The sequence below is a fragment of the Macrotis lagotis genome, chromosome 1, assembly GCF_037893015.1.
Source record: "Macrotis lagotis isolate mMagLag1 chromosome 1, bilby.v1.9.chrom.fasta, whole genome shotgun sequence".
Taxonomy (NCBI): domain Eukaryota; kingdom Metazoa; phylum Chordata; class Mammalia; order Peramelemorphia; family Peramelidae; genus Macrotis; species Macrotis lagotis.
Window position 1 is genome coordinate 402,277,193 of NC_133658.1, and position 288,358 is coordinate 402,565,550.

Consider the following 288,358-nt stretch of genomic DNA (forward strand, 5'->3'; position numbering starts at 1 on the left):
ATTTAATTGCAGGTGTGGTTGTGCAAGGGGGAGGAGTTGTCTCACCCTAGTAATTTGGCTTTGTACTGATTTGAAGGGTCTGGGAGAAAGGTAAACCCTGGTAGAAGAGTGCTGCCTTAACAAGATCCTTGAGGTGGCAGCCTGAGGGCATTTTTTTTTTTTTTGCAAAGTGAAGCAGGATCATTCTGAGCACTGGGAAAGAAATGTATTCCTGTGGAGGAAAAATAATCCCCTAGAATGCTAGTCCCCTGGATCAAAGCTCTAACTGCCCCAATCTAGTTATGGATCTGCAAATGGAAAGGGGAAAAGTCTAACTAGCCAATGAAGGAGATCTATGTTGACAGATGGGGCCCTTACTCAGTTCAATTCCATTCACATCATACCATGCCCATTGTTCTGATTACTTGAAGCCATAATTTTGACCATTACCATTGCATCAACCCCAAAGCTGTTGCCAATAAGCAAGATATTAGACCAATGGTTTAATATGAACTTTTCCAGAAAAGGGAGAAATTGAGGAGGAGGGGTATGACAATAGTAGCCTGAGCCCTGGGAAAATCCCAGTAGCCTGGAATTGAGGCAGCTACTCTGATCTGATCTGGAGAAATTGTCCCATCCTGCCAACATCCTGTTTGTTCAAATTCCACTCCTCTTCCCCTTTTGTTCCTAATCTATCCCTCCCCAGACTGTAGTGATGCCTGAAATTCCATTAACCACACTTTTGTATGAAAGCACTGAAGTTCCCTTATTAAAAGGCAAATGTGTCTCTTAAGAGGAATAATCCAAAAACAATGAGTCTACATTAATACAGGATTTCAGATTGACAAAACACTTCCCTCATAGCAATCCTGTGAGGTGGGTGATATAAATATGATTATATCTATTTTTGCAGGTAAGGAAGTTGAAGTTTATAGGATCAGAGATGTAGAACTGGAAGAGACCTCAAAAACCATTATTGATCAGACTGATTGGGTTGCCAGGGACTCTAATTCACTTACAGAGTTCCTTATAGAAAGGTTAATACAAGAGGCAATGAGTGTGGTATGGTGCAAAGAGAGATTCAAAGTCAGAAAGACTTCCTATCTTTTTAAACTTGGGCAGACTACTTAGCTTCTCTGGGCCACATACGAGAAAAGAAGTTTGACTGGATGAACCCAATGCAAAGATTTCTTCCAGCAATGATTCTATGATCTCTCCTTTCCAACCTGCAGCCATGAGTAGAGATTTACTCTCTAATCTTAGCATATAATTAGCATAGCTTATTATATTTGTGACCTTTTTTTTCCCCAGGGAAATATGATGATGGTTAGGTCATGAAAAGAAATTCATTTAAATTCTGACTCTCAGTGGGTTCATTGGTTGAGAAAGCAGTAAAGATAACCATTAGAGTGATGACAACATTAAGAAGTCTAATATCCTTTCAAATAACTTAGTCAATCAATATTTATTAAGTGCCTTCTAGGCACTGTTCGAATGAAACACAAATACAAAAAAGATAATCCCTGCCCTCAAGGAAATTACAATCTAATAGAGGAAGATTGCATAGGAAAGAAAACTGAAAAGTTTGGAGGTGGGCAGAAGGGAGGAGAAGATATCTGTGATGGAGGCTTGATGGAGGAGTCCCAAGGAGAACAGGTGGGAAATGAAGAATGGCTGGCCTGATACCTCTCCTTAAATAGTGATTTGGAGAACTCCTCTTCCTCGCCTCTAAACAGAGAGACAGAGGATACTGAAGTTGCATGAGTACCAAGGCTGATGCAATCTTGCAGGATGCTGAGATTCTTGGGGAATGATAGAAAAGTTCCAAGAAGTGCAGTTAGGTAGGAAATAAAAGGAAACAAATACATCTCCCAATGTTCAATTCATACCTTGGAGCCAGGAATAGCAACTTTTCAAATCTTGAGATTCATCAACTGTTCAGGATCATATGCATCTAAGATGGTATATTAACGCATAACCTGATGGAAGATGGATCTGGAAGAGAAATTGAGGATGGTGACTTAGCACAGCACCCCATCACTCAAATCCAATTCACGTGCTTGTCATGGCATCACCTCCCTGATGTTGTGATCTCTCCTTTGAGGAATTAAGGAGAAACACTTGGTTAGGGTTGTAGTTTGCCAATTGTAGTTGTAGTTTGTGGCTGTGGGGTAGCATGGAATAGGGAAAAGAACACCAATTTCAGAGTCAGAGTGTTTGGGTTGAAACTAGCCTCAGTCATTTTTTTGTTCATATGACTTCAGGCAAGAAGCATGGACCTCAGTTTCCATATCTTTAAAATGATAGGGTAGTATTAAATGGTATCCAAGGTCCCTTCCAGCTCTACATATGTGATCCTAAGTTAGGAAACCTGGCTTTAGTAACATCTATAGCACAGAATCATAACATGTCAAAGTTAAAATGGATTTAAAAACCATAATGAGAAATTTTAGTGCCTAGGTCAAGCTTCACAAAATATGCCTAAGGCAAAGAGCATGAAACCCACCCTTAAAATAACTTTTTAAAACAAATAAAGTTGAAGGGAAAGGACACCATCCAATTTGGGCTGGGCAGAGATTCTAGAACACTAGTTCTTTAGGGCAGAGATAAGGGTGAGTGTGTGTGTGTGTGTGTGTGTGTGTGTGTGTGTGTGTGTGTGTGTGTAGGAGAGTGGAGAGAGCTTGGAAGGAAGAGAATGGTCCTAAGCCAAAGGGGAACGGTCACATGGGTGGGGGAAAGGGCCTAAAGGAGCATAGATGATGTCAATTCCGTTTAAATTTCAATGTCCCAGGGATATTCCCCAATCTCCCCTTTCTAGTTGTGGCTCTTAGTTAAATCTGTAATTCCCTCTACAACATTCCTGACAATTAGTCATCCAGTCGTCACTTGAAAACCTCTATTGAAGGAACAATCCTATATCATCTGGGGCAATTCATTCTACTTTTGGCTAGCTTTAATTATTAGGGAATGTTTCCTTACATTGAATGGAAATCTGCCTCTGCAGCTACCACCCCCTAGCTTTTTTTCCTAGAGCTAGCAAGTTTAGAACAAGTTTATTCATACTTCTATATTATATTTCCTTGAATACTTGAAGACATAGCTCATGTTCCACTCTGTCTTCTCTTCTCCAGTCTAAACATCATAATCATATGATAGGGTCTCAAGGTCAATTACCATCTTAGTTGTTTTCCTTTGGATCTTCTCCAGTTTATCAATGCCCTTCCTAAAATGTGGTATCCAAAACTGATCTGACCAGGGCACTGTATAATTGGAAATATCATTTCCCTCATTTTGTGTGATGTTGAGCCATTCAGCTAAACTCTCTGGACCTATTTTCTGATTTACAAAATGAAAGTATTCAACATCTAGAATATTGTATTTAGTTCCCTGTGCCTTATTTTAATAAGGACATAGATAACATGGAACACATCCAAAAGAGGCAACTTTTAATGGTAAGAGCATTTATGTTATTACTTTTTTAGTAGGAAATTCATACCAATAGGTAACAATTGAACAGATTATAGCATATGAATGTAGTGGAATAATATTATATCACAAGAAGTGACAAAATAGAAAATTTCAAGAAACTTAGGAAGTCTTATATGAATAGATGCTAAGGAACATGAAAAGAACCAGGAGGATAATTTACATGATGACAAGAGCAATGAAAAGGATTCATACTGTTATATAAGGAGGAACAGGAGGGAGGGTCTGGAGAGGACAGAACAGCATATCTCCTAGAAATCTCTTTTGTGTTTTTGTGTTTTCTTCCTCCTCCTTCCTTATATATCCTTGAGGAGAGTCTTGTACAGAGTTTCTCTCTGTCTTAAGTATACCAAAATATTTGTGTAGGGGTGACAAGTTTATCTTGCTTACTCACTTGAAGAAACCTCTCCTGGTCTTAAACAAGAGTCTATAAGATCTTGACCATGAGTCATTTTTGTTCAAATCTTCCTATACATCTTTCATGATTATCAACAACATACACTGGGGGCCTTTCTCTAATTCTTTTAATATTTCATATATATCAGAAATACACTTGAATTGCAAATGTCTTATCTCACTCTTGCTATGAGATTGGGCCATTTCCTTTTCCAGTCATAAATATGGCATTGTAGTATACCTGGAGTTAGGAAGATGTGAGTTCAAATTCTGCCTCAGATACCAGTTATCTCTTCCACATTGTGACTTTCTCCATCATGATTTTAATATATTGCAGGTTGGGATAAGAAATAAAATGGTAATTTTGGGAGAGTTTTACAGAAGCTACAAATGAATGTGGAGAAGACACAGAAAAAGTTTAGAAACTTAGAAATGCATAAAATATATGTATAATATTAATATATTTTATCTCTTAATACATAATAATTCATACTTTTTCCTCTGGTACAAAGGGAGGGCCAAAAAATTTTACATGGATTTTCCAGATCATGGGGGTACTGTACCTCTAATCCCCATGATGTGGAAGGGATAACTGTACTTACTAGCTATGTAATCCTGGGCAAGTCTCTTAACCTCCATCTGTCTCTCAATTTCCCTAACTACAAAATGTAGATAACAGTAACACCTACCTCCCAGGTTAACTGCAATCAAATGAGTTAATATTTATGAAGTACTTTGAAAACATTAACAGTACTATATTGATGATCATTTGTAATATGCCATAAATTTTTCTTATTTTTCAAAAAAAGTTTGTTGATTTTTTTACATCACTATTACTAATCACCTAATATTGATTAGAACTCTGAAATTTTTCAATGACATTTTCCTTTTCATTGCTTTTATCATCATCATGTAAATTGTCCTCCTGGTTCTTTTCATGTTCCTTAGCATCTATTCATATAAGACTTCCTCAGTTTCTTGAAATTTTCTATTTTGTCACTTCTTGTGATATAATATTATTCCACTACATTCATATGCTATAATCTGTTCAATTGTTACCTATTGGTATGAATTTCCTACTTAAAAAGTAATAACATAAGTATTTTTTCTTTTTAATGGATATGTATTTTTGTATATATGAAATATTTCCATCTTTCTTTGACCTCTTTGGTATATATTCCTGCTAATGGCATCATCATGCATCTTTCTGTTTCTTTTCTGGCTAACCCTCAAATACAGTTCTTTTGAGATTATAGTGTTTCATAATTCATAGAAATAAGGTATTATTGGGGAAACACTGGTTTTAAAAATAGAATATAATCTCTTTGAGTTCAGAGACTTTTTGTTTTTGTGCCCCTAGTGGTAACCAATGGACCTGTGGACACACAGTAGGTACTTAAGGGTTAGCAAATGCACATTGAATAGAATTGCAACAAGATTGGTTTCTGTGATGGAAATTAGTTTTGGATTGTTGAAAATATGAAAATTTTTTTTCCAAATATGAACCTAATGTTCAATTTTAAATGGAGAGCATTTTACAGGACCTCTCCAGACACCATACACACACACACACACACACACACACACACACACACAAACACAATGGGATGTGCAGGAACCAAGTTGAAGTGGTTCACAAGAACTGATTGTTAAATTTCCAATTTGAACAAATATAGCTCAGAAATCAAGAAAGACTCAGAATCTGGGTTTAAGATTATTTTGTTGTCTAGACTTAAGAAAGTATTAATAATGTTGATTAAACTTTAAGATATGATGTTGTAAATTTTTTCCTGTGTTAGGATAATTGATAAACATTTACTAGTATTCCTGCACATATCAGTGCAATATATATTTTTCATCCATTTTGTTTTTCTGACATGAACCATTAGACCAAGTTCTTTTAAAAGTTCATGATCTCAGTGAGGAGGCCTATAGTGTTCTAAGATTAGATACAGTTAGTGCACTATAATTTGCAAATTGGAATTTCTAAAGAGCTTTCTCCCTAATATAGACTCCTATCTCTTTGTTACATCCTCCAAAGTATTGTTATACATCATCTTAAAACCTAATCAGCAAATAGAAGCTCATGGAATATTTCTACTTCTGACATGGTACTGCTGATGGAGTATGTCAATATTCATCTAATTCAAAATATTATGATATGTACACAACTGAGTCATTTGTCTGTATGACTATGTTATTTTAAATATAATCAATAACAACCATTTTGACCAGTGTATAAATCATCTCTTTACCTTATTGTATATCTCTTCCCAATTGTTTGATCAGTCAGAACTTTGCAAGTAATTCTATTATGAACTTCAACTCACATAGGAGATGGGAGATAAAGGGAGAATGGATAGTTAGATGGACAGACACAAAGAAACAGCCCAAGCAATGATGATACAAGGCCTCATCACTTATTCAACTTTCTCCATTCATCCTGTGGGTGATAACTGGTTAACTGTGATAGCTCCAAGTTGATCTTGGCAGGGGTTATTAAACTTTTCTGAATCATGGTCTCTTTTGGCAGACTGGTGAAGCCTATGGACCCCTTTCCAGAACAATGTGTGTTATCTACATTCATAGTTGAAGGAAATGCTATTTTTCAATTAGAAATTAATAAAAATAAATATGTAATATCTAGTATGGATTTTAGATTTAAGAACCATTTCTCTATGGAAATAATTTTTTTTAATTTGCAGAAAACCCCAAAAAGAAATGTGGAAGTGGACACAAATAAAGCAATTTTATTACTACTTTGTTAAATTTAGAATATGCCTTAAAAACATAACAATCCACAGTTACTTATATAATTCACTTATTTATGTAAAAATACTTTGGGTTTGCAGATAATTGTTAAATTCATAATTAAAAAAATGAAAAAGGAAGCATGAACTAAGGACTCAGGGTTTTCTAAACTGTGAGTCCTCATATCCCTGAAAGTAGCAAGAAGTGCTGACAGTATTTCTTAACTATTTCCGGGCAGACAAAGTAGCTTAATTGTTAGATCCCAATTTGTTCATTATTCAGCATGCTCCAAATAGAAACACTTAGTAAAAGACAGGAACATGTCCATTCTAGGTCATTACACCACTAATAAGGGCATCAGGACCAAAAAAGACATTCACACACAGCCCCTTCCCCTCTCCACCCTCATCTCTCCCAAACACCTGCAATGTGATAGGTCACCTACTTCAATTTCTAAAACTCTCTTGTCAAGTAGCATACATCTTCAAAACTGCTACTATTCCATCTGTGAAATCATACCCAGCTATTCTGTTTCTCTCAATTAAAGAGCATTGATTCATGGTTTGGAATATGTTGACCATGAAGAATCTAAAATTAGAGGACATTTTCCTAGAAAGGAGATGATTTTGGAACCAGGAGGATTTTTGATCTTTTTTTTTTTGCAAGGCAATAAGGTTAAGTGATTTGCCCAAGACCACACAGCCAGGTAATTATTAAGTGTCTGAGGTCACATTTGACTCAGGTCCTCCTGACTCCAGGGCTGGTGCTCTTTTCACTGCACCACCTAGCTGCCCCCAGGAGGATTTCTGGAATGCTCTACTCTTCGAGATGTATGCTTTTTTCCTCTCTTGTTAAAGCTTTCTCTCTCTCTCTCTCTCTCTCTCTCTCTCTCTCTCTCTCTCTCTCTCTCTCTCTCTCTTTGTTAGCCTAGGAAATTTATGAATCCTTACTCAGAAACCTGTTTTTAAATGCATAAAACAAAATACATAGGATTACAAAGAAAACCAAGTACAATATATTGAAATATAGCTATTTGGCTCGAAAAAACAAAAGCTTTGCTGTTTATAACAGAATAAGAACCCCTGATGGTGTAGAGGAGCGGTTTCTTCTCTCTTGATTTCAGTTGTATCTCCGTTGGGTATTATCTGATGCAAAAAAATTGTTTCCTGGCACAGTCTTAGGAGGGTAAAGAGATTATTTGATTCTGGCAAGTGAAGATGGTACCTTTGAGCTCTGCATCATTTGGGTACCTTGTAAAAAAAATCTCTGTTCCTATCACACAAAAGTGACATAATGTAGTAACATTTCTAAAGGATATACTAATGATTAACCTAATGAGATCTCATTTACTTTTGTTCCTGGGGCCAATCCACAGGGGGCTTAGGAAAAGATCTCTCTTTCCTTCATCCTTTCCATAAAAATCTGTCACACAATTCCCAATGCCCTCTCTTGGCACTGAAAGGAGATCATGTTTTATTTTAATCTAACATGTTAAATTCAGTGTTGATATGTGCTTGAATGGCATATTCATAGGAATCATAAGTAGTTTAAGTTTTAATGAGGTTTTTGGTATGAGGGAATGATATATATTTAGTCACTTGGATATTTGACATTTAGTCATTTTAGATTATGTTGAGAAAATATTCTTGGCTTTGAATCTAGCATTTTTTAAACCTACTTTACTAACATTGAAAACAGTGACTGTTCACAATAACAAAACACTTTGAAGTTTAAAAAGTGTTTTCCTCAGAACAACATTGTGAAATAAGTAGTACAAATATAATGCCCATTTTAGCAATGAGAGAACTAAGAAACAAAGAAACAGAGTGACTTGTCTTAGATTATACAATCAATGTCAGAGGCAGGATTTAGAACCAGGTCCTCAGACTCTAAATCTGAAGGTCTTTCCTCTACATCACAACTGTCTCATACAGTTGCTTGAGGAATTGACTCACATGTCTGTAAAATGGATTTACAAATGTACCCTCTTATTGGTAGAGTTGACAGGAAGCATAGTTTTTCCCACTTGGGAAGGAGGCATTGGAGGTTAGTGGTAGGGGGAGAACATTCAGAAGAAGCTCAGAGTTTTTTCTTTCTCAGTAAAGGAGCGATGCCATCAATAAGCTAAGGGCAAGGAAGGGTGCTGCTCCCCCAAATGATATACTCATGAGCAATTGGAGCCTGGCCTGGCTTCCTGACTCATTTAAGGAGTGATCTATCAGCAATAAATTTGCTCTTTCCCAGATACTTGCTTGCCAAGCTGGGGAACATAGTGAAATTATCCCCTCTCCATTCTCTCCCTTGTCTCAGTCAATGCCTGGCCAATTGGCATCACTTATTTTGGGAGTTTCCTGCGCCTTATTCCTTGTTTATTTGCTCTCTGTACTTTTATAAAGAGTTTTGTCTCCAAAGACGAGTTGATTTTTTTGTTGCATTTTAAGCAAGTGTTTTTGCAAGGGAGGGAAAGTCAAAAGGAAACTTAAGTTGCCTTAGATTGAACCACAAGCCTGTAATAAACTCTCAAAGAGCTTCACAAAGATCTTTATTCTCAAAGCAATATCTACAAATTAGATAGTGTAAGTTGTAGAAGAAGTGAGTGAGATGGGGGGAAACTTATTTACTCTGAGTTTGGGTGAAATATCTCCCTGGGAGAAAAAAAAAGTACTCTTAGAGACCAAAAAAATAGCTACAGGATTTTGTGAAAAGAGGTTTTCTGACTGGCGAGAGCATGATGACTTTGAATTGATACTGTCTGGAAGAGAGGCTCTAACCTGTTTGAAAATTTACTACCCAGATATGACATTCTAATCAGACTAACTACAGAGAAAACTTCATCTGACTGGCACCCCTGGTCTTGGACAGCTCCTAAGACTCTATAGTTAACTCATTCTTCCAAAATTACCTAGCATCCTCTTCCCCATTACTCAACCTTCTAAGTAAGGAATAGCTGAGCAATGCTAAGCTAACTAATCTTTCCTCTTTGGTTGGTGATGTCTCCCTAAGACAATGTAAAATTATTTGTGTATAGCTCCCTGGGCTTGGACCATTGCAATCCATCTGGCCCCTGTTGGAGCTAATTAAACTTTTTATCTTGTAGGCTTGTATAATTTAAAGACCCATCCCCCCCCCCCCCCCCCCCCCCCCCCATGGAACTAGCTAGGTAGGAGGAGTTACTCTTAGAAAAGGTTTTAAGTATTTTTACATTGAGGAATTCCTGGGTGAAGTCATAGATCACTCCAGCTGACAAGGACCTTCTTTTCTATAAGTTGAGGAAACTGAGCCCATACTTAAGCCTGAGGTCTTGCTATCACCTCCCTTTTTACAAAAACTGAAGATCTGAGAGGTTCAGATCCAGCTAGTAATTAGTGGAAGTGTATTCAAACCTAGATCATCTGACCTCAAATTCAATGTTATTCCCACTATACCATGCTGTGATGTACAGGGGCAAGGTAAAATGAATATCCTTATCTACATTTCCAACCTATCAACCTTTAGTCTCCTCTTAAAATTCCTAGTTTCCTTTATGCACATAGTAACAAACACTTTTTAAAAAACACTTGTTGGGGCAGCTAGGTGACACAGTGGATAGAGAACTGACCCTGGAGTCAGGAGTACCTGAGTTCAAATCCAGCCTCAGACACTTAATAATTACCTAGTTGTGTGGCCTTGGGCAAGCCACTTAACCCCATTGCCTTGCAAAAACCTAAAAAAAAAAAATACCAAAAAGAAAACACTTATTGAATGAATGGCAAATTCAACCTGTACCGCTTCCCTTTCTGGGAATTTCCATCTATCTCTGATTCTCAATTTTCAGACTAAATCATGATCCCTGGCATATACTAAACCTCTTTCATCAATGAATCAACCAGGCAACAAACATTTGTTAAGGGACTCCTCTGGGCTAGAAGGCACTTTTTCTGCTCTCAAGATGTTTATGAAAGTATGGAGAAAACAGGAGAGACAATGTGCACACAAATATATGTGTAAATACAGGATATGTACATGAACATAGCATAGCTGGGATGGGGTAGATCAGGGGGCAAGGAGGTAGATCAGGAAAAACTTTATGTAGAAGATAGTTTCAACTGAGTGTGATGTTTAAAAGTTCAAGAGATATAGTTTCTTGATAATGAATCTTTTTTTTAAATAATGCTAATATTTTATTAATAAAAGGGTCAGAGACCCTCTGAATGACAAAGATCCCTCATGGATCTTATATCTTTAATGCTTATATAACATTGGAAGGGTGGGTGTTCATGAAAAGTGACAATCAATTCTGATTGGTTAGCAAGTAATGAGAGAATAAATAGTATAATAAGAGGTGAACTTATTCCAGTGAGGTTCTTGAGCATCCAAATCTTGGTCAAAGAGACATCGATTTTCATATCATCTATATCATCACAAAAGGGAGAATCCACATTTCCCAGACCTGTCAGACTAAATACAATGAGCAGGAATTCACCATTTGCCTAAACTTAGAATTTCTTTATTGTCTTTGATTGGATCTCTGCCTCAGTGAGTCTTTATCCAAAATTTCCCATACTGGTTGATGGGAAGTAGATAGACTGGTTGATGGGAAGTAGAAAAAGGTAATACTTTAGTCCTAATTCAATATTCAGTTATAAAATACAAGAGAAAAATCATTTCTCTCAAGAACTAGAGGCAAATGCTGAAAAACAAGTGCATTCCAAGCAAGGCGGCCAAGTCAATGCAAAAGAACACTGATGGGAGATAGAGTGTCTCTGGCTATGAAACTGTAGGTAGGGATTTAAGGAGATCTGAAGACCAGATATTCATTCTCCTTAGAAGCAAGTCTTTCACATTTGGAACAGGCGAGTAGTGAAGTAATTTTGCCTATTATCATGCTAGAAACAGATTGAGATCCCTTGTCCAAACTAAACTCCCTTTCTGAGAAATGCCATGAGTTATTTCCTAAAAATTCTTCATTTTGTCAGTCTCTTTTAAAACAGATAATTCTTAGGCGTGTAGCACAACTGTGATTTAGGTAACATATTGTCATAGTATGTAAAGCCAGCTGGCTGACTGTAGACATGCAGAAATGCATGCAGTTTGAATTCTTTTGAGAGGGTGCAGCCTATCAAAATCCGCAAGCTGATGGAAGAGAAAAGATTTCAGGGAAGCTGATGGTCACAAACCAGAGGATAGCCTAGGGCTAAAGAGAGGGAGAAGGGGGGGGGAAACACAAACAAAAAAGGCAGAAACCAATACACCAATGGAGACTGCACAACTAATGAGTCTAGGGGTCACAGCCAGCAAAAGCTTGAGAGTTAATAAAGCCAAAGACTGAGGTATAAGCCAGGAGTCAGAAAATAAAACAGGCATCAAAGCCCAGTAGAAGTCCCCTCGAGGGGGACACACCAGAGACAGGCAAAACAAACAGAGAGTTCCTTTGTTCTCAGTCTCTTTTAGAGGAATGCACTAGCTAAGCCTGTGCCCTTGGGGCAGGGACAGTCAGAAGCTAGAAATGGCCTGATTCACAGCTTTTGCACCTGCTTTATTTGATCAGTGAGGAATTACTGTATTTGTGGTCTTGTTAAAGAGGCAAAAGATCCTGAGTTCCAGTCTCAGCTTAACTATTTACTAGGTTGTTGTTCAGTTATTTCATCTGTGTCAGACTCTCAGTGACTCCTTTTGGAGTTTCTTGGCAGAAATACTAGAGCATTTGCCATTTCCTTCTCCAGCTCATTTGACAGATGAGGGAAACTGAGGCAAACAGGGGTAAGTGACTTGCCCAGTGTGCTACAGTTACCAAGTGTCTGAAGCTAGATTTGAATTCAGGTCCTCTTTACTCTCCTGGTGATCTCTCCACTTTACCATCTTTTGCTATAGGGACTATAAATTAGGAACCCCTTAGAAACTAGGGGTCTAAAGAGAGAGATTAGAATGTTGTGATTGGCAATGCCTAATCTAGTAGGTGCAACTTGAGTGCATGCTTCCTGGGTGACCAAAACAACCAGCCTGTTGTTCATAAGTCCTTTAAAATTACATCCGGAATGCAGGAAAACCTGAATTTTAGACCTTTCTTCTTTGCTTGGGCAAGATGTCTGGATTTTTTTTCTGTTGTTGGCAAGATCAAAATTGATTAAATAACATTGTCTGATTTCTTGGTTAAGCAGGAGTTGGTAGAGAGCTAGGACTCTCACCCTAATTTACAAAGGAATCTCAAATATTTCTTTATTGCAGAACTTTTTTTTTATTATAGCTGCTTGGTTGATATTGACATTCTTTTGAGTTCAAAGAAATGTTTCAGAGCCTCTTTCTCTTGACCACGCAGATGATGTGTCTATATTTTTAAAAAGCAAAACACCCAAAGCTATCTGATTGCAGCTTAAAGATATAAAGTATGTTGGGACAAGTGTGTTGATTCTGGATGAAAGGATTTGTGGACAGATCCTTTCAAACTGTAGGCTGTAAACTCATAAAATATTTGAAGAAGGAGAGTTCTTTTTCAGATTGACTACTAACCCCTGTGGATTTTTCTAAAATAACTAGAAGATAAAATCCAAGTCAGAGGGTTTCAAATTTTTTCTGTCTTCTCACTATTAAGGTTTTCCAGAGTATTTATTTGTATGCAAATTAAGATTCTGTGCTTTAATAAAGCTCTTCCAAGTCACTCCTCACTAGAAACAGTAAGATATGACATCCCTATGGACTTCATTTTGGAGGTGCAAATACTGGGCTGTGACTTCTGAATGAATGGCCCTGGTAATGAGATGAGGCAGATGGCAAGGGAAAGAACTTCAGTCCAAGCATAAATATTGTGCTAATCATCTGAAGTCAAAGGAATGAAAAGGCAGCTAAATTAAGAGTCTGATGAGCAATGGTGAAGTCTTTCAAGATGGTGGAATGAAGCTGCCTATAATTAGATTAACAGTTCACAATGCCAAGGTTTTTTTTTTAGGTTTTTGCAAGGCAAATGGGGTTAAGTGGCTTGCCCAAGGCCACACAGCTAGGTAATTAAGCGTCTGAGATCAGATTTGAACCAGGTACTCCTGACTCCAAGGCCGGTGCTTTATCCATTACGCCACCTAGCCACCACCCCCTTTTTTTTAGGTTTTAATGCCAAGGTTTTTTGAAAGTTCACAGGAGCATTTCCCTCAAACAGCCCTGTGAATTAGAAGTACCAGTATTATTACTTACATTTTATAGATGAAGAAACTGAGACTCAGAAAATAAAGGGTGCTGAATTTGAAGACAGTGTAGTTCAGAGAAAAAGAGGATCAGTTAGAGAATCTAGGTTCAAATTCTACCTCTGACATTTGCACTTTTATTACTTGGGCAATTTACTTCTCTTCCCTGGTTTCAGCTTCTTGTTGTTCAGTCATTTCAGTCATGTCTGACTCTTCATGACCCCATTTGGGGTTTTCTTGGCAAAGATTCTGGAGTGATTGCCATTTCCTTCTCCAGCTCATGTTAGAGAAGAGGACACCGAGGCAAACAGGGTTAAATGATTTGCCCAGGGTTCCACAGCAACTGGTTCTGCCCCCTCCCCACAAAATGCTTCCAAATGTTCATTTCCAATCATGTCTTCAGGTCAAATACCATTTGTTTGTTCATAAATCAGGTTCCTACCCTCTTTTAACTTTCCATTCTCCCTGAGTAGATGTGAACCCAAAAGGGCAGAAACACTTTGGATCAACAATACAGTATGCTTTGAAAATGCTTGCTTTGTTAAACCATGGATTGAGTCATCCCAACTGGTATTGTCTGGAATGAAAACTTGTCCAGATGTTCCCTCCAGTGAAATTGTGAGATCAGCCAACAGCAATGTAAGTTAGCCTCTAAAGAATTAGACAGAGAAAATATATTTCAAAGTTATACAAATCAGTGAAACATATTTCTGACTCCCCTGCTCTGAACATTATCCTTTTGTACCTCACATGGAAGTGGGCTCAATATCAGCTGGAGCACAGATAAAGAGGGGATCAGAAACGTGGAGGAGGGAAGACCCAAGAGCATAGGTTCTGTTATGTCATGAACTCCGCTGGCAGTCTGCTGAAGCCCAATATAACTTGTTATCTACCATTCAAAACTGAAGGAAATTCTAAATTTCAGTTAAAAGTTGGTGAAAATAAAGAAGTAATTTTATCCCATCCAAGTTCACAGACCTCATGAAATCTATCCATGGATTACAAGTTGTGTTGGTGTTGTCATACTCTTCATGACCCTATTTGAGATTTTCTTGGCAAAGATACTAGAGTGGTTTGTCATTTCCTTCTCTAACTCATTTGGCAGTTGAGAAAACTGAGGCAAACAGGGCAAAGTAACTTACCCAAGGTCACACAGTAGGTGTCTGAGGCTGGATCTCACAAATTCACTGGAGAGAACATCTGGATAAGTTTTCATTGCAGACAATACCAGTTGGGATGACTCAATTCATGGCTTAACAAAGCAAGACTTTTCAAAGAACACTATTGTTGATCCAAAGTATTTCTGTTCTTCTGAGTTCACATCTATTCAGGGAGAATGTAAAGATACAAGAAGGTGGGGACCTGATTTATGGACAGCCAAATGGTATTTGACCTGAAGACATGATTGGAAATGAACATTTGGAAACATTTTGTGAGATGAGGCAGAACCAACTGCTGTGTGACCCTAGGCAAATCACTTAACCTCGTTTGCCTCAGTTTCCTCATCTGTAAAATGAACTGGAGAAGGAAATGGCAAACTACTCCAGTATCTTTGCTAAGACATTCCAAGAAATTTGCCAAGATTCTACCTTTAAGAACCTGTGCAATTTCTGTACCAAATGTAACTGTCATCTTTTTGATTTCTGGTCAGTACTAAAACTAAAATATCAACCAATTTTAACCAGGAGTCAAAAAGTCTGAAGAATATATGCCACTTTTCTTTAAAGCATAATAATACTCAGAAAGGTCTAATTAACTCCTTCATATTCCAGTTTGAATATTAGTAGAAGTAACAGGAACAACTCACATTTGTAAAGGATTTTAAAGTTCACAAAGCACTTTACATGCAATATCTTATTCTATCCTCAAAAACCCTTTGAGGTAGACAATGCAAGTTTCATAATCTCCCTTTAACAAAGAAAAAACTGAGGAGTTATGTGACCTATCTAACATCACACAGCTAATAAAGGGGCAAAATCAAGACTTGAATCCAGGTCATCTGACTTCAAAACTAAAGTTTTTGCCATTGAACCACATAGCTGGAAGTGACCCCCTTTTTGTTTGGGTCTGTGCAAGAGCTTACTAGATAGTCTAAACCAAGCTTCTCCTGCTTCCCCTTACTCTAGCTATTAAGAGCCTCCAAAAACAAATCTATTGCTTTCTATCCTCTTGGCTTCCTAGACATCACAGTCTCTTGAACTCTCTTAGGATTTCTGAAAAGATTGCTTCTAATAAGTACATATGTCCAAAAAACTAAACTCAAAGCAAAATTGCTAAATAGTCATCCTGAAAACTTCTGTGAATAGGTAAATCATATGTAATGTCTCTGAGACTCCTCTGGCAAAACCTTCAAGAATGTCAGGGTCATATTTATGCTATTAGTGAAGCATCAGAATAGAATTTAACGAAGATCAAATGTTCAGTAAATAATAAAGCAATCATTCATTGTGCATTAACTTATTAAGAGCCCCCTAGAACTGTGAGAAACACATAGTTTAAAAAGACTTGTTATATTCAATAACCTGTGAAACCCTTTCTAGTTCTAAATGTATATTCCTAATATGAATCATTTGGCTTTCTATGACACTGTTAGATTTACTCACAAACAGCCCCATTTAGCTTGGACAGCAAGTATTGTTATCCTTCTTTTAAAGATGGTAAAGTTGAGGCTCATAGGAATAAGGGGGTTTTGTCCAAGGTCATACAGCTAGTTTGTGTCAAAGCTGAGATTTGAAGGTACAAATTTCTCATTTTCAATTCAGCATGATTTCTACCTTTTCTAACTCACCTGTGACTAAGGATTGGAAGATGCCCTCTCCTTTTGCCAAACACTCTTTGTGACCAATACTTTTTCTCCGAAATAACAATTCCCTGCTAGAGGTAGAATTCTCTGACTCAGCCAGCCTGATGCTATTACTTCCCAGAATTCCACAGCAACATTGTATGTGTGTGCCTTTTTTTTCTCTTCCTGCCCAATTGTCTCCCTTGAATATTCTTCAGTCATTTATTCTCAACATTTATTCTCAATATCTGCCTGGTAGAAATGGATGAAGCAAGTCAGAGATCATCTTTTTGAGATTTTTGTGTATTTCCCACAGTGCTAGGGATGCTGAATAAGTTAATACATATTGATTGCCTAGTTACTTAATTAACATTTGAAAATCTTGAATGATGAAACCCTAGGCAAATAGATGGTGATGGCGCAGTAGATATCGAGAGTCAGAAAGAGCACAGTTCAAATCCAACTTCAGATACTTATTAGGTGGGTGGCCTTGGGCAATTTGCTAATCCGCTAGTCTCAGTTTCCTCATTTGTAAAATGGGGGAAATAATAGCACGTACCTTCATGGTTGTTATAAGAATAAAATGAGATGATATTTGGAAAATGCTTTATAAACTTTAAAATACTACATCAGTATTAACTTATTATTATTATTATTAAGAAATCTTATTCTGGCATGGAGTTAGCCCTGGTATCTATGTCAATGGAACAAGCTTCCAGGGCGGGGGGGGGGGGTGCGGAATATCATAGACTCCTGAAGTGTTAAAGGACATTCACTACTGAAACAGCTTCAAATGCCATTATAGCTATTATCAGGTTTCATGATCTGGATCTAGGGTTTCATTGATGTAGGAAATGGTGCAGAAACTCTTTTCACCAATGAAAACTGCAACAATATAATTAACCACTTTAGAGAGTTATCTGTGGATACCAAGGGGTTAAGTGATCTGCTCATGGTAAGGCTTGAAGCAGAATCTTCCAGACTCCAAGGTTAACTCTCTGCTCTTCCTTCTTTATCTTTCTCCTTCACCTCTGTCTCCATCCTCCTCCCTCTTTCTGGTTCCCCTCCATTCTCCTCCATTCTTCTCCTCTTCCTCTTAATTATTTCATTATATAGGGAACTCTAAAAGAAGGAAACTTCTATCAATGCAAGCTGGTACATTCTCTGTCATTCATGGTCTTAGGAGGGTGTCTGGAGCACTGAGATATGATGTGATTCCAGCTAGCAGAGACAGAGCTTAAATGCAAGTTTTACTGGTTCTCAATTTGAGGTCTCACTTTGCTACACTTTCCTCTTCCTAATTATTTTTATCATTCTTAGTAATCTTATATAACCCTTAACAATTCCAAAGAATTTTCTGCAGGGGTCCAGCCTCCGAGGGGTCCTTGGAACCTGACAGGAGGGATAGAGTTGGCAAAATGAGTTGAGTCAACAAGTGGGTAAAGGCAGGAGCAGGTTGACTGTCTGTCAGCTGCTTGGATTTATTTTTATAGTCTCAGAATCATGTATGTTTCAAGCAAGCAAGCAAGCAAGCTGAGATCATTTCCTTGGTTACAAGAGTGTACAATTTTCATCATCAATCATATAGTTCATATGGTTATAAGTTTTAATCATGTGATTACAAGTTTAAGTAATAATCATATAGTTAATTGATTTCTTATCCCTACTCAGACCATGATGACCTTAACCTGTCTGTTACCTTATTTATTACTACATTGTATAATTGTTAATTCATTTAAAGTTATCAATTAAGCAATTCTTTTGTTTTTAGGGTTTTTTTTTGCAAGGTAAATAGGGTTAAGTGGCTTGCCCAAGGCCACACAGCTAGGTAATTACTAAGTGTCTGAGGTCGGATTTGAACCCAGGTACTCCTGGCTCCAGGGCTGGTGTTCTATCCACTGTACCACCTAGCTGCCTCAAGCAATTCTTTTAATGGAAAGTTTTTTATATTTTTTGTGTAAGTAAGTTTTTCCATACACTCCCTTAACAATCTATAGTGAGGATCTTTATGCTTGTCCACCCATCCGTTAACTCTTACAATAACCAATTTTTCTTTCAGGCCTTGTTGGTAGAAGCCACAGTTTCTGTGACTTTTTTATTCTTTCCCATGAAACTAAGGCTGCTGGAGTTCACATATCGGTCACCTGTACTAACTATTTTCTCACCATCTTTTTCATATATTCCTGTGTATGGTAAGGGGGGGCAAAACTATTAACTTCCCTGGAATTCTATCTGACCCATCTTTTATCTGTTTTCCCTGTATATATATTCTGGCATCTCCTTGGAATTCCCAGTGTTGGGTTTTCTAGAGATTTCATAATGTTCAAGCCTTTTGTATGCCTCGGGGAGAGGCAGTCCTGTTAAATTTGGACAGAGTTTACAATCTGTTTTATTCAAGGAATTTTTCTGAAATCCTTCCTTTATAGTCATTCCAGTATTAGGGTGAGTAAATATTGTAATCAATAATAAACCTATAAATATTGGTATACATGAAATCCTTATATATATTGAAGAAGGAAATGTTGTTCCATCAGGCAGTGTGACTGCCTTGAGTCTTCTTGCTGCAACTGTGTCAAACAGCTTAGAGACACTGGCTCCCAACAATTTTCATTTGTTATCTTATTTGATCCTTGAACTCTATAAGACAGTGAAAATATTAGTCATTTTATAAATGAAGTGACTTACCAAAGGTCACATGATTAATAAACAATTGGGTTAGGTCAGTGCTCAGAATGAAGTGCCCCCCCACATTTACTAGCTGTGTAAATCACTTATCCTCTGTTTGTCTCAGACTCCCCATCTGTAAAATGGGGATAATAATAGCATCTACCTTTCAGGGTTGTTATGATGATTGAATATATAGTAAACACTATCTAAATGTTAGTTTTATTGTTTTCATTATTATGAGTTCTTGAAAATACTTAAGAATATTTGAAAAAATATCTTAAAGAAATTTAACAGAACTCATTTACAGGAATTTCTTGAATATGTTAAATAAGATTGAGCACTGGCCATCATCTAATTTGATCCTCTCATTTTAGAGAAGGAACAATGCATAAAAAAGGTACCAGAGATCACTTGTATAGGTATTGAGTAATGGGGCTAGGAAACTGAATCCTGGATTTTTTTTTTAATGCCAAATTTTGAGCTCTTTCCAAAAGGCAATGTTATCTCATTGAAACTTTATTTACATTAATTTTCTAAGTAAATTGTTTTTTTTTAAACTAGTGCAAAGGTAAACATTAGCCCAGACACATTGAAATCATGATGAATTTAAAATTAGTTAGGGGGCAGCTAGGTGGCATAGTGGATAAAGCACCGGCCTTGGAGTCAGGAGTACCTGGGTTCAAATCCGATCTCAGACACTTAATAATTACCTAGCTGTGTGGCCTTGGGCAAGCCACTTAACCCCATTTGCCTTGCAAAAACCAAAAAAAAAAAATTAGTTAAACACTGGAGTAAAGTTTAGCTTTACTTTCTAACCCATGATTTGTGTTTTGAGTTTGGCTTTATACATTGTTGCACAATTTTGCTTTCATTCTATGCCATTACAATGACAATTTCTAGCTGTTTGACCCTGGATAATTTACTTAACCTCTCTGTGCCTCAAATTACTTATCTGTAAAATGAGGGGACTGGATTAGATTGCTTCTGGGGTCTGTTCAGTTTTTAGTCTGTCATTTGATGATGTAAAGCAATGACTAAGCTAGGCTCTATAAAATGAAGTGTACCTGTAGAGACTAGATCTGGGAGCTGTACTGATCAGAACAAAAGCAGGTTGTAGGTACTTGCTTTAAAGTCTACTTTACTTTTTTTCTTCTTAAATAAAGCTGAATGCTCCAGAGCAGAGTCAGCTCTAGATATGAAATAGCATGAGATTTCTCTTTGGTACCTTCTCACTTTCCTTTCTGGTCTCTGCTCATTCCCAGAACTTCCCCCTCACTCCTTCACAAGTCCTAGCTTTTTAAGCCTTCCACAGAAAGACTATCCTATTAAAAGCAAAAGATCATTCAGCTGCATTCAATCCAATTCCAAACAAAACAAAACACATACATTGCTATATTCTAGGCTCTATACTAGTAATGACAAAGAAAAAAAAAAGAGCAATGTCTGCTCTCAAGGATCTTATAGTTCCCTGTAGACACTATGAACAGAGATTTGTATACAAGGGAATTACTGGGACTCACAATCTGGGACAATCAAGAAACTGTAGGAGATTGGATTTGAGCTGATCAATGGAAGGAGTTAGAGATTCCAGGAAGATTATAGATTTCAAAGTAAAAGGTATATTGAAGGATAACCGTGCAATACTTTAATTTTTAAATCAGGAAACTGAGACCTCAAGATCACTTAAGTCTTTGGAAATTTGATCCAAGATCTTTCATTCTAGCATTCAAAATACAGTGTTACCAAATTATCTTCCTTCAAACATTGATGGAAGCTCCCATTCCCTCAGTGTCATTTTTGCTGGTGATCTTAAGGAAGGAAAGGAGTGGGAGTGGGGAAAGACCAGATTTACTAATCCATAAAAAGAATTAATGATTTATTGAATTTTACAGCCTTACTCCTCCTAGCATTAATCTGCATTAAAAAAGGTGAGGGAGCTATCTACAATGTCTCAGTGAAATTAATATGGAATGCCAGAATTCTATTAGGTGGGGGGAGGGGGAGGGAGTACTTTCTGGAAAGATTGGCAAATTAAGTCTTATAGGAGACCACTATATTCCACCCAGTGTGGCTGGACCTTGGAATTGAACTTGGGATTTTCTTTCTCCTTGTCTTTTCATGTCTTCTTAGCAACCACACAACTCAGAAAGGCAGTGAAGCTTGTATTTTTCCTAATGAGCACAAGGAGCCAAGAAATGTCTCTCTGTTTTTTATGAGACATCCTCAACCCTAGGATGTCTCATGCCTTTTCAAAAAGGTTCACTATGGCCATGGAGTTATGACAAAGGATGGCTCATCTTCTTTAGTGTGTGACTGGATAAGATGTATTGAAAATTTCAATTGGGAACATCAAATTTCCTTTATCCTACCCCACTGGCTCCTAGCTCCTAGGAGGGGGAGAAGGGGAGAGGGATGGGTTACGTGCTTCAAGTACATCAACATTCCTGGTAATAATGTTAGAAAGAGCTGAAAGAGGAACAACTAGACCACCAACATTGAGGAGACTTCATTATTCAATGTAGTTTCAGCCACTCGACTCAGCATTTATCAAGAGCTTACTAGGGGCCAAAGATATACTTTGCACTGGAGAGTCAAGGGAAAAACAAAAACAGGTCCCACTATCAAGGACTTACTTCTAATGGGGGAAAAACTATATATATATATATATATATATATGTATATATATATATATATATATATGCAATGTATATATACATAAATATTTAGAACATCCAAAATAGATATGCAGTAGACAGAAAGTAACCATAGAGGGAATGGTACTAGCAATTTAGGGCTTCCCATTTCCCTTTTCAGTATCTCTAATTGTTAGGAAGTTTGTTCTTATACAAAGTCAACAAATCAACAACTAAGCGTTCCAGGAATATAAAACTAAGCAGAAAGAAAGACAATTTCTACTCTCAAGGAGCTCACTTTCTTTTTTTTTTCATTTAATTTTATTTTTTCCCCAATTACATGTAAAGGTAATATTCTATATCAGTCTTGCAAGTTTTTGAATTTAACATTTTCCACTACTTTTTTCCCCTCCTCCCTCCATGGCATAGAACCATCTGATATAGATTGCACATGTATAATCATGTTTTAACACATTTTCATATTCGTTATATTATGGAAGAGGAATTAGAACTGAGGGGGAAAATACCATGCAGGTCAAGAAGAATGAATAAAAGGTACTTTGTAAGTGTTTACTATATAGGAAGCACTGTGTTAGGTACTGGAGACATATAGAAAAGGAAGACATTAAAGTTTATACAGCAATTGAGTAAGAATACCAGAAGGAAAGTTGAAAGCCAGATGGGAGGCTCAAGTTCCCAAGATTAGTGTTCTCCTTGGACCAGTGGCAAAGCCTGGGAGTCCTTAGAATCCATTAAGTAGGGTAAGTAGTAGGTTCCACGTTCTTTAAATTTTCTTGTTATAACTTTCTTTATATATCTAGGTCATATATCCATTTTGACTATATCTTGATAAATTACATAAAATATTGGTCTCTGCCCAATTTCTGTCATATTGCTTTCCAGTGTTAGCAATAATTTTTTCCCAAATAATGAATTCTTATCCCCAAATCTTAAGTCTTTCCAAGAGGTTACTATATATATTATATAAAATAAATATAAAGATAGAATATGTATTAAAATAAATATAAGTAATATGTAATATTAGTATAATTGAATTTATATATATAATAAATGCATATTTGCTTCTATAAATCATTTCCATTGAATTATCTTTCTATTATATATAGAATGATTTTACATATATATTTATATATATATATATATTTGTGTCTGATGGTAGTCCTCTCAAGGGTGGAGGGGAGGAAAAAATGTGAAGAAATTTACATGATAACTCAATTATATATTATATATATATTATATATTATATATATTATATATTTTAAAGGAATGGCAAGTTGTATACATGAAAGATTTGCAGTTTCATGTGCAATCTTTTTTTTATTATACTATGTTATGGAAATGCTTGTTTTATTCCATAAATTAAAAATAAATTAAATGATTTTTTAAAAAAAGAATATAAAAGGGTATCAACAGGAACACTTCCCTTCTCTAATGGTTATAATGGACTGAACAAGAAGTCTAATAGTTCTACAACACAACTTTCATATGGCTACCACGTTGACCTCAGTTCCTTCAACCAATCCTTCTTGATATATTTTCTAAACCTCTCACCATCCTTTTCACTCTTTTCTATACAAGCTCAAATATCAATGATTTTTCTCTCTTCTGAACTCATTACATTTATTATCTGTACTTTCATATAGTAGTCATATATTGCTTAGTTTGATGCCTGGAACACAGTTACAATTTCTTTGTGGTGTATTGTTGTTTGTTGTTGTTGTTGTTGTGTTTGCAAGGCAATGGGGTTAAGTGGCTTGCCCAAGGCCACACAGCTAGCTAATTATTAAATGTCTGAGACTGGATTTGAACCCAGGTACTCCTAACTCCAGGGTCGGTGCTTTATCCACTATGACACCCAGCCGCCCCTGGTCTATTGTTTTTGTGTAGCACTTACCTTCCTACTATAGTAGGGCATTCAACAATATATATATTGAATGAATGAGTGCAACAACCTCTTCAATGAAGATATTTTTCTATTGACAGTCTATATGACAAAAAAATTGACATAAAAAAAAAATCAGTGATTTCAGTTACTGAGACATTCAAATTGGATCACCTATATATCTGATCCAAATTTTGCTAAAAAAAATTTCACTTATTTAGATCAGAGATTTAGAATTGAAAGGGATCTTTGAGATCATCCAGAACAACCCTCTCCTTCTACAAATGAGGAAACTGAGGTCAAAAGAAGTTAAATAACTTGACCAAGGTCAAAAAAGTAGTTAGTGGCAAAGCCTGTATTAGAATCATCTCTTCTGACTCCAAATCCAGGTCTAAAACTAATTATCTCTCAGAGCCAAATTAACAACTCTTTCCAGGGACCATTGTGCCTCATGAGAGTACAAAAAAAAAAAATTACACTAAACCCCGAATCCAGTGACCATACATAGACACAGACTTAGTTGGAGACCACATCCTTTTCACTAGACTCCAACTAACCATCAGGCTAGAAAAAACCTTTAATCTTTGTTCTAGCCAGAAAAATGGGAATGGTATTAGAGAAATAAAAGACTTTGTACTGCACTAACAATCTCCTTGTGGGGGATTTAAATCATCAAAATGATCCCATTTCTGTAAAGTCTCAACCATGTATGTTTTCATTCTTTTAATTTCTGGCTCACTCTTTTTTTTCTCCTAAGAACCTCTTTGATTTACAATAATATAGCAGGGTTTCTTAACTGGTCTCATTCTTTTATACAATAGTTCTACTTAGAAGAAAGCCAAAAGATTGTCAATGTAAGCCAAACTTGGGTTCATTCTCTGGGCACCAAGGATAAACATTATCCTTATTTTTGTTGCTTTTCTTGTTACTTTCAAACACTTTGGGGAGTAGGGAGGGAGATGGGAAATAAGTATTAAGTACAGCATTTTCTTTCAGCGTTTGGATTGGAATTAAAGTATTTGGAAATGGGCTTTTGGGCCAGTTGTTCTTTGTACTGAAATGGAAAAGGCTTTGGGGTCATATTTTGTTTGTATTAAAATCTTTATTCTGGCCTTGATGACTCTCCCTCCAGATGGTGGGATGGAACAAATGCTATTGCTAACAGAATGAAGGATGTATGTTATCACTGGAGGGTTTTGCTGTTATGATGATCTTGAGATGACCCAAGAGAAGCTTCAAGTTTAGTCACTTATGAATGGTAGTAAAGGGTGAAGTATTGACCTTTATGTATCAGATCACTGTTTCAGGGCAGAAACTGACCAAATAATGTTTTTCATGTATTACCCCAAACAAAACTATCAATTTTGAAATGAAAAAAAGACATTATTATTTTTGTATCTTCCAACTCTGCTAGAGGAAAGGAATGAAATTGAGATTTTAAAGATATGATTTCACAATGAAAGTTCTCTTGACATTTATACCCAGTGCCAAAATTTGGGATCAAATCAGCCTATAAAATCTTAATAATTTTGACTATGTTTGCAAACTCCTAATTTAATCTAACAGAAATTAGAGAGCAAATTAGTTGGTTGGCTGTTGTCCTTCATGCTTGAAGAGGACTAAAATGAATCACTGTGTTGGGGTCAAGATATAGTATGTTCAACTGTAACTGATTGGACCAATACAATCTCAGAAAGTTCTACCATAGGCTGCACACAAAGAGTCCATATGTACATTTAGAATAGAGATATCTCTAAATTTGTGCATTTCTTTTGAGCTACTGCAATTCTGTTTTGCTAATAGAGCACAACACCTTTGATTCAGGCATGCCATGCTGGATAGTCCTGTGCCTACCATATCACACAATTGATTCCAACTTTCTTCATTAGAAAATTTGAGAGTGTCTTTGTATCACATGAACTTGCCTTTTATGAGTTCTCCATAAAACAGTCTTTTGGTCAAACATACATTTGGTATTGGGACAATGTGAACAGCATATCAGAGTTGCACTCTTTGCAGTACAGTTTGAATGTTTGACCGTTTAATGTGAGAAAAGACCTCAGTGTCCAGGACCTTATCTTGCCAGGTGATTTTCAGTATCTTCCTTAGACAATTCAAATGGAAGTGATTCAACTTCCTGGCCTGTTACTGGTAGACTGTTGAGATTTCATGCACATACAACAATGAGGTGGGCAGAATGGTTCTGTAGATCTTCAGTTTGGTAATCAGTCTAATATCTCTCCAAAGTTGTGGCAATGGAGGCATCAACCTTAGCATGTATGTGTATGTCCCTAGAAAGCATACTGCCAAGCTAAGTTTACTTAACCTATAGTAAGTAACATACAGTCAATCACTTGATATAATTTTAATTAAGCTAGGAAAATCTGGAGGTGTAGGTACCATGGAGAAGCCTATAAAGATGAGAAAATCTTTGGAAATTTAGAGAGTGCAATCAATTCCAGAAAGCAAGCAAAGCAGATAAAGAAAGTTTAGAAAGACCAGAACAACTTCGCCACTTCCATTTCAGTGCTTTTCTCTCCCTACTCCACCCATAGTCAATTGAGTAACTGAACAGAGGACAGAGCAATGTATTCAGAATCCAACCCAAATTCCAATTACATCTGTACCATCTACTTTCTGTATGAACTTGGGCAAGGTCTCTTAATTTCCTAGTATAAAATGAGGAGGTTGAACTAGATAGTCCCAAAGTTTCCTTTTAAATCTATGGTCCTATGATTCTCTGATACAAGTGGTCAAACACAGTGAAGGTGCTGGGGATCCAAAATATAAATCTAATAATAACTACCTAAAAGGAACTCACATTTAAAAGCAAGAGAACACACAGACATGCACATAAAATAAATAACAAGGTGACTTTTTTTTGGGGGGGGGGGGCTTGTGGGGACATGTATGAGGAGGACCTTTTATTGAGCTCTGAAGAAAGCTAATGATTCCTTCAAGTCTAAGCTGCTGTTGTTGGTGGTGGTCCTTCAGTCCTGAAGAGGACCAACGATATTAGGAAGATGGTAGCTTGCCTTGCAAATGAATTGGCAGAGTTAAGAAGGGAACCCTTTCTTATTTGCTACCCCTTCCCCTTTCTCAAAAGTCAAGGTTGGGCCTCTGAAATGAGTATAATCCTCCCAAAGAACTTGATGCCCATTTCCATCCATCACACCTCACAAATCTACCCTACTTCTCTTCAATTGTTTTCTCCTCAAATGTTTTCAAAATCTTCATAGGAGCATGGTATTAATAAAAAGAGCCCTTAGAAGTCCTAGGTTTGGACCAAGTCTACTTCTTAAGCTATGTGACCTATGGCAAGTTACCCTCCTCTGGGCTCCAGTCTCATTTGCAAAATGAGACTTGAACTAGGAAACCTCTAAGCTCCCCTTCCAGATATGACATCCTATGATGGTATGTATGAACTATAAGTTCACTTCTCATAATCTTTATTTTCCATCAGAAGATTCCAATGCTTCCCCATTCATCCCCCCACCAAATAAACACCACTAGAATATAAGCTCTTCATGAGTTGGGATTGTTTCAATTTTGCTTCTGCATGCCTATTAGCACAGTAGGTACTTATAAATACTTATTGTTTGATTGACAGCATCTTAAATACTGCTTTTCTTGCACAATTCTTCATTAGTAATTTATGGCAGCCTACTAATACCAATCATGAACCATTTTGTGGCTCTTTGGGTGACTTTCAATAGTAATCCTTTATAAACTGTGCCATTCTATGACTTGAAACCATAGTGTATCACTGGATGAATACTGTTAATCAAATTAAATTTTTCCCAAAGAAAATTGAGTCTGTTACCCACTTCATAGGCCAAGAGCAAAGTACCCCACCAGCTGCACACCATGTGTGCTCTGACACAGCAACAGAGAAATAGAAGAGGGCCTTCACTATGCTGAGTGAATTGGACAGCCCATTGAGAATTTTATGTGAGAATGTGGACAAGAGTCATTCAAGATGATGGGTGGGTGTTGTCATATAATGTTGGTATAAGTATCCACATCTAGGAGATCATGGATCCATCAAAGTACTGGGATATCAGTATTAGACTATCAATGATTGATCCAAGGGGATAAAGGAAAGCAGAGGAAAGAGAAAGAGAATCAGAGAGAATAATGAGAATCAGGAAGAAGATAGGGAGAGAAACAAGGAGGTCATTTAGACAAGTTCAACCAAATGAATTTAGCCTAAAGAATCCCCAAAAGGTAGACTTCTAATTCTGGTTGTTTCTTTGGGTGCCTACATGATAGGTCTGGTTTGTGAAAGCTTTTACTTTTCAATAATTTCTGTTCAAGATGTACATTTCTTTGAGTTTCCTTCTAAAAGATTAGAATTTAGGGGTGGCTAGGTGGCACAGTGGATAGAGCACCGGCCCTGGAGTCAGGAGGACCTGAGTTCAAATCCAACCTCAGACATTTAATGATTACCTAGTTGTGTGGTCTTGGGCAAGTCAGTTAACCCCACTGCCTTGAGAAAAACCTAAAAAAAAAAAAAGATTAGAATTTAAAGTCATTTTATTCTGCAGTAGTCATTTGCAGTTATAGGGTCATAGAGATATGTGTAGTTAATATACAGTTTTTGACTAAGTTCAAGGTTTTTCAGTATAGGAAGAAATCAAAGAAAATGTATTTCTTTTAAATGGAGTGAAAGATAGATGGAGTTCATGAAGTGGTGGTTTATGTTTTGACTATTTAGAATCTTTTTGTGGAAAGAGTGATACAACTGTCCACTTTTAAAGGTCACTACTGAATCACCAAAGTTAATGAAAAATTAGGAAATATTAACTCACTTCTGTGGAACTATATAACTAGTTATTTTTATTTTATTATTAAAAAACAATTTTATTGATATCTTTTGTTTATATGTTATTTAAATCCTGTACAATATTCTTCCTTTCCTGTTCTAGAGAGCATGTAACAATGAATTTTTAAAAATAATTGTTAGAAGAAAAGAAAAAAACCCAGCAAAATGAATCTATATGTCAAAAAAAACCTGACAATGCATACAATATTCTTTATTGTATCACCCCCCCAAAAAAAGTAGCAAAGTTTTTCCTCATATCACTTCTTTGGTTCTCAACTATTCTTTGTAAATTTGCAACATTATTTTCCAATTTTTATGGTTGTTCTTTCCATTTACATTGTTGTGTTACTGTATATATATGTATGTGTATATATATATATATATATATGTATATATATATATATATATTGGTTTTTTCTTTTTATTCTACTTACTTACCATGACATCAGAGGAGGTGATGCCCTGAGAAGCACATGAACTGGAACTGAGTGAGGGGATTCTGTGCTAAGTCACCAGCCTCACTTTCTCCTCCAGAGCCCTCTGAGTGCAATGACCAGATATGAGTCAGGTTTACCAGAGATGTCTTTGGATGAGAGGCAATCAGGGTTAAGTGACTTGCCCAGGGTGAGTATCAAGTGTCTGAGGTTGGATTTGAACTCTTATCCTTCTAACTCTACCTAGGTAGTACAGTGGATGGAGCACTGGTCTTGAAATCTGGAGGACAGGAGTTTGAATTCTAGCTTCAGACATTTCCAGTTCTATGAAAAATAGTGCTAAAGATATTTTTATGTATATAGGGCTTTCTTTTTTATCATAAACTTCTTGGGTGTATATGAATCAATTTAAACTATTTTAAATGCTCTGAAATATCCAGAGCTGGATATCAATATTATTTTAAAAATTAGCATAATTAAGTTGTATAAAATGAAAAAGACAGGGAGAAAGATCATATCTTCTTTTTCTTCTCCCTCTCTCTCTCTTCTTTCTTTGTCTCTCTCTTTCATTCATCAAAGGAGAGCAGTGAGATGCAGTGGCAAGATCAATGACTTTGGAGTCAGGGAATTTGGGTTCAAATTCCACCCCTCATGCATGCTAACTTGGATAAGTTATTTCTCTTTCTTGGATCTCAGGTTCTTTATTAGTAAAATGAACAATTTGGATGCAGGACCACTGAGTTTTCTTCCAGCTCTAAGTCTAGGATACTTTTCTGGTTGATCAATCTGTTCATAGTTAGTTTTTTTTCTCTTTTTGTGTTTCCTGATCACTGATATCAGAAAGAATTGCTTTGCACTGAATAAACAGAACCAAGTATTTTGACTTATACCCTTTCCCAATGTTTCCATACACATGTCTACTTTTCATCCAAGTGTCTAAGATAGCTTCCATTGTTATAATTGTCAAATCCCTTGTCCCTATCAGGGCTGCTAGTAGATAAGCTTTTATGGGAAATCACAGGGAATTTTCTCTCACATAATAAATGGTAATAGTAATGGTGGTAGAGGCAACAGCAATAGTGGCTCACATTTATATATCTTTCAATATCTGCAAAGAACTTTATATATAACTATGTTCTATTATTTCTGACATCATTGATATTTTTCTCTTATTCTTTTCCATATTGTCTCTGCACTTGAGGGATAGCTGATAATCCCTTGACTCTTTGGTTCCTGTGCCAGAATATTGCTATGATTAGGTTGCATCAAACAAAGAAGATGTTGTTCAGTCATGAATGATTCTTTGTGACCCCATTTACGGTTTTCTTAGCAAAGATACTGGAATGATTTGCTATTTCCTTCTCCAATTCAATTTACAGATGAGGATACTGAGGAAAACAGGGTTAAATGATCTGATCAAAACAATAGATAGCAAAACCATTCAATGCACCCACCCCTACCCCAAAAGTTTGACTCTTCAAACTGGATTATTAATTAGACCCTATGAATCTATCTATCATCTATGCAATTTTTTTGTTATATGATAGAGAATCAAAGAAAGTTAAGAAAAGAATCATATTCAACCTCTAAAAATTATATATCCTAATGAGAAAGACAATATGATAATAACTTGGTACATAAAAATATAGATATCTATTTCTATATCTAGATGAAGAGAGAGAGAAGAAGAAGAAGAAGAAGAAGAAGAAGAAGAAGAGAGAGAGAGTAATATGAAAGGGGAAGACATTAGCAGTCATTTTGTCGCCTACAGAGCTGTGGTGGAAAGACCTCTTTCAGAAGGTGGGATTTGAGCTTAGACTTAAAGGAAACCAAGCAACCTAAGAAGCAGGGGTGAGAGGAAGGCATGGAGAGAATTACTGTAAAGGTATGAAAGCCTTTTGTAGCCAAAATGGCAGAGAGAAGCCAGGCATTATTTTAAGCTCTCCTGGTTTTTCCTCAGAACCGATATGAATCAAGCCTCTTAACAGAATCTATAAAAGAACAGAGGGGAATATCTTCCAGCAAGGTCTGTCACGGAGGAGTGGGGCATGCCCAAGGCAGAGCATAGAGCCTCAGCATATGGGCAGCAGGTGAGTCTGGGGAGCAGAAGCCTTTCCAGTGTATGTGGCGTGCAGAACAGGAGAACATAAATGCACTGCTCCAATGTGGCTGCCCAGGACACCCATTTGGGCAGTGCTGCTGATCTGGACATCTCTATAGGAGAGCCCCCAGTGTTCTCAGAGGAATTCCTGTGGTAAGATCTGGTTTTCCAGTACAAACTCAGAATCAGCCCCAGGTGTTCACATCTTTTCCCAGGCCTGGGTGTGGACTCAGGATTTCTCCAGCACTGACATCCTAGTCCAGTAACTGGCTTGCATGAGGACAGACCAGATCCAGCCCCCCAGGCCTAGGGAGTGGGCTGCAGATACCCCCAACACAGACTTCTGGAGTTCCTTACTGAGTAACTTCCTGGAATTCTTACCCCAGTAAGCAAGGTCCCTAGGGATCTCAACAATGAAGGTCTGTGAGCCAGCCCCTCCCCCAACACAAGACCCTAGGGAAAACTAACATTCCTTTTTTATTTTTTTAGGGTTTTTTTTGCAAGGCAAATGGGTTAAGTGGCTTGCCCAAGGCCACACAGCTAGGTAATTATTAAGTGTCTGAGATCGGATTTGAACCCAGATACTCCTGACTCCAGGGCTGGTGCTTTATCCACTATGCCACCTAGCCGCCCCAAAACTAACATTCCTAAATGAAAAAAGGCCAGCATAAGCAGAGTCTGTGTTACCTTGGAGATAAGGACACTAGCTCAGAAAAGGAGGATAAAAGGGACACTATATGTGAAACTTCAGGGGAGAATGTGAATTGGTCTCCACCCCAGAAAGACTTCTTAGAAGAGATCATAAGAGAGTTTATGGATCAAATGGAAAAATTGGGAAAAGAAATACAAGAGAAAATAAATACCATGCAAGAAAAAACTAACACCTTACAACAAAAATGACAGAAGAAAACAAGTCTCTTCAAAATACAACTGGACAAATGCAAAAATGATTTCCTCAAAAACACAATTGGACAAATGGAAAAGGATAACAACTCTTTCAAAAACAGAATTGACCAAATGGAAAAAGAGAGGCAAAAACTAAATGAAAAAAAATTCCTCTCTGAAAAATAGATTGGGATCAGTAGAAGCTAATGACTTCATTAGACACCAAGAATCTGTTAAACAAAATCAAAATACAAAAAAAAGAAAAATGTAAAATACCTTATTAGCAAAACAACTGATGTGGAAAATAGATCCAGGAGAGACAATTTAAGAATAATAGGACTGGGGCAGCTAGGTGGTGCAGTAGATAGAGCACTGGCCCTGGAGTCAGATGGACCTGAATTCAAATACAGCCTCAGACACTTAATAATTGCCTAACTGTGTGACCTTGGGCAAGTTACTTAATCCCATTGCCTTAAATATAAATAAAATAAATAATTATAGGACTGCTTGAAAACCTTAATCAAAAAAGAGCCTGGATTCTATTCTTAGGATATAGTTAAGGAGAACTGGCCTGATATCCTGAAACCAGAGGGCAAAATAGTCATTGAAAGAATCCATCAATCCCCTCCTGAAAGGGGACTCCAGAATGAAAACACCAAGGAATATTGTGTCCAAACTCCAGAATTATCAGATCAAGGAGAAAATCCTGTAAGCAGCCAGAGGGAAGCAATTCAAATACCAAGGAGATACAGTCAGAATTACACCTGACTACATCAACACTAAGGGATCAAAGCTCCTGGACTATAATATTACAGAGAGCAAGGGAGCTTAGATTACAACCAAGAACTATATATCCAGTAAATTGAACCTTTTCTTTCAGGGGAAAAGATAAACATTTAACAAAATAGGAGACTAAACTTCCCTGAGGAAAAAGACCAGTTTTTGATTTTGAGTTTTGATTTGAGTTTGAAATTTTGAGTTTCAAACAGAAAACTCAAGAGATACATGAAAAGGTAAACAGAGCAAAAGAAAAAACTGTTATCCAATAAGGTGATTATATCCCCGCCTGGAAGAAATATTCTCATAACTCTTGATAATTGAAACCCTATTAGAGGGAATATACTTAGGCTGAAGGTATGGATATTGATGGTATGCTCATGACTTTGATGGAATGATTTAAAAATGTTTCATTGAAAAGGGGGGACTGTAAAGAAACAGGAGGAAGGGGAAAGTTGAAAGGGATAAATTACATCACATGAGTTAAGAAATTCATCTTACCTTTCAAATATTAGGAGGGGAATGGGGGAGGGAGGGAAGGATGGACTTATAGAAGGGAGGGAAGGAAGAAGGGAAAATGGAAAGGGGAAAGAAAAGAGAATGGTGGTAGATAGAGGGGAGAAAACATTGAAGGAGGCAGTATTTGGAAGCAAAACACCGAGGAGGAGGGATAAGGTGAAAGAAGGGGAAAAATACAAATGAAGGGAAGATAACATGAAAGGTAATAAAGAGTAATTATAACTGTGAATTTAAATGGAATGAACTCTCCAATAAAATGGAAGCAGATACAGGGTCCTACAATATGCTGCTTACAAGAAACACATTTAAAGCAGAGAGATACATATAGAATAAAAGGTAAAGGTTGGAGCAGAATATAATTAAGCTTCAGCTGAAATGAAAAAAAAAACAGGAGTAGCAATCCTTAACTCAGACAAAGCAGTTACAAAAATAGATCTCATTAAAATAGATAAGGAAATTATATCCTCCTGAAAGCTACCATAGACAATGAAGTAATTTCAATACTAAATGTGTATGCAATCAAGGGCATAGTATCCAAATTCTTAGAGGAGAAGTTAAATGAGTTATAGGAAGATGTAGACCACAAAACACTACTGTCTAGGGAATTCAACCTCCCACACTCAGAATTAGACAAATATAACCATAAAATAAACAAGAAGAAAGTTAAGGATGTGAAAGGAATGTTAGAAAACTTAGACATGATAGACTTCTGGAGAAAATTAAATGGGGAATAGAAAGGAATATACCTTCTTTTCTGTGGTACATGGCACTTACACAAAATTGACTGTGTATTAGGGCATAAAAACCTCTTAATCAAATGCAGAAAGGCATAAATATTTTTTTTAGGTTTTTGCAAGGCAGATGGGGTATAGTGGCTTGCTTAAGGCCACACAGCTAGGTAATTATTAAGTGTCTGAGATCAGATTTGAACTCAGGTACTCCTGACTTCAGAGCCGGTGCTTTATCCACTGTGCCACCTAGCTGCCCCTAAGGTATAAATATTGAATGCATCCTTTTCAGATCATGATGCAATGAAAATTATGTGCAATGAAGGGCCACAGAGAGATAGACCTAAAACTAATTGGAACCTAGACCTAATTATTTTGACTTTTCATTATTTTCTTTTTTCTTTTTTAAATTGTTTTTTGAATTTTACAACTTCCACCCCTCACCCCACCCCCAATCTCACTTCCCTTCTCCCATCTCCCACAGAAGGCAGTCTGATAGTTTTTATATTGTTTCCATGCTATACATTGATAAAAATTGTACCTGTTGGGAGAGAAATCATCTCCTTAAGGAAAAAAAAATATATGAGATAGCAAAATTACATAATAAGATAACTTTAAAAAAATTTAAATGAAAGGTAATAGTCTTTGGTCTTTGTTTAAACTCCACAATTCTTTCTTTGGATATAGATGGTATTCTCCATTGCAGATACTCTAAAATTGTCCCTGATTGTTAGACTGATGAAATGAGAAAGTCCATTAAAGTTGATCATCAACCCCATGTAGCTGTTAGGGTGTGCAGTGTTCTGGTTTTGCTCATCTTGCTCAGCATCAGTTCATGCAAATCCTTCCAGGTTCTCTGAATTACCATCCCTTCTGGTTTCTAATCAAGCAATAGTGTTCCATAGCATACATATACCACTATTTGTTCAGCCATTCCCCAATTGGTGGACATTCACTCAATTTCCAATTTTTTGCCACCACAAACAGGACTGCTATGAATATTTTTGTACAAGTGATGTTTTTACCCTTTTTTCATGATCTCTTCAGTGTATAGACCCAGTAGTGGTCTTGCTGGATAAAAGGGTATGCACATTTTTATTGTCCTTTGGGTGTAATTCCAAATTGCTCTCCTGAAAGGTTGGATCAGTTCACAGTTCTACCAACAATGCATTAGTGTCCCAGATTTCTCACAACCCTTCCAACATTGATCATTGTCCTTTCTGTTTATATTGGCCAGTCTGAGAGGTGTGAGGTGGTACCTCAGAGATGATTTATTTTGTATTTCTCTAATCAGTAATGATTTAGAGCAATTTTTCATATGATTATGGATCACTTTGATTTTCTCAACGGTAAATTGTCTCTCCATATCCTTTGACCATTTAGACAATCTAATTTTATTTTATTTTTTAAGGTTTTATTTATTTTGAATTTTAAAATTTTTCCCCCAATCTTGCTTCCCACCCCCCACAGAAGGCAGTTTGTTAGTCTTTATATCATTCCTATAGTATGCATTGATCTAAGTTGAATGTGATGTGAGAGAAATCATATCCTTAAGGAACAAACATATAGTATGAGCTATAGAAGAGTTACATAATAAGACAATATTTTTTTAAATCAAATCTTTGGTCTTTGTTCCAACTACACAATTCTTTCTCAGGATACAAATGGCATTCTCCATCATAGATTCCCCAAATTGTGCCTGATTGTTGCCCTTTTGGTATGAGCAAGTCCATTAAGGTTGATCATTACTCCTATGTTGCTGTTAGGGTATACAATGTTCTTCTGGTTCTGCTCATCTCACTCAGCATCAGTTCATGCAAATCCTTGCAGGCTTCCCTGAATTCCCATCCCTCCTGGTTTCTAGTAGAACAATAGTGTTCCATCACATACATATACCACAGTTTGTTAGGCCATTCCCCAATTGATGGGCATTCCCTTAATTTCCATTTCTTTGCCAGCACAAACAGAGCTGCTATAGACAACCTAATTTTAAAGAATGAATGGATCAAAAAACAAATCATAGAAATAATTAATTATTTCATCCAAGATAATGACTAACAAAACAACATACCAAAGCTTATGGGATGTAGCCAAAGCAGTTAATAGGGAAAATTTTTATCTCTAAATGTTTATATGAATAAAATAGAGAAAGAGGAGATCAATGACCTGAGTATTCAACTAAAAAAGTTAGAGAAAGAACAAATTAAAATTCCCCAACTAATTACAAAATTAGAAATTTTGAAAATTAAAGGAGAAATTAATAAAATAGAAAGCAAGAAAACTATTGAACTAATAAATAAAACCAAGAGTTGGTTTTATAAAAAAAAACAGTAAGACAGATAAATTTTTGGTTAATTTGATTTTTTTAAAAAAGAAGAAAATCAAACTACTAGTATCAAAAATGAAAAAAAGGTGAATTCGCCATCAGTGAGGAGGAAATTAAAATAATAATTTGGAACTATTTTGCCCAATTGTATACCAATAAATTTGATAATCTAAGTGAAATGAATGAACATTTACAAAAATATAAATTGCCCAGGTTAAAAAAGAGGAAATTAAATACTTAAATAACCCTATCTCAGAAAAAGAAATTGAACAAGCCATCAATGAACTGCTCCCCCCCAAAAAATCTCCAGGGTCAAATAAATTCACAAGTGAATTCTACCAAACATGCAAGGAACAATTAGTTCCAATCCTTTATAAACTATCTGAAAAAATAGATGAAGAAGGAGATCTGCCAAATTCCTTCTAGGACATCAATATGGTGTTGATACCTAAAGCAGGAAGAGTCAAAACAGAGAAAGAAAATTATAGATCAATTTTCCTAATGAATAGCCATGCAAAATTTTAAATAAAATATTAACAAAGTGATTGCAGCAAATTATCATTAGGATATTCCACTATGATCAAGCAGGATTTATATCAAATGCAAGTTTGGTTCAATTTTAGGAAAACTATCAGCATAATTAACCATAACAATTACAAACCTAACAGAAATTATATGATTATCTCAAAAGATATTGAAAAAGCTTTTGACAAAATACAGCACCCATTCCTACTAAAAACACTAGGGAATATAAGAATAAATGTAATGTTCATTAAAATGATAAACAGTATCTATCTAAAACCATCACCAAGCATTATATGTAACGAGGATAAACTAGAAGCATTCCCAGTAAGATCAGGGGTGAAACAAGGATGCCCATAATCATCATTATTATTCAATATTGCGTTAGAAATGTTAGCTTTAGCAGTAAGAGAAGAAAAAGAAATTGAAGGAATCAGAATTGATAACGAATAAACAAAACTCTCATCCTTTGTAGTTGTTATGATGGTATACCTAGAGAACCCTAGAAAATCAACTAAAGAACTACTGGAAACAATTAATTTTAGCAAAGTCTCAGAAGATAAAATAAACCCATAAATCATGAACATTTCTATATATTATCAACAAGACACAACAGCAAGAGATAGAAAGAAAAATCCCATTTAAAATAACTTCAGACAACATAAAATACTTGAGAGACTACCTGCCAAAAAAGACTCAGAAATTTTATGAAAACAATTATAAAACACTTTTCACACAAATAAAATCAGATATAAATAACTGAAGAAATGTCAATTGCTCATGGGTAGACCAAGCTAATATAATAAAAATGATAATTCTACCTAAATTAAATTACCTATTTAGTGCCATATCAATAAAGCTTCAGAAAATTACCTTAATGAGCTAGAAAAATTGTAACTAAATTTATATGGAGGAATAAAAAGTCAGGAATATCAAGGGAATTAATGAAAAAAATGCCAAGTAAGGAAGTCTAGTCATACTGAATCTAAAAGAATATTATAAAACATCAGCCATCAAAACTGTTTGGTACTGGCTAAGAAATAGAGTGGTGAATTAGTGGAATAGATTAGGTGCAAAAGAAATAGCAGTGAATGACTATAAGTAATCTGCTGCTTGATAAACCCAAAGAATCCAGTTTCTGGGATAAAATTTACTCTTCAATAAAAACTAATGAGAAAACTGGAAGATAGTGTGGCAGAAACTTCACATAGACCAACATCTCATACACCATACTAAGATAATGCCAAAATGGGTGCAGGATTATGGAATGAAAGGTAATATTATAAGCCAATTGAGAAAACAAGGAATAGTTTACTTGCCAGATCTATGGAAAAGGGAGGGGTGGCTAGGTGGCGCAGTGGATAAATCACCGGCCTTGGAGTCAGGAGTACCTGGGTTCAAATCAGGTCTCAGACACTTAATAGTTACCTAGCTGTGTGGCCTTGGGCATGCCACTTAACCCCATTTGCCTTGCAAAAACCTAAAAAAAATGGGGGGAGCAGTTTATGACCAAAGAAGAGATAGAGAGCATTATAAAAATAAATTGGATAATTTTGATTACATTAAATTAAAAAATTTTTGCACAAACAAAACTCCCTGCAAGGTTAAAAGCAATGTAGTAAGCTGAGAAACAATTTTTAAGACTAGTGTTTCTAACAAAGGACTCATTTCTAAAATATATAGAGAACTGAATTAAATCTACAAAAAACCCAAGTCAATCCTCAATTGATAAATGGCCAAAAGATATGGAAAGGTAATTCTCATCCAAAGAAATCAAAGCTATCTATATCATATGAAAAATTATTCTAAATCATTATTGATTAGAGAAATGCCAATTAAAACATCTCTGAGGTACCACCTCACACCTTTCAGATTGACCAATATGACGAGAAAGGAAAATGATCAATGTTGGAGGTGTTGTAGGAAAACAGGGACACTAAAGCATTGTTGATGGAGTTGTGAACTAATTCAACCTTTCTGGGGAGCAATTGAAAATTATGCTCTTTGTTCCAGCAATATCACTACTGGGACTGAAGATATCATGATCAAATCCCACATGTACAAAAATATTCATAGCAGCTGTTTTTGTAGTGGCAAAGAATTGGAAATTAAGTTATTGCCCATCAATTGGGGAATGACTGAACAAATTGTGGTATATGTATGTGATGGAACACTGTTGTTTTAAAAGAAATCATGAGAGACAGGACTTCAGAATGACCTGGATTTGCATGAATTGATGCAGAGTGAAACGAGCAGAACCAGAACATTATACACACTAATAACACCATGAGATAATGATCAACTATGATGGACTTGGTCATTTCAGCAGTACAATAATTAAAGACAATTTTTAAAAATTTATGATGGAATAGCATCCATATCCAGAGAACGAACTGTGGAGTTTAAATGAAAACCAAAGCATATTATCTTCAATTTTTTTTCTTTAGGTTTTTGCAAGGCAAATGGGGTTAAGTGGCTCTCCCAAGGCCACACAGCTAGGTAACTATTAAGTATCTGAGGCTGGATTTGAACACAGGTACTCCTGACTCCAGGGCCGGTGCTCTATCCACTGCACCACCTAGCCACCCCTATCTTCAATTTTTAAAAGTTTTCTTATGTATTATGTCATTTTTTTCTCTGTAATATTTTCTTTTTTCCATTTGAATCTGATTCTTCTCTCAAAATATGATCAATATTGATCTATGGTATGGTTATAAAAGTAGAACTTCTATCAGCTTACTTTCTGTTAGTGGGAGGGGAGAATGAAGAGAGTGAGGGAAGTAAATTGCAAAACTTAAAACCTTGCCAAACAAAGATTGGTTAAAAAACTACCATTGCACATATTGCAAATAAAATATTTTTTTAAAAGAAAAGGCACAAAAACAAGAGATGGAGTATTCTTTTTTTTAGGTCTTCTTGCAAGGCAATGGGGTCAAGTGGCTTGCCCAAGGCCACACAGCTAGTTAATTATTAAGTGTCTGAAGCTGGATTTGAACTCAGGTACTCCTGGCTCCAGGGCCAGTGCTCTAGCCATTGTGCCATCTAGCTGCCCCTAGAGTATGCTTCTTCAAGGAACTACAAGCAAACCAAAAGAGTTGGATCATGGAGTAAGTGGAAGAGAACAAAGTGTAGGAAGACTGAAAAAATAGGAAGGGGTTAGATTATGAAAAACTTTAAATGCCAAACAGAAGATCCTAGAAATAATATATACCCACCCAAGTACATATATCCTCTGCTAATTACAAAATTCCACTTCCTTTGGCACTACTTGTAATTATACATTAGACTAGATAAGTTACTGCTCAAATTTGGTATCACTGACCTTTTTTTGTCCCTGAGTTTCTGTCTAAGGTAATTTGACTCCCCAGTAGAGATCACAAATTGAGGTACTAATTTTAGACTTTGGTGGTCCCTGTCCCCATAAAGAAAAAAAAAGATCACTTCTATAATACTGGCACTTCTCAAAAATAATCAATTTCTTTCTCACCCTTTAAGGCCTGTCTCATGTCTCATCACTTTAATGCAGTATAATGAATTTAAGTGAACTGGTTTTTTAAATTATTAAATAAATCTGGCGAGACAGCATAGTGAGTCACAATAGTCCATTTACAGTAAGTATATGATTCGTACTCCAAACATGTTCTGAGATTTACAGTAGAAGCTGAGGACTGAGTTATCTCAACACCACACAATGATTTAATGACAAGATGAATTTGTGGTCAGCTGAGGCTACAGTCCTTATTGCTACACCTTCGGGGAACAGGTCCCATTTCTCATCTCATCCCCACTTCTACTGCTTTAGAGTGTCATTTACCTTTGACCTATCTTGCTCACACATACCATAGCCTCAGTTTTGCTTCTTAGTCAAGGGAACATATAAAAAGAATGGACCCACCAGGCCTTGGGTCAGTCATCAGGTTTGCCTAGCACAAAGCTCTGTCTCTAATATTACTGTCTTGTGCCTCAGCAGTTGATTATTGCTAGTCAATCAAACAAATAAACAAGGAAAAAACCCTTCTACTTACTAAGCACTGACTGTATGTCAGACACACTGTTAGCATGCTGGAGATGCAGAGAAAAAAAATAAATCTGGCCTTGAAGGAGTTTCTAGAGTTTCTAGATTCTGGCAGTCTTCTCCTCCTCTACTTTCTCTCTGGAGTTACTCTTTGTGGCTCAATTTTGGATCCTTCTTCCCTGTTACCTAATAGGATTTGTTCAGTCTCTCCATATCTAGATGCTGACTCTTATGTCCAGGTTCTCTGCCAGCAACTTGTATCCTTAGACAGCATTCCAGGTCTTGTAGCCCAGTCCATCTATGTCTGGGTTTCCCATTGTCCAGTGTCATACCTCCCTGTGCCCAGGTCTTTTCTATTCCAGGCCCCCCCCCATTCTTTGCCTGGCTCCCCGAGAGTGCTAGTTAACTAGTTAACTTTCACTTGCTTGCTGGATAATTTTGATCATCCCTTTTCTCTCTGTGACTCTAGTCCTGGCTAGTTCTCTTTTACTTGACTCTTTCTCTTAACTACTTTAGAGTCCCTCCCTATTTGGAGTCTGCTTCTTCTTTCTGTCTTCTATTTCTATTCCCATTTGAATTGCCAAAGACAAGTTTTACTAAGCTGAATGTCATGACCTCTCTACTTCTTCTAGTTTATATATATCACTTTTTTCTTAAATAGCCTTATCATTTTTATTTTTATTTTCTATCACAAAATAAATTATATCTAATTTAATTTTTAACTTTAAAGCATTTAAAATAAAAATAAAATTACATTTATCTATATCTATATCTATCTATCTATCTATCTATATCTATATATATATATATATATAGATATAGATAAAGAAAGAGGGAGAGAGAGACAGAGAGTCAGTTCTCCATTTTTGAAGGGGTAGCATTCCTAGAAAACAAAAGTAACAAAAAATATGAATGTTGATCCATAAGCTTATGGGAAATAGGGGGTTAGGTTAGGTTTCCACAACCATCAACAACCCTAGTCCTTTAGAGATAGCTGAAAGCATACTTTTCTGCATAAATTCTTTGTAACAAAATATTAATTCTGATAACATGCAGTTTTTCTAACATAGTAAATAAGAAATAATACAGAAAATGCAATACAAAAAATGAAACTGGTAACATGTAAAACATTTTTCTTACTGTGCTAACATCTCAATAAATAATAATAATAATAATAATAACACATTGATTTCAAACAATACTATACTGCTGTAAATTCTACTACCTTGGCGATCTTCTGAAAACCAAAGGAGAGATTGCTGGGACTCTAACACTTGCAAGACCAACTTTCTGAATGCATGAGGTGTTTTACTTTACAACAGTAGTGTGAACAAGACTAGTGAGGCACCTAATATGAACCACCCACTTCACAAACTTTGTATGCCATATATATACATATATATATTTATAGTTTATATAAAATTTTATTTATATAATTTATATAGCATGTCATTATTATAGGGAATTCCAGTGAAGGGACTCCCTTTACCAATGCATCTGCTCAAACATAGTTTTAGAGAGTTGTTAGGGGCTAATCCAAAGGTTAGATGATTTTCCTGGGCTCACATAACCATTGTGTGTCAGAGGCAAGACTTTGAAAATAGGGCTTCCTTATTCTAAAATTATCTCTCTCAATTGACGATGTTATATTGCTCCTCCTAGTCTACCCTCCTGATTATCACTGACTGCATTTGCCTATGCAGAGCCCTTGACTTCATCAGCACTACTAGTCTGCACTAGTCCTATTATGCTCTAGCCTTTATCCTGCTGACTAGGTCATCAGGAGAATGAGACCAAGAACTTTGTATTTAATCAGATAATGCTCTTACCTAGCTTCTCTTAAATCTTTCTCTTCCAATGATTATCTATTAGCTGGAATTTTCCAGCTTTAATTTCTTATGGGCTGCATGGTAGCTCATGAGACATAGGAGTCTATGAGCCAGAGCAATAATTTGCTTTGCATATGGAGGAGGTGTTGGGAATGATTGAATTAATTAAAGTATAAATCCTTGATGTCCACTTTGAATAGATCATAAATGCTCCCTAGAATTAATTTTAAAACTCAAAATAAGATGTTCCCCCTGTGAGGGACTGTGTAATGACTCATTCTGACTGTCAGACCTTGAAAACCAAAGCCAAAATGAATTCATCACACAGTCTTGATCCAGTCATAGCATTATAATGTAATAATTTGAAAACAATTCACAGTCCTGATTAGCAGTGTGTGAAACTATTACCATTTGAAATCAAGAACTCTGAATACACTAAAGATTTTCTTCTCAAGCAGTGGACTCAGCTTAAGAAAAACCTGTCTATTAATTTCTAGGTTCCACATGACACCTTTGCAGCTTGCAGGTGTTTGAAATGGAATAAAGCAGATGTAGTATTGAAAAAATATTTTATTATTATTATTTTAATTTGGGGGAATAATTTTTAATTTGCATTTTTTAAAACCTAGACATTACAGGTAGGAGAATGAAGATATGAAAACTCTTTGGAGTTAGAAAAATATCAATGCAGTAATAATGATTTAAATCATAGCTATTTTTATCACTCTTTCCTTTTCTAAGAGGATCAATGATATTACAGGGTAATATCTTGATTTATGTGTGAATTGGATACAAGTGAAACAGAATTGTACAAAGTCTTCAGTCTCACTCTCTTTCCTAGAGTCATTAATGTCCCATGACAATACAAAAGTCAAGACAACTGGCAACTCCATGCAGTAGATGATCCTGGTATCATGATGAACAGGTTCTAAGCATTCCAAAACACTGGTTTTAACTGCCTTTATGACCATTGGAACAATTTGTTCTTGTTACTCAATTCTACCAAGGGAAGACTTCACATGCTTAGGGTAGACATCCCCTTACTTCACTGACAGATCTAATCTAATCCCTTAATTTTAGAGGACAAAAAGGTGTATCAAATTTCATTGCTTAATTAAATTCTGAGATCATGGAACTTGGAACTAGAAGGAACTTGAGAGACATCTAGTTCAGCTCCTTTAGTTAGGTGTAACCTTAATATTTGTGTCCAAGAGCATACAGGTCGTAAGAAACAGACGCAGAATTTGAATATGGGTCATCTTATTTCATATCCATTGCTCTTTCCATAACATCACATTTCTATGAATTAAAGTATAAGATAGAAACATGGACAAGAGTTCTCATTAACCAACAAGACTGAAATAGAAATGGGAAACTCAGTACAAAGATCAAAATAAACATTAAGAGATATAACCAATGTTATGGTGCTTTATGATTCATGTAACAGAAACAGAATCTAATTTTAAATATGCATCCCAAATAATTGTACAATTGATACATCCCATGGGTCCTCAATAAAAGCTTATTGATTTAAGACTATCTTAACAAGGTCAATATACATACAAATAAATGTAAATGTGTGGGTGTGTGTATATATATATATATATATGTGGTTTGTGTTCATGTATGTGTGTATGTGTGTGTGTCCTCTTCACCAAGAAACTCTTTCAACCAAGAAAAAAACCTTCTCCCAACAGATTTTAAGCTCAAGAATCTGATTTCCTTTGGATCTCTCCCTTTCAAAACCTATTTTGACAGAATCCCTGAAATGCATTTGTATGGGTGCACAAATAACTCATAAATAGTAATACTTTACAAATATGTTACTCATAATATTTTACAAATATCTACATTTCAACAATAATCCAAACTGAAGAAATGACATCCAGGGTCCCTCACACCTGACCTCTAACCTCAAAGAAATAACCTTTTTGTTTCCAGTTAAGTTTTTCTTTCATAGTACAGAGAAGATGAACCAGATACAAACTATAGATTCAAAGGATTTAGAGCTGGATGGAACTAAGTGATCACTAGACCAACTCCCTTCTTTGATAGATGTGTACACTGAGAACCCCATATGTTCAATGACTTGCCCAAGGTCACACAGGTTGTAAACAGTAGACTGAGGGTTCTACTTCTGAAGTCATCATCTTCTGAGTTATAATCTGACCTCAGACATTTACTTAGTTGTGTGACTCTGGGCAAGTCACTTACCCATTTGCCTCAGTTTGCTCAATTCTCAATCGGACTAAAAATGGAAATGTCAACCCATTTCAGCATCTCCACCAAGAAAAGCCCAAATAAGGTCATGGAGAGTAGACCATGATTGAAAAACGATTTAACAACAACCTCTGACTCTAGATATAATGCTTTTCTCACTGAGCTAAATTCTCTTCTTTCTTAGAAGAGAAGTGAACAGAATTAACTTTATAAGTAGAAGTAATTCACCACTAGCATGACATGATTTGAAGAGTTCTCATACCCTCCAAATAACTCCCCCAACCCAATCCCATTATCAATGTGGTGTCATGGTGCCTGTTATTCTACTGCCAAAGTTTTATCTCTTTAGGTTAAGCAGCATTTTCCCCAGATTCCTCTAAAGCAGCTTCCCCACTCCCAAAACACATTAGCTCAATTACTTCTGCAAAAGGAGGGACTCTTAGTTTCAAAAGGGAAAGAGGAAGAAGAGGAGGAGGAAACTGATCGTTCTGGTTCTCAGAAGCAGGAGGTGAAGGGTACTGAGGACAAATGTGTCCTTGATGATAGTTTCATGGATGGTCAATCCTGGAACGTATGCTAGATAAAGTGTTCATTGTAAGAGTTCAATAGCTTACGGTAACCTACAATGAGAAAGATGGATCCAGATCATAGAGGAGCTAGGAATACTAGAATAAGATATTTGCACTAAATTATCTAGTCAATGGGGAGCCTTTAAAGGTCTCTGAGCAGAGGAGTAAGATGATTAGATTAGATCTGTACTTTAGAAAACTGAACCTAGAAGACTTTTTAGTATAGACTGAGATGAAGAAATATAATAGAGATGGTAAATAGTAGGCACAATGAAGGCCTGAACTCATGTGGTATTAGTGGGGATGGAAAAGGGGATATTTCCTTGGAAAATCTCCAATAACTTCAAAGATAAACAAAAAAATGAACTTGCTTTCTGAACCATGAATATTACTGTGATCTGTGGAAGATGATTTAATGGAACCATTGAAACAGTAACATCTTTAACAGAAGCACATTTGTCTTTTCCATAGGGATTTTACTTCTCTTCATGTTGCTAAATTGAAAACATCTCAGGATCCAGATGTAGTGATCATTAGCCATAATAGTCCAAATTGTCAAATTAACTCTTGTTACATAATCCAGTTAATTACTGGTTATTTAATTTTGAAATAAGCCAATTGGAACATGTCAAGCAATGTCAAAAGTTAGAGCCATCAATAACACAGAAAACATAATTTACTTTCTTGTTTCTTTATTTTTTACAAAATTTGTCTTTACATGACATTTCATTTTAGGGGAAAAAACTCAGTTTTCCTTCCCAAAAGAATTCTAGTTTGTGACAAAAAGTAATATTTTTTTTTGAATTTTTGGATTTTTTTCAATTACATGTAAAAACAATTTTTAATCTTTGTTTTAAAATTTTTTTTGAGTTTCAAATTCTTTCCCTGTTCTTTCCCTCCTCCATCCTTGAGAAGGCAAGAAATTTGATCTAGATTATATATGTACAGTCTTGCAAAAACATTTACATATTATTCATGTTACAAAAGAAATAAAAACCCCAAGAAAAATGAAGAAATTTAAAAAATATGTTTCAATTTGCATTTAGACTCCATCAGTTAATCTCTGGAGGTAGACAGTTTTTTTTATCATGGTTTTCCTTTGGTATTTTCTTGGATCATTGTCTTGATCATATTAAATAAATTATTCACAGTTGATCATTAAACAATATTACTATTTAAAAATGTTTAACTGTTTCTGTTCATTTTGCTTTGCATCAGTTCATATAAATCTTTCCAGATTTTCTGAAAGCATCCTGTTTCTCATTTTTTTTATAGCATGCATGATAGTGTTCCATCATAAGGTCACAACTTGTTCAGCCATTCCACAAATAATGGACATCCCCTTTATTTTCAATTCTCCGCTAGAAAAGACTGCTAGAAATATTTTTTTATACATATAAATCCTCTTCCTTTTTAAAAAAAAATATCTTTGGGATACAGACTTAGCAGTGGCATTGCTGAATCAAATGAAACACACCATTTTATAACCTTTGAACATGGTACCAAATTGCTCTCCAGGATGGTTGATTCAGTTCACAACTCTACCATTGGGACTTAAGCCCCAATTCTCCCACATCCCTTTCAACATCTGTCATTTGTCATTTTCCTTTTCTGTCATATTAGACAATTTGATAGGTGTGAGGGTCAACTCTGATTGTGTGTGTGTGTGTGTGTGTGTGTGTGTGTGTGTGTGTGTATGTGTGTTTGAAGGACAGGGAATGTATTCCTACTGATTACTACTATAGCTCCTGAGCTGCCATGGCTATGCTAAAAAAAACAAAAAATAGTTACAGAGAAATGATTGACTCTTAGACATGAAACAGTTAATAAGTCATAAGTTAAAAGCAAGAATAATTACAGCATTTACTCAATAGAACTTATAGTATTTGAAGAATCTTGAATCTTGCTCAGTGGGCAAGAGGAACACATGGCACATATGGATAGGCTACAAAATCTTACAAATAATAGCTCTAAAGAAGAACCAGAGAAAAGAACAATAGGAAAAAAAGTGTTGTTTGGCAGGAATGTGGTGCTATGACTTGCAAGTGAATTAGATTTAGGTGACAGGATCATTGTGTAAAGTCACCAGCTTCACTCTCTCCTCCAGAGTCATCTGGGTCCAAAGGTCAGATATGTCTCAAAATGACTGGAGATGGTCCTGGATGCAGTGGGAGACCTTGGCTTTTTTAAGTTAAGGATATATGAATTGAGAAAGAAGAGAGACCTCTGGGCTACTGACTCAATGGTCCTGGCCTCTACTGGGATGGTCTTAGATTGCAGAAGCAAAAAACTTCTGCCTTCTCTCCAGTTGCTGCTTCTGATTTCCCCTCTTCTTTCAGTTTTCCTTCAGGTCCAGGGGCTAAAGAGACTCACTGATTATTGACTTTGGTTCATGAAGCCATTAAATGTATGGATTAAGATGATATAGATATGTACAAGGAACTCACAGCATGGAAGACAAAGTTCCAGAGGTTAAGGAAAGCTGTCAGTGTTATGCCTGAGTTATCATATTGTTAGGAAGGTGATGCCATGATTTGCAAGTGAATAGGTTTAAGTGAGAGGTGAACTGTGCAGTCTCATTCTTTCCTCCAGTAGGGGTTACTCCAAAGTCTTCAGCAACAAATCAAAACCAAACTTTTGCCAAAAAAAAAGTCATAAAAGCCTTTCTGCATATGTGAAATACTTCCACAACAGATTAAAGTAGTCTTGTAATAATGACAAAAATGGAACCAAAAGTGCATAAATTATTTTTTTCTTTTCTTATTCCCTATCCCTTTAGTTCAAGGGTGAATGCCAGTGATGAATTCTGTAGAGCAGCTCTTTTTATAGTTTTTGGTTTGCTGTGCCAGGAGGAACTGGGACAGATTGAGAGGGGAGAGGAAATACATATATACCAGCATTTTTAGCTGTCAATTAAAACCCTACTGATGCAGGGGAAGGGGAGGGTAATAAAGAAGAGCTGGTCATATGGTGAGATAACTGATTGGCAATCTGTGTTCCACTTCTTTTGGAAATAACAAATGGAAATAAGGAATTGCCCAAAGAACTATAGGAAGACCTATTATGGGAAGCCAAGGGCAAGAGTCACACAGGAGGAGCAGGTATGAATGGGTTAAAATTTGCATTGTTGGAAAAGTTGTCATAGTTAGCCTTAATATTGTTTGATAACTCTTATCCTCATTTTATCCTCATAGCAACCCTAGGATCTAGGTGCTATTATTCCAATTTTTTACAGAGGAAGGAACTGAAGCAGACAGAAAAGGTAAGTGACTTGCCCAGGATCACACAGCTAATAATAATTAAGAGGCTAATGAACTCAGGTATTCCTGACTCCAAGTCCAGTGATCTCTCTACTGTGTCCCAGGCTGCCACTATCAGAGCTCCGCTGGGTTTTTCATTTAAAAAAAATTTAGTATTTAGGTTTAGTTGTAACTACACAAGGACTATAACTGTTTCTATGAATTGCTGTGGTACAGGAGGAAATGAAAATCCAATGGAGCTCTGATAGCAGCTGCTCTTAAAGAGTAAAATAGATTCATTTGAATAAACCTGATCAACTGCTCCAGGGGGAATTTCAGAGGACTAGGACACTATTGGAGAAAAAAAAAGTTATATGCTTGTTTGTTTGTTTGTTTTCCAGAACCGATAGAACTACAAGGAGCACTTATACAGAAGCTACTTATAGTTCTGTGCAGTAAGAGATGTTCTACCTGGGGGAAAGAGGATGTTAAACTGTGATATCACCATAAAACAATATTGAACTGAGGAACAACACCTGTTATTAAGGTAAATGGGAAAGTTGTCCCTTGAAGTCTCTGGGAAATGGTATCTATTTTTGAAGGCTATGAAAATCATAGTAAAAGAGGATTTCAGAGAATGTTGGCACTTGGATCAGAAGATTCTGTAGCTTGTAAACTATTGGACTCTGAATTGCTCTCTTTCTTCAGGGATGAAAAAGAGAGCTGGTATTCTCGGAAAACAAATAAATGGCAGTAAGATGGCTCATTGGATGGAACCCTGGATCTGGAGGTAGGAAAATCTCTGTTCAAATCCAGACACTTACTAGTTATGTGACCTGGGACAAGTTTCTTAACTTTGCTTTGCCTGAGTTTCTTCAACTGTTAAATAGGAATAATAACAACACCACTATTTTCACATCACATGGTTGTTGTGAGGATCAAATAAGGTAATATTTGTAAAGCATGTCACACAGTGCCCGGAATATTTTAAGCATTATAGAAATGCTAGCTATCATTATTAACTATCATCATCTTCTGGGAACTGTAAAAACCTTCAGTTAGATGGACAAATAGAATAGGCAGAAGGGATAAAAAATATTTCATAGTTAGCTTTGGATGGGATCACTGTCATGGAGGTAAAAGTTTAGGCATTCTTATGTTATGTCATTTGATCCTCAAAGAAATCCTGAAAAGTAGGTGCTATTATTATTCCAATTTTATAGATGAGGAAATTGAGGCAGACAAAGGTTAAGAAATTTGTCACACAGTTATTAAATATCTGAGATAAGATTTGAACTGAGGTCTTCCTGCCTCCAGGGCCAATGTTTTATCAACTGTACCACCCCAGTAAAACTGTCTTGATAGATGGACTAAACCAGGTTGAAGGTAACCAATAAGCCTCAAACCCATCAGTGAGTTAGGGGGATGTCTACCCAAAGCAGGTATAGACTTCCCCTGGTAGAATGGATGAATGTGAACAATTTATTCCAACTGGTATGGAGGTGGCTGAAGTGGGTGTTGGGGAGTGCTTAGAGCTTGTTCAGACATCAAAGATGCCAAGGTCATCCTCTGTATCCTGGTCCATCACTAGTCATCTTGACTTTTGTGTTGCCACTAGATTTCAATGACTCTGGAAGAAAGAGTGAGACTGATGACTTTGTGCAACTCTGCATAATCAAGACATCATCCATGATGTCCTTGGTCCCCTGTGAAAACAAAGGACAAATGAAAGCAAAACAAAATAAAACCCAGAAGTTTCAGTGGACTGCAAGTTGTATATGAGTCAACAATAGGATCAGGTTTTTCAAATTTATGATGAAATTTTTGACTGAATTAAAGCATATAGTGTCTAGGACTGGGAGGATAATAGTGTCCCTCTATTCTGCTTGGTCAGATCACATCTTGAATGTGGATCTGATCTGGGTACTACATTATAGGAAGGACATTGACAAAATGGAATATAAAAGAATGCAACCATGATAATGAAGATCCAGAGTTCTGCCATATAAGGATCAGTTGAAGGAACTAGGGGTGATTAGCCTGGAAAAGAGAAAGCAAAGAGAGCCCAATAGCTGTCTTCAAGAATAGTAAGTGTAGTAATGTGGAAGAAAGATTCCATTTATTTTGCTTTCCCCAGAGGTCAGGATCTATGAGCAATGTATGGAAGTTGCAAAGAGGCAGATTTAGGCTTGAAGCAAGGAAAGATTTCCTAATGATTAGAGAATCCCAAAGTAGAATGGGCCATTTCAGGAGGGAACAAATGCCCCCTTAATGGAGGTTTTCAAGTAAGGACAGTAATCCAGTATGTTCTAGAGTAGTTTCTTTTTTGTTGTTGTTGTTGTAAACAGTATTTTAATTTTTCCAATTACTTTTAAAGATAGTTTTCAACATTCATTTAGATAAGATTTTGAGTTCTATTGTTTCTCCCTTCCTTCCTCCCTTCTTTCCCAATCCTCCCCAAGATGACAAACAATTTGATATAGATTATACAGAGGTAATCATGTTAAATGTTTTTCCACATTAGTCATGTTGCGAAAGAAGAAACAGAACAAAAAGGGGAAAAATGGAGAAAACCACAGAAACCAAAAAAAAAAAAGTGAAAATAGTATGCCTTGATCCACAGTGAGACTTCATAGTTCTTTCTGTGAATGTGGATAGCATTTTCCATCATGCATCTTTTGGAACTGTCCTGGAACACTGTCTTAGAGAGAAGAGCTAAGTCAGTCATATTTGATCAACACACAGTGTTACTGTCACTATGTAGAATATACCATGTTTTCTTGGTTCTGCTCACTTCACTCGGCATAAATTCATGTAAAACTTTTACAGCTTTGTTCAGTCATTTCTCAATGAGGAGTTTTGATTGATTGGACTAGGTGACCACTGAAGTGCCTCTGAAATCTAAGGTTGGAAGTCTCACTGCTGTAATCTTGTAGAAGCCTGGAAAGAATTATGTCAGAACAATCCCTGAGTGGTTCAGAAGATCTGAAAAAACATGCAAGGTTCCATTTTTGCTTATATAAAGATTGGTTCTTTCTTCTGACTGAGAATGAGAGCAGTTCCTCTGTGTGAGAAGCAAGATGAGCTAAAGTTGTTGTTGTTTAGTCATTTTTCAGTCATGTCCGACTCTTTGTGGGCCCATTTGGGGTTTTCATGCCAAAGATACTAGATTAGGTTGCCATTTCCTGCTCCCGCTCATTTGTCATTCGACAAAAAAGGAAACCTAAGCAAACGGAGTTTAGTGACTTTACCAGGATCACACAGTTGCTGTCAGAGGCCAGGTCTGAACTCACAAAGATGAGAATTCCTGAATCCCACATTTTATCTATTGTACCCCCTAGCTACTCTGAGCTAAAGTAGCTAGTTTTAAAACAAGAACATAAAAAAGAAAACATAGCCTATTAAAAAAAATTTAAATCTCTCAAATCCTTGAGTTTTCCACAAGGCAATGGAATTTTGGTCTACAAAGATTTCCACAATTATTATTAATCCTAAGTAATTAGGGATGCTAAACTTGGAATGAGGAAGATCTGAGCTAAAATTTAGCCTCAGTATTTTCTTTCTGTTTGACATTGGACAAGTCACAACCTCTGTCTATCTAAGTTTCTTCATCAGTAAAGTGTAGATAATTATTACACTTAACTCACCAGAGTGTTGTTATAAAAATAAAATGGATTATATTTTTAAAGTGCTTTGCAAAACTTAAAGCTTTATATAAATATTAGCTCCTATTATTATTTCCATCTTAGAGCAAAGGAAACTGAGACTCAGGGAGGATAAATAATTTGCCCAATGTCATGTAACTAGTGAATGATCAAACTGGTACTAGACATCAAATTCCCTGACTTTAAAAATTTGTTCTCTTTTCATGAAATCTCTCAAGGTGAAGCCCACATAAGTCAAACAAAAAGTAAAGAAATAGGGAATCATAGGAACATAGCTCCCCAGTTGAAAGGGACTGCAGAGTCATTGAAATCAACTCCCTATTTTTACAGATGAGGAAACTGATGCTGAGAGATATTAAATAACTTGCCCCAGGACATTCAGGCAGCTAATATCAGATATGGGATTTGAACTCAAGATCCCTTAATTTAGAGCCATTGTTCTTTCTGTTTTATTCTGCTACCTTCATATAATTGGACAGGAGACAAAATCATTTTGATTATGATCAAGAGTAATAGAGGGTTTCTGAAAGTAGCTCAAGCTAGTTGTGACTTTTTATAAGGAAGTTGACATATACCAAAAGCATTCTGGTCATTACCAAGGCATTTCCAGTTCTTTCCCTTATCAAGATTCTGAATGGGAGATTCCTTCCTTCTCCATGTCCCTCCTACCATACTCTGTTATCCCCATAGCTCATCACTTTTATTCACATATTACTAAATCTGGAGTCAGGATATGCCCTGAGTATTGATGTAGTCAACATGGTTTTGCCCAGAAGTAAAGCTGCTTTTCTTGGCTGATGGTTCTTTTATTTGGCTCCATTTTGAATGTTTTAATATTTTGCAGCCTGATAAAAATTAGAATAGGAGATAGGATGTGACAGTTAATAGAGGACCAGCTTTAGAGTCAAAAAGACCTGTTCCATAATGTCTATGAGCAAGTCACTCCACTTCTTAATATACTCCCTGAAAATTCTCAGTCTCTAGGTTACAGAAAAGTTATTGGTAAACATCTTGGGCAGCTGGGTGACACAGTGGACAAAATGCTGGACCTGGAGTCAGGAAGACATCTTTCTGAGTTTAAATCCAGCTTCAGATATTTAATGGCTATGTGACCCTGGGTAAGTCACTTATCTCTGTTTGCCTCAGTTTCCTCATCTGCAAAGTGAGATGGAGAAGAAAATGGAAAACCACTCTAATATCTTTTCCAAGAAAACCCCAAATATAGAACCACAAATAATTGAACATGACTGAAAAATGACTGAACAACAATAAATGCATCTTACAAGAGAGATTCCTCATCAGAACTTCACCTCACACAGCTGAAATAACAGTTCTGGATCAAAAAAGAACCCCTCCTCGAACTAAATTAAACCAAACCAAACCAAAATATAAGAAAAAGATATTAGAATAACATTTCAAATCTACTTTACATTCTCAGACTTTGGAACAGATAAAATAAAACCCATTGAAATAGACTCATCAGTAATCAGTGATCTTAAACAGAGCATTCTTATATAATTAAGTCTGCTCTGAACAGAGCTGATATTTCCCTAACCACACATGATAGGGTCATCACATAGATATTCCCTTACTGGAACTAACTATAGCCTGTCTGTGATTCTCTCTGTGAATGAGTATATACCATTTGCCTTGGAAGAAAGAAACAGTACGGCATTTTGGAAAGAACCCCAGATTCCAGAATCAGTAGACTTGCCCTGCCTAGACCCTTGCCACTAGTGCCACACATTAACTGTATAAACCAAGATACTATTCCAAAAGAATCCATGATACCTGGATTCTCGTAATAGACAATTTAAGTTCTCCACCAGCCATTCTTTAAACAGAGAAGAGTTCTAAACTTTGAGGTGGTCACTTGGTTCTATAAAGCTTTTTATTTGATTACCTTTATTTCAGCTTCAAAATCATAAATGCCATAGATGCCCAGAAGGTTATTTAGTTCTAGTACATTTGTCTTCTAATGGAGGAGGGGCCTTCTGTTGTTCATTATGGACTAAAGGAGATTCCAAAAGCCAAATGATTTCAACTCAGATGGTGTTTCATCCAACAAGAAGACAAAGGGAAAAATATAAAAGCTTCTGATTGGAGGGGGGGAATATATGGAAAGGAGGAATTGTTACATTTCTCTGCCTTTTGTTTTTTTTTTCTTCTTCAATGGTTCAGCTCATCCTCCTCCTTAAAGATCATTAAGGTAATGAGGTTAGATCCAAGGAAATAGACTTCAAGTGATTTGTGAGGGTGGGAGGAGGGGAAATTGTGTTAGAAACATACTCATATAGAAAACACAGGCATTACCCCCAACCTATTATTTTTGTGATTCATTTCATGCCTGGCTGTTTCTTGGAGACATTGAGGAAAGAGATTGAATTACACTTCTGAATCTGTCTGAATGAAACACAGACCTAGACATCATGCCATCTTAGTACTTTCAGAATGAGAAACTAGTTTATCTTATCAGTCAGCCCACATTTGTCGGTGTGTCCTTCCTATTTCATAACTAAAAGGAAACTGGGCGTTGGAAATTGGTGCCATTACATTTGAGAACTGCAACATAAAAGAAAACAAAAATCCATGTGATGCCTAATATACAAAAATTGAAGGGGGAGGGGAGGGAAACTGACCTCCATATAGGTAATAATGTCTTACTTATCTTATTAACTAATTGTTTTGAAGAAGAGGATTTACCTCAAGGACATTTCTAAGTCCCTGTCTCTCCCCCTCCTTCATGTTTATCCTTCTGAATTCCCTCAGCTATTTAGAAGAAAGCTCCTGGATGATGCTGAGAGTTCAATCTTTTTTCAAATATGTCAGTCTGTCAATAATCATTTATTAAGAGCCTACTGTGTGGCAGGGACTTGCTAGCTGATGGGGATACCAAAGGTTAATAATGGTAGTCCCTATTCTTACAGTCTAATGGAGGAGACAACATGCTAACAGATACACACACACACACACACACACACATACACACAAACTACAGACAGTATAAATTGGAGATAATCAGAGGGAAGGCACTAAAGTTAAGAAGGACTGGAAAAGGCTTCCTATAGAAAGTGTGACATGAAGGAAGCCTGGAAATTAGGTGGGATAAAATGCCAAACATGGAGGAAACCAAGTAATTCTGTTATAACAATTTGATTCATTCTTTACTTTCTTTGAGACAACTCAAGTGCCATCTCCTGGAAAAGGCTTTTTCTGATTACTCTTCCATTAATCCTCTCTCCCTCCTAAAATTACTTTATATGATTCTGCAATGTATTTTGTGCTGAATTATCTTTGAATATGCAGTGAATCCCCAGTAGAATGAATCCGAGATTTTTGAGGGCAAAGATTATTGGCTTTATTTGGCAAACAAGGGATGGAGTGGCTAGAGCCCTAGGCCTGATGTCTAGAAGGTCTGAATTCAACTATGGCCTTAGACACTTAACTAGCTGTGACCTTGGGCAAGTTATTTAACCTCTGTTTGTCTCAGTTCTCTCAACTATAAATGGGGGATAATAATCCTACCTGTCTCCTAAGGATGTTGTAAAGATCAAATGAGATAATATTTGTCAAGTGTTTAGCAGCATCGTGCCTCACACACATAGAGGCTCTGTGGTGCCTACTGCAATGCCTTATACATTTGGACACAACTGAATCAATCATAAATTCAAATATGCTTTATAAATGCAATTATAATTCATAATTGATATGTTTTGGTTTTATATCACCTTAATTTTCAAATATATCCCTTAGCCCTCCTATCCTTAATGAGGCATCCCTTGTAATAAGTGATTTTAAAGTTAGAAGGGAAAAACAGTTTAGAAGAAATAGCTAAAACATCAACTGAATCTGGCATATGGAACATATGCTGTGTTCTATACCCGTAATCTCCAACTTTTGCAAAGTGGGGAGGGAGGGAGGGACATTGTAAATGTCTTTTTATAGAATTGACACTATAACCACATTTAGAAACCACTTTCTATGATTTCTGACAGTATATTGACTATAATATATTGTCCTCATTTTTCCTAGATATCATACTTACTTTATTCTCAAAAACTTTGGTTCATTTGGTGAGAGAGGCAATTGGCTCCACACAATTGCAGAATTGAATTTATATCACCTTCCAAGGATAGTGGAGCTGAGCTCATTGTCAAACTTTGTGAAATTTAATAATCATTTAAAAAGTGACTTTATGGAATAAAGCCTGGAGTTTCCCCTACCTTTGTGCTAATACTGGCAAAATGTAGTAGAGGGTAGAGGTTATGATAAGATGGTTCAGATCCTATTCCTTTAATTTAAAAAATTGTTTTCTTCCTCTCTTCTTTCCTCCCTCCCTCCCTCTCTTTCTCTCTCTCTCTCTCTCTCTCTCTCTCTCTCTCTCTCTCTCTCTCTCTCTCTCTCATAAAGGATATAATAAAGCCAGGTCATATTGAGCTCTAGAAAATCAATGCTTAAATTTTCTGTAAGAAGATATACCTCAGAAATTGATTAATGTTGCAAATTGATTGTTTTGTCGATTCTCTAGACTTAAAGGGATGGAAAAATATTACATAACGAAGACTAAACTTTGAAAGTGTTGTTTAGAACACTTTTTTTGGGGGGGAGGGGAATAGCACACAGTGGTGAATTGTAAAAAAGAAGGAAAAGAAGGAAAAGAACAAGTGAAGCAAAAACAACCAATACAATGACTGACTCTGAAAATGGATGTAACACTGTCAGAGCAGTCTCTCACTTCTCAGTTAAAGGGAGGAAGGTATCTAACCCTTGCTTTATAGGCTTAGTAAAGGGGGTTAGGGAAAAAGGGTGGAGTCAGATTGATCCAAATTAGCTGTTTGCTCAGCCTAGATAATTTGAGGGATTGCTTCTTATTTTGACCTCAGAGTTTATTGAAGTTTTTATCCTCTAAGGTAGTTTAACATTGGCAGCTGTAGCACAGGTTTACTTCTGCAAGGCATTTCCTCCAAACAGCTATCTCAGGATGAGGATGACTTGATGCATGCCTATGTTTATTCTCAAGGGAGTAACTACATTCAGTTGAGTTGTATGCAATGCAAGAGACCTTTGCAAAAAGAATCCTCAGAGATTTAATTCAATACATGGCAAGCACATGTATCAAGTCAGTTTAATATGGAAAGACGGTCTTTTTACTGCACAGTCATATGGGATACATATTGGTTTTTGCATGTAACAAACCTGACATCAACCTTTGTGAAAAGATGGGCCCTTGACATTTTTTAGTTCATAGCAGTCTCATACCATTTGTTTCAACATCAATTTTCCTGGCTGACTGTGGGGCAGTAAAGAGATCTGATTAACAATATTCATAATTCTCTATTCCTATTGGGCTTATCTTCATCAGAAACTGAATCACACAGATTAATAAATTGATCCCACCGTGGAGAGAGGCTCTTGATTCTGAAAAAATCAGTTTCATACTTTGGAGGTAACATCTGAACTGAACAAGCCCAGTCCCACTTTAGTAACACATTTTCCTGCAAGATTACCTAACTTGGACAAAATGAACCAATATGAGAGTTCAAAATGATTTCGGTAATAATACTTGTATAGAGCTATCAGTTTTACTCAGCTATGATTTTATTTGCTTTTGTTTCTCCACCTGTAAAATGAGTGTGAGATATCCATGGTCCAATTCTGATTTAAATCTTATGATCTTCACAATAAATCTGAGAGGTAGGTAAGGCAAGTATTATTAGTATTTTCACTAAAGACAAGACTGTGATTTAAAGAAAGAACTTATGGCTCCTGGTCTAGGGCTCTTTTTTTTTTTTAAGTAACAAGCACAATTAATCTAATTCCTTAATTTTACAGATGAACAAATTTAGGCATATGACAATTCTTTTTTTTTTTTTTTGGTTTTGCAAGGCAATGGTGTTAAGTGGCTTGCCCAAGGTCACATAGCTAGGTAATTATTAAGTGTCTGAGGCTGGATTTGAACTCAGGTACTCCTGACTCCAGGGCCAATACTCTATCCACTGTACCACCTAACCACCCCCATATGACAATCTCAAAGAAAATAAGGAGTTGGGATGTCTAGAGAAATTTAGGCCTAAAGAGAATAAAAGGTTTGTCCAAAGTTACTCTAGAAGTAAGTGGTCAAGTCAGGGTTTGAACCCAGGTTCCTCTAAATCCAAATCCAATCTGTTGCCCAGTATGCCATTTTCTCCCCTCTACCTATACTGTTGTGGTCTCCTTTAAAAGTCATGTCCTGGGGTGGCTAGGTGGTACAGTGGATAAAGCACCAGCCCTGGAGTCAGGAGTACCTGGGTTCAAATCCGGTCTCAGACACTTAATAATTACCTAACTGTGTGGCCTTGGGCAAGCCACTTAACCCCATTTGCCTTGCAAAAAAAAATAAAAGTAATGTCCCTTTTTTTCATGCTTTTCTCCCTGGATCAGTTGTGGGACAACTATTCCCACCCAAAAGATCAGGGAAGTCCCACTTCACACATTTCCAAGATGAAATAAATGTCTACCAAACTCTTGTCAAGAGGGCAACCACCCAAAGGCTAGCCTGGCAAATCACCAGTAGCCTAAGGGCCAATAAGTCACATACAATTTGGATAAAGCTTAATCATTTGCAGCTGCCCTTCTCTTCATTGCATACATGACAGGCATCAACAGGCGGAGTTCCATCTTTGTTGCCAAGTCCTGGCCGGCTTCCATCCCCCCTTACCCAGCATCATTTCCAATGTGCCAGCATCCTACTCTGCCAACAGGTCAAACTACACACTGTGTCCCCAAAGCAGAGACTCTCAGAGCTGGAAGATACTTTAAAGAGTATCTAGTCCGAGTCATTTGTGAAGTAGAATTCCATCAACAGCATCTCTGATGAGTAGTCACCTGGCTTCTGCAATAACAGAGATAGAATCTCTTGTTACCAGCTCCTTTGTTAGACTGACTGCAGTTTTAAGGTCACTGGGTAAAGGTCCAAAGATAGAAACTTTGTGTGTATAAACAAAATATATTTATCTACAATTGTTATCTAGGTAGAGGACTAGAAATGGAGAGTGAGCACAAATTTGGAAGAAACATTGTGTATACTTTGGAGTGTATGTATAGATATATAAGCAATGCCCACAGTTGTAGAATATATGGACACAAGGCAAAACATAGGGTGGTGAATCTGTTTTCACATATGTAAGGCAGAGACTACACATGTATATTCATTTGTTTATGTGTTGAATTTGTGATGAGGTAGAAAGAGGGGTGAATTTGGAGATTTGAATCATGGGGATCACAGATTTCAAGCCACAGGGGATGGTAAAAGTTATAGACTCAATACCACCATTTTATAGATTAGGAAACTAAGACCTAAAAAGGTTAAGTGAATTGTCCAGAGTTACACAGTTTAGAAGGATCTGAAGAAAACTTATTGTCCATCTGAATTCGGACTACGCAATTCATTTTACTTCCTCGACTTTATTTAGCTTTTTTTTGTCTGTGGAATGATGGGTTTGAAGTCCTGTCTCAGTCAATCAGTTGACCAATTAAAAACCATTCATCAAGCACTCTCGAGGAGCCGTAGGCAAGAATATTTCTCTGCCCGGAAGGGAGCTCACCTTCTAACAGATCTCCTCTACCTGTGTGACCTTAGGCTAGTCGTTTCCCTCCTTTTAGGTTACTTAGAAAACTCCATTTGCAAAATGGGGGGGGGGGGGATTGGACTAGAGGACCCAAAAGATTCTTTTCCAGCTCCATGACCCTAGGGTCCTTCCAGCTGGGAATTTTGGGACTGTGTCTGTAAGGGGGTGTGGGAGGGGCAGCAGAGTCGGAGGCAGAGGCCAAGCTGGGGCAGACGTGAGCTTCGGGGAAAAGGGGGGCTCGAGCGTGCAGCGCACAGCTCCTTCGCACGTTGCGCTGTTATTTTGGGTCCTCGCTCTTGTCATGGGACTAGAGCAGAAATCGGGGCTGCACTGCCACCTCTGGTTTGCAGCCTCATCAGCCTCGGCTCACTCGGGCTCCAGTCGCTGCTGCTCCCCGCACGCGCCGGCCGCTGCCCCTCTCCGTCTTCCCGGGAGGACAGTGCCTCCAGCTCGCCGGGCAAGCCGGCCACCCTCCGCGGAGCCATGGCCTCGGGCCGGAGGGGCTGGGACAGCAGCCACGAGGATGATCTGCCGGTCTACCTGGCCCGGCCAGGTACCACGGACCAGATTCCCCGGCAGAAGTACGGGGGCATGTTCTGCAACGTGGAGGGCGCCTTTGAGAGCAAGACCCTGGACTTCGATGCTCTGAGCGTGGGGCAGCGAGGGGCCAAGACCCCGAGGAGCAGCCAGGGCAGCGGCGGGGTTGGGGGGAGCCGGCCGGCGGCCGCGGCGGCGGAGCCGGACACCCCCCGGAGGAGCCAAGCCCGGGAGGACAGCCGAGAGCCCCCCGCCCCAGCCCTGGGCGGCGTGGAGATCCGGAGCGCTTCGGGCAAGGAAGTCCTGCAGAACCTCGACTCCAACGACAAGGTAGAGGAGGGCCCCCCAGTTCCACTCGCTGGCTCTTCAGCCCACCCCTCCCTTCGGCGGAGCCCAGCCCGGGGCACCGCAACTTTCTCTGTTCACTTTACACTCGACTCAGGGAAGGAGATTTTCCTCTCTCCTCCCACCCCGCGTCCCTTCTTCTCCTTCCTCGTCCCTCCAATTCCGGACCCCCAACTCGAGTCTCCTTCCCTAGGCTCTTATTCGTGGGGCGGGGGAAATGGGAACACTCCTCAATTGCGCTTCTGTCTGTACTTCCTAGAATCCCTCTCCCCCTGCCTCCCTGCCCTCCTCGCGATCCCGGGGTGGGTGGGGAAGCCTGGGCTGGGAAGGAGAGAGCCAGTTTGTATTCTGCTTTTCAGAAAAAGTCCACTCTTCCTGTTCTCCCAGTCTCCATCGACTCCAGACACCCGCCCCAGTCCAGGCACCTTCAGATCCCCAAAAGGGAAGTCTCGGACAGCATCAGACAAGGGGAATTGGGGAAAGAGGGGAGGGGGACGTTGCTAGGGTCTTAGGCAGCAAAAGTTATCCCCTGAAGACTTCTTCTATGAGTCTGGAGGAACAATATGAGAGGGGGGAAGTTGCCCTCCTCTCCAACCTCCGACCCCATAACACACCCCAGCCCGCTTGGAGCCATCCAGCCCACTTAGTAAACTTTTATGTGTGAAACAGTAGGCTAAACACCAAGACCATTCTGCCAGTCTCACGGATCTTAACTGTCATTTTGTCTCAGATTGTGGTAGGATCTACCCTAGTTATTTAAAAATAAAGACACTATTAAGTGTTTTCTAAGAGTGAATGGCAGGCCAATCCTCAGCTGCTCACATGTGTGCCAAAGCTAAGTAATTGTGTCTTTCTGTGTGTGTGTGTGTGTGTGTGTGTGTGTGTGTGTGTGTGTGCCTTCCCCCCCTCATCCCCTTCAGAGATGTATATGACTGAAGTCACTGAAGGGACCTTGCTTAACCTGGATTTCTTGTTTATTTTGTTGGTAAGCAGGTGCTTGAGAATCAGGGCACAGGTAGAAGGTTCAGAATTCAAAATGATGCTTAAGAAGGAAGAAATAAACATAGTCAGATGCTCTGGCCCAAAAGAGCTTTCTTTCCTGTTGTCTAGGTGGTGGATGTGAGAACTAGCCACATTATTATTCTGCATTAATATTGTTATGAATAATCACTTCAAATGGAAATTGGCTCCTTAGAGGAATTGCAGTCAGTGCCCACAAAGACCCCAGACTTCCATTAAAATACAAAGTTAGCCAATAGGAGGGACAAGGGCCTTTTCTTTGGGTTTCATATATGACAAGCTCACACAAAAGCAAAAATGCAAAAGAAAAACACAAGGAAAAGGTTATTTACAATTGTGATTGTTCAAAGTTGCCATTGCAAAAACAGGATGTCAGTGTTATTTGAAATCACAACTGATGATTGTAAATCTGTATTAGGAGTTCAAAGCACCTTCCCCCCTCCTGCTTCTTAAAATCCTGGGATTTTCCCAGAATCCTCCCTCCCTTTTCCTTTGAGGGAGGGAGGAAAGGAGGAATTGAGCCTCTTATGTTTGGAAGGGTTTCAAGTTGTTTCTAGATGGAAAAGTAGGCCTTCAAAATGGGTGTTCCTTCTCTTTAGGTCTAATTTGGCCAGGAGTGAAAATGTTCACTTCCTGACTGCCAGGAATGAGATATGTGGTGGATGATGTCAGTAAACTATAGTTAACATTATTCCTTTGACTGCAACCCCTCTGATGTGAGCCAGACTTTTATGGTCAATCTGTAATACTGATGAATGGTAACCAGAGGAAAGAAAAATGTACTCCTTGTAATCGTAACAATTCTCCATCCTTTCCCCTTTCTTGCAAACCCTGTACTTTTGGTTACTAATTGAAAAATAATGATATGACATAAGTATCAGCAAGATATACAGTGCTCTATGGTTATTCATAGGTCAGTCTTCAATGTTGTTGGCAGTCTGAACAATGCTGTATTATTATCTCTAATTTTATAGAGTTTCCAGGGACCTTTAGAGGTTACTTGGGCCTGTCTGCTTCTCAGTGAAGGAATTCTTTTTGTAACATCTCTGACAAATGAATATCCAGTCGTTGCTTTAAAAACAATCACTGACAGGCAACTCACTGCCATCCACTGTTGGACATCTCTGTTAAAAAAAAAAGTTTTCCCCTATAATCATTTGTAATCTCCCTCTTGGTACTGATATTCATTGGTCTTAATTCTGCCTTCTGATGGTACACAAACTAAATATAATCTTTCTTTTATGTGCCTGATCTTTAGGTATTTGAAAATAGCAAAAACAATCTTCTCTTTCCTAGGTTAACCAGTGCCATCAACAGTCTATTGGATCTGTAATCTCATTGTTTTGGGTAGACCTTCCATGACTCTTCATCTCAATTAACACTTGTCCATGGCCTCCCATGAATTTACCATATGAGGTCCATCTTACTTGCAGGAGTTCTTCCTTTCATCTCTCAAAATTATGTGAATCCTACTAGAGAGCTTGGGCTGCCCATCATTTATCTCTTGTGCTCATTACAAGAGCAACACCTCTTCTCCTCCTCCCACCCCCCAGGTATATATAGCTCCATCTCTTGCATATCTCTTGCACAGTTCCTTGCAAAGTTTCCTTCAACCATTCTTCATCGAATATAGCTTCAAGATACTTTACAATCTTGATTTTTATCTTATAATGGATAAATACCACTTTAGGATATGGGATCCAACATTATACACAATTCTCTTGAAGTATTCTAACTGGGTCAGAGCACAGCAGAGTCATCACCTTTCTTCTGGATATTTTATTAATGCTGCCTAAAATGGTATTAACATCTTAGACGGCTCCATCACAATGATTCATGTCAGGTATATCCTCTTTAACTTTGTCACACAAAAAATACGGTTTAAATCAGATTTCTCCCCAAATTGTATTTTTTGGTTGCCTCCCTAAGTACAGAAATTTGCATTGGTCCCCACCAAAATTCATTTTGTTGGTTTTAGGTCATAACTCTATTCTGTCTGAGTATTTTCAACTTGCTATCCTCAATGTATTATTTACCCCTTCTCAGCTTTTGATTATCAGCAAAGTTGATAAATTCACCTTCAATGTTTTCCTCATCATCATCAAGGACTGAGAAGAGATCCTTACATTGTGCATATGTATACACACATACACACACATATATGCAAACATGCATAAATACACTTACATATACACACATACCATCTATTTCCAAGTTGACAGTCCCTTAATCATCATGCTTTGGGTTCAGTTTTCAACTAGCCACGTGTATATTCTCACTCAGCCCAGTTTTTTCATATTCTATTATAAGAGACTCTGTCAAATATCTTGCTAAAATTCAGATATTTTGTCTGGGGCATTCCCCTGAGCAACTAATGTTATCAGAAAAGGAAATTAGCATAGGATAAAAATAAGTTACCCCTAGAAGAGTCAAATCACCAAAAAACCTTTGGCATATTCTGGATCTGTAAATAATAATGATTAACATTTTTAACATTTTACGTTTATTATCTCAATTGAGTTTCATGTTGTCGTTTGTCCTTTATTTTTAAAGAGTACTATCAATTTCATGATACTACACTGAGACAGGCATTACATCCATTTTCTAGGTGACAAAACTGAAATTCAGCGAGAGTAAGTGATTGGGATTATAGAATCTCAAATTTAAAGCTAAAGGGGATCTCAGTGATCATCTAGTTTCTTCATTTTATACATGAAGAAATTGAGGCTCACAAGATCACAGATTAGATCCTGAAATGATCTGAGTGGTCATCTAGTCTAATTCTCTTATTTAACAGATGAGGAAGCTGAAATCCAGAAGTTAAGTGACTTGCCCAGGTCACTTGGCCAATGGGAAAGCCAGAATTTGAATCCTGATCCTCTCATTCCAAATGCAGTACTCTTTCCTTGCCCATGGGTGTACGTGACCACATTTGAATTCATGTCTTCCAGACTCCCAAGTCCAGCACTCTATCTACAATGTCTTGCTGCCTCTATGACCTAGAAAGAGATCCTTATCATCTGACTTGTACCTAGGAAGGTGGTCTTCTGAAAGTTGTAACGTAGTGGGCATGACCTTCAGGATAATTTGGTGCCTTTTCATGAAGACCTCCTACCTTCAGGACTCACCAAAAACATTCATACAAAGACCATTCAAATTTGCTTTGTTTATAACTGCTTACACCAAGTGCCTAAAAAAAGCAATTCTAAATACAAATCGAACATTTATCCACATTTCTTGCCAAAATCATAGACATTCCTTAATAGTGAACAGATTGTAGAAAGGGGAATGTCAATACATGGCTGGCTTTCTTAATCACACTCAAATCGTTCTGCCTTTGCAAAGAGCAAGTGATGCTGGAGAGGATACAAATTTAAGGAGCATCTAAAAGTATTGTCACCACAGAGATCATTTTTACCAATCACTATTTTTCATAGAGGGGGCATTCCATAATCTACAGTTCTGTGTTTTAGCCCCCCCCCCCCAATTCTCCAAATCACTTCTGTGTAAGATTCCCTTTTTGGGGAGCAATTAGGAACCCTCTCAGGGATGAGACTTAGACAGATATGGGCTTGGCCCTGCATTCATATGCCTGCATCCTTTGATTTATAGTGCAACACAACAGTTTCAAAATAAAGTCAGTGGAACTAAAAGTCCCATATTTTCCAGTAGATAGGAGAGAGCTAAGTCGTGAAGTGAATCTTTAGGCTCATAAAAGCCTATTTCTTTGACATCATTGAAGGACAAATGAATTTTGCAGCATCTCTGGAATCTTTGACCAGCTGAGTCTGCACAGTAACTGGTGATCTATTTAAGGAAAGACTCCAGGCTCCTTAACCTTCAGGCCACCATCAGATAAGGTCTCATATCTCTTTTCAAATTCCACCTTTGAATGATTTCTTCCAGGATTTGATTTTGAGTGACAGGATGCATTTGAGGGATGTAGCCAGTGTTTCTTTTAAGTAATGCTGTGGTTGGCAATGTTCCTTCAAATTAATGGTCCCTAGAGGTGGTGCTTCCCTCCCACCCTCTCTCCTGATGATTCTGTAAGTAATGTTTTACAATATCCAACTTACTGCCTGTGATGCTTTTCAGAGTCAATGATCTTATGTCTTTTCCTTCTTGTAATGCATTCTGTAGGTAATCCATATAAATAATGCTGTCTTGAGACAGTGAGGAAAGCTTCCCAAGAACACAGAACCCAGTACACAGGAGAACAGCATTTACACCCAGTACAGGGTATATACAAGATGGTATTTGATAGCAGGAAGAAACAGAAAATAGGGCATTGCTTTCTTATCAGATGAACCAGACTTATTCCATGAAGATTTCTAGGAAATTGAGAGACTTCCTAGAAACTTGTTTATGCAATTATATGGAATCATGAAGTTGAGGGTACAGTTGTTTTTCATCTAATTTGATTGATTGTCTTATCTGATCCATTCTAATTGTGGTCAGGTAGGTTATACACATAGACTCCTCAGTAGAATGTAAGTTCCTTGATGGCAAGGACTGTTTTGGTTCTTCTTTGTTTTTTTCACACCTACCACCTTGCAAATTGTAGTTACTTTATAGAGGTATGTTGAATGAATGACTTATTGTTCCTCCTTCATTCTCAAAAAGGACCAATAAAATCTTGAGGGTGATGTCCTGACTTAATCATGAATTGGTTATGAGTGTGACAGAGCTGCAGAATGACTGAATAAGATTATGATATTTTGAGACTCAATAACACTTTCAAGAGAAGACTTGTTATGAGAGTCTCATATACAAGAGATACAAAAATTTTCATGGAGTCACTGTGATAAGAATAGTCATCATGATGAGTCCTTGGAGCAGGTATAAATATATATATATATATATATATATATATGCATATCCATATCTATCTATCTACCTGCCAACATTAATATTGCAAGAATAAAGTTCTAATTCTCCTTTAGGTCATCAATGTATTTCAATGCAATTCAATTAAACAACATTGAAAAATTAATTTATGAAGTTAATAACTTCAATGAAAACAATGCAATAAAACATCTAAAGTATAAATAAAATCTGGCAGAAATCTTTACTATTTAACAAGGCAGGTCCAAATAGATTAATAAATAGCCAGATAGCCAAATTTGCTTATTTTCAACAAATTTTAATAAGAACCTACAAGGGATAAAGTACAGCTCTGGATGTTGGGGATGTAAAGATGAAAAGCAGCACAGGAACTTATTCTCAATGAATTTAAAATCTATTATGTAGCTACAACATATTCACAAATAAGTGTAATAAAAAGTAGGATGTTTTGGGGACAAAGGAAAGAGCCTACAAAATGCTCAAAGAAAACTGGAAGAGGAAGGGAATGTTATCATCTAGGGGATTCATGGAGACAGTGATACCTTACCTGAGCCTTGAGAGAATAGTTTTAATAGGCAGAGAGGAGGCTTGGGGATAGGATGAGATGTGCAAATGATAGAGGCAGGAAGGGTAGAATGAGACTGTGCAACACTCAATTTGAATGAAACTTTAAAGGAGAGAAATGTAAGATAAGTCTTCTAAGTTTGGTTAGAAAAGGCCCTTCAGTGTTAGGTTGAAAAGCTAATATTTTTCTCTTTGTGGCAATCATGTATGATGCCTTTTGAATCAAGTTTTAGGAAATTTATGTTCAACATTTTGGGAAAAGTTTGTAGTGGACCCCAAGTAGGTACTAGTTAAAACTCCAATTTGCATAGAAATGAAGCTATTAACCCTGAGTATCAAAAAGCCAATCTTAAATATCATTTTTAATGGGGCCAGATAATAGAAGAGGGTATGACAAGATACTGTAAAATTATGGCAAACTTGATTCAGGGGTGTGAACCACAGGCCGGAGATCTTTTCCTTCTATTGAGGTATGAAAAGAGTTTATATTAATGCAGTGGGAAAACCTATAAGTTTGCAGTTGGAATATGAGGTTTTCAATTATCCAATGCATTTCTTAGATGTTTTCTATGTGCAAAGGATTGTGCTAAGCCTCAGGATAGGTACAAAACTAAATGAGATGGGATCCCTCACTTCAAGGAATTTAAGGAGTTGACAATGGATTAGATGAAATGTATCATTCTTCAAACTTTCAGGCACAGTAAAGCATTTTGTATGTCCTGTATAGAAGCTATTGGCAGAAGATGCTTGCAGCAATACTGATCCTTGAGGCATGAAGGTTAGTATTAAACTTCTGCATTAGATACTTATTAACTATGGAATCCAGGGCAAGTCACTTAACTTCTCTGTGCCTCAGTTTCCTCATCTGTAAAAGGGGAAGGAAAGGAATTAAAAGGGAAACTAGCTGGTGAGGTAGACAAAGTACTGAGCCTGGAGTCAGGAAGATTCTGGGCAAGTCACTTAACCCTGCTTGCCTCAGTTTCCTCACCTGTAAAATGAGGTGAAGAAGGAAATGGCAAACCATTAGTACTTTGCCAAGAAAAATTCAAATGGAGTCACAGAGAGTCACAAATGACTGAAGCCATTGAACAATAATAAAAAAGGAAAAAAACCTTTATCAAGTGCTTACTTTATGTTAGGCACAATGTTAATGTCACCTTAGTTGATCTTAACAATAAAACTATGAGATATTTATCTCTATTTTGTCTATTTTACAGTAAATATGGAATTGTTGGATTAAATTTTATAGTAAAATGAGGTAGACTTGATAACCTCTAAAGGTCCTTCCAGCTCTGTATTGAGCAGACACAGGTTCTGGCATAGATCTCATGGGTTTTAATCCCAGCTCTGCTCTTTACTGTCCATCCGATACCAGCAAAGTCACTTAATCTCTCCGTTTTCAGCTGTGAAATGAAAAGGTAGAACCACATAATTTCTAAAGGCTCTTCCAAGATGAAAATGACCCCAGGTTAGAATGAAGGGTTAAAAAGAATCAACCAAAGAGTAAAAAAAAAAATATAAAGGAAGATAAAAGAGAAAAAGACATTTATTAAGCACTTATTTGCAAAGTATCCTTCTAAATAGAGATACAAAGAGAAAATCAGTCCATCACTGATCTCAGGAAGCTAACATTTTATTAGGAGACAAATATTATGGATGGTTCCAGTTGCAAGTCAGATGGAAAAACTCAGGCATCCTTGGTGTGTAACAGAAGAGCAGATGGTAATGCATCTTCTTTAATAACATTTCCACTGATAAAGGACATATGAAGGAAAATGCTGTCTACATCCAGAGAAAGAACTGATAAGTAGTATATATAGAATAATTTTACATGTAAACCTTTTGGGGGCTAATGATAGCCATCTCTAAGGTGGGGGGAAGCAAAACCCCCCAAGAAATCTACATGATAATTTATTTTCTATATTTGAAAGAAATAGCAAGTTTTGCATAGTAGATTTACAGTTTCATGTACAATGACTTTTTGAAATTTTACTATATAAGGGAAAAGCTTGTTTTATTACATAAATTAAAAGTAATATAAAATATATACTTTTCATTGATTAAAACCATGTATTTCTGCATTGGACAGTGCAAGACTTCAGTGACTGTGCTGTTAACTGAGTCATGTCTCCACAAGGGTTGCTACCCAGTCTAATGACTAGAGGAGGGGAATAAGGGACCAGGCTAGAAGCAGGGCTGGTACTAGGGGAGAGGGGAAGAGTGTCAGGGGAGAGCAATGCTAGTCACTAACACTGTCTGACTTTGTCTTACTTCTGGTGGTGGTGGTGGTGGTGGGCATTTGGTGTTGAGGTTGGAGAGTTCTTCTACAGGGGATTGCTCTCTTTGAGAGGCTCTGGGGGGGCCAGGCTAGAAGCAGGGTTGGTAGCAGAAAGTGAAATATTCAGGGAAGAATTTTATATATTTCACATCATAGTAAAGCATAAAAAGAGGAGGAAACATTTATGCATATTTATAAAAATAAAGGGACAGTCTCTTTATTTATAATAGTAATTCTACCTGAACTCTGCCTTACAAGATGGCCCTGAGTTAGGCAGCAAAAGAGTGAAAGCAAGATGTATTCAAATGAAATTTAGTAAGTTAAATATGAAGGGGTGAGCAGTAGTTTCCCAGAGATGAAAGATAAGGAATAGGATTGGGGAAAATAGTAATATGACAAAGAATAATTAATAGATCACAAATCTCAACTATTTTAAGATTAAGAATGCTTATTTCCTCCAATGATTCTGTGAAATAGGTATGGCCATTGTGTTTAGCTTCATTTTGAATATGGGGCTTATAGGGGTTCAGTTACCATGGACACATAGTTAATAAGAAAATGAGCCCAGGTTTCCTGACTCCAAGCCCAGGCCTTTTTCCATTGGCATCACTGTTGTGAGTCAAAAGTACAAATGGAAAACTAGTTTAAAATTGGCCTCAAGGCTGTTTAGCTTTACTCCAGGATATTCCCATAGTTGAACATAATTAAATGTAGAAAATAAGGATGTAAATAGCAACCTTACATATGGAAATGGAGACACAAGCTATAAAGCCTTGAAAAAGGACAAGTCAAACTTAGCTTATTTACAGGAGTTTGGATTAGGTACAAAGAAGGAAAAAGAAAATACTTGAGAAATCTGGGTTGGGGTTATGGACTCCTTCTGGTTCATAAAAGGAAAAAAAAACAACAACACATAGGGCTCTACAGTTGTGGTGGGAGAGGAGGTGCAGTCCTAAGAGCTCAGAGGCCAGGGATCCCAATTCAAATCCTGTTTCTTTGTCTTATCATTTGTATAATCACAGACAAATTGCTTTCCTTTTTGAGCCTTATTTTCCCTTTTCTGTAAATGAGGGGATGGGACTAGGTTCCTTAGTTCTTTTCCAGTTCTGGGCCTATGGAACTTAAGTTGGAAGATGCTAAAGAATGATTGGAAAGAGAAAAGGTGTTGGGAAGGTGGATGAAAACCTTGCTCCAAGCCATGGGTGAGTGCTTTTTATAACTATTGCCCAAGGTAGGAAACATAATTACATATGAAGAGAAGTTTTTTGGAAGTACTGGGTAGAAGACAAAAATCAGTGATGATGATAGGAGATATAATTGAGAGAGAATTCACATGTGATGAAAAGAGAGAGAACATATAGAATAGGGATGATCTTTGTGGAGGAAAAAAGAACAAAAGAAAAAAGGAAAATAGGAAGAAAAGAAAGAAGGTATTAGACTCATCAATGTTCTAGCATGCATGGCACAGGGCCGGTGTGATCATAAGGCAATCAATTTTGAAAAAGGGTCTACTTGGAAAGACTTTAATGGGATCCTTAGCAAGTTAATCAAAAGGCAGTAACTATTGCTTCCATTTTTAGTGTTCTAGATTGGGGGAAAATACAGGAAGTAAATATAAATGTGACAAGGATAAGAACAGTTCTGAGTGAATATGAAGCTTAATATCTATGGGCAGAGAAAGGAGACTAGTTTGAGTCGAAGAAAACAGAAATAACAATAACAGGAAAGGCTAACTCGGAAACTGGCAGAAAGAGTCTAAATAATTGAAAAGGAAAAGGTCAGGACAAAAATAAAAAAAAAATTACTAGTGCCCTAGTAAAAAGAAAGAAATGAAGGTTTGAATGATAAAGATAGAAAGTAAAGACAGAGCCAAAAAAAAAAAAAGGTTAGAGATGGAGTGAGTATTCCTCTTGGAATTATTAAGAGAATAAAAGCTTGAGGATAAATGAAAAAAGCCATAAAATATTATTTATAGAAAGAGAAATTAGAGACCTATATTCAGAAACAATGGTTTGCAGATTTGAAATTCTGTTTGACAGCTTGTAGAGAAATATATTTATCAAAGATGTGTCTACTTGGAAGTCTGAAGCTTCCTAGGCAAATCCAAAATTCATTTTCTAACCTGGTTGAAGAGGCAGTCATAACCAGCAATTTTGGCATCTAGGGCAAGTAGTAAAAAAGATGAAACAAGCAGCATAAAACAATCTTCCAAATCAACTTAGTAATTCACACTATAAAAATTCTAAATGAAACAAGGCAAATTCAGTTGAGGCAGAGATACAATTAGCTACTGTTAACTCATGGTTACTGTCTTTTTAAATTTTTGCACCTTCTAAATTTCCATCCCCTGAGGCAAAGTTACTGGTGCCCTGCCCTAGTTTATCTAGATGTTGTCCAGAGGGGAATAAAGGGCATTGAACATAATAATCAGTTTAAGGGTTGCCAGTAATTTTTAGCCACTAATTTGCCACAAATTATTAGGCATTAGGAAAAAAGATACCCCCATATATGTATGTGTGTGTATATATATATATATACATATATTCATGTATATATCTGCATATAAATGTATCTCTATATACAAATCTATTTAAGTATAAACATAACTATATATATATATATGTATATGTCTATGTTAGTTACCTATCACTACTCACTCCCTCTCAGTTTCCAAATAGAAATCTCCTTTACAACAAATAAATGTAGCATGAAAAACAAGTGAGCGTATTGGACTTATTTGATATTGCATATTTTTAGTCCCTTACCTCTTTGCTAAAAAACAACATCAATGTGTTTAAGGAAGCTGTCCAGGTCAATCACCTTTTCCTTTGTAACCTGCATTCACTGCATTCACTCTTCTATCACTCTCCCTCCAATCCCTCCATCCCGTGCATATACACTGAATAGTAACTCCCCTAGGGTTTAGTGCTTTTAGAGAATTACCATACCTAAAACTTTCTTTAGCCTGTGTTCAGTTAGGTGTCAAATGTAATTCCCCAAACGTAGGGAGGCTGGTCCTCAGCTGAAAGATAGTGCATCACTAGTTGGACTTCTTTATCCAAGACTTCTATTGTATGGAGTTGGTATCCTATCGCAATAACCTTTGAAACTCCTAAGTTCCATCTACTTAATGATGGAATATTATACTTCAGTAATCATAGATTTAGACTTGGAAGGGGTGATGTTTGAAATCATTGAGTCCAGCACCCTCATTTTGCAGATGAGGAAAAATGATTAGGAATCCATAATTAAGGAGATAAAGAGAGAGAATAATCAAAAGTAGCATTCTGTTAAGTGAGGTCAGATGAGTACAGGAGAAGTAGTGAAGGGTACTTTTGGCATTATGGCTGCATTTTAGCCCAAAGACAACTCAATGTATTTCTGGATAGGGAAAACCATCCAATCCTAGAGATTTAAGAGGATCATTTGGTTCAAATGTTAAAGGATCACCTCAATGTTTTGATCAAAGCATTCAGAAGACCTGGTGTTGTCTCCTGTGTATCTTTATTTTTTTTAACATCCTCAAACTTTTGGGTCAAGTTTAGGATGTCATGGTATTGAGCCATAAGTTAAGTGACTTTCCCAAGGTCACAAGGTAACAATAGGTCAAGGATTTGAACCCCAAACCTCCAACTTTAATTCAAGTACCCTTTCCAGTGTATAAATTAGCCCTTAGGGATAGGAGCAACCAAAATGAAGAAGAAAATTGATAAAAGAGAGGAGAGTTTGGATGAATCAAAGTAGGAAAAACAGAGCAATTACTAGAATTTTTATGTTTTGCGCAACTATCATGAACCATTCTAGGGTAAGCATTCTTGTTTCCATTTGAGGGAATAGAACAGGAAAAGAGTTCATCCAAACCTGTATGGAATTTGGTAACTTCCTATTAACTAATTATTCTTACTAATTAGGTGTTACCTCTGTTGGTTCTGCTTTGTTTGGGTTATGAGAAATGTCAGCTCCTTCTAAATTCAGCACCCTGGCTTAGAACTCCAGCTGCCCAAACTTCATTGCAACTCTGTTTCTCAGGATAGGGAAAAAAGATGTTGAATAGAGGTCCATAATGCCTCTTCTTTGTTGTGGTTACTGTATTTAACATTTAAGCATGTGGAAACTATTAATGGACACCTATCTTGTTTCTCCTTAAATAGTCATTTTACCATCAAATCAAAGGACTTTTAGATCTTTGTAAGTTCTGTTAACCTGCCTTGCAAAACCAAATTTAATTATAGCAAGTGAAAGGAAAATTGAGGCAATCAGCTAAATAAGTTTAAAAAAACATTTTTCTCAATTACTGATCTCCAGTGAAAGTGGAGACCACAGAGATTTTTGGGGGGAGGAAGAGGAGGTGAGGTGGGCATAAATTATTAGATGACATTCCTGTTGCACTCTGCTGTGGTCTGACCACATCTAGAATTCCATATTTTAATTTTCATAAGAGGCCATCACAAAAGTGGCCAGGGAGAATTCTTGGTACTGTCCAGGAAAGTGTAACACCAACTTGTTAGTCTTAGCACGAGTGCTATCAATATTAAGAAAAGTGAAAAAGAAAGGATTGTCTTGAACTAAAGATGTTTTTGTTTAATTCTGCATTTCCCCCTTCTGCATTTCCCCCCTGTGAGTCTCATGTGTTTCAGACCACAGTGGTGTGGCTCCACAAAAGTTCCAACATCATCATAATTTCCATAGTAACCTGCTATAAAGATGCAAACAAAGGATTACACCCTCCCTCCTTGCAGGCTTAGACAGGAAGGCCAGATGGGTTATAAGGGAGGGGAAAAGCCCTCACTGAGACATAAATCTCTTCAGGAGAAGCAAAAGGAAATCATTTAAGGAAGAAAGCTGGAGGTGTAATCATTGCCTAGGGTGACATTTCTGCTTAGAGCTGGCCAGCAGTGGTGAGTGCCTTTCCAAGATTTAAAAAGGGAACTCCAAGTGTGTGGTGAGTTACTGACAAAGCCAGCTAATGAGACCAAGGTCATACATGGATTTGATTCCCATGTGAGCCCATTAACATTGCTCCCACCCAATGGATACAGGCTGCCTGTGTCATCCTAGTTATCTTGAAGGAGAGGTGGCTAGCTTAAAACCATCATTATCACTTCACTACATGTCACTAGAGGCACACCCTACTGGTAGAGGCCTTTTATTGCTATCTTCCTAGTACCAGAGTAGCTAACAAGGGTGGTGGTTCCCTAGCCTTAAACATGCACATGTACTCTTCCATTTCTATATCTTTGAACACTTTTCCTTATGCCCATCAATGAGAGAGATTGCACAGTAGAACCCACAGGGTCTGGGGCACTCATTGCTCCCTACCCTATACCTAATCATTCTGCTTGAGTTTAGTCCTTGCAACTAACCAAATCTTTTCATCACCTGAGCAGGAGTCAGGAAGTTCATCATTGCTCAAAGGCCCAAAGAGAGAAGTCCCTTTTATTATACTCATTGTTTTAGTAAGTTTCCCATCCTGGCTATTCTGGGACCATTTTAATTATGTAAATTTGATTATGACTTATAAGTCTAAGAGGTCCCTCCAAAAAGAGGAAGTAAAAAGTAGGACTCCGAACACAATATGAATCATTGTATAAGATGAGTAATTAATTCCTATACATAAAAAGGAATGCTAGGTTTAAGGGAATCATAACACATATTACCATTGTTAGAATAGAAATATATACCAACTTATAGCTATTAATACAATCTGCCTGGAAGCTAATATTTAGACAGTTTTCACAGCTTCTAAACAGACAAATTACATTTCACCTTGATTCTCTACTACTTGATATTATAGAATCTCATGGATAACCCTAAGTGGTATGTCCCTTGGTCATTGAGCAGACATTCATCTTCAGCTGCTTCCACAGTCTACTGATGCCTCAACCAACTCTTCCAAAGAACACCCACCACTGTGATCATCTGGATGATGATACTAGTACACCTACAAATCTCTGAACCTTTCTAATACAAGGCCTTTTATTCAGGAAAGTAAATTTTAAAATGGACCCAGCAGATGGCCCCAGCAGGGGTGTAGGTGTAAGCTTACCTTGTCTAATTCGTTTTCCACTTGGGGCCAATGGTGGGTAAGAGGAATGATGGCTATCCATTCTCCCAACTTCTCAAATAGGAGAATTAAAGGAAAAACTATGCTGTTTGAGAGAGAATTGATTCCAAGAGAATAAGCCAGAAACTATCTCTTTTGAGGATTCAGGCTCCACCCCATTGCTCACTGGGTCACTGTTGGGAGGACCAAGGGATGTACCATTTAGGTCTGCCCATGTCATTTTATTACATCAAATCCTTTCAACACCTGAGCAGTAGGAGCCAGGAAGTTCATTCTTCCTTTAAGGCCCATGAGTCACTATGTCTTTGGAGTCCCTCGAAGTTTTTCAGTGGACTTGAAATGGCTTTTAAAAGTCCATTCACTCAACCATTTTTGCTTCTCAGGATCTCTAGTTCTCTCGGTTCAGTTAAAGAACTCCTGCCTAATTTCTCTTCTTCTTCCGTCTCCCCTCATCTCCAACTTTGGATCCTTTTCTTCCTCCCATATAATTTGTATTTAATATATGTAGAGAGAGAGAGAGTTTACTGTATGTGTATATCATTTACTACATATGTATATGTATATATATATATATTTTATTATTTACTACATATAGGTATATATTTTGCTAAGTATATATGTAGGGGTACATATGTAATTTACTATATATATATGTGTTATGTATCTATAGTTTACTGTATATGTGTGTTCACATATTTTACCATATATGCTTATACTTCTAGCTTAATATATGTATATGTTATTGTTTGGTCATTTCAGTCATGTCTGACTTCATGATCCCATTTGAAGTTTTCTTGGCAGAGATACTGGAGTGGTTTGCCCTTCCTTCTCCAGCTCATTTTACAGATTAGGAAATTAAGGCAAACAGGGTTAAATGATTTGCTCAGGGTCACAACTAGTAAATATTGGAGGCAGGATATAAACATATATTGTCTGTGTACTTTCTATGCTGTTCCTCCTCCTCTCCCCACCTCTCCCTGCCTCTCCCCCAGTAGTAGATTATCTCATTGAGGAAAATGCTTTAAAAATCTAAAAATGTTATATAAATGTTTTATTATTCTATAACTATCTAATTTTTAGAGAATGGAATACAGTAAAATATTTTTAAAACTAATGCCTTGATTATTCAGAAGGCTTTTCTGGTTTATTGGGTTCATTTTGACTCATGGATAAGTAGTGATTTACTTAAATTAAGGCAAAAAAATGCTTTCCCACAAATAACCAGGAAATAGCAGGTTTGTAAGCTTGATTTTTTCTAAAGTGAAGTCACTATATAACTGACAACCTCTTCACATATATAAATATATTTATAGAAAATATAAATAATATATAAAGAACATATAAATATATAAAAATAAACATAAAATTTATAAACAATATAGTATATAAATGTAGTTGTATTCCTTTCAATTGGCATATTTGCATCACAGTAACAATTTCTATAGAAATTGGACTTTGTACTCCAATATTTTAATTTTTTCCCTAAAATAATGAACACACTTTAAGAATTTTTTAACAAGAATATCAGTGAAATAATAATTTAGAGCCATCATCCTCATAATTAGAAAAGAGTACAATCTATCTCCAGAAATACATGTATATACATATATAGTATATCTTTTTTTGTTATTCAGTGACTTTGAACTTTTACCTTTCCCTGGAATGGTCTCAATTTCTTTTTCCATTTGGTTTATATTTATAAGTTAGTTTTGGCATTCTACCATATTCCATTCTTTCAAGATGTTCTTTTCATTTCTTTAGAGAAGTCTCCATTTTATGTACTATGTTTTGTACTAAAATCTTTCTATTATGTTTTGAGTTATGATGGGCTTGTTTAGTAAATTCTAGGAAAGATCCCCCCAAAGGTATCTATACTATTTCTTTTTTTCTGTGAGACTTCTTGGAAACCAGATTTACTTGTGTTTTGGAATATTGCTTTTTGAGATATTAGCAAGTCCATTAAAGGGAAAATCCCATTTTTATAAAACAATACATCAATGAAGGGATTATTCACTTTGCAAAAGGTTTTTGTTTCACTAATAATTGAGTAAAGCATTTATTGTAAGAAGCCAGACCAGCACATAGGTTCAACTTTACAGAAGTTCAACTGCATAAATTATTTTATGGACATATAGCTGTTTCATAAATTAATATTTGTCTATAATCTTATTGAGGCTATTGTGATTTGGATGCCCAAATTTCCTAAATTGTTGGATATTCAGTGTGTTGTGGATTAATAATTTGAATTTTATCTTTATATTATAAAATCATCTTTCTTGCATGTTGAACAGACATGTTTCTAAATATAAGATTTTAAACTGAAAATAAAATAGGTGAAAGTATAGAAATATGAAATTGTGATTGTTCTTATTCATTGTATTCATTTACCAAAAAGATGGGATGGGATGCCAATAGACAAGAAATTATCATATGAATAGGTCAAGAGTTGGTTTTACACACAGCCCCAAGTTCATGCACCTCCCTTCATCATCTGACTCCAGTCCATCTGTCCAGATTGATTACATGTTCCTTTCCATCATTCATTTTACATCACCAAATTAGCTACTTAATATGCCCTGAGTACAATATTCCATCTCCTGATTCTGTTTTCCTACCAGCTGTCCCCCATGCTTGGAATTCTCTCCCTCCTCCTTTGTACTCCTACCTCCCTTCAAAGCTCATCTCAAAGCCTTCCAAGAAGACCTGAATTCAAATATGACCTCAGACTCTTTCTTGCTAAATGATGCTGGGCAAAGTCACTTAACCTCTACCACTCTCAGTTTCCTTTTCTGTAAAATGGAGATATAAGAGTGCTTACTGAGGGTTTCTGTAAGGATAAAAATGAGATAATACCTGTAAAATGCTTAGAACAGTACATAATGCATATTGTCTACACTGTGTAGGCATTTAATAAATTCTTGTTCCCTTCCTTTGTCAACCGGAAATGGGGATGATAATAAAAACCGCTACCTCCTGGATTGTTGTGAGGCTCAAATAAGATAATATTTGTAACATGTTTGACACAGTACTTGATGCATAAGTAATAATAATATGAATAGTGTTTATAATAAATATTTGGTCTGTTCCTTTTTTCTGCTGTTGCTAGTGGTGGCTGCTATCCCTGCCACCACCACCAAAAAAAATCTTATATAGATTTTGTATTTTCTTAACTGTGTACATGATGCTTCCCTAAGAAAGTTTCTCCAGAGAAGCTTCATTTTTCATTTTTATTTTTGAAACCCCAAAACAAAGAATGACACTGGATCTAGCAAATTCTCCATGAATTGAATGGAGTGGGAGAATAGATTTAGAGCTGAAAGATACTTTAAAGGTCATCTGGTCCAATTGATCTTCAGGAAAATCACTCAGGTGGCTACCTGGACGATAGATTGGAGAAAAGAGGCACGAGACAGAAAGATCAGTTATGAGCTTCAGTGGTCTCAATGAAAGGTGAAGAGGGCCTTCGCCTAGTCTAGGGTAGTAGTTGGAAGAGTAGAGATAGGGGCTCATGACAGAGATGTTGTAGAGACTAAAATAAACAGATATTTTTTCAACTAATTGGATATGGAGGGAGGATGAGAGAAGAGAATTGAGGTTGATATGAATTTTGAGAATCTTTTTGATGGTGGTACCCTCTACAGTATTTGAGAAATTCAAAAGAGGGGGTGAGAAAGGTGATAAGTTCTGTGTTTAGAAATATTGAGAGGCCTACAAAACATCCATTTGAAAATGTACAGTAAGCAGCTGGAGATTTGGGACTGGATATACAGATATGAGAGTCATCGCATTGAGATCATTAGACTCATGGAAACTGATGAGATAACCAAGACAGAGAGCAAAGAAAAAGAAAAAGGCCCAGGAGAGAGACTTCGGATTATACAGATGACAGTCTAGCAAAGGAGAATGAAATGAGGTTGCCAGGTATGTAGGAAGAGAACTAAGAGAGAAAAGTACCATAAAAATCAGGTGAAGAGTGTAGTCATGTGCATTAAATATAGTAGAGAAGTCAAGAAGGATGAAAACTGAGAAAAGTTTAGTTAGGTTTGGCAATTAAGAGATCATTGGTAAGTCTGGAAAGAGCAGTTTTGGTTGAGTGATGAGGTTAGAAACCAGATTGAAAAAAGTTTAGGAGAGAGTCAAAATATAAGTCAAAGGAAATTTAGACAAGTTTTTCAAGGAATTTGACCTAGAAAGAAAGGAGAGAATGTAGGACAATAGCTAGTGAGAATCAGGATCTAATGAACATTTTTAAGAATGAGGGAAATGGAAGTGTTTGGAAGCAGTGGGGCAAGAAGCAATAAATAGGGAGGCATTGAAGATTAAAGTGAGAGAGGAGGGCTGATGGTGGAGATGATCTTCTACAGAAGACAGGAGGGGAGGGCATATTGGGTCCATCTAGGAGGTAACCTGCTACACTTTTGAACAATTCTGATTTTTTAGAAGAGTTTCCTCTTATTTTTATTTGAAAACTGCTTTTGCCTTTAGCACTCTGGGGCCTGAGTAGACAGATTTATTCCTTTTCCATATGACAAAATTTTAGAAATTCAATATCTTCCTATGTCTTTTCTCTGGTTTAGGTCCTTCCCATTTCTCCCACCCCAGTGCTTACAATCAGTCTTAACATGACTGGGTCTTCAATCCCTTTACCATACTTGTACCTATCTTTTGACTTTTTTGAGTTTATCAATGTCCTTTCTAAAATACAGTCTTGGAAATTCTGTTCTTATGTGGTATGCTCTGTACATTGTTTAGCTTCTGAGAAGAACTGAATACATTCTTCCATTGCTCTTCACAACATAAAAGACATTTCTCTTAAAGCTGCCTGTACCTGCTATGTCCTATGGTAAAATTGCCAGGTGTCTTCCTGAAAGATGAAAGATTAGCTATACAGGTGGCATCACAAAGAAATAAGCTTCAGACTCTTTAACTCAATTCATATTCAAAAATGTTTAGGTTAGCAGTTGAAAAATTTATTTTGTATCATATGGATTTCTCATTTCTATCTCCTTCAAGGAGGAATCAAACATGCTAAGATCACTGCTTTCATACATTTTTTTCATCAGTTTTCTAGAGTTCAGACATTCTTGAGGTGACTTAAAGGAAGGTCCTGAGAGACAATCCAAGTCTTAGAGGCATACCTTTTGCTAACACAAACCTTAGATTGCTATCTATTGCCCAGAAATAATTATTGCCCTCTTTCCAGAAAAGATAAAGTCAGTGATGGGAAAGTAGGTGTTAGATAAGAAATCTCTAGAGGCAACTTTAAGATTGTATAGTAAATCAGGAGAATCTGATTTCTAATCCAGCCTCAGATATTTACTAGCTATGACCCTGAGCAAGTCACTTAAGTCCAATTGCCTCTTCCCTAAAACAAACAAACAAACTAAAAAAACCAAGGATAAAACTAAACAAGATTTTATTTTAAGTGAGTAGCCTTTGAGCAGTATACAACTAGGGATGAAAGAACCCCTCCAAGCTCTCACCCCAATGTTTGAAAAAAAAAAAGAATTCAAGGCTGAACAGAAAAGAGTGGTTTGCACAGATGTACCAGCCAATTCATTACACAAGTTTATCCATATGTAGATCTGGCCTATAATTCAGTCCTTTCTTCTACTCTCAGTGGTGGTTTTAACCTCCTCTCTTCTTGGATTTTCCACTTAAAACTGCCAAGTGTTTGTAATGGATAGAGAGAGGGGACATTGATGTTCAAGCCAATTTTTTGAGAAAAACAAGAAAGGAAAATTGCTTTCTTTGTGCTGATCCTCAAAGATTATACATACCACATTGCTAAATTTTATGGAAGAACTGAACTGCAGGTGTTTGGCCCTTTTGGAAAAGAATGCAAGGACTTTGGTGTTTCCTTTTGAGAATTTCCCAGCACATACTATAAAAGAGATGTAACCCAGGACTCCCTTATAAGTTGGCCAAAATAGGAAACCTGGAGGAGGAAACCTTCTGTGGGGTCTCTGGTGCTTAGTGGAAGCTGGCCGTGTGGCAAGAGGTCCTGGGATGCTTTCAAAGTGGATGACTCTGGGAAAATAAATCTCTTAATCCTTCTCCCCCCACCTCCAAGAAAGCCCCTTCATTTGGAAGATGTGGACCTTTGTAGTACTAAATCTATATGATCCATTGAATTCCACGAACTTATTCTTGGTATCAGGACCGCTGTTCAAGGAATGACACATACCTTTTCCAGTTGACTCCAATAGGATGCTAGAATCATAGATCATCTCCCTTGAATATGGGTGTTTCCCACTTCTCTTCCTTTCTTTCACCCTCACCCCCCATATTCAATCAGTTGTCAGGACCTGGTGATTTTTAGTTTGGTAACATCTACCACATATACTTCCTCCTTTCCTTTGACATCATCATCACCCTGGTGTAGGCCTTCATCATCTCATTACAGTAACCTGCAGTGAGTCTTGCCTGCCTCTCCCCATTCTAGTCCTTCTTCTATTTAGCTTTCAAATAAATCTTCCTAAAGTGCATATTAGACACATTATACACATACTCATTCTATTCCCTGGGATCAAAAGGACAGTAAAGAGCAGAGTTGGGACTGAAACCCACAATCTCTCTCCCAAAATCCTGTATTCTTTCTACCAGATCATGTCTGGTCAAGACAGAACTGGAAGAGTCCAAGTACTTCATTTTACTATAAAATTTAATCTATCCACTCCATTTTTACTGGAAAATAAAGATAATAATAACCCCTAACTCACAGCTTTATTTGAAGCTCAGCTGAGATAACATTCGTACAGTGACTAACACAAAGTAAATTTTTTTTAAGGGTTTTTTCTTTTTGTTGTTGTTCAATGGCTTCATTCTATAAACTCCCAAGACTTCCTATCCTGAATCATATTGCTCCCCTCCTACCTTTCCAGTTTTCTTACCTCTTACTGAGTTGCCATGACACTGACCTCATTGTCATTCTTTATTGATTATCTCCAATTTATCTTGTATACCTCTTGTTTGCACATCCTTGTTTGCATTTTATGTTCTTAAACTGTAAGCTCCTTGAAATAATGTATTGGCTTTTGCTTTTGTTTTGGGGGGGATAGCCCTAATATTTAGGGCAGGGCCTGACACAGATTAGTAAAAGCTGATTCCTTCTTTGTTCTTTCATTTGGTAATTTCATCAGTTCCCTTGGATTAGTCATCTCTATCCATGGTTGGTTATTCTTTGTTCTCAGAGAGGACAAAAATGACTTCACCATGTTGGAGTCAAAGTACAGAGCAACACTAGTCTGGGAGGCTCTATCCCAGGTCAGGTACAAATAATCCATATAAATAGTCCATTTCTCTAAGAAAATGACAGTTAGATCTATATATTCAGCACCTGACTTTCAGGCCCAGATCACTAGTTGCTTGTTTAATATTTCAAACCAGATCAAACTCAAGACATCCAAAATTGAATTTGTTTTCTTCCCCCTTCCCCATCCCCACCCCCAACACTTTTCCTCTTCCATTCTTCCTAATTTTTTCCAGAGTTCTTGATATATCCCCAATACCACATTTTCCCTTGTCTTATATATCTAACCAACTGCCAAATCACTTTCTACCTTATTATCATCTCTCATACAATTGCAACATTATTTCAAATTCATATTACTTCTAATTGGGATCTTCACAGACCTGTGGCTGAGCCAGCACTGATTGTTTGGAGAGAACCAACTGTTACATTTTCAGTTATGAGTATTTACACATCAGAAATTTGCAATTCAGGATTTTATTTTGCTGTTTGGTGGGTTGTCTAAATTTAAGAAAACAGAAGAGACAATGTTGATAATGCAAATGAAACTTAAAAAAAGTATGTTGTCTGGAGACTAGGTTGTTAAACATTTACCATTCCACCTCAGTAACCCCCTCCTCAGGTTTTTCATCATTCCATTCCATTCCATCCTATACATTGCCACCAAAGCAAGTGTCCTTAAGTGTTAGTCTAACCAGGGACTGGAGCTCCAATGGCTTCCTACTATCTCTTGGGTTAAATATGACCTATATCATCTGGCTCCAGCCTATCTTAACAGCTTCATTGACATTGTTTTCATTGCCATATTTTCTCCAAACTGGCCTTCTCTCTTCCTCATAAGCAACACTTCATTTTCCATTTCCACACCTTTGTAGGGCCACCCACATGTCTTGAATGCACTCATTCCTTCCCTTTGGCTCATCAATATGGACAAAATACTTCTTTTTAGACTCAGTTTAAGTTTTTAATCTGAAACTTGCCTGATCTTTACAATTACTAGTGCCCTTCCTACTTGTGCTTGACTACTTTTATAGGTTTGTTACATTCAATTTATTTTGAGGTCTTTATTTATATATATATTTTATTATGTTTATATAGTTTATATGTTTATTTACATTTGTCATATGTTCACTTTATATTTATGCTGCACATTTTATATACATACTTATAACATTTGATATTTATGGATTTAGTATTAATTTTAAAATGTATTCATAAATATTGATATTTTATTTATAGAATTTATAGAATTATATTTATAAAAGTACTTATATTTCTCCCATTAGAATGCAAGCTCTTTGCAAGTAGGAATCATTTCATTCTTTATCTCCCCCAGACCTATCACTCACTAGTTATTGATTGATTGAAAGATCCTCAAAGGTCACAGAGTTCAGCCTCTTCATTTTACAGATACTGAAACTGAGGCCCAGACTGGTGAAGTGACTTGCTCAGATTTACACAGGTATTGGCAGAAGCAGGATTTTAATCCGATGTCAGTGTTTTTTTTCCACCATACCACAATCTCTCTGTGTGTCTGTAAATGTGACACCTGCACCTCTCTATCCCCTACCATATTTTAAGAGTAGGAGAAGCAAGGGACACCTCACTCACTTCTAGTAATAAAGAAATCAGTATTGAAAAATGGATCCATATTGGCTCATGCATGAGAAATTTCTCATAACCTACTATCTGTCTACAAGACCAAAGAGGAATGGAAATATATGGATGGGAGAGAGGCCAGAGCATGCTGTGGAGACCTGCTTTAGAGCTGGTTTCACTTTCCATAGTTATTAATGCTCTAGAAGGAGGCAAGACACATGCTGTGGTAATTAAATCTGCAGATGATAGTAAACAGAGATGTGTGAGAGACACAAGTGAAGATCCACAAGACATAATGCAGTGACCTACAGAGAGTAGAAATATGGGCAGGAAATGACCAAATGAGATTCATCCTGAAAAAAAAAAATAGAATCCTGTACATCTGGGAAGGAAATAATTTGAAACACAGAGAGCTCAATCAGTGTAAAAGCATCAGTTAACAAAAGACCTGTGAATGTGAATCAGTCTTGAATATAAATTTGTCCTGGAATGGAAAATAGCAATACTTTGCTTTTTTTACATAACTCAGAATTTTTTTTTTGGGGGGGGTACAATCAAGGGTATACATTGTTTTGATCACAGTGACAAGGTTGATAAAAAGAGAGGAGATATCAATATACTCATTTTACAAATATAGACAATTGAGATGCAGATATGATGACTTGGCCAGGGTCATATAGTAAGTATCATAAAATAACATAATGGTACATGAGGATAGAATCAATAGACCATTGAACAAATCCATTTTAGAGCTACCCTATGCAATGATCAATATTTAAGCCAGGACCACCATGCTACTTAGGAAGATTACTTTGTTTATGAATGTCTAGGGTAGTTTATATCCCCCTCACCTCCTATTCATTTCCTCACTCTAGATAAAAATATTTTGGCCCTGACAGTCATTTCATCCTGATGAAAATCAGTCTTGATTGTTTTTCAGTGGTGTCTGATTCTTTGTGATTCAGGGTTTTCTTGGCAAAGATACTGGAGCAGTTAACCATTTCCTTCTCTAGTTCATTTTAGAGATGAGGAAACCGAGGCAAACAGAGATAAGTGACTAGCCCAGGGTCACACAGTCAGAGAAGTCTGAGGTCATATTTGATGAATCTTACTGACTTCAGGCCTGGTGCTCTGTCAGCCTTACCACCTAATGGCTCTAGCTTTGTTTATAAGTAGGCCTTTTCCCTAACCAACCTTATATATTGGGACCCTGGTGAATTTTAAACATTTATTTCAGTTTATCTGATAAAGTCTTTTAGTTTTTGATAAGATAAATAGCAGCTATTGAAAAACCCATTCTGCAAAAAGGAGAACTAAGGATTAGAGCATTTTAAAGATATTAGTTAAGGCAGAGCCAGGACTATAGTATGGTAAACATCATATTGCACTAGAGAGGGAAAATTGTGTTCCTTTAGGATACCTAGAAAGGACCAAGATCCTCTGCTGTGCATCCTGCCTGGAACAACATATTGACAGTCAAAAAGACCTGTATTCTGATTCCTATTCTGAAAGTTACTCAGGGCTTCTGTCTTGTCCTTTATAAAAGGAGGGTATTCGTTATGGTCGCTTCTAAAATTTTTTCTAACTCTTAACAGTCCATGTTTGTGAGATCTGGGCTCTAACTCTACCTTAACTAAACCTCAGTTTCAGTAACAATTGAATGAGTCTTTCTTTGTGACAATGGACAAGTCACTGCCTCTCTCTGGGGCTTCCTTTTCCCTCTTTGTAAAAACTGGACTAGACCAGGGAATCTTAACTTGGATCGCCCAAAGGGAATGAGCATAGATTTCAGGGAGTCCATGAACATGAATGGGAAAAAATTCTATAATCATTTTCACTTGTCTCTAACTTAAATTTAGTATTTTCTTCAAATATTTTAAAACAACTCCGAGAAGCAGTTCATTGTTTTTCCAGACTACCTAAGGGGTCTATGAGATAAAAAGGGTAAAATCCCATACTATATAATTCCTAAGACCTTTTCCAACTGCAGCATTCTATTTGGAAGAGTTTTTTGGGAAAGAGGGAATGAAGTTCAAATTCTCCTTCAGTCCCCTCCCCCTAAAAAATCCTTCTGTATGCAGTAAAGATTACCACTCTATTCCATTCCCCATAGTCAGATATCTTGGATGCTAAATGTAAAGACTCTAGTACCATTTTTTCCCTCTCAATTTTATTAAAAATAATTAATTAAAATGTAAAGCTTCCTCAGAGAGAGTTGATAAGATAGTAAGAATATAGCAGACATCACCCCCAAGAGCTAGGATGTCATAGTGAACAGAGTGCTGGGCCTGGAAATAAGGAAGATTCCTGAGTTCAAATCTGGTCAGATCCAGACAAGTCACTTAACCTGTTTGCCTCAGTTTTCCCATCTGAAAAGGAACTCAAGAAGGAAATGGCAAACCACTCTAGTATCTCTCCCCAAAAAATCCCAAATAGAAAATGACTAAAACAATGGCATCATTCTCAGCCTTGGCCCCATGGCATCCCAGGATCTCTGCCCATGGGGAGTCATGTCTCAGGGTCTTTCTCTCCCTCAAAGAAAAGCATTCACCAATTCTCACTCTTGCTTGAATCTGTCTTTTTTTTTTTTTTTTTAGGTTTTTGCAAGGCAAATGGGGTTAAGTGGCTTGCCTAAGGCCACACAGCTAGGTAATTATTAAGTGTCTGAGGTACTCCTGATTCCAGGGCTGGTGCTTTATCCACTTTGCCACCTAGCCACCCCTCACTGCGCCACCTAGCCACCCCTTGAATCTGTCTTCTGTGCCTTTTTCCTCAAGTACAAAAAAAAAGTTGTAGTTTATAGCTTTGGTGAAAAATCCCATAGTTTGAAGGCCTTCTTGAAAAAGATTCCCTGGCTTCCTCCATTTCATTCTTAGGCCCTAACTACTGTTGTCACCACCTTCAGTGAGATAAAGGATGACTTAGGAAATCAAAATCTGATCAGCCTTCTTTACTTAGGGTCTTGTCAGCATTCAATGTCGGATTTCCTGAAGTAAGAGAGTCAGTCTATGAGCCTATTTTAGCTTGTAGAAGCAATCAGACCAATAGGAAAGGCTTATTTTCATTAACATGACCATCCCTTGAAAGAGGCAACCCCATTCCTTCTCCCACGGCTCCTTTCTGTCTTTTACCCATGACTACTGGATTAAATCTCAGCAGGAGTGTGCATCTATTATTCCCACTACCCCAAAAGATGAAGAGGTGGAAATTGGTCAGCCCCTTTGGTCTTAGAGCAGTTGCTATGGATGAGTACAGAAAACATGGGGAAGAAATAAACTAAACAGCCAAGCTCCCTTCCTGGAGACGGAACTGAGAGCTTGGAAAATATAGAGGGGGGAGGCTATTGCCTAGCATTTAGAGGATTGGCATGCTGTTTTGAACCATCCTTCATCTGGGATTGAGCTGTTATTCCATGCAGGGGAAAAGTTGGATTCAATCAGAAGAGTGAAACAGATCTTTGTACTTACCAGAAACCTACCTGTGGGGTTGATCTCAAAATCTTTTTTATTTTTTTTTATTTTAGTTTTTGCAAGGCAATGGGGTTAAGTGGCTTGTCGAAGGCCACACAGCTAGGTAATTATTATGTGTCTGAGGTTGAATTTGAACTCAGGTCCTCCTGACTCCAGGGCCGATGCTCTATTCACTGCACCACCTGGCTGCTCCCAAAATCTTTTTTAAGAGTGACAGGTACCTCTCAGTTTCAGTCCTGTGGTTTGACCCACTAGAGGGAACCCAAATTCTGATTGAACAAATGCATTTGTTCTCCCTCTTATTCAGAAAATAATGCTGTTAACTTCTTCCCCAAAGACCTGTTCCAATGCCTCTTTGGTGGTGGTCCTATTTTTTTATTTGTAAAGACCATGCCTGCAGAGGGTGAACTTGGTCAGGATTTACTGAACTGAAAAGTCTCCAGTGACAGACCAGATGAAACTATGTATCTTGTCCAAGGACATGCTTAATTAAGTGAGCAGAGGTTCAATACCAGAAAGTTGGTCATTAAATGATCAATTTGGGTGCCATTATAACTACTGAAAACCATCATAAAAGTCACTGAGGGGGAGGAAGGGTGAGTGGAGACTGTACCCATACCAATGAGATCAAGTTTCTTTTTGACATATTGAAATATACTTTAACTGGGATTACTCTTATGTCTTGATTACCCAGCCCCAGCTCCTTCTTTCCTAAGTCACTTTAATAGATTGAATTTTTCTGGGGTTTCAATTGCCTAGAGAAATTCCAGGGTTCCAAATAAAGTAGATCATCAATTTCTATCTTTAGCATTACATCTATCAAATACTTCAGTAAAAGAAATGAAGAAACAACGTGTCTTCTCTTGATAGAAAGATTTAGCAAAAACACATAAAAGATTTGAGTGTAAGGAATGAAAGTTTTAATTCTGCAGTACCACTGATAATGAATCTCAAGAAGCAATTTTCAAAATGATTTTTTTATGCCGAGAAGGAAAATACTTGCTTACCTTGTAAATCAATAATAAATACAAGCAAATATATAGTATATGTAGAGATAACAGGCAGCATGAATGCATACTAAGAATGTTGCTACAGAGATTTCCTCCTGATTGAGCCAGTGATTGCAAAGGTCCTGTGCCAAAGAATTCGTTATGCATCATTGTTCATCTTGTGTGGAGGCAATGGGAACTCCTCCTTTGTAACTATGTTTCCCTGAATTTCATAAGCTAATAATCAAGGATGAGTTTTCTTAAGATGTACCGACTTGTTTAGCTTGGAGATTAAAATGCCTAGGGACGACGATAATAATAATAATAACCCATGTTATGGCACTTGAGAAGCAGTATAGTATAGTAAATGAATGAAGGTATTTATTAACTATGTTCAAGGTGTTGGCCTAAAGAGTGGGAATAAAAATACAAGACAGTCTCTGCCCTCAAGGAATTTACATTCTAATGAGGAAAGAGGGGGTGGTAGCCAGGGAGGAGTGTTTTGGATGGGAAGTCATTGGGTAGTCATTGAAGTCAAAAGGAAATTGTTCTCAAAGTAGAGAGAACTGGCATAGAAGCAGGAATACCTGACTTCCAGTCCTGTTTCTGACATATACTACCTGTAGTCAGTATTTTAGTCCCTTTACCTCACAATGTGACAGCCAACTCTCCAAGACTATAAGCTGGGGATCTGCATTGATAAAAGGAACTCCTGAAATGGATTAATTCATATATCTATATGTGTATGTACACATATATGTATTTACACATATGCACACACAATTGTCCCAAAAGTCTTAGTGCAGGTTTAGGCTATGAAAATGAATTTATTAGACTGTAAGCTCTTTAAGGGCAGGATATCTTGCTTTATTATATTTTTATTTCCAATTCTCAGAGGCACAATGCCTGGCCCATAAGGGGGTTAACTGATGCTTTTTCACTCACTAGAGCATACAGCTTCCCAAATGTTATGATAAGAGTTATTATTATGTCTCTCTCTAGGTATTTTAATCTCCAGGCTAAACATTCATTTAATCTTTAGAAAACTCATCCTTGGTTGTTGCCAAAATCTTTGTATAGTTTTAAATTAACAGCCACTTTTGGGACATCTTATATAAGCACAAACTTTCTAATAATTAAAGATATTCCCAAAAGTGGAATGGGCTGCCTCAGGAGGCAGTGACCCTCCTAGTGGATGTTGGTTGATCACTCCTGAGGGAAACTAAAAAAGAATGTAAACTCCTTAAGGGTAAGAGCTTTTTTTCTTTTCGTGTTCCCTTTTCTTTCTTTTCTTTCTTTTTAATTTTTTTATCATTTTTCTGAATTTTACAATTTTTCCCCCAATCTCACTTCCCTCCCCTCCCACCCCACAGAAGGCAGTCTGATAGTCTTTACATTGTTTTCATGCTATACATTGATCAAAATTGAATGTGTTGAGAGAGAAATCATCCTTAAGGAAAAAAAAAATAGAAAAATTGCATAATTAGATAACTTTTTTTAAATTAAAGGTAATAGTTTTTGTTTAAACTCCACAATTCTTTCTTTGGATACAGATGGTATTTTCCATTGCAGATGCCCTAAAATTGTCCCTGAGTGTTGCACTGATGGAATGAGCAAGTCCATTAAGGTTGATCATCGCCCTCATGTTGCTGTTAGAGTGTACAGTGTTTTCCTGGTTCTGCTCATCTCACTCAGCATCAGTTCATGCAAATCCTTCCAGGCTTCTCTGAATTCCCATCCCTCCTGGTTCTAATTGATCAGTAGTGTTCTGTAACATACCTATACCACAGTTTGTTCAGCCATTCCCCAGTTGATGAACATTCACTCAATTTCCAATTCTTTGCCAACACAAACAGGGCTGCTATGAATATTTTTGTACAAGTGATGTCTTTACCCTTTTTCATGATCTCTTCAGGGTATAGACCTAGTAGTGGTATTGCTAGATCAAAGGGTATGCACATTTTTATTGCCCTTTGGGTATAATTCCAAATTCTCTCCAGAAAGGTTGGATGAGTTCACAGCTCCACCAACAATGCATTAGTGTCCCAGATTTCCCAAATCCCTTCCCTTGTCTTCATATGTTGCCTTATTGAATTGAATGGAATTGCTTTGGATTGGATCAAATTAAAATTACAAAGGTGATTCTTTTATTAAAAAAGGGCCATCTTTAGTGGTCCTGATTTTCATATCTGGACACTGATCCAGATGGTTCTGGAGGAGAAAGTGAGCCTGGTTTCTTAGCAGAACCTCTACTCACATTCAGTTTATGTGCTTGTCATGGCATCACCAATTGATGTTAGGGTCTTCTCTGAGAATGAAGGAAAACCACCATCATCATCATTAGGCAAGGGATGGGACTGGACTATCACTGAGGTCCCTCCAGTTGTGGAATTATGTAATTTTTTTAGAAGGTTGCCTGGGAATCAGTAGTATTTTAAGGCCTGAAAGTTCTTGCTGAACAGGACAAGATAAAAAGGAATACCTGGCTTTGTCAGATCTATCTCTCAGCCAGAGGCAAGATCAACCAGGGAGGCAAACAAAACAAAACAAAACAAAACAAAACAAAACAAAACAAAACAAAACAAAAAACCCACTTCAAATAAACAAACAAACCCCACAGTAGACACAGGGGTGTTGCCTCTTCATCATGATCTTTGAATTATAATTCCAAAATAATAAAAATAATAATATAGATATAAAATAATAAATTTATTTATCAAGTCATTGTTTATATTATTTATTAAATAATAATTATAAGGATTACAGCAACTAAGTTAGAAATAAGAGGGAAGAAAAACATATTTTGATAATTAGGGTCACATAGCTTTAAAGGGAAAAGAGAAATTTATCCTGTTAGGTTAAATAAAACTAAGTCTGGGTAACAAGCTCATCAGAATGACTTAGCATAGTCAACCCTGCCAAGTCTTCCATGATAACATTATGCTTTTTTCATTAAAAACTACTGCAGAGTGCAAAAGCAAATGTTCTGAATATTTGTGGCCTGTAAACATGAAATTCTTCACCACATTAATGGGCCAATCTTTAAAAGCAGAGACTGTTTAATTTTTGTCTTTATATAAGTGTGAAGCAAAGTGTCTGTTGCCTAGTAAATACAAAGTGCTTGTTAATTACCTGATTGATTGATTGATCCATGGTCTTCTCTAGAAGCAATGTAATATATTGGTGAGGAGGTCAGCCTTGGAACCAGGAATGCCTGTTTTCCAGTCCTATCTTAGATGCTTATTATCTTGGTTTGTTATTGTCCTTCATTTTTGAAGAGGACCAAAATGGCATCACAAGGTTAAAGTCAAGTAACAGTGTGTTTGACATGCAGTGTTTGGCAACCCAAATATACCTTCTCCCCCCCCCCCCCCTTGAGACTCTTGTTACTGTCTTTCCATAAATCTTCCCAAAAGGATGCTCTATGTACTTGGGGTCTTTTGCCATTATGTGGTTACCAGTGAAGAACACATTTAACTTATCATCAAATCAGAATTTAAAGCCTAAAGGAACCTTAGAGACCATCTTGTCTGGCTCCCCGTAGTTAAGAGTTGAAGAACTGAGGCGCATAGACAATGAGACTTGCCCAGGGTTACAGAAGTAGTAAGTAGGAGAGACATGATTTGAATCTAAATCCTTTATCTCCAAATGCTTTTCTTTTTTGCTGTACTATGTTGCTCTGTGATGTTTGTTGTATTGTGCTCTTCTTATATTACTAGCCAGTCTACATTCTGATGATAATTTCCCGTGTGATCTCTTTTTGGTCACTCCTTATATAGAATTCCTCATTAGTTATTGTTTTGTTTCAGTCATGTCTGACTCTAAGCTACCCTATTTAAGTTTTCTTGGCAAAGATATTAGAATGGTTTGCCATTTCCTTCTCCAGCGAGGAAACTGAGGCAAATAGGGTTAAATGACTTGCCCAGGGTCACACAACTAGTAAGTATCTGAAGCCAGATTTGAACTTGGGGAGATGAGTCTTTCTGACTCCAGGGTCAACATTCTATCTACTGTGCTACATTCATGTATTCTATCTCCCCTAAATCTGTTATTTGTTATAACAAGGAAGCTGATCATCCTTCTGCTGTGGTCAGGCCCTATCTGATGCTGTGTAAAGTTCTGAGTACTACATTTAAGGATCAAAAGGGAAAAACTGGAATGTGTCTGGCTGATAGTGATTAAAATGGTAAGGCGATCCCAACCCATGTTAGGCAAAGACTGATTAAAGAGCTTAGGGATTGTTAGAAAAGAGAATTAGGAGAGATATGAGGGTTATTGCCAAATATTTGAAAAGTTTTCATATGTTTTACTTAGTTCCCAAGGGCAGAACTAGGAACAATGTAATCACACAAAAGCAAATTTTGACTCAATATCATTGTGAAAAACTCTCTAATAATTAGAAATACTTCAACAAGAACTGGATTCTCTTGAGGGTGATAAATTCCCAGGTGACCTGGGTTCACATCCTAATTGACATTTATAAGCTGTTTAACCTTGGTTTTTTTAAATTTTTTTTATTTTATTCTAAAAGAACAAAATAAGAAATAAAACAAGCATTTCCATAGCATGGTGGAATAGAAAAAGAATGATTGTACATGAAACTGAAATCTATTATAGACAATTTGCTATTTCTTTTATATATATATATATATATATATACATATATATATATATATATATATATATATGTGATAAATTTATCATGTAACTTTTTTCTTTTTTCTCCCCCCCCCCCCAAACCTAGTGAACTTTTATCTAATGAACAGTATGGGGATCAGACAGCTAAGTGGGGGGGGGAATTAAAGAACCCTGTTTCCTACCCCATTTCTGGATGCCAAACCTAGCAATGCTGTTTCAGTCATGTTTGACTCTATGAAACCCTATTTAGGTTTGGTACAGGTTCTAGGACAACTATCCTAACCCCTCTATTCACCCTGGCAGTCTAAGTACCAGAGATTGGTCTGGTACTTCACTCCTCAAGGTTGCAGGGGTAACTCCAAGAAGTTTGGATTGTTTTTATAATAATTTAGCTTAGAAGCCACTACTATGCTTCTCCATTGATTGATTATTCACCAATGTCAATAAGCAGCCAAACTCAATAAGCAGTTATTTAATGAGGTGCCATTGAAGGAATCATTAATATAAAACATCCCAACAAACTGGGGCATACTTTTCCACAGAGGCATCCTGCTATCTCTGAGATTTAATCTCCTCATCGTAAAATGGGAATAACAATACTTGCATCTTCTTTAAAGGGAATTTGTGAGGGTTAAATGTGATCATGTATACAAAAAATTTTGAAAATTTTAAAACGTTATATTTATTTGAATCATTATTGGATAATTTCAAGCAGTGACTGTATGATCATTTTTGAGGGAAATCATAGAGGAAAAAAGGTATGTGTTAACTGGTGGTTAAACTGTGATTCCCTGACAACTTCTATGATGCTCTGACAGAATTAAAAAAAAAGAAATTTAGATTCTTTAGAACCCTTCCAGATATTAAACTCTTGTGACAGGGATTTAAATTAATTATTTTTAAAGTAGTTTTTGAAAACTAGATGTTAGCAATTTGAGCTTTTTTGTTTTAGGTTTTTTGCAAGGCAAATAGGGTTAAGGGGCTTGCCCAAGGCCACACAGCTAGGTAATTGTCTGAGGTCGGATTTGAACTCAGGTACTTCTGACTTCAGGGCCGGTGCTCTATCCACAGCGCCACCTAGCCACCCCTAATTTGAGCTAATTTTTGTCTTTGAATTTGTCTTTGTTTTTCCTAATCACTCGATTAGGATAGTGAAATATAGCAAAGAATATGACATCTTCCCCAATGATTGTTGTAACTAGGAAAAGACTCTGAAATCTGAGTTCTTAGCAGAGGCAGTCATACTTACTTTGGTTGCTGGTTAGTTGGCCCTCTCCTTGCCATTCTGTGGTTGATTCCTCACTTTCCTTCTGGCCCAGCTTCAGTCCTACTGCTAATACGTACATCTCTGGGAAGATGTCTGGAAGTAGAGTTCCTGCTTTGGAAGAAAAGCCATTTGACTCTTTGAATTGAAAATGTCTGTTTAATGATGAGTTGTCCATGCATGTCCTGGGCTTCCTCAGAGTGCTTTATGGTATTACAGAATTGGCTGGCAATCTATAAGTCTCCTGGGAATCATGATGGATGTTCTCATCTGCATTTAATCTGAAAGCTGAATGAGGGTCTCTCCCTTCCCCCTTGCTTTTCTGGTAGACATTAGACAGATGAAAAAGGAGTTGGTAACTGTAGTAATCAATAATAAGATAATGGCCCATTGTTTCACTCAGTTTCTTCTTTGTGTTTTTAAGAAAATACACAGAGAGCAAAGGATTTGAATTGGGGTTCCTCCAATTCTTGCTAAAAGGATTCCTTTTCATAAATCTTAGAAGGGCACCAGGGGAACTACCATCAGTCTAAAACTACTATCACCTGACATTATGGTAGTAACATCCAGTTGAATGATGGTAAAAGTTTAACAACTGAATTTCTAGAAGAAGAAAATAATTGTACACACAATATGCTTTTTTTTTTGGTTTGGTTTTTACAAGGCAATGGGGTTAAGTGACTTGCCCACAGTCACACAGCTAGGTAATTATTAAGTGTCTGAGCCCACATTTGAACTCAGGTTCTCCTGACTTCAGGGCCAGTGCTCAATCCACTGCACCACCTAGTTGCCTCACAACTGCTTTTAAATTTAATTTGCATTCTTAACATTTTTTCTCTGTCACTTTCTCAAGTATATAAAATCAACTGAACAATAAAATCAGTCCCTGATTTCGAGTTTTTGTTGATCTCCAGTGTTTAAATATTCACACCCAAAATTAACAATTGGTTCTAGAGACCCAATTCAAGCTGGCACAGCCCTGAAACTGTAAAGTTTGATTTACAGAGGGAAAGTCATCAGACAAGTCTGAACCCAGTCTAGCCCTTCATCTAGCCCGTTGATATTTGCAATAATCTAGTTCAGATTGGGTGTACCAAGAAGGGTTGACAGATGGCAAGTATTTGACTTGCTTGGTATTTTATCTCTGATGTTGTAGCTTTGTACAGATGTGTTGTTTTGCTCTGCTCCCATGCTCCCTCAATTCTTTTTTTAAAATTTTGATATGTCTATATCCCAAAGACATCAAAAAGAGAGGGGAAAGGACCTGTTTGTACAAAAATATTTATAGTAGCTCTAAGAATTAAAAATCAACCAGAGGTCTATTGATTGGAGAATGGCTAAAAAGGCTGTGGTGTATGGTTGTAATGGAATATTACTGTACAATAAAAATGACAAGTAGGATGATTTCAGAAAAACTTGGAAAGACTTAGATAAACTTGGAGAATAGTACATAGTAACAGCAATATTACATGATGAGTAACTGTGAGTGACTTAGCCATTCTCACCTTTGCAATGATCCAAGACAATCCCAAAGGACTAATAATGAGGCATATTATCTACTTCAAGAGGAAAAAAAAACAATTTTGTTTGAATATAGTTTGAAGCATGCTACTTTTTACCTTCATTCCTCTTTTTTAATGTGAGTCTTTTTGTACAAAAATATGGAAATGTTTTATCTGATTGCACATGTATTACCTATATCTGATTACTTACCATGTGGAGATGAGATAGGTAAGTGGGAAAGAGTATTAGAATTCAGAACTCAAAACTTAAAAAAATGTTAAAAAGTGTTTTAACATGCAATTGGGGAAATAAATACACATATATGTGCATATACATGTGTGTATAAATATAGATAGATAGATAGATAGATAGATAGATAGATAGATAGAGCTATAGATAATTCTACTCCACAGGAATGTGTGAAAGACAGTAGGGAATAGTGGACAGAGTACTGGAGTCAAGTGAGAACTTGGTTTGATATCTCACTCTGAAAACTTTCATAGACAATCTTTCAAGATAGGATGTGATTGGGTTGGAATATTACTGTGGTGTAGGAAATGAGTTGTTTAATTTAGAAAAATACGGAAAGGCTCGGACTTATGAAGAAAGATGCTATCCCCCTTCAGAGAAACACATGATAGGAAGATAAGCATAGGAAACATGTGGTCTTATACATATGTGTATGAGTGTTTATGTACATATATGTGTATGTTTATAGATATTTATGCATATGTATATGTATCCATGCTTAATTGTAGTCTTCTTTAGGATGGTGAGAGGAGGGAGGGGAAAACATAAAGTAGTAAACAAAAGAAATCCACCAAGGAAGCAAAGAAAAGCTGAGCAATTTTGAAAATAATTTGCAGTATTTATTATATGTTTTTTGAAATGGAAATTTATTGTTTATATCGATCCTCTCATGCTCTGCTGTGTACATGGCAATGTTCTTCTTCTTTTCTCATTTTGTTTTGTTTAAAATAAAAAAAAATTTACAAAAAACCCCCTGAAATCTTACCTCTGACACTCACTAGCTATTTGTTCTTGGGCTTGGCACCTAATCTCCCTCAGTCCTCATCAATAAGATTCATACACCAGATTATAGATGGGTTGTGATCTGGAAATCATAGATCATTGTCACCCTCCAGGAATTCTAAGTTCTAGCAAAGAGAATTGACTTACCCCTTATATCCCTTATGAAGATGGTTTATAGACCATCAAAGTACTAAGTATGTTCCTGGTTTTTTAATTTTCTTTGACTTTATCTGTTGTCTCCCTAGTTTTCAAATTTTGATGAGGTTTATAGCAGTTTGGGTGTATGTCACTTTAATCAATAAAACCCTAAAAGTTGGTATAAATTGAATTGAAAGTTTAATTACATTTGAAGTATACTTAATTTGAAGAGAGCTTAATGTGTAAGAGGAAACTTTACAATAATTGGGTGCTCCTCCCACCATTGCAGAGTATAATCTATACACAACTCCTCTTATACAGTTTTGTCCATGTCCTTTCCTATATCTTGCACAGAAGGGCCAACTGATGGACTGGAGGCCTTTCCACGATTCTTTCCTGCTCTCTTATTACATGACCAGTCCACTTTCTTCTTCAGTCATAACTGCATTTGGTTCTAGTTTGAATGATAAATCACTGTCACACATATTCTCTGAAAAGGTCAAGAATGGAAAAGTCTTCTGTGTGCCAAAATGGCATCATTTTTCATTGCATTGCTTTTATTTGTTTTAACAACAACAGTAACAAAAATAATAGCTTGCATTTATAAAGCACATTAAAGTTTACAAAGCACTTTACAAATATTATCTCATTTTTTTTCTCACAACAACCTTGGGGGTTAGGTTGCTATTTATTTCCATTTGACAGATGAGGAAATTGAGGCAACTAAGGGTAGGTGACTAGCCCAGGGTCACAAAGCTAGTAAGTGTCTGAAGTCAAATTTGAACTCAGCACTTTCTGATCCCCAAGTCCAACATTCTATCCATTGTACCATCTAGCTGCTTGGCTAAACTGAGGCAGAGTGAATAAAGTAGAAAAGTGGGAATACACATAGTGTTTACATTAATGTAAATGAAAGCAATGTTAAAACACAACAGAAATTCAGTCAAATGCAGTGACCCATGTTGATTCTAGAGGGCTGATGATGGAACGTGCATCTTTCCTCTTATTAGAAAGGTGTTGAACTCTAGCTGTTGGATGATACTACACCATCAGAATGATTTTTTTTTTTGTATCAGATGGTTTTGTTTAACTGTTTTTTAAAAACAGGCTACTATTGGCAAGAGTATTGGGAAGTGAGTATAATGGGGGAAAACAAGTGCATCAGAGAAAGAATATTTTTTAAAAGAAAAATAACCATAAATAAAAAAAATAGACCTCTGTGGAAATGTGGTCTGTGAGCTTAGTCCTAAAGATGGAAAGGATTATCACTCTTCCAAACCTCTTTTGAGGACTTTTCCACCTGGATGTTTCTAGTCTTGGGAAATAAACACTGATAAACAGGCACTTTAAGAGCTAATAGGGAAAAACATACATATCTTCTAAACTACCTTGAATCTGAAGATTGTTGGAGCTATGTAGTTATATAGTTATGCAGAATTGCAAAATGAACACATAAACACACAGACACAAATTCAAATTTGAAAATATAACACATTAAATTAGGAGATGAGCAGCTAGGATGGTACAGTGGATACAATGTCAGACCTGGAGACAGGAAGAACTGAGTTCAAATTCAGCCTCAGACACTTTACTAGCTGTTTAATGCTGTTTGCCACAGCTTCCTCATCTGTAAAATGGCTGGAACTGGAGAAGGAAATGGTAAACCAGTCTTGTCTCTGTCAAAAAAACCCAAATGGGATCATAAAGAGTTGGACATGACTGAATAGCAACAGCAAAGTACATGATTGTTTTATAACTTCTCAAATGATTCCAATAGCTCTACTTATGGTGTATTAATATGCCTTTTTCCACACCCTCATGAGTATTGTTTGCCAACTTAGTGGAGGTGATAGAATATCTTGGAATTGTCTTCATTTGCATTTTTCTTGTTCTCAGTGATTTGGAGTATCATTCATAGGGTTGTAGGTAATTTACATTTCCTTTTTAAAAACTATTTGTAACCTTTGAAGAAGAAAACGGAACATTAAGTATTTATTGTATACTTGTCACTTTACAAAATATTATCTGTTTTGATCTTCACAACAACCCTGGGAGGTAGGAGCAATTATTACTCTTCATATATATTTGAGAAAACTGAAGCTGACAGGAATTAAGCTTCTTGTATGGGGTCACATGGCTATTTAGTGTATGAGACCAGATATGAACTCAGGTCTTCCTAAATCCAAGCCCAGAGCTTTATCTATCGTACTATGGAGAGTACCCATTAGAGAACAAATGGGTCCTAGTTTTCTATATCTGCATTTATTAGATTATGGCAGTCAGCCTTGAGATTCTCCTCCCCCCCCATCTGCAACTTATCTTCTTATTTTCATTTCAGTGATTTTATTTCTACAAAACATTTTAAATTTTATAAACTGAAATAATCTGTATTTTGCTGGTTTGGGTTTTCTTTTGGTAATCTCTTCTATCCCTTGTCTGTATATGAATTTTTACCCTAACAATAGTGATGAATGTTATAATCTTCCATTCTATTATTTTAAAAAAAGATATGATCCTTAAGAGTTACACCATTTGTCCTTTGGGGATTCATTATAGTGAAAAATGATGATCCATTACTTATCTTCCACTAAACTGTTTTCTGTTTTCCTAGGAAATTTCCCAATATTTTGTGACCTTAGGTTTACTAAACCATAGAACTACTGTCAGCATTTGTCTCTAGGTCCTTCTTATTTAGTCCACATACCCCACCGATTTCATCTTCCATTTTTTTAGCCAGTACTAAATGATGATATTGATGCTGCTGGGGGCTGACAGAGGTGGTCAGGACTCCCCTGATCAATTGATTTATCCCATTCCACTTCAGCCACAACACAGCAGGAACAGGGAAGAGAGACAACAAGGTGTTAAAAAGTGCAAAGATGGGCTGTCTAGGTGAATTTTCTTTTGAATCCATAGCTTTTCTTCTCCGTTTCTGGGGGTCATTCTCAGAGCTGCCCTGGCTGATAGGTTTGTTTCCTGAAGGGTGAGGTATCTACTACTGGGTGGAATGGTTTTACCTCAAAAGGTCTTGACTGATGATAGAGGAACCCCTTTCCCCTTCCCTGTTCCCCTCCCTAGTAGAAATACGGAAGGAAAGGCAAAGAGAGATCTCTGAAGAGTTAAGAGTTTTTCTAACTTTCCTTTAGCCTGCCAAGGGTCACATTCATTGAAGCTGCTTGTGTCAGCTAAGTTTTCCTCTCTTGTGATTACTGATTTTTAAAAGTTACTATAGGGTGACCTATTGTCAGTCAACCAGAAGTTGTTTTCTAATTCCCTTCAGGAAAATTTATTTACATTTTGTAAAGAGGTAACAGTATAGACACATCTCTGGTTTGTTGACTGTGTTACCTACCACTTCTGTGGTTTCACCAAGGGGGAGGCTCTGGTGATGGAAGATTGTCCTTATTAGCTGTCCTCTCCCTTTACACAGATACACACACACACACACACACACACACACACACACACTGTTCCCCAATTAAACAAATGTTGTGGACAGCAGATCAAAGAATTGATTTTGGCACATTTGTCCATATTCTTAGTTCTGAAAAGTTCTCTCTTGACTTTCAGAGGTTCAAGCATTGTCCTTTCAACTGCTATCCTCTTGTGCCTTGAACTAAAGAATCTCAGCAAAATCGACATAGTCTAATTCTTTGGACATTCTGAAAATTAACAGTTTTACCATGATGGTCTAGGACTTCTGTAGCTGGTGGATCTGGGGTTTATACTCATTCTTAAATATAGTCCAACAAAATAAGAATTACACAATTCTTATAACCCCTATCTTGGTACTTAACAGTACCAAGATAGCCTGAACCAACCCAATGATAATAAAGGAAAAAGAAAATTGGGCACCCTCTTCTCACTCCTTTCATCCCTCCCTAGACAAAATGTGGCCCTAATATAAATCCTGAAATGGAATAGATGATTTAAGTTAGACTGGTAGTCACTGCCTGTCTCCTACTATAACCAGCCTTCAGATAAGAATCCAAATATCCTGGTTGAAAATTCATTGAGATTTCTGTAATATGTTGAACACTCCAAATTTCCTCGGTGGGCCCATATAACATATAGGATTTTCTCGCTAATGATAAAGATGAAGATTTCAACACATAGCTCACTTGAAAATTTCCCAATTGATCCTGAAAACCATGGAACTTCTGAAATGAAGTTCTGAGCTCACCCCTTAAGCAAAATAGCATAAAAAATAAAACAAAAAAAATTTAGAAAAGCCCTAAAGAGATTTAAGACATTTCAAAAGGGATTGAGTATTTGACAAAATTTTATTTTCAATTTTATTTAAGGCAATGGGGTTAAGTGACTTGCCCAGCTAGGCAATTAAGTGTCTGAGGTCGCATTTGAACTCAGGTCCTCCTGACTCCAGGGCTGGTGCTCTATCTACTATACCACCTAGCTGCCCCAGGGATTAAGCATTTGGAGTGGATTACTGGAAGTTTCTAGACCATCAAGCAAGCATATTGTCCAGAAGGATACCAGAAAAGCTATCCAGACTCATACCACAATGAGGCAAGTTGTCTAGATCTATTCAAAAGGAAACTTAAGGAAAAAAATCAAATGGATTGGGTCCCAAAGAATGAATTACTAGACCCCAGTATTCTAAGTATGCCACCTTCTACTGTTCTCATCCTCATAATGAAACATGGTGATGCAACAGATCTCAGTGAATAAACATTCAATAAAGGAAAAAAAGTTATCTCAAAGAAAAAATGGTCTAATTGATTAAAAGCACACACTAGAGAATCTAACCATGAAGGAAAAAGAAAAAAGAAAAATAGCAACTGCCTGACTGGGGCTGGCTTGCCCGCCGTCCTGATGGCAGCCCTCTCTCTCCCTTCTATTCCCGCAAAATATTTCAGTAGATCCAGGACCTTCTGAACCTCTCCCTATCTAGCATGATCTAGTCCCACCCATATGAACTACTATCCATTGGATGAATTCACAAATTTGCACTTGCTATGAGGTGAAGAGCATGTTCAAGTGAATTAAGGGAAAATGAGGAAATGGTACTGTGTGACTTTGGTGCATTTCTTGCTCTTTTGAGGTGGTGGGAAGGAACTGCAATCTCACAGCCACCTTACCTTGCTAAAAGTTCTAAAGGATGTTTCTATATTGTATCTATATTGTTCTTGTTGATCTTTTATCAATAAAGGATTCTGCTTTCATGAGACTGCATGTACCTTAGGTTGCATCCATACCATCCATAGGTAATGACTAATAAAGATTATCTGGGCTCTGTACTCTACTTGCCAGCCCCCCCCCCCCCCCCCCCACGCCTTACTGCAGGGACTAAGGGACTAGGTTTCTGTCTTACATCATTGCTGATTATATAGACAGCATAGGTTTAGAGCTCTGGTCCAACTCCCTCATTTTACAGATGAGGAAACTGAGGCTTGAGGCTTTAAGAAATTAAATTACCTAAGCTCATGTGATTCAAATGTATCTGAGGCAGGATTCAAACTTAGGTCTTTTGACTCAATTCTAGCACTGTATCCACTGTGCCATCTAGAAGATTCATCCTCATTCCAGAGGCAATTGTATGTGTATGGGGGTCATCTCTTGCATTGCCATTATTGTTCAGTTATTTCAGTCATGTACAATTCTTTGTGACCCCACTTGGGGTTTTCTTGGCAGAGATACTGGAGTGGTTTGCTATTTTCCTTTTCCAGTTCATTTTATAGATGAGGAAATTGAGGGAACAGGGTGAAGTGACTTGCCCAGACTCACACAGCTGGTGAGCGTCTGAGGCCAAATTTGAACTCTGGAAGATGATTCTTTCTGGCTCCAGTCTGGTGTTCTATCATCTATCTACCCTCATCTCCTGCTTATATCCATGATAATACCTCTAACACTGTTCCAAGATCAATACTGCTTTTCTTCCATTTCTTTCCCTTCTTTCTCTTACACACACACACACACACACACAAACATGGAAAATGACTCTCCTTCCCAAAGGTCTCTTCTCTTGGCAAGAATATATGCATCTTTCCCAGGACGCCTGTAGTATCCTCTCCTGAGTAAGGTCTACTTTCCACCAAGGATCATAAAATTCAACCTACATTAAGTGAACGATTTGCCTGTCTCACTGAAGCTGGTATCAGTTTTATTCTGGAATTCACCTGGCTTCAAATTTCATGAGAAAACATGTGCCAGCTTCAAAGTCTTCCTGTTGGTATTTGTGTGACCAAGGAAATAGATTGTCAGATTTATTTTGATGAATTTAATATGTAAGCATCTAATAATAGCTTGCTTAGGTTTCTTTTTTCATTCAGTTAATTGTGACATTGGAAGTGTATGAGTAAGATTTCCTTTGTTTAGAACCCTCAGTATTTTGGAGTAAGTGATTTTTAAGTTTTTTTCAAACTTACCAGAGACTATTTCTCTTCATTTACCTTATTTGGAATTACCTAAATATTTGGCACAGTACTATTGTGAGAGCCAGGTGCTTCCCTTATTATATTTTAGAAGTTTTGATCTTTTTTTAAGAACTCTGTATTTTCTCCCTCTATCCAAATGGCATCAGCATCAGAGTTGTAATGAACCTCAAGCCCATTTATCCAAAACTTTGCATCTGAAAAGGAATTCCCTTTACAACAGCTAGGACTAAGGTGGTCATCTAGTTCCTGTTTGAAGAGTTGTAGGGAGGAGGGATGGAATAATTCCCAATCCATCTCGTTCCTCTCTTAGATGGCATTGTTAGAAGTTTTCCCATTATAGACAAACTAAATCTATATCCACCTAAGCCACTAGGTGGTGATAGAGCCCTGAGCTTGGAGTAAAGAAGACCCGGGTTCAAATTGACTTGATTCTTTCTAGTTATGTGACTCTGGGCAAGTCACTTAAGCCCCTGTTTTCTCAACTGTAACGTGAGCATAAGAACCCCTCTGGAGCCTTGGGTTTCTGTGAGACTCAAATAGTATAGGGCTTGTAAAGGGTTTTGTGAGCTCTACTGTGCCATATGAAGGTCAGCTATCCTTAAGAGAATATCCTCCCATTTTTTTCCTCCATCATTTCAATGGAATCACTTCATTCAAGGCCTTGTTCAAGATTTGTAGCCTATCCAAAAATTCCCTAAACTCCTTCCTGGCCCTTCCCCGTCCCCATTTATACACTCCATTTTAATCGCCAGCATTTGTAGCCAAACTAGTGCCATTTAATCAGCTATGGGTTTACTGAGTTTTGAAAATTTTCTCATTTTTCTTCAGGTGAATCTTTCCATCCCATTTATTTGGCAGCAGCAATTAAACAGCATAGCAATGACACTCGGGAAATGAAGAGTGAAAAAGCTTCCACCAGCTCAAGTAGTTTTCTAGAAAGTCTTTGTAGTCACTTTAATGCTACTAACTCTCAGGGGCGCAATCACAGGCTATTTACTCTTATTTTAAATATAGTACTGAGCTTGATCATAGGTTTCAAAGCCCACAATACATTGTATGCTGCAAACTAGAAGGGCTAAAGGGGGTTATTGCTAGATAATAGTGAGGATGATGAGCTGAGATATTGATTTTTTCAAAAATTGACGTTTTACATAGCAATGTAAAGTTTTGGAAACACTTTCCCATTTGGTCCTCACAGCAATCCAGTGAGAGCTCCTTCCCAGGAAGTGATGAATGAGAGAGAGAATACATTTATGGGCTTAGCCAATGTAAGAGTTTGTTTGCTGGACTAATGTTATGTGGAGTAAAAGATACATACATACACATACACATACACATACACCAAAGCTCTCAGGAAGCTCGGAGCCATCTAACATAGGGGCAGACAGCCTTACATACCTCCAACAACCCCTAAGGGTGTCAACCATATAGTACATTCAGCATTCATCAGAATATTGAACACTGCAGTTATGAGGAAATGTGTAAATGCTATTAGGGTAGTAGTCATATATTTGCAAAAGATTTCCATCCAAAATAAAGTAAAAAGTTTGATTTCTTAAAGAGTAAACTTCTTTTTCCTGGAAAATTCCCTTGTGTGGAACAGCACCTTCCTGACCATGCCAGATCAATAAAGCTTCTTAACTATTCCATCTTTTCTTCCTAATGAGATTGTCAGATCCTTGATAGTAGAGACTATTTCTCCCAGTGGCTCCTCTCAGCACATGCATCTGAGTAGACTATTTAGGTGCTTTGATTGGACAAACTTCTTAGGGAATGTTTTTGGACTCTAACAGCATTAAAGTACAATCCTGCACTGGGTTTATTAGTTCCTTTTAAACAGGAACAACTGTGCATGGCTGAGGCTTTGCAGAGGGCTACATCTGTTGCTCTCTCATTGTCTTCTGGCTCTCTAGGAAGGAGAACAGTGTGGACTGTCCAAGGGGAATCTATTCAGAGGCTTTCAACTGTGGAGCATTTCAATCTTAGCTTTCCTCTATCTTGCTCCCTTTTGGCCAGACTTAGGAGTTCACTGCTGCATTTCCAATCCTTCCAAACAGACATGAATATTAAAAGGTCCCCTGTCTTTTCCCTTGTGCCTTAACTTGGATGCTTTAATATGTTCCAAAAAAGGAAAGATAGGGTGGAGGGAGAAAAGAGAGTATTCATTGTATATTTGTGGTGGTAGCAACAGCTTGAAACCATTAGCCTTGCTATTATGCATTCCTGTGTTGTTGGAGCAGTGCATCACAACACAACTCTTATTTTTTGCTTGGCCCCTTGCACCTCTAAGAGTTTAATTCCAGTTAAACACGAAGGAAAGCACAGCAGAGATTACATTGCATGAGATTGGGAAATCCATTCTGGGGACAACGCTTTGGGTTTTAATGCCTGTAAATGAAGGAGGTACCAAGATACATCAGATGCAAATTTAAAAAGAGGCCATGGGATCCCTGAGGGTGGCCTCTGGGTTACTTTCGAGTTCCTAAGAAATCATTTTGGTCATGGCCCTTCCCAACATTTTAGATGAGTAGAAGCTCAGGAAAAAAAAAAAGACTGCAAGGCTCTAGGGTGCCCTTTAATTCCGTCTTCCCTCCATTCTAAATATAATTCTGCTCATTTGCATGCCAATACCCAGAATGCTTTGTAATTTCACAACTCCTTTCAGTGGTCCCAGAGCCGAAGCTGCAGGAACAAAGCAAAATGTTTAGGGCGTGCCTTTGGCTTCCCTAGTCCACGATTTGCAAAAGAGAATTGGAAGGTAATCCTTCCCCAGCAAGCCTCCAACTTGTATATATTTTATATATATTTTATTGGGATCAGGCTCTGGCCTCTGCATGGGGGCTGCTCTTTAAGAATGGTCCCTTTGGCTGGAAGTGTCTGGATTCTTTTTTAAATTTTTAAACAGATCTCAACAAAGAATTATTAAGTGATTATGTGTGCAAGTGTTCTCAGGATATATGGGTGATTACATGATGCAGTCTCTGGCTTCTGTTAAGCATTCAATATATATTTAAAACAAATTTCATAGGTCTGTGGGGCTAAAAGGTTTGCAACTGATGGGGACTTCGGAGATGGCCTAGTCCTACGTGGTCCTCATTTGAGCCGGGGCGCAGGTAGGCGGTGGCCTGCGAGAGGTCCCACAGACTAAATCCGGTGTGATTTCCCCCGTCCTCCGCTGCCCTTGATAATGGGAGGTGAGGCGGTGGGAGCATCTCCGCGGTAGGCCGCGAGTTCTAAGCCGCGCTCACCCGGGCTCAGACAAAGGGTTCGCCTCAGCATCTGCAGGGTCCGTCATGCCGCGGCCGTGCCCCCGTCCCACGCGTTTTCGCCGTTTTCTAGCCTGCGATTTAAACTCCGCGCTGAATGAATTAGAGGCGGCAGTGCAATGCGTGTGGCCCAGGGCACGGGTCCCGAAGACCTGGGGCCGGGGGCTGCCTCTCCCGCCCACTGGCGGTGTGAACCGGCCACGCGTCTAGCTCTCTGGGGCCACGCGTGACTGCTGATGCCCGACGGTGCTGGGGGCAACCTCTCTGTGCCCGCGGGACCAAGGCGCCGGCCCCCTCGGTAATGAGTGATGCCCCGGGGCCGGCGGCCCCCTGCCCGGGCTGCGGCGGAGCCGTTTAAAGCTCCTCCGTGCGCGCGGTCCGAGCTTGGGCGCGGCGGGCCGTTCCCGCACCGGCCGGCCCGGGGCGCCCCGGCTCCGCGGTGTCCGTAACAAAGGCCGCCCCGCCCGGGGGCCGGGGCCGGGGCTGGGGCCGGGGCCGGGGCCGGGCCGGGCCGGGGCGTGGCGGCGCAGCTCACCTGCCCCCGCCCCTCCTCTGCAGCGCGGCTCCCGCCCGGCCGCGCGCTCCAGCCCGCCTCCGGCTCCTCCCGCCCGGCGCCCCCTGGCGGCCGCCCGGGCGCCGCACGCACGCACGCACCCGCTCGCGCTCACACTCGCTCACACACAAAAAGAAAAGCCGGGGGAGGCGGCGGCCGCGCGAAGGCGGGGAGCTCAGTAGCGAGCGGGAGGGCCCTGCCAGCCTCGCCGCCCGCCGCCCCGCCGGGGACCAGAGGTAGCGCCGGAGCGGCCGGGGCGGGGGCGCGGGGCGGGGGCGCGGGCCGCTATTGTCTCCGGGGCGCGGCGGCGGCGGCGGCGGCGGCCCGGCGGGGGGCGGGCGGAGGGGAGCGCGGGGAGGGGAGGAGGCAGGCGGCGGAGGCGGGAGCTCGCGCGCGCCACTCTTCACCTGATCTCCGGCGGGGAGCGAGCAGCCAGCGAGGGCGAGGAGCCGCAGCGGAGAGGCAGCCGCCGGGCAGCGCCGCCCCGCCCCGCAGCCCCGCCGCGCAGCCCCGCAGCCCGGCACCGCAGCCCGGCACCGCAGCCCAGCCCCGCAGCCCAGCCCCGCAGCCCAGCCCAGCCCCGCAGCCCGGCCCCGCACCGCACCGCCGCGCCATGTCCTACCAGGGCAAGAAGAACATCCCCCGGATCACGGTGAGCCCCGCCGCCTCCCGGCTTTGTGCGGCCCGGCGGCCGGGGAGGGGAGCCGGGGAGGCGGCCGGCGCATAATGGTAACAAATGGTAACATAGTAACAATAGTGACAATGGGAATGACAAGGAGGGCGGTGACGGGGGACATGGAGATGCGGAGAGCGGACCGCCCGCGGGCCGGGGGAGGACCCGCCCCATCCCCGACGCCCGGAGGCTGCAGAGCCCCCGCCCGGCCCCCGCAGCCCCCCGCGCCCCCGGACCCACGCGCGTGCGGGCCGGGCCGGGCAGCGCCGCTTTGTTCCCCAGGAGCCCCCCTCCGTGGGCGCTGTGGGCCGGGGACCCCCGGGCCGCTCCGGCTCTGCCCGCGAACAAAGGCAGCGGCCCCGCGGCGCCCACTCGGGCTCGTGCCCCCGCCGCCGGCACGGTTCTGCCCTCCCCTCCACCCTTTGCCGCTGAATGGCAGCACTCGCCAGACGGCCCCTCTGCCCGGGGAAGAGTGTAGGAGACAGACCCCCGAAAATGGAGGTGAGACAAGAGCCCAGGGAGGGGCGGTGCCCTATGGAGCCGCTACACGCGTGTGCTCGTCATGCGAAGCACATGCATGGAACGGTTCAGAACAGATCCACGCATGGCGGCTTCACGGGGGCTCGTCCGCCCCTGCGCCCCGGCTTGCTCCTGGGCTCGCGCGGCGGCCCGCCCCGTCCTCCGAGTCCACACACGAACACACACACACCCACGAACACGCATGGGTGGGGCCGGAGCTCGGATCTAGCCCCTTCTCCTGTGAGACCACCCCAGCGGGGGAGAAGCGGGGTCCCCGCGCCCCGCACGGGCCGCTTTGTGCTGCGCGGGGCCGGGACCCGGCGCTGCTTGCTGGATGGTCATTGTTAGATGAAGGCAGAATCACAGGCTGGGCGGCTGGGCACCGCGGCCGGGGACATAGTTCTAGGAATTTATTTCTCCAGCTTTGTGTGTGTGGTGTGTTTTTTTTTTTGTTCCTTAGAGGATGGGCACCGTGTAAAAAGAGTGTTTTTTAAAAAATGCTTTATCCATGGATGTGACGATAACTTGTCTAGCTATAGATTATACATTCGTAGTGACTGAGGTTTTCAAAACTTCCTCACAAGCCCAGAAGGCCGGACACACCCTTCCAGAACACGGTGAAGAGCTTTGATTGAGCATCTGTGTTTCCTAATTTCCTTCCAAGCCGGCTCCACCCTTAGCATCCAAAGACCCCCAGCGCAGACAGCAGTCCAATGGGTGCAGTTTTTGGCCTCAGGTCTCCCAGTGGTCTCTGCAGGCTCCTCCATCCCCCTTGCCTCCCCACCCCTCCCCGTTACTCAGACCAGAGTGACATTTGTGCCACCCGGTTTCCATCCCCTTTCTCTTCCTGCTACTCTCCCAGCCACAGACCCTGGGCATGAAGCCACCTCCCCGGGGACAAGGAATGATAGCCCTCAAGTTGGGCATGGTGACTGGTTTTTGCCACATTGGGAACCAATTTCCCAGGCTGTTTGTTGGTGTGGAACCCATTCATTTGAGACTCAGGAATTTGGGCCTGATGTTTTGCCTGAGAGGTTTGATTTCTGAAAGTTCATTTTTTAAAATTTTTTTTTATTTTTATATTTTTGCAAGGCAATGGGGTGAAGTGGCTTGCCCACGGCCACACAGATAGGTCAGATTTGAACTCAGGTCCTCCTGACTCCAGGGCCAGTGCTCTAACTGTGAAAGTTCATTTTTTTAGAAAAAATTCTTAACCCAGAAGTTAAGACTCTAGTCTACCTTTTGAACCTTATTACCCACTGAACTCTGCCCTCCAGTCCCCACCCGACCTGGCAGAATGTCTGTCACTCAGTTTTGTCCTACTCTGATGCCTCAACATTGAACTCCCAGGCCCTTTCCCCCAACTTAGAATATATTCTCTTCAAAGCTCCACCTGTTGATAGCTTTATCTTCTTCAAGAACCAGCCCAGGCTCCCTTTCCTCCCTGAAGGCTTCAAGAGTGTCCAAACTGAGGCTTCACACCTATCCCCCCCTCTCCTGGGGGGAAAAAAAAGAAATCTAGCATTTTATCCATAATTATCTTTTCTATTTGTCTCCTACTGACATGCCATACCTCACTTGTTAGATTGTAAACTGTAACAAAGGGTCAGTGACTTTGGGTCCATCCAGTGCCTAGACTGTCTGGTACGTTAGAAATATTCACTGAATTGTATTGAGCTGAATTCTCTACGAGGCCCAGAGGAGCGCTTGGCGCACATCTCCCCATGAAGGGTTGGGAGCCAGAGAGGTTGGGTGCGTTGCTCCGCCTATGCAGTCTCTATCTCCCTGGAGCTCAGGGTGGGGCAGGCACGATGGTGGGAAGATGCCTCCCCTGAGTCTTGTCTGCATCAAACCTAGAGCCCCTTCCTCTCTATAGTATCCCACTCCAGGTGGATTCAGAGCTCTGTAACAGGAAAGCATATTATGGAGGGTGGGGAATTGAGGATTTTTCCGAAGTCTGAAAGAACTATCCTTTGTTCTTGTTTGTTGATGGTCTCTTTTATCCTTTAAAATTATTATTGCTTTCCTTTACCATTCCCAAGACTATAATATCCTTTCCTTCTCTCTTCACCTATTGAATTCCCACCCAACCTTTAAAGCCTAGGACAAGTGATGCCCTTCTTCCAGATGGCCCTTCCTTGATTTTCCCTTAACTGATAAGGACCTTCCCCCTTTTAGACTTAATGTTAGCACTTGATCTTATAACTCTGAACATTTTTTTTTTATTATAGTTATTTCCTTCAGGTTTCCCATCATTGAGATAGACCATCAACTCTCTGATGGCTGAGGTTTATGTCTTATCTAAATGTTGTATTTATTTCTTTATTTAGCTTCAAGGAAGGACTCTGCTTGCTTAATGATCTTAATTGTATAATAAAGCATGTCAGGTTCTAAATAGTATAGTAATGTTTTAGAGAAGCTGTAGTGATTTTATTTCCCTCCTTTCTCCAGTCAAATCAAACTCTGACCAGTTGTCAATCACTGAGTAATAACTTACTCAGGTGACTTAGAATGTAAACTTGCTGAAGACAGGTACTGTACCTCTTTTGTGTCCTTATTGGCTGGCACATAATTCTTGTGGATGGAGAAAGAGAATGAATGAATAGAAGAGAGGTGTAAGAGAAAGGATGGTTAAGGCTGAAACTGCTGAATGGCAGCAGTAGGTAGTTAAGTTATCCTTTTGTTTAAATATTCTAAGGGTTTTTTGCCCATCATGGATGGATGGATGATTTCATTTTTGGCATGTGGGACCAAAGTGTAGTCCTTGGGAGGTTCCCATTTAAGTGGAACCTCCTACTTCGGATCCTGTTGGGGAGGAAGAGTGTGGAAATACAGATACTTTATTTGAAGCATTTTGTGAAGGGAAATTTGAGATTGGAAGCAGAAGTAGATGCTGTCTATAGAATCCCTTTTCTTGGAGATCTATGTAAACAAAAAAGACATTGAGGTCTCTGGAGTGGTCTCTGGTGATTATTGACTGTAGTGTGAACCAGATGACTTCAGAACACTTGTACTAACCCTAACCTTAGAGTCATGGGATCATAGAGTTGAGAGACATCAGCAGTCATCCAATTCACCTTCCTCATTTTTCAGTTGAAGAAATAAAGACCCATAGGGTTAAGTGTCTTAATACTCCCTCAGCCTCAGTTTTCTCATCTGTAAAATCTGAGGATTTTATGCTGGGCTGACTGCACCCCTTGTCTGGAATAGACTCCCACCTCACCTCTACATTTTATAATCCTAATTTTTTTCAAAGCTCAGTTCCACATATTTTTCAACGTGAAGACTTTCCTGATCTTCCCTTCCCCTTCCATTGCAGCCATACTTTCTTCAAATTACCTGGTGATTTGTTTTTTCTTTTTTTAACTTGTCTAGGATATAATGTCAACTTTGGGAGGGTGGGGACTATTTCATCTATGTCTTTATATGCTTCTACCCAGCACAATGCCTTGGTAATAGTAGGTGCTTAATAAAGGCTTGTTGATTGATTGAAAAGGGGAATCAAGGCTAGTTGTCTCCCTCCAAGGCACCTCACATTAACAAAAGTATGCGATCAATGACAAAGACTATGAGAGATGAACTAAAATATCCGAGGGAGACCTTTGTGTAAAACTCGCTTAGGATTAATGAATCCCCGTATAGTTCTGGTGAATTGACTGGATGTTCTCAATAAGGTTAGTAAAATTTGTCCAAGGATGCTGAACTTGCTCCTTTGCTCTGACAGGGGTGCTCATAATAGCTAACATTGATATGCTCTAAAATTTGCAAAGAGCTTTACAAATATATCTCATTTGATTCTCACAGCAACCCTTTGAAGTAATTATAATTGTCATTCCCATTTTACCAATAAGGAAACTGAAGCAAATATAGATTAATTGACTTCTTTGGGGGTCACATATCTAGTAAGTGTCTTAGGCCAAATTTGAACTCAGGTCTCTCTGACAACAGGCAAGTAGATGGTGCAGTGGTTAGAGTTCCAGGCCTGGAGTCAGAATAACTTGAGTTCAAATTTGGCCTCAGACATTTACTAGCAGTATGATCCTGGGCAGCCTTGTTTACTTCAGTTTCCTCAGCTATAAAATGAGCCGGGGAAGGAAATGGCAAACCACTTTAAGTATCCTTGCCAAGAAAACCCCCAAATGGGATTGACTGAAAAATAACTGAATAACAACTTCCTAGCTTCAGGCCAGCACTCTGACCCTTTCCCAACTTAGCTGCCTCTACCTCTCAGACCAATGTCCTCTGATAAACTACCCCAAAAACCCAGATCTTTACATCTGTGTGATTTCCTCAAAGACAAATCCTTTTGCTCCAAAGGGAATCTTTATAATGGGGTAGGGCTATAAGATCCTGGTTTAGTAAATGAATTACGGTCAGGATGAATACTTCTGCCTGTTTAATACAGAAATTAATTAGTTTCTGGCTACATTCTATGTTAATGTTCACTTCCTTTATCTTATTCTTTATACTGGAGAACAAAGGAAAGAGGGGCAGCTAGGTGGTACAAAGAATAGAGCACCAGCCCTGGAGTCAGGAGACCCGAGTTCAAATCAAGTCTCAGATATATTATACTTGGTAGCTTTGTGACCTTGAGCGAGTCATGTAATCCCTTTATTTCCCCCATGTCCCTCCAAACCAAGGGGGGAAAAAAAAAGAACAAAGAGCTTAAGAGGCCCAAGTAAGGCCACTAATAGAAAATAGGTTTCTGCTTCAGATGGTGAAAATGGAGGTTACAATTTTGATATCTGGTAATTACCCATACATTAAAACAACTCATTTGAATAGCTGAAATGAACTCTAAGTCACAGAATATCAGCTCTAGAAGGGACTTTAGAAATCATTTAGATCAGTCTCTTTATAATAGAGTCTCTGAATAAAGATGAGAAATTTGAGAACCACCGGGAGGGAGGGAGGTGATTTGGCCTAAAAGGTGCTGCAGCTTAGTAAGGAGCCAAGATTCCAGATCTTGTGTTCTTCCCTCCTATATATCCCATAATGGCCTGCCTGTTGTCACAAAGGTAAATGAATGTCAAGGCTCTTTCTGTTGGACAGATGAAGAAACTGAGGCCTCAAAAAAAAAGCCCTTTAAATGCCTCAAATCCTAAATAACTGAAACTAGGGCCTGGGTTTTCCCAATACCTAGGCCAGCATTCTTTCTTTCCCTACATAGAGCCAAGCTGGCAGGTGGGACTGGTTCAGCTAGGCCAATCCCATTCTCTACCAGAGTGGTGGGGTCCTGCTGATGCTGGGTCAGTAGCGGCATCTTCAGATAGAGCCAACACTTTGCTGCTGCTGCTGCCGCAGCTGCTGCCAGTGATCTGAGATAATTTCTGGCAGAGCAGTGAAGTCAGTTATAAGACAGAAAAACAGATAATATTTTCCTGTGATGCTTTAGTGAAGAGATGTGTCTTGGAAAAGTGTCTTTCTCCTTATCTTTTCTCCCAGAAAAAATCAGCCTTTTTGAGCTAGATTTCTCAATCCTTCCAAAGGCATTCTAAGGAATATTAACTGGACACACCCAGATCTGGGGCAGAGGGAGATCTCTGGGATGGCCTGGGACCCCATTCTTGAGCTCATCTTAAAGACATTTCTTATTGTTTGCTTCATCTCATTTTGTTTCCCTTTGAAGAGCCAAACAATTAACTAGGAAGGAAATAGGAATGTTTTGAAATGACAATATTCAGGAAGATTTTTTTTTATAAGGTATCTAATAAAGGAAAAGATGACTAGAGCAGCAGAAGTATGGGGGAGCACTGAGTTCCACTTTTGCTTTTGTTACTCTTGAACTGTGTAAAAGACTCTTCATTTCTGAGTTTAGGTCCTTTATCCATAGAACAAAGGCATAGAATTTTAGGTGGTTTCTGATAGTTACTAAGATCCACTTCTAAGCATTATATCATTGTTTACCATGTCTCTTGCTAACTTTGCTTAGCTTTACACCAGAGTTCCACAATTCTTCCCCTCCCCCATCTTCCTTCCTCCTTTGTCTGCAGTTTCTTGGGACCTTGGGAGATGGTAGAATAATGATAGAAATTGATAGTACATAAATGAGCAGGGAGCCAATAACCTTTCAGCATTTTCATCTATCTGCTTATGAAAAACCAAGACTTTTAAAAAATTGATACCTTATTATTATTAAATTTATTAGTTGATAAAGGAAGCTTACCAGACCTAGCTGGACCCCAGGGTGAACTCCTTTTGGACCCAACCTGACCCTGTCCACAAACTCCCCATCAACTACCTCCCAGTTTTTCCCCAAGGAACAGTGTCCTGGGGTCTTTCCACCGATAGAGTCTTGTGTCCCAAGCATGTCTTATGCTTGAGATTTTTTCCCATAGCTTGTCCCTGGAAGGATTGTTTTGACATGTTTGTCCCAAGAGCTTGGATCTTTAGTTACCTCTCTACTGAAGAATATGTTTCTTGTGGGCAGGACCTGTCTCATTGTTGACTTTGGATCCCCGATATTTAACTCTGTGTCTGGCCGACACAGTCAGAGCTTCATAAATGTTTATAAATTGATTGCTTTCCAAACCTGTTAACAAAGACCTAGAGAGAATTAATAATTTTTTCAGGGACATAAAGTGAATAGTGTTCTAGGTAAGAGGGTGTCTCCAGAGTGTCTCCAAGCTGTCTTCATTCTGTCTTCATTCTGGTCCTCTTCTTCCATATCTTCCTGGTTTTTTCCCTTCAGCCCTCTCAATTGAAAGTAGCTAGATTTCATTCTCCAAGTTCTTAAATGTTAAAGACAGCCCACTGGCCTGGAGACTTGATGGCTGAGGAACAGTTTTGGCAAGGCTTGCCAGCTCAAACAAAGCCCTATTGTAGTCCTGGGGCCCCTGTGGGGTGAGATGTGTCGCTGGAGGAACCCATCCATTATTGAGACTCCTTTCCTCCCTGGATCCCCCCTTCCATCATTGTTCCTGGACACATCCTCTGAATTTCAGGACCCTTCCTATCTTATATTCAGCTTAAGACAAGACTTAGTATTTTTCTTTCTTCAACCAATATAAAGTAGTACCTAAGGACATTTATTTCTTTTCCTATAGATGGGCATAACTGGCAGCAATGGTCCACATTGAACAAGGACAAAATAATGTCTTTAATTAAGGTCTGTTTATGTTTTGCTATAAACCAAAAATAAAGTCATTAGAGTAGTTTACAGCAATTAGTACAGACCAACCCTTCATTTGCATAACAAAATCTTCCCTTAAGAAGACTGGGCTTCTTCTCTTTCTCACTTTTTTGATCCTATGTACCATTAGAACTGTTATTTCTTCCAGCATTTTTAGATTTTCCCATGCACCTGTCAGGCCTCCTGGCTTGAAGTTGGTTCAGATTGGAGGAGGTTTATCTCATACTTGCACAGATTCTGTTATCTGTTCTTTTTATAGCACACATTTCCATGGAAGGATCATGAAAGCAATTTTCTCTCTACCTTTTTGAGGTAGTCAGATATCACCACTATTTTATCATTTTACAGATTATGGAAAATAGAGCCCTGAGAGGTCGTTACTTATACATGGTCACCAAGAGTCTGAAAACAGTTTAATTCAACAAGCCTTTCAGCATCCAGAAACTACTAGTCTATGATTGAGTAGAAACAACTTTGATATAAGTAGTATATAAGAGTAGAGAGTATAAAGAGTATAAAGAGTAGAGAGGTAATTCTCAGAATTTCAATCATGCTTATGAGAACCAATATTTTTTAATTATGCCTTTTTTACATAACATTTTTTTCTTCAAATATTCTTTTCAATCTATTAGCATGTCTTTCTTTAGAACAGAGATGAAAAGGAAAAAAAGTAAAGCTCAAAACCATCATATTGACCCCATCTGACAGTACAGTTAGTATTATTACTAGGAGCCAAGTACTGTGTTTTATTTTTTTCCATGCCCTCAAAAATCTTATATTCTCTAAGGTAGAGAAGCTAGATTTTTTAATTCACTTGTTTATTCACTTACTCATTTTTCAAAGACCAGCTGCTCCATCTCATCTAAGCTAGAAGTACAAGAATTAATTACTCATTGGCCAATTCCACTGCAGATTATAGAGGAACCTTGACATCTTCTAATTCTAAATTAAGCCAGCTTTTTTCTCCTTAGATAACCCAGTGGCCCCTGTTTCTGGGGGACTCATCATATTAATGATGAATCTAGTGTAGATCTCCATTTGCCATAGCCCTCAACATCTCAGCAACTCTCAGCATATAGACCCACCAGTCATAGCCTTCCTAGTCAATGGAATCAAGGGCATGCACCATCAAGCCCAACCTAATGTTTTAACCACAAACAAGTTTTTAAGAATTTTCAGACATAGCCCCTGCCTTCAGGGAACTTAACAAGAGTCGTAACCCTAACGATAATGCTCAGTTCACTGTAACTCCAACAGGTCAGAGAAAACCACCGAGATTGAACTTGCTTTTGCAAGGACATAAAAATTCGCAGTTTATATAGATATAGTTTCCAATTCTGTTGCCTTGTATTTTCAATTGTTTTAGATGTACAGACATCTTACATTGTTATGTATCTGTTTCTGTGTTGATCTATGCTATCTATAACGATCTCTCTGTTTTATCTAACTGTAATGCTAAAGCTCTTCAAGGGCAAAGCCTTGACAGATCATAAAATTTAAAGCAGGATAGTAATGTAAATATTATCGAGTCCTGTCTCCTCATTTTACAGATAAGTAAGTGGAGTCTCAAGGAGGGGAAGTAAGTTGTTCTGGATCACTCAGGTAGTAAAGATACAAAGCCTGTCTTTTATATACTTTGATACACACACATACACACGCACATGCACATGACATTGATTTGACCTCATATTGTAGTGGCACAGAGTCCCAGTGTGTTTGAATCTCTGACTCAGCTGGCCTAAAAGTTGGAAAATTAAACTCAGTTCTCCCTCATGAGAAAGGACCCTTGATAAACCCACATGGGTACATGAATTTAATGAGCATTTGTGTGCTTGGTCAGGATTTTAGTCTTGCCTTTAATAAAAAAAGTTTTGTAAAGACATGAGGCTAGAGTTAGGAAAAAATAGCTAACTTTTCCTCTGTTGTGTTGTTTCACTCAAGTTGGATAGTGAGACTACTGCCATGTAACTTAGTTTTCTTACAGCAGCCTCAGACTATTGAACCTAGACTGCTTACACCCCAGGGAAATGCCGGCCGCCCCCAGAACAGCAAGATGTTTTCACTTCAGCTAGTAAAAATATCCCTGGGTGATTCCGTAAAGTTGAGTCGTATGACTTCCCACTCACTATTTTTTTTTAAAGGAAGAGTATATTTAAACTACATAGATGGCATAGTAGGGAAATGAAGAGGACAACCATTAAGCACCTGCGTGTCTGTAAAAACCTCACTGGAGGCCTGGTTTGAAGTTGGAAAAAATCAGTTATGCTTTCTGGGCAAGTCATCTCTTATCCCTGGGCCTTACATCATCAGTTCCTTCCAGCTCTGAATCTACAATCCTGAATGGTGCAGCTTTAAGCCCCCATGTCTCAGTAGAGGGCTTTGTAATTGGGACTGTTGCCTGTCAGTTAGCGGATCACAATGGTCTGTTGACTTAGTAAAGGTGTCTTAGAGCCACTCAGGTGGGAAGTATCCTAAGAGATTTGGACTTTGGTCTTCCTGATTTCAAGTTCATTGTTTTAGCTCTTATGCCAGGCTCCTCCCTCTGAGGTTTTTGATGATGATGATAATGATGACAGAGATGATGGTCATCATCATCATCATCAATAGGTGTCCCATCTCCTATGTCCCAGACATTGTACTAAGCTCTTTACAATTATTATTTCATAGGATCCTCAGAACAACCCTGGGAAAGTAGGTGCTGTTCTTATCCCCAAGGTAAGAGAAAACCAAGGTAAACAGAGATTAAGTGACTTGTCCATAGTCACATGTTTGTCCTTCGTTTTTGAAGAAGACCACCAGGAAGGTGATGCCATGACAAGCATGTGAATTGGATTTGAATGAGGAGTATGCTGCGCTAGGACACCACCTCACTTTCTCCTCCAGAGTCATCTGGGTCCAGTGACCAGATATGAATCAGGATTGATTGGAGATGACCTTGAGTGCTGGGCAATCAGAGTTAAATGACTTGCCCAAGGTCCCACAGTTAGCCAGTGGCAAGTGTCTGAGGCTGGATTCAAACTCCTGTCTTTCTGACTCCAGGCCAGTGCTCCATCCACTGCACCACTGTGGCTGAGGCTGGATTTGAATTCAGGTCTCCTCTCTCTCTCTCTCTCTCTCTCTCTCTCACACACACACAGATATACACACTATTGAATTAATAGACTTTTTAACTGTTAGTACGGTTTTGTTTTCAGACTCATTGTTTCAAATACTAGTTTAGGACTTAAGAATGGCATTACAGAGGTTGGCTGCTAGTAGTCAGGAGTAATATAGAATAGTTCTAGAAACACTGTTCTGTTTACAGTGACAGCTTGTGGGTGTGTAAGCTTGCAAGCAGTCACATTTGCTCACGTCATCCCTTATTGGCCTTAGTCTTGGAATTTAGGAGTGGAGGGTACCACTTCTTTCATGTCAACTATTAGCTCTTCATCAAAATTAACTTAACTCACAGTTTGTAGCATTTTACATTTTCAGAACATTTGAGCTCCATAATAATTCTAGGTAGACTAGATTACAAAACTGAGGACAACAAATGAGTCAACTTGCCCAAGGTCACAGAGCTGTTGGAAGGCAGAACTCAGGTCTTTGGAATCTTGGACCAGTTGTGGAGAGAACTTAGAAGTAAGAGGGACCTTGGAGGTTATCTAGTCTGTCCCTCCCATTGTACATACAAATGAACTGAGGCTGCAGAGGGGGAAATTATTTTCTCAAGGTAAACAAATATCAAACTTGGAATGGAAACCATGACCTTTGACACCGAGTCCCCTGTTCTTGTTACGATACCTCATCATCTGTTTTTCTGACCTTCTACTATCTCATCATCACTTCTGCCCTTCTCCACCAGAAGACATTGATTCTTCTCTTGTTTGGGCTGGAGCCCTGCAAGTTGATCAAGTTTAGCTCCTTATCTTCACTCTGATGTTGCTGGCCTTTCAAGATCTTATTTGCAGTTGTGACCCCTTAAGCAGTGGTGATTTGTGTCTTCTAAGAGCTGTTTGTTCCTTCCTCCCTTCTTTCCTTCCTTCCTCCCTTCCTCCTTTCCTCCCCATTGTTTCTCTTTCTTTCTCTCTCCCTCCCTCCCTCTCTCTCTTTCCTTCCTTCTTCCTTCCTTCCTTCCTTCCTTCCTTCCTTCCTTCCTTCCTTCCTTCCTTCCTTCCTTCCTTCCTTCCTTCCTTCCTTCCTTCTCTCTCTCTCTCTTCCTTCTATCCTTCCTTTTTCTCTTTCTCTTTTTTCTCCCCCCCCCCTTCCTTTGTTTGTTTCTTTCATTTTTATGATCCTTTCTTGGGAGAATTTAGCCTGTTTTTCTTTGGTGATTAACTAAACATGGATAGCTTTAAATATCTGTAACTATAACAAAATAGAAATGTGTAACAGGCAAGGAAAGAATATCATATGGGAGAGGGGAAGGGAAAAAGTATGGAGGAGTCAAGTCAGCAGGGAACTCATTGTCTCGGAGGGGCAAGGATCTTCCGACCCTGAAAGTGTAAGAAATGTATTTCTGAATGGTTGGCTGCATAGAAAAGATTTTTTGTAAACTGAAACCAATCTTGAATACAGACAGTCAACTTGCTGTTAAAATGAGCCTGGTAATGGAATTCTTTTTTGAAAGACAGGCTTTTAAAATTTTTTTGTTTTTTATTTATTTATTAGTTGTGTGACCTTGGGCAAGGCTTTGGGGTCATAGTGAGGCTCAAATGAGAAAATGGGGAATAAATTCTTTAAACATCTCTCTTCTCGCCCTCTCCCTTTCTCTTTTTCTCTGTCCTTTCTCTCCCCTTCTCTTTCACTCTTTCTCCCTCCTTCCCTCTTTTTTCTTACTGTTTTCTTCTTCTTTCCCTCTCTTCCTCCATCTTTGTTTTTTCCTCTCTCCCTCTTCTCTTACTCCTCTCCCCCTCCCCTTCTCCCTCTTCCCCTCTGTCCTTCCTTCTTTCCATTCTCACCCTCATCTCCTCTCCTCATCCCATTCTCTACCTCCTTTTGTTCTTTCTCCTTCTCCCTCTCTGTCCTCTTCTTCCTCCCCTTCTCCCTCTTTTTCTCTCTCCCTCCTTTCATTCTTTCTTTCTCTCTCCCTCTTCTCTGTCTCTCCCTCTGTCTCTCTCTGATCTTCCTTTTCCCCCTCCTTCCCTGTCATCCTCCTTCCCTCTCCCCTTCCTTCTCCCCCCCCCTTCTCCTTGGACATTGGGAGGTAAAATGACTTAGCCGGGGCCAGGCAGTATATGTCAGAGGCAAGCATGGGAGAGCACATTAGTCTAGATTTCTCTTTTGTCATTCTCTACCTTATATTTTACAACTGTGTGGATGTTCACAGTTATGTCAAGGTCAGTTCTTAAAGCTATTATTTATTATTTGCAAAATGAAAACATTTGACTGATCTCTAAAATCTCTTTTAGCTCTAATAGTTTAACATATGCGCCTCTTTAAAGTGGAAATAATCACCTGCTTATTTTTTTTTTTTTTGGTAAACCAATTTTTTTTTTTAAGAGGGATATCATCTATGTTTCAAAACTCTTAAAGGATTACCTACCTTCATGCTCTGTTCTCAAGCTAGTGCCCATGGCTACCCTGGGTGTTGTGACAGAGAGATAGAGTTTATGTCTGAACCTCTTTAAAGTGGAGCTAAACACCCACTAATTTATTTATTTTTTTATTTTGGTAAGTCCTATTTTTTTTTGAGTCACTCCTTATCTGTAAAAGGAAGAATTAACTTACTTTTGTGATGTCTTCCTACTTTAAATCCTTTGAACTGTGTCTTAGATGTGTAGGGTAACTGAATGGTTTAAGGGACTTAACCAGAGTCACACAGCCAGTCTAAGTCAGAGGTTAGACTTGCACCCAGTTTTTTTTCAGGGACCCTTATCTGCTATATGTCGCTGAGTCTAAAACATTAAGGAGAAAAGTGAAGGGCTTACTTATTTGGTTATTTGCCCACAAATGAATCTGGATTTCTAGGAACAAAGAACAGAAGGGAGAATTGCTTTGGCCTTTGCTAAGATCCAGCCTTCCCTAGGCCTCTTGAAACCCCAGGGCTGGGCCTATAGCTGGCCTGGTGTGATCTGTGTGCCTCAGCTCCAGAGCTCTCTTAAACACATTTACCACACGGCAGATTTAGGAAGTTGCATAAGCCAGTGGTTGGGTGCCTAAAACCACAGTCCCCAAATTAGTCATTGCCAGCCCTAAAATATAAGGTCAGTTTTGTATTAGGCTCCATTGCCGCCTCCTCAAATGGATAGGAGCAACTGCCTGTAATTTGAAATGACCACCAACACATTCCAAGGCCAGAATGCCCATGTCCCCCCCCTTTCCATTGAACTTTTACTAGTTTTAGCACAGCAAAAGGGGGTTTCTTCCCTAATTCCTCTCCTGATATTTCTCTCCTCTGAAAAACCTCATAGTAGAATATTTAAGGAGTTTCCAGTGCCTCTGTAAACTGGTGACTGTTCCCTTTCCCCCTTATATGTATAAGACAGATTGAAGTAGTCCTTTTATAGAATGAGGAAATGGATAGGTTGGCAGCCCAAGGCTCAAAGAATGCTTGCTGAAAGAGCCCTTAGAAATTCCACCCTCTTGTTTTACATATGGGGAAACTGAGACCCATGGAAGTCAGGTCATTTGTCTGAGGTCATATAGTAAATCCATGGCTGGTCAGAATTAGGACTTAGATCTCCTAGTTCAGGTAACCTTTCCATGAATACCTTATGCCTCTTGGTCTCTTTCAGGAGAAGTGAGATGGTTATAAATATGCTCTCCTATTTGACCTCTGCAATCCGAGCTCTAATGACCCGAACAAGATTAAAATGTAATTAGGAAATATTTAACAAAATAAAAATTCAGTAGAACTTAGATAATGTTCATAGGTGGTTTTCTAAGTCAATGTGTAGCCCATAGAGATTCTTTTGTATGTGTTAACATCCCCTGTTTCCGTTTGACTGACAGCCCTATGCTAGCTCCTTCTCACCTCTTAGAGGAACTCCTTGACAAATGAGTAAACTGAGGTATAGAGAAACTAAGTGACTTCCAGGGTCACACAGTGAATTTGTGGCACTCAGAGTAGAATCCAGGCCCTCCTGATTGACTTACATTTTTTTCCCTTTTTTTCTCCCTTGACTCCTCCCCACCTCCCCCCGTTTCTATGGGGTATCATGTGTTAAAGTTGCCTAGACCTGTGTAACATAATGCTGACCACAGTGTTCTGATTGCTGGTTTCATTCCACATGGCTGCCCTATATGTATATTTAGAAAGCCTGGCAGACCCTGCCTTCTTCCATTAGTCCAACTCATCCCTTTCCCATTGCTGCTTGACTCCAGTTACTCCACCCTTTGGTCTGTTCTCTTTGCATCCCAAGCTTCCCCTTTAGTGATTGCTGCTCTCCACTTTGGTCTGTTCTCCTTGCACCCCAAGCCTCTCCTTTGGTGATTGCCAATTGATAGATTAATTTAGGAATAGATTAATTTATATTTGCTGACTCAGGGCAAGCTTTGGACTGTCTGAAGCTTGTACTAGATGGCTTGTGAGATCCCTTTCTGCTTTAAATCTCCATTTTTTTAAACTTTTCCTGCCCCCATGCCATGTTAGTTTCCCTTTGTTGGCATCAACTCCTATACATCTATAAAGCCTCACTGGCTGGTTTCCTGCTGAAGGGAAGAAAAACCAGTCAGGGGACTGGGGAAAGGGTCCATGGGTGTCTTCTCAGAGTCATCCTCTACTCTGAGAAGCCTCTTGAAGACTTCTGACCCTTTACATTTTAAAAATTATTGTTGTTCAGTCATCTTTCAGTTGTAGTAGATTCTTTGTGACCTCTTCTGAGGTTTTCTTGCCAAACATACTGCAATGGTTTTCATTTCCTTCTCCACTTTGATTTACAAATGAAGAAACTGAGTCAAACAGTTAAGTGACTTGTTCAAGGTCACACAGCTAGTATGTATCTGAGGCTGAATTTAAACTCCAGTTTCCCTGCCTTCAGACCCAACACTCCACAGCTACTATAACACCTAGCTGTCCTTTGTCCAATGCACTGTTCTATGTACCATCAACAATATGGAATGAGTACATACAGCCTTTCCCTCAGTGAGCTGGCCTCTGCTGAGCCTATATTCTTATCATTCTTTCCTTGTTAAGGCAGCTGTTTGGTTTATCCTCTTCCATCCTTCCTGTTTTCCTTCCTCTGTACTCAGTCTTTAAGGGAGCCTTGGTTGAATAGGAAACAAAGGATTCTCCCATTTAGTTATGAGCAAGGGAAAGGGTGGGAGTTGTGCCAGATATGTGTAATATTTCTGTGTCGTTTATTTGGGGGTGAAATCTGTTTATGGTTGAGACCTGGGACATTTTAATTTAATCTTTGTATAGCCCATTTGACCACTTGGTAAGTACTGTTATGTGGAGAGGGTGGGTGATTGAGAGAGGTTAGGAAGGTTGGCATCCTCAGAGGTGATAATCTATGACAGTTGAGGAGAAGTTTGCACAGGCAGTTCTGTCTAGCCCTGGCTGGTTTCCAACCCTAAAGAACCCAGAGCCAAGAAATTACATTATTCTCCAAGACCCTGTTCCCCTCCCTTTCCCTTTCTTTTTGTATCTGAATTGCATGTTTGTAAGTGAGAGTCTTAGAGAGAAAGGAATAATTTTCTTACGTGGTATTTCCCCCCTGCCAAGAAGACAGTTTGTAGGTGATCTTTCTCTCAGCGGTTCTAATTTTTCTAGGGAATGGTGGGCAGGAGTCATTGGACTCTCCTCTAGAGGGGGAGGTTTAGGAATCGGGCAGTTTGAAATGACCTTGACTGATTCCGTTAGGAACTGGGAACAACTGGTAACCAAGAAAAGGATATGAGATAGCTTGGCAGAGGTGTTCGATGAGTACCAAGAGACCCGGGTTTGAGGAGTCATCTCGGACTCTAGCTGTGTGATCATAAACAGCACAGCCTCTGTGAACCTGATTTTTCTCCTCTGCAAAGTGGGGGATGATATAGCAACAATAGCAGCAACACCAATAATTAATAATAATAATAATAATAATTGTAAAATGAAGCATTAGGGCATAGTGAAAATAAATTGAATCTTTATCTGATTAAAAGTTCAAGGAGGTCATTCATGCCAGAACCTCTGATACCTTCTTTGTCTGAACAATAGGAAAAATAAATCCTATGGTGAAATGGCATGAGCCCTGGAATCCAAACTCTGCCACATGTTTTCTGGGTCTCATTTTCCTAATTGAAAGATGTTTTTCTGTTGTTTGTCACCTACTAGGTGATTAATAAATACTTGCTAATGTATCAAAAGATTGGATTGTTCTTAAAAAAACCAAACCTTTAACCTTCTAGGCTTTGAAATTGAAGCATTTCATTGTCTTATCATTGATTTAGACTTGTCCAAATGGCCAGATTAATCTTCCTAAGTTTAAACCTGTCCTCAAACACTTACTAGTTGTGTGGCCCTGGGCGAGACACTTCACCCTATTTGCCTCAGTTTCCTCATCTGAAATTTTGGAGAAGGAAATAGAAAATCACTCCAGTATCCAAGAAAACCCCAAATGGGATCATGAAAAGTCAGAAACTATTGAACTCATTGAACAAAAATTTTATTGTGGTATTTACAGCATATGATATGCACCATTAAGATTCCAAGTGATTGATGGATTAGGTGGATGGAAGATTTCCTTATAAGGAGTTCCTCACATTGATGAAATTAAAGGGTTGTTTTTTTTGATAGTGTCATAGAATGTAAAGGTAAAAAGGAATCTTGGTTCCAATTGCTTCATTTTGCAGATGAAGGCACAGAGAAGACAAGTGATTTAGACAGTGTCACAAGCTAGCTCTTTAGATGCTAGATTCCAATTTTCTGAACTCCTCGTTACCCTACTGTACTACTTTCATCAAATATCCAAATGAGTCAATGATCTGGTCAAGTTGAAAGTTTTCCCTAACTGCAGTTTATAATCCTTATTCTGCCATGCCTATTTTGGCCAAGTCACTTACTTGACCTTAGTGTCCATATCTGCAAAATAAAAAATTTGGACTAGAATTTTAAAGCTGTAACCTATCCCTGCACACTCATCCTACTGGGACTCTTAGCCTATCTAGGCAGTGCAGTGGGTAGAGCTCTAGTCCTGGAATCAGGAAGACCTTTCCTATTTGCTCTAGTTGAGTGATCCTGTGCAAGTGACTTTACCTCAGTCTGCCTCTGTTTCTTCATCTATAAGTTGGGTATAGTAATAATACCTACCTGCCAAGGTTGTTGTGAAAGTCAAATAAGATGAAACCATACCTTGGAGATATTTCAGTTCGAGGTCATCAAAATAAATTGATTACATTTTTTGGTTTTCCTGTGCATTTTACAGTTATGTTTATACTGTCCATCAAGTTTACATTAGTATTATATCCTAAAAAAGTACAGAGCCTTAATGAAAAACACTTTATTGAAAAAATGCTAATCATCATCTGACCCTTCAGTGAGTCAGTAGTCTTTTTTACAGTTGAAGAGTCTTGCCTCAATATTGTTGGTTGCTTACTGATTAGTGGTTACTAATCAGTAATCAGAAGTTGGGTAGCTTGAGGTAATTTCTTAAAATAAGACAACAATGAAATTTGTTCCATTGATTGACTCTTCCTTTCACTTGAACCATTGTAGGGTTATTAATTGGCTTAATATAAATGTTGTGTCTGTGGGAATAGGGAGGACTGAGGAGCGGGAGAGACAGGGATGACTGGTCAGTGGAGCATCAGAACACATACACCACTTTATTGATTAAATTCAATGTCTTATTATGGACATGGTTCCTGGTGGTGCCAAACAGTTAATTAATAACATTAAAGATTACTGATCACATATACAAATACAAAAATAATTAAAATGTTTGAAATATTGCACAAAATGACAAATTGCATAAAAATTGCACAGAGATATGATGTGAATACATTGTTGTTAAAAAAAACACATCTTTGAAGTGCAATAAAGTGAAACACAATGAAATGAGGTATACCTGTAATAATTTTAAAGTACTCTGCAAACCTTAAAATGCAATGTAAGTAACTAGAAATCATCATCATTCCCATCCCCAAGGGTCTATCCACTATACTAGGGCTTTCCTCAGTTTTCCCCAACATTGCTAGGTTCCATTGAAGAAGCACTCTGACTGTCTCCTAATGTGACCAATCGATCTTTGTTTCCAACTCCTCAGTGGCATCTTTTATTCCTGTTCTCCAGGTTCCTCATCGGCTGTCTGCTGCACCCTGTTCTGCCTTTTTATTGCTCTTTTTGTACCGCTCATTAAAAATTCTTTAGGTATCATTGTATATACCTTTTTCTCTGACAAAGGCAACACTCAGGTCACCCAGAACACCTCAGAAGCTCCAAAGCTCCAAAGCCCCTATCTTTTTTCTCTGATCTTGAAATGCTTCTATCTTAGGGCTACAGGCCAGCCCCTGTGGAGCAGGATGCTGCCTACCCTCTGCCATGTCATATAATTCCATTATAAGGTTTCCTTTAAGGAAGACCACGCCCTAATCCCCATATAAAATGATTTATTTGGGGGGAAGAGAAACCACCTGGATTATACCTTGACCTTGCCTTTCAGTGGACTGATATTGAATCATAAGAGTTTTGTCATTGGTGGAAAGTCATAAAAAAAAGTCAATCACCTCAGACTGGAGGCAGTTCATTGGCTGTTGTTTTACAGCTTCTCTTCTGCCCTTGGCTTTATCTTTTTCTTCAGAGCTGCAGCAGGGCCTGTGGGCTATTAACCAGATGTGCCTCCAGCTCTGGGTCTATATTGGCTTTGTTGACTGGAGGAGGGCCAAGCCGGGCTCCCATTTCTCCTAGGGGCTCATTCCCTCATTTCCTCAAACAGGCGGAGGTGGCAATTAAATCCCTGTAAGTGTGAGGAGATGGAGGCCGGACTCGGGCTTGCTGGCCTCCACGTCAGTTTTGTGTTTATAGTCACCATCCATCCATCCCTCAATCTAATGGGTTCCAGAGTGTTTTCTTATAACAAAGCCCATTTATAGAGCTGGGTTATTTTTTTTTAAACCCCTGGAGTGCATAACATTTTACAGATGATTTCCTTAATCTTTATAATACCCTGGTGAAGTAAATTCAAAGGCTTGAGCTACTTGGTTGTAAATTAGATGCTTTTATAAGCAGGAGTCACACTTGGAAGCCACAAGGGTGAAGTTTTAATGCCTTTTATTAAGTAGTACCTTGAAGAAGATTGTGGGGGGGCTTCCAAAGGGAATTTGACCTTGAACTCCTACTATGTAAGCCCCAAGAGAATGGTTCAGGAGCCTCTTTTAGTTGGGATCACCCAAAGGCTAGAAACATCCCCTCCATTACAGATAGAATTGGGGAATGTTGTTGTCTATGGACAGATATTGTGCCAGAGGCCTGGAGATATGGGTTCCATTTCTGACTTAATCATTAATCTCTTTAGTGATACAAGATCATGATGTAAGGAGTTCATACTAAAAAAAAATTTTTAATGACAGTTTTAGTAGTGAATAATTGCCTAATTGTGATAAACATGTTTTTTTTTTTCCTGTGACAACAAGCATAAGTATGGTTGAACTATTATAGGTTTATAAATTTGAATTTGGAACTTTCTGGAGGATAAAAGTTATAGTTATTTTAAACACTTAATGAATAAATCTAAAAGAATATTATGAATAGCATGTTAAATGACCTTGAGCATTTACAGCATCTTTTTTGTTGTTGTTGAAAAGGAGTTTGGGAACAAAAACAGCTAGGAACCACTAATCTAGACCAGTTCTTCTCATTTTACAGATGAAAGAACTGAAACTCAGGGAAAGTACTGACTTGCCCTAGGTCCTAAAGATAGTGAGTCTTGAACCAAGGTTTTCTGCCAACTAATCTATGGGTTCAGAAGATGTCAGTTCTATCATTTTGCTGTTCCTTCCCATGCTTACTCATGCCACCACCATTATATAACTCTAGAAGATACAATACTTAAAACCAGGATAGCATCTTCCAAAATTTTGATTGAAATTTGTGCTACCAAAGCACCAGCCCTGGAGTCAGGAGTACCTGAGTTCAAATCCAGCCTCAGACACTTAATTACCTAGCAGTGTGGCCTTGGGCAAGCCACTTAACCCCATTTGCCTTGCAAAAACCCTAAAAAAAAAAAAGAAAGAAAGAAAGTTGTACTACCCACAGAACTGTTTCTCTTTAGCCCAGGAAAGTCTGAATGACCAGTCCCAGAGAGTGAGACCTCTTTGTCTTTATTGAATAGCTTTTGATCATTTGGGTAGTTTAGTGTTTACCATTTTTATTGTTCAGTCATTTCATTTGTGTCCAACTCATTGTGACCCCATCTGAGGTTTTCTTGGCAAGATACTTTGCCATTTCTTTCTCCTGCTCATTTTGCAAATGAGAAAACTGAGAAACAGAGTTAAAGGCCTTCCCCAGGGCCACACACCTAGTAGGCTGTATATGATTTTGGTTCTTCCTGACTACAGGTCTGGGACTGGATCTTCTGTGCCACCTGGCCATCCTTGTCCACCCTGTATGTCCTTTTAATAAACCATCTGTTGTTTTGATAAGAGCTGTCTCCTGGGAGGTTTGACTGCATTGTCTTGAATTCTCCCTGGTTTATTTATATGAACCAGGTAGAGCCTGACTCTAGAGCCCATACAGAGAACTGGCCTAAGGGGGTCTGCTTGGGAAGGCCAAGGGGCTCCAGGAGGACAGGCTGTTGCTGTTGGAGACAGCGTGATACAGAGTGCAGGAGGGGCACCTGAGGAGGAATCGCAGCTCCATTTTGAGCCTCAGTGCCCTCCCACCCAGCTGAAACTTGGGGCAAGTTCCTTCATAAAGAATCACAAAATGGCAGAGGTCAAACCTCTCTCACTTCACAGTCCTTCGGGTTACTTGAAGACAGCCAGTCCTATTCCTCATTTCTGATCCTGGGCTGGACATCCTTTAACTGACCTCATAGTGCATGTGGGTGTCATTTCCTTCTTCCCCTCTCTGAGGCTCACTTTCCTTCTTTGTTAAATGATGGGTTTGAACTCAATGACCTTGGAAATATCTGGCCAATCCAGGAACTTATGCACTGGTTTGACTTTCCCTTATATTGTTAATTGGGTTTTTTCCCTACTGTGTCTGGTTTTTCTCTTCTGCCTTCTATCAAACCAGAATTGCTTGAGTTATTCTCCACAACTTTTCTTTTCCCTTCTGTCTCTGTTCTGTTTTATCTAAGGTCCACTCTGGGCCAATAAATTCATCTCAGTCCTTGTTGAACTTGGCTAGAGTATAAGTATGGGAGAGTTATTCAGTTAGCATTTGAAGGGGTTTCAAATACTATCAGGAATGGTGTTAATTCTTTGAGAATTAACACTTGCTCTCTTTCTCCAGGATGGGGGCAGGTCCAAGGCAGCCCTAGCTGTCACTCAAATGAACTAGCTCTGAAGGGCTGGGGCTTAGTTGTTGTCATCCCCAGGACTTGAGGTCAGAGGTATGATGATGATGATGATGATGATGATGATGAAGAAGATGAAGAAGAATCTGTAGAACCACATAGATTTAGAGCTAAAAGGGACCACAGGTCATCCCACAGAGGTAAGGGACTTACCCAGTATCACCCAGTGACAGTCAGGATTTGAATACAGGTCTGCTGACTCCAAATCCAAGGTGCCATATAGGATACAGGTGGATATAGGAATAATAAAGGCCTTTAGCATCATTTATTAAACTCTTGCTGTGTTCCAGCACTGGAGAGAAATAGAAGATAAAAAAAGTCACATCTTTTCCCATAAATCTGCTGAGTTTAGTCTTCTTATATAAGAATGATATTGTTATTTTGACTACTATCAATACCCTAATTAACTACAAAGGATCTATGAAGAAAGATGTTATCTACATCCAGAGAAAGAACTGAATACAAAGTATGTATAGAATGTTGTAAGAACAGTCCCACTGCTGGCCCGTTGGGCTGCACAGATTTTACGTGTGTGTGTGTGTGTGTGTGTGTGTGTGTTATATATATATATATACATACCTATAAATCTATGTATACATGTATATACACATATATAAACAAATATGCATGTCTATGTATATATATATGTATACATACGCATATATATGTACATGTATATTTACACATATTTGTGTCTAATGGTAGCCATCTCTAGGGTGGAGAGGGAAAGAAAAAATAAATTGACATGCTAATTTTATTATATATTTAATAGAATTAGTAAGTTGTACATCATAGATTTGTAGTTTCACGTGTAAGCATTGGGCTTTTTTTTTTTTTTTTTTTTTTTTTTTAGTTTTTGCAAGGCAATGGGGTTAAGTGGCTTGGCCAAGCCACACAGCTAGGTAATTATTAAGTATCTGAGGTCAGATTTGAACTTGGGTCTTCCTGACTCCAGGGCCAGTGCTCTATCCACTGTGCCACCTAGCCGCTCCTATAAGCATCATTTTAAAAAAATTCTATGTCATGGAAATATTTTTTATTTTATAAAAGAAATAAAATAAAAATAAATACATAAAATAATAATATTTTGGGCTATTAGAGCATACTTTAAAAGGAATAAATGTAACAGAATGAAATTATTTCTTTTTAAAAAGGGTTGTCAGGCTTTTTGTGTCAGTCATGATGATGAGAATAAAATCCAGCATTTATATATAATACATTAAGTTTGCAATAAGCCTTACAAACACTCCCTCATCTTTACAACAGTCCCTAGATCTATGTGCCGTTATTATGTCCCCATTTTACAGAAGAGGTAACTGAGGCAGATGACCCTTAATTCATGCACACATACACACAATGATACCATAGCAATTAAGTATCCAAGGACAGGTTTGAGCTTAGATCCTTCTGACTTGAGATCCAGAACTAGCTTTCAAGCGATTCCCACATTTGTTTACATTTCCAACATTCACCTAAGAGCCCAGGTAATAATGGACCCAGATTTCAGAGTCAAAGGACTGACCTGGGTTCAAATTCTGGCTTTGCCATTCATGATTTGGTTTTAATTTCACTGTCACTATATACTATAACTTTTCCAACTCAAAATCTCTGGTCCTGTGATTCCTTTGCTGTAAAATCAGATTTTTTGTTTCTTGTCATGAGTAGTGGTTAAATTGAGTACACATTCTGAAAACAAAGAACTGCATCACCTGACCTTTGCTGGCCAGGGGTGGGGGGGAGGGGGGCTGCTGTGATTTGGCTGTCAGTTTTAATAGAGCACTACATTTTTCTTTAAAATTCTATCCCCTTGACATTTAAGAGAATTCTGACCAAGATCTTTGTTTTCTCAAGTCTGATCCAGTCAGAACTTCCTTGTAAGCTTCTCTCAGGAACATATTTTTCCTCGTTTGACTCTGCTGTATTTTTTGGCTGCAATAATGAAAACAAAGGTGGGTCCTTGGGTAAGGTTTTAATCCTTGCCCCTCTTATGCAGCCTTATCTTGCATCTGTCTTTATCCTAAATTTTGCCTCCAAAAACCTTAGGTAGCTAACAAGCAATGTCACTGTGACACAAGGAGTTCAAAGACTGGGGGGAAAAAAGGTCCCACATTAAACTAAATATTTAAAGCAGTACCTTTTGTGGTAGCAAAGCCTAGCTAGAGAGTACATGCATGAATTAGAAATGACTGCTTAGGACCAGGAGAACAGTATTGTAAGGCAGATCAACTATGAAAGACTTAGCTCCTCTGAACAAGACAATGATCTAAGACAATTCCAGAGGACTAATGATGAAAAGTTCTATCCATCTCCAGATTATAGAATTGAGGAATTTTGAGTATAGATTGAAGTGTTCTTTTTTTAGTTTCTTAATTTTTCTGACTTGTTTGTATACGTTTTATTTTGCAACATGGCTAATAGGGAAATATATTTTGCACCACTGATATGTATAATCAATATCAAATTGCTTGCCTTAAAGAGGGGAGAAGGGTTGCATTATATATGCAATAAGACTTCTGTAAAATGGGGACATAATAATTCAAAAATTTTCAAAAATGAATATTACATTTTTTACTTGTAATTGGGAAATATTTAATGAAATGATAATATATTCAAAAAACGAGAATGACTATATAAAGTGTGACATGTGAATGTAATGGATTATTACTGCCTCAGAAGAAATGACACGTGTGAGAAATTCAAAGAAACATGGGAAGACTTATGAATACATGCAGAGTGATCTAAGCAGAACCAGGGAAAAATTGTACAGAATGCCTGCAACACCATGAATGAGTGTTATGTAATTTTTTTCAAGGTAGTAGGGTTAAGTAACTTGCTCAAGGTCATGCAGCTAGGCAATTATTAAGTTTCTGAGGCTGCATTTGAACTTGGGTCCAGTGCTCTAGCCACTGCACCATCTAGTTGCCCCATTATATAATTTTAATAACCAACTTTGACTTATAAAAAAGAAAGAAATGCACTTGTGCCCCAGGCTGAATTTGGAATAAGAGGATCTGGCCTTGAATCCCAGGTCTGCTACTTTTTTCCTGTGTGACCTTGGACAAGTCACTTAACCTCTCTAGACCCTAGTTTCACATTTGTAAAATTTTGGGGCTGGATAAATGATATCTAAGGTTTTTTTTCCATCTCTGATCTTATGATTCTTTCCTTGGAGCCATAGCCAACGACGGTGCAGAAAATGTGCTATCAGATGTGGTTGAAGTGAGCCTTGGTTTTTGCTTATCTGTCTTACTTGGTTACCAGAAAAAGGTTCACCTGCTTGAGGACTATATTCAGAAATTACAGTGGTGTCAGAATAAAAGACCTTGATACAACTTTAATTTTGAAAAAAAACACGCCCTTTTTCAAGTAGTCAGGGAACTGATATTGCAGAAATTGTTATGCTTGGCCTGAGGTCATTGATTTGTGTTACCAGAATACTGGGGGAGGGGTGTGAATAGAAGGGTACATGTGTATTTTCTCATTCCTTGCCTTCTCAAGTAGTTTGCTATCAGCCTGTCAAGCCTAATTGAAACCATTTTCATACAACATGCGAAATTCCTCAAAGAACAGGGGAATTTAGGGAGTCAGGAATAACAAGCATGGGGCTTATTTCTAATTCCATGCAATCAAGAAATCATTTTTATAAATTAGAATATAATTTCTATGACTGTCCTTCAAAATACTCCACACACATTTAGATACACAGTTTATAACCTCATCCATTTTTTTTATGCCAGATGCCAAATGTAGAAATTCTAGTTACAGGGATGGGGAGGGGGAGGAAGAAGAGACAAAACTGTTCATAAAACATTTATGGGCATTTACTATGTATGCTTGTGCTAGGATCTGGGGGATACAAAAATGGGAAAATGACAGTCACTGTCTGGGATTAGGGTCTACTGAAGGGGTCACAGTATGTACATAAATAAGATAATGCAAAATAGAATGCAATGGGCCAATGGGGGGGGCAGTCATGGAAAGGAGGCAGTTCCTAAATTGAGTATTGTTGGAAGAGGCAGAAACATTCAGCAAGGTATCTGGAAGATATAGAAATGTAATGTCATCTTTCATAGAGAAACATGGTACAGAAGAAAGAGTCCTGGATTTGGAAGGGGGAGGGACCTAGACTGAATTACTGCACTGACATTTTCTAGTTATTTAATCATAGACAAACCCCAACTTCACCAAGTCTCAATTTCCTCATTTGTAAAATGAGGGCCTTCGATTTTTGATGACCTCTTTAAAATCTATGTTTCTGTGTTCCTCCTTGGCAGATTTTCCTTCCAGAATGATAGGCCATGGGATCCTACCTCTCACTGAATCTTTTGAAATCTCTCACCCAGCATCTGCAGTACATGTCAGATTTCTCGCTCATGGATTCTAAGATAGAGAGGAAGCTTCCTTATAAAATTCCTGGTCATTCACAAATCCCAGTAATCAGTTCCTTCTCATGGATGAGAATCAGATCCAGAACAGAAAATGTCTTCCTTAGGGGTGGCTAGGTGGCACAGTGAATAGAGCACCAGCCTTGGAGTCAGGAGTATCTGGGTTCAAATCCGACCTCAGACACTTGATAATTACCTAGCCATGTGGCCTTGGGCAAGCCTCTTAACCCCATTGCCTTGAAAAATCTAAAAACAAAAAAACAGACGAAATTGTCTTCCTTGATTCTTCCAGTTTTGATAAGTTGTAATTATCATTGGAGAAAGGCAAGAAATGAGATTGAATCAGATCCAGAACAGAGCATGTTGTTAAGCATTAGTTTGTCTTATCATTATTTGTTCAATTATCTTACCTGCTAATGGACTAGAAAATCCATGAGGCTAAAAGTGTCTTATTTAAATTTTCTATTTCCTCCAGCTCCTGGGGCAAGCTTTATACATAATAGATATTTAATCAATGTTTGTTGAATTGAATTTAACTGGACTGAATTTCCTTTGCCATGCCCCACCTCAAGCCCTGAATTCTTGAGGAAGATATCTGTTTAATAAGCTTTCTTACCCTTTTCTGGATATGATGCTGGCAGGAAGAGTAGACCAGTAGATCAGTGAGTGACCATCTTTTCTTTTCTTTTCTTTTCTTTTCTTTTCTTTTCTTTTCTTTTCTTTTCTTTTCTTTTCTTTTCTTTTCTTTTCTGTTTTTTTTTTTAGGTTGTTTTTTTTTTGCAAGGCAAATGGGGTTAAGTGGCTTGCCCAAGGCCACACGGCTAGGTAATTATTAAGTGTCTGAGACTGGATTTGAACTCAGGTCCTCCTGACTCCAGGGCCAGTGCTTTATCCACTACGCCACCTAGCTGCCCCATGACCATCTTTTCAACCTCTAATGCTACAATAACTCCTGTTTTTCTTCTTTTCTAGAGTGACCGTCTTCTTATTAAAGGGGGCAGAATAGTCAACGATGACCAGTCCTTTTATGCAGACATCTATATGGAAGATGGCTTAATAAAGTATGTATGATATTCTTTGTTTTCCTGCTTAAGCACTTCCCTTGGTTGCTGACACTAAGTATATATCAGTGTTTAATATAGTTGTGGTTGTGTGGATGAATGGAGCGTAGACACAGTTGCTAAAGGGTGGAGAGGTTTATATTTGCAAAGGAGAAGGGGACACCCCTATCCTAGAGATCAAGAAGAGGTAAATTTCCTTCAAAACTCTTTGGTGTGGAGTATGTGTGTGTTTGTCTGTGTGTATGCGTGTCTGTCTGTCTGTCTTTAATCCTGATTACTGAAATTTTATCCTGAATTCCAGACCCACATTTCCAACTGCTTCCTGGATATTAAAACATTATCCCTCTTAAGCTCAACATATCCAAATCTGAACTTAGTACTTTCATCCTTCTCCTCAACTCCAATTTCCTTCTTTCCATGGATGGTAACACCATCTTCCCTCATGAATGCAGTAACTTTGGGGTCATTCTTATCTCTTTCTTTTCTCTTCTTTAATCCAGTTGCTTGCTAAACCCTATTTTCCAGTAATTATTTAATATTATTTTTATAATTAATATTATTTTTTTTACCACAGTTATTTACGAATTTTGTCCTCTTCCTGTATTACAAATGTCATGTGATGGGAATATTTGTCATGTTTTCCTATTTCCTCCAGCTTTGATTAATGTTCTGCACACAAAGATTACTTAATAAATGTATAAATAAATGAAATTAAACTGGATTTCGGTTTCTCTGACATGGCACATCTTAAACACTGAATTTTTGAGCATATAGTCTATTTTTTTTCCCATTCAAGTTGACACTGTGGTCCTTATCCTTACTGACCTCCTAGTTGCATTTGACATAGTTGATTATTCTCTCTTCTGTGGGTTTCTAATCTTGTTTTTTTCCTTGTTCTCCCTCCAGCCTGTCTGAACACTTCCTTTCTCAGTTTTCTTTGTGCATCCCTATCCTGCCATGTAAGAGTCTATCTAGAGTATTCTTATTTAGAAACTGATTTCTTCAGTTCCCAATAGATTTAATTATTTCTATGCAGATGACTTACTAGACCTTGTCTCTCTTCTGAGCACCAAGCCTACATTGCCTGTTGGACATTTTAAATTAGTTCTCCCCAAAGTACCTCAAACTCAACATCCTTCCTACTAAACCCTGCCCTTTATTTAATTTCACTATTTCTTTCAAGGGCAGCATCTTTAGTCTACATTTCTACATTCATAGATGCAGCATTATTTTTGATTCTTAACTCTTCCTTCAATATTTCCCTCCTTGATTAATGTAGTAGCCTTCTAATTGACTTCCCTATTTCCATTTTTCTTCTTTAAGTCATCTTCCACTTATCCTTTCCCATTTTCCTAAAGTACAAATTTTAACTTATCAATCATTCCCTAGTTTATAAAACTTCATTCATAGAGGAAACTACATGACATAGTGGATAGGACACTGGACCATTAGAGTCAGAATGACTTGAGTTCAAATTTTACTTTAGATACTCACTGGCTGTGAACTGACTAGTCACTTAAAACCTATGTTTGACTCAATTTATTCAGTTGTAAAATGGAATAATAATAGTTCCCCTCTTTGTGAGAATTAAATGAGATAAAATTTATAAAGTGTCTAACACATCATCTGGCATTGTTTCCTCCCTTCTTCTCTCCCTCCATTGGCTTCTCATTGCCTTTAAGATAGAAAACAGGGGTGGCTAGGTGGTGCAATGGATAAGAGCACCAGCCCTGGAGTCAGGAGTACCTGAGTTCAAATCTGGCCTTGGGCAAGCCACTTAACCCCATTTGCCTTGCAAAAACCTTAAAAAAAAAGATAGAAAACAGATTCCTTAGTTTGGCATTCAAGGTCCTTCATATTTTGTCTTTTCCCAGCCAACTAATCAAAGTGATCCTCACGGCATTTAAGAAAATAAATGGAAAGATAACATCACAGAAGAAAAATGGCAAAGATCTGCAAAATTTTTATGACAACTATAACTTAATAGTTTATATATATATATATATATATTATGTACATATTAACTATTAAGAATAGTATCATACCCAAACCCTAACTTACAGTCTCAGTTGTGGTTATAGAAAAGGCAGAAGTAGTGCTAACAAAGAATTTAAAAAGGGGAAATATAGTTGGATTAGATATTGAGGAATTGATCCATAATTCTGATTTATAATTCTGAAGGGAGAGAAAGATGCTAAATTAAAAAGATCCTGGATCTTATTAATACCTACCCCAAACTAATCAAGAGAACACTTATAATTACCCACCTTTATATCTGTTATCTAAGGTATCTTTGATGAAGGTTTAGTAGGGAAAAGATAGATTTTTATAAGCAGTTGTTCTTGCTGGCTCACACTTTTACCATCACACAGTTGATTGTAAACCATAGAGAATAAAAGATTTAATTATTATTGATTATAAATGATTGGGTTTGGTAGAATAAAATGCTACCTTATAGACTGTCTTTCAGCAAAGTATTTCCCTTCCATACATAACAATAATCTTTTGTTTCTTAAAAGATCTAACAATAGAGATAACTTTGTTCTGCAAGTTTGATTGTAATAATCAGAAAAGTCACAAAACTGGGAACTGTGTAAACTCATCAGATATATTTACCTTTCTTTACAGTACTTGAGCTAAGAATGGTTTTTATACTTTTAGATGTGATAAAATTTTATTTAAAAATACAAAAAAAACAGTCTTAGTACTTTTGCCTTATTTAAAAACAGGTTTGTGGATTTGGCCTGCTGGCTATAGTTTAGGGACCCTTGTGAGATTCCTATTTATGGATACTAGTTGCATCAAGTCCCAGAATGTTGCAGATCTTCCTCGATGAGTTTCATAACCACTTAAATAGGAAAAACCAAGTGGATGAAGAAGCCTATTTTCCATATTATGGAATGCCATTGAAGTTGGGTGATTTCTGATATATTCTCTGGGATTTTGTGCAATTGGATTCTGAGTTGGGTTCATAATTAAACAGGAATTAAAAGCTCCTCATGGAATTTAATAATCTAGTAGGGAGAAACACATATATACACACATGTGTGCATGATATGCACATATACACATATATAGATATGTGTATACACACACAAACACAAACTGCCAACATAAGACCTAATCATTAAATGAATGGTGAAGACATGCTAGATTTTATAGAATTATAATAATTAGAACTCAGAAAGCCCTGAGAAGTCATCAAGACCAACCTTCTCATTTTTCAGATGAGGAAACTGAGGCTCAGATAAATGACTTGCTCATCATCAGTCAGCTAGCAAGTGCTGGAGACAGGATTTGAACCTAGGTCTTCCTGACTCCAAGACTATTGGGAAAATTTCATTTATTAATTTATTTTTTGGCTTTTTTGCAAGACGGTTTAAATGACTTGCCCAAGGTCACACAGCTAGGTAGTTATTAAGTGTCTGAGGCCAAATTTTAACTCAGGTTCTTCTGACTCCAAGGCCAGTAAAGTTTTAGAAAAGAGGTAGAATTTGAGTTGGACCTTGTGAAGTGGGTCCATTAAAAACACTGGGAGAGATAATTATTCATTTAATAGAAAGATTCAGCCTGGATTTTTTTTTTTTTTGATAGAGTGGTCCACTCTCCAAATACAACCCCACTATTACTTGAAATCTAAAATGATTCCACTGATGCCCATCAGGAATAAAATGAGGTTTGACTATCCTCAATAGAAATAAATATGCTTATCCCATCATCTATGGGCCTGGACATCTGCTGCATCAGCACACTGTGTTTGAGTGTCCCCACCTGCTGGGACTGCTGCCCCTTTGTAGCCTTCCCGGTTTCTGTTTCCTCAGCTTTCAAGTGGATCAAGTGTCAGAGGAGTCTGATTACTGTGAGTTGAGGTGAAGGGAAAGTCACATTTATGAGAAATATTGAGGAAGATCCGTGGGACCACAGTTTTAGAGCAAGAAGGGACCCTAGAGGCCATCCAGTTATTTTACAAAGAAGGAAACTGAGGTCCAGAGAGGTCATAGAAGTATCCTCCAGTTTCAAACCCAACATATTTTCCACCATACCACACTGTCAGTCTCAGAAAGACTGTCTTGTAACTATTTTGAGATTTTTTTTTCTATAGGACCTAACCCTTTAATATAAGGTATAGAATATACTGTGATTATGGGCTTAATATGAGGACCAGACCAGAAAATTCCCATCTCTCCAGCCCTAGAAATATCACAAGCCTCTTCTGAAAGATTTCCTTAGAAACTGAAGAAAGCTTATGGGAGAGGATGGAAACTGATGCCTTTAAAATTTGGCATTCATCACAGAGATTTTGCATATGTCTGTGAATTTAGGACAATTTTGTTTAAACCTTCCCATAGAGCAGTCCGGCTTTGTGACGTTGACTTTAGAGCATAATGTTTGAGACGATCCCATTTTATCAGAGAAGAAGGAAAAAAAAGCATGATTAGGAACCTTATATCTCAGATGCTCAAGGACAGGCTGTTTTGCTTCTCCACCAAGGCCAGTTAGAAATAAGAAGTTCAAATTGCTTTGTGAGGGAGTTTAGGTAAGCCATAGAGAAGTCTTGCAAAAAGAGGATGATTTCAAATGCTGAAATAGATTGCAGAGGGAAATTGTAAAATATTCCGTATGATCTGGATTCTCAGTGTTCCAGGAGGAATGTGTGTGGGGCTATTGAAAGACAGAAGACTAAGAAGAAACTAAATTACTTTCAAGACTTTCAAATGCCGTTTCTTTTGGATTTAGATACTTTTTCAGAAGAGTCGTGGCAGTCAAATGATGCTGAAGTGATAAGTTTTTATTATGAGAATACTAGTTTAAAAAAATGAACCATCACCATCAGGATCATTTCATCTAAAAAAAAAAATTATACCTTAAATCTAAGAGCAGCACAGAACTCAGTTCTTCAGATCAGTGGAATGATCATTAATTGACCAATGAATATTTATGCACCATCTGTGTGTAAGGCTTCGTACTAATCCTTGATACTAGCCCCACTGAGAAGATGAAAGTGTGAGATATTAAAAACTAGGCTTGTGGACCCCAGATTAAAAATTCTTGCTCTACAGTAGCAGTTTTCAATTTTTTTTTGTTCTGAGGATCCCCTTACATTCTTAAAATTCATTGACCTCTCCCCCAAGAGCTTTTGTATTTGTGTATTATAACTATTGATATTAACCATATTGGAAATTAAAATATTTTGGTATTATTATTAATAATATAGTTTTGTCCTTACAACCCCCCTGAAAGGGTTTTAGGGATCTTTAGACCACATTTTGAGAGAAATTTCTATTGGGGGGGAGAAGGTTTTTTTAAGCTATGTTTTAAAGACTAGTCTTAGGAGTTGAGCATTGCCTGGGAATAGAATTAAGGTTAGCAGGTTTATGTGTGCATTGCAGGTATAAAATCATTTGTGTGTTGTGAGTTCAATTCACCAAGCTTTCTCTAAAATTAAATTTTATTTTTTCATTGACTCCCATGGGTTTAATTATTTCTACACTGAAGACTCACAGATTTATTTATCTAGACCTAGTTTCTCCCCTGAGCACCAAGCTTACATTACCTTTTGAATGTTATAAACTAGTTATCCCTGAACTAATATCAAATTCAGCTTCTTTCCTACTCAACCCTCCCCTTTATTTAATTTCACCATTTTTTTTTCAAGGTACCATCATGATTCCACATTTCCACATTCATAACTTCAGCCTTATTCTTAATTCTTTTCTTGATTAGTATAGTAGTCTTCTAATTGACTTTCCATTCCCTTTCCTATTTATGGTTTGGTGAAATAGTGTGCTTATTGATAAGCTGCCAATTGCAGCTCCTTCAAACCTTTTCATACTCTGATTCTTGTCCATGTGTAGATTCATAAATCTCCTGTAGACAATCTGCTCCATCAGTTGGAGGTCTCAGATCTGATCACAGGCTTGCACAGGCTGAAAGAACCTCAGAGGTCTTTGTAGTACCTCATCCCCCCACCTGGGATTTGAATCTAGGTCTCCTTGACTTCCAATCCACTGCTCTATTCACTACATTACATTACTTCAACAAAGTCTTCCTCCAAGTCTTTTAAAATATCATGTGTACCAAGGAGATTAAAGAAGGAAAAGGACTATGTATACAGAAAATATTCATAGCAGTTCTTTTTGTGGGGGCAAAGAATTGGAAGCTGAGGGAATGCCCATCAATTTGGGAATGGCTGAACAATGTGGTATATGACAGTGAAGGCATGATAAAGCAAGATGGTTTCCGAAAAACCTAGGAAGACTTTCATGACCTGATACAAAATGAAGTTAGCAGAACCAGGAGAACATTGCATGCAGTAACAGCAGTATTGTGATGATCAGTTGTGAATGACTGAAAATACAGTCATCTACCACAACTCCAAAGGACTCATATAAAAATGCTACCCTTCTCCAGAGAGAGATTGATGGTCTCAGGTTGCTGATTGAAACATACTTTTTCCCTTTTATTTGCCTTGCTTTTTGCAGTGTGGGTGGGAGTGGGAGAGAACGGGCTGCCTAGCTAATGGGGAAATATGTTTTGCATGACTTTTTGTAATAATGGACATCATTATTGGGAGGAGGGAAGGAGAGAACTTGGAACTGGAAATAAAAATAAAAACCTAAAAAATTTCATGTATACCAGTTTGATACTTGAGATGTCCCTTGATATCTTCCTATGTTTGGAAACTTTGATCTGTGCATGAGTTTTCAAGGACACTATCATTTTTAAAAGCACAATACAATATATTTTAATTGATGATAATGTTTATATATGACCGTATTAACCTTTGAGCTACTTGGAATGAAAGCTTTTAGAAATAATCAATTAGCATTTATTAATTTTTGGAGTCAGAGATCCTGGGTTTAAATTCTGTCTTTGATGACTGAATCTTGGACAAGGTCAAAAAGTTAACCAGTCTCAGTGGGCTTCAGTTTCCTTATCTCGAAATTTCTAAAATGAATTTGTATGGCTCTGGAAGTTTTTCAGATTTCCATCTATGTTCTTATGCTTTTAAGTTCTAGACCTTGCAGTAGGTATGGCAGATACGAGATAAAAATGAAATTTCCTGCCTATCTCCAGCCATGGGGAGAAAAGTTAATGGTTGAAATCCTTTGTGGTATTAAGGCAAGTCCTTCGGGGTTTCTTCTGAACTGATGACTTTGCCATTGTCTCTTCAGGCAAATTGGAGACAATCTGATTGTACCCGGAGGAGTGAAGACCATTGAAGCTCATGGGAAGATGGTGATCCCCGGAGGCATAGATGTTCACACTCACTTCCAGATGCCATACAAGGGAATGACCACAGTAGATGACTTCTTCCAGGGGACTAAGGCTGCCTTAGCTGGTGGAACCACCATGATAAGTAAGTTGAGTGAGCTATACTTGTTCAGTCCTTCCCCCCGTGAAAGTCAGTGATTCATTAGTCAATCTAAGATAATGAAAATGTTTGGGGTGGCCAAGTCCTATACTTCCCCCATCTTTAATTCTTCATATCTTACTGGTTAAATTGACCTGGGAAGTGAGTGAGACTATATTAAATATAGAATTAGTTGTTCATTGTCTACATGGAAGGGATCCATGATGCAGATGGATAGGAAATGAAGAGGTATCTTTCTGTTCACATGTCTTAGCAAAAGAGGCTTTGGAAGATCTGTCTTGAGGTGGGGCAGAGGAGGACTTTCTGGAGCAATCTGTTAGAAGCCAGTTTCTAAAAGGAGATAGACAGAGGAGAAACCATTTTAACCTGTTGAAGCAGAATAGTTAAATCTGGGAATGGGTATGCAGAGAAAGAATGATAGAGAATGAACAGATTCTTGAAATCTGTGGGTATTGGTAAAGAGAGGATTTAAATTATATTATCTGGTATTGCAGAATATTTGGACAGCTTTTTGTCTTCAAGGTTGACCAAGGGGTCTAGTTGTCGCTCTCTTTCCTTCCTCCCCTTCTTCCCTCCCTCCTTCCCTCCTTCCTTTCTTCCCTCCCTTTCTCCTTTTCTCCCTTCTTAATTTTCTTTCTTCCTTTCTTCCTTTTCTCCTTCCTTCCCTCTCCAGCTTTGCCTGTTCTCAAGAGTCTTATCCTGCTGATGAAAGGTATCCCAGAAGGGTCCAGCTTTTCTTTTCCTCTTAGAGGATTGGAGGAGGAGAACCTTCTCCCCCCACCCCATCTTTCTCTCCACAGGATTGCATCAGTCATACCAGATGCAATTAGAGGTCGCCTGAGCAGAGACTCAGGTTTTTCCCAGCCAGGAGGAGGGGCCAGGTCCCTACCAGCTGATTTCTCGGCAGCAGTCTTGCCCACAAGAGGCCCTGGTTTGATTCCAAACATCATTAAGCAGTGGTTCAGTACATTTCCTTTCTGATAAGTGCACTTTGCTTGTACCTCTACTTTCTGCAACCCAGATGGGGGTGGGGTGGGGATGCAGAAAATCAGGACTAGCTAGCCTCCTCTGTCCAAGCTCCAATTAATCTCCTCTGTGGGAGAGGAGATGGGGAAAAAGTTTTCAAAATGCCAAGACAGCAAGGCTAGATATGGCCCAAATTGACAGGAGTGACTTTGTTCCATTGCCCACAGACAGGGCATTGAAGCAGTCTGTCCGGACCTCAAAGAGATTATACCACACGCAAAACTTTTAGTTGGATAGAGGATCAGTGTTGCTTTTAAATTATCTTTACTAATTCAATAAAGAAACAAAGTCAGGAGACTATTAGCATAGGTCTAGAGCTGGGAGAAAAATTAGAAGTCAGACCTTTAAATTCCCTTATTTTATACATGAAGACAATTATGTCTAGAAAACTAAAGTGATTTCCTTAGGACTCCCCAGGGAGTAAATAATGGTAGGTGCAGGCGAAGGCCCTGCCTTCATAGAGTTTATAGTTTAGATTTGACCCTACATGATCTCAGACTTGAATTTGGCATGGGGAGGAAGCTCAAGGCTAGTCGCTCTGCATTTATTCTCCCTGTGATGTTGTAGGTGTCTACTGCCGCCCAGGGTGCTGGTGGGGCTGAGATGGCTTGAGCTGCTGTCACACTCCCACACCACCAACCTCTACCAATGAAGGGGAGGTGAAGCTTGTGAACCAAGAGATCTGAAATAACTTGGGCTAATTTGAGTTAATTTTGCCCCTAGGTGGATTGACCCGGATCACAGATACGGGATCTTGGGGCTAGGAAACTGTAAAAATTGTTCCTAGATCTGTGGTGGGAAGCTCCTGAGACCCCAGAAAACCTCCTTGAAGATTGCTTTTATCTTGCTTGCAGTCTTCTTTTTATCTTTAGGCGAGCTCCTTTTGCCATCTTGTGGAATGACTTTTATTACAGGAATTGAGTTTTTAATCTCAGGTTTTGAGTGGTGCATTGCACTAGACACAGAACCACGACTGGGGTACGGTTTGGTTCGGCTAGTAAGTCCTTTATGAGACAGAAGTAGCTGTGGCATAATAGGAAAAATGTAGGACCTGAAGTCAAGAAAAATGTAGGACCTGAAGTCAAGAAGACTTGGTTCAAATCTGGCCTTAGGGACATTGAGGGAGTGGACTAGATGACCTCTTCTTAGTTCATTCTTCCAGTTCTATTTGATGATCATGAGACTAAAACCCATTTGTAAATCCAGGCTCAAGGTCAAGAATAAGATGCTAATGTCCTCTCCTTTTTGTCCTTGTCCAGTCGACCACGTGGTCCCTGACCCAGAATCCAGTCTGACTGAAGCCTTTGAGAAGTGGCGCGAGTGGGCAGATGGGAAGACCTGCTGTGACTACTCCTTGCATGTGGACATCACTCATTGGAATGATAGAGTCAAGCAAGAAGTCCAGAGCCTCATCAAGGACAAAGGTGAGTCAGACACCTTCCCTTTTCCCTGGTGCTCTTTAACCTTTGGCCCATTGGAGCATCTATCTTTCATGGTACCCATTTCTGAACTTTTCTCTTTCCTGTCAAGGGGAATGGAGAGTGGGGAAGCCCTGGGAGGTTCTAAGGCATTGCTAGAACTGTGGTTGAATCTGGGCCACCCCCTCCCTGCCAAGGTATGGCATCCTTTCGGATGGCACATGATGAGGTCTTTGGCTTCAGACCTTGGGTTAGAGGGCAGAAGCAAAGTTCTTCTTTCCTTTTCTGAAGTATCCAGCTCAAGTTTTCCTTCATAGAGAGGGAATGACTCCAGATCTCCATGGAAGAACCTTTGTTCTCTAAGCTGTTAATCTCTCCATCAGCAAATACTGATTGCAGGCCCACTGTGAGAAGATTTGGTCAGGCACTCAAGGTATCTGCAGGCAGTGTGCAAACACTTGGAAAGTGAAACAATACAGAACAAATATACAGTGTTGTCAAGAGGAAGTTCCTTGATGAATTGCCCAATGAGGGATGTAAACAGGGATTTGGGAGTAAAGAAAGGAAAGATAATGGACTGACAAGAAAGAGAAACTTCCCACTGTACACTGGAATGCTCATGCCTGTTAATTATTAAGTTCATAATTTTTTAAAAAGAAAACTTTAATTTTAAAAAGATTTACACTTTCTCACCTAAACTTTCCTTATGCTCTACTCCACGTCTTCCCACTTTTATGGAGTAGAACTTCCCTTCCTGAGACGAAATCCTTTTCTCCTTCCCCTTTTTTTATTCATAAGTATGGGAAATTCTACACTAATAAACATTGTAGAGATCTCCTCTACCAATGTTGGTCAACAACTCCTTCCTAACTCACAGTTTTAGAAGGTTGCCTGGTTAATCCATCAGCAAACTTTATTTATACTTTAATATTTATAATATCATTTATATTATATTGTAATTATAGAAATAATGCTATAAATATTATAATATATTATATACAACACAAACATATGAATAAATTATAACCATAACAATAACTAGTGTTTACATAGTGCAACTGTAAATACTTTGGGATTTATAAAGTACTTTAAAAATATTATCTTATTTGATTCTCACAACTACCCTGGAATGAAGGTGCTATTTTTACCCCCCACTTTACCGATGAGGAAACTGAGGTAAACAATAGTTAAGTGACTTGCCCAAAAGCATAAGCTAGTAAATATCTGAGGCAAGATTTGAATTCAAATCTTCCTGTCTCTAGGTCAAATGTACTATCCATTGTACTACCTAGTTGCTAAATGCTAAGGATGCAAAAAAAAAAGATGAAAATCGTCCATACCTTCAAAGAACTCATATTCTAATGGAGGAAGCAACATGCAGATAGTTATATACAAATAAGACACATAAAGGATAAGTTGTAGATGGTCCGTAGAGGGAAAGTATTGGTGTTAAGGGGGATCAGGAATGGGTTCTTTAAGAAGGTAGTGTTTAAGGTGAGGTTTGAAGAAAACCAGGAGATAGAGGTATCTGGAAATGGGGGCAGCTAGTGAAGCTGTCCAGATGGAGTGGCTTAGGTAAGGATGCCAGTGTCACTAAATTTTATGGGGACTGGGGGTGGGAATAAGGTGTAAGAAAGACTAGAAAGGTAGAAAGGGCCTAGAAAAGGTAGGAAGAGCTCAGGCTATGAAGGGCTTTAAAAACCAGAGAATTTTATTTTTTTGATGCTCGAAGTAATGGGGAGCCAACTGGAGTTTATTGGAATGGGGGTTCTGACACAGAAATTGATAGCTGAGTGGAGGGTGGACCAAGAGTGGGGAGAGACTTGAGACAGGGAGATCAGCTTGCGAGCTACTGTAATGATTGAGGATTGAGGTGATGAGGGACTGCACCAGAATGGAGGCATTCTCAGGAGAGAACGTGTAAGGCTTGGGGGGGGTGGGTGCATATAAGAGATATTTTAAAGATAGAATTGTCATGGCTGCATATGACACATTGGGGGTTGAGACAGAGTGAGGAGTCAGGGATGACACTTTGATTTCAAGCCTAGAAACAATGATGGTACCTTAGACAGTAGTGGGGAAGTTAGTTTGGTGGGGAAAATAATGAATTCAGTTTTGGATGCACTGAGTTTCAGATGCCCATAGGGCATCTAGTTCAAGGTGTCTGACAGGCAATTGCAAATGAAAGAATGGAGATATTGGGAGAGGAGTCTGGGCTAGATAATAGTTCTGAGAACACCCAGCAGAAGAGACTGAAAAGGAGTAGTCAGACAGGTAGGAGGAGAAAGAGGAGAAGCCAGTGTCACAAAAAACTAGAGAGAAGAGAATATCCAGAAATCTGTGAGTGATGGCAGTCAATACAGAGGTATGGAAGATGGAGGATTGGGGGGAAAAAAGGTTAGATTTGCAATTAGATTTGCAATTGGTAACTTTAGAGAGAGCAATTTTGATTGAGGTTGACAGCAGAGGGTCTAGCATCTGAGAGCAAAGGAAGTGAAGGCATTGTTGTGGATTCTTTCTCAAGGACTTTAGTCATGAAGAATAGTAGCTAGTGGAGATGGACGGATGATGTGAAAGAATTCTTCCATGGCTGTTCTTTAATATCTTCTTTATATATAACTTGAGATGGAGTCATCCTAGGAAGAGATGCTCTGCATCCTTTAGCCCACTGCCTTACATTACTACATTAGCCCACATATTAATCTCAGAGATACCCTCAGTTCACTAAGTAAAAAAAAAAACCTATGGATTGAGGATTAAGGCAAAGAGATTTTGCTTAATGAAAAAAGATCTTGTTTAGTTCTCCTTTCCACTCCCTTTCTCCAGAATGGAACAATAACCAAACTGTCTGAGATCACCATCCTGCTCTGGATGAATGAACTTATAATCCTTAGATACAAACATAAGAGAAATTGTTCATGGTTCACTATCACCTTAGAAGGATGTTTCTTGTGGAATGTTTCAGTAACTTGTGCTTGGTCACTTGACTTTCTCAATAATTTTAGTAAACTCCTTGGATAAAAAACAGTTGGCATGCTCATCAGATGTGCAGATGACACAAAACTCAGAGGGATAGACTACTCATTGGATGACAGAATGGCAAGCCAAGCGATTACAACATTGGGTTGGACTAGACAGTCCCTCCCAGCATAGATATTGCAAAAGTGTGAATAGTGTTGTCTATTTTTTAGAAGCCTGGTTAAGTGTATTGCTTCCTGCCATTTGTGAATTGAAAATAAGTCTTTCTTTAGGGCTATTGAATTTCAGGGCAGCTAGGTGGCACAGTGGATAGAGCACTGGCTTTGGAATCAGGAGGACTGGAGTTGATATCTGGCCTCTGACACTAACTGTGTGACCTTGGGCAAATCACTTATCCCTGATTGCCTCACATTCAGGGCCATCTCCAATCATCCTGATTTGTATCTGACCCCCAGGTGGCTCTGAAGGATCCAGCTCACTCAAATCCAATTCATGTGCTTGTTGTGGATCCCTGATGTTGTGGTCTTGCTTGAGAATGAAGGACAAGCATATATATATAGATGTGAGGGTCTTTGTGTGTGTGTTATGAGGAAATATGGGAGTCGTTATAGACTTCTTGGTGTTTGATAAAAGTTTAAAGAAAGGAGAATTATCAGCCTGGTATATTGGGAAAGTGCTGAATTTGGAGGCTAAGGATGTGAATTCAACATGACCTTGAGGGTGTCATTTAACTTTTCTTGACCTCAGTTTGTTATGTGCCAATGAGGAGTTTGGACTGGATAACATCTAAGGTCTCTCTCAGCTCTCAGTCTGAGCTTGGTCACTCATTTATTTAGCTCATTTAAAAAAAAAACCTTTTTGCTTCATTTATTAATTGGACAAATATATTTGGTGCTTGCTTGTGGAGAGCACTGTGCTAAGTATGAGACTGCTGCCCTCATAGAGTATGCAGATCAAAGACACTTTAACTATAATGAACAATACTACTTAGATAATTTAATGCAATTAATAAGGTACCCTGAGAGGGCTATGAAGGTTATTAACACGAAGATCAAGGAGACCCTTCATAAAAGAGGTAGTGTTTAAGAGTAGGACTTAGTAGTGGAATTGAGCAGATAGGTGCAGTAGATAGAATACTGGGCCTGGAATCAGTAAGACTCATCTTCCTGAATTCAAATGTAACCTTGGATATGGTTTCTTCAGCTATAAAATGAGCTAGGGAAAGAAATGGCAAACCACTCTAGTATCTTTACCAAAAAGGGTCAGACTGAACCCACCAGGCAGAGTGAGCAGTCAGAGTAAAAGATGTGGAGGTGGGAAATGTGCCCACAATAAAGTTATATTAGAGTGCAGGAAAGGTAAGATAGGGCTAGATTATGGAGGGTCTTGAACCTGAGGCAAAAGAATTTGAACTTTATGTACTAGGGAGCCATTGACTTGTTATTAAGTGAAATCATTCTGGAATCAGTATGGGATATATTGCGTAGTAACCCTTTAGAGATACTATGGAAGATAACGAATGGGCTGCATTTACCCCTCTTGTTTCTCTCCTCTCCTCAACCCTGCCTTTTTTCTACAGGCGTCAACTCCTTCATGGTTTACATGGCTTACAAGGATTTGTACCAGGTCTCCAACACAGAGGTAACAATAACTTGGCCATCTGCTTTGGGAGTGTCTGGGTGGGACTAGTTTATCTCAGCTTTTTTGGCCCTGGAGAGGCCTGTCGCCCTTGGAGACGGCAGAATATTGGGCAGCTCCAGCTACATATTTAATAAGAGTGGAGGTAGGGTTCCCACCATCCCAGGGAACCAGAGCTGGGGTTTCCATGGGTGGCAGTCTTCTTTGAAAGAGAGCTGGTAGGGAGTGCTCCTCTGCAGCTTCTTTTACTACTTGCTTCCTCCCTCCTTTACCCCAGGGCCCCAGTGCAGGGAAGCCCTGGGATCTCACTCCAGCAGTTAGGAGTGTTCTGTATCAGAGGGATTAATAGCAGCCTGACTTTTTCCAAGGAGGTCCTCATGGGTGGAGAAGTCATGGGGAGGCATGTGGTTGACTGGCTCCATATTTCTCAGGAGAAAGGGAAGTCTAGGTGAGAGATGAGGCCACTTTGAGAAGTAAGGAAGTTATGAGTCATCAGGTGTATTATTTGCAAGTCCCAACACTATCTCCATCCCACTTAGGGGATGGCTTAGTGCCAAATCAGAAAAATGATCCATAATATTAAGGAAATATATTATCTCATGAATTCCCTTCCCCCAAGCTTATCTTTGGAATGCCTGTGTATTCTTTTGGGTAAAGAGAATGGCTGCTAGAGCCAATCATGTTGACTTGCTTTCCAGTGTCAGTTTTTCATAACAACCTCTTTCTTCTTGATAATCAACCAGAGCCCCAAGAAGAAGGTTTTCTTTTGAGGCATATGAGGGTCCTCTTTTAAGATGTTCAAAAGCATAGGCTTCCAGGTTAAGACAACTGATATCTTTTTCCATTTCAGCTCTATGAGATCTTTAGCTGCCTTGCAGAACTGGGTGCCATTGCTCAGGTTCATGCAGAAAATGGAGATATCATCGCACAGGTAATTGTCCAGCCAGTGAGAATGTGCTTTCCATCTGGATTCCCAAGCACTGGAATGGACTATTTACTTACACTGTCCTTAGACCATTGGATAATTGATTTTGAACTGATTTGGACTGAGTCCAACTCCTTCATATTACAGATAAAGAAACTGAGACCCAAGGTAGTTAAGTGACTTTCTGCTAAATATTTGTGGTAGAATTTGAACCAAGATTTCCTTGTTCCAGATTCAGCGTTCTTTCCAACACACTCAACTTCACTCACTTTTCTGTAAGATGGGGACAACAGTAATATCTACTTCATAGGGTTATTTCTGAAGACAACTTAAAAAATTTCTTTTTAATTTATTTATGGCAATGGGGTTAAGTTACTTCATAGGGTTATTGTGAGGTTCAGATGATCTAATATATGTAAAGCATTTTATGAACTTATTATTGAAGCAGTGAGGTAGCAGAGTAGATAGAGCTCTAGGTCTGGAGTCAGAAAGATTAGCCTTCCTCAGACTTATGTGACCCTGGGCAAGTCATATTTCTGTTTGCCTCTATTTCTACATCTGCAAAATGAATTGGAGAAGGAAATGGTAAACCAGTATCTTTGTCAAGAAAACCCTCAATGAGATCAGTCATGGAGGACCTGACTGAAACTACTGAACCACAATAGGGTTTAACAACAGCAACATGGGTTTAAACCCAGATCATTTGACTCTCAGTGCATTGCTCTTTCCACAGCACCATGTTGCTTTTCCAAACGTTACTGGTGATTTTTTCCTAACGTGAAAACAAGATCCAGATGTTCAAGAGTCATTATCCTAAAAGGAAATCCTTTTTGGAGCAGGATTTACTCCAGAGTGGAAAAAGGGAAATGAATTATTTATTTATTTTTAATTTTGAACCTGTTTGGGGACTATGAAACTTACTACCTTGAAATGATGAAAGAATGCATTTTCAAGATGGATTGGAGAAATTCCATTGATTTCCTAGTATACTGAATGTCCTGTCCTAAGAGTGATGAAAGTTAGGCCCCAAAGCCCAAGCAGTTCATTTGTAAGGAAGCATTATCTACTTGCAGCATGGGTCTGATAAGTAGATGCATCATGCAAAGGAACTGGCCTGGTTTCCACGGATCTGGCAATGGAGATTCCCAGAAGGAAGGGAATAGAACAGAAGGGTCAGCTCTTGTGTTATAAAACAACCATTCTCCTATCTATAGTGCTCTTAAGTGTTTTTTTATGAGCTAGATGGTAGTGAGGAGATAGGCATTTCCACATTTTACAGAGATGAGGAAATTGAGCCTCGGAGGAGTGGACAGATTTTGAAGGATTTCCCCATGGAGGAAAAGGAGGTTTGGGGGAGCTAAGTAAGCAGATATTAACCACCTCCCGAAGGAGGACGTTCCTCCTCATCACGGGCTTGGACGTTAGTGGGGGACTGACCAGGGTAGTTGTAGGGGAGGCCTTTATGGCAGATAAGCATCCAGCTGGATGGCCTCTTGTTTCCCTTCTAGTTATCCTTGCACAAGTTCTATTCCTTTCCTGATATCAACACAACCTATTAAGTGACAGAGCATGAATTTGGGCTTAGTCTCTTGACTACAAATCATTGATTTTTCTGCTAGATGTGCTATTTCTCAGAATGTGTTTGATTAGATATCTCAACAAAAACCTATTCCATCAACCATTTGGACATATGGCAACAATCATAATTAATGATAATCATAAACAACATTTTTTATGTTTTTTTAAGGTATGCACATTTCTTTACAAACATTATTTTATTTCCCCCCCCTCATAACCCTTGGAGGGAAGTGCCATTATTTCCCCTGTTTTACAGATGAGGAAACTGAGGCAATCAGGAGTTAAGTGATTTGCCCAGGTTCATACAGTTAGTTAGTATCTGTGATCACATTTGAACTCAGGTCTTTCTAACTCCAAACCTGGTTCTCTTAGCACTGTACCACCTAGCTCTTTTTCTCAAAGTTTTCCTAGGTGTGGTGAAGATGTCCACCAAAGTGGAGGTAAGAATGTGCTTAGATCCATCAGGACTTGGAGTGGTTTCAATAGGGTGAAGGTCTTCCCCAAGACCTTCCCTCCAGCTCTCTGGCACCAACTTGGTTTGTCAGGGAGGATTATTCCAGCAGTGGTCTCCCCATGTCACTGTTTAGCATGGGATCTGGGGTATCATGCTGAATTGGAAATGAGAAATTTGCATCCCACCTTGAAATATCAGCTTTGACACAAACTACTAGCTATGCGACCTTGGGCAAACCCCCTTATTCAACTATTTGCCCTCCAAGTTAAATGGGGCAATTTGTGAGAAAAGTATTTCCTAAATCTTACAGTATCATAGAAAGACATGATTTATATTAGGAATATAAAGATAGATCTAGAAAGGGCTTCATAGGTTATTGAATCTAATAAGTCTTATAAATCTATGTGTTTCCCACAGTTCTAGGGGCTCTTAAGTTAATGCGCAATGATTGATTGCTTTATTATCCAATGAACATTTAACCATTGTTAAATCCTATTCTGATGTTTCACTAAAGGCACAGAAAACGAAGGAATAGCTTGTCCCTTCAGCATTCTTAGGACCACGGGGGACAAGTAGTGGTGTTTGGGAAACTGTCAGCATCTTCCTGGGGCTGAAAAGGAGAATTCTCAGCAACATTAGATAGAATGGAATCAGTGAGGGGATGATACAAATCCAGTCTGCGTGAGATTGGGAGATTTAGTTTCCTAGAAAAAGAAGAAAGATGGGAGGTAGAAACACAGAAAGAAAAAAAAAGAGAAACATATCTTTTGAGTGTCAAAGACCCTTCTTTGAGTGCCAAAGCTTCTTTATCAGAATTCTCTTTAGACCTAAAATGGATGCTTCTTGACTTATGTTGAGAAGCCAGAATGGGATCATGAATAAGGTCCTGTTCTTTGAGGTTCTGGTGTCCACTGCTATTCTAAGTAACTTCTTAGCTGTGTGATCTTGGGTAAGTTATTTAACCTCTCTGTTCTAGCCACAGTTTCCTCAACTGTACAATGAGGCAGTCAGACCTGGTAGTCTTTGAATTCTTCATCAAATTTAAATCTTTGTGGGGTGGCTAGGTGGTGCAGTGGATAGTGTGCTGGCCCTGGAGTCAGGAGGACCTGAGTTCAAATCTGGCCTCAGACACTTAATAATTACCTAGCTGTGTGGCCTTGGGCAAGCCACTTAACCCCACTGCCTTGCAAAAATCTAAAAAAAAAAATTAATTTGCTACTTTGAAAGTATATGGTGACCTTTTCAAAGACCCCCCCCCCTTTGTCTTTTCTGCTAAGACAGTGAGCCTGTGATTCTTGATGCCAAAGGGTTTTGGGGCCTATTGCTTCCTTGCAAACAAGAAACGCTTGAGGGCATTTTTCCATTTGGAGGAATTTCTAGTCTTTATTAAATTTAGCCTTGGCTATGAGAGATCTTGTTGTCTAACAGAAGACAGCAGATGTTCTCTGGGATTTTGAAATCCTTATGTAAAAAGAATGAAGATGGAGAAACAAACTTGGCTCCTTTTAATACAAAGTCAAAAAAAACTCCACAAAAATTTGTTGCAAAGTTGTAAATTAATAGCAGAATCTAAGAGCCTGGGCTCTTGTGACCTGTCTACAGCTGACTGCCGAGAGCTCTTTAAAGGTGTCATCAGCAGCAGTTGGTAAGTGGAAGGCACCAATTGGGTGTGACCACACCAATGATGGCACCCGTATTTGAGCCCCCATAAGTTTGGGGCTACCAGGCTGCATAGGGAGAGGGTCAAGGTGGGAAACAGAGCATGTTAAAGCTTCTGTATTGACCAGCCTGGGTGAGGTTGGGAGACCCAGCTTCATAGAGAGAGAGAGAAGAGAGAAAGAAGAGAAAACAAAAAAGAAGACTCATATTGGATAATTTAGATACTACTTATACAAGTAAGCATATCACATTTGAATAACCTCACCACCAGTCTATTTTTGGTCTTGCTTTTTCATAAGAATGAAGGAGTAACAGGAAAAATATTGCCTGGTGAATCCAAATGGAGCCCTGCTTTTGTAGATTGGAAGAGTTGTTTTTGCTCTCATTACCTCATTTCTCCTGAAGGAAGGCCTTTTCATTCCTGAGGAAATGAACACTTCAAAGGTATAAGTTATCTCCATTTTCACCTCCGAATGACCAAAGTAAGCTACTAGAACAATCGACCAGGCTTTTTGTTGTTTTTATGCATTCTTGGAATGAAACTTATTATTCTAAAAACTAATCAGGATGACCTATAACAGAACATTCCAGACTGCTGTCCTTATTTGACAGCCCACTAGGTCAGCAACCTCTTTCTGGAGGTTAGTGAATTTAGAGACCAGGCTATAATTTATAGAATCATAGGATTTAGAGGTGAAGGGACCTCAGCAAGCCCTTCATTTTGCAGTTAAGGAAACTGAGGTTCATAAAAAGCAAGAAGCTTGCTTCAAGTTTACAAAGGTAGTGAATAAGAGAGCTGAGACTTGAACCAGGTCCTTGGACCCCCAATTGTCTACTGTTTCCATCATCCACATAGATTCTGTCTTATTTGTGCAACTGTTGTTAGGCTTCCGAAGTGTCCTACAGCTTATCTGGGGAGGGTGGGATGGACTGTTCACAGCTTATCTGAGCAGGGGGACTGTTCTAAGTCAAACTAATTAGTAACATTATTATTTTCTTATAGTTCCCCCGCCGCATTCTCTAACTGCCAGCTAGGAAGTAAAGAAAGGGTTTGGTGTCCGGAGGAGATGGAGCCAAAAGGAGGGTTGAATGGGATAGGCTTCATAAATATTTACTGAATTACAGAGGAGGAAATGAAAAGTTCTTTAGTCCTTCTTGCCATTATTTAGCAGATGGTTCATGCAGGTAACTTCAGAATACAGCAGTGTCTCTGGTCTACTTTCTAGCTTACAACAAAGGACTCAGTGGAAACAAGCACTCTCCTCTTGAGGATGTTTCCCTTTTCCTGGAGGACATTCCTACATTATTTTGTGGTTTTAAATGCGTGCTCGAGCATACTTAAGAGTACACTCACCTGCACTTTTTTTTTTTTTTTTTTTTTTTTTTTTAGTTTTTGCAAGGCAATGGGGTTAAGCAGTTTGCCCAAGGCCACACAGCTAGGTAATTACTAAGTGTCTGAGATCGGATTTGAACCCAGGTACTCCTGACTCCAGGGCCAGTGCTCTATCCACTGCGCCACCTAGCCACCCCTACCTGCACTCTTGAAGTAGGTGTGATTTCAGCAGTGCCATTATTTCTGTGACTAGCCCTCCCCTGAGAAGATAGAGATAGAGTGTAAGGACTGGATTTGATTTAGGGGATTATAGAGCCAAAGTAGGAAGGAAACTCAGAGATCATTTGACCTAACTCCCTCATTTTACAGACGAAAAAACTAAGGGCTGCGGAAGGTCAGTTGTCTTGTCCAAGGCCATACAGATATGATGTGTTAGAACAGGGACTGAACCCAGTTAGTAGCTCTCACCACTAAGCTGCACTGCCCCTCTGGGTTCAGATCTCATCTCTGCCACCTGCACCTTCTTGTTGCCTCTCTCTATAGGCCTCAGTTTCCTTATCCATAAAATGACAGAAGTTGGACCCAGTGGTTCTCTAACTATTCTGGTTGGGGATCTCATGACTCCATTTTCTTTTTCCATCTTTAGATGGAAACATTCTCTAGAATTATCTACCTTTTTTTTTTTAAGTTTTTTTGTAAGGCAAACAGGGTTAAGTGGCTTGCCCAAGGCCATACAGCTAGGTAATTATTCAGTGTCTGAGACCGGATTTGAACCCAGGTACTCCTGACTCCAGAGACAGTACTTTATCTACTACGCCACCTAGCCGCCCCCAAATCCACTTCATTCATTCATTTATTTATTTATTTATTTATTTATTTATTTATGGTTTTTGCAAGGCAAATGGGGTTAAAGTGGCTTGCCCAAGGCCACATGGCTAGGTAATTATTAAGTGTCTGAGACCGGATTTGAACCCAGGTACTCCTGACTCCAGGGTTGGTGCTTTATCCACTGCACCACCTAGCCACCCCAATTCTCTACCTTTTTAACTGATGCAGTTAGTTTGTGTTGGTTGACATCTGGCTTTTCCCTCTCTAGGAGCAAACCCGGATGTTGGAAATGGGCATAACTGGCCCTGAGGGCCACGTGCTGAGTAGACCCGAGGAGGTAAGTGCCCAAAATGAAGGAAAGAGACAAAAGCTGGGTGTTCCTTCTTTTTCAGGCCCTCCCTGGAGACAGTCTCTTATCAGGAACAGGTTTTCTTCCTCACATCCTGCACCTTGTTTTCTGTTTCTGCTTCTGGTGCATTTATGTTTGACAGTCACTCCTGGTGTGTGTGTGTATATCACACATTCATACCTGCCTCCACACACACACAGTGGCAGCAGTGTATTTGTTCAAACATACATTGTGCACACACTAATTTTGGAGATGGAGAAAAATTGGTAAAGAGAGGGAAACTATCTCCCATCTGATCTTGTTAAGGCAAATGAAATCCATAGACCTTTAGAAATCACAGTGGGAGAGAAACTGTTGAATTCCTTTATTACTGAGTGTAGCTGTGGATTCATCATGTGGCTATATTTCAGATTTTTTTTCTATCCCAGAATCATTGGCTTAAGCTTTCCATTTGAACACATAGGTGGTTGTGAAATTATTTCAGCTTCTCTCTAATATGCTGTAGGTTTTATATAAGTCGATCATTAAATATTCCGTCCTCCAAAACTAGAATTATCAGGATTTTGTCCCTTTCTGGAATTGGTAATTCTTTGGAATAATGGTAATCTTTATATCATCATAAGCAATATAGTGCACACTCATATAGTTCTTGAGGGTTTACATACTCTTTTATTTAATTTAATCTCATTTAATCTTCCCAATAGCCCTGAGAGGTAAGATGAGGGGATTGAGACTGAGAAAGGTTGACTTACCTTGTTTTATCCAGCTAGAAAGTGTTGGAGACAGAATTTGAACTAATTTCTTTCCTACTCTAAGTACACCATTCATGCCCCTATAAAACCCAACTGCCTTATCTTATATTGATTATTAACTTCAGGATTGGCAATGGGATAGAGGGACAGTAGAAGGCTTTGGGTGAGTGTCTCCAGAATAGCACTCACTTGACATGGTGGCATCTTGCCTGTAGGACTGGGAGTTGTTTGGCCCCCTGGTAAATAGGTTGGGATCATAAGATGGGTCTTCTGGTAATATGGGATGGATCCACAAGAACTGATTCTGTGTCTTGCTTGTAAATGAATAGAATTCCCTTCTTGTTTGATGATTCTAAGTTGATATTGGTGATGGTAGGCAGGACCCCCCCATCAGAAGTGTCTAGTTGTTGTCCGTCCCCCCATTCCAATACTTGTAATGACCCCTTCTTTTTGCTCTTACTTGAATTTGTCATTGGAAATCATTAACAGCTTTGACCCTGGCTTATAGGCCAGATGTCTCTTGCCTGTAAAGTCCATCACCACTCTGTGGGAAACAAAGCCAGATTAATTCTACAGGGTAGGTTGGTTTGGGCTAATCGGCGCCATTCTCAAAATCATTTTTAAAGGCTAACCACCGAGGAGATGTTCTTGCAAGAAAGATTCCTTCAGCAGGGTCACTGAGGGAGTCTGCCATGGGCTCGGGGCCAGGGGATTTCAACGAAGGGCCTATTTTTGCCTTCTCTGGTTTGGCTCCCTCTCTCCTTCCCCCTTTCTTCTTCTTAATAAGAGGCCTTTCAGCTGTAGCATCTGTCAGAACCTTGGACGTCCTTGTGGCTGAAGTCAGAGAGGGTGATGTAACCCTCCAAAGATAGTCAGGTTGCCCAAGTGCAGGAAATCCACGTGGCCCTGGGAGAGGGGGATCAAAGGCCAGGGGTGGAGGCCATGGGGATCTGAAGTGGTCAAGGCAGCTGCTCAGAGGGAGGGGCTGTTGGCCAACAAGGCAGGCCCTCTTGAGTTCAAAGCATACCTAAACTGTACCTTGAGTGGGCCTTCTAGCCCTGGAACCCAGAGGCTCCAAAGAGAATAACAGAGGGTCTGAGAGATAACAGAGGGTCATCTACTCGGTCGTCTGGAAGCCCAAGGTCACCTTCCTTCCCCAGAGATAAAGTAGCTTGTGATGAGTACAAACTCAGATACTTGGGCTTATGTTGTCTGCAAGCTGTGTTCTTCCCAATATAATTTTTTGGTAAAAAATTATTAAAATAGCTATACTTTAAAAATAAATGTAATATAGACCTAAAATATATAGATTTAGAAATAAGTCACTTCTCTATCTTTCCTCATGCAAAGTGAAACATTTACAGAAAACTTATTGACATTTGTACAAAATCTTCCCACTGTAATTCTTTTTTAAAAATTAAAGTTGGTTTATTTTAAAATAGGTATAATAAATATATGCCTTAAAATAGGTAAAAATAATAGTCACTTCCTCCCTTACAGCAAAATAAACATTTACATAAAATCTACCAACACGGTGATACCACATCTGATAGAATATATGAGATCTTGTAACCATAGTCCCCTGAACTCTTTACTACCTTATGCTTCAGTTCAGTTATAAAAAAAGTTCATTAAGTACCTGCTTATTTCACAGTCCTACAATTAAATGCAGAGACAAAAATACTCAAAACCAATTTCTGCTGTTGAACTTGTTTTGCCAGATTATATGTAACTTGAACATGAATCACAGAAGCATAAAGAGAAGACCTGATGTTATCAAACCCAATTCCCTCATTTTACAGACAAGGAGACTGAAGGCCAGGGCAGCTAAGGGTTAGGATATAAATGTAAGATGGTTGGTGATAGGGAAGTATGCCAGTAACTTGGGGGGAATTATTGAGATAATGAGTATGAAAGGACTTTCTGATACCTAATGGGTTAATCAAGTAAGGATTAGAAAGTTAGAAGCTGTGCTCCAGAATCCCAGCTTTGGATTTTTCAGGGTTGGATTTGATCTTGGGGGCATCCCATGCACAACTCTCCTAAGTTTGTGACCTCACCTGGGGTGGTAAAGAAGATATTTTATGGTATGACCAGTTCCTTGGACTTGACCCTGTCCTGCCATTCCTCCAAAGAGAACCCCAAGGTTTCATGGTATGCTTCAGCTGGTGTTTGCTGACTCTTAGAGACATTCTGGTACTGTGATGATGTTTTTCCAGAGGGGTGGGGCACACCACTTAGTGGGATGGGAAGATAAGAGCTGTAATATTTTTTTCAACCTTGTTTACATACAGACATAGCATGGATGTTTACTTAACTAGCAGAGCCACCTGGAAAAAACTACTTCTTTCTCTGATAGCTCCTGATGGCTCATCTCTATGAGGAATGGCCCCTGGACTCTGGGAGGAGGAAGCACTGGCAGTTTGGGTGGGGTGGGGGGTCCCTTGCCCTGCTGATTTCTGGGTTCCTTTCCTTCTAGCTGGAAGCTGAGGCCGTTTTTCGGGCGATCACCATTGCCAGTCAAACCAACTGTCCTCTCTACATCACCAAGGTCATGAGCAAGAGCGCTGCGGACCTCATCTCTCAAGCCCGGAAGAAAGGTGAAGTGTGCTCTTAGTGAGGCTCCTGTTCTTCTTCCTGGCATCCTTGGTCAGGGTTCCCAAGTCTTTGCTCCGCTGGGCATGCACACGTGGACGTGGGACCTTAGCCCTTGAGCTGGAGGACCTCAGATACTTTGAATGCAAAAATGCCCTTATTTTGTTCATGAGGAAATTGAGTTCCAAGGAGTTTAGTGACATGCTCATAAAATGTAGGTCCTTCCCTAATATCCTCTTTTTTACCCTCATCACCTTTGTGATTCACTACTATCTGTGCTCATTATTCCAATAGCTTTGGAAGAAAACAGGCACTTTAAAGGCTGAATGGACTTTATTGGATGTTGATTGAAGACTGTGAGTGGTTATAAGAGCTGTAGGGACAGAGAAGTCAGGGAAGGATGGAAGAGAGGAGAAAGGGAATGGCTTCAGAATAATCCACCTGGATTTCTGCTTCAGAGGAATACCAATTGCAAGTCCTTGGGAATGCAATATTTTGGGTGGAGGAGAAGCTATGAAAGCAAACAGTAGTTTAAATATCACATTTTGGGCTAAGTCCACAAAACTCCACATGTAAGTGATTGGGGCTGCTAAAAATAGCCCATGCTGCCTTTTGATGCCCAGCTTCCCAAAGGGTGGGTGGCCCATTTTTGTGGGCAGAGAATCTTTTCTGTCTAGGCAGCTCTGACAGATTCCTTGGGTTTCCAGTATTACCCACTTGACTGCATGCAGTGTGTGTGTGTGTGTGTGTGTGTGTGTGTGTGTGTGTGTGTGTGTGTTTTACTAAGGGTTTATTGTTTTTCCTTGATGCCTGGGTCACAAGAGGGCATGATCCTGGGAGAGAGAGCATAACATTTCCTGTTCCCCTTCCTTTCCTGGAGAAAAGTAAGAAGTAGGCAAATGTACACATGCCCACAAAGCCATCCTGGGGGGACCCCTTCTACATGCTGGTTCTCCTGAGTATTTCTCTGCTTTGATGGGCTTGACTTTGACTGTTATTCTTTTGGACAGACTTGGCCTTGGGTTGATCTCTTCCTTTCTTGGGGAAGAAGCTGCTTAGAGTCTTTGGCCTCATATGAAGATTGCTTAGGAAGATGAAATAAGATTTAGAGCCAGAGTTTGGGTCTTTGCTCGAGTGCTACTTCATGTAGAAGAAGGTCCACACCACAGGTCTCCATTGCTCTCTTTCTTGGCATCCTTGGTCATTGTTCCCAAGTCTTTACTCTGCTGAGCATACACTTGTGGGATGTAGGATCCTAGCTCTAGAGCTGAAGAGGATTTCAGATACCTGGGAATCTAATCCCTTATTTTGTACATGAGGAAATTGAGGTTCAAGGACTTGTGACTTGTTCATAAAATGTAGGTCCTTGCATAGGGACCTTGCATGGTCAGTAAATTGAATCTCAGGGGAAATAAAGCATATTTCACTAAGGAAAAAAACTGAACCTAGAGAGGAGGGGTTATGTCCCTGAAGCTTTCGTTCCCCTTTCTGTCTCAGGGAAATAGAAAAGATAATCCTAAGCAAGGAGACTTGATAGTTTTCATGGTCAGTGTTGATTGAGTTGCAGTTGGGTTTCCAAGGCTTTGAGTGTCCCAGCTTCTAAGAGGGGCTCCTTAGGATTAAGTGCCTCTATTTATCAGAGCCTGAATGAGTTTTTTTCACTTCTCCACAGTTGTAGCCTTCTTGCTGTTTATCTATACACGTTTTCTTCCCTTCATTTCTTTCTTCTTTGCTCTTCATGCATCTGCATTTTTCTATTGAATTAACATTTTAAGGGAGGTCCTGGATCATCAGACAGATTAACATCACACATCTGGTTTCATCAGAGTATCCTGGTGCTCTTAAGCACCTTAGCCATTCTTGGTGGGAGGGGAGAACTATGGGATGAGGAAGAAAGAGAAATGAGAGTAGAAAGGACTGGGTCAAATGTAATTCTGACATCCTAAGTAGGGGATACAATTGAAAAGTACCAGTTTGGGTAGGAGATGGGAGATTTCAGTGCTCGTATACTTTTTCCTTTTTAAAATAATTTTTATTGATATATTTTATTTTTTATAGTCAACTAGAAGTTATAGATGTTACTCAGCAACAATTTATTAAGCACCTATTATGTGCCAAACTCTGCAAAAAGAGACAAAAGATATACCCCGTTTTCAAGGAACTACTAGTCTAATAGTAGGGAAATCATGTAAATAGAGGTCTACAAGCAAGATGTATGTAGGATACTTTGCTGATAGTCAGCCTAAGGAAGGTACTAGCATTAAGGGGGGATTGGAGGGCTTCTTGCAGAAAGGGGAATTTTAATTGAAACCTGAAGGAAACTAGAAAAGGTTTCCCATTTCTCTCTCCAAGAAAGGGATCCCCTCATAAAAAATAATACTCCCCCAAACATCTAGCACAGTTAGATAACACACCAGAAAAGTCTGATCTTATCTCTAGTTTCCATCATATCTCTATTCTTTGGGAACAGGCTTGATCATTGTCATTTAAATACATTCAGTTTCAATTATTTGTTCTTGTGGTTTTTCCCATTTACAAATTGGCAATCATGCTAGATATTATTTTCTAGGTTTTTGCTCAACCTGCTTTGCTTTTGTTCATATAAGTCTTCTCATGCTTCTCTAAATTCATTATATTCATTGTTCTTTATAGCACAATAATAATCCATTGTATTTATGTATCATAATTTATTTAGTCATTCTTCAATAATCTCTACTTTTTTTGATGAGTATTTTCCTTTAAGCATCTCCTATGTGCTCAGCATTGGGGAAACAAAGACACAGATGTGACTCTGATCCCTCTATGATGCTGAGTTCTCCAGGGATAGTGTTTCACAACTCTATTCCTTTGCCTTAGTGATCCCCTAGACAGCTGTAATTCACTATTCTTCTACTAGGATCCCTACTAATAAAGTCAGATGGGGCTCTCTAATCAAGTGGTCCAGTTGGAGACAATCTCTGGGGATACTTAATCCTTTTCTTGCCTCCAGAGTTTTACTTAGTGTTCTTGACTTAATCCTTACCTAAGATTGAGGCAATGAAAAAAGGATTGGAGGTAATCTTTTGTCTATTGAGAATGCTTTGGCTTTGGGGCAGCAGTGGAAATATCTCCCCAATTCAGGGCCCAGTTATTGCTGTTTACTCTGGGGAGTCGATGAGCTTGGATCCTCCTTATGTACTGACTCTGGCTGCTTTGTCGTTATTGTTTTTCAGGCCAGGGATATCACTGGTTAAGGATTTCTCATGAGTTTCACCCATGTAGATTTATACCTGCTCTGCACCTTATGGTCTCAGAGATTAAGTAAATATGATAATTATAATAACAGCTAGTATTTTTATAGTCCTTTAAGAGCAGTATTGTTTTATCTTGATAACAACAGTGCGAAGTGGGTGCTAACATTATTTCCATTTTACATATGAGGAAACTGAGACTGACAGAAATTAAGTGACATGCCCAGGGTCACACAGCTAGTAAACCTCTGAGGCCAGTTTTGAACTTGGGTGTTTCTCACTCTGGGCAGGTAGGTGATGCCATAGTGCTGGACCTAGAGTCCCAAAGACATCTTCTGAGTTCAAATTTAGCCTCAGACACTTACTAGGTGTGTGAACCTGGGTAAGTCACTTAACCTAGCTTGCCTCAGGTTCCTCCTCTTACATAATGACCTGGAGAAAGAAATGGCAAATTACTCCAGTATCTCTGCCAAGAACATCCTGGGGGTGGTGGTGGTATGGAGAGTCAGACACAACTGTAATGACTCAAGAACAACCACAACTTCCCGACTCCAGGTCTTCTCTTTATGTTTCTGTGATTCACATTCATGTTACATACAGTTGCCTTAGCTGACTTGCCCAGGATGCCACAACCAACATGGTCAGAGGCAGTAGCTCAATCCAGGTCTTCTAAAAACCCCTTTCTTCCTTAGGAAAAATCATTACATAAATCAGGTCTGTGTAGTATCTGCCTAATACAAGTTCCCTCTTCTTTTTCTATGCTCTAGGAAATGTGGTGTTTGGGGAGCCCATAACAGCCAGCCTTGGCACAGATGGGACACACTATTGGAGCAAGAACTGGGCCAAAGCTGCTGCTTTTGTGACATCTCCCCCACTGAGCCCCGATCCCACCACTCCGGACTACATGAACTCCTTGCTGGCAAGGTAGGTGCCAGCTGAGAATAATAATGATAATACTATTGATTTTAATTTATTTGGGTGTATGTATATATGTATACAAATACATACTTAATGTGGTATCTCATTTATTCTTCACAATTATCTTGGGATGTAATTAAGTGACTTTCCCAGGGTCTAAGGCAGAATTTGAACTTGGGTCCTCCTGACTCCCAAGTCCAGTACTTTCTCTGCTGTTTCATTCATGTACCATAGAGCATCACTTGGGATAGGAAGCAGAAGGTAGTTTCAAATGAGTTCATTCCCAGCACAGAAGACTTCTGAGCAAAACAGAGATAATTTGGAAATGTTTTCAAACTGCTAGGTGTCACACGGCAGAGACATGCTGAGGCTGACCCAGGTTGTTGAGGAACAATGAGACTTGTCAGGCAGATCTGATACAGTTGTGGGCAAGCTGTGAATTCTAGAAATTCTGCAGAGGCCCGGGGCTGGCCTTTGTGTTTCTCATCTGTGCTGAAATTGATGGCGCCAAAAGAATAATGAGATCTGTCAAAGCGTTGGTAAAGACTCACCAGCGCCTGCTTGTCCTCTACCAGATCGCATATCCTAAGGACAACCATCTCTGGCGTGCAGCTTTCCAAGGTGGTATCGTGGTCAGGGTAGAAGCGAGGATGGCAGAATCCCAACTGAGGATTTCATCCCGCTATGGGGGACTCCTCATGTGGTCACTCTCTGCCCCAATATAGATTGACCGTTCATTTGCAATTCATAAATCCTAGAGGTATTGAGAGGTTAGGTGATTTGCCCAGTGTCATATAGGTAATATGAATTTGAGACAATATATGAATCCTTTCTGACTCTAAAGTTATCTCTCTATCCACTGTACCATACTGCTTTTTATTATAATCATCATTTGTCTAGCCCTAAAGTTGTAGGGACAGCTGGGAGGAGCAGTAAGATAAAACATCAGGCCTGGAATTAGGAAGATCTGGGTTCAAATGCAGCTTCAGATACTTTTTAGCTGTGTGATCTTGGGCAAGTCACTTAACCTTGTTTACCTCCTTTTGCTCATCTATAAAATGAATGAGAAAAGGAAATGGCAAATCATTTTATTATCTTTGCCAAGAAAAAACCCCAAAGGAGAGCACAAAAAGACACACTGAAACAATTTGACAACAACAAATTAAAATTTGTAAAGTTTATCACAATTATTATTTGATCTCATGACAGCCCTGGAAGGTAGGGTTGAAAATAAATCTTCCTGACTTCAAGCCAGGCTCTCTCTCCATGGAGTTGCTTAGCTGCCCTTTGGGTTCTGTTATTTTCCTCATTTTACACAAATAACTGAGGCAGAGGCTACCCAGGGAAATGTCTGAGTGGGCTTTCCACTCAGATCTTCCATCCTCCTGGCCCTTCTCTATTTCCGGTGCCTCTTGCCTTCTATGCTCTTACTTGGTGGTTTTTGTGTTTGGCAAAGTGCTTTTCTTATCAATATCAACTGATATCGATTGATTATCCACTATATTGAGAGTTTCAAGCCCCGGGAGTGGCTCATGATATATTTGGACTCCTTATAACTACTTTATTAAGTAGATGCCAAGCCCTCTGAATGGGACTCAGGTTATACATACAAACAAGCAGGACAGTCCCTGTCCTCAGGGACCAATACTTTCTAATGGGAGAAGGCAGCTGGGGGCTGTAGAAGGTAGGCCAGAGACAAGAGAAGGCCAAAGCTTGCCTTTCAAACCGAGTTCCCCACAGGCCGAGTCTGAGATCTGGCTGGGGGAGAGATGAGGATGTTAGGATCTACGTTTATCCCTCTTTTCCCGATGAGGTGAAGAAATAAAGGAAAATAACTTGCTGTGATCATTTGCCAACAAGTTAGAGGCTAAGTTGGGACTGCAACATAATTATTCTCCCTCCTAGTCTTTTTTTATGGCACCTTGCCTCAGTTTACTTGGACTGTCTAATTTTGGGTACAATCATTTTCTCCTCATACCTGACTTTATCTAACAGGGATGTTTAGCCTCTGGGATTTAGGAAGCAGACAATATTCATGTGGAAAGTTATAGGGTCTTTCCCAAAGTCTTAGGTCCTAGCTTTCAATTTTCCTGTTAATATCAGCTCCCAAAAGTATCAAAACTAGAAGGGCCCTTAGAACACACTATTAGAGCAATGAGGTTGGAGACCACAGAGACCTTCTTAGTACGACTCCATTGTTTTAGCACAAGAAAACTGAGGTCCAGGAATGTGAATGACTCCCTGACCTGAGGTTATACATAGAGTTAGTAACAGAGCTGGGACTGTGCCTTAATTTTTCTCCCTTGATAGTTTTTTTAAAGGCTCAGGAAGCTTACCTGGCCCACCCAAATCCTGGGAGTGTAGTGTGTTGTGGTGTATTAACAATTACCCTTCTTGGCAGAAGCAACAGTCCCCCAAAAGGGTATCTGGTACCTCTCAAATTCCTCAGAGCCAGGGGGCTTTGCTTTCACTATGCGTTCTTTGCTGTATGAAACAAAGAGAAGGTTAGTACCTGTACTGGTAGAAACCTAGTCCCAGCCTCTTGTCTGGTTTGTGCAAATTTTGAGAGTAGCCTATAATCAACAGATCGTAAAGTAAGATCTGGAAGATGGGATGCCTTAGAGCCCTCCAACCATCTCATTGGACAAGACCCTGAAGCACCAAAAGAGAAGTGACTCACCCAAGTTTTTACAGGGAGCAAGTATAAAATCTGGGAATGGACCCAAGGTCTTTGCTGTGGATATTTTTCCTGAGTTCAAATCAGAAACTTAATAACTAGGCAAGTCACTTCATCCTATTTTCCTCTGTTTCCTCATCTGTAAAATGAGTTGGAGAAGCAAATGACAAACCAGTGCAGTATCTCTGCCATGGAAACCCTAAATGGGGTCACAAAGAGTTGGAAACAACTGCACAATAACATCTTCAGAAATTCGACTACATCATGCTTTTGGTAAAGAAAAAGGGAAGGGAATAAGCATTTTTATGATGCTTATTATATGAGAGGTGTTGTGCTAAGCATTTTTTGAAAGTATCATCTCAGAGAGATCATCTCACATAGATTGTTTAGACCTTTGATTTCAGTGATATAGGAAATTCCTGTGCTGCAGGGTTTTCTACCAGTGGGATTTAGTGGTGACTTTCTCTTCAGTTTATAATCTTAACATTTGCCTAAAGGATTAAGAGATTTAAACTTGCCTCCTGATCCATATTTGGCTGTTGGAACCAGGTAACTCTGGAGGAGAAAGTGAGACTGGTGATTTAGCACAGAATCCCCTCACTCAAATCCAATTCATGTGCTTGTCATGACCTTCCCTTCCCTGATGTCATGGTCTTATTTGAGAATGAAGGACAAACATCATCATCAGTCTTGAACTCAGACCTTCACTTTGAGACAAGTTCCATAGCCACTACATTATATCATATTTCTATTCTATTTCTAAGAGAGTGAGGATGATTAAAAAATAAATAAAAGATCTTTATGTGAATGATTAAAACCCCAAACCTTTCACTGTGAATCTGCTTTAAAATATTGTAATTTTATGTAATTGTCTTTAATATATATATATACACACACAACTTTTTTCTCTTAAAGAGATCTAGTTTTGGGACTATGACCCATATTTAAGTCACAAATGTAGTAAGTGTAAAGGATCACTCCAGTATTAAATGGTTATCACTGACCATTTTTGATGGCCACATTCATAACTAGAGTTGTTCACTGCTGCCTCCTCGTGGTAAGTTTATTAATGCACAACCTGCAGTCCACCAGCAGAATAATCATAGCCTCCTAGATTTAGAGATAAAAGGGACCTCAAAGGTTATTTAGCCTATCGCTTTCATTTTGCAGGTGAGGACTGAAGCCCCTGGAGGTTTAAGGGATTTGCCCAAAATTGCACAGGTGGGATTTAAACCATGTCCTGTGCCTGTAGATTCTGTATTGTACTCTGCTGCTCTTTCTTGTTTTCCCAGAGCAGAGTTAGAGACAGAAGGGACTTTTGAACTCAGCTGTTTCACCCTTCATGTAAGAGAGCCAGAGTTTAGAATAGAGGTGTAGAAATTAACCTGAGGCCCAGAGAGAGTGCCACACATCCAAGGACACATAGCTCGGTCCATCCCTGGAATGAATGAGAATGGAACTTTCTACTATTCTTTTAAGGATGTTATCAATACATTTGAATCATAATCTCTTTGGTTTTCAAGATCTCTGTTTGTAATAATTCACTTAGTCCTTGGATTTTCTTGTAGTTAGAATCTGTGTTCTGGCCTCAGAAGCCTTGAGGAGATTTGTTCCTTGAGCTGCCAGGCAGCAAACTAGCCTCCCTCATTAGGTAGCACAAATATCTTTGGTCTTTTTAAAAATAATTCATCATTTGAAAGTTATTTCTGTGAACAGAAATAATAACAATAAAATGAAATATGTTTCTTGAGTTTTTGAGAATCAAATTCAATTTTTAAAGAATTTAAATGGACTTTAAGCACATTAGAAATGCAGAAATAGATTGAATGTTCCTCCTGATCAAATAAGGAACCTTTTCACATAGCATGTGGTGACAGAAGAAGGTCCAGTGAAGTAGGATGCTGAGCTGTCATTCTCAATTTCCCCAGGAATGAACCCAGTATAGTCACTGAAACAAGATCTGCCTTGTCAGACACAGACAGGTTACTGTCTTCCCACTTGTCCCATTGGTTCTTCTCAAACATTGGAAGCCCTGAAAGTCTCTAGCAGACCCAAGTTCAAATCTTGCCTCAAAATGCATATTAGTTGTGTGTCCCTCAACAAGTCACTTACACTCTTATTTACCTCAGTTTCTTCATCTGGAAACGGAGATGCTACCACATTCATCTAGATCACAAGGTGTTGTGAGGATCAAATGATATAATAATTGTAAAGTACTTAACACAATTGCCTTGAACATAGTAAATAGTAAATACTGTATAGTATATATAGTAAATACTGTATAGTATATATAGTAAATACTGTATAGTATATATAGTAAATACTGTATAAATATTAACTATACTAATATTATTATCATCATCATTATTGTAAAGCACTTAGTAAACACTATATAAATGTTAGACTTTATATCATTATCATTATTGTAAAGTCCTTGGTCTAGTTCCTGGCACATGGAAAGTGTTATATAAATGTTAGATTTTGTTATTTTTATTTCTGTCTATGAAAGAGGAAATATCATACAGACAAAAAAGCTAAGGCCTTGGGAGATTTAGTAACTTTGGTAAGTTTCTGTAAGAAGTTAAGTGTTGAGAAGGGGGGTTTGAATCATATCCTTTCACTTTTTCCATTGGACTTCACTATCTTTTGAAAGGGCAGTTGTTGGGAGGTCTTTCCTACCATCTTTCCCTGACCTGAAGCTTTTTTCTCTCCCACCAGTGGGGACCTGCATCTTGCTGGGAGTGCCCACTGCACATTCAGCACAGCCCAGAAGGCCATTGGGAAGGACAATTTCACCGCCATACCAGAGGGCACAAATGGGGTGGAAGAGCGCATGTCTGTCATCTGGGATAAGGCTGTGGTAAGAACCTAGGGGGGAGGGACAACTTGACCCCTCCTCTTGAACTGGGAATGAAGTTTGAGAATTGCAACTCAGGATAGGATCAGTGAGTCTAACAAAGAAGCATTAATTAATTAAATGATACAAATAGATGACTCAGTGGATAGAGCACTTAGCCTGGATTCAGGAAGACCTAAATTTAGCCTCAGATACATCCTAGCTGAGTGTGCCTGTACAAGTCATTTAACTGTGGGGAACATCTGGCTCACGAGCCATTTGGTCTGGCACTGCCCTAGCAACCGCAGGCTGAACTTGAAACTCAGTCAGTCTAGGAGCATTTTAGAGGTGAATTAATACCCGAAAGATAGCAGGCAAATGATGTTGTAAATATCCAAATGGCCCTTGGCATAACAAAGGTTCCCTACTCCTGGTCTATGAGATCACAAAGAGTCAGAAGTGATTATGCAGCAGTGATTAATTGTTATTAATGAGCTTTGCTAAACACTGGAGAGAAACAGTCTTCCATTGTCCAGTCGTAATTCCCTAATGGATCCCGAAGCTTAGTATATTGAAATTCTGTGACCACACCATTTGAAGTCATCTGAACCTGGGATACCATGTTCCAACTTGGCTATGGATGAGGGGACTATGTATTGATGAATGACCATTTTCACTTGAACAGGCCACTGGGAAAATGGATGAAAATCAATTTGTTGCCGTGACAAGTACCAATGCCTCCAAGATCTTCAACTTGTACCCCCGTAAGGGGAGAATATCTGTGGGTTCTGACAGTGACCTGGTCATTTGGGATCCGGATGCTGTGAAGATTGTTTCAGCCAAGAACCATCAATCGGTAAGGCTTGCTGTGCCAAGCTAGGAATTTGTGGGAAGGCAGAGGATGAGGCCAGAGGAATTAAAGGTAAAAGGAGATCTCAGAAGTTATTTAATTTTTCAGAATAGAAAAAAATTGAGTCCCAGAGACTTTAACTTACTTTCCCAAGACTTTCTTCCTCTGGAAGAATTTGTTGGGGAAGAATTTCACATGCAAGCCCATTATATTACATAATGACCTGTCTTTGTAATTATCACATTATTGAACATTTAGTTGACAGGAACCTTTGAGGTTCATTTTCTCATAGGTTTAGAGCAGGAAGAGACCTTGGAGGTTATGGAATCCAGTTCCTACCCCTTGTTTTACAGAGGAGCCCCAACAGGCTAAGACTTGTCCAAGGCCACATGGGCAATAAGTGGCAGAGCTCTGACTCCAAATCTCATATTTCCACTATACTGTGCTACCTCCTATTTAGTCATATGATCTCATATTGTCTGGGACAGCAAGGTGGTAGAGAGGATAGTGTCTGGTCTGGAGTCCAGAAGACTGGGCTTCTTGAGTTTAAATCTGGTCTCAGACACTTACTCGTTGTATGACCCTGGGCAGGTCACTTCACCCTGATGGCCTCTGTTTTCTAATCTGTAAAATGAGCTGGAGAAGGAAATGGCAAACTACTCCAGCATCTTTGCCAGGAAAACCTTGAGTGAGGTTATGAAGAGTCATACAGGACTGAAATGACCAAAAAACAACAAAGCTCATACATTTCACCTCCTCATCCCTGTGCAGGAAGCAGTAGTCCAAAATCTATATCATAAGATTGTCTAGCTGCTACCTGAATTTCTGTCTCTTAGGCAGTCAGTCTCATTGTTGTACAATTCTGTTAGTAAATTAATTCTGAAAATTGAGCCTGCAAATCCTAACGTTTTGAAAGTTGAAAGCAGCCTCAGAGAACATATCATTAGTTTAATGCAGACTTAAGAGTGGATCCCTCCTACACTATTCCCAGCTCCTCTTGAAGAGCACCTCTGAAGGACAGCTCACAACCTGCTAAGGTAGACTATTCTGTTCTAAGAACATCTCTAATTGTTAGGAAGGTTTTTCCTAACGTCAGAACAAAATCTGCCTCTGAAATTAATACCCATTTCTTGATTTTGTCTTTTGGGGTCCAGAAAAGAAAGTCTAATCATTCTTCCATTTGGAGAACCTTTAAATATTTAAAAACAGTTCTTCTAACTTCCCTAATCATTTCTTCCAAGCTAAACATTCCTATTTCCTAATATGATATGGTTTCTAGTTCCCTGTCTGTCAAGGGCACACTTCTCTGTACACTTATTGTATTTTCTTTTTTATTCTTGCGTGTGTATATGTGTGTGTGTGTGTGTGTGTGTGTGTGTGTGTGTGTGTGTGTGTGAATGCAAAACTCATTCACCTTGCAGGTTATTAGCTACTTGTTCAAAATGCCACCTCATTAAACGAACTATGGAAAAGACACAGCTCCCTCATTTTGTGCTTCAGCTACTGATCTTTTTTGAATCCAAGTATAGAATTTTGTTTATCCCTACTAAATTTGATCTTGTAATGATTCAATCCTTAATACCAGCCAGTTGAAAATTTATTGGATCTGCTGCTATATTAGCTATTTTCCCCAGATGTATGGCCAGAAATATCCAGTCATCTCTAGAATTGATGATTCCTTCAAGTCACCCATAAAAATAAACATATTGGACAGAACAGGACCAAGGACAGAGCCCTTTGTTCTGAAATAGTTTTCCTATTTACCCAGCCTAACTATCATCTTTCACATTCCATCTTTTAAGGATATCATGAGAAAGTTATCAAATACCTTAGCTGTTATATCAATGTAGTGATTTTATCAAAAAAGGAATGAGACTAGTCTGGTATGATTATATTTTTCATGAACTTATATTTACTCATAGTGATTCCCTGCTCTCCTTTCCAAAAGCTCACAAATCACTCATCCCTTTGTTTTTTGGAGAAAATCCTTGAACTTGTAAAATTGCATTCCATAGCTGCTTCTTGGAAAGTCATAATATAATTACTCATCTTCAGTTCTTCAACACCTTTTTTATTCACTGGGTTTTTTTTTTAGAAATCAGTGTCCTAGCACTTCTCTGGAATATAGTTCTCCCACACTTGGAGACTTAAACTCATTTAGGTTGAGAATTCTTTAGGCATCTTTCTGCTTCTCTTGAGTTTCCCTATTAACTATTGTTGTTCTAGTCTTCTTCATGTGAAGATTACTCGCTTTTTTAGAGAAAAGTACAGCTATAAAGGAGTCCATCCTCTAAAAGAAGTCGGGGACATTCTGCCTTTTCCTTTTGTCTTTTATTCATGGTGTAGCCATCCCTCAGGTCACAATGTCCACAAAGATCCTACTTTACTTTTTATCCTTTGTAAAATTTGATCTTTTGTTATAGGCTGCAGAATACAACATCTTTGAAGGGATGGAGCTTCGAGGAGCACCCCTCGTGGTCATTTGCCAGGGCAAGATCATGATGGAGGATGGCAATCTTCATGTGACCCAGGGGGCTGGGCGCTTCATCCCCTGTAGTCCTTTCTCTGACTTTGTCTATAAGCGCATTAAAGCTAGGAGGAAGGTAAGGAGAAAACCAAATCCAAATATAATAAAAAGTCAATGGTTCTCAGAATTAAAAGACTTGTGGACAAGGGCTGATGAGATATTTCCTAAGAGAAGGATCTTAGCCTCATAAATTTATGACCTAAATAAGTTGCATACTAGTGTTTGCAAATTTAGATTGTTATATGGTCCAATAAATTGTAGACAAGGATGATTTTTGTTTTTAATTTGGTATCCTCACTAATACTTGCCATGTGGTAGGCACTTTAAAAAGACTTTTTATTGGTTGGTGGCCATCCCTTTATTCATTAGGGTTAGAATATCCCTAGAAGTTGAATAAAACAGAAGGGAAAGAAGATTGAAATATCTACCCATTGTAACTCACTTGCTGGAGTCATTATTATAAAATTATTTGTCCTTGGTGTTAGTGTGGGAAAGTTGGGACATACCCATGCTTGGTGACTCTTGGAGTCCATGTGCCTTTAGACTAGGGATTGCCTTGTTGTTTGACTTTGCTAAAGAATGCCAGCACTGAGTTCACTGTGAGGTGCCAGGGAGTAGAGTAAAGCAGTAACCCCCACAGTGGAAACAAAGTGAAGGGCCAGTGTTCCAGACCCAGTAGCCCAAAACCCAGACTTGCTGACGTCTGGTCTGTATTCTTAGGTCTGAGAAGATTGTGAACTTGAGTTCAAGCACTCCTCATTTTTTGTTTGTCGATTTAAACTAATGACACTCCCCCCAACATTGTGGCAGATGGCTGAAATGCACGCTGTGCCGAGGGGCATGTATGATGGACCGGTATTTGACTTGACCACCACTCCCAAAGGAGGCACCCCTGCAGGTTCCACCAGGGGATCGCCCACTCGTCAGACTCCCCCAGTGAGAAATCTTCATCAGTCAGGATTTAGCCTGTCAGGTAAGGCTGGACTGCTGTGTCTGGTTTAGATGGAAAATATAAGGCTGAAAATTGAAAAATCAAACCAAACAACAATAGTAATATTTGATAACAATAAATGCCCTGGAAAATCTGGGCTGCATAATAGTCTTAAGAAATAGAAGGGTGTCTACTTTGCTGTCTGTATTTCTTAGGGGAAAAATTTCTGAGGAAAACCAAAAAGTGTTGTTAAGTCAACAGGGAATGCTGTCTGGGGAGGAATTGCTTTCTTCTTTAGGGAAACAGAAGAAACAGTAGTCCTTCAGTCTAACTCCTCTTATTTTACAATTTACACTTTATATTTTTTTTAGATTTGCATTTTTAAAATTTAATGCAGAAAATGAGATTCCCAAGAAGTCACACCATTGGTTTAAGATCATATGGCCAGATTTAGAAATGTTATCTCTCCAAGCCAGGTGGTCTTTGACTTCTGTCCAAGATTCTTTCCAATATATGATTTCTACTATCTTTCTGTTTTGTAAAATGAGCACCAGGGAAATACAGACTTATTCAGTTTGGGGCAGCTAGGTGGTTAAAGTGGATGAGTCCTCTATTTGAAGTCAAGAGGATCTAAGTTCACATTCAACACCAAACATTTACTATATCCCTGTTTGAGTCACTCACTTTCCTCATCTGTCATCTCACTGCATCATCCTCTTCTAAAGTGAGGATGTTAATCATAGATTGCGCTTTGCTTACAAAAGTGTTATTAAGAGTATGTAAGATATTTGTAAAGCACTACAAAAACCTTAGAAGTGCTAGTTATTATAATAGAAAATTATGAAATCATAAATTATATTTATATAAAATATTAAAAAAACTTTTAAAGTATGAAAAAAATTTAATATCTAAATAAAAACATTCCAAACTCAATTATGTATTCTCATCAAATTAGGGGCAGAAGAGGAAAAGGAAAAAATAGACCAAAAATTGGAGGGGCAGCTAGGAGGATCTGAGACTAGCTCAGAGACACTAGCGAAGTGCCCCTGGGCAAGCCACTTAACCCCTGTTGCTTCCAAAAAGAAGCCAACAAAAAAGTGAATTGGAGGAAAGGGAGAGAATAACAAGAAAAATAGAAAAAGAAAGAGAAGCTTAGAGGTGGAGCTTGGGTTGATGGGAGAGACAATAAGAAGATGTAGTAGTGGCCAGGAACAAGGAGAGGGTTGCTCTTCTGGGGGAGGGGACAGAGAAGGGCTGGGCAGTCAGAGCCTCTCCTAATGTTCCTGTGTCATTTTCCTCTTTGCACCTGCAGGTACGCAGGTGGATGAAGGTGTCCGCTCTGCCAGCAAGCGTATTGTGGCACCTCCTGGAGGCCGTTCTAATATAACATCCCTGAGTTAAGTTGTCCCAAAGAGGATGAGAAACAAGATTTTTCACAACCAAAATGGTACATTGGTATTTAAGAAAGTGAATCCAAACAGTTCCAATCTGAAGAATCAATAAGCCTTCAAGCCTTATTTTTTTTTCTCCCAGTGCTACTCGCTTGCCTAGCTTTAAGAATATCGCTTCATTTTCTGTTTTGGGTTTTTTTTTTTTGCATAGCCTTGAGGTTTTTTTTTCCCCTCTTCTACATGCATGCAGTAAGATGAGTTACTAAGTTAAGAGTCTGTAACCTGCATATGTGTATTGCTGAGTTATAAGACGGGGATAGACAAAGCTGGGAAGATGGGGAACCAAAAAGATAGAATGAAAGGGAAGCAGGCCGCTTGGGGAGGAAGGGTGGTGGGAGCCTTGGCAGAGCGGCAGCGGGGCGGCGGGTGGGCTGAGGGCGGGTGGGGGGGTGGGCCAGGGGAAGGAGAGGGGATGTTGTGTATTGTGTCCAGTACTTCTGTTTCCCATGAAGCTAGTCAGGCATGGCCACCGTCATTGTCGTCATCACATCACACGTTGTGGTACCACGGGGCATCCAGAGAAGGCAAGCCATTTCTGTCACATGGCCTTTGTCACGTTGCCTCTTCATCTGACTTGTGTTACTTTATACATTTTATTAAAAAACAAAAGGCAATCACTTCTTTCCACCTACTTGGTCGCCCCTGTTCTTTGGTTTCTTTCTCGGTTATTGTCTAGGTCCCTTCACCGCTCCAGCTCCTTCCTCTCTGGCCTCAGAAGAGGAAGACATTTCCATTTTCTCCCTTCTTGCCGGTATCCTCAACCCCCCCCCTTTTTTTTGCGAGGTGCCTGGTGAGAAGTGACCCCAGGGAGGTGGGGCATAGATACTCAAGATGGAGATGGCACCCTACAAAGAGTCACTAACTCTTCCCACTGAAGGATGGATCGCTCTCTTGCATACTGATGAGGAGAGAGATTCCCAAGGATGATTTTAATGTATATGTGCAGGTTATCAGCTTGGAGGTAACCAAAAAAAATAAATAAATTTTCCATCAAGCCTCCCAGGGGAAGCCAAGCCAAGCGGGTCTGGGCAGTTGATTCTTTTAGTTTCTTGGTGCTGTTATAACTTCAGATTGGATAGAAAGATCCTTTTTTTCCTTTTTTGGCAGGCGATAAACTAAACATCTCTTGAAATTTTAATTAACAGTAAGGAATCTCATCTCCTATGTGTGGGAGAAGGGAAGTCAGAGAAGACTTTTTGGTGGATGTTTTCTTTTTCATGTGTAACTGATTCAATTTATCCTTCTTTAGGAAGTAAAACTGTTGTGTTTATAAGGTCTTGTAAAGGTCAGGAAAGGGTGGGCCTTCTTTTCCACCTTAGCAAAATATGGGGGTTGGACTAGATAATCTTTTTTAAGTCCCTTCCAGTGCTTAAGCCCATGATCATAGGGCAAGAGTTTTCTAATGAGGTAAGAGTTAGAGTGGGTCTTGCATACACCTTCTTTTGTCTTCTGAGTTCAAGTACTGATTGTCCATTGCTGGTCATTTTCTTGCGGTGTGTTTTAAGCACAGGCTCTTGAGTACCTGTGAGCAGGAACAGAGAACATGGGCTTAGTTTTCTCAAACCAGGAGATTCTGAGGCCTTTACACTATAACTTGGCTTTCATTTTTAGGGTTCTGACCCAAAGAGGGCAGTTAGTTGAGTAGACAAACCCAAATGAACAGAGAAGAGGCTCCTAATGTTTTTTAGGGTCTTCTCAACACTCCCAACTTGTTCCTTTGTGGATTAAAGAGGATGATGCTTTTCTGTTTTCCCTTTTTGCACAGTATCCCCAGCCCTTTTTTACCATTCAGCCAAGTATCCTTGCTATATAGTGAATCAGGCCAGAGATGAAAAAAAGAATAGGACGGACTGAAAATGACTAGGAAGTATTTTAAAGTAGTATCTTTTAAAATCATTTAGCATGATGTCCTCATCTCTTAAATTTTACAAGGGCTTTGAGAAAGTCATATTCTGAATAAAGTTCCCTAAGAAAGAAATGAAATTAAATCTGTGCATCAGTCCTGGGCAAGCATCTTGTCTCTGGGGCCATTTGTGTCTCTGAAGGCCAAACATTTAGTGGCAACTGCCTTAAATGGTTATTTCCCATATTGTCTGTCTTTTCCCTCTGTTTTGAATCAGTTCTAGATGCTATTCAGACTGAGGAAGTAACAGTTTAGATTTGTGTCATCTCTGGGTGGGGGAAGAGGTAGAATTATGTTTATGTTGCTAGGGGTCACTGGTCCCAGATGTAAACCTTTGACCCTTTGCACTTATCCTGAGATAGCCTCAAGTTCAAAGAAGGTGTGCTGAGAATACCTTGCAGGTTCTTTAAGACTTCATTGTCATCCCAGGCCATGACCACAAGATAGCGCTAACATTACAGAAATGAAAATCTCCAGTCTCCCTGCCTCTCTTCAAGGGGGCTAACCCATTTATGGCCCCGGCAAGTCCTATATATTAACTTCCTTTTCTCTTGGTTGCCCATCCACCCAGTTGTGCCTACCCCTCTTATCGAGAGATTTTGTCATGGAGGAATTGGCCAGAATCTTTCAATTTGCACATGCAGATTAAGCCTAAGGATTTTAGAGATTGTCTTGGAAGTGTGGGTGCCAGACCAAAAGATTCAAAGGAAGATATCATTTTTGTTCTCTTTGATGGCGACTTGCCAAACACAGCAATTCTAGGTGAAAAATAAATCTCCAGCACCTTCTTGAGTTTGATTTCCATGGATCTGATTTCTTGGCTTCACAGTTTTTTGACTGATTTTTGAATGGTCGAATTTTGTATTGAACAGTAGCAGCAAAGAAAATGACATCAAGTAACACTATACTATCCAAAAAATTCATCAGACTTCTCCTTGAGGTGGTCAACAAAAAGTAGAAGAAAATGACTCATAGCATGAACTGTAGAGGTTAAAGCTCTGAGCCCTATAGGTGGTTTTGCCAGAGTTTTCATTGTAATGTATAACACACTATTCTATAGTCCTCTTCAACTCTTTTCCTTGAGGCCAGGCTCTCAGATGGCCTTCTTCAGCCTGGTTTGCCATCCATCATCCCATCCTTACTCCCTGAGCCCTTTGATCTCTGATCCTGTAACTACTGGAACGACCCTACATTCATTCTTGTTCCAGTCCCCTCTGGTCCTAGATATCCAGTTAGCTTTTCCTGGAGTGGTGGGTGGGAGCAGGTGCTAATGAAATTGTTACCTTTCCCACCACTATAAGATTAAGTAAGAAGATGGTTAATGGTTGTAAGTGAGCAAATGGATGCTCTCTCCATCTTTCTACCTCACAGGTACCTTTTTTAAAATTTTACTGTGAGGCTGGGTTGTTACAACTCAGAAACAACATGCCTGGCAGGTTGAGTTTCCAACTTCCGTATACTGCTAAGGGCTGTCTAGGCTTTCTCCATGGGAAGACCCAAGCTGGATTCCCAGATATATTCATTGGCTGTTGTGGGCAGCCAACATTTATTGTATATTCCCCCCCCCTTCCTTTAAACTCCCTCTATTGACATATGGTTTGTGGGTGTCAAGTATCTTGTATCTGGTGAATATGAAAGAAAGGACAAGTAAACCTTCCTGTGGTCTGTGGTTGCTGTAAAGCAGCTCCCGTGTGGAAGAGCTGTTTGATTTGAATCGTAAAGAAAACAGTATTTTGAGTTTAGCTGAAGAAAAGTTCATCCAAGTGACTGTTACTGTAAACCTGGTTATTAAAATAATTGTAAAACAATACTTTTTTTGGTGTCCGGCCTCTTTCTCTCTGTGTGTGTGTGTGTGTGTGTGTGTGTGTGTGTGTGTGTGTGTGTACACAACTAGAAAGCCATTAAGGCTCTTTGAATCACAACTAGAACTGTAAAAGAACTTTGAGACCATAAGACCTATTTGTTTTACACATGCAGAATCTGAACCTCAGAGAAGTTAAGTAATTTACCCAGTCACATTTTGTGAGCTGACAGGCAAGGATATGAACCAGCTCTTCCCATGCCAAAGCCTCTGATCCTTTCTCTTATATCACACATCTCTTCCCCACAAACATGAAGACCTTGAGTAACTGGGATGCTCCAGGAATGGGGGTTGATCGTTCCAGAACTCACTGAGCAAAGGAGATTGAATACTTTGCTGAAGGTTTTATAGCTCAAAAATGCCAAGTAGTGGGATTTGAACTAGGTCTTCCTGACTTAAAGTTTAGCGTGCTAGACACTACACAATAATCCTGCCTCCTCATGAGGGGAGGAGAGATTTGAGAAATTGAGTGACTTGGATGTTCAACACAGATAATAAATGTGTTAGGCCTTTGCACATCTCGGCCTCACTTGCATCCAGTTCACACACATGAAGAATGAACAACATCAAGGGCTCTACAGGAGATCTCTCCACACAGAGGTGACTTCTAGAGCAGGCAATAAGAATTACTCCTTGGCACATTTCTTACACATGTGCCTAACTACTGTTATAGTCTTGGAAGAAGGTTTATTATTGTGTAGTGTCTAGTACACTAAACTTGGAAGTCAAGAAAACCCGAGTTCAGATTCTACTTTTGGCATTTTTGAGCTATATAACCTTCTGCAAAGTTCTGGGACTATCCCTAGCTCCCAACACACAGCAGCTACCCTCTGGGGGCCTAACCTTCCTCTTCTTCCCCTCCTGCTTTCTTTCTCTCCTCTTTTTTCCATTTTTGTTTTTCAGAAAGTCGAGACAATTTACTTTTGTCCTACTCCGTTTTTATTTTTGATTTCTTGAACTGTAGCTCTGATAAACAAGCTTTAAAAAAAAATCAAACCAACTATTGTGTTTTAGCTGGAACTACTTGACTGTGCCTTTAAACACAAATCCTGGCTTTCATTGAATGGCCAATAATAGGCCCAGCAAAGCCTCTGTGGTTTCATTATTTAGTTCATTATTGATGACTGAGAATGATTGTAAATAGCAATTGTTTTCTGTTCTGGCCAGAAACTCTGGGGATCTTCCCCTCCCAGATTGATGCTTTTGGTGGTAAATTGGACCATTATTTTTCTCATTTCTTACCTAGCACTTAGTCAATGAATGAGCATGGCCTCAGACAAACTGAGATGAGGAAAGGTTGTAATTTAGAAAGGACAAGGTCACCCATTGCATCCTGGACCATTGCCATTCATCTTGACCATTCTTTTCTCACTGAATTGAGTAAAGTTAATGACTCTGCTCTAACCAGTCTATTCACTCAAGAGTAAAGACATCACATTTGAAATATCATTGGTCCCCGTCAATAATGAAGGACAAACAACAAATTTGTTTGCAGTAAGATTCAAATAAGTGTCAGTCTTCCTGATTTCAAGTGCAACCATATAGCCATTATGTTCTGTTTCCTCTCATGATTATGAAGATGGGTGAATTCCTTGGAGGAGGAGGATTGCAAGATTCATTTATCAGTGAAGAAATCACAAGGCTCTCTGACTCAAATGTAAGAAAACCCCCAAATTTAATTCATGCTACTGCAAAAAAAAAATTCAATTTAATTTACAGTTTTTTTAAGGAGGCAGCAAGGTAAAGAAAGTGAATTTCAATAGAAGCAGTGTGAAATTAAAAGAAGTAGCTGCAGCATCAACCATGAGTGGCAGAAGGGAGGAGGGTAGGAGGAAGAGGAGTACAGCTGCAAGTTTAGCAGCCCAGCTGTTAGCATCTATCAGTTGAGGTCAGCAGCTTAAAAAGGGAAAGACCAGCTTTTTCAAAGAACACTTGGGGGGATGAGTTAGGGGAGGGGTTAGGGCTGTACCAGGAGAGTGTTTCTACACATATATGGGGGGAATTCAGAGTTATAGAATTTATAGAACCTTAGCTGAAGGCATCAACTTGATTGGGAGTTAAGTTTTTGTTTACAATTTAGCCTCGCAGAATTTATATGGTTTGGAGACACTATTTTAGCTAGGATTCCATTACAGACTAGTAGAGTCAATAGAAAGAATAGGGAAGGTTTAACAGTTTTAAAAGATAAACAGTTTTAATAGTGCCTATTTGGTATAGAATTTGTTAATTGAAGAGGGATCTTGTTAGGTAATTGAAGTTTTGCCTGTAAGTACAGAAAGTAAAGTATTACGGCAGTACAGAGTACAGAAAAAGAAAAATTTACAATTTCTCTCTGTTTAGAGTTCCTGTTTCAGTTTGACATTTAGAATTCTCACTGCTCCCCTTTCTGATCCACTTTGCAGAAAGCTGCCAAAATAATCACCCTAAAATATATTTGATCAAAGGATCCACTGCTCAAGAAGTGATAGTAGCTCCCTATTGCCACTAGAATAAGAACCTCAGCTTGGCATTTAAACCTTGTGAAAGTTCCCTTTTAATGGGGTTTTTATTGAAGTTTAGCAAAGCCAACCACATTGCATTACATCCCATAACCAACATTTCAAATCCATAGTCCATTAACCTCCACATTTGGTGATCTGACCCAAGGCTACCTTTCTGTTTTGTACCATCAAATCCTTTCATGAATTTTATGTACTATCCTTTCTGTGTTCTAAAAGTTGTTTCTATCTCCCATTTCAAGAGAATTTGAAAAAAGACAACTTCCATTTGGGTGTGAGAGGTATGGACGTTGAACATCCCCAAGAGTCTTAGGATCTGAGAGCTGGGCGGGAGCTCAGGGACTATCTGGTCTGGTCTCTATGTGAGCAGGAGTCCACTTGAGAAAATTCTCAGCAATTCAGCCTTTGCTTGAAGTGCTTTAATAGAGTATGGGTCACCTCCCATTCTAGTTTTCAGAAGTTTCCACATAAGGTGAACTGTCTCTTCACTCGGGTTGTCATCTCCCTCATTGGTAAACTCCAGTGGTTCCTGATTACTTCTGGCATCAATTATGAAGTCATGTTTGGCTTTTGAAGCCCTTCACAACCTGTGAAGCCCAGCCTTTCTTGACAATCTTCTCACACCTCCACTAGGATCCAGTGAAAGCAATTTCCTTGCTGTAAATACAAAACACTCCTAGTTATCCATTTTCATGAGATAGCCCCCACCAACTGGATTGCTCTCTGTTCTCATCTCTGCTTCCTTTCAAGTTTTGGCTAAAATCCCATCTTCTACAATAAGCTTTCACCAGTGTCCTTCAATGCTTCCTATACAGACTTTATTTCTAGTTTATCCCAAATATATCTTATTTGCAAGTTGTCTTCCCATTATACAGAGCTCTTGCAAAAAGCAGGGCTATTTTTTGCCTTTCATTGTATCCCTCAGCAGTTAGCATGGTTCTTGGGACATAGTAGGTACTTAATAAATGAATGTTGTTTGATCCATTGATTGGCAGAGCTGGACATTGGGGAGAGATGATATCATGAAGATCAACAGAGGTAAGAGATAGCAGGCCCATCAAAGCAAATCCTACAGCATCTGCCTCTTGTAAGTCAATACCCAGAGTTCCAACTCTTAGTCCCTTTGTTTTCTGAGAAGATGTTGGCAGACAGAGGGTTAACAGGATTGCGGGAGCACTTAGCATGCAGTTCCTGGGGGAGCCGGACTGGCCTTCTAAACAAATCGAGTTATTAAGGAAGAGTTCAGGGCAACAGCCAACCCGCCCGCCTGCCGCCGAGGTATTGTTGGAGCCGAGAAGAGGTACTGTCTGGATTGAAAGCTACATTTATTCGCTCTCCAGGCAGAAGGAGGCTTTAGTGACTGGGAAACAGAAGCTGAATGTGGTCTTGGCCACAGATCCTGTTCGTGCTGAGCACTTGGAATGACAAGCTACTTTTGTGAACAGGATGGATTCAGACAAAGATATTGAAGAGGGGAGGGGAGCTAAAAGACCAGTGATGGGTAGAGCTGCAGTTGGGAGTTGCAAACCCCTTCAACTCTGAGTCTCAGTTCCTTCATCTTTTAGGTGGAGATGGTAGTAATGACATCATTATCTTATAAGGCTATTGTGGAGAAAGCATTTTGCAAACCTTATAAGATGCTACAGGAACGAGTATCGTCTCCCTCCCTCCCCCCATTCCTGGGATGCTCTCCCTCATCCACTCCCATTCCTGACCTCCCTGGCTTCCTTCAAGATCCTACTAAAATCCCACCTTCAAGAAACCTTCCTCAACCCTTCTTAATTCCAGTGTCTTCCCTGTTAATTTTTTTTTGCATATTTGTATGCACATTGTCTCCTCCATTAGATTGCAAACTCATTGAGGGCAGACACTGTCTTTTGCCTCTTTTTCTATTCCCAGAGCTAACACAATAAGCAATTAATAATTTTTTTGATTGAATTAAGTCAAGACCCATCATCTACTAGCTAAGAAAACTGAGACCCAGAGAGGTAAGACTTGTCCAAGGTCACACAGCAAGCTGCCTGTGCATATGAGGTTTGAGTATAAACCAAGAAAGTCAGAACCTGGGCTTTTCCAGTCTTCTGTTGCCTAAACCTTGGTTGGTGAGCCCAGCTGGTTAGGGCTCTAGTCCAAATGGAGTTTATTATTAAATTGTTTTTAGGAGTAATCATTATTAGTAAAAGTCATTACTAATTATTCATTATTATTCATCAATAGTTTATTATCCATGACCACAGAATAAAATTTAGTTTTTTTTTAAATTGGAGAGACTTAAGTGGTTAGTCCAGGGATAGGGAACATTTTTTCTGTCAAGGACCATTTGGTTATAACATTATAAAAAATTTTCAACTTAAAAATTAGCCAGCTATATTTGGTCAAACATTTAATTAATTCACCCCTAAAAAAATTCCTAAATTTATTCGATTTCAAGTCCACCTGAGGTTGCTGTGGCAGCACCAGTCCAAATGATTTCACAGGACTTGCCCCTGACTTAGTATAGCCCATAGCTCTCAGCAAGTTCCCACTGCAACACCATCATGATAGCTGTTATTTACAATATTAGTTGGTATTTATAAAGCACTTTTAAGGCTTGCAAAATACTTTGAACTTATGACCATAGTTGGTTGATTATTCTTGACAAGTGACCATCTAGCTGTCTGAAGACTTTGAAATGAAAGACTGCCTCCTCCAGTCCATTCCACTTTGTGGATGTGCTCCTAGTTCTGTCCTCTTGGGCCTGCCCCAACTTAGCCCTTGAAGACAGCTGTTATGCATGAGAATCTTCAGTTCTTTTATTGATCTTCAAGTGAATAGACTTCAGGCTCTTATGCTTTTGGCCACTGCTCCATTTGGAGTTTTCTTGGCAAAGATAACTGGAGTGGTTTGCCATTTCCTTCTCCAGCTCATTTTACAGGTAAGGAAACTGAAGCAAACAGGGTTAAGCAACTTGCTGCAGGTCACACAGCTAGGAAGTGTCTGAGGCTGGCTTTGAACTCACTAAAAGGAGTCTTGTGGCTCCAAGCCCAGCGCTCTTGCCACTGTGCCTCTTAGCTTCTCACTAATCAGGGAAAGGTCTGAGGCTCTATGACTAAGTTCAACTAAGTTATCCCAGCATCCTTCTGTCACCAGATAGCCCTCTTGGGGTGCTAGAAAACAACTGTTTTGTTCCATTCCCCTGACTTACCATCTTCTGTTCTCCAGCATAAGAATTGCTTCTTCTTTTTAGATCTTCATATGGGATGAACTTGAGGCTCTTCTGTTCTTGGTCACTAGTGTAGCTTAACACCCTTCCTAAGCAGAACCCAGTTCTCGATGCAAGCTGAGCGGGTCTGTATTCCCAGTACCAGCCAGAGCTGGTATTGTACACTGGTCATGAAGGGGTCTGGATGAGAAAGGAAGCCTTTCCTGATCTCTCTTTTTTTTTTTGCAAGGTAAATGGGGTTAAGTGGCTTGCCCAAGGCCACACAGCTAGGTCATTATTAAGTGTCTGAGACCGGATTTGAACTCAGGTACTCCTGACTCCAGGGCTAGTGCTCTATCCACTGCACCACTTAGCTGCCCCCTGATCTCTCTTAATGGCAGTGCCTTCTCCTCTCTTGATTTTCAGTTTGATTGCAAATTGCTTCCTCCTTATTAGACCCTTAGTTCTTGGGGCTGTCTTTTGCTGTTCTGCTTGGTGTCTCCTGTGCCACAGTGTCCCTGCCTGGTACATGGTTGCACTTGCTTCTGTAGAATATATTCTCTCTAGAAGCAGAAAGGGGTTGGGGGGCAGTGATACCCTCTCCCCACAACATACAGATGTGGCATCTCTTCTCCAGATTCTGTTCATTCTCGATACTTTGGTTGCTCAGTTTCTTCAGCTATTCTGGTTACTTAAGGCCATAGATTTAGTGCTGGGGAGGCCCTCACAGGTCATCTAGTCTAGCCCTTCTATTGTACAAATAAGGAAACTGAGTCCCAAAGTGATATAGTAGCAACCTTGTCTAAAGCAGGACTGAATTCTGGGTCCTCCAACACCCAGTACAGTCCCATGCCCTTCCCAGTGCACCTTGATGCAACTTTTTGTTCAAGGTTATGTTTCCACAGCTCCCCAGAGCTGCTTGGTCTGTAGGCTGCCACTGAGAGAGCTCAGGAAGAAGTTAGACACACACACAGACAGCAAAGCAGAAAGTAAGACATTTGACTGTTTAATTCCATTAGTGTAAGACAGATAGTATATTATTTAGACAAGTGAGCATGACAGACAATTATTAGAAAACAAGGTTATATAGTACTCTGACATCTTAGTGATGGACAACAGAGATGCCCAGCTCTTTACTCTCTTCCCTTTTTTATCATGTGATTGCAGGAGTACAGCTATTGATTATCTCCTGGGACAATCCTCTGGAAGACCTGTCTTGCTTCCTTATAAATTTGCCAAATGATCAAAGGGAGCTGATCTGATGGATAATAGTAGTCACTTTTTACAACTATGAGTGACAATTCTCCCACAAAGAACTGCTTAACTACTCTAATTCATTAATTGGTAATTTGTAATTAATCTTAGCCCTCTCTTTAGAGGAATGAATGCTATACTTGGAATCAGGAAACCTGGGATTGAGTTCCACCAGGGATACTTGCTAGCTATATGACTGTTTGAGCTCTTTGAACACAATTTCTCCATCCACCAACTGAGAATGGTAATAATCATACTGCCCACTCCACAGACTGGTTGTGAATATGGAAGCATTCAGTAAACAAAAATGCTACAGCAAGGTTGGTATTTACAAAATCATAGAATTTTAGAAGTGAAATGAACTTCAGAACCATCTATTCCAGTATCACTGTTTTAGAGATAAGGAATAAAGAGGGGAAGTTACTTGTCTTTTGGAGGTAATACAGCTAATAAATAGTAGAGCCAGGATTCAAAACCCAGGTCTTCTGATTCTAAATCCAACATTCTTTCCATTGCCCTTTAAGTTTTGGGTTCAAGCCATAATCTCTGGTCTTAGTTGGGCTTTTTTAGTATTTTAAAGTCGTCATGGCCCATTGGCCTGGATTTTAGATCCCAAGATTCCAAGCCTATTGTTAGTAGCGTGCCCCCTCTACACTACCCATATTGCTTATGTCAACATGCATTCTGTGGGGCAGAAAGTCCATAGAAACAGTGTTATTAAGAAAAAAAATTCTTCCAACCCTATAAACATAGTAATTCTTACTATGTAATTACAATGATGATTGGAGATGATAGGACAAAACTAATACCATTCTCAGGAACATATGCCAAGATCCCCTTCTTTTCCAAGACTGGAGCTCTCAGATTCAAGTTTAAGGAGTCATAAATCAGGTAATAGTAGGCCTTGAAAAATTTAGGGTCATGCAGTTTAAGTCAATTAAAATACCTCTTATGTGCTAGTCAACAGCATAATCACGGGGGGGGGGGTACAAAAATAAAATAAATATCCCTTGACTTCAGGGAGCTTACATTCTAATGGAATATAAGTAATTGTAGGTACATTTGCCTCAGCCTCAGGAAGGTGTTAATTTTTGGAATAGAACAGAAGGGCCTCAGTGTTGACAGTAACTATTCAAGAAAGTGGTAAAAAGTTTTGTAAAAGCCTGTGACTGAACTAGCTTAAGAATGAGAAAGATTCATAGGACACTTTCTTACTCCAGTTTTTTGGAGGCAATACCAATACAGACAAAGCTTCCATTTTATTGTTGGCAAACAAATGTCTAAGCAGGCAAGTAAGGGCTTTTTGCCTCATCTGGGTCTGTCAGGGTCCAGCTAGGGAATCTCAGTTCCTAAAAGATCAACGGCATTATTCTAGGTCCATATGTCACTTATTATTAGAAATAAATACTTGCTAATTAGGAATATGAATTAAGGATGCTTTTCCTTTTCTGGTGCATGAACTAGACATGTCAGTGGAAGATGAGCCAAATGCCTTGCCTTCCTTCCCTTTGCTAAGATGTTTTTTCCCAAAATATCCCTTAGGAAGTTCTTTCAACGGACTGTTTAGCCAAGAAGAAATGTGTGACAGGGAAGAAAAAGTCTATGACCTTTGGGGCTTGAGTCAGAGTAACCAAAACACATAGTTTGGCTTGAATTACAAACGACCATGGAAACTCTTGGCCTTTCCTCTTCGGAACAAGTCTCTCCTGGTCTCTTTCTCTTTGCTGATGACTTTATTCCAGTCTCCAGCAGATCAGGCTATATTAGGACAAGGGCTGGTGTTTGAAGAGAGCTGCCTGAATAAGAGATCCCATTCATAGTGGTTTACATACTTGATGTACTTTGTTGTTGGAAGGGATTGTTGTTTTTGTTGCTGTTGTGGACCATGACATCAGGAAGGTGATGCCATGACTTACAAGTGAATTGGATTTAAGTGAGGGCTGGGCAAAGTCATCAGCCTCATTCTCTCCTCCAACATCACTTGGGTCTAGTGGCAAGATTATATGTGTGTGTGTGTGTGGAGAGAGAGAGAGAGAGAGAGAGAGAGAGAGAGAGAGAGAGAGAGAGAGAGAGAGAGAGAGAGAGAGAGAGAGAGAGAGAGAGAGATCAGGACTGTGGGAGATGGGCCTAGATACAGTGACCTTTTTAATTAAAGATCTTTCCTAGGTCTTACTCTGACTGAGGCAAAGCCCATTCAGTGACTAAGGCTAGATAATAAATGAGGTCAAAAAAAGGCTCTTTTACCTAGTCCAAAAAAAAACCCCAACAATCTGGGAAAGGAAGACCCTAAGGATTTCTGGCCAAAACAGAAAAAATTGCTATTTATACTCATTCGGAGCCATCAGGACCCAAACTATAATGAAGGGAGGCTTGGGCTGGGACTTACTGTTGGCCAGTCAATGAGAGCCAGAGCGATTTATTTGGAGAATACAAGAGGTGGAGGTGGGTGGTGTTTTGTTGGTTGTTTTTACAAATGTTTAAATAGGTATTTGTGCTACCTTCTTGCAAATACACTTCATTTTTTTTTAAATGGCAAAAAAGAGACACTTCTTAGCACTGCTGAAGCTTAAGGCCTATTAGTTCAATGCACTGGAAGCTGTAAACACTAAGTAGATGTTAAACCACCTTTTCATGTCTATAGGTTTTAGAGGAGTGAGGTCAGCTAGAACTCTCACTTTCTACCTCTTTCCATCTCTAATGGCCATTGCTGGCTTTCTCATAGGCCCTAATTTTATACATTCTACTCCCAGATGGCTGCTCCACTGATCAGATATCAACTTGCCTTGATGAATTTAGCAAGAAAGAGGCACCATCAGTATTTCTTTATGTCTTGATTTGTTCATCCTGCACACTGAAAGGATACATCCTACAAGACAACAGATCAAACTTCTTCTCTACACATTAGCTCAGGTTTCCCATATGTTGCCACAAAATGGTAGGTATATTTAATATTTGATATTTTTCTTTTCTAGTATTTTCTGGTACTTAACCAGATAACATCTAGACCTAATTAAACTAAAGGACCCTGCTACTGTGAGAAGGCTCCTCTCTTGGGAGTTCTTCACATAGATCCTTCTGGTTAATTTAGTACCATTCTTTTTTTTGCCAGGACAGAATTTTGTATTTTATGCTCAGATAAACTAAGGCATTCCAACCACTTTTTGTTAGTTTTCTAGGATGGAAGGACCTCACTGCAAACCTTATATTTTCCACAGTGTAGCAAAAAGGGGAAAGGGAATTAACTACAATAAGAACTCACTATATAGTGGTTTCCTCACAACAACCCTGTGAGGTAGGTCTTATATAGATAGTGTAAATATTATTATCCCCATTATCCACAGAAAGTCAGAAAGGGAAACACATTTTCCAATGCTCATACAATGCTAGGATCTTAACCCAGATCTTTCTTTGCACTACACTAACACATAAACCCTAACTCTATCTAGAATCATAGACTATTAGAGCTAAAAGGGATCTTCAACAGATTATCTCATTTTACAGATGAGGGAACCTGAACCCAGAGAGGAGGAGATGACTTGCCCAAGGTCACACAAATCGATTAGTGGTAGAACTGGGACTAGACCCCAGGTCTCCCAGCTTCTGGTCTAGTGCTCTGCCACAATGTGTTGGATATTTGTAAGTAGGGTGGGAGCTGGTGAGAACTACCATCTGAGCATTCTAAATGAAAGATTCAAAAGCATAGGCACAGAGCCCATGAGCAGAACAGTCCATTAATGGTGTGGAAAGAGGATGGAGCAGACCTCACAGGTTGTTGTTCTGACCATCTTCTGGGTCTTTGGTTTGTGCCAGCTTCTCATTATGTTCCCTTCTTACCCTTAAGATAAAAAGAGAAAAAGTTTTTTAAGTCTTGAAAGGGAAAAGAAAATACATGAATGAAAAACAAACTCATGAATGTTTTGAAGGATTAATAGTGCCTTTGCTTTCCTCACCGATGGATGGCAGAGGTGAGAAGCATGACCAGTTGGTAAAAATATTGGTTCTGTGAGAAGCTCTAGCTGAGACATTTCTCAAATTTACTAGACTTTGGCTTTTTTTTTGGAGTGACTTACTTTTCTCTGTTGAAAATAATGAATTCTTTCTGAACTGATTCAAGGTGCTCCTGAAGAAGGCAAGTCTGATCGGTGGAAATAAGAAAAAAGAAAGGTTAGCAGACAGACTCCACAATCAATCATCATATTTCCCAAGTGCTTTGAATGTAAGTCATGAGGCTTAGATTTAGAAGGGCCAGCAGAGATCATCTAACCAACCCCCTTATTTTGCAGAGGAGGAAACAAAACCAGAGGGTCAGTAACTCACCCAAGATCATGTAGGGGGTAAATATCAGCTAGAATATGAATTCAAGAACTCTAATTTGGTCAAAGATGATAAATTCAGGAAGTATTTATGGGGAAAAGATAATAGACACCTATGATACCTACCTCTGCAGCCTCTATGTCCTCAGAAACAGGAAGACTTGGGTTCAGATACCACCTCTGACAATGGACAAATCACTTAAACCCTCAGGGATCTAGTCAACCCTTAGCAGTCGTAGGGAAGGTACCAACCTGTACTGGTAGAGGAGCTTCCTCATCTGAGAATTTCTCTATCAATAAAGTCACAGGTCTAGTCCCTGTCCCTATTTATAAAAATAGAAAGGTGGAAAAAATCTTAAAGATTACTTTGTCCCCTGTCTGCAAAGGAGAGTACCATCTGTATCCAGATAAGGAGCTGTGGAGTTTGAACAAAGTGCAAGGACTATTCCCTTTAATTTAGAAAAAAAAACCAGATATCTTATTGTCTGATCTTGTTACCTCTTAGGCTTCTCTTCTTTAAGGATATGATTTCTCTCTCATCACACCCAATTTGGATCAAGGTACAACATGGAAACAAAGTAAAGACTGACAGAGTGCTTTCCGTGGGGGGTGGGGTGGGGGGAGGGAAGCAATATTGGGGGGAAAATTGTAAAACTCAAATAAAATCTTTAATAAAAATAAATTTAAAAAAAGATTACTTTGTCCCAAATCCTCACTTGTCAGAAGAAACTGAGTTCAGAGAGGAAACTGACTTTCCTCCCAGTCTCATAAATAATTAATAAGTGGTAGATTTATACACAGGACCTCTGCGCATTTTTCACTATTCCACACTGCCTATTCCTTAGCCCGAAATCATGACCACATCTATTTAAATATTAAATTTTCCAGGAGAACTTGAATTATGTTTTTTTTTGAATAGACGATTTGAGTAGCATCCAACTTTGTGAGATCCTGGCCCTACCCTCCCTTGTCCCTTCCATAGCCCCCAAGAGAAAGCCTAGAAGCGGCTAGGCAGCTATATCAAAGAGAAGTAACCAAGATCCTAGCAGAGGGTAGAAATTAGCATTATATAGCCTCCTATCTGGCAAAGAAAAGGGAAGCAATACTCTTCACAACCTCTCTAGTTTGAGTTGCAAAGATTTGTTTAGGTGGTGGTTTAACCTGGTCAGCAATGGGCTTCAGTAAAGTGACCATCAGCTGTTTATCCCAGGATGAAATCAGAAATAATAACTGTCTTGGAGGAAAATGGGTCTGAAATGAGGCCACAAGAGGCAGCATGTGAGGGTCCCTCCTGCAGACCCCCTGCCCACGATGTATTTCCTATCCCATGGTGAAAGGTTCAGACGTTCTACTGAGTGACCTGAACAATCTCTTTCTCCTTCTGGATCACATTTAATTCTGTCTGACTGTTCACTCCAGCCAGTGTGACAATTATTCATCAGGGACTCTTAAGTGTACTTTGGCTCCAGTGAACAGCTATTAACTCTGTCTGACTGTGTTGCTGTTATAAAGGACCTGTTTGAAAGAACTTAACCTTGAGAAGTGGTCAACAAACACAGGACCCAGGAGGAATGAGAGTCCCAGAGCAAAAAAATATTTACCAGAAAAGTTTTCCCTAAATTACTTTTGGGGACTCAAGTTATCCCTCAGAGAGTGATTGGTTGAGAAGTTATCCTTTGCTAACTTCTTATTCTTTAAAAATATATATTGAGATCTTTTATTTTTATATGACCTTCATTTTTGAATATGTTTCTCTTCTCTTTTCTACACAGGATTATAAATGTAGCATCTTTTCCAAGAAGGAATAAAAATGAAGGGAAAAAAGCTATTCAGCAAAACGAACCAAAACTCCAACTGAGTCTGATAATATATGTGATGGCATACATCCTTAGACCTCTACCTTTGTCAAGGGAGGGAAGTCCATTGCCTCCTCTCTTTAAGTGGGTAAGGTTTGGTCATCATGATTACCCAACTCAATCTCTTATCTGATTCTTAGCAACAGGCCCAAAAGCCTATTAGAGCATCCACTGACTTTCCTGTCAGAATGAAACTAAAAGAGAAATTCTAGAGACAAAAAACTATACTCACTAGATTCCAAAATGTGATTTAGTTAAAAGACAGGTGGGCTGTGGGGATTACACTGAGCAGAGAAGGGAGAAGCAACAAAGAAAGATTCTTAGAGTTATTATAAGTCTTTTTAAGATGAGTATTAAGAAGAAGAGGAAGGGTGAATACAGTTAAGAAAGAGATCTGTCAGACTTTACACAAAACAAAAAAGGGAGGAAACATGAAAAGTAGCCTGATGTAGTGGAAATAGTAGTACTAGACTTGGGGTCAGATCCTGCTTGCTACTTATTACTCATGTGATTTTGGGCAAATCACTTCTCTGTTTCTCAGTTTTCTGATCTATAGACAAAGGCAACTAAGATGGCACAGTGAAGGGAGAACCAGACTAGGTGGTGCAGTGGATAGACCACCAGCCCTGGAGTCAGGAAGACTTGAGTTCAAATCTGACCTCAGACACTTACTTGCCCTGGGGAAGTCATTTAACCTCTCTCTGCTTCAGTTTTCAAAATGGGGATAATAATACACTTACCTTTCAGAGTTGTGTGAATCAAATAGGTAATATCTATAAAGTACTTAGCACAGTGCCTAATAAATGTTTCTTTTCTTCCTATAAAGTAGAGAGGGAGGGGAGTGGGAAAGGAGAGTAGAAAGACTTCTAAGGTCCCTTTAAGCTCTACATCCAGGATATTAGGGGAAAAAAAAGGAAATAAAATTTAAAATTTAAAAGATCCGATGAGAGTAAAAGGAAGAATGTGGTTGAAGAAATTACTAAATTACCAATCAAGCCAGGGAATAACGATTTGGTACCTGGAAATGAAGAGGAACTGGGATATATTAAATGAAGTTTTTATCAATCTGGTGATATCTAGACTGTGTGGAAAGATAAATTCTTTTGGAGGCAAAAGACCTGGATTCAAGTCCCAACTTTGCCATTTACTACTTCTCTGACTTTGAATAAGTGATTTAACCTCCTTGGGCCTCAGTCTCCTCATTTGTAAAATGGAGGGGCTGTTGGATGAAATAATTTCTGTGGATCCTTCTAAGTCTAAATCCATTTCTGTGATCTAAATTTCAGAAAGAAATTATATGGAGGTGAGGGAGATGACATGATTTGGAACAGAGGACAAAGGGTTTGAATTGTTGTCTTCCTATGAATTTTTTAAAGTATGAATTTTTAATTTCTTAAAATTTTTTAAAATAATTGCAGCTTGGATGAACCTCATTGGCTATGATACTGCCACTGTGCAAAGTTTAAATGTGAATTTTTTTAAAATAATCAAAGTTGGGGGTAGCTAGGTGGCGCAGTGGATAAAGCACCAGCCCTGGAGTCAGGAGTACCTGGGTTCAAATCTGGCCTCAGACACTTAATAATTACCTAGCTGTGTGGCCTTGGGCAAGACACTTAACCCCATTTGCCTTGCAAAAACCTTAAAAAATTATAATCAATGTCTAGAGAGAAGCAAATTATGATCGGAAAGACATGATAAAGCCATTTGCAGTGTAAGTCGGGATAGAGGATGGAAGGGGGAAAGACTTCTGTTAGAGAACAAAATTTATTTTAAATTAATTTTTAATTTATTTTAATTACTATACACTGAAACCCTATACAATCTAAAGATGTGCAGTAGAAGAAACCCAGGGGTTATTGCATAAGGATAGTAATAATTCACATGTATCCAGTTCTTTGCTAATGTAAGACATTATGTATATGTGGATTATTGTTAACAATTTCAGCTAGTGTGTTTTTAAACTTATTAAACTTATGAGATCTCTTGTATTTGATTTGGGGTCACTGATCATTTCCTTCAAATATCTTTTTTTGTCTAAAGTGCAGATTCTCCACTTCATATACACATTTCAAAGCAGATGGGGAATCTCAGTGGAGGGGAAGAAGATGCTTCCAAGGCCTTCACTTAACAAGTATTTGTCTAGTCTCTGCAGACCCCTGGGATCCTTGTGTTCAGTGGAGAATACAAAGATAGACTAGAAGACATAGTCTTTGCCATCAAGAAACTTGGAGAGACAAATATAAAAGAGAGTTAAGTGACAACTCAAGGCAGTGTGGGATTATAGGTTATGGGGATAGCAAGACCTTAAAATATGTTTTCTAAAAAATCCACTTTGTGTGAATACTATAAAATATTCAAACTGCTCCAACAGTTCATAAAGGTGGCTGACCTTAGAGATTTTTTTCATATATACACACAAGAAGGTGGGGTGAGGGCATTTTTCCTTAATGAGGACACCTATTGATTGAAAAGTCTTTTCTTTTTAACAGAAGAATTTAGTCAAAGATACTTCTTTAATTTACTAAAATGAAGCCTTTTGTGCAATAGGGAATCTTTGATGTTGATAGCTTGATGCAGTAGAGAAAATATTTCAGGTTTTCTTGTATATAGCTTAATTGGACTTAGTTGTTTGAATGTTCAGTTGTCAACTCCTTGAGAGTAAGAGCTGTCTTTTGCCCAATGCATGGCATAGTACCTGCACAAAGCTGGTGCTTAATAAATTCACTGAATGATTGACTTAAATCAGAAGAGACCTGAGTTTGATTTTCTACCTCTGAAATTACTAACTTGGATAACCTTGGGTAGTCATCTCTGAGCCTTAGTATCTCCATTCAAGGGAAATGAGGTGTCTCAGTGGATGGAACATTGGGCTTGTAATCAGGAACTCACCTTTATGAAAGTTCAAATTCTGCCTCAAACCAGCTGTGGGACCCTGGGCAAGTCACTAGGCTGTTTGCCTCAGTTTCCTCATCTGTAAAATGAACTGGAGAAGGAAATAGCAAACCACTCTAATATCTTTACCAAAACAACCCAAAATGGGGTCATGTGCAGTCAACACAACTGAAACAACTCAACAGCAAAAATCCCCATCAAAGGAATGAGGATTAGGGTAGTTATTCTAGTATCTTTGTCAAGAAGACCCCAAATGGGGTCACAAAGAGTTGGACATGACTGAAATTACTCAACAACAAAGATTCCCATCAGAGAAATGAAGAGCAGGGTAACCTGTGGTTTCTACCTTGGGTGGGGAGAGTTATTGTGAGAATCAAATGAAGTATATATATGTAAAGTATTTTGTAAATCATAAACATTCTATTTAAAATAAGCTATATTGCCATTATAGAAAGAATATTAGATCTGCCATTTGCTAACTGAGTGATTTTAGGCAATCATTTTCTGGGCCTTTTTTTGGCCTCTAAAATAAAGGTGCTGATGAAAATGACCTGATGGTCCTTTCTACTCTGACATTCTGTAATTCTATTATGACTAATAGTTCCCTTCACTTCAAGGTTTGCCAAGCACTTCCCATAGCATCTTATTTGAACCTTGTGGCAACCCTTTAAGATATGAATTTACATTTTATAGACTAGGAAATTGAAATCAGAAAAATTATGAGACTTACTCAATTTGAATGAAAAAGAATCATGGTGAGAGTGCCTATTATAATTCTGTTGAGGGGGACTGGAGGGAGCAGGGAGAAGGTAAACTATTCTAGCATAGTAAAAGTTCCTTAGGCTGGGATTCTTTCTCCTGTAGCTGAGAACAAAGGTTCAAAGGTTGGGTATCAGGAGACAGCTGAATGCCACTAAAATGTTCACGCTTGGGTTGCTGGCCTCCTTTTCACATTCATGGCTTAAATCTGAACTCTCCTGTTAACTGTTGGGGTTTTTGAAAAAATCCTTAAGTAGTGGAGAATGCAGCCAGAGCTCATCACAGGGAGTTTTAATCCTTCCCATGTGAAGCTGGTGGCTAAAGACAAACCCTGAGATTTTTGATTCAGATTTTCAGTTCAGTTCCAGGAAAATGGCCCCATTAACTGTAGAAAATAACATAGGATAGAGCAAATCCTGGCTTTTTGACCTTGGCATATGTCTATTTGCTTTGGTTATTGTCCTTCATTTTTGAAGACAATCAAAATGATATCACTATGTTAGAGTCAAATTACAGTGTATGCAGCTGTGGCTGATCAGACCAATACAAGCTTGGAAGTCTCTACCACAGGTTGGGTACAAATATTCCAAGGGAACATCTGGGGTGGATTCTCTAAATTTCTGCATCTCCCTTTTCTTTTGAGATGCTTCAAATCTGCTTTGCTCATAGAGCATGGCACCTTTTCTGATGATGGCATGTCATGCTAGGAGATCCTGGACCACTGTTTATCATGTCATGCAATCGTTTTTATTTTTAGGTTGGGTTTTTTTTTTTTTGCAAGGCAATGGGGTTAAGTGGCTTGCCCAAGGCCACACAGCTAGGTAATTATTAAGTGTCTGAGGCCAGATTTGAACTCAGGTACTCATGATTCCAGGGCCGGTGCTCTATCCACTGCACCACCTAGCCACCTCATGTCATGCAATCTTAAGAGAGATCTTGTATCACCTTTTCTGACCACTATAGGAACACTTAATTGCCTTGTGAGAGTTCTTCATAAAATAGTTTTTTAGGTAAGCATACATTTGACAGAGCTAGCTCAGGCTACAAAGTAAAGGTGTGAGAGAGAAGAGGTATTAGATTGCCAAACTGAAGGACTACCCAGCCATTGTACTGAATGACTTCCATGCAAATTATCTTAGGAAGATTTTGAAGAGCAACTGGTAGGATAAGGTACCAAATATTGAAGCCCTTTCTCAAACTAAACTGGCAAGGCAAACACTATGGATTTCCTATATTTGATAGTTGGCTCCCTCTCCCAGCTTTCCACCAACATTCATTTTTATTTAGGACAGCACAGAGGCTGATTGAACAAGACCTCTTTACAATCTTTAAAATTTACTGAAGAGCCAAAGAGCTTTCATTGTAAGTGGGTATGGGCTAGTATCGGTTTAACAATTACTTCTCCACTCATACATTTAAACCTGATCTGCACTATTTATTTGTTTATTTGTTTATTTATTTATTCATTCTGCTATTCATTCATTCATTCATTCATTCATTCATTTATTTATTTATTTTTGCAAGGCAATGGGATTAAGTGACTTGCCCAAGGTCACACAGCTAGGTAATTATTAAGTGTCTGAGGCTGGATTTGAACTCAGGTACTCCTGACTCTAGGGCCGGTGCTCTATCCACTGTACCACCTAGCTGGCCCTTATCTGTATTATTAACATTTTTTCAATCACTTTCTTGAGTCTAGACAATCAATATAAAAATAGATCAAATCATTTATAGCATTTTTCAATTTCCAGGATGTAAATGCCCAATGAACATTTAACAATCTGTTTCCCAGCTAGTTTGAGCTGACTCTAGTAACCCAGGGGTGAGTCTCTGTGTTATGAAGTCAAATGAGGTATTGTGAGGGTCAAATGAGACATCAGAAACAAAAGCATTTTAAAAATCTAAAGCACTATACAGTTTTAAGGGATTATTTCTAATTTCTTTCTTCTTGTTATTTCTGTTATTTCTTATCATGGAGCTTTTGCAGGGCTTTTGTATCATTCAGAAGTTATGTTTTATATGTCTGTCTTATTTATTCCTTAAACCTTGTGCTTTTCAAGGGTAGGCACTGTGTCATCTCAACTGAACAATATGATTTTTTTATTTAAGTGCCTTAGGCTCTATGAAAAGCATGGTGCTAGACTCTAGGAATGCAAAGGCAAAAATAAAACTCCTTGTCTGTCCTTCAGGAGTTTACATTTCCCTGAGGAGACTGCTGATATGCAAACATAAGTAAATAAAATTTAATCTGAGACAGGAGACTGGGGTAAATCAAGACAAGCTCTGGGAAGGAGTTGATATTTGAGTTGAGCCTTGAAGAAAGATAAAAATTTTGGGAGGTCAAGATAGGGAGGGAATCCATTTCTAGTGCAGGGAACAGAAGTGGGTGATGGAATGACAAGTTTCAGGAATAGCTGCTAAAGAGAGCAATAGGAAATAAGTCTAGAAAGGTAGTTTGGAGCCAGATTGTAGAGGATGTTAAAAGCCAGGCAAGAGAAATTGCATTTTGACCTAGAAAAGAGTATGGTACCATTGAAGGTTTATGAGGAGGGTAGTGATTTGGTTAGACTAGTGCCTTAGAAAGATAATGTAACTGGGCAGCTAGGTGGCACAGTGGATAGAATACTACATGACTCAAGTTCAAATCCAGCCACTTTTCTAGCCATCTGACCTTGGGCAAATCCCTTAACTTCTGTTTGCCTCAATTTCCTTATCTCAAAATACCTAGCTTCCAGAGTTGTAAAGAACAATGAGATAATAATTGAAAAATGCTTAGTCTAATGTTTATCACACAGCAAACACTATATAAATTTAATTATTATTGTTATGTTGGCAGCCATGTGGAGGATGGATTGGAGAGGGGAGAGGCAGGAAAGCAAGGAAAGTAATTAAGAGACTACCAAAATGACAAAATAAGTCAGGTAAAAAATGCTGAAGGCCTGAGTAGGGAGGAAGAAATAGATGGAGACAGTTTGAGGGAAGAAGAATTGAAAATATTTGGCAATTCTTCAGATATGGGGCATTGAGAGAGAAGGAAGAAACAAAACTGATTCTGAGGTTGTGAACCTTAGTGAGTAGGAAAATGGTAGTACCTTCTATAAAAATAGGGAAGTTTGGAAGAATACCAAGTTTAGTTGGGGGCAGGGGGGAAATTCCATTTTGGACATACTGAATTCAAAATGCCATTGGGACATCTAGGTGAATATGTCCAACAGAGATTTTTTGATGCAAGACTAGAATTCAAAAGAGAGATACTGGATATATAGATTTAGGTGTCACCCATAAGAAACTGATACTCAAACCCACAGGAATAGATGAGATCATAGAGAAGGAATGTGAAGAGAAAGAAGAGGTCTCAGAATAGAGCTTTGAAATTTTCCATCATGACAAACCAGGTAGAAGGGGAAAATGAAAAAAAAAAAGAACAATATCACAAAAATCAGGGGGAGAGAAAGTTTTAAGGAAAAGAGGTAGACAAGGACAAAAATTATAGAGAAGTCAAATGGGTTAAAAAAAGAACACTAGCTGTAAACTCATCCAACCTTTCTGGAGAGCAATTTGGAACTACATCCAAAGGGCAACAAAAATGTGCATACCCTTTGATCCAGCAATACCACTATTGGGTCTATACCCTGAAGAGATGATGAAAAAGGGTAAAAGCATCACTTGTACAAAAATATTCATGGCAGCCCTGTTTGTGGTGGCAAAGAATTGGAAATCAAGTAAATATCCTTCAAATGGGGAATGGTTTAGCAAACTGTGGTATATGTATGTCATGGAACACTATTGTTCTATTAGAAACCAGGAGGGATGGGATTTCATGGAAGCCTGGAGGGATTTGCATGAACTGATGCTGAGTGAGATGAGCAGAACCAGAAAAACACTGTATACTCTAAGAGCAACAAGGGGGTGGAGTTTGAACAAAGACCAAGGACTACTACCTTTAATTTAGGGGGAAAAAAACCCTGATATCTTATTGTCTGATCTTGCTATCTCTTATACTTTATTTTTCTTCCTTAAGGATATGATTTCTCTCTCATCACATTCAATTTGGAACAATATACACCATGGAAACAATGTAAAGACTGGCAAATTGCCTCCTGTGGGGGGGTGGAGGGAGGGAAGTAAGATTAGGGGGGGAAAAATTGTAACACTCAAAATAAATAAAATCTTTATAATTAAAAAAACCACTGAATTTAACATTGAAAAGTTAGTTCATTTCTTACACATATATCACAGTAAACTCCCAATGGATACATAACCTAAACATAAGAGATCAAATCATCTGATTATGAAGGAAAGGAACTACATCTCACAACTATGGATGAGTGAGAATTTATAACAAAACAAGGGATATAGATGATCATAAAAAAATATGGACAGTTTGTATTACATAAAATAAAAAAACCCATTTGTACAAGTAATATAGTCAGAATTAGAAAGGAAACAAATAATTGAAGGAAAAAAAATCTTTGTATGGATTAGCTTTGACACAGAGCGAAAGACCATATCTTGCTTGGAGATTGGAACAAAAGACTACAGAATGGGGAATGATGAGAGGGATGTAAAGGTGTGAAACAATGGAGAAGGACCTCACAGTGAATTGCCTTGATTTTCCTAACAGAGGCAAAGTCTCTGCTGAGAGGGATGGGAGTAGAAGTGATGTAGGGGATTTGAAAGGAGAAGAGCAGGTTGGGACATACTGCAGGAAGTATGAGAGAGGGTCGATAAAGAAATAAAAGGAATGTCAGACAGCAGGGAGGGCCAAGTTGAAATAAGATAGCATATATTTTTCTTTTTTCAGACTAGCATGGGTTCCTAGCATGAGTTAACCCAAATTAAAATAAAAAAATAATTCTGATTGTTATAAATATTCAAAGTAATTATAAAGGTCATATTAAGGGAGATGATATTCACATTCAGAGGAAGAACTGATAAATAGAAGTATGCATAGGATGATTTTATATATATATATATATATATACACATATTTGTGGCTAAAGGTAGTCATCTCTAGGGTAGGAGAGGGAAAAAAGAAAAATTTATATGATAATTTTATATGTTTATAAGGAATAATAAGTTGTACATAATAGATTTGCAGTTTCATATGAAATCTTTTTTAAAATTCTACTGTTATAGAAATATTTATATTATTCTTTTAATTAAAAATTAAGTAAATAAAAAAATTTGTGTGTTGTGAATACTTTTTTTTCTTCTGGAGATTTAGTTGTTAAATATTTGCTAGCACATCCTTGGGAACAGGCTACCCCAACTTCATTCTTAGCAAAACACAATTTATTGAAATAAAAAATTTGTGACACAAACTATTCCCCTACAGGCAGGGTATTATTGAAGAACATGCTAGGAAATGACTATTCAGAATATCAGCGGGAGCTGAGGATATGGGTGTTCTTTTGCTCACCTGGGAGGAGTCACATTTCCTGGTATCTTTCTCTTTTTTTGCCAGTCGTTTCTTTTTCTTGTGAAGGGGTTTGGACTCTAAAATCATTTCTTCAAGTTCGAAGGTGGGGTCACAGTTTAGTCTCCCTTTCTGTAGAGAACAAAAGAAAAGGTCACCTCCCTAGGTGGTCTCAGCCTTTTATATCATTTGACAAATGGGCCAGATCTAGGGAAGGGATTGAACTAGGTCTCAATGAAATCGACCCAAGACAATCAAGACAGCAGAGTGCCCACTGTATGCTTTACATAATTTATCACCCCTTCTATGGCATAGTGCTTCATTATTCTTTTTGCTTATATTTTATTCTCTCTGTCTTCTAATAAGCTCACCATGGGTAGAAAGGGAAACAAACATCTTTTCTAAATTACATTTTACCTTTCTTGTTTGTGGACTTTTTGGGTCACTATGGGGTTTCATTCCTGGAAGAGTGCTGTGGCACTAATGAAGTGGCCCACACAATGGGTTGGGCTGGTGAAGGGGCAGAACACTTAGGGTTTGAGAGGAAGAGCAATGGATTTGTAATCAGAAGACTTGGAATCAAATTCTGGCTTTTCCTGGTGACTGTGTGCGAATGGGAGCAAGTCATATTACCTCAGTATCAGTGTTGTCCATTGTAAAATTAGAGGGTTGAACTAGATGATCTCTAAGGATCCTTTCAATTCTAAATTCTATGTTACAACTTGACTAGATGAGCACAATGGCTAGAGTACTGAGGCTTGGAATCAGGAAGAACCGAGTTCAAATTTGACTTTCCCGAGCTGTGTGATCCTCAGCAAGTCTTTTTTTTTTTTTTTTTTTTTTTTGGATTTTGCAAGGCAGTGGGGTTAAGTGGCTTGCCCAAGGCCACACAGCTAGGCAATTTTTAAGTGTCTGAGGCCACATTTGAACTCAGGTACTCCTGACTCCAGGGTCGCTGCTCTATTCACTGCACCACCTAGCCGCCCCCTCGGCAAGTCTTTTAACTCTGTTTGCCTCAGTTTCCTCATCTGTAAAATGAGCTGAAGAAGGAAATGGCACATCATTCCAGTATCTTTGCCAAGAAAACCCTCATTATGATCAGATACAGTAGATAGAGCAATTGGAGACAGGACTCAGACACTGAGGACACTAACTAGCTGAGTGATCCTGGGCAAGTCACTTAACCCTGACTACCTCTCATCCAAGGCAGTCTCCAGTCATCCTGATCCATATCTGGCCGCTGGATCCAGATGACTCTGGAGGAGAAAGTGAGGCTAGTGGCTTAGCACAGCATGCCTTCACTCAAATCCACTTCATGTGCATGTCATGGCACCACCTCCCTGAAGTCATGGTCTTCTTTGTGAATGAAGGACAAACATTATACTGCAATTAATTATGTGAAATGTCTGTCCCTCCAAGTAAACTGGCAAGCCCCTTCAAGGACAACAGGGTCCTTTGGTATCCCTGTTTTTAAATCCACAGAGGTCATTGGCATTGAGCTAAGACCAAAGTTTGTACTCAATATATATTTGAATTTCTGAAACCCTTAAACAAGGACTCTATGTGGAGTCAAAGACCCCAAACACTGAACCAGATTAAGGACCTTAAATACTTGCAAAAAATGAATTGTCAGTATGCCTCTAAACACTGCATTGCTATTGATGGGTTAGTGTCCTGCGAGTATTTAAATTACACAGACGAATATATTGAGGCAACATTAAGTGTAGTAGATAGACTATTGAACTTGGAATCTGGAAGTGGAAGGTTCAAATTCTGCTTCTAATACATATTAGCTCTATGACACCAAGGGTCTTCCTCAATCAGATAACATCTCTTTCTTTTTTTAAATTTATTTTATTTTAAAAAATTTCCCCCCAAGCTACATGTAAAAAAGCAAGTTCCAACATTTATTTCCAAAATCTTGAGTTCCAAATTCTCTCCCTTCCACCTACCCCAACTCCCCTCATTGAGAAAGGAAGTTACTTGGTGTAAGTTAAAAAATGTGCAGCCATGAAAAACATTACAATTGTCATGTTATAAAAATAAACATACCCTGCCCCCCAACAATGAAAGAGAAACCTTAAGAAAAATAAAGTGGAAAAAAGTATACTTCAGTCTGTATTCAGATACCATCAGTTCTGTCTTTGGGATGGATAGCATCCTTTTTTTTTTTTTTGGTTTAGTTTTGCAAAGCAATGAGGTAAAGTGACTTGCCCAAGGTCACACAGCTAGGTAATTATTAAGTGTCTGAGGCTGAATTTGAACTCAGGTCTTCTTGATTCCAGGGCCAGTGCTCTATCTACTGCACCACTAGCTGCTCCTGGATAGTATTCTTTATCATAAGTCCACCAGAGAAATTGCTTCAATATTTTTTCCCACATTTGCTCATATAATCTCTTTCTTTCGTATGTCCTTCTTGTCCCTAGGGCTTAGTAAAATATAAAAGTAGTGCTCCCAGTATTCAGATTCTTCTTGTACTGAATCATGGTGAATCCCTCCAATTTTTCAGGCACAATTTCAGTGGTGTGGAATGGTCAGAGGCAAAGGCAACACAGTTGACTTCTGCCCCATAGAGACCCAGTAGGCTGGATTATATAGATCTTTTCAAAGCAAGAAACTTGGAACAGGTGTTGAAATGAACAGTGGGAAGGGGAGGAAGTGGGGGGGGGGGTTGGGTTTCTTTCAGTTGACTTACATTAGGAATAAAAGTTGGAATCAATCTCTTCTGCAGAACTGCATCCCAATTCACATCAGCCAAGTAGGGGCAGTCCTGGACATCTGATAGCTGAGAAAACCTGTGGTCAGGATTTTGTTCAAGCAACTGCCAAGAAAACACAAGAGTTTGTACGATGAAGGAGAGACCACCTTTAATGGACAGTTCCATAATGTCTTCAGACAGCTTTCCCCACAACCCCCACCAGCCTTATTGGAGCAGCTGCCAAGCTATAGAACCAAAAGTTTAGAATTGAAAGAAATATGAAAAATCATCCAGACTGGAGGTTTCAAATACCACTAAGCCTACAACTCTCCCAAGGACAGCCTGAAGCAGATTAAAATGTAATTGGGAAATACTGAACAAAATAAGTGAAAAATACAACAGAACATTTTACAGATAAGGTAACTGATTCTCAGAAGAGGCCTTGCACATGGTCATTCCACTAGTAAGCAGTCTGGCCAATTGTACTTCCACAGCACTTCCTGAGTCTTACAGTTGCACTGCTCTTTCCTACTTCAAATTATTGTATATTTATTTAACTGTTTACATATTGTAATCTCCAATAGGATGTAGGCTCCTTGAGATCAAGGACAATTTTCAATTTTTAAAAGTTTTTAATTTTCATCGCTGTGCTCCCAATGGCTGAAATAGTACTTTACACAGTTTTATTATTATTCAGTTATTTCAGTCATGTCTGACTCTTCATGACCCCATTTGAGGTTTTTTTTTGACAAAGACACTGGAGTGGTTTTCCATTTCTTTCAGCTCATTTTACAGAAGAGGAAACTGAGGCAAACAGAGCTAAGTTCCTTACCCCAGGTCACATGGCTAGGAAATGTCTGAGGACAGATTGGAAGTCAAGAAGATGAGTCTTCCTATTTTTAGGCCTGGCACTCTGTCCACTGTGCCACTTAACTGCCCCTTTCCACTAATTCCACTAATTATTGATATATTAAATAAGCTAGCAAAACACAATAAAGATTGCTATGCTAAAATAACAAGGAAATGGCATAGAAATTAGATATATCAGAATAAATGACACTGTACCCACAACTGACTTTGCTGCCGCTAAAGCCTGCCCTAAACACTTCACTGTAGCATGGAGGGGCCAATGACTTCTCCAAGGTGATATCATCTAGCAGATCCTACAAACCTGAGATAGCTTTGAGTATGGGTCAAAGAATGGACTATATCTGTCATCTGATGAGCAGTCTACTTCATTCTGATGGTGCCCATCACTAGAGAACTGGTCATAAGATGAATGATTCTGACCATAACAATTTATTCAACTGTTAACATAGGCTGAGGGACTGTGAACTGCCTCCTTAGAAGGAACACCTACACATAATAAACTTTGGACTCTTAAAGTACTGAAATAAGTTGGATTTTTGAGATTTTCCTCATGTCCTAGATGATGTAACTTATGGTACTTAATAAATGCTTATTGATTGACTGCTTGATTCCACTCAATGTCTTTATTCAAGAAAGGTCACTTTAGCTGTGTAAAGATAATGCTTACCTTGACCAGGGACTAAGACTTGAGGCTTAGTTGGTGTGTGATAAACAGATATCTCATTCTCTGAATAAAATGGCCTGTCATTTAGTATCCTTGTCTTTGTCTGAGATTGTGCACTAAACGTGTAGATGAATAACACATGGGTGGGTAAGACAAGGATGAGTGGAAAGTGCACAGGATTTGGAATAAGAAGATCTGTGTTTGAATCACAGCTCTGTCACTTATAACCTATGTGACCTTAGGAAACTCACTTAAGCCAACTTGGGGCTCAGTTTCTTCTTCTGAAAAAAATGAAATGATTGGGCCAGAGGGCCTCTAAGGTCCCTAGAGATCTGAAGTAATGATCTTATATGAGCCTTGATATTTAATTTGGTCCCAACTTGATCCTGTTGTAATCTGTTTATCATTTCACTTCAGATTGAGTCATTTCAGTCATGCTTCATGGCACCATTTGGAATTTTCTTGACAAAACTAATGGAGTAGCTTGACATCTCCCCAGGTCATTTTAAACGATGAGAAAACTGAGACAAACAGGGTTAAATGACTAACCCAGGGTCACACAGCTGGTGTGACTTTGGATTTGGACTCAGGAAGATGAATATCCCTGATTTCAGGTGCAGCACTCTATCCACTGTACCACCTTGTTGCCCCAATTACATCATGTATAACACATAGATAAATACAAAATAAACTTCAAGAGGAAGAAAGTGATTATAATTGGGGAAATGGGAAGATGTCATAGAAAAATCCTTTTGTAGGAGATGGCATTTGTGAAGAAAACTAGGAATTCTATATGATTTAGATAAAAAGGGAATGCATTCTAGAAATGAGAGAGAGGTACTTGTGGAAAAACTTAATAATAATAATAATAGCTATCATTTATATAGTTCTCTGTTTGCAAATCATTTTATATATGTTAATTCATTTCATCCTAGCAAAACCATCCCAGGAGGGAGGTATGATTATTAACTCATTTTACCAAGGAGGAAACTGAGGCAGAGAGAAATTATGACTTGCACCAGGTCACAAAGCCAGTAAGCTTCCTGAAGGCAGGTCTAGAAATCAGAAGTCTTTTTTTTTCTATTTTTTTTTACTTTTACTTAAGGTAATGGGTTTAAGTGACTTGCCCGCAATTATTAAGTGTCTGAGGCTGGACTGAACTCAGGTCCTCCTGACCCCAGGACTGATGTTCTATCTACTGCGCCACTTAGCTGCCCCCTAGGAGTCAGAAGTCTTGTTCTCTACCCACTGAATCACTTAGTTGATTGGAAATGAGAGATGGAATATCACAAATGAGGAACAGCTGGAGTGGAGAATACATGAAAAGAGAAAAGTAGAATATGAGTGGAGAGTTAGATTGGAAGGCTTTACATGTCAAGCTGAGGATTTTATATTTTCATCCAACTGGCAATGGATAGCCATTGAAAGCTTTTGAGTTCTACCCAGGGAAATTCAAATATGATCTACCGCCATTTTTTATAGCCCCAAGATTAGTTTTTAAAATAAGATTACATTTTAATATAATGCAATATAACTTTATTTTCATATAAAATAATGTTATAACAATATAAGATTATATTTTTAATATATGACTTTGGGTAAAAATATGAAAAACAATCTTGGCTTGTAGGGCTATACAAAAGCAGTCAGATTTGGTCCATGATAGGTATTATGTCTACCCTTGACAAATTAATGGTTACAAAATGTGTTCTTCATGGGGGTGGCTAGGTAGTGTGGTGGATAGAGCACTGGTCCTAGAGTCAGGAGTACCTGAGTTCAAATCTGACTTCAGACACTTAATAATTACCTAGCTGTGTGGCCTTTGGCAAGCTGCTTAATCCCCCAAATCCCCAAAATGAAAAAAAATCTGTTCTTCACAATCCTAGGAGGTAAGTATTGCAAATATTATGATAACCATTTTATAAATGAGGAAAAGTGAGACTCAGTGACCCCATACTAAGTTACTAAAATTAGGATTTGAACCCAGGATTCCTGACTTTAGGGGTCCTTCTTCTACACTGCATTTTACTAACAAAGGTACCTCATGCAGCTGGCCTGTTTACAATAATTTCAGCCACTAAATATCCTTGGTGGGATTATGTACAAGTGTAAATTTATTTATAACACATTATTCATTCAAGAAGGAAAGATCTATATGAAGAAAAAACTAGGAGAAGCTGCTAAAAGAGATGTGAATAGTTACAGCTGCCTAACATCTGTTAGATCCCTGCAGACTAATTTTTGGCATTTGGGAATCAGTCCTGAAAATATGCTTTCACCCATGGATTCAGGCTGAAAAATAAAAACCTTGACTGTACTAGCCAAGTACTCCTCAACTCCAGACCTCTATCAGGGCCAGATAACTGTCACAAACAAGGTTAGAAAATGTTCTGCAGACCAGACAATAGAGAACTTGAGTTGTCCTATTTGGTCCCTGTTATGAAATACTATTCTTCCTGAATAATAAAAAAAGAAAATGAATGTCTTTTTTCAGGATTAGTCTGATTCTACCAATTTCTTTTTAAAATTCTTCTTATGGTTTTAGTCATATAAATTATTTCCTATTTTTCATATATTACATCTAGATGCTGGCAAATAACTGTTATGTTTATCCTGACCCCTCCCTCCCATTTCAGGGTTTGGAAAGTGGGATTGCTTGGGGATGACGTCTCTAGATAACCAGTCTTTCTATGCTTTCAGACAGTAGCTGTACTTATAAAGATCACTAAGAATTACTGTATTTGGGGCAAATTCAGTTGGAGAAAGGGAACTGAGGATAATCTATCTCTGGTATGGGGACATGGAGTTACAGTACAAAGACAAAGAAAAAAGGCAAAAAGTCAGAGGACTACTGGGAGTTTGAGAAAATATAACCCCCATATGTTTCCTGATAACAAAGTCCAGATAGCCTAATACTAGTCATATACCTGGTTGTGGGAGTTTTACAGATGTGATTTGCTCCCTCACGAAAATGAACTGACTTTAGAAACCAAAGAGAAAGTTAAATTCTGTGAACTCTGAACAAAATGAATCCAACATGCTGGCTAGAGGGGGACATTTTCATGATGTCTCTGATTCTGGAGTCATGGATCTGGGTTCAGAAACTCCTCTAATATGACCTATGTGACTTTGGTAAGATATTTAATTTCCTTGGGTCTCAGTTTCCTTAGGAGCAGCTAGGTGGTACTGTCCTAAAAAAAGCAAAACGTCAGTTCAAATCCTGCCTCTCCACATGTCTCCATGGCTCTGAGCAAATCACTTAATCTCTATTTGCCTCAGCTTTTTCACCTATAAAATAGATATAATAATAGCATCTACTTCTCAGGATCAAATGACACAATATTTGTAAAGTATTTTGTAAAGCTTGAACAACTAAATAAATGCTAGATTATTATTATCATTAATTCTCATTCTTTCCTCATCATTAAAATTAAAGCAATGGATTAGTTGGACTCAGAAGTTTCTCTTAGATTTAGAGCATGGGAGTCCAACCTTTTAGCCCTTCTGGGCCATATCACCCAGCAAAACCCATCAGGTCACATACAGAATTTAATATTTATTTATGACTATAATGTAACCTCTATTACCAATATTATTTTATTATAATAAAATGTAATAATGCCAGATGAAAGGGCTTTGGAGGCTGCATATGACCCATAGACCATAGAATAGACACAATAGAGCCATGATTTTAAGACTATTATCAGGATTACATCAGTAGGAATTAGATTGAAACAATAAATTTATTTCAACAGAACCACCAGAGGGTAGTGTCCAACCTTGTCAGATGAAAATGTTATTGTGAGTAATTGTGCTATGTCTTTTTTTTTCCTAAATCCATTCCTGTGACACTACTCGCTCTGCCTCTCATTTGCCATTTTTCTTACACTACGCCATTTTGAATTGCTAATAATCTTTTTATGTGTACATCTCTTAGCTGTCCCTACCAGCTGATGAGTTCCTATAATGGAATGTAGTTCTTGGTGTCATCTACAATGCTTATCCCAGTTCTGTGAATACAGTAGGAGCTCAATAAATATTTCTTCATTGACTCATTCTCTCCTTAATAAGACTATGTATCTTTAAGGTAAATATCATATGTTATATTTCTTTTGCATATCCCATAGTGCCAGCATATAGTGGGCATTCAATAAATACCTGTTGAATTCAATTTAACAAATGCTTAATTTAACAGATTTTAATTATATGCCTACAATGTTACGATTCTAAAGTTAGAAAGATACAAAATGGCATAGTCTCTGCCCCATAGAGATCACAGTTTAGCAGGTACACTGGTGTCCATGCTCTTCTAGAGTCAGAACATTTCGTTTTGAACCTCAAATTTGCCAGTTTTATAATACATGACCTTAGTTAGGCAAAACACTTTTTCTCTCTAGACCTCATTTTCCTCATTTGTTTGTAATGGAGGATTAGCCACTGAGAAATTCATCAATGAACTTTCATGTATGTTCATAAGCACTGGGCTCAGTGGCTTAGCTGCTCATAAAATGATGAGGCTGGACTGCATGGTCTGTCTTTGATCCACTGAATAGCAGGTTCTCCTGGGTGGCAGAGTGAATAGAATGTGAGGTCGTGAGTTAGGGAGACCTGAGTTCAAATCTGTCTTAGACATTTAGGTGCTGTACACCCCTTGGCAAGTCACGTAACTCTTTGCCTCAGTGTCTTTATCTGTAAAATGAGCTGGATAAAGAAATAGTAAACCACTCTAGCATCTTTGCCAAGAAAACCCCAAATGGGGTCTTGGAGAACCAGATCATCTGGCAAGTTGTTTCCCTTTCTTGGACCATAGTTTTCTTTCTGTAAAATGGGAAGTGTGATAATTTTGTATTATTTAGCAATCAGAGCTATTGTGAAATGCAAATAGCATGAATCTTGTAAGTTTAAGAACTGGAGGTTATAGTAGTATAGTGGAAAGGAACTTAGAGACTAAGGAGTTCAAACCCTTTATTTTATACACACACACACACACACATATACATTTAAATATGTATATATGTGTGTTATGTAGCTTTAGATATTTCTTTTTTTTTCTTTTCTTTTTTTTAAAAGATTTTTGCAAGGCAAATAGGGTTAAATGACTTGCCCAAGGCCACACAGCTAGGTAATTATTAAGTGTCTGAGACTGGATATGAACCCAGGTACTCCTCACTCCAGGGCCAGTGTTCTATCCACTGTACCACCTAGCTGCCCCAGATATTTATTTATTTTTAACATTCATTTTAAAAACGTTGTGAGGGGGCGGCTAGGTGGCGTAGTGGCTAAAGCACCGGCCCTGGAGTCAGGAGTACCTGGGTTCAAATCCGGTCTCAGACACTTAATAATTACTTAGCTATGTGGCCTTGGGCAAGCTACTTAACCCTGTTTGCCTTACAAAAACCTAAAAACAAAACAAAACAAAAAAACATTGTGAGTTCTGAATTCTCTCTGAGTCCCTCCACCACCCATTGAGAAGGTAGACAAAATGATATCAATTATATATGTGAAATCATGTAGTTCATATTTCCAAATTAGCCATCCAACTCCCTTTTTTGCAGTTGAGGAAACTGAGGCAGACAAGTTAAATGATTTACCCAAGGTCATATAGCTAGTAAGAATTGGATTTGAACCCAAAACTTCCTGACTCTGTCCAGTGATCTGAAAGTATATACTGCTACATTAATATTAGCAATTATTCATAATATTCTCTAGTCATGGGTACCATGTTGCCCATTCTCTTACCTTTTTTAGCAGCGTCACCATTCCCACTGACCATGAAGCTGGGTAGGTCACAATTGCTGTCTTGAACATGTGAGCAATGTCATTAGTAGATGCACCAGAGCGAATCTGATATGGCCTCTGCAAAAATATAACAAATTATTTCTCTTTTGCTGGGGGAAAGAGAGAGAGAGAGAGAGAGAGAGAGAGAGAGAGAGAGAGAGAGAGAGAGAGAGAGAGAGAGAGAGAGAAGAAGGCAGAAAAACACTTCCCTTGGAAATTTTCCCAGGCCAGCATTCAATAACTAAGATGTTATTGTTCAGTTTCTCATGCCACCTGCACCCCATACCTCCCTGAATTGCTCCCCTCAAAAGAACTACAGAAAATCAGTACAGGGCCAGGCCTAGCTCAGCTGAAGTAAATATATGAACACTAAATTGTAAATACAACAGCAACAACAATATGTCCAATGAAATGAGGCAGCTCATAAAGCAAAGGGCCTGAAAGAAAAAGATCCACCACCAACAAAGAGCTACCTCCTAGCTGGGATATGGCCAGCATAGCTAAGTGCTTTTTTTTTTTAGGTTTTTTCAAGGCAATGGGATTAAATGGCTTGCCCAAGGCCACACAGCTAGGGAATTATTAAGTGTCTGAGACCGGATTTGAATCCAGGTACTCCTGACTCCAGGGCCGGTGCTTTATCCACTGTGCCACCTAGCCACCCCAGCTAAGTGCTTTCAAAACAGAGGAAGCAAGTCCATACAAGGAGAATTCAGATTGGCCATGAATTGCCTAGAGGCCCCTCCATTTTTCCAACCAGGCTGGAGGCCAAGGTAAAACAGATCAGAAGGGCAGCTAGGTGGCGTAGTGGATAAAGCACTGGCTTGAAGTAAGGCGTACCTGGGTTCAAATCCGGTCTCAGACACTTAATAATTGCCTAGCTGTGTGGCCTTGGGCAAGCCACTTAACACCATTTGCCTTGCAAAAACCTAAAAAAAACCCCAACAGATCAGGGATCTCAGGTGGGCTCCCCTTCCCCATTCTGTTAGGATAAAGTGGAATTTGGAACTTGGTTCTACTTCCATTGTGATAGTGGGGGCACTTTCCTTTCTGTGCCTCAGTTTCCTTTTCTATGAAATGAGGAGCTTGGTCCAAATGATCAATAATCTAAAATCCCTTTCCAATTCAAATCCCATTATGCTATGCATAGTGTTAAAAGAAAGTTAGCATAAGAAATTAGCATTTTTTGCTACTGTCCTGGGTCCCTGATTGGACAGATATCCTAGGGAAGACTATTTCTTGGGGTGAGACTCGAAAATGTGCTTGAAAATTTACATTTAAAAGGCTTTCCATTCCCCAATTGTAGGCTTTTTTTGGTGGAGTAAAGAAGAGATTTCATTTTATTTTACTTTGGAAAAATAAGTGAATTTTTACAAGTTCCATTTGAAGATAATTTCAAGCAGATATCACCGATTTAAGAGTTGGCATGATACAGTTAAAATATTTTAATCGGCTTCAGGCTACACTTGGGAGTGTTGTGGGCTCAGGTAAGTTTGAAACCTCAGGTCTGGATGATTCTAAACTTTTGTTTCTATGACTTCCTTCTTTCCTTCTTTTCTTCAGTTGTATCTGACTCTTGGTGACCAATGTGGTCACAAAGCATGCCAATACTGTTCATGGAGTTTTCTTAACAAAAATATTAGTGGTTTGTTATTTCCTTCACCAATAGATCAAGAGAGGTTAAGTAATTTGCCCAAGGTCACACAGTTTATAAGTGTATGAGACTATATTTGAACTCAAGTTTTCCTGATCCCAGGTCCAGTGCTCTATCCATTTAACTGCCCAGTTGCCTTCTTAAGTAAGAGTACCATGGTTTAATAGCTAGAATGATGAGTTAGCCCTTTAAACTATATGATCTCAAATAAGTTACAACTTTAGGGAAAATGCTCATACAGATCTATCTCTAAGACTTATAATTCTAAAGCTGAGAAGTTATAATATATACTGAAGTAAAAAAGTTTCCATGCAAATGAAATCACAGGTCAAAATTCCTTCATTCCAAAACAAACTAAACAAATAAATAGAAATCTCAATGGGATAGAAATGTTTATATGATCATAACTGGGTTATAGAACTGGAAGGACCAGCTAGATGGCACAGTAGATAAAGCACTGGCCTTGGAGTCAGGAGAACTAGAGTTCGAATTTAGCCTCAGACATTTAGCTGTGTGGCCTTGGGCAAGTCATTTAACCTGATTGCCTCACATCCAGTGCCATCTCTAATTGCCATGATTCATATTTGGCCACCGGACTCAGGGGGCTCTGGAGGAGAAAGTGAGTCTGGAGACAAATCACAGCTCTCCCTCAATTCCAGTTCATATGCTTGTCATAGCATCACCTCCCTGATATCATGGTCATCTTTGAGAATGAAAGACAAACATATAGAACTGGAAAGAAGCTTAGAGATCCTTTTTTTTTAAAAAAAAGTTTTTTTGATGTCTTTTGTTTTTAAACCATTGCATGTCTTCTTATTTTGCCCCCTCTCCCATTCCACTGAACCCTTCCTTGCAATGGAGATAAATATTTAAGCAAAATTAAATGACATAGGAACCAGTGTGATATTGTATATATATATATATACATACATACATATATATATATAGCACATTCCATAGTTATGGTTCCTACTTCCCACTGAGAGAAGGAAGTCATATTTCCCTATCAATTCCCTCTGGCTAAGGTTATTTATTACAGTTCATGTAAGATGAATGTCTTTTAAGTATTGTTATCATTTACATTATTATAGCCATTGGGTATACTATTCTTTTGGATCTGCTTTCTTCATTCCATATTGTCTCATACCTTTCCATTTTCATGACCCAAGATGAAGAGCCATTCCCCAATGTCATGAACAAGTAGTCGAGAGATTGAACAGTTTTCAGAAGAAGAAATGCAAATGATCAACAACTACATAAAAGATTATTAATATCAAGAAGAATGCAAATTAAAATAATGCTGTTTTACCTCATGCCCAACAAATTGTCAAGGATGATTATAAACAGAAATATTCAATGATGGAAGGACTGAGGAAAGTTAGGCATACCCTCATTTGACTGTGAGCTCCTTGGAATCAGGGACTATTTTTTACCTCTCTTTGCATTTTCTGCACTTAGCACAATGTCTGCTTAATAAATGTTTACTGACTGATTTTGTAGAGGTATACAGTTATGGGTGAGGTAAAATGTCTCTATTATTCTGTGTGGCTCCTTTATTGGTCAGTTTCGCAGAATTGATTTTTTTCCTCTTTATTTTGTTTTCTTTGTACTAAGAGATGATTCTTTTGAAGAAGAAAGGAAGGAAAGACATTTTTAGAAATCAAAACATGTAAAAATGAAAATACCATACATTTAAAAAAATTAAAATTGATTATAGTCAATATCTTCATCTCTTCACTATTCACTCCTCAATCACTTGCAACTGAGCTTCCTCCCTCTTTCCTGAAAATGTTCTCTTTAAGATCACTATTGTTGACCTAATTGCCACATCCAATGGTCTGATTTAGGTCCTTCTCTTTGATGTCTCTTCAGTTTTTGGCATTGCTGAACATTCGCTTCTGATGATTATTTTTCCCTCCCATAATTTCAAGTGTTGGGTGGTAGCAATTTTTTGTGTTAAATTGGGAGCAATTTAATTGGCTGTTGTTCTATGGCATTTCATAAACAAAAAAAAAAAAGAACTTTGAAGAGCACAAAATGAAAGGAATGTGGTTGGAAATCAGCCAAGTTTTGAGAAATTGATGGTTATTCCAGAGGTACCTTGGAGAGAAGAGGCCAGCAACATTAAGTGTAGAGAAGGCAGAATTTAACTACTCAGGATCACATTTGTCAACAGCTGTTATTAAACTAAGACTCAAGGCAGCATTTTCAAATTCATTACCTTTTTGAAACTTATGTTTCTATCTAAATAATAACTTATAAATGTCAAAGTGATTTTTTAACACTCTCTCTAAGAGATGTTGGTAATTGTTCAAAAATGGTTGGTATTTTGTTCTTTCTTGCCTGAGCATACTTTTCAAAACATCATTTTTTATGGCTTAGTTTCTGATTCATAGAACTGCAAAATCCTAGATCTTGAAGAAATCTTAAATGGTCATCAAGTTCAATTCCCTCCTTCACCTCTATGCAGGATTCTCTTCTAAAGGCATTCCTGACTCTGGGAACTCACTACTTCGCATAATTTCATTTTCAGACAGCTCTCATTATTTGAGTATTTTCTCAAGTTGGAGCTGAAATTTGCTTCTTTACAACTGGCTTCCTTAACTTACCATCCCCTACTGGTCCCAGTTCTGTATTCAGAATTAACAGGAAGTCTAAGTCTTCTTCCAGACAGTAGCCCTTCAACTATTTAAAGGGAACTACTGTGCTTCTATTGTCTTCTAGCAATTATCATAAGAAGCCTGGTAATATAATTTGTTTCCCTTCTTATTCAATTTTATTGATTTTTGATGGCTAAAGTAATTTTTTCCCCATTAGAATTTCAAATTCAATCACAATCATTTTTAATTACTTTAAGTGATCCAGAGAAGGAATCCTTAACCTTTTTGGTGGCAAAGACCACCCCCCCCCCCTCGGAAATATAATGAAAGCCTATAGACCCCTTCTCAGAATTATGTTTGAAAATATATAAAAAATACATAGAATTATATTGAAATACATTTATCAAAAGATCTTCTAAAATGAGTTCACTGACTCCAGGTTAAGAACTCCTGGATTAGAGTACCCTTTTCTCAAGGCTCAGCTAAGGCATAATTCTTTTTTTTTTTAGGTTTTTGCAAGGTAAATGGGGTTAAGTGGCTTGCCCAAGGCCACACAGCTAGGTAATTATTAACTGTCTGAGACCAGATTTGAACCCTGGTACTCCTGACTCCAGGGCCTGTGCTTTATCCACTGTGCCACATAGCCGCCCCTAAGGCATTCTTAATAGGGAGGTAATACAGAAAGAACTAAAGTTTATATATCAAGTGTGCTATATATAGTCAATTTAATTTAATGTCAAGTATATGTAATTTGAGATTATTTTTTTTACATTATAATACCTTTTTTCTTTTCTATTAGTGTATATAATCAATTAGCAAATATTAGAACTGAACATACCTTATAAAAATATTCAAAGATGCATTTGGAGACCTTTAATATAAAAATGTGTTTATAATCATTTTGTATAAATTTGTTCAAATTTGTTATCATAATTACTAGATTTATTTTTTAATTACTGCACAGGACTCCAATAAGTTGGCCAATGCAAACATGTTTTTAACTGTTTTCTGGTTTGCATAACAAACCTACCATAACAAAAACCTAATAAATAAATAATTGTTTATTGAGTTCATATAAGTCCAACATATAATTATTGAAAGACACCTCACAAGAGTACAACACTACTTGTAAATTCTGAAGAGCCAACAGACAAAGGTCATGGACTTGACCATTGAGATGGTTACCCTGAGATAATCTCCACCTGGTGGGGAGAAGTCATGAAATTGTCATCAAGTTGTCCCCAGAATCTTCACCACTTGGAAGAGGTAAGAACTGGTTTTAATGAAGCTAAAGCAGAAAAAAAAAAAAAATCCAAAGCCTGGGAACTATTTTCAAAAAATTGTTACACCACCAGAGAGGAGTTTATAACATGAGATGAACCCACTTAAATTTTTATAGCTGTTCTTTAATTAGGTTAAGATCCACTCTCCTCTTTTTTTCTATTTACTAAAATAATTCACACTAATTTATTTTCACCTGTCTAGTGTCTCAAATCCAACACTCAATTGCCCATGGTAACTACTCAGGTAGACTTCACAGTATTATCATACAAACAGAGGTCTGGGGTTAGATATCAAGTGTGACAACCAATTTAAGTGCTTGTCATGTGTACAGCACTGTGTTAAGTGCTAGGGATTAAAAAAGAGGTAAAAAAAAAATTCTTTGCCCTCAAGGAACTCACAATCAAATGGGGGGAGAAAATATGTCAACAACTATGCACACAGAATTTTTATACAGAGTATGTACAGAGAATCACATAGTTTTCAGATTTTGTAATTATTAAATTGTTGATCCTCTAAATAGATGATTTTTTACCCAAAAATTGATGCTTTACTAGAGGACCTGATTAGAGCAAAAGTCAAAATTAATTCGAAATAGAGAGAAGGGAAAAATGAGACAAAAATATTCCATGCACTTATAGCCCTCCCTTACCATGGACTCTGAAAAAATAATAAATATTAAAAACAAAGACATGGACTCTAATTGTTGCCAATTCTTAAGATCATTAATTCAGAGCTGGAAGGGGTCTTTGGGGTCATCTAGTTCAACCCCCTAATTTTACAAATGAAGAAACTAAGGTCCAGAGATGTTAAATAATTTTCCTAAGATTAAGCAGATGGTAAGTGGTAGAACTGGGATTGAAATACAGTGATCAATCAGTTAAAATAATAACCAAGGGGGAGGCTAGGTGGCATAGTGGATAAAGCACCGGCCCTGGAGTCAGGAGTACCTGGGTTCAAATCCAGTCTCAGACACTTAATAATTACCTAGCTGTGTGGCCTTGGGCAAGCCACTTAACACCATTTGCCTTGCAAAAACATAATAATAATGATGATGATAATAATAATAACAATAATAATAATAACCAAAATAAGAAGACAAAAAAATTCCCTGGAAACTACCTTTGCTCCTATGATAATTCCTTTTAGCTGAGGAGACCTGGTAGCAAAAAAACTATAAAATGATTTATAATATAAACTCATAGTCAAAACATTACAGAGGAGGCCAATGGAAAATTATAAACAATGTTGCTGGGCAAAAGACTAAGAAACAGTAAAAAAAAAATGTCTACAAAAAGTTTGGCATGAGATCCAACCAAGTGAAATCAAATGAAGAGCAGTCATTGATGAAACTGTAAGAGGGAAAATAAATCCACATGAAATGAAACAGACTTTCCAGTATTTTTGTAATAATCTTTTCTCATCCTAGATCACAGAGATACCACCACATTTGTATTATTAATGCATCTGAATCCAATGATTATTTTAAAAAGTAGAAATGACACTCAAGGTGATGTGGCTAGAAAGCAGTTTACCTGATTTTAGGGGACAGGAGGCTCAACTGGGCAGCTAGGTGTTCTGTGGATAGAGTGGAGTCAGGCAGACCTGAGTTCAAATCAGGTGTCAGGTCTCCCTGACTCTACTCTATCCACAGTTTGGACAAATCACTTAACCCTAATCCTATTTACCTCAGTTTCCTCATTTGTAAAATAAGCTGGAGAAGGAAATGACAAACCACTCCAATTTCTTTACCACAAACTCCCAAATGGAGTCATGAAGAGTCAGGCATGACTGAAATAATTAACAACAGTGAAATTTCAAAATGGGTCAATAGTATTCAAGAGTGAAAAAAATCTTAGGCTCTATTAAGAAAGATGTAATTATGGTTTTATCTATTTTTCCTTAGTCCTAATTGCTCATATACAAAATGACTAATTGAAAATCTGTTAATAACAATCTACATGTATAACTTTTACCAGAATGTTCACCACTGAGGGGAGGGGGGTGGGGTGGGAAGGGAAAGTGGTAGAAAATTGTGTACCTTATAAATATGCAAGTGGATGAATGTAGAAAAAATTTTATAATATGTAAGTGGAAAAATAAAATAAAATATAAAATATGGAAAAAGGGATGCTAAAGTAAAAAAAGAAAGAAAGAAAGAAAGAAAGAAAGAAAGAAAGAAAGAAAGAAAGAAAGAAATATGTAATTACCAGGACAATGGAGATGATAGGCTTGTTGTTCTTTGCCCTGGTAAGAAGAATTGTGTCCATTTCTAGGAAGCATATTTTAGAAAGAGCACTGATAAGCAGGAGCTCATTCAGAGGAGGGGCCTTAATATCATGGTGGTCCATGTGGATCAGAGAAATGAGAATTACTATAAAATATATATTTGGGCCCTTTTTATTAAAAGGGCTTTTCCATTTTACTCCCTATTCCTTGGATTGAGTCTGAATTCTTTTATCTCTGCTATATACTATAGTATCCAGGAATTTAATCCCTGTTCCTCAATTTTGCTATTTCCTACCCAGAATTTCACTCTCCTGACTCTCGTTCCCCACTCCATCCAATTTCATTTCTTAGGATACCACAGAATTTTCAAAATGAGATGCCCTAAACTACACTAAGGACTTTCGATCAGTGTTTCTCAGCTGATGTCTTCCAATCACCAGGGATCACAATACCAGAGGTCTTCTCATTCGTCTGCCTGCTTTCTTTCTTGTTGGATATTCCTCTCTACTTTCCTCTTTGTATCCCCTATGGCAATGTTCATGAAGAGGAGTGCTAGAAAATGTTCAGAAGCTCTCCCCTAAATGAAATGAATTATCAGTGGAAAATCAATAGTCACTTTAATATGTTAAAAAAAAAAGAAAGAAAAAGAAGACTCTTTCCATTAGTGCAAAAAAAAAAATTGTTTTCAGAGACAACACTCTTTTGCCCCTGAACCCAAGACTTCAGAATCAAGGAAAGAATTCAACATGATGAGGCATGAATGGTGTTGCATTAATAATTCACACCTGCAATAGTGGGGAGTTTCTCGACTAGGCTGTCATGTTGTGATTGCGAAATGACTTTCTTCAAACATACAAATATATTTACATGAGTTACTTAATGAATAGTACTGCAGTCACCACTTGGGAGATTTCTATTATTCAAATGGCTCCTCCAATTTCTGCGGCTTAATAACCAACATTCTGAATCCCATGCTGAATGACAGGGAATTCATCTGCCCTGAAATCACACAGATTCTTACCAGCTCCTCATTGGGGTACAGGACTTACTTATATTTGGCTGTCAATTCAAAAGAGGGATGTAGAGGAGGCAGAGCTTGAGGATACACTGAATTGTTGCAGGTGGACCATGTTTTTTTTTTCCTTGTAAAAATACAGTATATTGTGTCATGAAACGAGCTGAAGTACAATTTTATCTTACCCGGCCTTTGAGCAGCTCATAAGCAGTCACTCCCAGGGACCACCAGTCAACAGCAAAGGAGTATCCCATTTGTCTTCTTGAGGTGAACATCTCAGGGGCTGGAAGATACAGAAAAATGGGGCTAATGATTTCTTCCAGGTCCCTGATAAAATGAGTGTGTGTGTGTGTGTGTGTGTGTGTGTGTGTGTGTGTGTGTGTGTCTTAGAAAACAAATGTCTTGAGATATAAGCAGAATTCTGTCCTTCTATTCAGAAGTATCATCATTTCCTGTTGCCCAAATTTCTTTTTATGCTTTTTTCCCCTCAAAGAAAAGGCCTTTGTGTTGAAGTAGGCTGGCATCATCCCCAACTTCAATGTCTGGGAGCTGCCAAGACACTCAGATTACCCTCTTCTCATACGTCCCTGATTTTATTGCTCTGTTAATGCAGATTGTGATACAGTCTTCATAAATTCCAGGGGCTAAAAAAAAAAAAAAACTTAAAAAAAAGACAACCCAAAACATCACTGGGCAGGATCCTAGAAAAATTTCTAAGTTGGTAGGACAAGTCAGAACTTGTGCTCCACTGCCATAGCCTTTGATACGCTGCTGCAGCACTACAGGACTTTAGAGGAAGAATAATAGGAAAAGTGGCTCACCTGGAGACAACACTTTAAAGTTTACAAAGAGCTTTCTTTGAAACAATATTGTAGGTTAGAAAGTCAAATATCTTTGCCTCCACCCTAGAGAGACGATAGTGGCTTTCTAAGGGCCTGGCATTTCCCCATGGGACAGAAGATAGTTAAGAACAAGAAATCAGTCCTAGATATGGGTGTATTCATTAATGCTTAAATTTGTACAGGCAAACTAAGCCTTTTAGGACTACTGTATTTTCCCTTCATGTCTTGAAGACCATGGCATCAGGGAGGTGATGCCATAACAAGCACATGAAGTGGGTTTGAGTGAGGGGGAGCTGTGTTAAGTCACCAGCCACACTTTCTCCTCCACAGTCATCTGGGTCTAGTGGCCAGATATGAATCACGATGACTGAGATTGTTCTGGATGCTAGGCAGTCAGGGTAAAGTGATCTGCCCAAGGTCACACAGCTAGTAAGAATCAAGTGTCTAGGGTTGGCTAGGGGGCACAGTGGATAGAGCACTGGTCCTTGACTCAGGAGTACCTGAGTTCAAATCCGACCTCAGACAATTAATAATGACCTAGCTGTGTAGCCTTGGGCAAAAGCCACTTAATCCCATTGCCTTGCAAAAACTAAATAAACAAACAAACAAACAAACAAAAAGAGTCCAGTGTCTGAGACCAGATTTGAATTCCTATTCTCCTGGAATCCTTCTGACTCCAAGGGCAGTTCTCTATCCACTGCACTACCTAGCTGTCCTAGGACTAGTTGGATCATATAACAGCTATTAGGAACTATAAGTGACTGATTTTTAAAATTTTTAATTTAAGAAGTAAATAATTTCTTTAACATACTATAATAAAAAAAGGGATTGCAAATGAAACTGCAAATCTACTATGTGCAACTTGCTATTCCTTTCAAATATCCATTATTATGTGAATTTTTTTCCTACTTCCCCCCTTAGAGATGTCTACCTTAGAAACAAATATGTGTGTATGTATATAAATACACATGTGTGTGTGAAATTATTCTATAAATACTTCTATTTATCATGTCTTTCTCTGGATGCAAAAGTATCTTTCTTTATATGTCCTTTATAGTTAACTTGGATATTTATAATAGACAATTTGCTAAAAGTCATTCGTAAAACAATATTACTGTTATACGGTAACAGTAATGTTCATTGTAAGAGATTGATTTTCATAAATGCTCTTCATTAAATGTTTGTAGCTATTTGTTCAGAATTTTAATTTCCAGAGAAATTTTTCTTTTCTAAAGTTTACAAAGTACTTTATTTTGGTTCAGTATTTCACTTAATTCCCCAGCAATGCTGCCACATAGATACTTTTATGACCCTCATATTACAAGTAGTCTTTGGAGACATTGTACTAGACAGCTTCTAAAAACTGTTACTTTCACATGATAAAGGGTACCAGGGTCCACTACAGAATGTCTATTGATGGACTTATCCAAACCCTGATTTAAATTACAAAAATAAAAATGCAAAACAAAAACTACAATGCCTTCCACTAAGGTCAAGATTTTTTTAAATTCCTTATCTGGTCTCAAAAGAAGCTTGTAAATAAGATGGATAAAATGGGGCTAATGAAGAATTTCTCTTGGAAAGAAAGCACCTAGTACCTTGGCCTACCCAACCTCCCCCCCACCTTCTCATTGGTGATTCTATTGATTTAGGGCTCTAAACTAGAGGAAAAACACCTTCTACTAATGCAGATCAACCATTGTTCTTTATTGACCTCAGGCATTGAGTAATTTTCCAAGTATCACAAAGCTATGAAGTTATGGGAAAGATTTGAACCTTGGTTTGATTTAGAGACCAGCTCTTTGTCCACACTGTCATAAGTAACCCAAGCAAAAAAAAAGATGTTGAAAGAGCATACTCTCTTTCAGGAAATATGGATGTGGTACTGGGATTATGTTTTCTCTAAAGTATTATCTATTCCTTCTCTACTTTCAGCCCTATAGGAAAAAGACAAAAAGCATCATATTTTTTGCAAAAGTTAGTCAGATATTGCTTAAACTAAGCAACAACAACAAAAAAAATTGACTCTCTTCAACTTTCTCACCATGGAAACCAGACCCAGACCTTAGAATGATGAAAACCTTAGAGACACATGTCATTCCTGAAAATGACAGCTTAAAGTGTAGCAAATGGACTTACCAGTCCTCTTTATTCCTCTTTTATTATTATTGAGTACTAGAGTCTAGGATAGAAAAGGGCTGAATTACAGGCATTCACTTGTTTCAATCATGACAAAGAAGGGATTTATTTCATCCCCTGGTATTTGGAAACTGTGATTTGCTGGGTTTTGAAGTTCCATAAAATGAGGCTTATTTTTCTCCATCTGTAAAATTTTCTATCTGCTTTGGGGAATGGGGTCCTTTTGTTAGCTCTCTCTCTCTCTCTCTCTCTCTCTCTCTCTCTCTCTCTCTCTCTCTCTCTGTCTTTGTCTCTTCTCTTTTTCTATTTCCCTCTCTTGTTCACTCTCTCCTCCCCCTTCTCTCTGTCTCTGTCTCTCTGACAGACCGTCTCTCCAATTCTCTCTCTGTCTCTGTCTCTCTCTCTGTCTCTCTGTCTCTCTGTCTCTGTCTCTGTCTCTGTCTCTGTCTCTCTCTCTCTCTCTCTCTCTCTCTCTCCACCCAACCAGGTAAGTAATGAAGTGAATGAAATACTAAAGGGAATGGATGAAATCTCACTAGGTAAATATGCTTCTTAAGTTGACATTAATATCTTTTCCCATGTCTGCCTGTGCTGTCCACTCCTCTTTGCTTCTCATCCAGGCAGAGCTTCTGCCCCCTTTCCCAGTCCCCAGCTTCCTGCTGTTGTTGTTAAGTTGTATCTAATTTTTCATGACCCTCTTTGTGGTTTTCTTGGCAAAGATACTAGATTTGTGATTTCTTTCTCAAGCTCATTTTAGAGATGAGGAAACCGAGGTAAACAGTGTTAAGTGACTTGTCCAGGGTTATACATCTGTTAAGGTTGAATTTGAACTGAGGCCTTCCTGATTCCAGGCCCAGAGCTCTATCCATCACAGCACCTAGCTATCCACCTACAGTTTTATCCAGGGTATATTATTTATCTCTGCATTATTTTTGCAATTGGTAGAGGTGAGTTGCTCAGAGATCCTCCAAAAAACTGTAACAATGATACTAGGGAGATTCCAGGCTGGACATAGGGAGGGCTTTTCATACATGCAAAATGACAAAATCAAGAGAAGAACAAAGCCCTTGATACTGGAATCCAAAAGAAAGGGTCATAGGAGATGTCCCCAAGAGTAAGAACTTGCTTTGCCTAAGACTGGTTCTGGTGAAGATAAGCCAACCACAAGAGTAGGATGTTTTTGTTTCATTCTTTCAGTATCTATTAATTTTATTTATTATCCCTTTGCCAACATAGTTCATAGCCCAGCTGGCAGCAAGGTAGAAGGTAGTTAGAGCACCAGCCCTGGAGACAGGAGGACCTTAGTTCAAATCCAGCTCTAAGTCTATGATCCTATGTGGATACTGTAAGGTGCTTAAGCTGAATAGAATTACTTCTGTTAACCACTTTCATTTCTTATAACGTGATGCAACAGATCAAACACTGGTATTTGAATCAGAAAGACTTGTTAGACTCCTATCTCAGATACTTATTTACTTTGGGACTCTAGGAAAGCCACTTGCTCTCACTCAACCTCAGTTTCCTCATGTAAAATAAGAACACTAATAGTATATTCCTCATAAGGTTGTTATGAGGATCTTATTTGAGGTTTAAGTGAATCTAGGCAAACCTTAAAGTTCTTATATAAATGGGAACTTATGTTATTTCATTTTCATTTTTCTTTTCCATGAAGTTCACAAAGAATTGGTCCTTGGAAAAGTCAAAATGCTATTATTATTCTTTTGTAAATTTAACATTGTATAGGCTATTGTACAGGTAGATAAAGTAATTGCTTTTTATAGCTGAACAAAAGTACTAGTAAGTAAAGTCATCCTCTGCAGTCTCATAGAAAGCATCTTCAGGATGTCTCTAGCAATAGAAAAGACCATCAGGTACTTCATTCTGTTTCCACATGGCTTTAATTTATTTTACTAGGTCACTGTAATTTGAAAGCTTTTAACACCACGAAGCTTGGAGATTATGAATATTCAATATGGTAACATTTATTAGAAATAGAGTTCTTTGATGCTGAGTGAAGCAACAGAACCAGGAGAGCACTAAACATATTAACAGCAAAATTGTATAATGATCAGCTATGATGGATGTAGTTCTTCTCAGCAATTCAGTGATCAAGGACAATTCTCAAAGATGTATGATAGAAAATGCTATCCATAGTTAGAGGGAAAAAACTATGGAATCTGAATGTATACCAAAGCATACTATTTTCACTTTTAAAAACTCATTTTATGCTTTTTTCTCATTTTTTTCTCTTTAATTCTGAGTCTTCTTTCACAATGCGACTAATATGGAAATATTCTAAACATGATTATACATATATAACATGTATATAAGATTATTTGCTGTCATGGAAAGCAGGGAAGTAAGGAGGGGAGGTAGAAAATAAGAACTTAAAAGTTTGCAAAAAGACGAAAGTTATTCATAGCAGCCCTGTTTGTGGTGGCAAAGAATTGGAAATCAAGTAAATGTCCTTCAATTGGGGAATGGCTTAGCAAACTGTGGTATATGTATGTCATGGAACACTATTGTTCTATTAGAAACCAGGAGGGATGGTAATTCAGGGAAGCCTGGAGGGATTTGCATGAACTGATGCTGAGTGAGATGAGCAGAACCAGAAAAACACTGTACACCCTAATAGCAACATGGGGGTGATGATCAACTTTGATGGACTTGCTCATTCCATGTGCAACAATCAGGGACAATTTGGGACTGTCTGCAATGGAGAATACCATCTGTATCCAAAGAAAGAACTGTGGAGTTTGAACAAAGACCAAGGACTAATAACTTTAATTTAGAAAACAAAAAAACTGATATCTTCTGAGCTTGCTATCTCTTATACTTTATGTTTCTTCCTTAAGGATATGATTTTTCTCTCATTACATTCAATTTGGATCAATGTATACCATGGAAACAATGTAAAGATAGGCAATTGCCTTCTGTGGGGGGTGGGGGGAAGGAAGTAAGATTAGGGGAAAAATTGTAAAACTCAAAATAAATAAAATCTTTAAAATTAAAAAAAAACAAAAGTAAAAAAAGATGAATATTAAAACTATCATTGCATATAATTGAAAAACAAAATTAAAAAAAGAAAATGGTTTTTGAGTTTTTATGGGTTCCTATTATGCTTAGATAATGATAATGACAATGGTAGCTTTTTTTCTTCTTCATTGTCCTCATTATTAGAGGCAGCAAATCATGGGAGATATGAGAGATCTGATCCTGGGAGCATTAAGTCCTAGATTCCAGTCCTCCATTATTAACTGTGTGGTCCTATATAAATTACTTAACCTTTAAGACTATAATTGCAGAACAATTGCTATTCTGAAAGAGCAGAGGGAGTTTAAGTTAAAAAAAAACAATCTTACCAGACATACCCCAAAATAATTGCTTATCTTTATAAAACAGTCTAAAGACACCATCCAGTACCAGCTGACTGCTGGTGCTCTGGGGTTGGACAATCACAGGTCCTGCTGCTATTTAGTAGCCTATCATTTAATTGAACAAATAATCTTTTGGCTGCTATGAGTTTCTTTGTCAAGGTCTAAACACCGCTTCTATGACTGACAATCAGATTCACAGAGGAGGAAAAAAAGAGAATGTTGAAACTGTAGAACAGAGGTTACAGTTCCTCGGGGGAAGCAGGAGTACACTTGCAAATCATTCCTGGCTGGTGCCAACAAAAATACTCATGATTTGCATAAACTGAGACTGGACTTCATTAGAAGACACCCATGTGATTTCCACACAAGTGGCTTTCTTGGCATCTCCTGGTGCACTGGGAATGTCCACTGGAAAGTTATACTAGTGTTCCTCAAGATTCTTCAGATGATCTCTGTAAACCAAAATGACAGGACTCAGAGATCCCTGGCAGACCAGGCTATTTTCATTAGGGTGGTCAGCACCAAACCACCCCTCAGCTTTTACCACTGACCCTGGGCCTACAAGTCCCAACTTTTTGTTCTCTCCATCAATTACTGCCAGGATTTTTTGCATTGCAAATATCTGGCTCCATGTACCTGCCAAGATAATAAAAATAATAGTCATAAGAATGGCTGGAATTTATGCAAAACTTTGTCATTTATAAAGTATGTTTTACAGACATTAGCTCATTTGAAGCTAGTCTTTTCCTGTTTATTAGCCCTTTGGGGATTTTAGCTTTTTTTTTAAATCAAAGGATTAGTATCATAGTTATAATATCCAATGTTTATAAAGCACTTTAAGATTTAAATAAAGTTTTACATATATATTATTTATTTGCTTCTCCTGAAAACTCTGTGAGTTAGCTACTGCAAGTATTATTATATCTATATTTTATGTAGGGGAAGCTGAGTCTCAGAGAGGTTAAGAATTTGTTCATTTTTCCAGAGATAATAATTCTGACTCCAGAGAGACAGATTTCAATCCCCAAGTCTCTCCTGACTCCAGGGCTGCATTGTTTCCACTATACAACATTCAATCAAGGACATTTAAAGTTTTCCTATTAACTATTATACAGTAATCCAAGAAACATAATATGACTATTTTAATAAGGAAGGGGAGGAAGGAAAAAAAGATTTTTTAAAAGGTGAATTTGTCCTGCTGGCATTTAAAGCACTTTATAAGTTGGCTCTAACCTTGCTGCCTTCTCAGCCTTGTACATTATATGCCTTTACAAACTCTACAAACCAGGCAAACTGGGTTATCCGCTATTCCACACACCTATCACTCCACTTCTATGCCTTTGCATTGGCTGTACCCCATGTTTATTCAGCATTTCCTCTTTCCCTTTAACTCTTAGAATCTCTAATTTCCTTCAAAGTTCAGCTCAAGTGTCATATTCTCTAAGCAACTTGTCCTGATGAATTCATACAGGTGCTTGTGTTTTCTCCCCAAACATTATTTTGTATCAATTTGCCTATATTTAAACATTGTTTCTTCCAATGGAATCTAAGTTGTGCAAGACACTGACCATAACTCTGAGCATACAATAAATCCTTAATAAATAAATGCTTATGAATTGAGAATATGCCTGATCCAATTATAGGGTGTTTCCTTATACTTTAAGAAGGTAACAACATGTGAAAGAAGAAAACCTAACAGTACCAGTTTTCTAACAATATCTCCAAAAAGCTATTATGAAAACATTCTGGTACTGACTAAGAAATAGAGTGATGGATCAATAGAACAGATTAGGAATACAATAACCTGTGGTAAATGACCATAGTAATCTAGGGTCTGATAAAACCAAAGATACAGGCTTTTTCACAAAAAATTGCTGGGAAAACTAGAAATCAGTTTGGCAGAAACTAGGCATGGACCAACATTTTACACCACATATCAGGATAAGATCAAAATGGATGAATAATTTAGACATAAAGAGGGATACTAGAAGTTAACTGGGAGAGCACCCAAAATTTTACCTGTCAGTTCTATGGATTAGGGAAGAGTTTATGACCAAAGAGAGAGAGGATCATGGGATGTAAAATGGATAATTTTGATCATTTAAAATTTTTAAGAATCTGCCCAACCAAAACTAATGTAGCCAAACTTGGAAAGAAAACAGGAAACTGAGAAAATTTTTACAGCAAATTTCTGATAAAGGCATCATTTCTTCTTTTTAAATTTATATTTATTTTATTTTTGTACAAATGATTTTTATACATTATTAAAATACCCTTGTTTAAGAGTAAACATAATACCCCCAAAAATAGACCCTCATAAGCAATAAAGAGGAAAAAATTAAAAATAAAATAAAAAAAATAATAATAATAGGGGCAGCTAAGTGGCACATTGGATGGGGCACTGGTCCTGGAGTCAGGAGCACCGAAGCCCAAATCTGGCCCCAGACACCCAACGATCACCCAGCTGTGCGACCGCAGGCAAGCCACCCAACTCCATCTACCCTGAAAACCCCTCCCCCCAAAATAATAATAATAATAATAATAATAATAATAATAATAATAATAATAATAAAATGTGCTTCAGTCTGTGTTCCAACACCACCAGCTCTGTTGCGGATGGATCACATTCTTTAGGATAAGTCCATCACAAAAGCTTATTTCCATAATTTTCCTCTGTTGCCATTGCTGATTGCAACTCCCTCTATTCATACTTCCCCACTACCATACACTATATTTTCTCTCTCCTTTCACTCTGTCCCTCTTCTTAAATGTGCTATAGGGTAGCTGAGTGGCACAGCAGACTAATCACCGGCCCTGGGGCCAAGAGGCCCCGAACTTACCTACCACCCCTAAGGCTCAGCAACCACTTGGCCCCGTGGTCCCAGACAGGCCATCCAATCCCAACCCCTTGCAAGAAGTAAAAAAGAAAATGTGTTATATCTGACCACTCTCCCGCGTGATCCACCCTCTCCTCCATCACTCACCACCCCCCCACCCCCCATCCCTCTTCTCTCCTTCTTATTCTAGATGTCTATACCCCATTGAGTATATATGCTGTTTCCTCTCTGAGCCACCTCTGATGAGAGCGAAGGTTCCCTCATTCCCCCTCGCTAAAGGCATCATTTCTTAAATGTATAGGGAATGAACCCAAATTTATAAAAATGAAATCCAATTGAAGAATGGTTAAAGGACTTCTTTCAGAAGAAGAAATCAAAGTTATCAATAATTAAATTAAAAAAGAGTTAAATTGCTACTGATTAAGAAAATGAAAATTAAATCAACTCTGAGATACCATCTCACCTCATATCTATCACAATGGCTCACATGACAGAAAGGGAAAATGATAAATGCTAGAGGGATGTAGAAAATATGTAATACTAAATGCATTGTTGTAGGAATTTTGAACTAGTTTATTCATTTTGGAGAACAATTTGGAATATGCTCAAATAATTATGAAATGTGCATACCTTTGACTTCACAATACCACTCCTAGGTCTGTACCTCAAAGAGATCAAAGAAGAGGAAAGGACCTTTTTGTACAAAAATATTTAATGCAGTTTTTTTTTTTTTGTGGTAGCAAAGAATTGGAAACTGATGGGTTGTCCATTGACTGGGGAATGTCTGAACAAGATGTTGTATGATTGTGATGGAATACTACTGTGCTATAAGAAATTATAAGCAGGATGATTTCAAAAAAACTTGAGAAGACATATGAACTAAAGCAAAATGCAAAGAGTAGAACCAGGATTGCATTGTATACAATAATAGCAACATAGTAAGGACAATCAACTATAAAAGAATTAGCTACTCTGATGGAGACAATGATTAAAGACAATTTCAAAGGGCCCATAATGAAAAATGCCGTCCATCTTCAGAGAGAGAATTGATAAACTCTGAATACAAACTGAAACATACGTTTTTACTTTATTTTTCTGATATTTGTATTGTTTACTTTTGTAACAAGGCTAATATGGAAATATATTTTTCATGACTTCACATGTATAATTGATACATTGCTTGCCTTCTCAAAAAATGGGAGAGGGGCAGGAAGGAAGGAGAGAATTTGGAATGCAGAAGTTTAAAAAATTTAACTTTTAACATGGATTTGGAAAATAGCTAAGAGAGTAAAAAATATTTTTTTTAGAAAGGTAACAAAATTCACAGATTAGCTTTAAAAGGATGTATATTCTACAGCTGATTGACATTAGAAGGGATTTTAACACAAGAGCTCTATGCAGGGGTAATAAAAAATACCAATTTAAATAATCAAATAAATTCCTACCCATGTAAGGTTTGGTGCCAGCAACTGTGGTGATTTTCATGTCCTTGGTCAGCATGGCAGCAATATTGAAGTCTGTAATATGCACATGTCCTATGGAAAAGAAAAGAGTCAAGGTTAGGTTTTAGAATAGGGGTGGGAAACCTTTCTTTTCTGATAAGGACCATTTGGATATTTATAACATCATTTAATTAATTAACCCCTAAAAACCCCCTAGTCTTTTTAACAACTGCTTTCAACAACACAATCCTTCTACATCCATTAAAATCCCAGTTATTCAGTATTCCAAGAATCTGGAAGTAAATGTCTCTTGAACCTTTTTGGTCTCAAGGGCCTAGCAAAATGTCTAGTACATGATGGCACTGAATAAGTCCTTGATGGTTGATAGACTGATGAAGTTCCATTGATTGTGGGGATGACTGGAAGCCCAAAGGGTAAAAAAGAACACAAACCCTATCTATGAAAATGATAACTCTATTAAAGATCTGACTGCAAATTTGTATTTACATGGGATAGGGATACATGAGATGGGAAGTCAGTTTCCTAATTTTCAAGTTCAATTGAAACCCAGGTGTTACTAAGTCCAAAAGGACAAGAAGTTGACAGCCAATCAAAACCCAAAGGAAAAAAAGTAATCAATATGTCCTTTGTACTTTATCCATGGGAATATGCAAGAGTGCTGGAGCCAGCTCACTTATGAGATGGAACTGTTAAATTTTCATTGTGAGCTTTTACACTTTGGAAATTGGCAATTGCTACAAATCAGGACTTAATTTGTTATCTTGTTGATTGTCTAGACTTAAGAAAAATGTTGGTGAAAATGTTAATGATGCAGATTGAACTTAAAAGTATGCCTTAACTATAATTTTTTTTCCAGGAAACTAGATGGTAAGTGTTTCCCAACACACTTCTAGAATTATGCTTTTGTAATATTGAGGGAATGAGATTAAATTTTTCTTTTTTTTCTCATTCATTCATTTATTTGTTTATTTTTTTTCTTTTTCTTTTTTTTTAGGTTTTTGCAAGGCAGTGGGGTTAAGTGGCTTGCCCAAGGCCACACAGTTAGATAGTTAGTAAGTGTCTGAGGCTGGATTTGAACTCAGGTACTCCTGAGTCCAGGACCTGTGCTCTATCTACTTCGCCACCTAGTCGCCCCTATTTATTGTTTTTTTCAAGGCAATGGGGTTAAGTGCCTTGCTCAAGGTCACATAGCTAGTAAGTATCAAGTGTATGAGAGCAGATTTGAACTTAGGATCTCCTGATTTCCAAGTCTGGTGCTCTATCTACTGTGTGTCACCTAGCTGCCCCTGAAATTAAAGAAAGAAATCATATGATAGCAGATTTAGAGACAATTATCTACTCCATTCTCAGTCCCTTTTTTATTTTACAGATGAAAAATTAAGAGAAGTTAGATGACCTGCCAAATGTCACATAATATGCAGTAGCAGAGTCAAGATGAACCCAGAGGGGCAGCTAGGTAGTGCAGTGGATAGAGTAGTGGCCCTGGAGTCAAGAGGACCTGAGTTCAAATCTGTCTTCAGACACATAATAATTACCTAGCTGTGTGGTTTTGGGCAAGCCACTTAACCCCATTGTCTTGCAAAAACCTAAAAAAAAAAGATGAACCCAGAGCTTCTGACTTCAAATTCATCACTGTACTAGATTACCTCATAGTAGTGATGAATTTTTAAAATAATTTGATATCGCATTATGATTATTTTGATACCCAGAATAATATCCCATTCTCAAACTGTCTCTCCAATCTGCCTTTCTTCTTTCAAGGTTCAATTCTGGTGCCAACTCCTTTGTGAAGACTTGCACAAAACACCTTACATTTTACTTACTTCTCTCAATACTATATTATATATACAGAGTACAGGCTCCTAGGGGCAGGGGCTGTTTTATACCCTCATTCTCTAACAAAATGCTTTGTATATGTCTAATAATTGTTTGATGGCTCAAATGGAATTGAATATATTAATAACTTCTCTGTGTGTGTGGAGAAGGAAAGGGGAGTTCTCATAGAAACAGAGAATTTAAAAAAAAAGGACTTCAAAGATCATTTAGTCCAACTCCAGTCTGATCAGTATTCTTCTCTTCATTGTCATTGACAAGATTTGGGACCTCATCATTCATGTTTTGACTATTGCAGGAGACTACTAATGAGTTCCCTGCCTCAGGTTATTGGTTTCTAATCCATTCTCTACAGTTGTCAAAATGATATTTCTAATGAGAAAGTCTGTCCAATGTCACTTCCCTAATCAATGGGCTCCAGGGGCTCCCAATCTGTTTTTATGATTAAAGACAAATTCTTCTTTGGGGCACTTTAAAGCCTTTTCACTCCTTATCCTAAGTCCAACTTGCCAAGCATTCCTGGAATGCTCTCCCTTCTCTCTTCTGCTTTTTAGAATCCATAGCTTTCTTCAAAGCTCAAACCTCTACATGAGACCAGATGTAAGGGTCTTCTCCCCCTGAAATTATCCTTATACATTAAATATAAAAATGTAGCATGAACTAAGGAGACTTCCCCATTCCCAGCATTCTCCATACATGTAGCAAGGTTAAATGGGGTCTTAGACATCTAACCACACTCAGCCATGGGTCACCCAAGCTATCCTAGTTCTGGATTCATTCCTTTATTTTACTTTTTTTTTTCTGTCTAGCTCTAGAGTTATTCAAGAGTATGTTTAAATAATATATTTCTCATACTAAACTTTATTCTTTTTTTGGGGGGTGTTGTAAGGCAATGGGGTTAAGTGGCTTGCCCAAGGCAACACAGCTAGGTAATTATTAAGTGTCTGAGGCCAGATTTCAACTCAGGTACTCCTGACTCCAGGGCTGGTGCTGTATCCACTGCACCACCTAGGCACCCCTAAACTTTATTCTTATAATTAATTAATTAGTTCACATTAGAAGTGACATTAAATAACTCCCATTAATAATTCTTATTTATTTATAATTAAATATTAAAATAGATGAATATGTATACTCTGTTATCAAATGAAAACAATAATAAAGCAAAGACATATGTAATTATTCATAATTCTTTGACTAGGACCAATGTCAAATCAAAAGTCACTTCTAATTCTCAATATAACAGTAATTGACTTTTCTTCACTTATCTGGAAACAGTCTGACATCATTCAATTCATTCCAGACTCTAAACACTGTCTCCTAAGAATCTTTATAATCTAGTAAATATAGGAAATGGCTTTTCAAAATATACTGTTACTGGTCAGCTAGTCATAAACTTCATAGAATTATCTTGTTAAGGCTTGTTTTTGACTTAAGACAACTCTAAAAAGGAAGAAATTTCACATCACCTCCTTTCTAAATGTCTTCTCCATAGAGCCTTAAAAAATCCTTACAGCTCTCCAATGTATAGCATGGGAACAAATGTAAAGATTAACAGACTGCCTTCTGTGGGGGGTGGGGGTAGGGAAGCAAGATTGGGGAAAAATTATAAAATTCAAAATAAATAAATAAAATTTTAAAATCCTTACAGATCCCAACCTAAAAATACATATCTTCTTCAAAGAAAAAATATTTCATAATTAGATATTTCTGAACCATTTTTCAGATTTTTCACATGCAGCTTTTTTCATCATTCTAGTTCAATCTCAAAGCTACCTTAACTATATTTACAATATCTGTAGTTTTTGTGAGAGATACTGTGAAAAAGGGTTATACTAATAAGGATGCATATGCTTTCACCTGAGAAATTGTAAACTCCTTGAGGGTAGGAATTCTTTTCGTTTCATCCCCATATCCTATGGTGCTAAGCAGAGTAAATTGGCACAAAGTAGTTACTTAATAAATATTTATTGATTGCCATCTAGCTTTTGTTTGAAATATTCATTTAGGGGAATCTCTATCAACTAAAGTAATCTATCATATTTGGAAAAATATATCTATTTCAAATGTTGAACTGAAATCAGCCTCCCAGTGGCTTCTACTCATTGACCCTAGCTCTGCCTTCCAGGATCAAGTAAAACAAATCTAATTCCTCTTATTAAGTTTTTTCAATCCATTCATTATCAACCTATTTTTTTTTAGGTTTTTGCAAGGTAAACGGGGTTAAATGGCTTGCCCAAGGCCACACAGCTAGGTAATTATTAAGTGTCTGAGACTGGATTTGAACTCAGGTACTCCTGACTCCAGGGCTGGTGCTTTATCCACTACACCACCTAGCCACCCCCATTATCAACCTATTAATCAACATTATTTACATCAGATAAGTTACTAGTTGAGAAGAGTGGGGAGGGGATAAAGGAGAGAAGTAAATGTTATTTACTGCCTGGTTTTACTTCTTAACAGAGTCTGGTTTTCAAACCATAAAAGTAACATTGGCTAAGAAATGTGTCTTCTTGTTAAAAAAAAATTACTACTTTTGTTTTTCTCCCTTTTTTCAGCTTCATTGTACTTTTCTTTTTCAGGTTTTGAAGGAATATTTGAGACACGGAAGCATCATGGCAAAGTCAGCAGAAAGATGGTCTGGAAATCAGGAGGAAGTGAGTTGAAGTCCTACTTCTGTGTGACACCAGACAAGTCTCTTAACCTCCCGATGCCCTCAAATTATTCTCTAAGACTATAAACTGGTAATCTTCACTGGAAGAATTTTCTCTCCAGCTTTTTCCTACACTGATTCAAAAAAAAAACAACGGATCTGTGCTCAAAAGTCCCAAAAGAGAAATTTTACCATCAAAGCTGGACATCCTACTATAATGAGTCCAGTCTTCTTTGACCCCTTTGTTCTAACAGCTACAGAATCAAACTTGTAACAATCAAAGGGAAAAGGTGATATTAGCTTAAACTGAGAGAGAAATCTTAGACTCTGTTATCATATCAGGAAATGATGACTTATTCAGAAGACCTCAACTCCTTGACATTTTTATTTGTCCATGTTAGTTTCAATGCTTTGTCCTCAAATAAGAGAAAAAAACTGATTGTTTTGCTTTATGGCAGTTTAAATTGCACATGTCAAACATCATTGTCTTCTCTCCTTAAGGGTTCTGAAGATTCTATTCCAGGTAAATCTCATTGCTTCTCCCACTACGGCATTCATTATTGATTTTATTTTGTGAAGACAACAGATAGGATAAGAGGTTATATTTTTAAAAGGAGTAAGAATAAAACTAAATTCTGAGGGGTGGTTAGGTGGTGCAGTGGAGAGAGCACTGGCCCTGGAGTACCTGAGTTCAAATACAACCTCAGACACTTAATAATTACCTAGCTGTGTGACCTTGGGCAAGCCACTTAACCCCATTGCTTTGAAAAACCTCACCTCAAAAACAAACAAAAAAACCTAAATTGTATCCAACATCTGAAATGTTTTTCTCTGAACTATCAGGTAGATGAGTTGCTCCCTAAGCAGGAGTATATGGGCAAATGTACAAAATGGATCTAAAATAAAAGTGAACTCCTCATATACTTTTAGATTTAAATCTGAATTATTAACAGTTTCTCCATTATTTTCTAAACTTTGGACAATCAACTTTTTGTTTTTTGTAAGGCAATGGGGTTGGTTTGCCCAATGTCACACAGCTAGGTAATTATTAAGTATCTGAGGACAGATTTGAATACTGGTCCTTCCAACTCCAGGGCTGGTGCTCTATCAACTTTAAAACAGTAAATGAAGTCTTAATTTGTAGCTTTTGCTGATTTTCAAGGTGTAAATACTCCCATTGAAAATTTTACAATGAGGTTCCAGGACCTTGCTCACATTTTAAAACTTATAATTCTGTGCTATAATTTTGTTCAATCATTTTTCTGTTGTGTTCGATTCTTTGTAACCCCATTTGAAGTTTCCCCTAGCAAAGATGTGGGAGTGGTTTGCCATTGCCTTCTCCAGCTTATTTGACAGCTAAAGAAACTGAGGCAAAGAGAGTTAAATGACTTGCCCAGGATCACACAGATATTATGTCTCTGAGGCCAGATTTGAACTCAGGAATAGGAGTCTTCTTAACTCCAGACCCAGAGGTCTATCCACTGCACCACCCAGTGCTGTAAATAGTAATTTAAATATATCAGTATGATCTCAGTTATTATTGTGCACTGGAAGGAATGCTGTATTTGTAGTCAGAGAACCTGGGTTTAAAACTTCGTTCTGCCTCCTATAACTGGCCCTATCACTCTGGGTTTCACTTTCCTCAAATGAAAGTTGGGGATGGAATATAGGAAGAGAGGCAGTGTAGTATCATGAATAAGACTATGGACTTTAGAGTCAAGAAGACCTGAATTCAATGCTTTGTCCTCAAATAAGAGGAAAAAAAAACCGATTGTTTTGCTTTAGGGCAGTTCAAATTGCACATGTCAAACATCATTGTCTTCTCTCCTTAAGGGTTCTGAAGATTCTATTCCAGGTAAATCTCATTGCTTTTCCCAATATGGCATTAATTATTTATTTTATTTTGTGAAGACAACAGATAGGACATGTGGTTACATTTTTAAAACGAAGATGAATAAAACTAAATTGGACACTTACTAGCAGAGAGAGATCCTGGACAAGTCACTTAGTTTCTGTGAGCCTCAGTTTCCTCACCTATAAAAGGAGGTTATACTACCAGAAGATATATAAAAAAGATAGCATAAATCTTTCTTTGTATTCCCAATACTTATGATTTACTGATCAATTGATCTTTGATTGAAGGGATTACCTTAAAGGTCCCTTCCATCTATCAGTCTTAGACTCCAGGATTATTGCTATAGTATAAATTTTTCTCTGATACCTCATAGTGACCCAGAAACAATGCTTTTTCTTAGAAGTTATTGCAATGGAGGGAGCTCAGTCTGGCTTCTCTAGCAAGCCTTGGAGTCTGGACCCTGGCAGATGCTTTGTCTGTTATCTGAGGAGGACCTGACTAGTTAAATCCCAAGAGACTCATCACCAGAGGGCTAACCACTAGGAAATGGATTGTTTTTGTCTCACTAACTAAATATCAAAGGAATATTTCACGCACTGGTAGAAAGGATACACAGACCAATTATATAACAAATATGCTGAAGTATGAACTAGGGTGAAATATTATTTCATTGTCAGTTCTTGTAGTCTCATTCAAATGGCCTTCCCAAACCTTCCTTGGAGGGAAAGAAGAAATATGAGTGAGATAGTGGTCCTATTCCATAAGAAAATGGGACCTAGAAGAGTTAGGGGGCTTAGCTAAAGTCCTATCCATCTTCTCAAGAGGATAAAATGGGATTACAGAATTACAGTATCACATAACAGTGTTGAAGGGATCATTTTATAGATTACAGAATGAGAAAACTGAGGATGAGAAAAAAATTGATAAGTCAGATCACATAGCCATTAAGTGAAATAAATAAGACTTCAAACCAGGTTTTCTGAATCTAAATTGGTCCTCCTTCCAGTTCACTACACAGAATTGATACCTCTTATCTGGAACATTGCATTGGTTCCCAAAATAAGAGTCATCAAGCATCCCCAGGTAGCCCAAGGCCTGATAGAAGTCATGGTAAAATGTATCATCTTAAAAACAGTTTTCTTCTGCAGGTTTGAATATATATTTGAAAAATTACAAAAGAGTCACTAAACTTTAAAATATGGTATCTGACATATAGTAAGTATTATATAAATGATTGTTTATTGATTGATTTTTAACAAATAGCCACCATATTAGTTTCCTAAGGTTTTTAGTTTATATTATTTAGGCTACAATTAGTGAATGATGTCTTGCTGATTTGTACCAAGTCCCTGAACAATAGAAATTCATGATTTTTGTATTTTTTTGACTAGGCCTATGCTTTTAACAAGTTAGGGATCTATGAGTAAAGAATTTCTTCTTTCAAGACATCAGTATTTTCTCTATAACTTGTAGTCTTAGAGAATTATGTGTGTGCACAGAGAAGTTAAGTAAATTGGCAGGATCACAAATCTAAAATCAAATACAGTATTGAACTCAGATCTTCTGACTGAAGTGAGCTCTCTATTCCCTTTGCTATAAATGCCTCTGATCTATAACTCAAAAGAAATCATCCTGCAGGCACAACCAAATGGATGATTACAGAATGAGGAAACTAAGAATGAGTAAAAGTATTGACAAGTCACATAACTATTAAGTGGGATAAACAAGACTTCAACCCTGGTTTTCTGAATCTAAACTGGTCCTCTTTCCAGTCCACCACAGAAATGACATCCCTTTTCTGGGACTCAAGTGAAAGTCATTAGGCATCCCCAGGTGGCCCATGGTCTGATACAAGTCATGGTAAAATTGCTCAGAGTATAACATGCAGCTGGATGGTCAGGCTATTAAATTAGAACAAAAAAACTTATAGCTGGGATAGGGAATGAAGAGGGATAAAATTGGGCCTAAAATTGGATAGGAGGAAAAGGGCAAGCTGCATCTTATTTGGGAAACTACATAGAGCTTTGAATAATTCCAAGCAGCTTTCCAACACAAAACTCCTCTCTTCTGATGATTCCAGATGGTGATAAATACTGGGACAATACAATCTCCTAAGAATCAAATTGTTGGTGACCCAAAGGGCAATGTATAATAGGGATGCACAGGGACACCACATGTAAACTACAGCACATTTCCAATGGTGATCAACATGCAAGTAGTGTAAGGAATGTCATTAAGGAAATATGGTTGGAAAGGGCTGTTCAAGGAGCAAGAGTAAAGAATAATATAGTCTACAGGTCTGCACTGATATCCACAAAACAGAAAGGCATGGAGGAAGGGCTCTATTAATTGGAGAGATTTCATGAAGAATCTATGAGAGGACATAAATAGAAAGAATTGAGGAGTAAAGACTGATGTAAACTTGTGGCAGTTTCATCCACATCAATGTAGATTTAGAGCTGGGAGGGACCTTAGAAGTCATCTAGTGCAGTGCCTTCATTTTATAGAAGAGGAAAGTGAGGATCAGAGAGGTAAAATGATTTCCCCCAAGTCACACAGGATGTGGTGAACTGGGTCCTTGAATTCCAATCCAATATTCATCTTACTATGTTATGCTGCTCTTTAATGGAAAACACTCATAAACCATAACTTGGTCAAAACCCCCCAATTTTTTCTTGATTGGGTAATAAATGAGCAGGATAATTAGCCCCTTTTCACTATTATTTTGATGAAAATATTTGAGAACCAATTCCTTAATTTCCATCACCTCTAGCTCTTTCATGTGAGTTCAGGTGGATAGGTAATAGGGCAAGGCAACCAGGAAGGACTGCTCTGGATATGGCTTGGCAGCAGAAGGAGCAAGGAGACAGAATTCAAAGAAAGGAGGGAGGGTCATAGCAGTTGCATTTTAAGCTTATTTGAAAACAGGTATTTTATTCCACTAGCAAATCCTTTGGGGGCCATGGATTTGGAGTTGGAAGGGGCCTTAGAAGCCATTGAATCCAGGACCTTCATTTTTACAAATGAGGTAACTGAGACAAAGAGTCTTGTTCAGGGACCTATAGAAATTTTAGGAGAAGGGATTTGAACCCTGGTCTTCTTGACTTGAAGTCTCTATTATGTTACCCCTTGCCTAACATATCTTCAACATTTCAAAATGTCTATTGTGTTTAAAGAAAAGTCTCATTAGGTGATAGGATAGGGCATGGGACTTAGAATCAAAAAGATATGAGTTCAAATCCTTGTCTTAGAAGTTTACAACTATGTGACCCAGGACAAGTCTTATTTTTCTCACCTGTAAATTGGGGAAAATTCTACCACCTACCTTACAGGGTTGTTGTGGGGAACAAATATAAAGTGCTTTCCTTGTAAATGTTAAAACTATATAAATGCTAGCTACTATTACTCTTTGGAATAATCAGATTGATTCCTTGTCTTTCTTTAAATTGATCCTATTTACAGTTAATTGATTTTGTCCTGTAACTGCCTAAGTCATGATTCTTTATTTTTGAACTTGGTTCAGAAATTCAGTTATCCTGTAAGGAGTTAAGTTTAGAAATTCATTTCTCCTATGAATCACTACAATTCTTGTGTCAAGGAAATATGTTACCACTGAAGGAGGCAGCTTGACATCAGGGAAACTGACCTATTATGTTTACACCACACCAAGCTATCCTTCAAGGATGTATGGTTTGTTAACCAAAGAAGTGTGGTCCACTATATCCAAATGAGGTAGGTGGACTCAAAAAATGAATATTTCCTAGTCACAGGAGGGAAGATGGGGATTGTTATTACCTCTGTGTCCCAACTTCCATGACGCTGTAAACACTGCAACCAACTGCATTATCTTTCCCACCTACCCAAAATTTGTTTTTTTGTTCTCTTATATTTCCCAAAACCATGGGAAGGCCAATAAGCCCTAACTTTGGGTCTTTGGTTATTGAGACGCCAAAGACCCAATTTATTGGTTACTACTAGTCTAACTCTTAAATTGATCATGTTCAGGTCATTGTCATTAATTTTCAAACATAATATATTGTTATTATTTTTAAAATAAGATCTTACATCTTAAGACTTTTGTACAGCTTTCAAACACAACCTCTTATTTCATCTTCAAAAACAAATAACCCCCATAAGGTAAGCTATGTAATAGTATTATCACTTTGTGGATAAAGAAGCTGATACTCAAAGCATTTTGGAGTTGGAAAGACCTTTAACATTCATTTGATACAACTCTTTCAAGCAAAGAAAGAGGGAATGATTTGCCCAAGGTAATTTTTCCTAGTAGGTAACAGAGTTAGGACCCAAGATCTAAGAAGACTCTAGTCTTCTAATCATCCCTTATTGGCCCCCTCACGGTGCAGATGGTCAGAGACCCAAAGCTGCTTCAAAACACCAGCTCACTGAGGGCTCTCTTTCCCAGGCCTGCCTGTGGAGAAACATGGATTTGAATCTGAGGCACAGTCTTGTTTTCAGGTCTTGTTTCAGGTATGGTTTCATAGAAAATGCTCAAGGTCACCTGTTCTACTTGTCTGCCATCTGCACTGTTAAAACAGCATGAAAGATAAAACAGGACACTGGTTATCAGTTGCTGACTGAGGGACGGACAAGGGTATGGCAGAATGAGGTGAAGGGATGTGGTAGAGACCAAGGCTTTGCACTGACTCTGCCAAATGATATTTATATAGTGACATAGTCACTTCTCCAAGTTTCAGTTTCTTCCTCTGTAACATGAGAGGATTGTGCTTGACGGTCTTTATGGTTTCTTCCAGCTTAGAAATTCTAGCAGTCACTCTGGTATACGTTGGCGTATATATATGTGTGTGTGTGTGTGTATATATATTATGCATTACATTTATATAACTATAATGTAATATGTATGTATGTGTGTGTTTATAGTTAGCATAATGTTTTGTCCTTCATTTCCAAAGAAGACCCCAACATCAGGGAGGTGTTGCCATGACAACATGTGAATTGGATTTAAATAAAGGGGATGCTGTGTTAAGACATAAGTCTCAATTTCTCCTCTGGAGCCATTTGGGTCTAGTGATCACATACAAATCAGGAAATGGCCTGGAGATGGCCTGCATGTCAGGCAATCAGGGTTAAGTGACTCATCAAGGTCACACAACTATTAACTGTCAAGCACCTGAGGTTGGATTTGAATTCCTGTCGACCTGACTCTATTCACTGTGCAACCTAGCCACCAATATGCATGTATCTATGCATCCACATACACACATGCGTGCACATGTTATAGACACATGCACATATTATACAATTCACTCACATGCTTATAACCACACACATACTACAAATGTAATATAGTGCACACACATGCATGTGCAACACAATAGATGTGCATACACATGCATGTACATCACATGCTTATGCACACATCACATGTACACACAAGCACACCTACACAAATTATACAGCACAACATCACACACGCGCACACACATGTGTACACATGAACACACACTACATGTACACATACAACACACATTATATAGGTGAACAGTATACATAATGTATATACACAGGCATAGACATATGTGTACACGTGCACATACATTATGTGCGTTCACATGCAACACACCATACATGCGCCCACATGTACACACATGCATCACAGCTGCAAACACACATATCATACATGCATGTGCACACAATACAATGTGTGTATACATTATATGTATAAGTGCACACACATGTGCACACAGCATGCATCATATACATGCACACATAGGTATACAGCAATATATTGTATATGTATTCATGCACACCTATATTACACACATGCATACACACCTATAGACTATACACATGCATGCATACATCATATACACATACATATTATACATGCACATACACATATGATATGCACAACACATTATACAATGCATACAGCAAGCCTATGTACACACAACATATATAACATACACACATGTACTACAGACATATACGCACACGGTTTATGCAATACATGTGCACACATATTACACACATGTGCGCACACTGTATATGTGTACAATATAATATGTGTATATGTGTGCACACACATGTATACCTGCATATATACATTATAGGTTTTTATGCACGTATATAATAGGTTTTACAAGTGCATACATACATATGCATGCATGCATATATATTATATATGCATACATGCATATATATTATATATGTATACACAATGCTATATATGCACGCACACACACATATATATATTATATGTATACACATTTATTATAGGTTACACATTTATTATAGGTTTTTATAAGCACATATATTATATATGTGCATGCACATATATTATATACATGTGTGCACACACATTTTATATACATATAAGCACACATATGTGTATACACATATACTACACACATATGCACATGCATATGCACATGCATGTGTACACACAATATAGGTTTTTACATGCATATATATGTGCACATGCACATTTATATTATATATGTACATGTGCATATATATTATATATGTAGACTCGCATATATACTATGTATGTATACACGTACGCATATTATACACACATGCATACTATATATGTACACACATATATTATTTATATATGCGCACAAACATGTTTGTATGCATGCATATATTATATATTTACACACATATACATATATGTATACACATGCACATACATGCATATATATACTATAGGTTTTTACATGCACATATCCATTATATGCATATACACACATATATTATATATGTACACATATACAATATGTACACATATACAATATATACAAATATTGTATATTCATATACACACATGAGTTTTTACATGCATATATAATATACACATACTCGCACACATATATTATATAGGCATGCATGCACACACATGTTTACACAGACCATGTATGTACACATGCACACACATGCAGGTTATGTGTGTACATATATGTTGCGTGTGTGCAGCACACATGTATATACCTTTAGACATACCAGCTACATGGTCAGTGGGTAGAGTACCAATCCTGAAGTCAAGAGGACCTGAGTTCAAATTTGACTTCAGACCCTTACTAGCTATGTGACCTTGGGTAAGTCACTTATAGTTAGGACTCATATGGTTAGTCACATATCCAGGACCATGTCCAGTCCTCCTGATTCATATCTGGCCACTGGACCCAGATGGCTCCGGAGGAGAAAGTGAGGCTAGTTATTTGGCATAGCACCTCCCAATCAAATCCAATTCATGTGTTTGTCATGGCATCATCTCCCTGAGATCATGGTTTTCTTTGAAAATGAAGGACAAACATCATCATCATAGTTGGCAAATCATTCATCTTGCTGGGCCTCACTTTTCTCCTCTGTAAATTGGAATTAGAAATTCCTTCTACCTTATAAGGTTGTGATGATCAAATAAGAAAATAAATCTTATTTGTGAAGATACTTTAAAAAATTTAAAGGGCTATACAAATAAAGGGTTTGTTATAATTATTTGTGCATTTTTATCTAGCTGTGAATTTACCTTGAATTCCTAGGTTTCATTGAGAAAAATCATTGAGCTGGGAGCCAGGAGACCTAGGATTTAATCCTGACTTTGTCCTTTTTTGACCTGTCAGACCTAAGAAATTCTTTCTTTCTTTTTTCCCCCTTTCTTAGCATCAATTGCACATTCATTAAGCCCTGAGTGTCAGGCACTACACTAGAGACTGACAATACAGTAATACAAATTAAACAGTCTGTGTCCTTGGAAAGCTTTCACTATAAGGGGAGAGAGAACAATAACTACATAAAAATGTATTTACATATAAAATATATTCACAAAATATAAAAATGTATTTACAAAATAAATACAATATAATTTGGGGAGGGAGGCATTAATAGTGGTAGAGACCTGAGCACAATCACTGGGTCCCTTCCAGTTCTAAATCTATGATCCTATGATCAATTATTGACTTAATAACTGGGAAAGGTATAGGGAATAGAAATTAATCTGCACTGATTCTGATTCCCCTCCCCCAACAGACACACACATTCCCATATGTAAATAAATATAGTGTATCTTATATCATATGTAAATATGATATATGTATTTTTCTATTATATACTTTTATAATAAAAATGCCATTTATGAAAGGCTGTTCATGTTATTTGTATTTCTCCTATAAAAGCAAAGTTCTGAATGTGCAAGAGCATAATCTCCTATAAGCACAGAACTCTGAAAACCAAGTCTGTATAAAGATTCTCTCTCAGTCCATTGCTTGCCTCTTATTTTTAACCTTCCTGAACTCTAGGAGGAAAAGGCATATTGAAAATGTATTTTTCCAGAGGTACCATGGGCTTAGCAGAATTGAATGGGTTCACACTTTGGCTATCTACAAGAATTAAGCAAATAATTTATGGGGAGAACAGTGGACAGTCTTCACCGAGTATATCTTGATATGAAACTGGCTTGGATACAGCCAAAAAATGTAAGAAAAATCAGCGATTTGAAGGTTCCTTCCCAAGGGGAGAGAACCAACATGCATAATTCAGCTCTCTCAGAGTAGACATTAATGTGTTACTGCCAGTGTTTGGGAAAGAAAGAAATAGCTGAACTTGGAAAAGGTGCTTAACTTGTCCCTTCAGCCTTTCTCTTTCTAGCCCACCATAAGGACAGTCAAGAAGCCTACAGAGTGAGAGATAATAGCAAAAATACCCTAAGATTTATGGTAAGAAAAAAAATTAACCAAGGCATGGATCCCAAAACTGTGTTAACATTTGGCATGATCCTGGGTAAAAAATAAATTAATTCTAAAGTTTTCACAAATGAAGACTAGATGAATGGCCACTATTTGGGGAAGTGGTGGGAGCACAGTGGCAAAACAATTGGAATGGGAATTAGGAGCCATGGGTTCCAGTTCCAGCTCTACTACCTTTTAGCTGTATTATCTTGGACAAGTCATTCAACATTTCTGGGTCTCAATTTCCAATTCCATAGGGTAGGACTAATGATCTTTGCTTACATTATTAGGCTGCAAGAAGTCAAGGAGTTAACCTCTCTTATTTGTGAAGTTACTTTCAAAAGTATAAAGGGATATGCTTATATAAGGTATGTTTCGATTACTCTGAGGAGAAGAAACCCAACAGCCCTGCCACCATCCACCCTGATTGCACAAGTCCAAGAGCTTTGGAAAGGACAATACTACTCCTTCCTCTCTGCGATGTATAAGTGTCCCTGCTTCCTCTCTGGCCCCACTGCCACCATCCAGGCAAAGCAACTCTTGGGGAGATGAGAATTGGCAATTGCCTCTTCTGGTGGTGCAGCCCCCATCTCCTCAGTGGCCACAGGTATTGACCCAGAAAAGAAAGTTCTTGGTGCCAAACTCCCTGGTTCCATCAAATGGCTCAATATTAGAAATAGGAAAAAAAGAAACAAGCATGTAAAAAAGCACCTGTTATGTGCCAGGTACCATACTAAGTGCTTTACAAATATTATCTCATTTGATTCTCACAACAATCCTGGAAGTAGGTGCTATTATTATCATCACTTTATATATAGTTAGGGAAACTGAGGCAATCAGAGGTTAAATGACAAACCCAAGAATATACAGTTAGTAAATCTCTGAGACTAGATTTGAGCTCACTGTACCATGAAAATGGTTTTTTAATCAATGGATTGAAATTAAAGAAGAAATTACCCTTTGTCTTGCCCCTTACATTCAAAGAGCTTCTGGAAACTTTCCATCCACCCAAGCTGAAACTCCACTATATGTTGTCTCCCTTTTTTCATTCTTTCATTATGATTGGTGAGTGCATTCCAGCACAGTTTAGTAGATAGTATACTGGGATTAAAATCAAGAACTGGGTTCAAGTCCCATCTCTACTTATTAGTTATGTCTCTGGGCAAGTCAACTGAATCTCTCTGGGTTTCAGTTTTCTTATTTGTAAAATGAAGGGTTGGACTTGGTGACCTCTGATGTCTTTTCCAAAGGGGGGGGACATGTACAAGGAAGTGAGAGAAAGAGAAGGGGGAGGAAATCAATTTGGAAGAAGAAAAAAAATACCTTTTTCAAATAGGCCATAAATAAATGATTATCCTATGCTTTGAAATTAGAGTTCATATTAAAAACTGATATTCAGTTCTCTAAGCTCAGGTGTTATCTGGCAAATCCAGCTTGAGACTCAGATAAATAAATCAAAGAATAACGTATCTCCCTTTGGAGTTTCATCTCTATTACAAAATCCTATCATGTTTTAAACGATTAAGGAAACTTGAAGATTGCAAACTCCTTCATCTAGTGACCTTGTAATTATTGTCAGAATCTTTAATTGTACACACAGCCCACAGGGCCATACACATAGAAGTGGGCTCTAAGCTACAAAAAAAAAATCCAAGGAATTTTAGGGAGCATCATAAAGGGTCCAAGAGAACTGTTATGAAAATGTCTAGCCATAATTTCATCATTTGCTAAATTACCAACATGGCGAATGTATTATAAATCAAAGTTCATTACCACATTTTTCTAAATGCACCCTATCAAGAGGCAGTATAATACTTTGGGAAGAGGATCGCCTCTTGAAGAAGAATATGTGGTTGTAATCCCAATTCTGTTAGGTTATTTGTATAACTTTGGACAAGTCACTTAATCTCTTTGGGCCTCAGTTTCCTCATCTGTAAAAGGAGATCTAAGGGAATGTACTGGATAACCATAATGCTCTCTGCCAGCTATAAATCTATTGGATAAATAAATCTCTTTTGTATGTATGTCCCTCTCTTTATACCAGTAAGACCTTTCCATTAATTGAGAAAAGAGATCAGTGTCTAGTCTGCTCATGTGTGCACAGAATACTACTCACCATGTTCATCAAGTAAAATGTTGTCAGGCTTCATGTCTCTAGAAATGGAAAACAGAAAGTTTCATTAAAAAATCAACAATCAAAAATAAACATTAGGAACCAAGGTCTTCAGCATGATGCATCTTAAGGATAAAGACAAAGGTTCACAGGAGCATTATTGTGTTCTGAAGGAGAAGTGGTGACAATGAATAAATTCTCATACTGTCGTCCCCCCCCACCAACACCCTTCATTCAACTCACTGATCCTGGAAAACAGGCAATACCCCTCCCCCCAAAAAAACCCCCCAACTTAGTCAACTTTATTTAAGGCCATGGAGGAAGTGTATTTATTTAATTTTCCTTTCTGTGTCCCCAAAGAGTGTCATGTGCCAGCGTCTGTTTAACAAAATCTATTCCATTTAAGGTTGAAAATAAGATTTGAGGCTATTTCTTTTACCCAATATCTTAGTCTAAGCATTCCTGTGAGGTTTTAATCCATAGAAGGGAACCTGACTCTTCCATATCTAATGAAGAAAATGATTCATCCAGTCTACAATTTTTTTTTCTCCGTTCTGACTCTTCCCAGTTTAGTATCAGCACCATGTCGGGGTTGAAAAAGTATAGTCATTCTTTACTTATTTTCTTAGTTTATTTTGGTTTTGGTTTTGTTTGCAAGGCAATGAAGTTAGGTGACTTGCTCAAGGTCACATAGTTATTTTTTCTTTTTTGCAAGGCTGTGGGGTTAAATGGCTTGCCCAAGGCCACACAGCTAGGTAATTAGTAAGCGTTTGAGGCCGGATTTGAACTCAGGTACTACTGACTCCAGGGCCAGTGCTCTATCCACTGCGTCACCTAGCCGCCTCAAGGTCACATAGTTATTAAGTGGCAAGTACAGAAGTTGCATTCAAACTCCTGTCCTCCTGAGTAGAAGGCCAGTGCTTTGTTCACTGCACCACCTAGCTGCCCCCATGTACACTAAAAGTAAAAGTTAAACAAAAAATGTAATATATGCAAAAGAACTACAGTCATTTTGGTGTATGTGAACATTAAGAACTGGGAGAATCAGAAATCTTGTAGGAGGTAACATGAATTAGCATCCCAGGCATGAATTAAACTGTGAGGAATGCTAGAAGAACTTCCTTATAATAATGTTTGTCCTTCACTTTCGAAGTCCACATCAGGGAAGTGATGCCATGACAAGTATATGAATCAGATTTGAGTGAGGGGGTACCATGCTAAGTCACCAGTCTCACTTTCTCCTCCATAGCCATTTGGAACCAGTGACCAGATATGAATCAGGATGACTGGAGATGGCCCTGGTTGCAAGGGTTAATCAGGGTTAAATGACTTGCCCAAGGTCACACAACTAGTAAGAGTCAAATGTCTGGGGCTGGATTTGAATCCTTCCTCCCCAAGGCCAGTGCTCTATCCATTTGAGTCTTGAACATCTGTGGGTTCAAAGCCCAATCCCAATGCTCTCTGCTCATGTGACCATGTTTAAATCATTTCCTTGAACCTCAGTTTCCTCATTCATAAAATGAAGGGATGGCTTTTGAAGTCCCTTCCAGTTCTGGACCAATGATTTTAAATTCACAACTTAAATTTAAATTCACAACTGAACAAATAACTTCTCTGAGCTTCAAGTTTTCTTATGTAAAATGGGATGTAGGGTGTGGGAGTTGGACTAGAAGGGCCTACTGAAGTCCATTCCAGATCCTACCAGTTGTTCATTCTTCATTTAAAAGAATAAGAAAAAAAAGATAAACATTCAGAGGACTAGCAAGTAATAACAGTGTGGCTAGAGAATGAGGCTGGAACCAAATTGTGGAAAGCTTTGCATTCTAGGTTAGATTGTAACTTGATGTAGAGGGTGGTTGGGGAGCCATGGAAACCTTTTAGTGAGGAAATAACATAATTGTCTGACAAGATTATAAAGGCTGAATTCATGGAAAAGCCTGGAGGTAAAAAGATCAGTTAGGAGGCCATTGTGGGAGTCCAGACAATTTAGAAATAATAAAGCCCTGAAGAAGAGCAAAGGAAATAGGAATAAAGAAAGGACAATGGATTTGAAAGAGATCTGTCCCTTCTTTCTCAGTAAAATGCCTCTGGAAAAGTAGGAAGTAAGGTTATTCACCCAGAGTGAAGGGGTGCAAAAGTGGTTTGGCAAATGAAGAAAACTGAAAAAGTTTTTCATTGACTCATGTTGACACATGGGTTAAGGCAAAAGTTTATCATTACCTATTTTAAAGCATTGTTTGCTTTGAGACTAAAGACATTTTGATAAAGAGTTTTGAAAAGTAGAAATGAATTATATCAGTAACAATATCCCTTATTCATATTGAATATGAAGAGATAAGATTTATAATAAAAATGAGAAATTATTTCTTCCAAGCTGTACAAAAATGATCAAAGATTAAGATCTAACCCTGTGGGAATAAAATTGAAGAAAGTATAGCAGTTTTGTTTTTCCGCTAAAGCACCTTGGGAAAAAATAAATGAAAAAGAGTTTTGATTATTGAAACCCCTGCTGGAACATGTTGAGGCTTTTGTTTTGTTCCTTTGAAACTCATTCAGATATTAAAAAAATATTGAACAACTTGCAAAGAAAATAATATTTGTTTTAAGTCTAAATAATAAGATTTCGGGGAAATGCAATATGAATCTTGAATTGGCAAGCTAGCTGAGGCTAGAATGGATTGAACAAAAAGAGAGGAATGAATCATTCATTCATTCAAAATAATTTGTTGAAGCCCTATGATGTAGAAGGGTACTTTATTAGAGACTATGAAGAAAGATACAGATTAGGATTGCATATAATACATGACAAGTCTCAGACTTTATGAGAATCAACTTAATCAAGTTCAGTAAGGCTCATTACCAAGAAGCTGATCACCTAGTGATGAATGTTTTTTGACATTTGGTGACCCATACAAGGAAATAAAATAGAAAATAGCTTTCAGTCAGTCCATTGTGGTCCCACCCATTTCTACACTGATGGTTGCAAAATGTTGGGAAAATAACTAATCAATTAGTCAATCGAAAAACCTACTACATACCTAACTAGGTTCCAGGGATACAAAGAAACATTCCCCACTCTTAGTCTAATATCCTCTCACCAGTCAGACCAATCCAGCCAGGTGGGAAAATTGCTTTAGCACACCATTACCACAAAGCTGAATTTGCAGCAGATTGGTAACATTGCTAGAATGCTCCCTCCTCTTCATGATTGAAATCCTGTGATTCAGAACTGCAGGTTTTGTGGGCAAAAACTTGCTACTCCTGCTCCTACTCCCTAATCCCTCATCCCTATCCACTTCAGCCCTATCCCTCATGAGAACCTTTCCTATCTTCCTCTCCCCTTCCCTTGTGCCCTAGAGAACTCAGTTCTATTGAAAAAATAACTTCCCTTCCTATTTCTTACACTAATGGACACCTGGCTCCCCCAGAAGGTATTGTGTCCTCTGGTTAACCACTCCATTACTGGATGAATATTCTCTTGTGTTCCCTAACACACTGGCCAAGAACAGAAATAAGCAAATTTCTTGTTCCTGTTTCTAGACTCTCTATGCTGCCAGCATTCAGGATTCAAATATTGCTATCTACTAAGCAGTTCTCAGGCTCCTCTTTCCTTTAATTTTTTTTGTTTTTTTTCTTTCTCTAAAAAGAAAGGAAACACTATATATTGATTTCTTCTTTCTCTTTAGTTCATTCTGTATTTGTTCAGTATTCTCTTTTTTAACTTTTTTAGAAAGAGGTATTTATTTAGGCGGCACAGTAAAGAAGAGCATTCTCCAAATTCATCTTTACTTATAGTGCAGCAATGTTCCATTACCTTATAGTGCAGCAATATTCCATTACGGTTATACACCACAATTTGCTTTGCAATTTCCCAATAGATGAGCATTAACTTTGTTTCCAGTTATTTACTATTACAAAAGAACTGTTATAACTATCTTAGTATTTATGGGTACTTTTCTGTCTTTGACCATCTTGGGGATATATATATATCTAATAGTGCCTTTCTCTTTTCTCAAAAAGTCCAGGGGTAGCTAGATGGTGCAGTGGATAGAGCACTGGCCCCGGAGTCAGGAAGACCTGAGTTCAAATTTGACCTCAGACACTTAATAATTAACCTGTATGACCTTGGGTAAGTCACTTAACCCTGTTGCCTTGCAAAAAAAAGCAACAAAGTCTAACATTTGGTTGTCTTCTCAGTCTACAAGGCTACAAAATACTTATCAAAATATTCTTAAATACTCTTGACTCATAGATAATTAACTTCTTCAGCTCACATGACATGCTTCTCTCTACCTCAGTCTGCAGAGAGAGCAACATATTTTACCCTACCATTGCCCATAATTGTTCAACCTCCATGATCCCAAATTCCGATCCCTTTCTCTGATCTTAATTTTCTATACTTCCATCCCTTGAATCTCTCTCTCTGTCTTTCTCTTTTTGCTGTGCTTACCATGGTTTCAGGTATTATCCTTAGGCATATGATTTCTAAATCTACATATCCAAGCTTCCAGTACTGAAGGTCTACTTGACATGTCCACCTGAATGTCTCATAGGCATCTGAAATCCATTATCTTTTTTTTCCCAAATGGACTTTTCCTTTCAAATATTCTTCTTTCTCTAGAGGGTACCATCATCCTTCTAGTCATCCAGTTTTACAACCCCATAAATCACCTTTGTCCCTTCTCACTTTCTTACCATCCCAAATCCAATCAATTGCCAACAATTCTTATCTCTTCTATATCTACTCACAACACCTAAGGGCAGGTTAAGCCTATATAGGCATGGTCAGAGAAGCAGAATGATGGGGTGGAAAGAACCCAGGCTACTGAGTCAGATGGAGACTGAGCTTGACCAGCGCTAGCTTATGACTTCAGCAAACCTCAATAAAATGAAGGAGGTGAATCGGCAGACCTCTGAGCTCTCTTCCAGTTCTAACATCTTGTTATTTTATGTCTATGAGTCTTGTTGGGGCAGAAAACACACACCTCACTGACTACAAAAAACCCTTAATTACATCTCTCTGTTTACAGGATATGAAAGAGTCAGTTCTTTCTGATTTGGCTGATGCTCTCTAAGGGAAGTTTAACTAATAAGCAAAGGTAACACTCTCTGAGGCAGGGAACAAGATGTAACTGATATATCTACCTGACCCACTTGAATGGTTTTACAAGACATTAGTTGAGCTTAATAGGCTAATTACATGACTTTTCTGAACCCCTCCCAGAATCAAGTCCCCCAGCAATCTGATATAGGACATGAAAACCATGAAACAGAGGACTAATGTGTCTGGCCTGAAATCCACCTTTCTAGTGTCTCTCCCTGTTCTCTGTGAGATATAAAGAGGCATATTTAGGATCTCTGATATTTAATTTAATTCAATAAACATTTATTAAATCTCTACTATGTAACAGACACTATGGTGAACAATTTACAATTTTTTAATATATTAAATATTTATTTATTCTCATTTTGTACAAATAATGTTTTTTATACATTAATAAAATATTCTTGTTTAGGAGTAAACAAAATACCCCTCCCCCAAAAATATAGACTCACTTGAATTTTTACAATTTTTCGATTGATCCTCACAACAAAACTGGGAGAGGGTTTGTTTTTATCATCTCCATTTTACAATGGAGAGAACTGGGGGGGGATGACTTGCCCCAGGCCACACAGCCATTAAATGCAGGGTCCTTCAGCCTAGACACTACCATGGAGCCAGGAGAGTGTGATAGAAGAAATAAGCATGGAGGAGAGAATGATGGATCTAATCTCAGGGGCTCTGAATTCACATATATTCGTCTTCCTTCACTACCCCATTAAGACACTAAAGGTGGAATCATTTACTACAAAAACCTTACAGAATAATAATGTTCTGAAAAGGAATGTTCAGCTGAGTTACTCTCTTCAGGTTCAGAAAAACTTTTGAGTTGACAATTCTAAGCTTGAATTACAATATTAGATATTTATTAAGCACCTACATGATTGTCTTGTGGTCTGTGTCAGAGATGGCAAGGCCACTAAAGCCATAATAACAATCCATAGGCTGATTTGTTCTCAGAGAAAAAAATTCCCTTACATTGTAGGCACACTGGTAAGGAATAATTAAAGCTTGGAGGATTTATTTTTTACTTACTTTAATGAAATCTATTGATGTCTCTTTTTTGCAGCCCTTTCATTTCCAAATTTCCCTTCTAATGCCACTGAGCTATACCTTATTTAAAGAATAAAAACAAGTTCAGCAAATTTAGCTAACACATTTATGTTGTATGTCTTGTCAGAGAGATTTTAGTGATGCTTATTATGACAGATGTCCTCCTCTATCATTTTTAACACTTCCCAAAGTTTTCCCCCTTCTCATTCCTCTTGGTCCTTGGGCAGAATGGAAAGAACATTATGCTGGAGGTCATAGAACTCTGCTTTAGCACCTCACTCAGCCACTGGTTATTCATGTGACCCTGGTTCTCCTATATCACCTTTTGGAGCCTTAATTTCTTCAGCCACGAAACAGGGATAATAAATAATATTTATGCTACTTTACAGAGTTGTTGATTTGGAAATTATAGGTAAACTGTAAAGTGCTTTAGAAACGTGAGCTATGATCATTATTTTCGACATTGCAGATTTCATAACATCCATTTTATAAATAAGGAAATGAAAACACCTATAAAGTCACACTAGGAATTAGTAGAAAGTTCGAACCAGAACTTAAGTATCTTGACTCTAAACCCCAGGTCTTTTCCATTGGTATTACAAGGACTACCTTTATTTTTCTAAAGTGTGTCCTTAATGTATAACACAGCATCTGGTACATTGTAGATGCTTAATAAATGTTTATTGAATTGAATTGAATATATTATTGAGAAAGATGTCCTCCTGGCTATGGAGGTACAGGTGTACTAATGTAATCAGTCAATCAAACTTTTATTAATTCCCTACTACGTGCTAGGCATTGTTATGCCTATCAATATTTTTGTCAATATCAATAAATAAAAATAAAATATTTTTAAGGAACTTAAAAGGTATCCTCTACGTTCTTCTGCAATTCTGATTAAGAACAAAGTCTAAGATTGAATCGGATTTGTTTATCCTAAGCATCAGCAAAACTGTCATCCCAAGGCAAGCCAATTATTTTATAAGCAGAGAAGGAGAGGATGGGATGATTAGATACAAAGTATTTTGCTCCATTACTGCTTCAGAACAGAATGTCCTGGCCTGGATGCATGAAAAATAATCTCTCCACTTGAAAATGAAACAAATTTACACTCTGTGTCACTGAGAGAATAAAAATGAAACCAGTGGTACATTGCCATATTCCTTTCCAGACAGTTTCAAATCCAACTTTACTTTGAAACTGCAGTGGTGGAAGCAATTTCTTAATCATGCATATAACTGTTAATCTAATCAGCATGGCGCAATCTTCTGGGTGGGATTCTTTTTTTAACTTTCCCATTGTGATAAAGAAAGAATAAAGTTCCAAGCTTCAGAAGTTAGGATGCCCTAGGGATGGATTCAACAGACCCTTGGAGATGAAGTCTCTGCTTCCAGGTTTTAGTGGAAAGCATCTTTAGCTCTGGCTCAAACAGCCTGGGTCTCTGTGGGCAAATGGCTGTCTTTCTTTCTCTGGGTCTCAGTTTCTTTTTTGTGTGAAATAAGGGGGCTGACTAGATAATCTCTAAAGTCACTTCTAGCTCTGATAGTCTCTCTTAAGAGTCCATTACAAATATCAGGGAAAATAGTCTCCAAAAGGGGGCTAAAATCCGCTAATTGGTATTCCCTTCAACATGCTTCATCACTTCCTAGTTTGTAAAAGACCTTATTAAACTCTTCTTGGTGACCTACTAGGTTTCACAAAAGTCCAGAGACTGTCATACTTAGAAAGTTCATTAGCCTGAGAATCAGGAGCCCAGGGTTCTAGTCCAAGCTCTGTCAGTGTTTTAAGTTCACAAGGCAAGTCACTTCTTCCTTAGTCCTTGTAAGAAGGTTGTACTACCAGGTGATTATGGACTTGCACAAATATACTCAGGAATACTTTTACCTCTTGCTGCTAACTATGCTCACACCCTAATTCTGTGTCAATTGATTTTTCCCTGAGCACTTCTTTTTCCTTTTGGAGATTACTAACGGTGCAGAACTATGCCATTCATATGTATACATCTGCTAATTTTTATTAACTCTATATCTAGATACTTGGGGCAGCTAGGTGGTACAATGGGTAGATACCTAGGACCTGGAGTCAGGAAGTCTCATATTACTGAGTTCTCAGACACTTTTTACCTTTGTGGGCAAGTTACCTAATCTTGTTTGCCTCATTTTTCTCTTTTTTTCCTCTTTTTAAAAAAATATTTAATGCAGTGGGGTTAAGTGACTTGCCCAAGGTCACACAGCTAGGTAATTATTAAGTGTCTGAGGCTGCATTTGAACTCAGGTCCTCCTTACTCCAGGACCAGTGCTCTATCTACCTAGCTGCCTCTCAGTTTTCTCAACTGTAAAATCAAGGGAATAGCAAACCAATTCAATATCTTTGCCAAGAAAATCCCAAATGGGATCACAAATAGTAAGATAAGACAAAAATGACTGACTGAGCAACAAATTCCTGCATTGGGATTAGTTTTAATCTGAACATCTATTTCTGGGTATGGGTTTGCCTTGACCTAGGCCTTGACTCACTTCCCATACAGTCATCCCTTATTACTCTATGAGCCTGAATACAGAATGAACTCTAAGGATCCATTTTCATATACTCTTCCTTCATTAATTCTTACTTTCTAGTACAGAATTGTACAGGAAAAAAACCCCACAATAAACCTTATAACTCTTTGAGTCCTACTCTTTCATTTTTCAGGAGAGGACACTAAAGTCCTGAGAAGATAAGCTACTTGGCCCAGGGCACAAAGTTAATAAAGGGAAGGAAAAGAAAATAAGCCTTTATTAAATGCCTATTTTGTGCTATAAACTGTGCTAAGTGCTTACAAAAATTAACTCAGTTGATCTTCATGACAACTTTGTGAAGTAGGCACTATTATTATCTCCATTTTTATAGTTGAGGAAGCTGAGACAGACAGAAATTAAGTGATTTGTCCAGGGTCATGCAGCTAGGAAAATCTGAAATTAAATCTGAACTCAGGTCTTCCTAACTCCAGGCCCAGGGCTCTATCCACTGTACCTAGATTCAAATTTTTTTTAATCTTAAAAAACAACAAAAGTCAACTTTATTTTTTAATCAATTCTTTCATTTACCTAGCCCCCCCCCCCCCCCCCCCCCCCCCCGCCCCCATCCTATCACCTGCCTGTCCCTCCCAGTTTTGATGACTACTTGGGATATGCAAGGGCACTTCAAACCAGATTGAAGTTCCCTCATCCTTTTCTCATCCAGCTTCAACCTCTCACCCTCTATGAACCACAGAGTCTTCCGAGCCACTCACTTCGCCATGGGCTTGCCAGGCCTGCCATGGAGTTCTGTGGATGTGTGGCTGGATAGTTACATCTGCTGGGGTGGATCCTTGCATAGATAGATGGATTTTAGCCATTTCCTTTAGGGACACAGAGGTGGGATGGCATTGTGTAGAGAGGAAAGGTAGCTGCTAGGCTGTGAGAAATAGTGAACTCCCAGCAGTATCTGAAGATGTTTTCCAGGGGAATAACCTGAGGTCCCCTCAACTCAACCAGCCTGCTGCTCACTTTCTTGGGAGGGCTGAAGCAGAGCTCCAAAGAGAAGCAAAGCCTAGACCTGCCAGCCTCTATCTATCTGAGCCCAAAACCACCTACCCAACACTCCTATCCATTCATTCTAAGCAGCTGGCCCTTTGTCCTCCTCCTGGTGACTTAGATCAACAATCAAAGGCCTAGCCTAGACTTAAGGAATAGTACTGGAACATGAGAGCAGAAAGTGGGGGGGGAAAGCCTCTTTGGGGAATTAATTAATGCTTCTTATATGTAATCCCCCTCTTCACCAGGCAGGTAGGCAGGAATGAAGGAAACTAGGAGAGGTGGAAAGAGGAAGGGAGGGAGAAAGAGAAGGATTGGAAAGGAGGAAGAAAGAAGGAAAGGATTGAAAGTCTTTTCCACCTGACGTTGTTTCCCTCAGCCCTACCCACCCCTGCCACCCCACCCCCCTTCCTAAGACAGAGCCAAGGCAGGTAACAGAGAGCTGCCTTGTTCTTGTTGTTGCAGCTCCTGCTGCTACTGACCTCCAGAGGGAGATAAAACTGGGGAAGGAAGGAGCCCCGAAGCCCAAGGATGGGCTTTGAGTGGGCAGCCTGTTGCCCAGGTTCCAAAATCTATCCATCCATCTATGCAGGGATGTAGCCATTCAGTCACACACCCACTGAACTCCCTGGCATGACCTGGTCATGATGAGGAATGGAGCAGTTCTGCAGTTCAGAGAGATGAGGAGTAGGAGCTGGATGAGAAAGAGGGGGGAACTGAGTCTCCTGTGTTCCTCCAGTTGATCTCTCACCTGTTCCAAAGCACCAGTAAAGGTCCTGAGGCTTTGAGGGTCATCCTTGCTCTGTAGCAGTTACCAAGGAAATGGTTCCAATCTCAGTGTCAATGCCCCAAAGCAAGGGAATAGATTGATAGAGGACAGCCCTTCTGCCCTCTCACCCCACTCCTATCCCCTCAGGACTTCCTTGACAGCTCTAACAGCCAGGTTTTTCTGACTCTTAAGTCCAAAGCCCTATCCAGTATCCCACAATGTTTCTCCAATGTGCTATTCTCTGTCTGTCTTTCTTCTACTTAATCAGTTAATCACTTATTCAAACTACCCCCATGTTCTTTCATACACATACCCAGGTACTGCATCTCATATCATCCTTTCAAACAAAGATCTCCAGCTTCAAAAGTGTGTCTTGAACTCTTTTATAAAACTTGGCAGTAAATCTTTATTGTTAACAGCTGCAAGAATGTTGTCTGTATTCAGGGGTATACCAGAACCGGCTCTCACCTACTCCTGAGAGCCAACTGTTATATTTTCATAGTGAGAATTTGTACCCTAGAAATCAGCAAGCTTTATAAATCAGGGTTTCATTTTTTTGTTAGTTGTTTAGACTTAAGGAAAAGTGATAGAGAAAAATGTTAATAATGCAGATTAAACTTTAAAGTCTATTGTGCATAATTTTTTTTCAAATTGTTAAATATTTACCAGCACACTCCTGGATGCATTTTTTCTTTTTCTTTTTTTTTTAAAGATTTTATTTATTTTGAGTTTTACAGTTTTCCCCCAACCTTGCTTCCCTCTCCCCCCCCAAAAGAAGGCAGTCTGTTAGTCTTTACATTGTTTCCATGGTATACATTGATCTAAGTTGAATGTGAAGAGAGAGAAATCATACCTGGATGCATTTTTGCTACAGTATTGTCTGCCTTCTTCCTGGATTCTTAATCCTATTGGAGGATCTCTTTTAACCCTTACATTCTATAAGTCTATGAGACCAAAAAAAAAGGATCTAGCTAAATTATTTGCTAAAGATAATATAATTCAAGTATTCCTAAAAATGACCAAGATCATAGATTTAAAACTCTGAGAGATGTTATGTGTAATTTAATCTAATTTTTCATTTTACAGATGAAGAAACCAAGGCTCAGAAAGATTAATGGCCTTTCTCAAGGTCATACAGCAAGGATGTACAGATTTAAACCACATCTACTTATCTTTTCATTGTAACAGGCATTTTCCTAATAGTGAATGAGATTTTATTTGAAATAGTCAAAGTGCTTATATCCACCAAACCTCCCATTCTGACTTAAATGATTTAAAGAATAGGATGACCTGATTAAATTAACCTGCTCTGACTCCTAGGCCTAAACATATAGGTAGCCTTGGGTGAAAATGGATGTTTCAACCCTCATTTTAAAAAACAACATAATGCATAATACAGGGAAGGCTGTTTTTCTTTTCAGAAGTGTAACTTATACTCATTAATTATTTGGTAGTTGAGAACAGGTGCAGAATGGGAATGCTCAACCTAATACCCTCATTACTACCTACCATTTTGTTTCCTAGTGTAACAAAGGTTTTTTTTCCCTGAGTAGAGAAATAGGAAAGAGGAAATTTGCCAGATCTATGATATAGAAAAGAATTATTAAGTGCCTATTACCAAAACAAAAGGAAAAGACACAAAAACTTTAAAAAAACAGCAGAAAATGTTTTCCTGGAATAATAAATAGGAAGGGTTATTCACACAACTTTGTTTTTGAAGGGAGAATACCCAACTTAGCAGGATGGTGGATCAAAGTTTATGTAATCAGATAAATGATCAACATTTTTGCATTTTTCCTTTCCACAAACTACACACATAATAATCATATAATCTTTGTGTTTCAAGGATTCTAAAGGAACATAAAGTCCAACCTATAGCTAATAGGAGAACATTCTACAGCAGCTTTGACATGTGGACATCCAATCTCTATACTTAGCATACTAACTGGTACATAGACTCCTATAGATGCAAGTTGACCTACTGACTTTTTTTGTAGATCTCTAATTATGGGGAACTCCCTATCTCCCAAGATAGCTGCTTCTACTTTTGGAAAGCTCTGATTGCTAGGAACTTTTTCCTTAAGATGAGACTAAATATACCTCTTTGGGACATTTACACACTACTCTTGGGTTTTCCTTCTGAGAAAGTAGGGAAGCAAGACAAAAGTTGATCCTCTTCCATGTATAGGAACCTTTCAAATACTCAAAGGTGGCTACCTTGATCCTTCATAAGTCATTTAGGAAGGTGAAGAGTCTAAAGATTATGCCTTTTGAGTTTCAATTAAAGTCATTTGAATCTTTTCATTTCTGAATAGAGTATCATTTCTCTTCTAACCACCAAGGTCTATAACTTCGGAATTATCCTTTATTGTTCCTTTTCCTTCATTCTCAGTCCCAGCATCTCCAATCAATTGTCAAGACTTGTTGCTATTATCTCCACAATATATCTTGCATCTATTGTCTTCTCTCTACTCACTTGGCCAGCACCCTAGTTCATATCCTTATCATCTCTCACCTGGATAATAATAATAATAATAATAATAATTTTAACTTTATTCAGTCATTTAAGGTCTATAAATTTCTAAATAAATATTTCCTTTGATCCTCAAAACAATCTTATGAAGTAGGTGCTATTATTAGCTTCATTTTTAGACAAGGAAATAGAAGCAGGGATGTGCTCATAAATCTTTGAGGCAGAAATCAAACTCAGGTTGTCCAGTCTCTGAATCCATCACTCTATCTACAAGCCTCCTAATCAATTGGAGAAAAGGTTTTTCAATCTCTCCTTTCTCCATCCTTCCTCCACACATGTACCAAAGTAGTTCTTAAAGCACAAGCTTGATCATCTCACTCCCCTAGTGACTCTAGAATATTCAGGAGTTCCTCAGAGATTCTAGGATAAAATACCAACATCTCAGGTTGGCATTTAAAGTCCATCACAATCTTGATACCATATCCTGTCATGAACTTTCTGTTCCAGTCAAACTCACTACATGACTATTCCAGTTAAACTGAACTCCTCATTGCATCATCTGCCTTCTTCCCTAGGCATCTCAAATGTTTGAAAGATGTTCTCTCCTCCCTTTAGCCTCCTAGAATTTCTAGGAGTCAGCTCAGCAGAACCAAGAGAACATTGTGAACATTAACAGCAACACTGTGTTGGGGGGCGGCTAGGTGGCGTAGTGGATAAAGCACCGGCCTTGGAGTCAGGAGTACCTGGGTTCAAATCTGGTCTCAGACACTTAATAATTACCTAGCTGTGTGGCCTTGGGCAAACCACTTAACCCCATTTGCCTTGCAAAAACCAAAAACACCCCCCAAAAACCCAGCAACACTGTGAATTAATCAACTATGATGGATGCAGCTTCTCTCAGTTCAGAGATCTGGGATAACCCTGGGAGACCTGTTATGGACAATGCCAACAACATCTAGAGATAAAACAAACAAACAAAAAATCTCAACCCCATAGAATCTGAATGATAATATGTTCACTTTTTAAAAACTTCTCTTATGTTTTTCATTTTAATCCCATGGTTTTCTTTATTTTCCCTGGGTCCTAATTCCTCAAATACAAAATAACTAATATTAAATATGTTAAACACAAAAGTACACATATACCTTTTAACAGACTGTTTACTGTTGAGGGGAGGGTGGAGGGAAGGAAGGGTGGTAGAAAAATGTGCAACTTAAGGGGCGGCTAGGTGGCGCAGTGGATAAAGCACCGGCCCTGGAGTCAGGAGTACCTAGGTTCAAATCTGGTCTCAGACACTTATTACCTAGCTGTGTGGCCTTGGGCAAGCCACTTAACCCTATTTGCCTTGCAAAAAAACCCTAGAAAAATGTGCAACTTAGGGAAAATGCAAGGGGAATTATGCAAGTGGTTGAATGTTGAAAAACTTCCATAACATATACTTGGAAAATATAAATTAAGATATCAATTAAAAAAGAAAAAAATAGTCTCAACTCAGATAATGCCTCCTGTAAGGACTGTTTTCTGATTCTCCCTAAATGTTAGTGCATCTTTCCACTTCAAGTTAGAGTTTTACACTAATAGCAACATTATGTGATGATCAACTATGATGGACTTACTCTTCCAAAGGACATGTGAGAGAAAATACCATTCACATACAGAGAAGGAACTATGGAGTCTGAATGCTGATATATGTTTAACATAGTTATACATGTATAAACCAATATTAGACTATTTTACGTCAGGGGGAGGGAGAGAGAAGGGAGGGAGGGAGGAAAATGAGAAACTCAAAATCTTACCAAAAAAAAAGCTATCTTTGCAAGTGGTTAGAAAAATAAAATATTAAATAGTGTTTACAAATATCTTTTTAAACATTATTTTCCCTTCCCTCCCTCCTCTGAGAGTACTCTGTGAAGTTAGAGACTATTTTTCATTTTATCTTTTAATTCTCAGTACCTAATTCAGTACTTGGGAAGGACTTGATAAATGTGCATGGGATTGGATTGGGTAGGATGAGATGGAATGTGTCATCTAGAAAAAGAGAAAACTTGAGAACCATGATCATAATCTCTTCAAGTATTTGAAAGACTGACACATGAAAGTGGGATTAGGTTTGTCCATCGGCCACACTAATGATGGCAAATATTGTCAGCTGAAAGTAACAATAAAACAGAAGAAAGAAAAAGTATACAAAGTGAACACAAGCACCATCTACAGTGGTTAAAATTTCAATTAAAAAAGGTATATGGAAATATTGTTTATAAAATTAAATGTCTAGAAAGTCTATTTAGCTAAGATAAACAAATAAATTTTCAGGGATCTAATTTGTTATTTTATAATGATGGATGATTATTTGTTAGCTTAAGATAAGGCACTGTATATTCTTCTTCCCCCTTTGGAGATTGGTCCTCCTTAATTTGTACAGCAGCTGTCCACAGGCTCAGCTCTACTGCTGTTTTGGCAGCCTGCTGATTCTTTGCTCCTGGGAGCTCACCATATTGATGCCTCACCTAGAAGGAAACTTGACTTCTATTGAAACTCAAAACTCCAGAGTTCAATCAATCAACCAAACTTAGCTTTCCCAGTTGCAGTACTGGGCATTCTCAAGAATTACTAATTTGTTATTTTTTTAAAAAATGTTTTGGTTAGAAATTCAATTTCTATAGAATTTGAACATAAAATTTATTCATAACTTCAGCATCGAACTTCTCACTCACAGGCAAAAACGACTATAACAAAAAAAGTGACCTTAATTGAATGGGGAGGAGATGCTGAGTTGACAAGTCTAAATGTGATCCTGCCTAATGAATTTGCAAATGGTTGTTCAGTTGATGACATCATCCCATCTGTTCAGTTTTTTGTTTTATACCTTATCTTAGGGGATAAGGCCTCAAACAGTTAAAATGTGGGGAAAATGATGCAGTTATACAAACCTTCTATGTTAGAAGTCATCCACTTTATTCTCCACAAGGGGCTAGTTTCATGTATGCAAAGAATAGGAAGAATAAAATTATGCCATAGAAAGGGCAACTAGAAAAAAGTGGGTCAGTTTAGTATTTGGACGTGAAAATGAGATCAGATGTTGACTACATCTCTAAGATTCTATGACATGTGGAAAAGCTGGCCAGAAACACCCATATTTTCACCCAAGACAACTTTCCAATTCATTTGTGTTGAATTTTCTTACAATGAAATACTTCATGTAGTTGACTTGTGTGAGCAGAGTTTTCTACTAGGAATTATAGATAAAAAGAGAGGGAGCTATCTATGGCCCTCAAATCTCAAATCCAATTTCAAATGCAAAATAATAGGATAATGGGATAGATTTTATTGATGTGAATTGGAAAAAGTTTTAAACAAACTCTTAGATAGTATTCCAGGAAGGGCCAGGCAAGAGGACCCTGGCCTCAAGGAAGGTAGAAGGTGACTCAATAGTGATAGACATTTCACTCACTTCACAATTCTGCCTGCTTTCCACCAATAAGGCAGCATGGCTTATTAGGTAAAGCACTGAACCAAGACAAGAAGACTTAAGTTAATGTGACCCTCTGAATAGAGACTGTCATAGCTTCTATCCATTTAGCAATAGTGCTAGACCTGGGAGTGGCTGCTACACTTCCAGTCCAGGTATAAGAAGGGAACCCCATCTCCAAAGGGGGAAAGGGAAGAATATAGGGATAAATAATCATCTATCATCATTAAATAACAAACTAAATCCTAGTTAATTTACTATTCTTACCAAGCAATTCTCTAAGACTGTTAAGTTCCAGAGAAGATGCAAATTTGCATCAGCAATTCTAAGTTGTAGAGAAAGATTTGAAGTGCATTTTTGGAGAGGAAGTTTTCTAACCTGGGAGTTTGGTCACTATGCCTTATCCTCTCACATAGCTAAAGCTCAAACATTGAAATGCATCATTTCAAGGTTCTGGGGTCCCTTTAAAAGATTTTGATGGATTATCAGGAAGCTGAGGAAGCAGGCTTAATGGTCAAATAACTTTCCAGTGACTGCCCATGTCAGACTTGTCTTAAGAGTCTCATAGGAAAGACTCTTCTTTTCCATTTCTCACTCAGAAGGAGGCTTTGTTTGCATCATTCAGAAAACCTAGACAGAATTAATGTGACAACATTACAAGCATAATCTTACTGCTTCCAGGAAGAAAAAGTGGTTATCAAAAGGTGGAACACTATCTCTTTTTTTTGAAAGTTACTAACTATATTTCTTCAGACTTTCTATTTCTATTTCTTTTTTTGTTTCAATTTCAAATGAGCTTTCTACAATGTTATTATCTGTTACAATTATTTGCATAAATTGTCTAATAAGATTTTATTGCTCACACAGGAATTGAAAAAGCAGAAAATTACAACTTTATTAGTATCAAGTGCTTCTTGGAGAGAAAAAAATATCAAGCATCCATTGGGATGTGATTTTGATACATTTAATGTTTGATGTTCATCCCATATATCCAAATTACCCATTGAATTTCCTCAAAATTGGACATGAAGACACTAATAGAAATTTAATCATTAACATTTAACTGTGGTAATTAATTTTCCCAAAATCATTCTTCAGAGAGATCATTGTGATCCACATATCAGACAGGAGTACTCTCAAGGGAGTGATTGTAATTAGTTTTGTTATTCTTCAGGTTTTTATTTTTGGTCAAGACAAAAACTTTTTCTAAATTTCCATCTCTTTAGCTGAAATAAAGTAGAAAAAAGGGAAAGTCCTAGTGGAAACATTGGAAATTCATTCTGTCCTTCAATACTTACTGAAGAGCAACTTTGAAATATTTTGACTTACTGAATATCTTGAAATAAGAAATAAGAAAAAGAATTTCACAAGAATATAAAACTAAGAAAAAATTCGGAAGTTTTTATATATCCCCCTTCACCATGGTCTTCAGAAAGATTAAAGAAAGGAAAAAATCTAGATTTGAGGAACTCCCTTCTATTGATTATTGCCTTACATAAAATAAAGTGATAGTGGTGAGCATCCATTCCAATTTTGTCACTTTACAAGTGAGGAAACTGAGTTCCAAAGACATAAAATTATTGAATCAGGGTCATGTAGCAATAAGAAGCAAAAATGGTAAGAGATCCTAAACTTATTTCTAGTATGACATGCCACCTTGACTACTCCTTTAATAATTTTTTTCTTTTTCTTTTTTTGCAAGGCAATGGGGTTAAGTGGCTTGCCCAAGACCACACAGCTAGGTAATTATTAAGTGTCTGAGGTCGGATTTGAACTCAAGTACTCCTGACTCCAGGGCCAGTGCTCTATCCACTGCGCCACCTAGCTGCCCTACTCCTTTAACATTATAATTGATCTCTTTCTTTTCAAAATTCCTACAGCAGAGATGTCAAATAGGTGGCCCAAACAGTTGGGATTACAGTTGGAAGCAGATTAAAACATAGTTCCTATCTGATTTTAATAAGTGGATATTGTAATAAAAAAGAAATATATAAATGTGTGGTTTTCTAAGCCCATAGGCATTCTTATGTACAGTTTAGTGAACCCTATATTCATTTCCATATATTTAACTTTTCTTCCATATATAACTGATAGGATTTAGACTAGATGGGAACTCTGAGGGGAATCAATCATATTGCTTCCTTTTTTTTTAGGTTTTTGCAAGGCAAATGGGGTTAAGTGGCTTGCCCAAGGACCACACAGCTAGGTAATTATTAAGTGTCTGAGGCTGTATTTGAACTCAGGTACTCCTGACTCCAAGGCCGGTGCTCTATCCACTGCTCCACCTAGCCACCCCAATCCTCATATTTCACAGATGATCAAAGTGAAATGCAGAGAAATTTTGTGAATTGCCTAAGATCACACAAGTCAGTGGCAAAGCTGCCATAGCTTCTGTCTAGGTTAACTTATTCATTATACAACCTCAGATAAATATATAATCTCAAATTATTGTACTGCATTATAAATTCCTTGAGGATAGGGCCATAGATAGCTCCCTCTCTTTATATCTATAGTTCCTAGTAGAAAACTCTGCTCACACAAGTCAACTACATGAAGTATTTCATTGTAAGAAAATTCAACACAAATGAATTGGAAATTAACATCAATTTTAATAGACTGAGGGATAGAGAAGGGATGAAGATTTAAAACACTAAATATACTCATTCTTTTGCTTTTGCAGTCAACAAGTATTTTTTAAGTTAGGCACTTTGATAAGACATATACATATACATATATATATATATATGTATATATATATATATATATATATATATATATATATATATATATATATGGCAAAAACAGCCCTTTCCCTAAAAAAACTGACATTATGATGGAGGAAAAAGATCATGTGAATAGCTAGGTATATGTAAGGTAGATAAAGGAAGGACCCAAGGAACAGATGGTGGAATTTGAGCCAAAACTTAAAGGAAACTTGAAACTAGGAGACCAATGTGAGGGGGCAGAGACTCCTGTGGTGGGAGATGGTCAGCAAAGGTTTGGAATTGGGCTTTCATACTGACCCATTAAACCCATTGGGTTAAAGGATTAGGTTGGAAGGACATGGACAAAAAGGAGAGAATGAAACCAAGTCAGAGAGATTATATATATATATATATATATATACATATATATATATATATATATATATATATATATATGGATAGATAGATAGTTAGAAAGATGTGTAGATAAATAGAAAGATAGGTAGATATAGATAGATAGATGATAGATAGATAGATGGGTAGATAAATAGGTAGATAGACACAGAGATTGGTAGATAAATAGAAAGATAGGTAGATAGATTGGTGATAAATAGATAGATAGATAGAAAGATGGGTTAGTGGGTAGATGGGTAGATAAATAGAAAAAGAGATGAATAAAGCTCCTCCAGAGCAGTGAAACTCATTGCCCTCATGAACTTTGTGCCCCATCACTGAGCATAATGCAAAACACATAGTAAACATTCAAGAAATATTTGCCATGATTTGAAAGGAAAGAATAGACAAGTTGAGGCAGGCAGGGAGGGGAGGTGGGCAGAGGGGGAGAGGGGAGAGAAAATGAGAAACATAAAGACAGAGACAGAGAGATAGAATCAGACAGAGAGAGAGAGAGAAAGAGAGAGAGAGAGAGAGAGAGAGAGAGAGAGAGAGAGAGAGAGAGAGAGAGAGAGAAGGGGGGAACAAAGAGAGGGATGGAGAGAGACAAAGATAGAGAGAATGTGTATAGAACCTAAATGAAAATAGGTTCTATGTTATAAAGAAAAGGGAAAAAAGATTTAAAAGGTGTTTTGAGGCAGTGCCAGAATCACAAAATGATCTGTCTTTCCTGATTTCTACATTGTCAGCAACCAAAACTCCAGAATGTAGTTGGCAATTTTCTTGGGATGATGAATGAGAGAAAAGCCAGTTGGGGGCAAATTCTAGAAGATTAAAAGAACCTTCCTGACAAAAGGCTGTTTTTCAACCAGCTACTGCCATTCAGAAGAAACAGTCAAAACAGAGGTCAGATTTAAGGTGATGTTAGTATTAGTTATGTAACTATTATGTTATTGTGACTATAACTATAGTCATGTAACTATTGTGACAATACCAGGTATGAAAGTTCCTATTTCCCAAGGGGAAAAATAATGAAGAAAACTGGAAAGAGGATTGGTTAGAGAGTCAGAAGTTTGGGTCTGAGAACTGCCTCAGTCACTTACTTCCCTGTGAGACTGTAGGCAGGTTATTTAATCACTTGTCTGACTCAGTCTCCCTCACTCACCATATGAGTATTATAACACTTGAAATACTTCACAGATTGTTGTGAGAAATACCAGTGCTGCCTTTTCTCAGTCCCAGTTTCTACTGATTAACTTAGCAAATGTGCAAGTCTCCATTTCTGAGGGCTGGGACTTTCTATATATTAATATAATTTGTGTGGAATGGAAATGATAGTATATAATTATTTAAGGATTCTGCCCTTTGTTGACTTTATTTAAATGACTGCTTTACAATTTTCTAAAAGGAAAAATGGTGACCACAGGAGATAAAGAAATTGACTTCAAGTTCTTTAACCAAAATACTAGGTGATTTAAGCAAAGGGGCAAAATTTGTGGACTTCTTTTATTTAATAATTCAGTTACTAATGTTTTTCAATATGATGTATTCGTCTTAGTACTTTTTAGGAGAGGCTGTGTATAGTCCTGACTCTTTAGTAAAACTAAGAGGTAGAAGTCAATTCTGTTTTAGATACTTAGTAGCTGTGAGATAATGGATAACTTGCTTAGTCTCTCAGGTCTCCAGGATCCTCATTTGTAAAACATGGATAGTAATAATTGTACTCCCCAAGTAACTCCATAAGCCTGTTGCAAGGTTCAAATGAAAACGTAGGCAAATGAGTTATTTAAATAATATTAGATCCTTAGATAACAATGCTTAATAGACTATCTTATGTTAATATTGGTTTGTGATCTTCAGTGGGGATAAGAGTATAGGACTTTTATTTGCCCTATGCTATTTTTATAGCATAAAACATGAATGATTAACTTATGTGGCCACTTCAAATACTGGCATTCTACCACTCCTTGACTTACAAACTTCTCTTTTATGTTTTTTCCAATTATATGCAAAGAAAGTTTTCTCTTAGTTTTTTTTCTTAGTTTTTTTTTTTTTTTTAGGTTTTTGCAAGGCAAACGGTGTTAAGTGGCTTGCCCAAGGCCACACAACTAGGTAATTATTAAGTGTCTGAGACCGGATTTGAACCCAGGTACTCCTGACTCTAGGGCCAGTGCTTTATCCACTACACCACCTAGCTGCCCCACAAAGAAAGTTTTCAATATTCATTTTTAGGGGGTTAAGTTCCACAATTTTCTATCTCTCTCCCTTTCCTTCCCTCCCCTTCCCCCTCCAACTGACAAGCAAATAGTCTGGTATAGGTTATATATGTGCAATCATATTTAACATATTTCCATATTAATCATGTTATGAATGAAGAATCAGACTTAAAGGGGGGGGAAACCATGAAAAAAATATAAAACAAGTTTTAAATAGTGAAAATAGTATGCTTTGGTCTCCATTCTGACTTCTCTGGATGTGGATGGCATCTTCCATCATAAGTCTTTTAGAATTGTCCTTGATCACTGAACTGCTGAGAGGAGTTGAGTCCATCATAGTTCATCACACATGGATCATCACACAAAGTTGCTATTAATGTTTACTATATAAATCTTTTTCTTTTTCTTTCCTCCTCTGTCCTTTCTTATCCACTCCCTTTTCCCCTAACAATATGAAATACAGATTAAACACTTCTGTTTTAGAATAATTCACAAATGACATTTTTTAAACTTAAGATTTTCTTTTCTCTCCCTTTGTCCCTTTCCTCTATTTTTCTTTCTTTTCTATTTCTTATTTATCAAAATGAAATATCGATTATGTATTTTATAAAACTTTAAATCTCTCTCTCTCTCTCTCTCTCTCTCTCTCTCTCTCTCTCTCTCTCCTGTCTCCTCCTTCTCTCTCCCATTTCTGTTTCTTTTATAAAAATTAAATACTGATTATGCTTTAATTTTAGAATAATTTTCAATTGTATTTTTTAAAAAGCCTTTTCTTTTTTCCCCCACTCCATATTTTCTTTTCTTTCTTCCTTTCTTGACTTCTCCTTTTTCTGTTCCTTAGGTCTGCCAGTGGCATTCACTGACATTGCTAAGACCCAGCAGAGTCATCTTGGATAATAGGGTTGCTGAGTTCAGTGTAGTATCTCAACAACATCAGGTATCCTGTGGCTTCTTAAGAGATATTCAGACATAATACTCAGATCCTCCTAATTCTGAATAACACTATACTGAAATAAGTCTCAGAACTAGTACCCAACTGACCTATGGATGATGCGCTGACTCTGGAGGTAGTCCAATGCCATGGAGAGTTCACAGATAAAGAGCTTCACAGTGTCTTCTTGGAACCGGACATTCTGTTGCAGGTGAAAACGAAGATCACCACCCAGCAGGAGATCTACCACCATAAACATGTCTTCCTCGTCTTGAAAGGAGTACCTGTAACAGCACACATCCCACAGACATAAGTTAAGTGACTTGACAGATCAGCAAGTAACAAATTGCTCAGTCGAAGACAGCACTTAGGTAATTAGCAATGCCATGTTTAGACATATCCTGAAAGAATTAGAACTGTCTGGATGGAAAGTTTTCATCAAAAACTAGATAGATGCACATATATATATATATATATATATATATATATATATATATATATATATATATATATATGATTTATACTAGCAATGGAGGCACCTGGATTCCATTCCTGGCTTTTTCTATGTGACTACAAGTCATTTAATCCCTTTGGGCATCAGTTTCTTCACCTGTAAATTGGGGGCAGTCATATCTAGCTATAACACAAAGTTAATGGTGAGATACATCTAAGAAAATAGAATTTAGAGTTGGAAGAAACCTTAGAGAACATCTATTGCAAATTTCCCATTTTCGAATTTATAGCATCCTATATTTAGAACTCAAAGATTATTTAGCCCAACTTCTTAATTTTAGAGATGAGGAAATTAAACCCCCCAAAGAGTAAATGACTTGTTAAAGGTCAAACAATTACTATGTAGCAGAACCAGGGACCAGATCCTTATAATTTTAGGAGAAAATAGGGTACAATGGAAAGAGTGAGGGATTTGAAATAGGAGAATCTGAGTTCAAATTCTGACTACTTGCCTGCATGACTTTGGGTAAGTCAATTAGACTCTCTCTTTTCCTCAACTTTCAAATGGGGAAAAAGGGGTATGTGTTAAAGATCCCCTGAAACTCAAGCTATGACACTGAGCTACTAGAATTCCTAATACAAATCTATTTTCCTTTTCATGAAACTATACCGCCTCCTCATAATGACTGTGAAAGCATCATAAAATGTTATATAAATATTAAGGAACTCATAATGTTTGTAAAAGCATCATAAAATACTATATAAATATCAAGGGATTAAACATTGAGAATGCAACACTGTTTGCCAAGCTGTTTATACTACTTTCCCCAAGATGTAATGTTTGGTTTTTTTTAAAAAAATTAATTAAGTCACTTTTGATATAGCACACACTTCCCTCCAAAATCTTTTTGCACAATTTATTACTTGAAAAAAAGCTAGTTTGTTGATTAATAGGCAAGCTGCCTTTTAAATTCTGATAATATACTAAGAAGCAATGTTTGCTTCCAAAAGACTTGCCTCAGCTCATATACTCATAAACTCATGGATTGAGGAGTGGAAGGAAACTTTAGAGGCTGTATCTTTCAATCTCATTTTGTAGATGAGACAATTGAGAGGAGAGAGGTCAAGCAAGTGCCCTGAGCAAAAGATGGAATATGAATCTTGGTTTTCTGATTCAAATATGTATTTTTGGCATCACAATATATTTTATTGTTCTATAATTATTTTTATTTCACTAGGAATATGGCTAAGGAATATGTGTCTTGATCAGTGATATCAAACTTAAATAGGAACAGGGGCCACTAAGCCATCCATAAGGATACCTATAGGAAACATATTGACTAAGAAAACCAAATGTTAACATTATTTATGTTCCATTGTACTTTTATTTATTTTATTGAATATTCCTCAATTTTTATCTGATTGAGCCCCAAAGTTGCCTGCTTCATGTTTGTCACTTCTGATCTAAGTGATTAAGATTGTCTCATACCAAATATTTCATTTATGTTGACTCATAAACCTGTGAATCTGTGCAGTTAATGCATTAGTATCTTAAATGGAATCTTTGTGGTATGGTTCTTTTCCTAAAACATATACATAGATTTGTTGCAGCTAAGGGAAACCTCAAACTGATTAAGAATTCCTAATTGGAGGTTCTGAGGGTTGTAGCAGAAAGAATCCCAGAGTAAGATTAAGGAGACTCCTAAAACTTTTAGCATATTATCTCTCCTCTTCAGACCTCAGTTTCCTAACCCACAAAATGATGGTGTTGTATCCAAAAGATCCCTTCTAGATCTAAAATGCCACAATCAGATATAACCTTAAAGAAACTCGCCCCTCTCTTCCACTTTGAGAAAAGTGTGCTATTTTATTAAGATATCTTAATAAAAAAAATTTAATCACTCTGGGAAAAAAGAAGTAGAAGGAATTTTGTCTTGGCAAAAAGGAAGGGATAATAAAGGTAGATAATGAAAGAGGTCACAACTACTTGTCAATTTTGCCTACACACTACACTAGCTTACTTTCTTGTAGAAACTTTTAAGACACACAAGATGATTTTTAAAATGAAGACAATAATATCTTACAAAGCTGTTGTAAGGATCATATGATATCATGTATATAAAAATGCCAGGAAATCTGCAAGGTGGAAAATAATCATCATTACCATTATCATCACTATAAATAGGTAAAACAGATGCCTGAAAATTGCACCTTGACCAAGATTGAACATTTCACTTCTACCATCTCCATTTTGGCTCATTTGGAACTGTGGCAAGTACCAGCAAAGACAAAAAAAAAAAGCAAGCAAGTATTGGCTAGTTTCTATTCAGGATTTTCTTCTTTCATTGTTCTTCACACATCTAGGAAGGGAAAGGTCTTTAAATTAGGGCATTGCTTCTCTGTAACAAAGAAGATCTAGGGAAGGACGTAAGGTAGAGCAAGGAAGTCAAGGCCAAAGTACTTTTATCTAGACTTGAAAATAAGTTAAAATCTCTATAATGAAGTGTTCAGGCCTACAGAGATTGATCATGTAAGTCAGTTGTTCTCAACCTTTTTGGTCTCAGAATTTCTTTATATTCTTAAAGAAGTACGAGGGTCATAAAAATAACATCTTAGTATTATTATGGAAAAATTTTGTGGAATCCCTTAAAAAGTATTGGATGTCCCTAAAGGTCTGAAGAATATCCTTTGGGAACTGCTGATATAGAGGAAGAGGATAATGCCAGGTAAGAGAAGAATGGACTCCTAGTATATAGTATGAGTAAATATTTACTTATTCATGAATCCACTTAAGGTCTTCTCTAGTCTGAAGTGCTTGCATATAACAGGATTGAAATCACTAGTCTCATATTCTCAACTCCTGGAAGGCAATGATAATGAGACAGGGAGTGTATGTTGTGGGGGGGAGGATGGATAAGTGTGTGTGTGTGTGTGTGTGTGTGTGTGTGTGTGTGCGCGTTTGTGTGACTATGGCAGTGGTATTGTATATATTAAGACAATTCCTAACCAAGCATTCAGACATAATGTAACACTATTAAAATCTTTAAGTTCATTTCCCAGGCTTATATTTTTTATCCACATGCTCCTTAGGAAAAAAAGGGGTCTTTGTCTTCTATTTAACCATTTTTGTAGACCTGCTGATTCCCCCATTTCTATAACAATGTAAAATTAAAGAACCTATCTTTATTTATTTATTTATTTCTCATTGGGGTTTCTAACAACAGGGATTCTAGATATAGTGTATAGTGGTTTAGGGTGATATAGAATTAAGAATAGTGAAAATTCAAAAGACAGGGACCTTATTTTAAGATACATGAAAGTGATAGGTAATTTACCATATTATCAATGATTATTTGTATGGGTGATATAATAAATGATGGAAAATTGGAGTACAGTGGTAGTGTAGCAAGAGAGAGAGAAAAATAAACAGCCCAAGTGTTACATTGGTGTCTATTAAACATTATAAAAATAATAACAATAACAGCATTCATCAGTGCTTTAAGATTTGTGAAACAGTTTGCAAATATTAATTCATTAAAAGAGCTCAAGTTTTTGGAGTTCTGAGGAGATCTACTCTGAGGAAAGATATGGACTGAATTATACAGGAAAAGAAAGAGTTGGTGAAATATGGTCTAAACAATTAGAGAGCTCATATTAATTAGATCACAAATCCACAAGGTAGTGGAGTAGAGCACTGGACTTGGAATAAGGAAAAGCTGAGTTCAAATCTAGTATTGGCACTAGCATTGTGACTAGGCAGACTACTGAACTTCTATCTACCTCAATTTCCTCTTCTATAAAATGGGAATAATAGCATCTATCTCCTAGGGTTGTTGTGAGAATAAGCTGAGATTAATAATAATAATAATAATAATAATAATAAATAATAAATAATAGGTAACATTCATATAGTGCTTACTATATCAGGGACTTCTTAGCCTTATCTAATTTTATCCTCACAATAAAACATTAAAGCACCATAGAACTGCTATGAGGATTATTAATAATAAATTATTTCTAAGTTGGTAACATTGCTACGCCAAGCTGATACCATGAAAAAGTCACTAGTACTCATTTCTCCCAAGAGAGTCAATTTCTATGGATATTAGTTGGGTATAGTTCCAAATCTGAGAATCTTAAAATTGAAGGGGTCCTTAGAGATCCTTGAAGGGTTTCTTAATTTGAAGTTCACAAACTCCCAAGGGATCAATAGATGGGGTCCATGAACTTGGGGAAGAAAATAATCACTTAAAAAAAAACCCTAACATTTGGTTTCCTTTGTAATACAATGTATTTTATGTGGAATTCACAGGCTTCTTCAGCCTGCCAAGGCGTCTGTGACACAGACGTCTTGGCATCTGTGATAACAAAAGGCTATCTGTGAAAACAAAAAGGTTAACAACTGAATGCAGTCCAGCCTATTCCCACTTTTACAATGCTGGCATCCCCTGTGGAAGGATACTTGAATACTGATAGGCAGCAGCTTTTTCCTGCAATATTAAATAAGATTCACTGTGTTTTTGTTTAGTCATATCTGATTTTTCATGACCCCATTTGGAATTTTCTTGGCAGAGATACTGTAATGGTTTGCCATTCCTTCTCCAGTTCAATTTGCAGTTGAGGAAACTGAGGCACACAGGGTTAAGTAACTTTCCCAGGGTTGCACAGCTAGTGAATATGTGAGACCAGAAAAGTTTGACACAAATGAAAATTATTCATATTGGAGATGGCATGAGTGAAAAGGGCAATAGAGATGGTGGTATTATTTCCCCAATGGGGCATGTCAATGCATAATAGCTATATTATTCAAGTAGATCAGCTTCTTTGTAAGAAAGTACTGTTATTTTGTAATATCAATCCTTTTGAAGATAATTACAAATTTTAAATGACAGTGTAGTTTACATGCTAAAATATTCTGGGCTTATATTCAAATTTTGATTATTTAAAGTTAGTCTTCATAAATAGTAGGCATGGGAGAGTAACATAAATATCCTCATGAGTATACTTTTACTCACTTGTATGTGCTTTCACTCTGATGGTAACTTTACGTGGAGCTAATTTTGTTCGTGGGATTTGTGGGGAGTATTTACAGGCAAGAATAATTTTATGGAAAAGAAATCAAGATTTCTCAGAGTATGAGCTAGAAGTGTTCATAGCAAGTTCTTAAATGCCTTGAAGGAAATATCAGCTTTTGTGTTAAGAGGTCCCAAGAGGAAGCTCCAAGAAGAAGCTGAAATGCATTGTAGTTTCATTTAAGTGAAGAAGTTGAATTATTGCAAAAGGGCCAACTCTCTATTCCTGTTGATGAATGAATTTTTCAAGGTCAACTCTATTAGAGGCTACCAAAACTTCAAAAAAACTAAGATGATATGATATGGTTGTTCTCAGAGATGGTTCCACATTTTATCACAGATAATCTGAACTCAACAAGATTCAACCTTAAAAACATTTGAACATCATATCACCAAGAAGAAAAAACAGACAACATAAACAATCATATGATTATATAAATAGACACAGCAAATAGCTTTGGTAGCCTGTACTTTCTGTATTTTTAATAGGAAAGAACTTGTGTTTTTTAAAAACTAGAATATAAGAATTTTTTTTAAACACGATAAAAAGTATTTATATGTAAGTAGTGGAAAAAGATTTTTCCTACTATAAAACAGGGTAGGACTATACACTCTACAATACTATTTGAATTTTTTTACAAGGCAATGGGGTTAAGTGACTTGCCCAAGGTCACACAGCTAGGTTATTTTTAAGTGTCTAAGGCTTATTTGAAGTCAGGTTCTCCTGACTCCAGGGCTGGTGGTCTATCTACTGTACCACCTAGATGCCCTTGGATTTTCTTTTTAAGAAATTCTAGTTATGGGGCAGCTAGGTGGTGCAGTGGACAGAACACTGGAATCAGAAGGATGAGTTCAAATTCAGCCTCAGACACTTAATAATTGCTTAGTTATGTGATCTTGGGCAAGTCACTTAACCCCATTGCCTTAAATAAATAAAAATTTAAAAAAAAGAAATGCTAGTTGGTGCAATAAGATAAGAAAACAAATATAAGGAACATATAAATATATATAGTCATAGATGAGGTTAAAATATCTGTATATGGAACTATGAAGGTATATTCAGAAAATTCTAGTGATTCAGAAAATATAATAATCAGAATAATAAATGGAATCAGCAAGAAAACAAATATAGATTAGATATAGAAGGCAAGTCAAAAGTCATCAATTCACCCCTCTCCCATTTTATAGATGAAGAAACTGAGGCACAGGTAGGTTACGGGACTTGTCTAGAGTTTCATAGGTATCTGCTGCAAGACCTAAATCTGGCTCTTCTTCACTCCTGGTTCAATATGTTATTCATGATGTCATACTACCTATCTGAAAGAAGAAACTAATTCTATTTGTAAGCCTTCAAGTAGGGACTGAACTATCATTTATCAGGTTTGTCAATAGTGAGGACTAGCTTAATGTATGAGTTAGACTAGGTGGCTTCTGAGGTCCCTTTCAATACTCAAATTTTATGATTCTGTGAAACCCATAAAAATCATCAATATTTTTATGTAATTCTCAAAAAAAAAGGCAGGAGGGAAGATTACTTGTATTACGAGAATTCAATCACAATAGTACCAGCTTTGTGCCTGGTGTTGTTTAAGGTGTTATAGGAACATATCTTTGAAAGGGGAAGGTATGTATAAGTATATATAGAATGAATACAAAGAGAATAATAAGGGATTGCCAGGAGGCACAGTACACAGAGCCCTGGCCCTGGAGTCAGTTCAAATCCAGTCTCAGACACAATACTTACTTAGCTGTGTGATGCTGGGCAAGTCACTTAACCCCACTGCCTTGCAAAAACCAAAAAAAAGTTGGTACTAGATAAAGTATATTAGAACAATGTGATATTAAAGGTAATAAAGGGCAGGTAACAAACTGATGCAATAAAAAATATTCCCTAGTGTGGCCTGAATAGAATTAAAATGGAGTTGGGAAAAATTTAACAAAATAAATAAAAATACAATAAAACATAACTAATGTTAATATGTGGTTTTCTAAGTCTATATGCTCCACAGGATCCTTTGCTTAGTAGTCTTATTTCTATTTAATTTTGACACCATCCTGATCCAGGAGGCATAAAGACCTAAAATAGGCTGGCATTTGATAGCTCCAATATCATAAAACACAATGAAGAGAGCCATTCATGAGACAGTTTGAAATAGTTTAGAAAACTGTATCACAGTCTGGTAAGAAACAAGATATAATAATAATAATAATAATAATAATAATAATAATAATAATAATAATAATAATAATGTTTGTCCCTTCATTTTAGAAGAAGACCATAACATCAGGGAGGTGATGCCTTGACAAGCACATGAATTGGATTTTTTTTTGGAGTGAATGGGGTCCTCTGTTAAGTCATCAGTCTCATTTTCTCCTCCAGAGCCATCTGGGTCCAGTGGCCAGATATGAATCAGGATGATTGGAGATGGCCCTGGATGTGAGGCAATGAGGGTTAAGTGACTTGTCCAAGGATACACAATAGTAAGTGGCAAGTATCTGAGACCAGATTCAAATTCCCATCCTCCTGAATTCAAGATCAGTATTCTATTCATGGCACCACCTAGCTTCCCCCAGAAATAGTATATATGTATATATATAATATATATATATTATATATATATATGTATGTGCACATATATATATCTCAAATCATCAAACAAGAATCATTATATCAATACTATAATAAATTCTAAGTGGACAAATGATCTAAATAGAAGAAATGCAATAAAATTTAGGAAAAATGGAACCCATAACAACTCTGGGCTATGAAGAAATCTTTATCTGTCCACAAACAGAAGAAAATATATGAGAAAATAGTTGGGTGTGGTTATATGAAAATAAATAAATTCTGTATAGCAAAGAAAAATTAGCCAATTAGAATAAAAAGATGGAAAAAAAACAGCTTGGGAAAAATCTTTTCTACAAATATTTCTTTTTTTGGGATTTTTGCAAGGCAAATGGGGTTAAGTGGCTTGCCCAAGGCCACACAGCTAGGTAATTATTAAGTGTCTGAGACCGGATTTGAACCCAGGTACTCCTGACTCCAGGGCTGGTGCTTTATCCACTACGCCACCTAGCCGCCCCTACAAATATTTCTAATAAAAGTGACATCCAGAATCTTTGAGGTATTGTCACAAATTTACAGGACAGTAATATTCATTTTTCAAGAAATAAGTGGATATGACCTGGCAGTCCTTGAAAAAAAGAAAAAAACCAACACTCAATTGAAAACTTTTTAAACTTCATAATGATCCATATAATTATAAATACATCTCCAAGATATTACTTACTAGGAATTAATTTAGGAAAAGTAGTTAGAAGGATAAAACTTCACACTGACAGGTTTGTGTAAAAATAAACAGGCTATTCCATTGTTGGAGCTGTGAATTGCTGCAATCTTTTCTCAGAACAATGTAAAAATTTTCTATAAGTGCAAAAAGCTGTTCTTACCTTTTCATTTGATGATTTCCCTACTAGGACTATCTCCTTAGAATGACTTTGACAGGGGAAAATGCTAACTGTAAAAATATTCTTGGCAACTTTACCCATACTAGCAAAAATCTTAGAAATTTCCGTAAGTCCAAAAATCAAGAATGACAAGAAATTGTGATAAAAGAATATAGTGGAATATGGTTTCCTGGTAAGAAATAACAAATAAGAAATATACAAATAAATATGAGGATATATAGAAAGTAATGAGGACAGAAATCCCCAAAATAGTGAAACAAGTTCTCAACTCAAGATACCATAGAGGAATGTCACTAAAGGTCTGTCTCATATGGATAAAAGGGGAACTTTAGCCCAGTATATTTGGGAGAGCTGGAAAGCCAACAGGAGGCTCTTAGTCACTGAATAGCTGACATCTAGGCTCAGTAAGTCAGTGGTGCAGCAGGCCAGCTGTGAGGGTCCCAACCCTAGCTTAGAAGACAAAGTTCAAGCTCTGGGAATGCTGATGCCATAGGCAGGTTGGGTTGGGCAACCCTAAAGCAGGGAATAAATCACTTTCAACAAAAGCACAGGCAATAGCCTAGGCAAGCAGTAGGTTAGGGAACAGATCCCAGCCTCCAGAAAAAGGGGACGATACACCCTGTGCCCCAGAAGCAAAGCTCAACTATCAAAATGAGCAAAATCAAAACAAAACAAACAAAAAAAAACAACCCCAGTAATGCATTAACCATAACAACCTACTATTGTGATAAGGGCAATTAAAACGTTATCACAGAAAAAAAAGCAGTGATAAAATGCCTATAGGTGAAGCCTCAAAGGGGTTTATAAATTGGTCTCGAATTCCAAAAGACTCTTGGAAGAGCTTAAAATTTTTTTTAAAAAACCAAAGAAAAGAGGAAGAAGAAAAATTGAGAAAAGAAATGAGAGTCATGCAGGAGAATTATGAAAAACTGACTGAAGAAAGAAATACTTTTAAAAGTAAAACTGGCCAAATGGCAAAAGAAATCAACTCCTTTAAAAATAAAAATGTCCAACTGGAAAAGGAATGTAGCTCATTGAAAACTAAAATTAAACCAACTGGAAAAGGAAAGACACAAGATAACTAAAAAAATAAAACCCTAAAAATTGAAATTGGACAAATGGAAACTAATGGATCTATGAGACACCAAGACTCCATCAAACAAAACCAAAAAACTGAAAAAAAATAGAAGAAAAAATAAAATGCCTCTTAGGAAAAATGACTGATCTGGAAAACAGATCTAGGAGATTACAACTTAACCTGAAAGTCGCAATCAGAAAAATAACTTGGACAATTATTTTGCAGGAAATTAACACGGAAAACTGCCCTAATAGCCTAGAAAGAAGAAATAATAATTCTTGAAAGAATCCATCAATTACCCCAGAAATAAAAGCTCCAAAGAATATTATAGCTAAATTTCAGAATTTTCAGCTAAAGAAGAAAATACCCCAAGCAGTCAAAAACAATCAGGATTATACAGGTTTATCAACTTCAACATTAAAGGATCAGAGGGCCTGGAATATGATATTTCAGAGAGTAAAGGAGCTTGGATTACAATAAAAATAAACTACCCAGCATAATTCAGAATATTCTTACAGTGGAAAAGATAGACATTCAATGAAATAGCAGACTTTCAAACTTGTTAAAAAGACTATAACTAAACAGAAAAAAATGATCTTGAAATATAAGCTTCAAGAGATATGTAAAAAGGTAAATGGAAAGGGGGAAAATATTAGTCAATAAAACTAAATTATCTATATCCCAGCAAGGGAAGACATTACTTATAACTCTTGAGAATTTTATTTCTCTTAGGATGGCTAAAAGGAGCATGTTTAGACAGAAGGTGTGGTTATGAATTGAGTGTGATGTGATCAAACTTTTAACTCTTGAGGATTATATTTCTATTGGGAGAGTTAAAGGGAGGGAATTTGGAAAGATGGTATGGGAATACTTGATTATGATGTAATGAAGCTTATAAATCAGCCAGTCAATCAACTCTTGAGAACTGTACTTCTATCAGAACAGAGGTTGTGGGTATAAGACAAGTATAAAACAATTAAGACATGAAAAAGAGGATTACACCAGGAGAAGTCATTGGAGGATAAATAATACCACATGCTGAGGCACAAAGGACCTATTTAGTAAAGAGAAAGAAGGGAGGGTGTGAGAATTGAGTAAATCTTGCTCAACTGGTTTGGCTCAAAGAAGGAACAACATACATATCCAATTGGGTTTAGAAATTCATCCCACCCTATAGAGAAATGGGAGTAGAAGAGAAAGAAAAGTAAGGGTGATAAAAGGGAAAGGAAATGGAAAAGTGAAAATAAAGTTCAAACAAGAAAAACATAAAGGGGAAAGAGAGAAGAAAAGGGAAGAGAGCTGACAGAAGGGAGGGCAGATTGGGAAAGGTAATGGTTAGAAGCAAAACATTAGTGAAGAAGGATAAGGGGAAAGGACAGAGAAAAGTACAAAGGAGGGAAGAGAGTATGGAGGGAAATACAGAATTAGTAATCTTCATTGTGAAGGTGAATGGGATGAACTCTCTCATAAACCAAGAATGGATAGCAGAATAGGTTTTAAATCAAAACCAGAATCCTACAATATGTTGTTTACAAGAAACATATTTGAAGAAGAGAGATACACCCAGGGTAAAGGTAAAAACCTGGAGCAGAATATATTATGTTTCAGTTGAAGTAAAAAAAAAGGGGCAGGGTAGCAATCCTGATCTCAAACAAAGCAAAATAAAAATAGATCTAATTAAAAGTGATAAGACTAAGGCTAACTAATAGATATATTTTTGAAGTTTTGTGAAAGACTCCTTATAGTGCCTATCAATTGGGGAATGGCTGAACAAGCTATAGTATATGAATGATATGGAGTGCTATTGTTCTGCAAGAAATCATGAGCAACCTGACTTCAGAAAATCATGGAAAGACTTGCATGAACAGATGTGGAGTGAAATGAGCAGAACCAGAAGAACACTGTACAAATTAATGGCAACATTGTGAAATGATGGAAACAACTATAATGAAGCAACTTCTCACAGCAGTTCAGTGATCAAAGTCAATCCCGTAAGACCTGTTAAGGAAAATACCATTCACATCCAGAGTGGAAACTGAATTCTGAATGCAGAGCAAAGTATACTAAATTCACTTTAAAAATTCTTTTATGTTATTTGCTTTCTTTCTCATGGCTTTCCCCCTTTTAATTCTAATTTAATTCTAATTCTTCTGTCACAACATGACTAATATGGAAATAAGTTACCTTGTTTATTTACAACCTTATCAAATTATTTGCTCTCATGGGGAAGAAAAAGGGAAGGGAGGGTGGTAGAAAAATATTGAACTCAAAACTTTTTCAAGGATGAATGTTGAAAACTTCTTACATGTAATTGGAAAATGAATTTTAAAAATATTTTTACAAAAACAGAAAGGAATGTGGAGCAAAGAAAGAACAATGTATGGTACCTACTGACCGTATATAAAAATATAAATCTAAAAAGTAATGAAATCTGGAAAAGTACCCAGAAGGAAAAGAGTGCTTGACTTCTCTATTTCTTTCCTTTCTCACTAATACCTCCTGGGCTACCAACTATTTGGATTTCCTGGTCAAGGTCATTCATGACAACTTTGACAATGTAGAGGGTTTCATGAAATGAATAAAACATAGGGTGATGAAAATTGAACTCCTTTGTTTTTCTATTTCTTAACTGATTTAGAGATTTCTCAGTTACACAGAACAGCCTGCCCTGCAACCAAATGAGCTACATAGATTCTATGTCTTTGCTAAAGTTAAAATATAAGTATCTCAACTTCGATGCCCTACTGACAGTTCAAACTCAAATTGTCCAATACTGAGTGAATCATCTTCCCTGCTAAACCTAACCCTCTATTCAACTTTCGAGGCTCTGTTGGTAGAACCATCATTCTCCCAGTCAACTCGAGTCAGAATCTCAGAATCTCTTCTTTTTTTCTCTGGTCTCTAACTCACCAGCCCTGAACAAGGAAACAGAAGATTTCCTCCACTCTTTCAGGGCTAAGCTTCTGCCACAAGTATCTGTCCTTTTCCCACTTCAGTTCTCCCCTATTTCCTCTCCTCCCTCCCCTCCCCCCTTCTCTCCCCCCATCTCTACTCAGATCTTGATGTTCATGATTGAATCCTACCTATTCAATGCTCCACCTCATTTCAACTGAATTTGTCCAGCACAAATCTTTAATTAGGGCTTAGGAAAAAACTAAGATGTCCTCTATTCCTCATGAAAATTCATCCATATTATCTACCCTTAATGTGAATTCACCAGTCATCAAAACTGCTTCTACTGACCGATTTGTATAAACAGTTGAAAAATCCATGTGACTAAAAGGAACAGATGTCAATATGAAGTCCAAATAATACTCTTTGACAAAGAAAGGAAGGCTGAATTTGAATGGCATGTACCTTAAAATTATGAACCTGTATGTGCTGGGACAGGGTATACCATAGTCAGATTTGGAGGTGTTCTTCAGCAGGTAGCCCACAGGGTGATGTTGAATTGTTTAAGTCATAGCAACTTCTCCACATCATCCATTAAGTTATATAAGATTTCTTATTTACTTTGGTAGAAAGAGTACTCACAATGACAAAATCATATACCCTTTAGTGACACATATGTACCATGCAATGGTCATAGTATAGTTCATTATACTTTTCATAAACATATGTTTCATATGAATTATAGATGGCAGACAAAATAATAGTGTAATAAGTATGTAGACTATTGTTTAGTTCAGATACATCTGAAAGAGAAGGAGGGAAGGAAAGAGAAGGGAAAAAACAAGGAAAGGGAGAAAGGAGGAGAGGGAAAATAAGGACAGAAAGACAAAAGCAGAGAAACAGAGACATGGTTTTATCAGTGTGAGGGTAATTCTCAATGTGAAAAACACATCTACCAATGTAATTTATGATATTCTAGGTCTTAAAGAAATTTTGAGGGTTTAGAAACCTGAGTTTCTAATCTATCCATAGTCATATACTAAATATTTATCAGGGGCAGGTCTTGAACCCAGGTTTTTGAGGCTGTAAATCTAGGCCTATATCTACTATGACAGGTTGCCTCTATGGATAAATATTTTGGGGACCATACTTGTGATTTTACTTAAAGATTAAAGGATACTTTCTACTGATTTAGATCAGTATCTGCTTTGCAATTTATAGCTATAAAGTTGCCTTAAACACTTAGTAGCTTTGCTAAAAGGTTAAGTCGCTTGTCCAGGGATACATCATCAGTAAATGTCAGAGGTGAGGCTTTAATTCCAGTCTTCTTGATTTGGAGGCCAGTTCCCTATAGCACCATCCCACAATAGTTATTTGGTAATACTTGCTGGAGTGACTAATTCCAACCATGTTATCTGACCTATATACCTAAATCCTGTAAAATTCTAAAATGTTGCCACATTTCAGAAATGACATTCTTTAAAAAATACAGTTTATTAGAAGACTCATTTTACTTTTCTACCTCTGCTTTTCTTCTGCCCTTTGAGTGGAACATGGAGAATTATTTTATTCTTTGCCAGTGAAGTATCCACTCTAGAGTGAAATCTCTGAAGCCTCTCTAGGGAAAAATCTGGGTATTATATTTTTGTGCATAATCTCAGAAGGCATCTTCCTCTGGGAATGCTAGAAGCAGTAAACAATGAATACTGGATAACAACATATTGTCACAAATATTACAAAATAATTTTTTCCCCCAAGGCATTCACTTTGGTGGTAAAAGGAACTCTTACTCAAAAGCCCTGGACCACATCAACCTGTTCAGACATACTCTCTATACAGGGTCAGTTTGGGTAACTTCTGAGATTGGAAACATCTACTTGTGATGCAGATGGTAGAAGAGTAGGCCTTGACCAGAGTGAGATATGAGTCAGACCTTGACTAGGCTGACTAATTACACTTAGACTGGTTCCCTCTCTGGAAAGCAAGACATGGAAAAGCAGAAAATACAAAGCTTCCTGCCCCTTCTATACCCTCTAATGGAAAGGTAATTTGTCTTCTCTGATCTCTGCTCTCAGAGTTGCAGGGCAGAGATAAACTTCACTCTAAATTCCCAGCACTGTCTTCAGTAAGGAAGGGGTTCGTGCTCTCTGGGAAGTCTTACTAGTCCTTATCTCCCCAAAATGGGACCTGGATATAGGTGGGATTCTTTTTAATTATTAGGGAACCAACTTCTTCCACTCTCAAAATCCGCAACCTATTGACTTTATGTTTTTATTTCATTTGACTTGGGCTCATGGAAGGTAATGGTGATATGGAATGCCTTGCCACCCAGCCATTCATCAGAGGTTCTCTAAACTGAATAGGGTTGGAGAGGAAAGGGAGAAGAAAATAAATCAGAAATTCTGAGAACTGTAGGAGGTTCTTTTCTTTATAATTTTTTCTTGTCCATATACATTTAAATATCTGTATATATGTATATATTACTTAACCTTGTTAATATGTATAAAAGTAATATGTATAAATATGTACTACTTAACTTTGTTAATATGTATAAAAGCAATATATGACTATTACTTAACCTAATTGGCCCTAGTTTTTATCCATAAAATGAGCTGGAGAAGGAAGTGGCAAACCTCTACAAAATCTTTGCCAAGAAAACACCAAATGGTATCTTGAATAATCAGATACAACTCAATAAAGCAACAGACTATTCATGGGATACTGTTTTGGAGATATTCTGGTAGCTCTATTCTCTTATTAGCTAATTCTAAAATGTGTAAAATTTAGGATGGAGGAACATTAAATAATTTGTGGTTTAAAAATACATCATTTATCTTTACAAGAAACCATGCCAAGTAATATAAGGAATACAGATCTCACAATTAAGTGAAAGCTGGGTTCTAATCTTGTTTCTGACACCGTTTGACCATGATGGTAACTGCTCTCAGTTTCCTCATCTGCAAAATTAGGGAGAGCTCTAAGATTCCTTCCAGCTCTAAATCTATTATCCGAAGATGATCCATTCATTAGGGATGCTAAGAAGAGGGCTGTTTGTAAGGCAGGAGGACTCACTAGATGATGCTGCAGTTTCTAAGTTAACCTAAGAAACTGATTTTTCAATTGACTACCTTCTCTGAGGAGCCCTTCCTGATTCCCCAGGTGAAAAATGAACTTTCCCTCCTTAAAATGTCCTTCATTGCCATGATTTCTCTTTTCATACTTTGTACATTTTCCCTTCCTCTCCCATCAATTAGATTAAAACTTTCTTGGAAGAAGGGTCTATATCATTTCTATCTTTGTATTCTCAGTACTAAGCAAAAGGTCAAGTACACAGGAAGTTAAATAAATGTTATCCTTTTCTGAATTCTTGAATCTTAGAGCTAGCTTCTGTTAAACATGCATTCTGCCTGGCTCTTTCTGTAAGCTTGCTCTATATTAGAGGCCTACTGCAGTGGCTGTGATCACAATTCATGCCCATTCCATGAATACAGATTTCCCTTCCAATTTAAGGCTGCTTGATCCTTCAATTACCAAAAGTACAGGTGGACCCTAGATATTGGTGGAGACAGCTGATGTGGAAAATGCCTAGAGGTGGTTTCTGCAGCTGCAAGCTTGATCATAATTAGAGAAAACCAACTGGGGAACAGGATTGAGGAGGAGCAACCCTTCCATATGCATATAAGCTGCCTGCTTAGGCTGAGTTAGCAGCCCAGGTCTGCTATCCAAAGAGGTAGGAAGGAGGTGTTTATGAAGACTAGAATGTAAGGCATTAGCCAGGCCTGTTTTTAACCCTTGATTTGTATGTGTAGTAGGCACTAGCTGGCTGTTGGATTAGGTAAAACAACCCTAATATCTGATAGATAACTGAGAACAAAAGTTGCTTTTCCCTTTCATCAGCTCCTCCACAAT

The 288,358-nt window shown here is 38.1% G+C and overlaps 2 protein-coding genes, 1 long non-coding RNA gene and 1 other non-coding gene across 6 annotated transcripts in view; 3 read left to right on the plus strand and 1 right to left on the minus strand.

Annotated features, from left to right (window-relative positions):
- The first annotated feature begins 60,477 nt into the window (after positions 1-60,477).
- DPYSL3 (dihydropyrimidinase like 3) lies at positions 60,478-176,634 on the plus strand. Of its 3 annotated transcripts, none has more exons than XM_074212666.1 (14): positions 60,478-60,876; positions 135,863-135,951; positions 143,127-143,311; positions 145,612-145,776; positions 150,329-150,390; positions 151,238-151,318; positions 157,433-157,501; positions 160,745-160,865; positions 164,858-165,014; positions 170,404-170,545; positions 171,207-171,377; positions 173,795-173,974; positions 174,709-174,871; positions 176,142-176,634. In XM_074212666.1, the coding sequence occupies exons 1-14, from the start codon at positions 60,493-60,495 to the stop codon at positions 176,228-176,230; spliced, it is 2,058 nt and encodes a 685-aa protein (XP_074068767.1). In that variant the 5' UTR covers positions 60,478-60,492; the 3' UTR covers positions 176,231-176,634. The 3 variants fall into 3 exon arrangements, with proteins under 3 accessions (XP_074068767.1, XP_074068769.1, XP_074068768.1); XM_074212668.1 differs by lacking the exon at positions 60,478-60,876 and adding an exon at positions 108,290-108,413 and having other exon boundaries at positions 176,142-176,631; XM_074212667.1 differs by lacking the exon at positions 60,478-60,876 and adding an exon at positions 108,579-108,935 and having other exon boundaries at positions 176,142-176,631.
- Positions 176,635-189,003: 12,369 nt separating this feature from the next.
- Positions 189,004-288,358, minus strand: part of LOC141506160 (serine/threonine-protein kinase 32A-like) — a 105,664-nt gene continuing 6,309 nt past the window's right edge. Inside the window, 9 exon segments of the mRNA XM_074212670.1 lie at positions 189,004-190,812; positions 191,048-191,112; positions 202,220-202,348; positions 204,912-205,037; positions 212,188-212,304; positions 221,188-221,285; positions 231,643-231,732; positions 248,826-248,863; positions 271,597-271,770. Of these exon segments, the coding sequence (XP_074068771.1) occupies positions 190,740-190,812; positions 191,048-191,112; positions 202,220-202,348; positions 204,912-205,037; positions 212,188-212,304; positions 221,188-221,285; positions 231,643-231,732; positions 248,826-248,863; positions 271,597-271,770 (910 nt within the window). The 3' untranslated portion in view covers positions 189,004-190,739.
- On the plus strand, positions 189,734-193,229 carry LOC141506161 (uncharacterized). The gene is made up of 3 exons (XR_012473781.1): positions 189,734-189,912; positions 191,092-191,193; positions 193,063-193,229. It is a non-coding gene; the product is annotated as an uncharacterized LOC141506161 (long non-coding RNA).
- LOC141510772 (U6atac minor spliceosomal RNA) lies at positions 273,041-273,171 on the plus strand. The gene has a single exon (XR_012475177.1). It is a non-coding gene; the product is annotated as a U6atac minor spliceosomal RNA (small nuclear RNA).

Excerpts from the sequence above, each read along its gene's own strand:
- DPYSL3 (XM_074212666.1), top strand. The coding sequence starts at position 60,493 with ATGGCCTCGGGCCGGAGGGGCTGGGACAGCAGCCACGAGGATGATCTG. Across the intron at positions 150,391-151,237 it reads ACCAGGTCTCCAACACAGAG|CTCTATGAGATCTTTAGCTG; the intron begins GTAACAATAACT and ends TTTCCATTTCAG. Across the intron at positions 165,015-170,403 it reads ATGAACTCCTTGCTGGCAAG|TGGGGACCTGCATCTTGCTG; the intron begins GTAGGTGCCAGC and ends CTCTCCCACCAG.